The sequence below is a fragment of the Lepidochelys kempii genome, chromosome 3 (assembly GCF_965140285.1).
Source record: "Lepidochelys kempii isolate rLepKem1 chromosome 3, rLepKem1.hap1, whole genome shotgun sequence".
NCBI lineage: Eukaryota > Metazoa > Chordata > Testudines > Cheloniidae > Lepidochelys > Lepidochelys kempii.
The window spans coordinates 94,319,323-94,607,680 of record NC_136382.1 but is presented as its reverse complement, the minus strand read 5'-3'; the positions used below and the strand labels follow the sequence as shown (position 1 = coordinate 94,607,680).

The 288,358-nt window shown below is 42.7% G+C and overlaps 2 protein-coding genes and 1 long non-coding RNA gene across 3 annotated transcripts; 2 read left to right on the top strand and 1 right to left on the bottom strand.

Annotated features, from left to right (window-relative positions):
• Window positions 1-88,791: 88,791 nt before the first annotated feature.
• LOC140908984 (uncharacterized) lies at window positions 88,792-221,763 on the top strand. The gene is made up of 3 exons (XR_012158039.1): window positions 88,792-88,834; window positions 128,865-128,971; window positions 221,101-221,763. It is a non-coding gene; the product is annotated as an uncharacterized LOC140908984 (long non-coding RNA).
• Window positions 150,131-152,143, top strand: LOC140908231 (uncharacterized). Its single transcript, XM_073335181.2, has 2 exons — window positions 150,131-151,020; window positions 151,608-152,143. The coding sequence occupies exons 1-2, from the start codon at window positions 150,438-150,440 to the stop codon at window positions 152,141-152,143; spliced, it is 1,119 nt and encodes a 372-aa protein (XP_073191282.2). The 5' UTR covers window positions 150,131-150,437.
• Window positions 221,764-232,337: 10,574 nt separating the features above from the next.
• On the bottom strand, window positions 232,338-245,217 carry LOC140908787 (uncharacterized). The gene is made up of 3 exons (XM_073336661.2): window positions 244,617-245,217; window positions 243,724-244,029; window positions 232,338-232,459 (listed from the first exon to the last, which is right to left on the bottom strand). Exons 1-3 carry the CDS (start codon window positions 245,197-245,199, stop codon window positions 232,338-232,340), a joined length of 1,011 nt encoding a protein of 336 aa, XP_073192762.1. The 5' UTR covers window positions 245,200-245,217.
• Between the last annotated feature and the right edge of the window lie 43,141 nt (window positions 245,218-288,358).

Below are 288,358 nucleotides of genomic sequence, written 5' to 3'. Positions count from 1 at the left end.
TTTCATTTTATGTGCCTCTTCGTCTGCTGTTCTCAGACACTTCACTATCTTATATTCTTGCCTTTCATGCTTTCCTTGCAAGCACGTCAGAGCTTTCCGAGTACATTATGGCATGTGCTTTCCTTCTCTTTCTGCATTTATTTAGGATGATTATGTAAGTGTAGTTAGATATGGTTGAGCTAGTGTTAGCTCTGGTTAAAAAACACAATGGGCCAAATATTCACCAATTCCTCAGATGAAGCCAAAATGGATCCCTTTTGGGATTCAGGAAAGTTTGGCTGATTCTCCTCTAATCTCTCACCTTTTGATGGTGGGATTTGATCTGTTGCTCTTTATTTTATTTTACCATGGTTTGTCCAGGACCCCAGTGTTCTGATGCCATAAAGATACAGAAAGAAAAGATGGTTCCTGTCCCAAGTAGCTTAAAATGTAAGTATAACACAAGAATCACCAGGTGGATAGAGACAGACAGACAGGGGAACACAAGGAAACAATGAGATAATACCCATCAGCTTGATAGGCAGTGGTCTGACCACCCCAGTTGCCTGACCATTGTCAAGTTTTTTGTAGGCATTTTGGCAAAGGAGAGTTTTGAGAAAGCATGAAGGTGCTTGTTTGGAAAATTTAACAAGGTGGCAATGAAGGATGGTTGCCTGTAGTGATACCTCAGTACATAACAATCTTGGCAGCCTAGATCTCACATGTTCTTGGCTTTCTAGGGGACCTGTGCAATCCAAGGCATCATCAAAGCAGAATGCAGAATTCAAAAGGAGCAGTGGCTGGCCCATGATTCAGCGTGTTGGAGCCACCATCCGAAGAGACAACATGCCTGGGAAGGAGGGTGTGGAGCTTTCTCTTCAAAGAGAATGCTGTAGGGCAGGGTGTGAAGCGTCCCTGGAAGATGTTTGCTGTGTGGATGAGAATAAAGTAACGTAATGTTTGGAACATCTGTACTTCACTCCTAGATCACAAAAAGCTTGAGGCACATTTGGCTGATTACAAGCATATAGAGCGTTCTCAAACAGAAACAGGCACTGAGATTGGCAGCAGGTGCAGGATGGGATTGTCCTTTATCCACATAAGGAAGTAACATAATCTTCCCTTGAATATTCCACTTTTCATTAAGGGCCAGATCGTGGGTTAGGGGGATACCCTTAGAGTATGTCTACATTGCACTTCAAGCCTGGGCTCAGACTCAAGCTTGAGCCCAAAGCCCCCTTCCATCTTCACACAACTCTCTCAGACTTGGGCACATACCCAGGGTCCTAGGCCTGTGCAAGGGTCAAGGGACGAGCCTGCGTCAAGCTGGGAGCTTTCAAACCCTATCATTGTGCCATGTAGGCGCAGCCACCTCCGCCCCCGCAGGACTCAGTTCCTGGTGGTCCACTGCCAGATTTTGGTTAATCTCTGGTACAAGGCCAGCAAAATAGTGGATTTTAGTACGAGTACTAGGAATAACCACATATACCAGCAAACAGCAAAAAATCTGGCAATGCTGGAAATTTACTGGACTGTTGACCAGCACAGGAATTTTTTTCTTCCCTTACCTTTGGGAACAGTCTAATGCATAACAAGCAGCAGAAACAAAAGAGGCAGAAGTTGCCCTGGAGCCTGGCAAGTTTCTGGCTCCATTGTAATGTTTATTAATATAGAAATAGGAGGTATTTCCATTCCATGAACTAATACAAAAGTTATTATAAGCCCTGGATAGCAGCGTGTATCTGCTAATAGCGAATGGTATGCCAGTGACTTGGCGTCCCCCTGCCCACCCTTCACCCACTATGTAGAATTCAAAATGGCAAATAGGAAATACAAGTAGTAAAAACCGCATTTAAAAACAGGTTTCACAGCCGTGTTAGTCTGTATCCACAAAAAGAAAAGGAGGACTTGTGGCACCTTAGAGACTAACAAATTTATTTGAGCATAAGCTTTCGTGAGCTACAGCTCACTTCATCGGATGCATGCAGTGGAAAATACAGTGGGGAGATTTATATACACAGAGAACATGAAACAATGGGTGTTACCATACACACTGAAACAAGAGTGATCAGGTAAGGTGAGCTATTACCAGCAGGAGAGAAAAAACCCTTTTGTAATAATAATCAAGGTGGGCCTGCAGGAAATGGGTTATCTTTGGTTTCACAAGGATTGTGAAGAGCACAGCAAGCCACAGTGATGACCCTGGAACCCAGAAGGCTTTCTAAACATCTCCAATGGGATTTAAATCTGCCAAACACATATTCGACAACTATCCTACACTTGCATGTGTCTTTAAACTGGAGAGTCAGAGCAAGATGCTCACAAAGCTCCAGAAATGTAGTTTTCTTATGCAAAAGTTCTGGATCCACTGCTGGTCCTCCCAGGTCTGCATGACAATGTGGTCTTGGCTTGTGACCCTGTTCCAGAAGTACTGGTCTACCTAAGTGGTCATCAGCTGCGGTACTGAGTGGCATGAGCAGTATTAGTTGGTTTGAATCTGCCACGTCTGTGCCCTCCTACTGGTCTCTTTGGTGCTTTTAGTGGGTCAGAAAATGCCACCAAAATGTCCACCAACATCTCATTGAAGCTCTGCCTGTTTCCTGAAATGAGAGTGAAAGTGCAACCAAGAGAACATCTTCAAATGGTGCCTCCTCCATGATGCTGGCTTTGGTAGCTGAGAGGGTACAGACCAAAATGATGGCTCAGCAAGATGTGTTCAAGCTTCCTGTAACATGCAGGGTGGACAGTCAAGTTCCACAAAGCACCACAAACAAATGGCTAGAGTGGCCATGTTTCAGGAGAGCACTAGGCAGTCTGGGATGGACTCAGGTTTGTGTAGTGCAGTGTGGACGCTGGAGCCCCGGGTTTGGGCACAGGTTAGAAAATTCTTAACCTCGGGTTGACAATCAGTTTAAATGCTCAAGCCCTTGGTTCTCTAACCCACAGTCTGCTGAGTCCAATAACCCTGGGTTTACATTACAGTCTAGACATATCCCTACAGTCTGTATGGTTAAGGGACCTTCTGCAAGTTGCTAACTACCTCCTGTGCAGAAGGGGACCTCAGCTGCTTCTACAGTAGCAGCCCCATGACATCTCTGAAGGCTGTTTGCAAATTCAGGAACCCATGTGTGACGTTCTGACTCTCTAAACAATTGGGAACTCTGTATTCAGAGTAGAGCCTCATTTCTGTTACTTCCTGTTTGTTGCTAGAACAATAAAGTCAGCACACCAGATAACTGTGTTTAAATCAGCTCCGCCTTTGTCTATCACCTTCATTGATCAGTCCTGATATTACCTTGGCAATGAGGATCTTTCTTCCCTCAAATGTCCAATGCTCCCACTGCTGTACCAAGAAGAAGACATAGCAAGCAAATAATATTAAAATAATAATTAATAATAAAGAAAAGTTCACATGGATACACAAAGTGGCAGACTGGCTGCTTTTGCTGCAGGGGGCCAGCCAGCAGGAGAGGGCGAGTAGGCAAATTAAAATAAAACACAGGAGGAGGCAGTTACCTTTTCTGTCAGAGCTACTGCAGATAGAGTAGCAAGGGGGAAGCAGCCATCTTGGCCTTGTGCAAGCCAGAAACACAGCTTGTAGCCTGCACTGACCATCCACAGTCAGCAGAGGGAGTCCAAGTACAGCCAGAAGAGGGATTCTACAGCTTGCAGTGTAAGCACACAACCAGCAGAGGATGATCAAGCCAGACAGTATACAGTATACAGTCAAAAAAAAAAGTCCAATCTTTAGGAAAAAACTGCAATACCAGAGAAAAAAGGGGAAGGGGGAAGTTATATCTGATTATATAGGAGGATATTTAGTCCTATATCTATATCAGATATAGGTATAGGACTAAATATACTGATTCTCTTTTGTTATTTCCAATAATCGTCCTTGAGGTCCTTTGCACAATATTACTGACTCACCTCATTTCATTTCTAGCTATTTCAAATCAAACCTTTATTTTATTACTTCTGAACTTTTTCTGCTTATCAGCTTTTGGCATTTGACAAGAAATGACAAGAATTTTATTGTTTTTTTCTTTTGTTCTTTCTTTCTGTTGTTTTCAGTCTGATCTGTGATGGAGAGAAAAAACAAATCTATTCTTGTCAGAAAGAATTCCTGATCGTGTGTGTCTCATCAAAGACCAGCAATTACACCCTATGACCTTGGATCGTAATTGTAAGTCCAAAAACATCTTTTTGGACACTTTGAGTTTGCAAACAAACCTTGTGTAACGTTTTCATGTTTGGAAATCTGAACTTTCTTTAGCAGAAACTGATGTTTGCTATGTAAAATTGAGTGCAGAAAGCAGTAAGAAATCTTTTAGCTCGTGCTCAGGATATTACCAATTAATTTTTTGGCTTCCAGTATATTCCTGCTACAGTTCTGGTTGTCCCCCAGCCTGTAACATCCTATTTCCATGGTAGGGTATGGCCACCAGCCTTCTGGGTGAGTCTAAATAGCATTGAGGATCTGGTCCTTAATCTACCTGTGCCTCATACATCATTCATGAAGTGGAAGCAACACCACTTCCTTTCTTTGTCCTCCAATTCCCATGCTGCCTGCCCGCAATGAGATCAAAGATACATTTTAAGAGTTTCCAATGATTGGAGGAGAGCGTTGCTGGGAGTTATCTGAAGAGAGGCATGTGAGGAGAAGGGGCCAGGCTTGAGACCTTTTCCAGAACATGGGATGAGATTTGCATAAGCTAATAGAAAATGGAAGGCACACAGATTCTGGATAGTTTTAGAGTTTGTGTGATTTTTTTGTATAAATACACTGACCACTGTTTTTTTTTTGCATAGCCCTAGTGATGTCCTCGTTTGACTGAGTCAATTAAAGCTCAGGCTATCATAGGCGTCCTCTGATTTCATGTCCCTTGTTGATTGGGTGCCCAGTTTGAAACACTTGGGCCTGATTGGCAGAAAGTGCTGAGTACCCACAACTCTAGCTGAGGTTAATGGGAGATATAAGTGTTCAGCCCCCAAAATAGCAGGCCCCAGGTATCTCAAGTTAGGCATCCAAATTTACTGGCCACTTATGAAAATTTTGATCTTAAGAACTTATGCACAACTTGCGGAAAAAATAAAATGCAAGTTATGTCCCTTAGCTGATATCTATAATAATAATAATAATAATGATAGTAATAAATAATAATTAATAATAGTATTTAGTTGGATTACTGTGTGGCTTTTGTCATGGACTATTAATATTTATAACCATTACAATTACAAAAGAAATACATCACTAGGTTAGGGATTAAGGGGTGACTGTATATGAGGTACAAATGCCAGCTGGCCACTGGGCATTTACGCTAGTTTTGCTGAGTCAGGCAGTTGGTACTACCAACAGTCTATGGCTAGTCACTGCTAAACTGATTACAAAGCTTAGTATCTTTGATGGTTGGTCCCAACAACAAGTGGGTATTGTGGCTCTGTGGCACACTGGGGAGCTGAGGGTTATGAAGGGATGAAGGGAACTCTGAGGCACACTGGGAAACTGAGGGCTACTGAGCAGCTCTGGACCCAGAAGGCTCCACCCAGCCACACCTGCTGGGCATGCTCATAATGAAGGCAGAACTCAAAAGGGAGTGGCCCAGCTCAGTCAAGGCAGACAGTGTAAAGAAGCAGTCCTATGCTGGTAGCTCCTGCAGAGAGTCCACAGGAGACACTGCCTGGACCAGACCTGACTGCACAGCCGCCGAAGGCCCCCATGGAGACTAGGAACAGAGAGACCCATGAGTGAAGGAGAAGCCTCCAGATCACTGACAGTAAGAACCCTCCACCCCATGAGTGAATAGGTTGACCCTTCTTGTGACTTCGTAGGGTGCTGAGGATGCAGTAGAAAATGACCCAGGGAGCAGGCTTGGTGGCCTCTGTCCCCACAGGCCACATATCCAACCACTGACTCACAGGACTCTGGGTTAGAACTGGCTGGAGCAGGGAGGATGCAGGTTCCCCTATCACCCACTGTAGACTCTTGCTGGTAGACTACATGGCCATAGATTCTTGCTGATGGGCAACATGGCCATAGACTCTCGCCAGTCAGTAACACACCAAGGCTCAGATGCTGAACTCCTCTACAAGCTCTGTAGATTCATAATCCTCAGGAAATGTAACTAGCACATTTTGTCCCACAGTTACCAATGATTTACCAGAAAAGTCAAAGAAGACAGTAAAATATGGCATTTCTAAAATAAAAGCTAGAGGAAAACAAACAAAAATGCCTTTTACCATGACTAAAATATCAAAAGGAAACGACCAGCATGAAATCATTGTGTAATATAGCTCTTTTATTAAATTAAATGAGGCTAAAGCATAGCATAGATATCTGAGAAGGACAAGTCAGAAAGGTGCAACGTTATTGAAAGGTACATCACATGTGGTTTACTCTTGAATGGATATAGTTGTTTTTATGATTTGATAGAATTTGGGCGGTGGATGAGATAAAACCTGTGTAATCTTTTCCAATTGGTCAACTGTACGTGTTGTTTCAGAGCTGGTTGTATAACCCAAAACACTGTCAAGATGTGTCTCTCCATGGAGATTATTACCTGCAAGTATCAGTAGGTGAGTCTCAGTTATGTTAAATCCAAAAAAAGTCTTGTTTCTGTTCTTGGCAGGTTTATGGCAAAGATGTAAATGGTACTGTGGCTCCTATTATCTCCAACACCAAATGAAAAAAATTGGCACCAACTGTCACAAATTGCAAAAGGCTTTGGAAAATTAAATTGTATTTACCCAGTCGACTAGACCCATGATGGTGTAAATTAGTGCAGCTCCATTGGAATCCATGCATTAGGTTGAACTAAATAGATCTACAGTGGCTTATGTCAGTGGAGAATCTGGCACAATTTCTTTATTCCGATTGTTGATTGCGTATGACTGTTCACTCCTATGTTTGCTTACATGTAAAGGTGCTCCTGTGACTTGGAAGCCATTTGTTATTAGCCTGAGCCTGCACTCCTTACTTGTGATATCGTTTTTTTTTTAATGACATGATCACTACTATTTTTCCTGCCTCTTTCAGCACATAGGTGGATGGTGCTCACTTAATGAGCAGCTATTTAATATTTTGTTTTTATTTCTCATTGTTCAAAGTATGGCCCCAGGTCTTATTTACTGCACACTAGTCAAACCCTGCTCTGAAGCTGGAATTATTAATTTCCTCTGTTGGTGAGAGAGACAGAAAGAAAAGCTCTGTGCAAGTTAAAAGCTTGTCCCTCTTACCAGCAAAAATTGGTCCAATAAAAGATATTATCTCACCCAGATTGTCTAACGTCGAGGGACCTACGTGGCTACAAATCCGCATTCTTGTACTTTAAATTTTTTTTGCAAAATAATTGTTTCTTCAAAACCTACTCCCTTGGATCACCTCTTATTTTCCAAATTCTGTTTCCCTGAAAGTCTTTATTTGTCTTACAGAAATGCAGCTAGTTTGAACTAGAAGTATATTTCCAGGCACAAATTTATATTCCCAGGTTTAAAATTACAAGGTGTAATTCTCACAGCACACAGCATTGTAAACCAGGAAGTAACACTTAAAAGAAATCCAAGCATGGTATGATATGGAAATACACAAATAAGGCAGGCAAACAACCTTACTCTGCCCTGTAGCGACACCATGCAATAACCATATGACAGTGTTCAGGCATTTTAGTGTTTGTGGTCCCACATTAAATTATAAACTGATTTTGAAAGACATGTTAGATTTTGTAATTTTCCCCCTTCATTATGCAGAGATGGACCCAGCATTTTTGGCAAAATTCGACAAAGAATGCCAAAACTGAATTTGGACTGGAATCCTATAGGAATTATAGTGCTTCTTTTATCTGGTGTGCAGATTCCCTAGCTATTGGGGATTGTGTGACGCTAACTCCCCCTGTGTGACCCCACAGCTGGATGCAACAGACGATGGACTGCTTCCTCCCTCCTGCTGACCTAGGGCATGATTGAAAGCTCACTGAAATCAATGGAAAGACACCATTTGGATCAGTACCCTCATGAGGGGAGATAGGTGCCCTGTGCTTTCCTGATGGCCCTTGGGGTTTGGTCAGTGAATGGCCCTTATCTGTCATCCACAAGAATCCTTGGCCTGTGGACTGAGACTTTCAAACATAATGCAAAAATGTGTAATCCTGGTTGGTTTAGCTGAAATAATGGGGGAAAAGGACAATGGTCTTTTTTCCTTAATGGTTTAAGGACATCCATTTACGGTCCAGCAATGCTTATTTCTCACAGATCACTAGCTAGGAGAATGGCTGATAGTGACTGTACAGTTTTAGAGATATTTAAACCTCTAAGAACTGTGAAGAACAGTACAACCCATATTCCAACACCTGTATGAAATTCATCTTAACTATGGTTATGCCCCCAGATATGCATTATTTACCCAGTTGCTCCCCCAGTTATCCAAACCACTGCTTATTTGAGTGTTTTTTGATATCCTCTTGAACAAGATTGTACTGTGCTCAAATTGGCTAGGATTCAGTTCTATGCATGGACAGAACAACTGGAGTTCCCTTTTACAATGTACCATAAATTATAGGTATTTGCTGAGATAGGAGGTTGTGGGTGCACACATATCTAATGCAAGTCCCTTGGCAAATGAGAAATAAATTGGTCTCCATCCAGTGTTCACATCACAAACTGGAAGCCACCAGCAGGTATGCACTAATAGACACATTGTTGTCAGTCTCAGAAGACAGACCAAAGCCTAGATATGGAAACTGATCTTGTCTTTTGGCCCAAGCAATGGTCTTTCCAGTCAGTGCTGAAGCACCTTGATGGGACAGTCCAAGGAAGTTTCTGTTACCTCTGTCCACACTACACCTGGTCTGTAGAATGCCTGAATTTTTTCAGAGTTCCCAGCTGTCAGTCTGGCATTTCCATGAGCACTAAATTCACTCAAAATAATAATACTTTTCATTTATCTCATATTTTACATCTTCCTTGTGCTATTCAGCTTTAGCTTATTAATCTTCACCATACCCATTTTAAGCAGGTATACTTATCCCCATTTTCTGAAGTTTATGACGATGTACCCATTTTTACTAAGGGTAAAAATACTGAGGGTATAGCCCAATGGATTATTTTTCCACATTACTTCAGCCCACTTCCAAGGAGCAGCAATTCATATATATGCTATGGTGTAGGGAAGTATTCACTGCCATAGCAAGTACTATACTTGATCTATTGATAAATATAGTCTAGGACCAGGGCCGCCCTTAGGCATACGCAGCATACTTGGCTGCATAGGGCACCCAAAAATTTGGGGCACCATTCCCCTCACAGGCCGCAGCTGGAATTCTCTCTTCTCTGGGCCCTCCCAGGCGCTGGGCCGGTGGGCTTCTCCCCGCCCCCAACCACACTCCCTCCGTCACTCGCTCAGCAGCTGGCTGGCTGAGGCCTCTAGCCTCAAGCTCCGCTGCTCCAGTCCCGGAGAACACACTTCCCTAACACACACACACACACTGTCTCTCACACCCACATACACTCTGTCTTTCATGAGTCACAGTCCCCCAGTACAGACTGTCACACACACACACACACACAGAGTCTCACACTCCCCAACACACACTCTGTCCCCCAGCACACAGTCACACACACACACACACACTCTGGCGCTCTCTCTGTCTCTCTCACATGCACTGGCTCTCTCTCATACACACAGTCTGTGATGCGCACACATGCACACGCACACACACTTGTATTATTGTTGTTATTATTACTGCTTGGTATTTCCTATCAAAATGCTTGCTGTGAGCCAGGAGTGGTGAGGGGCTGCAGGAGGGCCCTGGGTTCTGGCAAGATGCAGCCCCCATGTGACTGTGCGAAGCCTGTCTTGAGCCACTGCTGCAGCGTCTGCTGCGTACGAAGCTCAGTGTGTGTCAGCAATGGGGGAGGTTCTGAGGGTCTGTGGGTGGGGGTGGGGGCTGTGCCCTCTCGACACACTGGGGTCAGCGGCAAAGGGGCACCAGTTTAACGATACTGCGTAGGGCCTCATAAATCCTAAGGACGGCCCTGTCTAGTATTGTCTTTGTAGGTTCTTATGCCATGTCTATGACTGTAGTATCTGAACCCTTATGGACCTAAGGGTGAGATTCACAGAAATACTTAGGCATTTTAGGCAACATCCCATTTGTATGAACCACTGGAATATGCACAACTCTTGCTCAGCTGTTACCTAATCCTTTAGGCACCTAAGTTTTTGCAATAAAAGTACTCCAGGCACTTATCTGTCTGCATCTGGGCATGCTCGCTTCTGCCTCCCTTTACATATCCAGATGCTTATCTACCACCTAAGCCCCACAGCAATTCATAAACCAGGGGAAGACAGCCACTCCTCTACGTCACTCACATGTAGGGTCTGATCCAGTAGGCATGCTGAAAGACTGCCTAACTGCACATAGAATGGCTTGTGGAGGGGGAGGACCTCCCTTATAACCTTTAGCCTAGTGGTTAGATAGCTTGCCCAGGATGTTGGAGATGACCCGTTCATGTCCACCCTTTGCTTGATGAGGAGGAGGGATTTAAACAGGAATCTGCCACCTTTCAGGCATCCTCTGGGTTACAGAGTCAATCTAACTCTCTGGCCTAGTTAATATGTAATTTCTCAAGTATTTAATTAAAGTGGCACAACTTCAATAGGAGAGACTAAGGGAGACCCATATCAGAATATTCCATTGCCCATGCCTTCTACTGACAGCTCAGGTAGTTCTGAATACATTCAAAATCCAATTGTTCTAGTATAGCTTTTCAGATGAAAAATTTGCTTTGCAGCAGAATAGTGGACCTGTTGGATCATATTAAAGAAGTTCTGTATTAAAATCACAAATGAGTTTGATTCCCCATAGTTTAAATTCCAGGGTATTACTAATTAAGAGGTTTCTTGGTTTTTGGTACTGTTTCTCTCCCTCTAGGTGTGAAACTTGCAAGCTGCTAATTGTATTAGTACATTCTAAGACAGAGTCTGTTCTCAAAGCAATTCTTTGTAACAACAACTACTCACACAGAGAGAGACTCAAAGCAATACTCTGTAACAACAGAAACAGCACCGAGAGACTCCCCGCCCTTTTGTTGTATTCATCTTGCTTTGTTAACAAATGTTCCTGTAGGTATGTGTGTTTGTTGTTCAGTGTGAGCAATTCGATGTCTCAGGCCTTGTCTACACTCAGAATGTTGGCATTGCTTTTCTAATTCTGGTGCAGCTCTGCCAATGCTATACAAGTGGTGCATAATATTCTGGTATAGGCATGCCTTCAGTGTGAGAGCTCCTCAAAGTGAATAATGTACTATGGAATAATGTAACGGTGGATATTAAACAGGGGAGGCCCCTTCATTGCACAGTAGTCAGAATTACATTTCTCCTTAAATAGGGTCCTTCATCAATAAAAGGTGACTTACATAATGTCACCTCTTTTGCAGGTAAACTTGAAATGACCTCAGTTCTCTCAGGGAAGGGAGAATGTGTCTTTTCCTCAATCACATGCTCCTACTTTCTTTGGGTTCCTATTGTCAAGCTGTTTGGGCTGCTTTCATTTTTTATGCTGATTGAAAAAAACCAACAGCCGAAGAGCTATGTTTTCAGGATGTGTTTCCCCCATGAAATATTTTCAATAAATAAGATATCAGCCATATTTAAAGAAGGATGGACTTACATGAGCATTTCTGATTCACTTCAGCACACATTATATGTTGAGATTTGCGTTCTCCCTCACTGATATTGTCTCTAGTACAACTTAGCAAAACTATCACAGGAATACTGTGAAAAGGATTTTGGATGTTGGTAGAGAACTGCCATGGAAACAAAGTTCATATCATTTCCGATTCAAGATTTCAGATTCTCACAGGCATCTCAAAGTTTTTCTGGCTCTTTGTTTGGAAGCACTTGCCACAAACTTTCTACTCAGTTAATTAGAAGTTTTGGATAAGGCTGATTTATTTTTTTCAGGCATAATGGAGATTTCTTTTGCTTATGGGTGAAAAAGGAAAGCATTCCAGAATATTTACCAAAGAATAGCTGTTTACAGAAATTAGCATCTTGCTCTTTGTCTCAAGTAACTTAGCATCCATAAATGGCAAGAAGATTGTTCTGGTACTTCAAGTCCCTCCTGCATTATTCATTAGAGAAGCTCAAGCTGAATAACTTTTTCTGGGACAAAGCTGTTGCTAAGCTTAAAGTTTGGGAGATCTAATAATGCAGTGCTACTTAGCCTTCTCCCCAGGAAACTCTTCCACTCACATGATGTTACAGCACTGTGACTTGGCAAAATCAGTCTTTGTGCTACTTCCTGGATACTGAAGAACGGGACAAGTACGTAAAATGAAAAGAAGATTTATTAACTCTGTCACTTAAGCAATAACTTAAATGAAAGCAGTGAGGGAAATAAACAATGTCCCTCATGGCATTTTAAATATGGAGTGGGATGACTTTTCCCAATTAACCAAAAAGGAAAATCCAGAGCATTTTACAATGTTTATTATAGTGTGCGAGAGAGTGTGTTCCAGCTCTAATGACAAATATAAAATATTTTATATCTTTACTTCTGTCAAGTAAAGACCTGCCTCCAACTGGTCTCATTTTGAAGGGAGCTGAAAATATGAAGTGCAATTTTAGGTGAATTTTGCTTTTTCAGAGAATTTTCTATAAAGGGATACAATTCACTATTTTATCTGTGGCAGTTTCATCCTTAGTGAATATTGATTTGGTTTTGGACAGCAAAAGAAAGCTTGTGTGTCCTAAAATAGTGGAAGAGGAGCTGAATGCCAAAGCTGAGCTCCTAGAACTCAACTTTGCTGTGTCATTAGCTTTTGGTTTCAGTGTTACCCATGCAATTACTAGAGCTCCCTCTCCTAACACAGAGACTTTGGCAAGGAATGAAGGGTGAACTCAGCTGGGAAGCTTACAAAGAACAAAACCATATTTTTAAAGGCTAAAGGGGAAAAAGAATCAGGGGAAAAGATATGCTAGTAGAAATGGAGGAAATAAAAGTTATGGTACAACATCCCCCCCCCCCGCAACTTTCCTATGTTGCTGCAGTATGAGTATAAATAGCTGAATAAGACCTTTTCCCTCTATGCACCAATTCCATCTAGCAGTTCTTCTCTTGTGCCTTCCCTGAGCCGTGATAGTAACCATTCACTGAATAATGCCAAGGAAACACATAAGAGTAGGTAGCAGAAGGAACTTGCTGGAAGAAAGTTCAGTGTATTGCAGAAAACAAACACAAACAAAATAAAATACAGTAAACAGCAAGTTAATTTGATTGCAGTTAAATGAACAATTTTGCCAAACCTATCCCCAGCAATTTTTTCCCCTCACCTTTGAAAATCCAAGGATTTCATATTTCCTTTCTAATTTTCAGTACAACTCTTAGAAAGGATTTTTTGTTTCAAAACAAAGGTTAGAGATTCTTGGAAATGGACTCTTGTTGGCAGCCCCAACTGGACAAAGAAGAACTGAATGACCTGAAGACTACCTTTTGACCCCTAGAAATGGTTTCTCCAGAGTAGTCTGATGATACATTGGCAGGCTATTGTGGGGGAAGCTTGCACTGCTTCTTCCTGTGCTGTGCTGGTTCTGTGGATAAAGATATCATGTCAGTTTCCAACATTATCAATCTGACATGATTTTGTGGTCAGCATTACCCATGTGGTCACTAGAGCTCACACTCATAACACAGAGACTTTGGTGTGTGCCTTTTATGAGCACTACATTCACTTACAAATATTTTTAAAGGAAAACCAGATATTTTGAAATTCTGCTTGTCTCATTTTATTAATATTATATATCATTCCTTTAGTTTTCTCAGTTCCCATTTCTTTATCGGTTCCCAGATTCATTTTTCCCTTGGACAATTAGATTTAGGCTGGGAAAATTTAAACTTCTGAGGTCAAATTTTCCAGATATGACCACTAACTGTATTTGTACACATATGTGCATGGAGGTAACACATTTTTGCAGACAAACAGGGAAATGTGTTAATAACACATGCATTTGCATGTCTGTTTGTGCAAAATACACACACAAGCTGGAAAGTGTTCCACATTTTCATGCTTAGTTATGATCAGCTGAAAACATGTCCTTTTGTGGTAGCCTGCAGAATGGTTGGATAATTACATTACCTCCTTACAGTGGCATTGTAAATAAAAGTATTGACATAAGGTTGAGAAACAGGAACTCTGAAGTTTAAGAGTAGATAACTGTGCATTGGTTTGAATTCTGTGCTGATTCCCCCTTGTATACTCCCATTGACTACCCTGGAGTCACACTAACTGTAAATCAGCGCAGAATTGCATCTCTAAGTATACTGCAGGTTTTATTTTCACCTGTACTAGCAATACATTATCTACACGTTTGTTACAAGCAATTACATGTGTCTGATGTGTAACAACATGCTGAATGCAGGTGCAGTTAGTTGAACAAAATAGCTGAATGTCCTAGGGTACAATTTGCACTTAAATATATATATTTACATTTGTAAGTACACTTTTCATTTGCTGTTGTATACTGTGTTCTTTAGTGTAAGGTTAGTGATTTAGGGATATGTTAAATGGAGCTTTTGATCCATCCATCATTCTTTATATATACGTGCATTTCATTCCATGATAACAGGTTCTAGGTGGTAAAAAGAAACGTCTTGTGAGTGACTTCAGGTGTGCATATGTAGTTAGAGCAGATGACCATATGAGAAATAAAATATCCTGTTGTAAGTAGATATGGGCCAAAGAGGTGGAGTTCAGATCTGGATTAGATTTAAAATAGGATTTGGGATTTGATTTTGAGGTGTACGTTTTAGGTGCTGGTGTCACTTTGACAGCACTGAAATCCCAGCACTCGTGAGAAAATAGAACACTCAAAGTTTTTAATCCAATTTGGAACCAGAACTAGAGTTCAGGCTTAAATACAGAGTCAGACCTGACAGCCTCACACTGCTGAGAGAGTTCAGATTCCAAGTTCTAGTGTTGGCCCATCTCAACTTCTAAAACACTGGGGATGATATTAAAGAATGGGGAAAGATACAGGACATTCATTTGTAGTGTTGTTTCTCAACAGAATGTTTTTCAAACTTTTCCATACAGCACCAGCTGTATTTTAATGATAATATATGTATCTTCCACTAGTCCATTTAAAGCAAGACGTGACATTCCTGTTCTGTAATTTTACTGGGATTCTTATTTGTTCTCCTTTATTTTAATGTCTCCACATTTCTAATGTAATCTAATTTCAATCTCAACAGACGGTTAGTAACTGATTTAGAGTCATGGATATGACTTGAGCCAATTTAGGAAAAGGGAATTGTCTTTATTTTTACAAGGCTAACCTTATAAGGAAATTATAAGGTAATGCTAAGACAATACCAACTACGGGACCTTTATTCTTCTTAGGCCCAATCATAAAGCACTGTATATGGACAAATAAGGGCCAAAAAGCTTAAAAAACACAGTTGGGATGTGCCAAGGAAGAAGCAGCATAGATCACATGCAGGCAGATTCTGGATCTCCATGTGCACTTTATAGGAAATCTCTGTTGTAGGTCTCTGAAGCTCACAACCGAGCTGGGATGGAGTGATGTATGTGAATGACAGGTTTAACATGCATCAGAAGAAAGCAGTGGGCTGCAGTCTGTATCCACTACTTTACTTATACTTTGTCATGTCAGTTTTAAAAAGGAGGAATCTTGTACGATGAAAATAACAAAGTACATTCCAGATCAGTGAGAGATACAGTAAGCAATGATGGGATGCAAAGTGTTGCATTTCAACAACTCACCCATCCTGCAAGGCAATCTAGGAGCTTCAGTATATAGTTTCTTTGAAATGTAGAGAGCTCTTGTAGATCTTTATTAAATTAATGGAGATGGACATGGCTGAATATGATGATTGTTATGAGAAGATAACTTGGAGCTATTATTGAACACCTATTGTACATTTTGGAGAGGCTTATATTTTCCTTGGTCTCCACGGCCAGCTGAGATGATGACTTCCCTGAACAGATGTGATTGCTTGACCTGAACTGGATATGCTTCTAAAAACACATGGAGGAGTATGATTTTAGTGCAGGGTTCAAGAATGCTGAGGACAACAATTAGTGAACATTGAATAGTGAGGCCACAATGGACAAATATTTTTAAAGAAATATTTGAGAGACTTGACTGTGCCAGAACTAATAGTTCCTGACATGAACGAGCCCCAGTTCCATAGAAAAATATTATATATGTATAATCCTTCTATGCTTTTTCCCCACAAAAGGGCATTATATGGCTCAAAGTGCATGGCTCTCATTATTTATTCATATACATTCATATTTTATATATCTATATAATTTGACTGTGCCAGAATAAATAGTTCTTCACTTGAATTAACACCAAATTAATACAAAAATATATTATCTACTTAAGTAATGGAAACAACACACTGTGGCCATATGATGCCATTTTGGAGGGAACAGCCAGAAGGAAGACAATTGCAACTAAAAATATAAAAAATGTTGCATGCTGCAACATGATACTGTGATTACACTGTACTACAGCATGCATTTATATTCATGATCAAACCACACTGGGTCAAAGCACAGTGGTTGTGGCTACACAAACACACTGTACAGAGCTGAAAAACATGGACGACCAGTTGAAGCTGTATCCTGGCACTTCAACACACATTCTTGCTCCAGGGCAAAGAACAAAGAAGCTTGATGCAGTAAAACTGGGAGAGCTAAAAAAGGAGGTGATGTAGGCCAAATGACAGGCATTTTAGTAGGGACATTTTGTATGGACCACAGGAAAATAACGTGGATGCTAGGAAGGCTAGAGAAGGGGAGGCTTCAGTCATTAAGATTAGAGATAGTGTCAGTCCTAGTTGGCATATTGTCTGTCTGAACAGAAAGAAAAGGATACATCTTAGAAATGTTATAAGGAAAAATTATATTACCCTTTGTTTGGGTGAAACTGATGCATGGATGAAGTCTAGCTATGTGAGACTTAAGAGCATAAGAGCAAGGTGAAGTTCATTAGTTGGAAGAAGTAACAAGAGAATACAGCCCCTATGATTAGTTGGTTTCACAGTGTAAGGAAACCCCTGTCTATTACTGTTACAGGTAGCAGCAAAGGTGAAGACAAATTTTGTATAACTAGAAAATTATGACCATTACTTTAAGATACAGACCTTGTGACTATCATACATGCCTTTCTTACCTAGAGATTAGACTACCGCTATACACTTATAACATTTGCAGATGAGTGAAAACTGGGAGAGGTTACATGCACTTTGGAGGACAGGATTAGAATTCAAAATGATCATGATAAATTGGTGAATTGGTCTGAAAGCAACAAAATGGAATTCAATAAAGAGAAGAGCAAAGTACTACACTTCGGAAGGAAAAGTTAAATGCACAACTACAAAATGGGAAAGAATTGTCTGGGCAGCAGTACTGAAGAAAAGGATGTGGAGGTTAAGATAGATCACAAATTGAATATGTCATCAGTGTGATGCTATTGTGAAAAAGGCAAATGTCCTTCAGGGATACATTAACAGGGGTGCCCTATGTAAGATGAGAGATAATTGTCCTGCTTTACTGGGCACTGGAGGCCTCAGCTGGAGTGCTGTGCACAGTTTTAGGCACTGCACTTTAAGAAAGATGTAGACAAATTGGAGCAAGTCCAGAGGAGAGTGCGGTATGTTGAAAACTGTTAAAATGACAAATTATCACTTTCAGGGTAAGGAGTTTTCCTGCTTACTCTGGAGGGAAATGTGCAATCAGTTTCCCACAGTCAGTCTGCAAAGAGACACCCTAGGACAGGGTAGGGTGAGTTGTGCCTCTTTACTTTAGGGAGCAGCCTGTTTTCTTTCTGTTTTTTAGTTATTGTGTGTTAGGGTTCTGGATTTTAAGAAATAAAGTGGTTACATTGCAATCTTCCACAAAGAATACTTTCTGTTTTTATCTAACATCTCTGTTTATAAGACCTGAACATAACAGAGAGCAACAAAAAATCAGAGTTTTGGAAAACATGACTTATGAGGAAAGGTTGGAAGAATGTTTAGTCTAGAGAAGAGAAGTCTGAGACAGGACGTGATAAACAATCCTTAAATTTATAAAAGATTGTTATAAAGAGGATGGTAATGAATTGTTCTCTGTGAACACCAAGTGTAGGACAAGAAGTAATCGGCTTAGTTTGCAGCAAGGGAGATTTAGGTTAGATATTAGGAAAAAAAATTCTAACGATAAGGATAGTTAAGCACTTGAATAGCTTATCTATAGAGGTTATGGATTCCCCATCACTGGAGGTGTTTCTGAGAACATGCTAGACAAACACCTGTCAGGGATGGTCTAGGTAGACTTAATCCTGCCTGAGGCAGGGAGATGTACTAGGTAATCCCTTAAGGTCCCTTCCAGCCCCACATTTCTATGATTTATGTGGCTTACATCTTAACTCCATCTTGTCTGACAAAAATCAGGGCTCCTGTGCTTTATTCCACTGTGACTTTGGAGAAGTGACTTACGCTATATCTGTCTAATATTTAACATGCCACTGACATGATTCTTTATTGGTAACTCAACCATGGACAAGACATAGGTAGACATGATGGTATTTTAAAATTATGGTATTTCTGATCCTATATAAGAAAAAAGATTACATTTTTTGATATGCCATGAGCCTACCAGTAACATAAAGCTGGTTCCCATTATTTTTCATTTTTCTTTTGCCACTTTCCCCCCTTTTTAAACAGTTACCATGTGTTATACACCTTATCTGCTTTGGAACATTTCTGTAAACCCTATAGCATGGGTGTATTGTTAAGTGCTGATGGTATCATCTGTTCTCACATGGAAATATATAGCTACTGACTCTCCTGTTCAGTCAATGGGAGCTACAAAAACTATTCTGGATGTATAGCACCTCCAAAAAGCAGGCCATTTATTCAGGTGCCTACATATGGGTATGCCTAACTGTAGACATCTAAATTTGAAAATAAAAGCCTCACTCCCATTGAAATCAACAATATCCTCCTCCTGGGGTTCTCTAGAACCGCCTTGAAATGTTCCATTACATTTGCCATACCAAAGACATTGCTCACTTGTTTTTTTCTGTAAATCTTTAAATAAGGCAAATTCATTTTGGGTCATGATTTTCAAAGCTTAAGTGTCTAAAGTTAGGCTTGCAAATGTTTAGGCACCTGAATTGAATTGGCTTGATTTTCCGAGCCGTACGGGCAGGACCGGCTCTAGGCACCAGCAAAGCAAGCATGTGCTTGGGGTGGCACGTTTCCAGGGGTAGCATTCCGGCCGTCTTTTTTTTCTCGGGGCAGTTGCGCTCTCGGAGCTGCCCCACTTAGATGGGGTGAGGGCGCCACGCCCCCAGCCGCAGCGGGAAGGGGAAGCCCCAACCCCGGGATGCTGAGCGGCCAAGGCCCAGCCACTACCTGGGGAGGAGCGGGTGAGTCCTGCCGGGGAGCTGGGGCTGCACCACCTCATCTGCGCACTGGCTGCTGCGCTGCCTTGTGCCACCCCTTATATCGGAGCTTCTCTGCGCGGCCGGGCAGGAGAGGGGGTAAAGCCCCTGCAGGCGCTGGGAGACGGTGACATCACTCCCTCCGCTTCCAGCGCCGCCTGCGAGCCCCAGCCCCACCTGAGCTTGGGGCGGCAAAAAACCTAAAGCCGGCCCTGTGTATGGGGCCCACGTAGGGCACTGAAGTCCATGGGTGCTGCATATGTCAGCACCTTTGAAAATGATTTCAATATGTTGGCCATTGCTTTTTGGTGTTGTTTTCTGCTAGATGTGTGCTCCACATCTACAAAGTATAGCTATTCAGTAAACAGAACTTTTTCTTTTATTCCCTATATGAAGGCTTTTCAAAACATAAAGGCAGGTGTTACTCTGAGCTCAAAGTACTATGTATTTCAAACTTTACATCAGTTCAGCAGACTCAGTTAGTCAATTTAATCTGGATCTGAGTACAGATTGTGTTTCTATTTTCACTCAGGGCCATCAAATCAGTTTCTTTATCAACTTTTCCTTGATTCAAAAAATCCCCTCTGCCTTGATTGTTTACATTCCTGCATGGCCTGGTTTGTCAAAAGTTATGCAATATTTACTAAATGTACTTCCTGGAATTTTATAATTGTATTCGGATTCTTTTTCCGCTTATGTGTTCTGGCTTTTTTCCCCCAAGTTGAAAGAGTAAAGTGCAGAACAAGCACGGAAATGGCTTGCTGCAAAGTTCATCTGTTTCTCTGCACTTTGAGGTATCATGGAACCAAACCAACATTATATAACCCAGACTTGGGAGATGAAAAGGAATCACTCAGTTCTACTGATGACTGGTACATTTAGAACAAATTAAAGGAAGTGCTGCTTCTTTGCAGAGGGTGGAATTCACCTGTGGAATTCACCACCACAGGAAGCTCCTCCAGTCAAATATTGTGGCTGGATTTTAAAAAGGGCTGAATAATCATATTACTTAACAATAACAGCTGTAGCGATAAATGCTAAAATAAGGATAGTTAAATATCACGCCCCAGGGCATAAGCTGATTGCAGCAGGAATCATAAACAACATTGCACAACTTGCTAGGTGCTTTCTGGTTTTGTTTTGCTTGCTTGCATTTCAAAGAGGAAACACTGGCCAGACCCAGATGTAGGATACCAGATTTGTTAGACGACAGGTCTGATCCAAAATTCCATGTCCATATGTTCCTTTTCAAAAGCAGAAATGACCTTTCTAGAAAAAACATTCTCTACATATCTATCACCATTTGAAAGGTACAAACTGAAATACTCAGGGAGAAAATAGGGACCTATGACTGAAATAAATTATACTGTTATGTGACCCTGCAGCCTACGTATTGGTGGGTTAGTAAAAGGAGGCTGAGTCCCCAGAATAACAACACGGGCACATGTTCAGAAACCACAACTGATTAATTCCGCAAGAGGGCAGAGAGGCAGCGTCCCGGCCACTGCTGCTGTTTCAAAGCAGTGCAGTTACATTTTCCTAAAGGCAGGAAGAACGCACTACTCCCGAACTTCCTCAGAGTTACTTCCTCTGATGCGGGTCCTCCCCCTCTGGGAGGATTGACACCTTATAGGAGCTGTCTGTGGGCGTACCAAGAAACACCTTCTCACCCAGTCAGCACAGACTGCATCACACTACTTTTGGACAGTAACTTTTGGAGCTCTTTGGAACTTCCCCTTTTAAATAGGCACATTTGCTATGCATTCAAGAATGAAGGCCTATGCTGCCTTTCTCATGTGACAATGGTAAAGCATTGCAGAATTGTTTTTGTCTAACACTGACTAGAGAACTTTTTTAGAACAAGTAAAACAGTATCACCCTGAAGAGATTCTCTCTCTTTGCTTCACTGTAGTTTCCCCCTAGAACCTTCCCTATGGACAAAACTATGTTAGGGGGCCAGGGAAGCAGCAATATTCAGTAAGGTTCCTTTTCAGGAGGCCCCTTTGTAACATCCCCTCAAATAGATGGGGTACCACAAAATTTATAGAGGAAAACCTATATATATGTCAGATCCTGGAGATTCCAGGGGAAGGGTCACTCGGATTTATGGAGGTAAAAACCATCCGCATAGATGGTTGCCTCTCCACATTGTTCTACTGGTCCCCTTTGCCCTTCACAGCAAAGTTCCCACATGTGCTGCCATTAGCTGTGTCGATATGAACCTCCCATGAGTAGCAGCCTTAGAGGGCACTTGCTGGAAGCAAATATATCACTGAGCTGTTTTAACTCCCAGCTAAATTTCCATGCAGAAATCCAGAGGGTCTGCAGGGTACAGTGCCACAGAGAATGGCCAGTTTCTCTCATGTGACCCCAGCCCTACCCTCAAAATCTTGCACCGTCCCAGTGGCAAGAGAGGGAAACAGTGCTGCAAATGAAGCACTCCCCTCTTAGGGAAGACAACATAGATCAACATGCAAAGGGGCCTCATGACAACATTCCATCTGCCTCTCTTTGTACCTCTGTGAAAGGACGTTTGACCTGCTAGAGAATTGTTCTTTGCGATGTGCAGGGAAGTGAAATCTATGGAAGATTGTGAAGCTGCATAATGAATTTCAGGAGGATGGGGGACTCCAGCACCAGGCTTGTTTTAATAGGGTGTTGGTAAGACTGACTTGTCAAGATGACTCATAACCGGAGTGTCCATCAGTTGAAATTAAAATGAATCCTTATTCATAGACAAATACTATATACGTTTATGTACAAAATGTGTATATATTTTGGTGTTTCCCTCTCACCTGCCTTTCTTTTCACTTGGCTTCTCAGACTGCAGACACACCAAGGCAGGAACCTGTCTGTGTGTACAGAGCCTAACACAATTAAGCCCTCATCCAGATAGAGTCATCTGGGTGTTGCTGTAGTATAAGTAATGGCAATAATAATAGGTGTACATATTGGTGATAGGGTGTAGATGACCACATACCAGCCAGCATACAAGGGATTAATCTCCCTACTCTTCCCTTCTGTTTCCCACACTGGAGCACAGTTGGAATGATGTTAGAGAAATGGCTCCTGATTAAAGGGAGAAGTATCCAGGCTTGGGCTGAATTAAGATCCTCTAAGCCTTCTATCAATCGGTTTGCTTTATAAAAAGGCTCTTTGGTATCTTTCTAGGAGAAAGGACTGGAGATTAGCAGTAGCACGCTAAAGAACCTACAGTTTAAGCAAAGGCAGAATGCCTATTAAACAGGCTCTTGTAGGACTGTTTTAGTCTAGATTGACTGGACTTTCTTTGATTTCTATAAAGCAATTAGTTTCATACCTCTTAACTTTAAGTTTTCTGGCAGTAAAAGCTCTCCTTTTGCATGTTTGACTTCTCAAACTTCAGTTGGAGCCTCTGCCAGTTTACAGTGCTAAAAACACATGGTGTGTTTGAGTCACTTAGCAGTAGAAAAGCTTAGAAGTGAAAATGACCCAAGGAGGATGCAGACCTGTCTTTATTTTTAGAAGTTAGAAGTTGTTTCTACTATATCTTTGCAACTTCCAGTTTTTCCTGCATGTTGCCTAGATGCCTGAAATGCAAAAAGCATTGTGCAGTTTCATCCATTATTAAGAGATCTAAAGATAATCCTGTCCCCGCTACTAACAGTCACATGGAGAAAATGGAATTGTATTTTCTTCTGAAAAGTTTCCCTATTTTGTGCATATGAGGTACAAAGTCCAGGTTTTATTTGTAATGTGGCATTGTTCTAAAGGCATCTGCTGGAAAACAGCAAGCCAAGTTAACCCTAACCACTGCCATGTTTGGGAAAAATGACTGACAAGATATGGCTCAACTAGACTAGGGCTGGAGGTACCTTTTTAAACACAGAAACTATTCTCTGGGATCATGAAACTGCAAAAGGAGGCTAGGCAGGAGTTAGATCAGTGGCTCTCAAACTTTTTTACTGGTGACCCCTTTCACATAGCAAGCATCTGAGTGAGCCCCCCGCCTTATAAATTAAAAACATTTTTTATATATTTAATACCATTATAAATGCTGGAGGCAAAGCAGGGTTTGGGGCGGAGGTTGACAGCTCACGACGCCCCATGTAATAACCTCGCAACCCCCTGAGGCATCCTGACTCCCAGTCTGAGAACCCCTGAGTCATGTGAGAGCATGTGTTGAAACCCCAAGGTGTTTTCTCCTTAGAAACTGCATATTACCCTAGATGAGGGTTTCCCTAGGGCAAATGTTTTGTAAATGGTTAAATATCAAAGTGCAATAAAATAACTGACTAAATAATTTTGCCAAAATATCTAGGAATCATATTGATACAAAATAAGTCTAATGCTTAGTGAGAACTACGTTAGGCAAGAGTTGTTCTGATCCATTCCCAAACCATAGGAATGCTCAGTAGACTGTTGCATTTGCCAGTCCTGGAGCAGTTTGGATTGCATAGCACTCACTTAAAATCCACATATGGGAATACTCTTGGAGTGAATACATCGCCTCAACATGTTCTTGCATTTTCTAAAACACTGAGGAAAGGCCGTGTTGAAATTGGTTTCTGGAAAAGCACAGAAACATTATATCAAATTGACAATGGCAGTCTCTTGTGTTGTATTCAATGTCTTTCCATTGTATTATTAATTTCCCATAGGATTGTCCTAGAGTTGTTTTTATGGCCACATTTTAAAAAAAAAGTAGTAAATTCACTTAAAGTTTCAGGCTGTCATTTAGGTGTCTTCGAATAGGGCTGACTCCAAAACAAGAATTCTGTTTCAAGAAAAAAATTGAGGTTTGGAAATTTTTGTTCATCAGAACAAAGATGAGAACTTTCAAAATTTTTCATGAAAAACAGAAGCTAGTCCTGCAGAATAAGTCAGTTGCCCAGTGGGTAGGGTACTCAGCTAGAGAGGTGGGAGACCCAAGTCAAGTTCTTCATCTGTCTGATTTAACAGAAGAACATAAGAATGGCCATACTGGGTCAGACCAAAGGTCCATCCAGCCCAGTATCCTGTCTTCTGACAGTGGCCAATGCCAGGTGCCGCAGAGGGAGTGAACCTAACAGGTAATGATCAAGTGATCTCTCTCCTGCCATCCATCTGCACCCTCTGACAAACAGAGGCTAGGGACACCATTCCTTACCCATCCTGGCTAATAGCCATTAATGGACTAAACCTCCATGAATTTATCCAGTTTTCTTTTAAACTCTGTTACAGTCCTAGCCTTCACAACCTCCTCAGGCAAGGAGTTCCACAGGTTGACTGTGCGCTGAGTGAAGGACTTCGTTTTATTTGTTTAAAAGCTGCTGCCCATTAATTTCATTTGGTGGCCCCTAGTTCTTATATTATGGCAACAAGTAAATAACTTTTCCTTATTCACTTTCTCCACACCACTCAGGATTTTATATACCTCTATCATATCCCCCCTTAGTCTCCTCTTTTCCAAGCTGAAAAGTCCTAGCCTCTTTAATGTCTTCTCATATGGGATCTGTTCTAAACCCCTAATCATTTTAGTTTCCCTTTTCTGAACCTTTTCTAATGTCAGTATATCTTTTTTCAGATGAGGGGACCACATCTGTATGCAGTATTCAAGATGTGAGCGTACCATGGATATATAAGGGCAATAAGATATTCTCCATCTTATTCTCTATCCCTTTTTAATGATTCCTAACATCCCGTTTGCTTTTTTGACTGCTGCTGCACACTGCATGGACATCTTCAGAGAACGATCCATGATGACTCCAAGATCTTCCTCCTGATTAGTTGTAGCTAAATTAGCCCCCCATCATATTGTATGTATAATTGGGGTTATTTTCTCCAATGTGCATTACTTTACATTTATCCACATTAAATTTCATTTGCCATTTTGTTGCTGAATCACTTAGTTTTGTGAGATCTTTTCGAAGTTCTTCACAGTCTGCTTTGGTCTTAACTATCTTGAGCAGTTTAGTATCATCTGAAAACTTTGCCACCTCGCTGTTTACCCCTTTCTCCAGATCATTTATGAATAGGTTGAATAGGATTGGTCCTAGGACTGAACTTTGGTGAACACCACTATTTACCCCCTTCCATTCTGAAAATTTACCATTTATTCCTATCCTTTGTTCCCTGTCTTTTAACCAGTTCTCAATCCATGAAAGAATCTTCCCTCTTATCCCATGACAACTTAATTTATGTTAGAGCTTTTGGTGAGGGATCTTGTCAAAGGCTTTCTGGAAATCTAAGTACACTATGTCCATTGGATTCCCCTTGTCCACATGTTTGTTGACCCTCTCAAAGAACTCTAATAGATTAGTAAGACATGATCTCCCTTTACAGAAACCATGTTGACTTTTGCGCAACAGTTTATGTTCTTCTATGTGTCTGACAATTTTATTCTTCACTATTGTTTCAGCTAATTTGCCCAGTACTGACATTAGACTTACCGGTCTGTAATTGCCAGGATTACCTCTAGAGCCCTTCTTAAATATTGGTGTTACATTAGTTATCTTCCAGTCATTTACTACAGTAGCTGATTTAAAGGACAGGTTACAAACTATAGTTAATAGTTCCACAATTTCACATTTGAGTTCTTTCAGAACTCTTGGGTCAATGCCATCTGATCCCAGTAATTTGTTACTGTTAAGTTTATCCATTAATTCCAAAACCTCCTCTAGTGACACTTCCAACTGTGACAACTCCTCAGATTTGTCACCTACAAAGGACGGCTCAGGTTTGGGAATCTCCCTAACATCCTCAGCTGTGAAGACTGAAGCAAAGAATTCATTTAGTTTCTCTGCGATGACTTTATCGTCTTTAAGTGCTCCTTTTGTATCTCAATCGTCCAGGGGCCCCATTGGCTGTTTAGCAGGCTTCCTGCTTCTGATGTACTTAAAAAGCATTTTGTTATTACCTTTTGAGTTTTTGGCTAGCTGTTCTTCAAACTCCTTTTTTGTTTTTCTTATTATATTTTAACATTTAATTTGGCGGTGTTTATGCTCCTTTCTATTTACCTCACTAGGATTTGACTTCCACTTTTAAAAAGATGCCATTTTATCTCTGACTGCTTCTTTTATGTGGTTGTTAAGCCACGGTAGCTCTCTTTTAGTTCTTTTACTGTGTTTTTTAATTTGGGGTATACATTTAAGTTGAGCCTCTATTATGAAAAGTGTCCATGCAGCTTGCAGGGATTTCACTGAAGTCACTGTACCTTTTAATTTCTGTTTGACTAACCTCCTCATTTTTGCATACTTCCACTTTCCAAAATTAAATGCCACAGTGTTAGGCTGTTGAGTTGTTTTTCCCATCACAGGAATGTTAAATGTTATTATGTTATGATCACTATTTCCAAGTGATCCTGTTATAGTTACCTCTTGGACCAGATCCTGCGCTCCATTCAGGACTAGATCAAGAATTGCCTCTCCCCTTGTGGGTTCCTGTACCAGCTGCTCCGAGAAGCAGTCATTTAAAGTATCGAGAAATTTTGTCTCTGCATTTCGTCCTGAGGTGACATGTACCAGTCAATATGGGGATAACTGAAATCCCCCACTATTATTTTTTTATTTTGATAGCTTCTCTGCTCTCCCTTAGCATTTCATCATCACTATCACTGTCCTGGTCAGGTGGTCGATAATAGATCCCTACTGTTATATTCTTATTAGAGCATGGAATTACTATCCATAGAGATTCTATGGAACATGTGGATTCATTTAAGATTTTTATTTTGTTTGATTCTACATTTTCTTTCTCATACAGTGCCACTCTCCCCCCTTTCATGTCAACAATGAAGCACCTTTAGTACCTGTAATTGCTGCTATTTAATTATATCTCTGAATACACACTTTAGAATTATATTCAGGAAAGAATCAAGCAAAGTGCTGCATTTAAAAGCCCTGCAGTCAACTATAGTAGTCAAATTACCCCTGGGTAGTGGGTATCTTCGAACTGAAGAGGACTGTAGCTATTTTCCATTGTCCCATAATAGCAGGTGTGTTCTCAGCTAGAAATACTTGACCTGCATTCTTGCGAGAGCTGGAGAATAAAGCTCTGATTGGAAGATGTATAGAAACTGCATGCGGTTCTGGCCGTGACCTTGCTCCTTGAAAGAGTTGTCTATACAGGAGGTGAAAGACAGTGTTTCAGTAACTTAGGGCATATCAACACTATAGAATTAAGTTTGGCTAACTTAAATCAGCATATAGTTGCTGCTGTAATTGCATCGCTTGAGCATATCTACACTTTCCTCCTTGTGTCAGCTGTGCACATCCTTCCCAGAAGTGCTTGTATCGATTGTACTGTCAGTGTCGGGCATTGCAGGATGGCTTCTGAAAGCCAGTAAGAGCCAATGTAAGCAACACAGTGTATATGCTGACACTTCATCAACCTAACTACTTTGATATTGACTCTGCCTCTCATGGAGGTGGAGTTTTAAGCCATCATAGTGGGGCAGTAGCATTTTAACGTAGATAGTTACATCATTATGTCAACGAAAGCTGCCTTGCATCGACTTAACTCTGTAGTGTAGACCAGGCCTTCGTGTACAGAGATGTCTCAACTTCTGAGCAGTGAAAGAAGGTTCTATAGTGGGTTAATTCTTTGTTGGGATGATAGAAGGGTGAGGAGACTGAGCACTTGGAAAGACTTTCCTAATTTGTTTTATACTCATATCAGCCAGGTGGCAGGCTTTCTGGAGACTTAGCCAAATGCAGTCAGTGAAATTAAAAAGGCAGTTCTTTGCAAAATAATAGGTTTCCCTGTGCAATGAATATAATTAAGTACTCCACCAAAAGTACTTTTGAGGACTGGGCTGCGCAGCTTCAGTAGCTAGCTTCATCCATTTCATATTTCACAGTTAAGTTCTGTTTCAGCTATTTTATTGAAATAAAATGTAAGCTCTATTTTTTAAAACATTTGCCATTACAATATTCTAGAAAACGGTCAGACTAGCTAATACATTTAGCCAGTTTTCCCTTTTATTTGTTCATGTTACCTCCTCAGATGAAATCAGATTTGACAGCTGTTAATTCCTGTGTGGCAGAAAACTCCTGGGTATTTCTTATTTTTCATCTATTCCAAGGAGTAGAGAGAATGTCTCAAGACAGTACTCATAAAACCTTACTTGTTATTTAAGAACTTAACTTGAGATGGCTGCTTTGCATGCTACTAGTGAACATATTTAATCCATTTATATTCTTCCTTGACAACTCAGGAGGATAACAGTGATTGCATTTGTGTTCTTCTTTAGAGCCTCAGGTGGCCAGGGATCATATGTATACTCAGCTATTGCTTACTTTGTTGATGTCGCAAATGGGGCTACATCAGTAGTGGAATTTTGTAGAGTAGACAAAGCCTTATTGACAAGCCAAGGTCCCTATCTGTACTGAACCTCCAGTAGCTGTTTGGCACTGACATCAAACTTGTTTTTCAGAAGGAACTCTCTGTTTTAATGGGGAAGCCTTAGATCTCTTCTAGAACTTCTTAAATTGCCCTCTGTTAAAAAATTGTAAACAAGTAGTAAAAGCTGCTGCTTTGTCCATTTCCATATCGTGCAAACATGCCAACACTTTGGATGTAACCAAATATCTCTTCTTTCTAATTTATATTCCTAGTAATGCAGCACCTTTATACCCTCTTCTGGCACTTGCTCACTAGACTACAAGTATTGAATTCTAATACATTAAAAGATATAATCCTATGAGATGAAGCACATGCTTTTCATACTGTGTACTCTTAAAAAGATCAAAAGAGAGATATTTGGTTTTATTTAAATTTTATTGGTTGTTAATTTAAAACATTAAAAAGGCTAAGGATGGCAGTGGGCATGAAATGCACAGAAGTGCCATAAAGAGTCATTTTATATTATGAAAAAGTACATGGGAGCATTGAAAGATTTCCTGGAAGTTGTATATGGCTTGTTGAGAAATATTTGTGATTTATTATATTTGAGAAATTTGGAGAGAAGGACAAATCTAATCAAAAAGTGAGACAGGTAGATGTTCTATTAGGTTTAATACAAGGTATTGTGATAGACCCAGGCCAGTTGGGTACAGCAGAGTAGCCTTACTGGGATCCAGGAAGTGCTCAAGGATCACCCCCCAGCCTAAGAGAGGGGTCCACAGGACCTGGAAAACCAAGTAATTACAGGGGACAACTAATGAACAACAGGGACGGGAGTGCGGTCAAAGGGTCAAATGAAGGGAACCGGATGGGGACACCGAGCAGAGGACCCCGGACAACCTCTCCACCCTGGTTTTATAGATAGCCACTTTAGCCAGGGCCAGGAGGAGGTTGACTAGGAGGTCCCGCGACTTAGTGGGGCCACGGACAGGGAGTGCGTAAATAAGGAGGTGAGGGGAAAAGTGCAACCAAAACCTTAACAAAATATTTGTGAGGAGCCGGAATAGGGGCTGCAACCTGTTGCACTCCAGGTAGACGTGCACCAGGGTTTTCCTCACGCCGCAGAAGGGGCAGGTGTCCGGGATTGGGGTGAACCACGCCAAGTACACGCCCATGCTCACGGCCCCATGAAGGAGCCGCCAACTGATATTCCCGGGGGGCCTCGGGACTAAGGTGGAATAGAGGCTGGCCCACCGGAGCTCCTCACCCTCTAGAGGTGGCAGGAGGTCCCGCCACTTTGTGTCAAGGCGGGGTGCGAGGGTGAGCACATGAAGGGTGTGGAGCACGAGAGTGTAGAGATTTTTTTTGGCGCAGTCTGGAATCGGACCGGCTGCAGCTCGCGTAGCCGGCTCACGGTGAAGGGGCTGGGGGGTCGGTCGGGTCCATGGGGCAGGAGCCCGATGAAAAGGTCCAGAGGGCCTAGGGTGGAGGGTGGGCGAGGCGCGCCCTCTCGCAGGACCTGGTTGAGCTAAACCTGAGCAGCGGACGGCAAAGCAGCCCTCACCTCCTGAAGTACGTGCAGGGGAGTACGAGGTCTGGAGAGCCCCATGCGCTGAGCGAGCGTCAGGGGATCCAGCCAGTCTCCCCGGTCGTAGTCCAGGTCTCCGACTCTGGCGACTTCTGCCAGGACCAACCTCTGGCACACCGAGGGGGACTCCGCCACCTGCACATAGAGCTGGGGGTTGTGTAGCAGGGGCTCCGCGAGGAGATCTTCCCCCACGGAGGCCGCCATGGACCTGGTCGCTGTGAACAGTTTACAGGTCTGGAGGAGGTCCTGGTAGAAGACCAGCAGCCCGGAGAGGTCTCACGGAAGACCGCTCGGGTGGAGATAAAGGAGCTGCCGGTCGTATCGGAGCCCTTGGAAGCGGTGCAGGAAGGCGTGCGCCAATACATTCCACGCTGGACTACCTGCACCATAAAGGAGCCTCTGCAGGGCCTGGAGGCGGAAGACATGGACCTGAGTGCGGAGACACTTCAGGCCCTGCCCTCCCTCCTCCAGGGGTAGATGGAGAACCCCTGCAGAGACCCAGTGCAGTCCTGACCAGAAGAACTCCAGAATCAACTTCCGGAGGTTGGACAGGAAATCCGGGGCCGGAACCAGGATGTTGAGCTGGTACCAGAGCATGGACAGGACTAGTTGATTGAGCACCAGTGCCTGCCCTCGAAGGGACAGACACTGGAGTAGTCCTGTCCATCTCCGGAGCCGCTCTATCACCCTGCCCTCTAAACCGTGCCAGTTCTCCAGTGGAGACGGATGCGTGGCAGAAAGGTAAATGCCGAGATAGAGCAGCGGACCTGCGCTCCACCGGATGGCTTGAAGCGCGGGTGGGAGGGAGCTCGCCTGCTGCCAGTCCCCTACCACCAAGCCAGAGTTCTTGACCCAGTTGACCGGGGCGGAGGAGGCTGCCGAGTAAACGGCCTGGCAAGCCTCCACCCGCACCAAGTCGCCCGGGTCCTGGACCACGAGGAGCACATTATCGGCGTATGCCGACAGGACCAGCCGCAGCTCCGGCTCCTGTAGCGCCAACCCCGTCAACCTCCTGTGGAGGAGACAGAGGAAGGGCTCGATCGCCAGAGCGTACAACTGGCCCGAGAGGGGGCACCCCTGCCGTACTCCTCGCCCAAAGCTGACCAGTTCGGTCAGGGTCCAGTTGAGCCTGAACAGACACTCTGCAGAGGCATACAGCACCTGGAGAAAACCCACAAACTGGGGTCTAAAGCCAAATGTTCGCAGAGTGCTCAGGAGATACCTGTGATCCACCCTGTCGAATGCCTTCTCCTGATCCAGGGACAGGAGGGCGAGTGACAGACCGTCCCTACACCCGAGTTCCAAGAGGTCCCGGACCAGATACAGGTTGTCGAAGAAGGTGCGGCCTGGGACGGTGTAGGTCTGCTCTGGGTGGATCACGTCTGCCAGCACAGACCCTAGCCACAGTGAGATGGCTTTTGCTACGACCTTGTAGTCCATGCTGAGGAGCGAGACGGGACGCCAATTTCGTAAATTGCGGAGGTCCCCCTTCTTTGGCAATAAGGCGAGCACGGCTCGCCTGCACGAAAGAGGGAGGACCACGTTCTGCAAAGACTCGGCCCAGACGGTGACTAGGTCTGGGCCGAGGACGTCCCAGAACATGCGGTGGAACTCCACGGTCAGCCCGTCCATGCCCGGAGATTTATTGGTGGGCATGCGGCGGAGGGCTTCCGAGAACTCGGCCAGAGTGAGAAGCAGTTCTAGCCAGTCTCGGTCGCCCGCGCTGACCATCGGGAGTTCATCCCAGAGCACTCTGCAAGCGTTAGGATTGGTCGGATCCGGGGAGAAAAGGCCTGCGTAGAAGGCCCTGGCCCTCCCGCACATCTCCACCTGATCCGTGAGGGGGGTGCCGTCCTCTGCGAGGAGGCAGGTTGTGCTTCTTGGCCCCCCTCTTTTTCTCCAGGGTGTAGAAGAAGCGGGAGCCGCGATCCATCTCCCGAAGGAGGCGGATGCGGGATCGAACAAAAGCACCCCGGGTCCGATGGTCCTCAAGGGCCCGGAGCTCCTCCCGCTTCTCCCGGCATGCCCCGCAGAGGGATGGATCCTCGGGGCTGGCAGCCAGACGCCTCTCCAGCTCTAAGACCTCCCGTTCCAACTGCCCTATTGCCGCATCCCTCCATCGCCTGGCGCCCCGGGTGTAGTCACGGCAGAAGAGCCGGGCGCGCACCTTCCCTAGGTCCCACCACCACCGCGCCGAGGGAAAGGCACGCTGCTGCCCTCGCCAGGCCAACCAGAACTCCCGGAAGGACGCCACGAAGCCCACATCCTCCAACAAGCTGTTATTAAAATGCCAATAGGCCGGCCCCGGCCTCTCTTCACAGAGAGAGACCGTCATGGTGGCCAGGTGATGATCGGAGAATGGGGCCAGCCGGATGCTGGAGGAGTGGGCCTGTGAAAGATGGAAACGTGATAAATAGATGCGGTCCAACCAGGAGTAGCGCGACCGACGGACCTCCACCCGGACAAAAGTGAACTTCGAGACGTCGTCCGGGTGGTGGTCGCGCCAGACGTTCACCAGGGAGTGATGGTCGACTATCTCCCGGAGGACGTTCGTGGCAGCCAGGCACTGCTCAGTCCCCGAGCGGTCCCGCTCCTCGAGGGTCATATTAAAGTCCCCGCCCAGGACCAGGCACTCGTGATGATCCAAAGTGCCGAGGAAGGCGGACGCCTGCTGAAAGAAGCACAGCCGCTTTGGGCTCGATGTCGGGGCATAGACGTTGACAAGATTGACCATGAGCCCCTCCAAACGGACCCAGAGGTGCAGCAGGCGGCCCGGCACAGCCTCGGTGACCCCCAGCACCTTGGGCCGTAGGTCGTGGGAGAACAGGGTTGCCACTCCAGCCGTACGAACTGTGAGATGGCTAAAGTAGACCCTGTCCCCCCATTCCAGCCGCCAGCTAGCTTCGGCGGCCGGATCCGTATGGGTCTCCTGCAGGAAAATCCCCCCAGAGTACTCCCCCCCCGAAGGAAGAAGAACACCTAGCACCTGCGGAGACCCATCCTACAGCCCTGAGTGTTTAACGTGATGATGGTAAGAGGTGCCATGAGGAGGGCTGGGGGGGGATTTCCACCGGCAGGGACACTCGCGGTTCCCAACGGGCCATGCAACAATCCGTGACCTCCCCCGTAGGTAATTAAAGAGTCACGGAAGAGGCGGACCCACTGGTAAGTTGTGGCGACCTGCTTCCCGGTCCTTTTACTCTCCCCCACAAGGGCCCTCGCGGCCCGGAGGATGAGATGGAAATCCCCCCATCGCTGCAGGGCGAGCTGCACCCTATTATGGGAGCCCCGGACGTCCTCAAGGAACTCCCGCAGCTCCTCCCACAGCGTATGGGGGTTGGGGCCACTAGCCCCCGGCTGTCCTCCGGAGGGACTACTGACGCAGCCCCGTGGCCCACCAAAACGGGCAGGCAAGGGGCAGACCCCCGACGTGGCGCCCGATGGGCTGGCACCACGCAGCCCCCCTCAAACCCTGGCTTGATTGGGGGCAGCGGAGGGAAGGTAGCAGCCCCTAGTGAGTCGGGACTGGGAAATACAGAAGCCGCTCCCTGGGGGCTATCCTCTAGGAGCGAGGAAATGACGGCCCCAGGGGCGGCAATGATAGCACGGGAGGTGGGGGGTACAGGGGCGGGGTTGACATCAGGGGCAGGGTAGGGATCCAGAGTAAGGGCAAGGCAGGGGTTGGGTGCAGAGCCAGGGAGAGGGGCAAAGGTGGGATCCAGGGCCCCAGGAGCCAAGCCGTTGGAAAATGGCCCCTCTCGATCAGGCTCTGGGAGGTGGGGGTGGGGCAGGGGGCCCTCCATGATGCTGGGCTCTGGCACCGCGGCCGGCATAGTAGTCACAGCACCATCAGTGGGGTCCCCGCCCGGGGAGGAGGTCAGTCGCCCCACGCCCTTGAGGGGCAACCCGTGGGGCTCAGGTCCCAGTCGCAGCGCACCAGTGGTAGCCTCGGTGGACTTGGCGGCTAACAGCGGGGTGCCACCCATGGCCGGGCGGATGGAGGAGCTCTGGGAACCCTCGGAGGCGGGAGCAAAGGTAGCGGTTAGGGGAAGGGAGTATGGGGAAGGGGGGCCGGGGTGAGGTCGCTCAGATCAAGGCCCGCTAGCAGATGGTCATCCTCCCCCTGGGTGACTGGGGTCAGACCCAGGGCCTCGATCTCCTCGTATATGGAGGGGAGCTCTCCTTCCACCACCCCAGAGGTCTCCCCGCTAGTGCCCGGAGCGACACTCGCCCCGAGGCTCACCAGGGTTGTGGGTGGTAAGGGGGCAGGTGGGGCTCCGTCGGGGTCCTTCGAAGGAAGGGACTTGAGGGGAGGGACGGCACTGCCCTCCCGTGCTGCCACGTTTTCCCCAGCCGGCACCAGGGGATGGTATGCGCCCGCGGGCAAGGCAGAGGGCTCGGCATCGGCGCCCGCCCTTCTGGTCTTCCGGGGGGCTTCCACATCGGTGGAAAGGAGCGGAGCTCGAGCCTTCTGCTTGCCCCGCTTCCCCTGGACTAGGGCCCAGCCCTCCATGGCATCATCGGGGGGCCGGCTAACAGGGGTCAGGTCAGGGGGCAAGGGCGATGGCTCAGGGACCCTGGGAGGCAGCGGTAGGGTGGGATAAGGGAGAGAAGAGTCCCCCTGGGGCGGGCCCTCTCCCACGCTTGGCGGTATCCCTGCCACACCCTCCTCTGGGGGCCCCGCCGAATTGCAGGCAGCAGAGGCGGGGCTCTCCCTCTCGTCTGGGCGTGCTGGGGGGAGCACCCCTTGGGCCCAAGCGGGAGCAGTGATGGAGCAGTGAGTGGGAGGAGGGGCGGCTTCGGGCACCGGGCAGCCAGGGGCGCTGGCGATGACGGGGCCAGCGTCCTGACAGGGCTCGGGGGTCCCGGATGCCTCTCCTTGCCGGGCCAAGGGGAAGTCCCTCCGGACGTGCCCCATCGCCCGGCAGAGGTAGCACCGGGCCTCCCCCATGGAATAATGCACCTGGTAGTGGGCCCTCTGGTAGGGGATCAAAAAGGACCCCTCAAGCGCCTCTCCGTCGCGCGCCGCCGGTGGCAGTTGCAGCTGCACTTGCCGGCGGAACGAGAGGACGTGACGGAGGGCGGGGTCCTTGCAGCCCAAGGAGAGAGGGCTCAAAACAGAGATGGGCTTCCCCAAGGTAGAAAGGGCAGGTAACAGGGCAGCATTGGGAAGGAAGGGAGGGACGGAAGTCAGGACCAGGCGGATGCCCAGGTCATCCAGCGGCTCCCGGGGGACGAACATGCCCCCCACTGCCAGGCCCTTCTCCACCGCCTCCTGGGCGGCGGCCTCCGACGCCAGGAAGAAGACCACCTTCCCGTACATTTTGGAGGCCGCCACAATGGCCGTGGGTCCCATTGCTCTCGCCAACGCCCGCACGTAGGTCTCCACATGGGGCGAGGCAGGCACCAGGAGGCAACGGACGCCGTGCTTCCTGGTCATGGTGGGAAAGGGGCCCCGGCCGCTATAGCTGGTAGCGGAGGCGGCGGGTGGGAGAGATGACATAACGGTAGGCGGGGGGGCTGCCGCCACCTGGGCGTATGCCCTGGGGGCCGAGGGAGGGACACCCGCAGAGCTGGTGGAAGAAGCAGCGGGGTGGGAGGCCGTGGCCGGTGGCGGGGCCGGGGCAGTGAGGGCAGTCCCTGCCATGGAGGGCCTGGACTTTTTGGCAGGGCCCTTCCCCTTCTTCCTACCCTGGCCCTTCCTGCCGGCTGGGGGGGCTCCCCCAGAATCTAAGGGGGGGAGGGACGTGGCAGCAACGGAGGTCACCCCGGTGCCCGCTGCTGCCGGTGCCCCAGCGGGGGCGGTGACAGGTGGTTTGGCAGCGGCGGCTGAGGTAGAGGCTTGGAGGGGTGATGGAGGGGCAGGCGGTGGAGGGGTATCTAGGGCTGCTGGAGGGGCCCCACCCGTTGTATCCCCTGCCATAATGAGCAGGGAGGGAGGGAAGGACACCAAAAAGAGGAGGGGAAGCGGGAGGCAGGTCAACCACTCCTCCCCGCTAGGCTGCAGGCAGGGGAGGAGGGCGCCAAAGGGGATGGGCTGGACAGGAGGGCTTTCGAGGGCTTGTGGGGGACAGTCACCGACTCAGAGTAGAAAACCGGCTCCTCTAGCTGCACTAGGGAAGGGGGGAGGGTCATAACAACATTCAGGGAGTGCTGTGAGATCGGGGCAAACTCAAACAGGGGAAGGGCACAAGCGCATGGGAGGGGGCATGGGCGCACTGAATAAGGGGCCAATCAGGGCGGGGGAAGAACCAGGCTGGAGGCAGGACAGGGAACCTAGGGGCTGACTTCAGAGGCAAGGGCGGGGCAAACAAGCAAAGGCTGCAGAGGGAGAAGGGTGGGGCAGGCAAACAAACTGAAGCCAGCGAGGTGCTGGGGTAAGGGGGAGGGCAAAAAGGCTGCAAGGGGAAAAATGGGGCAGGGAGCCAGGGACAAAGCTGGGGGCTTGCTAAAGGGGTTCAGTCCAGGATGGGCCCGGGGGGGCACATGCGCCCACAGGCGCTTGCAGAAGAGTCAGTGCGGACTGGCTGCTGCTGCAGGCCCAAAAGGTGGTGAAAGGGGCAGCAGGCCAAGCAAGCAGCTGAGTCCCAGAAGCAGGAGCTTGAGGCAGATGGTAAGTGTCCACTAGGGGTGGTGGAGGGGGCAGCACCAACAGTGGGCGGGGGGACACACTGATGGACTAGGGGGCAGGCTTCACGCCACACTCCCTGTGTCCCCACAAACACAGTCAAAACCCCAACCACAAGAGCACAGTCCAAAAGTTACTCAGCTTTCAAGCCCCCTCCACGGTGGTCTGCAGAGTCCTTGTGTACTCCCCCAGCGGCAGATGGCCTCGTCTCCTCCTCCTTCAGGGGCCGGCAGCTCTCAGGCAGCAGCAAAGGCAGCAGCAGCAGCTCCGGGCAGCAGCCCGGTGGCCAGGCAGGCAGAGAGGACCCCTCACAGATGGTGTTGATGGTGGTGGTGGTGTCCACACAGCAGCAGCCCCCCCCAAAGGGGCTATAGTTGGAGCAGTAACAGCAGCACCCAAGGGTGGGTGGGTGGGGGAGTCCAGCAGCTAGCCCGCAACCAGGTAGCGGAGAAGGGGGGTGGGTGGATGGCGTCCAGCCCGGCCAGGAGAGCAGCTAGAGCAGGGGCGACGGCAGCAGCAGCAAGGGCCCAAGGCCCAGCAACAGTAGTCTCCCTCCAGGCCAGTTGGGTTCAGTAGAGGAGCCGAAGATGGGTCTACTGGCCACTGGATGAACAGGGTTCTGTTCCCTGACTGACCAGAGCAGGGGCTGCTTCAGGCTAATGAGAGCACCCGACTCCAATTAACCTGCAAAGGGTCAGGTGAGGCCATTAAGCTAATGTGAGCACCTGACTCTAATTAAAGCCCTCTGTTACTATAAAAGGGCTCACTCCAGTCTGGCAGAGGAGAGTGAGGGGAGAGGAAGTGCAGTTGAAGGGATGGTTAATGAAGACACCCTCAAGCAATTGGTAAGGGAGCCCTAAGGTAAGGGTGAAGAAGAGAGAAGCGGGAGAGCTGTGAGGAAGTGGCCCATGGAAATATAGCAACTCTGGCAATGAAAGGTTAGCTGCCAACAGCTGCTACCATTAGGGTCCCTGGGCCAGAACCCGGGGTAGACGGCGGGTCTGGGTTCCCCCCAACCTGCCACTACAGAAACACCTCCTGGGAGGGGAAGACAGGCCCCTGTCGGGACAGGAGACTAAACTGTTTGGGAATAAGCCCATAGGGACAAAAGAGACTGTGGGAGTTCTCTCACCAACCTCCTTGCTGGCTTATGATGAAAAGGGCTCAGTAGACTGTAACCTTGGCCCTAGAGAGAGAAGGGCTATGTGGAGGGTCACAGTGAGCCACTGAGGCTATCCTAAACCTCCTAGAAGCATGGGACCCACAGGGACAAGGACAGAGCTCTGCCACAGTATTTGGTCTTATTCTTGGGGTCCTCATCTAATATCTGATTAAATAGTAATAATGATAATAACTTGCTTCCAAAACATTGTAAATTGTACACACTGGGCACCCTCATCATCTGGACCACAGCTATTCTCTCAGAAACAGGTGGTCAATCATCAAAAGCTAGACCATACACTAGTCAAGCAAGCCAAGACCAAAGCCTAGCTCCAGCAGTGAATGATCAAAGATATGGGCATGTGTGAATGTTCATATAGTGTTATGTTTCCACTCTAAACATCTGTGTGAGTTCTGTAGCCTGAAGGAAAGGAACTCTCTGCTCCCATCTCTTGTTGAACAGGATAAAGAACAGCGTTTGCATAAACTGTTTACCCAGAACTCCAGATAGACAGAAGTTCCAGAAGAAGGAGCTCTCTCTCCTCATATAATGATGAACAGAAGGAAGTACAGCTACAGAAATAGCTTCATTTCCATAAGCTCTCTACTCAGAGTTCCTACAGTGAGACTTTGTGCACAGTTATGATGGCTCCCAAAAGCAGAATTGGTTGGGTAGTGAAACTAAACTGAAGAGAGAGGGAAAAGGGCTCCTATTCTGTGGCAAGGACTCTACTCATGGGTCCTGTATGCTACTGGTTCCCCTTCACTGAGAATCCTGTGCAGTTGGTAAGAATTTTTAGTAGGAGGCAACGTGGAGGTGGCTCTTTGGCAGAGACTATGAGAAACAGCTCCTTGATGGGGTGCAGTGCAGAGGGGGCTCTTTGCTGAAGCTGCTGAGGACAGCAGCAGAGCTGAGAGAACTATGCTGAGGCTCCTCCTATGCAGCCTTTAAATAAAGCTGAAATAACTATAGCAGAGTTAAGTGGTAGAGCCTCTGGACACGACCAGGCAAAACTTCCCAACAGACTGGAGACATACCTGCCCAAGTGTATCTCAGGACTCTGTATACCTACTGACACCAAACCATGAAAGCGGCTTACAAGATGGGAAAGGGGGAATCATAGAATATCAGGGTTGGAAGGGACCTCAGGAGGTCATCTAGTCCAACCCCCTGCTCAAAGCAGGACCAATCCCCAATTAAATCATCCCAGCCAGGGCTTTGTCAAGCCTGACCTTAAAAACTTCTAAGGAAGGAGATTCTACCACCTCCCTAGGTAATGCATTCCAGTGTTTCACTACCCTCCTAGTGAAGAAGTTTTTCCTAATATCCAACCTAAACCTCCCCCACTGCAACTTGAGACCATTACTCCTTGTCCTCTCCTCTTCTACCACTGAGAATAGTCTAGAACCATCCTCTTCGGAACCCCCTTTCAGGTAGTTGAAAGCAGCTATCAAATCCCCCCTCATTCTTCTCTTCTGCAGACTAAACAATCCCAGTTCCCTCAGCCTCTCCTCATAAGTCATGTGTTCCAGACCCCTAATCATTTTTGTTGCCCTTTGCTGGACTCTCTCCAATTTTTCCACATCCTTCTTGTAGTGTGGGGCCCAAAACTGGACACAATACTCCAGATGAGGCCTCACCAATGTCGAATAGAGGGGAACGATCACGTCCCTCGATCTGTTCGCTATGCCCCTACTTATACATCCCAAAATGCCATTGGCCTTCTTGGCAACAAGGGCACACTGCTGACTCATATCCAGCTTCTTGTCCACTGTCACCCCTAGGTCCTTTTCCGCAGAACTGCTGCCTAGCCATTTGGTCCCTAGTCTGTAGCTGTGCATTGGGTTCTTCCGTCCTAAGTGCAGGACTCTGCACTTATCCTTATTGAACCTCATCAGATTTCTTTTGGTCCAATCCTCCAATTTGTCTAGGTCCCTCTGTATCCTATCCCTGCCCTCTAGCGTATCTACCACTCCTCCCAGTTTAGTATCATCCGCAAATTTTCTGAGAGTGCAATCCACACCATCCTCCAGATCATTTATGAAGATATTGAACAAAACCGGCCCCAGGACCGACCCCTGGGGCACTCCACTTGACACTGGCTGCCAACTAGACATGGAGCTATTGATCACTACCCGTTGAGCCCGACAATCTAGCCAACTTTCTACCCACCTTATAGTGCATTCATCCAGCCCATACTTCTTTAACTTGCTGACAAGAATACTGTGGGAGACCGTGTCAAAAGCTTTGCTAAAGTCAAGAAACAATACATCCACTGCTTTCCCTTCATCCACAGATCCAGTAATCTCATCATAGAAGGCGATTAGATTAGTCAGGCATGACCTTCCCTTGGTGAATCCATGCTGACTGTTCCTGATCACTTTCCTCTCATGTAAGTGCTTCAGGATTGATTCCTTGAGGACCTGCTCCATGATTTTTCCAGGAACTGAGATGAGGCTGACTGGCCTGTAGTTCCCAGGATTCTCCTTCTTCCCTTTTTTAAAGATTGGCACTACATTAGCCTTTTTCCAGTCATCTGGGACTTCCTCCGTTCGCCACGAGTTTTCAAAGATAATGACCAATGGCTCTGCAATCACAGCCGCCAATTCCTTTAGCACTCTCGGATGCAACTCGTCCGGCCCCATGGACTTGTGCACGTCCAGCTTTTCTAAATAGTCCCTAACCACCTCTTTCTCCACAGAGGGCTGGCCATCTACTCCCAATGTTGTGATGCCCAGCGCAGCAGTCTGGGAGCTGTCCTTGTTAGTGAAGACAGAGGCAAAAAAAGCATTGAGCACATTAGCTTTTTCCACATCCTCTGTCACTAGGTTGCCTCCCTCATTCAGTAAGGGGCCCACACTTTCCTTGGCTTTCTTCTTGTTGCCAACATACCTGAAGAAACCCTTCTTGTTACTCTTGACATCTCTTGCTAGCTGCAGCTCCAGGTGCGATTTGGCCCTCCTCATTTCATTCCTACATGCCCAAGCAATATTTTTATACTCTTCCCTGGTCATATGTCCAACCTTCCACTTCTTGTGAGCTTCTTTTTTATGTTTAAGATCCGCTAGGGTTTCACCATTAAGCCAAGCTGGTCGCCTGCCATATTTACTATTCTTTCGACTCATCGGGATGGTTTGTCCCTGTAACCTCAACAGGGATTCCTTGAAGTGACATGATAAAGAGATGTCTGTCTATAGGATGCTCACAGTGGTGGGTGGGGAACATAGTGAAAGGACTATTACCAAAGTTATCATGGAGGAGTATTTTACTTAACGTTCAGATGTTGACTGTGATGCTCGTCACCTTGATTTCAAGGACAGCATTGACAATCATAGTTGGTATTGATGGGTCTTTGCACCCCATGAGTAACATTCATGTAGACTGGAGTTGGTCAATTTTTTTCTGATGGAACAGTTTTCTGTTGGGAAATACTAATAAAAAACAAAACTCAGTGCTTCACAGCAATATATCTGCTTAATCAATTTTTTGACAAAATATTATCAGTTTCATTTTGATAAGCTTAAAATGCACCATTTTGATAAAGTCAAAATGGTAAAGGAAAAATGAAGCACTTTGACCTTATTGAAACAGAGCTCTTCGAACTTATTGAAATGAAATGTTTCAATAAGGTCATTTTGATATTTACTAAATGAAAATTTTCAGAAATTTTGCTTGGAGGGAAATTTTGACTTTTCATTCCAAATCAGGACGAAAGGAAATTTTGAAATGTCAGAATTTCTCATGAAATGGAAATTCTGAGTTTTGACCACCTCTAAATATATTTTTGCTGTGTTTCTTACAAGTAGATTCATTGGTCCTTTCTTCCTAATAAAGTGATCCTCGTTTTATACATACACAGGCACACTGCCTGCATGTGAGCAAGTATTGCCTATTAATGGCCCCCAGGGAAGATATTTAGTGATCCCAGAAATCTTGAGCCATTGGTGTTAATTAGTTAAAAGGGACCCCTTGCTATCTGAACTCAGACCTTGTTGCCGCTGAGAACACCTGGCCAAAGGGTTACACCTCTCTCATAACATCTCACATGTGGATCACCTTGCAGAAGGTGAGCCCAAATCTGCCCCTGAGAGGAGTAAACTTTAACTGGGGGTATGTTTACACTTACCATGGATCAATGCTGCAGTGATTGATCCACCAGGGGTTGATTTAGCAGGTCTAGTGAAGACCTACTAAATCAATTGCAGACTGCTCTCCTGTTGACTCCAGTACTCTACCAGAAAGAGAAGCATAAGGTAAGTCAACTGGAGAGTTTTGCCCACTGACCCAGCGTGGTGTAGGCATCGCAATAAGTTGACCTTATTCACACAGCTGGAGTTGCATAACTTAGGTCGACTTAACCCCGGAGTGTAGATCTGCCCTCAGTAGCAGACAGTTCTGGACAATAGTCTCTTTCACTTATGAATATAACCAACTTGCTTGCAGCTGTTCCTGTACATTTAAAACAATTCATTCTCTGTCCCTATCAATGAGTACACCTTTTCATTACCTGAGAAATACACTGTTTACTGTTAGTGATCAATACTTCATTACTACTTTGTCAGACTCTCAACTAGACTACTTGCAAAGTTCCCTGGCCCACGAATACATATTGTATTGTAGAGTTGTAAGGGTCCTTGAGAGGTCATCCAGTCAAGCCCCCTGTGCTGAGGCAGGACCAAGAAAACCTAGACCATTCCTGACAGGTGTTTGTCCAACCTGTTCTTAAAATCCTCCAATGATATGATGGGGATTCCACAACCTCCCTTGGAATCCCGTACCAGAGCTTCGCTACCTTTATAGCCAGAAAGTTTCCCCTAATATCTAACCTAAATCTCCCTTGCCGCAGAGTAAGCCCATTATTTCTTGGCCTACCTTCAGTGGACATGAAGAACAATTGTTCACCATTCTCTTTATAACAACCCTTAGCATATTTGAAGACTGTTATCAGGCTCCCTTCAGTCTTCTTTTCTCAAGACGGAACATGCTCAGTTTTTTTAACCTTTCTTCATAGGTCAGGTTTTCTAAACCTCTTATCATTTTTTCTGCTCTCCTCTAGACTCTCCCAGTTTGAGAAGTCCTTAAGTGTGGTGTCCAGAATTGGACACAGTACTCCTGCTGAGGTCCCACCAGGTCTGAGTAGAGTGGGACAGTTACCTCCCATGTCTTACCTATGACACAACTGCTAATAAACCACAAAATTATATTAGCCTTTTTCACAACATTGTTGACTCATATTCAATTTGTGATCCACTAGAAACCTCAGATCCTTGTGAGCAGTACTACTACCTGTCCAGCTGTGTGTTTGTTTTTTTCCTTCCTAAGTGAAGTACTTTGCACTTTTGTTGAATTTTATCATGTTTATTTCAGACCAATTCTCCAATGTATCAAGGTCTTTCTGAATTCTAATCTTGTCCTCCAAAGTACACCAGCTGGGTGTAATCTGTAAATTTTATAAGCCTATTCTCCACTCCATTATCCAAGTCATTAATGAAAATATTGAATACTACCAGATGTAGAACTGACCACTTTAGGAATCCACTAGATATGCCCTCCAAGTTTAACAGCAAACCATTGAGAAAATTACTTTTTGCATATGGTGTTTCAATCAATTATTCATCCTCCTTATAGTAATTTCATTTAGACCACATTTTCCTAGTTTCCTAGCTTATGAGAATGTCATGTGACTCTAGCAAAAGTCTTACTAAAATCAAGATGTATCACATCTACTGCTTCCCCCTATCCAGTAGGTCAGTAATCCTGTCAAAGAAGGAAACTGGGTTGCTCAGATAACATAGATACAGTAGCTGGAGACACACAGTTCATGCAGTTTAAAGACTCTTCTCAGACTGTCTGCTGTCCGTAACCCAGAGAGGAATATGGTCCATTTCATATATTTTTGAGGCCTGTGTGGCATTTCCAGATTTTTCCAAACTCTTCACTTTTGTTTTTCTAACAGTACCTTTCTAGTCCTCCTAGTTCCAAATAAAACCTTCGACATGTGGTAATCTTTCTTTGGCTCGAGACAGCAGGAAATAGTTACTCTGAAAGTTTCTCTCTCAGACCTTCCACTAAACTCATTGCAGATGCCTAACTATAGTGTAAACCTACTCTTAGACTGTGAGCTCTTTGGGACAGTGTAGTGAAGCGGTGTGGCCTTCCTCTGACCCAGAGGGGGAGGAACTACCCTCTGTGCCTAGGTGGGCAGAGTCAGACCTACCTTGCCCCTCCCACCAGAAGTGGGTAAGCAGAACCAGAAGTATAAAGGGCAGGACTGCTAGCTTAGTTGGTGCTGACGGACGTATCCTGCTCGCTCCAGGCTGCTGACAAGCCCAGCGACGCCCAGCTCACTGGAGAACCTGCATCTGCTGCAGACCTGCCAGGACTGCCACTGGCCACCTACCCATAAGTGCAAGAGGATGCCCCACTGATCCAGGTACTCCGCCACTGTTAGGGCCCTGGGTTGGGGCCTGGTGGAGTAGGGTGAGTCTGGGCCCTCCCTGCTACCCCACCGCTGGCATGGCAGCTTCTCCTTGACAGGTCAAGGGGCCTGCATTTGTGAGCTGTCCGCCAGAACTAAGACACGCAACCCCTGGATTTTTGCTCTGCCCCTGACTAAAGGGCTTAGAGCTAATTGACTCCTATGTTTGCCCTGCCCCTGCTTAAAGGGCCCAGAGCTTAGACTGTGATATCTGCTTTGGCCCCCGCTTAAAGAGCGCGGGAACTATAGATAGTTGGCTGCTCTGCCCTGGCCTAAGGACCAGAGCATATGGACTCCTACAAGGTCCTGTTCCAGCCTAAGGGCCAGAGTCTGCTGGCTATTTGGGGTTCTGTCCCATTAGACCGCTCGGGACGCTAACACCTGTGTGCTAATTCCCCGATACAAGGCAGAGATCCTGATGGTGAGGCGGTGTGGCCTGCCTCTGACCCAGAGGGGGTGGGACAACCACCACACCATTACAGGCAGTGATTGTCTTTTTCTTCTGAGTTTGTGCCGCTCCTAGCACAATGGGGTACTGGTTTATAACTTGGGCTCCTAGGTGCTGTGATAATACAAATAATAATCATGAAATCATGGCATTTGTTTGGTTCTGATCACATGCCCCATGAAACAGGAAAGCCACATGGCCACTTTTTGGTTTAATACAACATTACATGTGCTATAAATCTAGGCTAATATGAGCCTTTATTTTTGGTTCACAGTTATCAGGTGACTTAAAGCAAGCTAGCAAGAATTTATTTCTGTACAGCTTCCAAGTTGGCCAGCATCCCACTTTTTCATTTGTTGAAATTACTTCAAAAAACTTTGCTTCATCTCAAGGAGAAACAATTACAGGACAAGCAAAGTGATGCACGTCACTGTTGCAGCTTTATTGGCAACAGCCCAGATCATTATGTAACAATTAGGGACTGTTGTAATACCAGTGAAGTGTTAAAATGTTTTTTATCTTTCCCATTAGTGTACATTTGCCTTTGGAGTGTACTCCGATTTGGTTATACTAACCACTCTTGATTTACACTGGCAGTAGAAATTACAGATGATAAATTCCAAAGATAAGAAGGAGTTAATGACCTATGGAAATTTCTAAAATATACCTATTGCCAACACCAGATATCGTCCTCTTAGATTCATGACTTACAGTACAGATGATTGAAAAAGAAGTAAGGAAAATTAGTCCTAAATGAAATAATCAAGAAGATATTATTTTCCATTTAACAAACTGTAGGGCTAAATTATATAAAAGCCAGGACTCATGTTGAAAGTTTCCTCTTCTGAATTTGTCTTCCTTTAGAGGCCTGAAAAGAATATTGCTCCTGAGGCCATATTACAACTAGTTTATCTATTCAACCACATTGTTGCTTTAGTGCTCCGTAGAGGTGGTTAAAACAAACAAACCATCAAACAAACCCCTTAAAGTGAAAATGTTTATTTTTTTGTCAAAAATGTTATTTTTTTCACCATTTCTCACACCCCTCTGTCACTGGGCAAAAAATTGGGGGAAAATAAATATATTTTGCCATTTTTCATTGAAATAAAAAAAATGAACTGACTTGAGAGGTAAGACAACTACACCCAAATCATGCAGAACTAAACACATACAACACAGGTAAGCTACTTATACTAATCTGGACTTATTTGCTTGAGTGGTTAGAGCTAAAACACAAAATATTAGAAAGAGATTCCAAAATTAGTCTCAAGAAATTTTTTCATTTCTAATTCCGTTTTCAAAAAATGAATCACCTCAGTTCTGGCACAGCAGGAGATGTGTTTTACCATTTCCATGTGGGTTTGGAACTTCCTGAGTGGTGTTCAGGTATAACGTTCACACAATCGTGCATAAGTGACTTTATAAGTTTCTGAAGGCTCACCAACAGGCCTAACATCTCCCAAGCAATGAAGTCTCTCTCCTCATCTGGAAATTATCACAGCCCACCCACCTCTAATTCATTGATTCAATCCATTTGGCTAAAAATGCTGCCAAGTACAATTTTATATCTCGGACCCTGTATGCTCTTCTCAGCTGAAGTGGTGCCCACCACACAGTGGGCCCCCTTCATTTTGTGAGGAGGTGACAGAGGCCTGTGTCTGCCTCAAATCCAAGTGTCCTTTGCAGCAAAATGTATTCATGTTATTCGCATTACTTTATGACTCCCTTCCCTGCCCGGTGCACTTTGTTACAATAAAAGTTCCCAAATTTTAAATCCTATGCTTTAAAAGTAATTGTCCCATCATTTCACAGTATCTTCTTTCCCCACAAGGCCTCAGTTTCTTGCCTGAACTGCACCAATTGATACATTATGTACAGGTGGATAGCCAGAGTGTGCTAAGTGTTTTTCAGACAAGTGTAAAGGTCAGGTCCTTGCCCCCAAGAGCATATAAAGGGTACAGGCAGTGGAGAGATGGGGGATGAGATGCAGCAGAAGCAAAATGACTGAAGGCATGATGTTTAATGTGTAACTTGTTGGTTACCTGTTTTCTGTCTGGATGATGTTTAGGCTGTTTTAAACAAATCTTTGGCTAGAGTTTTTATAGGCATCAGAGAAGAAATGTGTTTTAATGAGGTAAAAGTGAGGTGACATGGTAGACTAGAGTATTAAAGGAGTACCGGGCAGAAGGGGGCTACAGAAGAAGTCAAGGAGATAGGAATGGAAGAAGGAATGTAGAGGTTGGCTAGCTATGTGAGTTTGGTGGAACAGGATGAGTGGGAAGAGAATAGGAAGAGATGAGAGGAGAAGGAAAGCTGAAACTTAACAGTGGAAGACCTTAATAGCAAAGGCAAGAGGTGAAATCCTGTCCCCATTAAAGTCAATGGGAGTTGTGCTATTGACTTCAATGGGACTCAGGTTCTCACCCAAGAATATTGCTTCTGAGGTGATGGGAACACAATGAAGGGATTTGAATACGTGCTGGACAAAGTTGGAGTTGCAAGCTAGATGGGTGAGAGTTAGTTACTAGCCTTTTATTAAGCAGAACAGAATTGTTGGCTGTACAGGTTATATAGTTATTGAAAGAGAAGATGTCAAATATACAAAATAAAAGAATACAGTAAGGTTGAGGTAGTATTAGAAAACAGAGATGAGTTTTTGGCAATATGGATGGAGGAGGGAGGGTGCTGAGACAAGAGTCAGGGAGGCCAGTGAAGGGGAGTTTGAAGTAGCTGAAGCAAGAGGTGGTCAGGGCCTTGACAGGGTTATAGCACTGTGAATGAAGAGACATAGATGGACTTTGAAGATATTTTGGAGGACAAAGCAGCAAGATTTAGTGATGGCATTGTGGAGAGAAGCAGAGAGAGGAGACAGAATGACACCGAAAATGCCAGCTGGACTGGGACAGGGAGGATGTTAGAGTTGCCAGTGATTCCCAGAGAAGGGAAGGAGAGGTGAGTTTGGAAGGGAAGATGAGGATTTCAGGTTTTGCAATGCTGAGTTCAAGATGGAGGACTGGGTAGCTGGAAGTGCTGTCAGAGAAGCAGACAGATATAAGACTGACTGGAGAGGTTGATCTGTGAATCATCAGTATAGAACTAGCAGCTGAAGCCATGTGGTTAGCTAAGGTGAGAGAGAGGGAGGGGGAGAGAGAGCGCACTAAGGACAAAGCATTCAGGGAGGTGAGAAGGAGGGTTGGGTGTGGGGTGGGAGATGCACTTATTAGACTTATGTTCTATTTTTCTTACATTGAACCCTGAATCCTAGTTTGAAAGTTGACTCTTTTTTTTTAAGTTGGTAAATGATGCCTGGATTCAAATCTTTGGGACTCTCTTTTGGTTATAGATATTGAAAAATATTCAGCTCCATGCTTACAGGGAGATGTTTCATAGATTTATCAGGAGGCTGTCTTCCTGTGGGAGAGCTCCACACACCAGTGTTTTACAGCTAGTGCTGGGAGAGTTGGCAGGCAGAGTGACTGACAGTGCATAGTAGAAGTTCTTTTCATTTTAGCAAAATGATGTCAACATCTGGAAAAATTCCAAATCTAATGATACAATATTATAATGCAAAAATCTTTGGAGAATCCTAAAGTTGTCCCCTACCAGCTTAATTAATTACTAACCTTCATAAATCCACTTGCATGAGAACAAGTAGAAATTGAATTAAGTATTAAGTAATCCATTAATGTACTTTATCAGCTATATTTCTTTAGCTGTGTTTCCCCTGGATGGCCAACCCTTAAAGGGGCAGGTATGTCTCAATTTGCTTAGTACTGGAAATGAGTACTCGAGATATGTCTTTGTGTGTTGGGGATTGGAATGAAGTAATATTTGTGAGGAAATGTGTTGGAGTGTAGCATGTGGGAATATGCTAATATTTCATTAGTTCCAGATGCTGAGACTTAGTTTCACAAGGGTCCCATTAGTAATTTGCAGAAAGATTCATCAAGTGTCTGATCTAAACCCCACTGAAGTCAATGGAAAGATTCCTATTAACTTTGATGAGCTTTGGATCAGGGCCCTAATTTGTATATACATTGAAAATAAGTGCACGCAACCATAACATCTGCTTGTACTTAAATCTCCCTAAAAATTCAATAGAATTTAATTATTAGTTGAATTTACTAAAAGCAGCTAACTAAAGACTGCAACTTCACCCTCAAAAACAACTTCCTTGCCTATTCAGAGAGGGAGAGCACATGTGGTCTCCAATCTGACAGAATCATTAGGTTACACAGGCTGTTCCTATGTATCAAAATATAGGAGATGAGCAGGACCCCATGGAGTGCATTTAGCTCTGCTTTTGATCACCCCAGCACTATCATTATAGATGGCACTGGTAGTGATGCCTATAGTTGCCTAACACTTTCTATTATAAGTCCCTATTTTTAGTTGCTTAAAACTGAGCTGGACTGTCACTAATCAGAGTGAAATTTTCCATGCTTGGTCTCTGCCTCAGGTTGAATTTCTTTGGAAATTTTCAGCAAAAATGGCCCAGCCATTTCTGAGGTTAGGAAAAGTAGATCACTTTGCCAATATTAAAAAATGTTTCCAGACATCTCTTTGAAGAGCTCTAGCACTTCCAAGGTGTGGGAGCAGAAATTGAAATTTGGGAGGATGATCCTTGAGTTCTAGTCTCAGCTGTTCCACTGACCTGATAATTCTGTGCACATCACAGCACTTCTTACTGAGCATGGCCTCACAGGCCAATCTGAGGAGACAGGAAAGAGTATTCAGCTATGTTGCAGGTGAAGTAACTGAGAGAAGGCACAAGGGCACTTCTGACAGACCTGTGAATAGAAACTCTGCTGCAAATTTGCAAGTGGTGCAAGACAAAAGGCACAGGTGAAGTTTGAGATGAAAGGCAAAGGTAGTCTTATGTCACTTTTTTGCCTCCTAGAATCTGGTGATCCAGGGTCAGTGTCGCTCCCCACAACTCAACATAACTTAGAGGAACCCCAGAGGTTCCTCCAACTTATTGCAGCATTGCCTGGATTCCTGTGGGTATCTCAGTAGCCTTTGTCTACAGGAGGGCACAAGGCTCCAGGTATTTTCTCGCCTCCCCACAACATGTCCCTGTGCTTGAGGCTGTAGGAGGGAGGTAGTGTAGGGATATATATACTGGCCCCACAATGTCCTATACTAGAGGATTTCCCTTGGGAGCCACTATGCTGTCTTTATGGCCCCTGTGCACCATTGGAGCAGGGGCTAGAAGTTGGTCTCAGGTCCTGAATATAGCAGATCCAAGTTTCATTCTCTTAGCCACACTGCCTTTCAGAATGAATAAGCCAAATCTATATTTTTAGCTGTGTTGTCTGTAGCCAATAGATCACATTCCTCCAGAACCAGGAATAGAATGTAAGATTCCCAATATGTTACATCTTCCTCCAGTATCTGAGCCTCATAGTAGCTACTCCTTTAGCTCCAGTGGTAGAGGTTTGCACTGTGGATTTAAAGATCTTGGATTCCAACTCTTATGATGAGGGGGTCATTATGGTTTATATGATGGAATTTCTATTTTTTCAGGTTTCGACCAGCTCTATCCCTCATCACAACACAAAGGAACTTTTGTTTCCTTCTGTGTGTCATAATACCAACCCTTGTTGTCATAATGTTAATGCAGTTGAATATACTAGCTAAATTATATTTCAACATTGCTGCCCACCATTGTTGGTCAGAAAATGTAAGGAAATTTTGTTACTGTTCTTCATTAAATTATGTTTTCATCATAATATTCTGACCACTTGGGTGTCCTTCATGCTATTATTGTTGTTGTTGTTATTTTTGTGCAGGGGGTGTAAGGACTCCATTCAATGATTAGGGCCCTATTATGCCAGTGCCTAGTGCAAATAGCACAGTGACATTCCCTATCCCACAAAGGTCACAATCTGGTATCTATACAACAGGTTAGTAGACACAGAAAGGGGAGGGAGGGAGAGGGAAGCCGTGATCACACATTCATTTTCCCATTCTTTGCAACTATATGGATAAAAGTGAAAGAAAATGTGAAACTGAAGGAACACATCAATTAATGTTGCTAGTGGTATAAATCATTGAATTTTTATAGCATTTTGCTGAACATAAAGGGACATGTTAACCATTGTCACTGCACTGTTATTAAGTCTTGAAGGTTCTAAATTGTCATTCTTAACCAGCTTCATTGCTGACGAGCAACAGAACTGATTGAATTTATCTTTGTGAATAGTTGTTGCAAATGTAGGGTTTTTTTTCTGCTTACAAACCAATCCTGCTTTCTATTAATGTGTTTGTTATTCCATTGGAAACATTCTCTGGATAGTTTCAAAAGACAATTTTCATTCTTTGGGTTATCTGCTGTCTGTTCAGTTTGACTTTTTGCTATTCATGGTGAATGTTGGTCACATAAGTCTCATGGTATTGTTTCTGTTCCCTGAATGGATTATGTTTCAAACAGAAGGGAATAGAGAAAATGGTCTGTATCATCTGCATTTGCTTTGGACCTTTCATGTGATGCATTTTGCATACATGCTCTAGGGCAGTGGTGGGCAACCTGTGGCCCATGGGCCACATGTGGTCTGTCAGGATAATCTGCTGGCGGGTTGCGAGACAGTTTGTTTACATTGACCGTGCACAGGCACATCTGTCCGCAGCACCCAGTGGCTGTGGTTTGTCGTTCCCGGCCAATGGGAGCTGCAGGAAGCAGAGGCCAGCACATCCCTGTGGCCCGCGCTGCTTCCTGCGGCTCCCATTAGCCAAGAACAGCGAACTGTGGCCACTGGGAGCTGCAGGCAGCCGGGCCTGCGGAAGGTCAATGTAAACAAACTGTCTCATGGCCCGCCAGCAGATTATCCTGACAGGCCACGTGTGGCCCAGGTTGCCCACCACTGTTCTAGGGTATGTAAGATATTATTTTGATTTAAGAGCTTTGCTCTTAAGACTCACCATGTGGGTCACTAACATTACTATGGCCCTGATCATGCAAACACACATGTGCTTAACTTAAAGTAAGTGGAACTCCGCACGTGCATAGGTGTTTTGCAGGGGTGAGGCCTTTATTTGCAATGGAACCATGACCACTAAGTATAGCTATAAACAGCTGGCAATATGGATTTGTGCATAAAAAGCATGACCATCTTTTAAGTGATTGAGAACAATAGGTGTTTACCTAAGGATCAAGCAGAAGTTTTGTTGAAACAAATAATTTTACAATTCCTCACTTTGATTTATAAGCATATGCATGAAATGTCCTTCCAGTCCAGATGACGATAATATGGAAATTCCTCTAGGAAATGACAGTAAGTGTTGGAATGCTATCAGAAATGCAGAAATCAAGGGACTATTTAAATTAATTTATAAGAGCAAGATTCATGCCTGAGATAGTGTTTAAATGCACAAATTCAAACTTGTGGCTACAGTACTTCATCTAAAGAAGATTATTATACTTCTGTTCCAATTCAGTCCAAAGGAAAATGAGCACATTATTAATGTCCCCTTGGCATCCCCTTGATAGCAGAATCCATATAAAATCAGCATTTGCTCTTTGCAAAAGCCACTGGCTAGAATGCTTGTTTGGTATTTGCTGCATTTCTTCTGATATCCAAGTCTAATTAAAAGGCCTTCATAACTCACATAGTGGATGGGCAACATCTACAGATACTGACACAGCTTTCGTCAGCTGTGATCCATATGGTAGCAAAACAGAGAGTAGCATGATACACCAAGTTAGAATAAGGAAGCATTTGGCAGCAGAGTAGCTAAACTGGAACCACAGCTGATCTCAGCAGCAGTCAGACAGGATTAGTTTTCTGCTTGGCATGGACAGGACGGGAGGAGAGGATGGAAAGACTCTGAAAAGTTGCTCTTTAAAAATGGCACTTTTGTGCTCAGCAGATCTGTTAACTTTGTGACAAAACCAGGCCCTCTCCGAGGTCTAGAAAGCCCCGGGCCACTTCCAACTTTTGAGGCCCCTAGCTGTAATAAAAATTAAAAATTACAACACATGAAAACAAAATAAGGCACCAAAAGAAGAGTGAGACATAATTTGAATATTTTTTTATTTAACTAATGCTTTTCTAGCCTTTTTCTGTGCAAAGGCACTAATTATGGAGGAAAAATCTAGCTTTTGTGCAATGTCACAGTTGATATTAAGCATGGTGAGCCCATTCAAATGCTCTTGTCCCATAGTTGAATGGTGATAGTTCTTTACCTGCTTTACACATTGAAGGTGCGTTCACCTGAAGACACTGATGCAGGCAAACTGACAAAAATACACAATTCAATTGTGATATTAAGAAACACCGCAGAGAGTCCAAGTTTGGGTACTTCTTGAAGCAATTCCTTTGGCTTGCAATCCAATTTAAAGTTTATGGAATATCATCATTTGAGGAAGATGACCTCGTCACTAAGATCTTTTGAGACTTCTTTGTTGTACTGTTGCTGAAACTGTTCAGCTGCAGAAAGTAGATCTTCATTACTCAGTCTGTTGAACTGCCAAAGAAATCCCAAAAGGGTACAAATTAGTTGCAGTGACCCAAATCAATGTGTAAGACCTGATTGAATAGCGTCAGTGATGACAAGGAAGACATTGACCCTATAATGCTGCTTGGCATCAGATTCCGTAGGTAAGTTGCGATTGGTGGAGAACTCAGATGAAATGCCAATATTCTGTGCTGCTAATTTTGACTTGGTCAGGATTGCATCCCATTGTTCACGAATCTGTTGAATGTCATTGATAAGACTTTCAGTGTTATCCCTCTCAACATCAAGTGTAGTACTGCATGCTTCAATTACCAGATTAGTTTGATGATCACTGTAAGTAGCTTCATCCACAAAGATGACATCAGAATGCATTCAAATTTGAACATAAAGAAAAAGGAGTACTTGTGGCACCTTAGAGACTAACCAATTTATTTGAGCATAAACTTTCGTGAGCTACAGCTCACTTCATCGGATGCATTCAGTTCCGGAACTGAATGCATCCGATGAAGTGAGCTGTAGCTCACGTAAGCTTATGCTCAAATAAATTGGTTAGTCTCTAAGGTGCCACAAGTACTCCTTTTTCTTTTTGCGAATACAGACTAACACGGCTGCTACTCTGAAATTTGAACATGTGCTTCTGAATAGACTGAAGTTCAGTTCGAGCCTGTGCAGTGAGATTGAGAGATTCAAGCTCATTTAAAGCCTTTCTCACTGAATTCAAATGGTGTTCAACTGGTTGAACACCATCAATCCATGCAGATCATCTAGTTTTGGACATCCCATGCAGTGAAACAGGAAGATATTGCTTCAGAATGTCCCACCTTTGTGGACTGCTACTGAAGGGATTGTACAGTTGCTGAACAGTTCCAAAGTAAGTAGTTGCCTCCTTGCATGATTCAGCACAGTCAACATCTACAAGGTTTAGTGTGTGGTTTCTACAGCTGGAAAAAATAGTTTGAATTATGCTCATGCAGAACTGCTTGTATACCTTTGTACTTCCCGGTCATATTAGAACCATTTCATAGGCTTGACCAATGCAGACGTGAAAATCTAACTTAAAAACTTCTAGAATTGCTAGTACTCGAGCAGCAATTTCTTTTCCAGTTTTGCTCGTGAAATTATCAAACAAAATAAACCTTTCTTCAATTGAAAATTTTGAGCTGTCTACAATCTTAATATATCGAATAACCATAGTAGTCTGTTCCTTGTGAGAACAATCTGGAGTGGCATCAACAATGATTGAAAAATACATGGCATTTCAATTCTCAGACATGTTTAACATGCTCTGATAAAAGTGGGTCATATTTGGTGCGGAGCTCAACTATGCCTAGGAAGTTTCCATTTGCATGATCACCAATACGTTGTCTGGAACCAGAGAGCCAATCCCTGCTCAGAAAGAAAAAGGATGACATTCAGGATGCACTCAAGAAGTTTTTTCCAGTTATTAGTTTCTGTAGAGAATTCAGTCAAGAGTAAATTCTCAACTGAACTTTCAGCTGATGCTGCACTACTGGCTGATTTCCATGCAACATAGTTTTCTTTGTGTGACGTTGAACTCTCACGTGGTGGTATTCGGTCTTTCAACTTCCTCCAACCTCTGTTGGTTTCAGAGTAACAGCCGTGTTAGTCTGTATTCGCAAAAATAAAAGGAGTACTTGTGGCACCTTAGAGACTGACCAATTTATTTGAGCGTAAGCTTTCATGAGCTACAGCTCATCCTGATTGATCAGAGAGAACTGACGCATTTGCAGCACTTTTGTTCAAAATGAAGCAGGGTGAACAGTACAGAGATTGGTTTTTTCCGTACTCTAGCATAACCAGTCTCTTGTGCAGATCTCACCATTTGGAAGAGTTTTTTGTCAGACGAATAGGGTAAGCATGATTATCAGCATCTCATGGAATGTTACATGGAATTTCAAAACAACTAATTTGAAGAAAAGATTGTATTTGGGCAGCATTGCTCTTGTCAATAATTCCAATGTCAGTCACAGTCAAACCTGTAGTACTCATGAATTGCTCTTGCTGCGTAAGATCTACATCTTCCTGTTGCTGTTGAGTTTCTTGATCATACATAGGATCTTCTGCTGCATCTGCTACTGTTGGCACATCTTTCTTGACTGTTGTCCTCAGGTTCAGGTATTGGCATTGAAATATCACCTGTTGCAGTTGTGGCGTTTTCATTGTCTCTAGCATTGTTTGTTGGGTAAGGTGTGTATTTCAGTGGTTTGAGAGATGAAGTTATTGTCTTTGAGCTCTTAGCTGCTGCTTCACTCAGTTGTTTTTGCTGTCTCTTGCTTGCACCATTTCCAAATCTCCTCTTCATAGTGATCTATCTGATCAATATGTAGCCTATCCACACTTGAAATATTCTGCTGTAAATAAGTAGCTTATCTACACTTGAAATCTTCTACTGTAAACATACACAAATGCTGAATGGTACACAAATACTGAAAAGACTTAGAACAAAGGAATACTAATTAAGAACACAAAATGAAACAGTCAGACAGGTTATTATTCTTATCACTGAATCAAAACTCAAGCACACAAGGTATAATATAACTGGCTGAGCTGAAGACAAAGGGATGACATAGTAAATACAGACAGAGGGATAATGTCCAAAAATTTCAAACGTGTCCTCATGAAACTCACTGTACAAGATTGTCCTCACAAATTTTCATCTGGATTCTGGGCCTATAGACTACAAAAGCCTATGATGATGGCCAGGCTAGCAAGCTAGGGCTCAACCAATCAACCAGTCACCTCTTTTAGCTACCATATGAAGATGATAATGAGGAATTCTCAGAAATAAATAATTCCTTAGTCAACTAGATGTAAAACTATAAAGATACTAAAAATGTAACAATTCTCTACCTTTCAACATCCCCTTGATCCAGCACCAGCCACTAGTAGTGGTTTGTTTTTATAATCAGCTGATCTGAGAGGACACCTTCATCACACTCTCTAATCTTGTGCCAACAGAACCAATATATTTTTATTAATATTTATGAACATTTTTAACTCTGTAATATGACAAAATCTATATCAGTTAACAAAAAAATTCTTTTACCAAATCACATCTCTTATTCGATAAACTTTTCAGCTCTAAGCTGAGAGTGTGTGTCACATCTTGGTCCAATAGGGATGCACATAAAAACAAGTCACGAAACTTATCAAATGCCAAAAAATTAACAAGTGTCTAAAATTGAGGCCCCCTTTGAGCTTAAGGCCCAGGCTAAATCGTTCTCCTGCCGCCGCCCCCAATTGGCCCTGGAACTGAGGCTTGGTCTACCCTACAAACTTATGTTGGTATAAATATGTTGCTCAGGGGTGTGGAAAATCCACATCCCTAAGCAATGCAGTTATACCAACCTAGCCCCCAGTGTAGACAGCACTCTGTCAACAGGAGGGTTTCTCCTGTCAATATAACTACCTCCTCTCAGGGAAGTGGAGCACCTATGCTGGCAGAGGCAACGACTTCACTGAATGCTACAGCGGTGCTGCTGCACTCCTGCAGCTGTGCCACTGCAGAACTGTAAGTGTAGACAAGCCCTAAGTTTGTATTTCTTTTTTACATCTGCTAGCATTGTAAGCACACAGCTAAGATTGAGTGAGCTCAAGATTCAGTTCCATCTTGTGCATCAGCAACAACATTATTTACTAAATGCAGCCTCTTACACCTCTTACAGCCATGTTGACCTCTGTGTAAACACTGCCTGAGTCTCGCAATATTTGGCATCTTTATTAAAGTCCCAGCTCTTGGAGTCAAGTGATTACATAAGAATATTGGATTTTGTTGTTTAAAATTTTTTTCTAGCCCTCATGGTTGCCAAGAAAAGCATGGAAAGGTGACTCAAGCATACCCTTAAGGTTCAGAAACCAGAAGACAATAAAAACACCCCCTACCCTCCCAAAAAATCTCATGACTTTTAAGTCAGTCATATAATTTTTGAATGCTTGGGTTGGTAATACTGTGATGGAAATGAAGTTGCATTGGTGTTATTGAGGGCATAATTGGAAGAAATTGGAGTTTTGCAGGTATAACTGAGGCCTACTGTGGCTTGCAGAACCCTTGTTACCAGTGGTGATGCACAAGAAGGAAAGAATTCAGACTTGATTCTCTGAGTCCCAGCTGAGTTTGCAAAGCTGGTAGTTAGAAAAAAAAAACAACCATATTTTTACTTGTAAATGGAGCACATTTGATCTGGAAGTCATTGAGAGGCAATAAACATGGGAACTCACATTGCCAGTTTTTGGCTGAACTTGCAAGGTTTTACACTTAACTTGATAGAATTTCTATTCTTACACAATTTTTGAATGCTGCATCTGACAAATTTCAAAATTTCAGGGAATGTTGTGTGCAGTGTTTGCATTCCCAGGAGAGCTCTGTGTAAGCTCTAAAGCTTGTCTCTCTCACCAACAGAGGTTGGGGAGACAAAATGGGTGAGGTAATATCTTTTATTGGACCAACTTCTGTTGGTGAGAGAGACAAGCTTTTGAGCCACACAGAGCTTTTCCTCAGGTCTGGGAAAAGTACTCCCAGGGTCACAGCTAAGTGCAAGGTGGAACAGATTGTTAGCATAAGTAAAAAGAAAAGGAGTACTTGTGGCACCTTAGAGACTAACCAATTTATTAGAGCATAAGCTTTCGTGAGCTACAGCTCACTTCCTCAGATGCATATCGTGGAAACTGCAGCAGGCTTTATATATACACAGAGAATATGAAACAATACCTCCTCCCACCCCACTGTCCTGCTGGTAATAGCTTATCTAAAGTGATCATCAGGTGGGCCATTTCCAGCACAAATCCAGGTTTTCTCACCCTCCACCCCCCCACACAAATTCACTCTCCTGCTGGTGATAGCCCATCCAAAGTGACAACTCTTTACACAATGTGCATGACAATCAAGTTGGGCTATTTCCTGCACAAATCCAGGTTCTCTCACATCCCCCCCACCCCCATACACACACAAACTCACTCTCCTGCTGGTAATAGCTCATCCAAACTGACCACTCTTCAAGTTTAAATCCAAGTTAAACCAGAACATCTGGGGGAGGGGGTAGGAAAAAACAAGAGGAAACAGGCTACCTTGCATAATGACTTAGCCACTCCCAGTCTCTATTTAAGCCTAAATTAATAGTATCCAATTTGCAAATGAATTCCAATTCAGCAGTTTCTCGCTGGAGTCTGGATTTGAAGTTTTTTTTGTTTTAAGATAGCGACCTTCATGTCTGTGATTGCGTGACCAGAGAGATTGAAGTGTTCTCCGACTGGTTTATGAATGTTATAATTCTTGACATCTGATTTGTGTCCATTTATTCTTTTACGTAGAGACTGTCCAGTTTGACCAATGTATATGGCAGAGGGGCATTGCTGGCACATGATGGCATATATCACATTGGTGGATGTGCAGGTGAACGAGCCTCTGATAGTGTGGCTGATGTTATTAGGCCCTGTGATGGTGTCCCCTGAATAGATATGTGGGCACAATTGGCAACGGGCTTTGTTGCAAGGATAAGTTCCTGGGTTAGTGGTTCTGTTGTGTGGTATGTGGTTGTTGGTGAGTATTTGCTTCAGGTTGCGGGGCTGTCTGTAGGCAAGGACTGGCCTGTCTCCCAAGATTTGTGAGAGTGTTGGGTCATCCTTTAGGATAGGTTGTAGATCCTTAATAATGCGTTGGAGGGGTTTTAGTTGGGGGCTGAAGGTGACGTCTAGTGGTGTTCTGTTATTTTCTTTGTTAGGCCTGTCCTGTAGTAGGTAACTTCTGGGAACTCTTCTGGCTCTATCAATCTGTTTCTTTACTTCAACAGGTGGGTATTGTAGTTGTAAGAAAGCTTGACAGAGATCTTGTAGGTGTTTGTCTCTGTCTGAGGGGTTGGAGCAAATGCGGTTGTATCGCAGAGCTTGGCTGTAGACGATGGATCGTGTGGTGTAGTCAGGGTGAAAGCTGGAGGCATGCAGGTAGGAATAGCGGTCAGTAGGTTTCCGGTATAGGGTGGTGTCTATGTGACCATTGTTTATTAGCACTGTAGTGTCCAGGAAGTGGATCTCTTGTGTGGACTGGACCAGGCTGAGGTTGGTGGTGGGATGGAAATTGTTGAAACCTACTCTACTTGCGCTATATTGATGACATCTTCATCATCTGGACCCATGGAAAAGAAGCCCTTGAGGAATTCCACCATGATTTCAACAATTTCCATCCCACCACCAACCTCAGCCTGGTCCAGTCCACACAAGAGATCCACTTCCTGGACACTACAGTGCTAATAAACAATGGTCACATAGACACCACCCTATACCGGAAACCTACTGACCGCTATTCCTACCTGCATGCCTCCAGCTTTCACCCTGACTACACCACACGATCCATCGTCTACAGCCAAGCTCTGCGATACAACCGCATTTGCTCCAACCCCTCAGACAGAGACAAACACCTACAAGATCTCTGTCAAGCTTTCTTACAACTACAATACCCACCTGTTGAAGTAAAGAAACAGATTGATAGAGCCAGAAGAGTTCCCAGAAGTTACCTACTACAGGACAGGCCTAACAAAGAAAATAACAGAACACCACTAGACGTCACCTTCAGCCCCCAACTAAAACCCCTCCAACGCATTATTAAGGATCTACAACCTATCCTAAAGGATGACCCAACACTCTCACAAATCTTGGGAGACAGGCCAGTCCTTGCCTACAGACAGCCCCGCAACCTGAAGCAAATACTCACCAACAACCACATACCACACAACAGAACCACTAACCCAGGAACTTATCCTTGCAACAAAGCCCGTTGCCAATTGTGCCCACATATCTATTCAGGGGACACCATCACAGGGCCTAATAACATCAGCCACACTATCAGAGGCTCGTTCACCTGCACATCCACCAATGTGATATATGCCATCATGTGCCAGCAATGCCCCTCTGCCATATACATTGGTCAAACTGGACAGTCTCTACGTAAAAGAATAAATGGACACAAATCAGATGTCAAGAATTATAACATTCATAAACCAGTCGGAGAACACTTCAATCTCTCTGGTCACGCAATCACAGACATGAAGGTCGCTATCTTAAAACAAAAAAACTTCAAATCCAGACTCCAGCGAGAAACTGCTGAATTGGAATTCATTTGCAAATTGGATACTATTAATTTAGGCTTAAATAGAGACTGGGAGTGGCTAAGTCATTATGCAAGGTAGCCTGTTTCCTCTTGTTTTTTCCTACCCCCTCCCCCAGATGTTCTGGTTTAACTTGGATTTAAACTTGAAGAGTGGTCAGTTTGGATGAGCTATTACCAGCAGGAGAGTGAGTTTGTGTGTGTATGGGGGTGGGGGGGATGTGAGAGAACCTGGATTTGTGCAGGAAATAGCCCAACTTGATTGTCATGCACATTGTGTAAAGAGTTGTCACTTTGGATGGGCTATCACCAGCAGGAGAGTGAATTTGTGTGGGGGGGTGGAGGGTGAGAAAACCTGGATTTGTGCTGGAAATGGCCCACCTGATGATCACTTTAGATAAGCTATTACCAGCAGGACAGTGGGGTGGGAGGAGGTATTGTTTCATATTCTCTGTGTATATATAAAGCCTGCTGCAGTTTCCACGATATGCATCTGAGGAAGTGAGCTGTAGCTCACGAAAGCTTATGCTCTAATAAATTGGTTAGTCTCTAAGGTGCCACAAGTACTCCTTTTCTTTTTGCGAATACAGACTAACACGGCTGTTACTCTGAAACTTAGCATAAGTAGTTAGCATAAGGTAGAGTGGCCTGTTAACATCTCTGCAGTCATAGGACAGGCCATGATTTTTAGTGTCTATAAGAGTTATGAATTTAAACTCCCAGGCTCATCTTTTGAAGGTGTTGTGCAGGTTTCCTTTGAGGATGAGGACTGACAGGTCAGATATGGAGTGATCATTCTGTAAAAAAGTGATAGTGTTTTTGTCTTATCATTTTCCTATGTGAGTTCATTCGAGAGCATAGTGATTGTCTGGTTTTACACACACAATTGTTATTGGGGCAGTTGGTGCACTGGATGAGCTACATCAGATGTTGTGATAGGCATGTGTAAGACCCCTGGATCTTGAAAGGTGTGTTGTGGAGGGGTGTTGATCATTGTAACAATGGAGATATGTCTGTGGGTTCTGCATCTGTTGTTCTGGCAGGATCCAGTGCCACTTTGAATTGATGTGTCGTGGTCTTTGGGGAGCTTGCTTCTGATGATGAGTTTGGAGAGTTAGGATTGTTTGAAGGCCAGAAGAGGGAGTTCAGGGAAGATTTCTTTCAGGATGGGATCCCCATTGATTATGGTTTGTAGTTGTTGATACCCCATATAGATTGGTCCAATAAAAGATATTACCTCACCCACCTTGTCTCTCGGGAATGTTCTAGGCATGAGTGGTCACAACCTACTGATCTTGGTGAAAACTGGAAAACCAGAAGTGGGAGACAGGGGACATACGAAGCCCCTGGCAGCTACTACCTGTGTAATTGTCTACATATGAAAGAACCAGTTGATGCAGACATTAACATAATCCAGCATAAGAATATTCCTCATTTTAGCTCTGCCCATCCTCTCAGTACAGTTTTAAAATAATGACAACCTGAAAAAAGAGAAAAGAACAGATAAAGAAGGAATACCCCTGGCGTGTGTGTGTGGGGGGGGGCGGGAGAGGGAATGCGGGGGGCACGTTTTGGAGGGAAGAATGGGGGGTGCATACAGGCCCTGTCATGGAGTAAGGGGTGGGGTGGGGTTCCAGGGAGACCCTTAAATAGAAGGAGATAGCAGTGTGGCTTGTGGGAAAGAATGGGGAGAATGCAAGTAGCCCCTGCTGTGTATGGAAACAACAAGGAGGGTGACCCTCTAGCTAGTCACTTTTTTAAATGTACAACTACAGTGTAATATTAAATACACCAAACAATGAAAGGCCTCCCACCCCACCAAAAAAAAAAAAAAAGTGCCCATAAAACGAAACATAGGAGAATAAAAAATCTGACTGTGTCTAAATGTCAGTAACACTAATAGGTGCTGGTAGCTTATATACCAAGGCAATCATAGAATGATTCAAGAGGAAAATATGGATTTTTGGGGGTTTATCATACCACCTTTGTCTTTACTTCAGTAAGGGCCTGATCCAAAGTCCATAGAAGTCAATAAGACTCCAATTGAATGGGCTTTGAATCAGACCATATGTGATTAAGAAATCCAAGTAGTAAATTCCCCACTTCTGGGAGTATCATGGCTGGGACATGAAGCTCTGGAATCTAATGGGACTAGCAACAAAAAGAGAACTCCAGTAGCACAAGGGAAAAGAAAGATGATGGGCTTCAATTCTGAACACTAGAGTAGTCTTTCTTTTCCATTTAAATTCCTGCTTCCCTTCTTCTCAGCTCCACACTGGACACCTTATTAGAACCAGCAGGGCTAAACTGCAGAGCAAAAGAGAACTGCATGAAAACATTCAGAATATATAAATGCCACTTCCAATAATATAAAACAAAAACAATTTCCCTTAAAGATTCCAGTTTGTCAAACACTGCAGTGACTTATGTCCTGTTGCATTAAGAGCTAAGAACAGCACATGGCTCACTCTAGCTATCACTTACACGTAAGTTCAGATGTAAGTCTGGATTGAAGTGAAAGCAACAAAATTTTTCAGGCAAATTGGGAAAAAACGTTTGTTTCCCACTCTACCCGCAGTATATACAGAGTTGGATTAAAGCATAGAATCTCTAGGCCAGGGGTTCCCAAACTTGGTTCATGGCTTGTTCAGGGTAAGCCCTGGCAGGCCGCGAAACACTTTGTTTACCTGACCGTTTGCAAGTATGGCCGCTCGCAGCTCCCGTGGCCGTGGTTCGTGGTTCCCGGCCAATGGGAGCTGCGGGAAGCAGTGGCCTGACCTGCGCCATTTGCTGCAGCTCCCATTTGGCTGGGAACAGCAAACTGTGGCCACTGGAAGCTGCAAGCAGCAGTACCTGCGGACGCTCAGGTAAACAGTGCCTCACAGCCCACCAGGGGCTTACCCAGAACAAGCTGCAAATCAAGTTTGGGAAATCCTGGTCTACACTTAAAAGGCTTTGCAGATATAAATGTACCTGTAGAGCTATAGTGGGATCCCCTCCCTAGTGGAAATGTAGCTTTTGCTGATATAGTTTAAACCAGTTCTCCAGACACAATAAGCTATACCGGCAAAAGCCCCCCCCCCTTTTGGGGGGGGGGGGCAGTGTAACTGCTTCTACATCAAGGCTTTTTCTGGCACTGCTATGTTGATTAGGGGGTGATTTTTTTCACACTCCTAGCCCACATAGTTATGTTGGTAAAACATTCTAACAGAGACCAGGTCTCAAAGTACCTTAATCAGATCCTGAGTACATAACGTGGGGTTTCAATTGTTCCAAATATATATTCTCTCCATTTAGCTGATTTGAAAAGATGATGTTAATTAGATTAGTTCCCAAATTAAAGTTTTGGTTTTTTTTTTTTTTTACAAAAGCTGTATATATTATGGACTTTAAAGTTTTCTTAGTAGTTTTTTAAAAATATTGAAAAAACCCAGCATTTAAAAAATATTCATTCTTTGCTCGGCAGTGTTGGAAATACAAAGACAACTATATTGTGCTGGTTTCAGAGTAGCAGCCGTGTTAGTCTGTATCCACTAATTAGTTAAGATGCGCTATTATCAGCAGGAGAAAAAAACTTTTGTAGTGATAATCAAGATGGCCCATTTAGACAGCTCACAAGAAGGTGTGAGGATACTTAACTTAGGGAAATAGATTCCCTAAATTAAGTTAAGTATCCTCTCACCTTGTCAACTACCTTAAACTATATTAACTTATATCTATATCAACTATATAATCTTCTTAGTATATATTCCATTCTATGCATCCGATGAAGTGAGCTGTAGCCCACGAAAGCTTATGCGCTAATAAATTGGTTAGTCTCTAAGGTGCCACACATACTCCTGTTCTTAATATTGTGCTGGTACTACATAAGCAAACCATGACGCCTATTTAGTTTTACTGTCCATGCTAAATGAAACACAAAAATTAAGCCAACGTCATAAATGGATAAAAATTTTGAAAAGCAACAGTTTATGGAACACACGATTTCCAGTACCCCACTACGAGCATTACACTGCATTATGCAGTCTCAGGATGTCCCAGTCTGCCTAATTGTAAATAAGATTGTTGATAAAATATCTCGGGTTTCTGAAGAAAACATGGTCTTGACAAAGGCCCAAATCCAAGGTAGATAGTTCCTGGGAGAAGTGACTAAAGGGAGCCTCAGAAAAGTTAAAGAGAGAGCCACAAGTCTTCATCAAATATTTTGCCATTAAATGAGAAGTCTTACAAAGATGCTGGTATGTTATACTCTGGCTGGTCTCTGAATGGCAGACATGTCTCTTTTTGATGCAAAAGAAATATTTTTGATGCACTTTGGCCTTTATGTTCTTTTTGAGAAGAGAGGCCATTATTTATTTGTAAAGATCCTATGTCTAGATCTTTGTAGGAATTGACATTGAAAAAGAAAGTCTTAAGTACTTCTTGAAGTACTAAGACAAATAATTTATTTTTAAAAATAAACATCCAAAAGACCTGGGGGCTTTAAGATATCATTAAAACATGTGTACAGCTCATACAAGGATAATTTAAATTGTCCTGAAAGCAATTTCTTAATTTATTTCCTGTTCTAAGTGAAATAGGAAATAAAAGTAGCTCTGATGGAAATGCATTGGGCCATGCAACTCAGCCCAAATAAACGCCTTTTATTTTTCTTGCCTTTTCTAAACTAAACACTTCTTAACCAAGCGTTTGTGTCTCCATTCAGAATTCTATTGTAGTGTTCATTCTGCTACACATACACAATGAACATTCAGTGTGCGTGCCTCAGCACAGGGAAACATAAGGCATTTATTATAAATGAATTCCAAATAATTAGTGTAGGAGATCATAAAATGTGCATAGAAAAAAAAGCTTGCCTGAGACATATTGCAAGCAGGAGGGGGTCCAGGACATTAATGGGCAATCTGCACTACTGCTAATCCCTTAGGGCTCCTGCTACAGGTGGTTCATATTTCTAGAACTGAAAAGTATGCGGTATTAAATAGAAACTTTCTCTTAAAAATTTTCCACTACACCATTTCAGCATTAGACTCTCCTTACTATAGAATTCTTGAGAGGGTGGGCAATTGGTGTATTATTATTTATTTATTTATTTATTTATACCTCATTTTGGAAAAGCACTGAGTTTTATAGACCCCCATTCCCACCCGATTTAAGAACCATTTCCTTTGCTGGATTAGAATGGAACACAAAGCAATAAAAGCCATGCAATGATGACAGTTGGAGGTAAGAGCTAATGAAGGGGAAACAAAATGAGTTAAGAAAGGAATGTATTAGCCCCTAAACTGAACATTCGTCCTTTGTTGGTCTGTGGCCCAAGCTTGGCCATACTGCAGTGTTGGTTTTTTTCTAGGAATTTGCCAGGTGTTACAGTTTTCAACAAATACTTCATAGAAATTTTTAGAAAATATTCTATTCAGGACAAAAAAACCCAACCACCACCCTATGTCATACACTCCCACTCCCCACCCCAGAACACACTCCCTTCAATGTTGATTAGTGGGGTCATTTGCATAAAAACAAGCATTTTTGTTTTGTTTTGTTTGCTATTTGTTCTCCAGCTGAAGTTAACCACATGCTTTGCTGAAGCAGGGCCATAGGGAAGAAATAGTTCTGGGACATTGAGAAGGCCCAATGAAAGAGAAGTCACTGGGGTATTGTGATAAACAGTGGTTGGTTCGAAGGAACATCTCTTTGGGCAGAATGTTGTTCCAAAATTTTGACAAAACTCAAATGTTTTCTTTTCTGTGAGGCTGATTCCCAATATGAAAGACATTCCTTCAGGAAAGGCAGTCGTGGCACAGCTAGGGTTCCCTGAATTTAGCCGTGGGCATGCTAACATCATTATCCATCTCATGTGGTATTACAGACGAAAGAGCGGTAAAATGTTTAGTACTGTGGGTTATCAAATTGTCCAGTAAATGAAGTTAACACACAAAAGTTGATAAAAGTTTATTGGGCCACAAAAAAGCAAAGTAAAGTTATGAAGCATTAACAGACCATCTTAAAAACTTTCCAGTGCTTTGAAAAGCCTAAACAGGACTATGATCATGGAGTGACCGTTGAAATATGAGCACCAGGGTAGGACCATTGAACCAAATGTTGAATGGTGCCATGCCTTTATATGTTTACAGAAAAAAAAACCCGGAGAAAGTATATTGTAGCAACTTGAATCTTACTGAATCATAGAATCATAGAATATCAGGGTTGGCAGGGACCCCAGAAGGTCATCTAGTCCAACCCCCTGCTCGAAGCAGGACCAATTCCCAGTTAAATCATCCCAGCCAGGGCTTTGTCAAGCCTGACCTTAAAAACCTCTAAGGAAGGAGATTCTACCACCTCCCTAGGTAACGCATTCCAGTGTTTCACCACCCTCTTAGTGAAAAAGTTTTTCCTAATATCCAATCTAAACCTCCCCCACTGCAACTTGAGACCATTACTCCTCGTTCTGTCATCTGCTACCATTGAGAACAGTCTAGAGCCATCCTCTTTGGAACCCCCTTTCAGGTAGTTGAAAGCAGCTATCAAATCCCCCCTCATTCTTCTCTTCTGCAGGCTAAACAATCCCAGCTCCCTCAGCCTCTCCTCATAAGTCATGTGTTCCAGACCCCTAATCATTTTTGTTGCCCTTCGCTGGACTCTCTCCAATTTATCCACATCCTTCTTGTAGTGTGGGGCCCAAAACTGGACACAGTACTCCAGATGAGGCCTCACCAATGTCGAATAGAGGGGAACGATCACGTCCCTCGATCTGCTCGCTATGCCCCTACTTATACATCCCAAAATGCCATTGGCCTTCTTGGCAACAAGGGCACACTGCTGACTCACATTCAGCTTCTCGTCCACTGTCACCCCTAGGTCCTTTTCCGCAGAACTGCTGCCTAGCCATTCGGTCCCTAGTCTGTAGCTGTGCATTGGATTCTTCCGTCCTAAGTGCAGGACCCTGCACTTATCCTTATTGAACCTCATCAGATTTCTTTTGGCCCAATCCTCCAATTTGTCTAGGTCCTTCTGTATCCTATCCCTCCCCTCCAGCGTATCTACCACTCCTCCCAGTTTAGTATCATCCGCAAATTTGCTGAGAGTGCAATCCACACCATCCTCCAGATCATTTATGAAGATATTGAACAAAACCGGCCCCAGGACCAACCCTTGGGGCACTCCACTTGATACTGGCTGCCAACTAGACATGGAGCCATTGATCACTACCCGTTGAGCCCGACAATCTAGCCAACTTTCTACCCACCTTATAGTGCATTCATCCAGCCCATACTTCTTTAACTTGCTGACAAGAATACTGTGGGAGACCGTGTCAAAAGCTTTGCTAAAGTCAAGAAACAATACATCCACTGCTTTCCCTTCATCCACAGAACCAGTAATCTCATCATAAAAGGCGATTAGATTAGTCAGGCATGACCTTCCCTTGGTGAATCCATGCTGGCTGTTCCTGATCACTTTCCTCTCATGCAAGTGCTTCAGGATTGATTCTTTGAGGACCTGCTCCATGATTTTTCCAGGGACTGAGGTGAGGCTGACTGGCCTGTAGTTCCCAGGATCCTCCTCCTTCCCTTTTTTAAAGATTGGCACTACATTAGCCTTTTTCCAGTCATGCAGGACTTCCCCGGTTCGCCACGAGTTTTCAAAGATAATGGCTAATGGCTCTGCAATCACAGCCGCCAATTCCTTCAGCACTCTCGGATGCAACTCGTCCGGCCCCATGGACTTGTGCACGTCCAGCTTTTCTAAATAGTCCCTAACCACCTCTATCTCCACAGAGGGCTGGCCATCTCTTCCCCATTTTGTGGCCATCTCTTCCCCATTTCCCCATACTGCTTTTTGTTCAACACTCATTAAAATCCTTTTTTATAAAATGCACAGGTATTTCTCTTCTGCTAATAGCCATTTTTCAGCAGTTCTACATGAACAGAATCTTGATGCCTTTATACTAGAAATGTCACAGTTACACCCACAGGTGTGTAAGCTGCTTGCTCAAATTTGCAGGCTCTCTGTTTAGTTTGGACCTTATCCAAACTGATGTCAATAGGTGTCTTCCATTGATTTCAGTGTGCTTTTGATCAGGCTCTATATGTATCACGATTGCCACTGAGTTGATTGCACAAAGGACTCTCTGACTTTTAAGAATACTCTCATTTATAAACAAGCTTCACTGTTTTGGGAAGGTCATGTGCCTATTTGTGAGCTTCAGGGAAAAATACTGGTATGTTACTAACTGGGCACTACCTACCATGGGCCGATTACACTCATAGGCTTTAAGGCCAGAAGGGATCATCATGATCAACTAGTCTGACGTCCTGCACATTGCAGGCCACAGATCGTCATTCACCCACTCCTGTAATAGACCCCTAACCTCTGGCTGAGTTAGTGAAGTCCTTAAATCATTATTTAAAGACTTCAAGTTACACAGAATCCACCATTTACTTTAGTTTAAACCTTCAAGTGACCCATGACCCATGCTGCAGAGGAAGGTGAAAAACCCCAGGGTCTCCACCAGTCTGACACGGGGAAAATTCCTTCCTGACCTCAAACATGGTGATCAATTGGATCCTGAGTATGCCAGCAAGACCCAACAGCCAGACACCTGGAAAAGAATTCTCTATAGTAACTTGGAGTCCTTCCCATCTAGTGTCCCATCTCCAGTCATTGGGGATATTTGCTACTAGCAGTTGCAGATTGGCTATATGCCATTGTAGGTGGCCTCATCATACCATCCCCTCCATAAATTTATCAAGCTCAGTCTTGAAGCCAGTTAGGTTTTGTGCTTCCACTGCTCTTTTTGGAAGGTTGTTCCAGAACTTCAGTCCTCTGATGGTTAGAAACCTTTATCTGATTTCAAGCCTAAACTTGTTGATGGACAGTTTATATCCATTTGTTCTTGTGTGCACATTGGCGCATAACTTAAACAACTACCCTCCCTCCATAGTATTTATCCCTCTGATGTCTTTAAAGAGAACAATCATATCTCCCCTCAGCCTTTGTTTGGTTAGGCTAAACAAGCCAAGCTCTTTGATTCTCCTCTCATAAGGTAGATTTTCCATTCCTCAAATCATCCTAGTAGCCCTTCTCTGTATCTGTTCCAGTTCAAATTCATCTTTTTTAAAAATGGGAGATCAGAATTGCACATAGTATTCCAGATGAGGGTTCACCAGTGCCTTGTATAATGCATAGTATAATGTACTAAGATTACCCTATCTCTACTGTAAATATTTCCCTTGGTGCATCAGAAGGTTGCACTAGTCTTTTTCATGGCCGCATCACATTGGCAGCTCGTAGTCATCCTGTGATCAATCAATACACCCAGGTGTTTCTCCTCTTCTGTCACTTCCAACTGATAAGTCCTCAGCTTATAGCAAAAATTCTTGTTAGTTCCTAAGTGCATGACCTTGTGTGATGCTGTATGATTGATATTACCACTGTTATACAGTTGCAACAAATCGTGTACAAAGTGTGTCCTGTAAGGTGTCAATAGAGAAGTTATGATTTGTTAGGTATGATTATCCTGTTTACGTGCATATATTATCTTTGTATCTGAAGTTATGAATATTGGCTATGTACTGGTATCTTATACCTGTGTTGTATTCCTAGGTAACACCCACCAGATAGGATTTACATTGGTGCCAGACAGCTGGGACACTTAACTCTCACAATGGGCTTTTCCCACCCAAATAGCTTCTCCTGCGGATGCCGCAGACTCTAAGGGGCAAATGGCTACCCATTGTGAGTTATCAAAGCGTGTAAGGACATGCATGATATGCTAATGTGACCCTGGATTCCATCTTGGGCCAGGTTTCAGAGCACGAAAGCTCATGCTCAAATAAATTGGTTAGTCTCTAAGGTGCCACAAGTACTCCTTTTCATCTTGGGCCAGTAACTTTCCACAAACAGAGGCTATGGGCTTTGTTTGGGACATTAAAATTCCATGTACATGGCAGAGGATGTAAAAGGATCTCTGAACATCTTCATTTTGTCATTTCCTGCTTCATTTTTTCTGGACTGGATTTCTATCAAGGAATCTTTGAACAAGGACTGATGACCCGTAATATGTTTGGGTAATTCCAGAGAGACTTTTGTAAGATAGCAGTTTATTCCATCACTGCTATGATCCTGATATATGAACACTTTGAATTCTCTTGTATGTATCTGATATACTAACCATTATAACTCTCTTCTTCTTTTCTTTTATTATTAAACCTTTAATTTTTAATAACTAAAGGATTGCCATCAGCATGATTATGGGGTGAGATCTGAGTTATATATTGACCTAGCTAAGTGGCTGATCTCTTGGGATTGGAAGGACCCTATATATTATGAAATTGGTTATCAATAACCACTTATCATAAAGTTCAGTGTCTGGGTGTTAAGCCCTGGGGTGGAATGCTTAAAACTTCATTTTTTATTTCTTTTTTACCAGTGTGGTGATAGAGAAATTTACTTTTGTTACTGGCTTGGTATAATCTAATTGCCAAATTCACCCCAAATTGGTGTTTATTCTTTCTCAATTGTGACCCACTGAGGCCTGGAGACACCTTACACTTTAAACTATTAAATTTCATCCCATTTCTATTACTCCAGTTTTCAAGGTCATCCAGCTCTTCTTATGAGATATTCTGGTCCTCCTCCATGTTGGCAATGCCTCCCAGTAGTACATTTTATTTTGATTTAATCTCTCTCTTTGTCTCATATATGTAATATATATAACACTTCTATATAAAACACAAACCTTGATGTGTGTATCCTGATTAAAAATTCCATGGGATTCTTAAGAAAATGTGATCTTTCCTGCCACATGAAATAGAAACATTAAATACATTGCCTTGCATAATGACAGGTTTCAGAGGAATACATTGAAATTTCATAGAAAAAACAACCTCCTTGCATGTTATTTTTTAAATTATATATTTAATTTTAAGGTATTGCTTAATAGTTTAGTAATGAAAAATATACAATACTATATTTTGTAAAAATGAACAACTAGTCAAGAATGGGCCATCAGGCTGCAAGTCAGAGAATGGCAGTTCCATCTAAGATTATGGGAAGTCACCAGATGGCACTATTGCAGATGGTCTTGGTTATTTTGTGTATCTGAATGTAGAGGAATTAGATCCTGGAGAAATATTTATTGTCAACTGTGCTGCACTTCTTTTTACAAGATGAGTATATTACCACTAAATTCTGTTTTACCTATGTTGTTAATCTGATTGATTTGTGTGATACTCTGCACCCCAAAGCATCCCATATTCATCATGGTGATGTAATTATGATATGTTTTGTACAAAGTATGCCTTGTGAGTTATCATTCAAAAAGTCTTGATCTGTTAAACATTAATATGTCAGTGGATTGTATGTGCTATCATCCTAAGTGAAGTTATGAAATCTTACTATGTGTGAGTTACTAAAGTATGATGTAGGGCTGGAAACACCTCAGGCCAGCCATTCAGGTTCAGCAATAAAGTAGCCCTTGTTAATTGCTGTCATCAACACCATCAAGGGAAGAATCCACTAACACGGGAGCGCCGTATAAGGAAACCTCCTCAGAGGGAGCACAGAGATAATGGAGACTGTTTGGCCAATGGGGATATACCCCACACATGCATAGACTTTCCAGCAAGGTGGAAGAAACTATAAAAGATGGGGTGTGGCATCATGACTTGTCTTCACTCCCCCACAACTCAGCACCTCAAAGAACCTCTGGAAGAAAAAGGACTTTGAACGGGGAGGAGAACCCAGACTGCAAAGCAGATACAGCCTGTGGCCTTGTCTACACTGGCAAGTTACTGTGCAGTGAAGCAGCTTTCTGCAGTGTAACTCCCGAGGTGTACACACTGCCAGCCACTTAGTGCGCAGAAACTCCTCAGTTGCAGCGTTACAAAAAACCACCTTGACAAGAGTCGTCAAAGGCTCCAGCACTGTTTTGGCAGTGTAAACACATTACAGTGCAGAAAGCAATCAGTTGCCCTCCGGAAGTGTCTCATAATCCCTCAAGTGGCCGCTCTGCTCACTGTTTTGAACTCGGCTGCCCTGGAAACGTGCCCCTCCCCTTTAAAAGCTCCGTATCTGACAGCCATTGCGTGCTGTGCTGATTTGCTCCAGGATTCAAAGCAAACCATTAATATGGAATGCTCGTGCTGTTGAACACAGAGGAGTGTGTGTGTTCGTGTGAGAGAGAGAGAGAGAGAGAAATGTGCAGAGGGCAGGGGTGGGAGGCAGGGCGGATGTCGGGGTTTCCCCCTCCCCCTGCCTCAGGACTGGTTGCTTCCTGATGCTGTCTGAACTTACAGGACAGCATACTGACACATTCTCTGTCCCCCAAAACACACTCCCCCCCCCATATACACACACACACCCTGTCACACACTCACCCCCCCCATTGAAAAGCAGCTGGCAATGTAGTAGGATGCCCATGGAACAATGGGATGAGGAAACCTGCATCATGTGACTCTGTGCCTGCCCCATGAGGCACTGCAAACCCTTCTCAAAGCACCCTGGGGGTAACTGCACAGTGGGATAGCTACCACAATGCACTGCTCTCTTTGCCATTGCAAAAGCTGCTAATGTGGATGTGCTCCAGCATCATAAGGAGCACAGTGTGGACACGCAACAGCGGTTTAATTCCAGTGTTTTAATAAAAGTGGTATAACTTGTTGCACTGAAACTTGCCAGTGTAGACGTACCCTGTGCCTCAAGAAACTGTAAACCTACTTGTATCATCAGTCAGGGTGAGACACTGCTCGATTCAAATCGTATCAGTATACTAGGCTTAGACTGCGTTTTTGTTTATCTGCTAAGTAATCTACTTTGATCTGTTTGCTATCACTTAAAATCTATTATATATTTTATAAACCACAAAAATCATAAATCTATTTATTTAAAAATAATAAATCTACTAATAATAAATCTGTAGTTAATAAATCTATTATAAACCACACCTAAAACAGTGTGGTTTAAGTGAAGTGATGGGGGGAGGGGAATCTCAGCTCAGTTAGCAAATGCTTTGTGCATGTTCCTTTCCACATTGAGGGAGGGGGCGGACTGGGGTAATAACTTATATACATTGGTCAGGTTTTGTGACCTGCCAGAATGATACAGTTCTGGGGTCCTAGGCTGGGGAGCTGGGGATATTTTGGCTGAAGCCTTTCTATTGCTGTTTCATTAAGTGGCTGGCAGAGCATTCATGAACACAGCTGGGTGTGGCCCCTGCCTGTGGATGTTGGTATGAGTGCAAGCTTGGAGGGCTTTTCAGCTTGTCACAACGTCACCGTACTGAGAGGGAACCCAGGTGGATCAGCTGCTCCTGAGTTCCAGGTTGCACCCCAGGGGAGGGAGGGAGGGACCCATCAGAATTTGCTTCTTAGATGCAGGTTATACCCACGGGAGCAAAGGAAAACATATGGTATGAAAATTTTACATCACTGGACTGTAAAAAAGACACCTTTAAATAGAGAAATTAGGAAGCTTCTAGATAGAAGGGGCAAGGTTTTGGTTCCACATGCCCCCCTGCACACTACTGTTTTTTTTTTAAACACTCAGATCCCCCAATATGGAGCCCAGCAACTTGTTTGACTAAAGCATATCTTCCAGAAATATGTGAGACTAGCATAGTTTACTCATGTAACTGCACATTCCTTACTTGCATAGTTGAATGGAGCACATATTATATACATACATAATTTATGGCTTATTTTCCCCTATATTCTCAATTGAAAACAAAGCTCAGTCTATGAGAAAAGCAGTGAGCATACACAAATCTCCCCACACTGATGAGGCCTGCTCTATGTTAAAGTCAGTATCAACAACAATAAAACCAACAGACAAACCCTTGTGTATATATAAGCCAATGCTATACCTCCCTCATCAAGGATATTATATGAGGTGTGATCCATAGGAAAGTACTGAACTTTGAGGCCAGTTTCAGGGGATTTTTATCAGCATCAGATTTCAAGGACACCAAAATGTACTGTTAGAGATGAAACAAAAAGAAAAGGAGTACTTTTGGCACCTTAGAGACTAACAAATTTATTTGAGCATAAGCTTTCGTGAGCTACAGCTCACTTCATTGGATGCAGTATTCCAGCTTGAGAGCTAGCCAAAATGTCTGTGGTTGGATGCACCACAACTGCATCTTTTAGAGATCTTGTGTGTTTTAGGGACAATGACACATGCAGTTCAGAGACTTTTCTGCTTGAAAGTATTTTTCTCAGTGGAATATGGCATTCCGTTTCTAAAGGGTTTTAAGTTCAAAACCTGCCTCTTGCCTTTAATGTAAGTCCCAAGGTGCAATAATCTTAGAAATTAGCATTACGAATATACATCCTCTGAGCTGCATCTATTTCATTTGATTCTTTTTAACTGAGGGAATGGAGCAGTTGTCAGATAAATCAGTTATTTTTATTTAGACAGGGATGATTCTTTACAGGCAAGTCTCTTCATGACAGAAGAACATACAGGATAGTATTGTACTGAGGACCTCAGTTTTCTACTTTCTTTCAAGTCAAGCCACCAACTACCTGGCCTCTCTTACTTTTCCTTCACGAGGATCACTCATGGCTAGCTAAAGATACAGTAAAAACAATTAAGGAGAAGGAGTTTCTTAGATGGCAACATTCCAAATGATGGGATAGACATTCTGCCTTTCTTGAATATATGTTATGTCATCATTTGGCAAAAGATCATAGACTGAGGGATGAGTTAGATAGTGAAGCAAATGGACTTTGGACTAGGGATATAAATGTGCAATAAATGATTGTTGCCAGAAAAACTACTACTGCAGATGTGGTTGTATCTTCCTGTTCTGTTTTTTCACTTTTTTGAGACTACCACAAGAAGTGTAGAGTATCATTTTAAGTCTGGCTTTCATTCTGTTTGAGAAGGGGAGAGAGATGTGGAAATGTATACCATTTTTCTTTTAAGTATGTCATGTAATTTTTGTGTGTGGTGGGTTTTTTTTTTTTTTTTTTTTTTTGGAGTTTCACCATCTGTATCCAATGACCATAGCCTTTCAGTGCACAAATGGTGAAATTCTGTGAGGAACCCCCAGAACTGTCACAGATAAAAGTTAGGGTGAGAGTATTCCTGAACAAAAATTACCATTTTCACAGCCAGAACAGATGTTCGCAGCAGAATGACAATGTTAATGACAATGTTAATGCAGAAACTGCCTTTGTTTTTGGAAAGAGCTTGAAGTGAAAGTAAAGAACTTTTTCACTTTTCCACAAGTCTTCAGAGATGTCATTTTTAGTTGGTGGTGAGGACTTTTCTCACAAAGCCCTTCCCAACAACACTTACTGTCCTCTCACAAATGGAAGCTGTGTCTCACAAAATATGTAGGGTGAAATCCTAACACCATTTGAAGTCAATGGAAGTTTTGCTTTTGACTTCAGCAGGGCCAAGGTTTCATCCCTACAATGTCCACAAAAACATGGCTTTCTCTGGTAAAAGGTCCACCACAAAAAATGCACAAGTAGTTAAGGCTGTAAGAAAGTTATGACTTTTTTGGTCAAATTGTTGCAGAAACTATTTAGTAAAGTTGTGTTTTTAGTGTGGTCAGTTCAAATATGAGTGGTGTTACGACCTGTTGCATAGGGTCACACCACTTAAATTTATGGCAACTATTCAAAGTTTCAGTTTCTTCAACAAAATCACAGCCTGCAATTTTCTTACAGCTTTACCAGTAGTAGATTAAACAAAAATGCATTAACATACTGCCCTTGCTTTGGTTCTGCCTCTGAAGAATATAATTATTTAGAGCCTGGTCCAGCACCACTGTTATTGTTAATAGTAGTCTGCTTCTGTTGTGCCCTCAAAATTAACATGTGACAGCATACAGATCTCAGTGAAATCGTATGCCGTCAGTTCTGTGCTGGCAGACTCCTATGCGCATGGGACACTCATTACAGGATCGGGACCATGGTCACCACACAACACCATTTCATTTTAAATGGTTTGGCTACATATTCTCAGATTATTTTAATTAATTTTGTAATTTAATTTAACCAGGAGAGCTCAGTTCAGATGCAAATTCCCATATGATTCTGTTATATTTTTTTGACCCAGTTTTCCAGGTAGATCAATGAGGAGGCTCAGGGAATATGCTGTACATTTTGGATGCACTGCAGATTGCTAGGATGTATGCTGAAAATTGTATCAAGCATATAACATGCATTGTTAAAGCTTAATTATTTTTTGTACCAGGGAATGCACATACAAGAAATAATGACAGGTTTCAGAGTAGCAGCTGTGTTAGTCTGTATCTGCAAAAAGAACAGGAGTACTTGTGGCACCTTAGAGACTAACAAATTTATTAGAGCATAAGCTTTCGTGGGCTACAGCCCACCTCATTGGATGCATAGACTGGAACATATAATAAGAAGATATATATACATACATACAGAGAAGGTGGATGTTGCCATACAAACTGTAAGTAACAAAACTGTAACAAACTGTTAATTAAGATGAGCTATTATCAGCAGGAGAAAAAAACTTCTGTAGTGATAATCAAGATGGCCCATTTAGACAGTTGACAAGAAGGTGTGAGGGTACTTAACATGGGGAAATAGATTCAATATGTGTAATGACCCAGCTACTCCCAGTCTCTATTCAAGCCCAAGTTAATGGTATCTAGTTTGCATATTAATTCAAGTTCGGCAGTTTCTCATTGGAGTCTGTTTTTGAAGCTTTTCTGTTGCAGAATTACCACTCTTAAGTCTTTTACTGAGTGGCCAGGGAGGTTGAAGTGTTCTCCTACCGGTTTTTGAATGTTATGATTCCTGATGTCAGATTTGCGTCCATTTATTCTTTTGTGTAAAGACTGTCCAGTTTGGCCAATGTACATGGCAGAGGGGCACTGCTGGCACATAATGGCATATATCACATTGATAGATGTGCAGGTGAACGAGCCCCTGATGGCATGGCTAATATGATTAGGTCCTATGATAGTGTCACTTGAATAAATATGTAGACAGAGTTGGCATCGGGCTTTCTTGCAAGGATAGGTTCCTGGGTTAGTGTTTTTTGTTGTGTGGTGTGTGGTTGCTGGAGAGTATTTGCTTCAGGTTGGGGGGCTGTCTGAAAGTGAGGACTGGTCTGTCTACCAAGATCTGTGAGAGTGAGGGATCATTTTTCAGGATAGGTTGTAGATCTTTGATGATGAGCTGGAGAGGTTTTGGTTGGAGGCTGAAGGTGATGGCTAGTGGCGTTCTGTTATTTTCTTTGTTGGGCCTGTCCTGTAGTAGGTGACTTCTGGGTACTCTTCTGGCTCTGTCAATCTTTTTTCTCACTTCAGCAGGTGGGTATTGTAGTTGTAAGAATGCTTGCTAGAGATCTTATAGGTGTTTGTCTCTGTCTGAGGGATTGGAGCAAGTGCAGTTGTATCTTAGAGCTTGGCTGTAGACAATGGATCATGTGGTGTGTCCTGGATGGAAGCTGGAGGCATGTGATGTGAATAATGTGAATTGGAGAAAGAGATGAAATGCCAAATAATGGCTATTTTGAAAAATAGTTTGATGGCATGCAAGTAATGAGAGCCCTATTTTATTAATCCAAGATGTGGCAGGAAAGTTGTGGTTTTTTATTTTTGTTTTGTTTTAATAATTGGAGATGCTGTCAAAAAATGAATGAGTAACTTAGATTCATGGTAGCAACTCCTTTATATCTCCTGGACATGTTTGGAAAATGGGAGTTTGTTAATTATTTTTAAACAGTGGAAGTTACAGAAGGTGCATCTAAAATGCCTAAGTGTCTTGAAATCTGGCACTTCTGGGATACATTGATCATCTTTAATACACAGGCAGGTGCTAGTGGCTGTGCAATAAACTGTATAATGAAATGTTCAGCAAAACCCAGGTGTTTCAACTTGAACATCCAGGAGGTTTAATGATCAAGTACAACATCCCCAGAAAATGTTTTCACTTGTGAATTTGAATGTGGGAACCATCTGCATTTACAGCACATGGACAAGGAGAGTCAAGGAGTAAGCAAAGAAGTTTGCTTGTGAGGTAACTGAGAGTGAGAGGTCAGCTTCTGTGAGTGGACATTTTCCTTTTAGAGCTGTTCATTCGTAGTTCATTCTAAATTCTGAGTGTAGGTTTATCTGGTAGCAGTAATTTCCCCTTATATATATATATATAGTGACGGGGCAAGGCCAGATGGCTATAGAAAAGTAGTGGGAGATAGATATATTAGCTCCAGGCTAAAGAAATCCTTGGTACCAGGTTAAGTGAAATGGAAGCTGCTCCAGGTCAATTAAGACACCTGGGGCCAATTCAGAACTTTCCAGAAGGCAGGGAGAAGGCTAGGTTGATTGGGACACCTGAAGCCAATCGGGGCTGGCTGAAACTAGTTAAAAGCCTCCCAGTCAGTCAGGTGGGTGTGCGTGTCAGGAGCTGTGGGAGGAAGTTGTGCTGTTGGAGAGACTGAGTAGTACACACCATATCAGGCACAAGGAAGGAGGCCGTGAGGTGAAGTGGAGCTTGAGGAAGTGAGGGCTGCTGTGTGGGAAGTAGCCCAGGGAATTGTACATTTCATGTTTCTAAAAGGTCAGCTACCATAGCTGATACTATTAGGGTCCCTGGGCTGGAGCCCGGAGTAGAGGGTGGGCCCGGGCTCCCCTCCTCCCCCCACCTTTGCCCCCTGATTAATCACTGAGACTGAGAGACAACAGAGACTATGCAAGGAATGATAACTTCTCCTCACCTCCCTTGCTGGCTTATGGTGAAAATGGCTCAGAAGACCGTAACCCTGGTCTCTAGAGAAAGAAGGGTTACGTGAAGGGTCACAGTGAGCCTCTGAGGCTAGCGAAATCCTCCAGGAAACACGGGACCCACAGAGGCAAGGACAGAGCTTTGTCACTATATATATAGATATATATACACACACACACACACATACAAAGGGGATATTACTGCTACAAGATAAGCCAACACTCAGAATTTAAAATGAATTATGAATGAACTGTTCTAAAAGGAAAATGTTGACTCATAGAAGCTGACCTCTCACTCTCAATTACCTCACAAGCAAACTTCTTTGCTTATATATATATAATATGTTGTGGTTGTGACTGGCACCAGTGGGAACAGCTGGAGGCAAACTACTGTAGGAATGCTGATGCATATGGATTGCATCCAGTGGGGAAGGGGGAATCATACTCAGGCCATGTCTACACTTATCGGGGATTGACACTGCTGCGATTGATACAGGAGGGTCAGTTTAGCAGGTCTAGTGAAGAAGCCTGAAACGCTGACAAAATCTTGGACTCACAGAAAGGAAGAAATCATCCTAGGGGAGGATGCATGTCAGGACTTTGTTACTTTTCCAAGATTTGTAACTCCTGAGTGAAGGAGACTGTCATTAAGAAATTCCTTTGCTGAGCCTGTCTTCCTTACTTTGCTGCTATGCTGTCTCCAGAAGAGTTTATCTAGAAGCTCAGAGGCCTTACAAAATCAGTGAAGCTCCAGGGGAGCATGTGTAAGTGATTGGGGAAGGTCTGGAGGTCTAAGGCACTGGTTTTCAGGGTCTAGGATGGCTGGATTTGTAGTCCCAAATCCAAAAAAAGGTGTAAGACAAGAGGTTTGAGTCTCAGAGTGCACCCTGAAGACTCTGCTAGAAACTGACTAGTCTCTGCCTGGACCCAGTTGTCTCAGAAGCACGGGGGACCCAGCAATTGTGTGTACTTGCAACAGACTGGTGACTGTCCACTACCAGGCCAGGTTGTATTGCCTTCTACTCACAATAGTATAGGGACTTCTCCCTCTCTACTCCTAGGTGGAAAGAAGAAGGAATGACCATGTATTTGTCCTTCTGTTTTTCCCTGCAATGGCTGATGACATCACTAGATTGACTTCAGTGGGAGCAGGGTTGGGCCCTAAAGTAGTACAAGGACTGCAGCTCCCCATTCTGCTTCAGTGTTAGCAACACTATTATTGTGTGCAGTGTTGTTGCTTAATGTAGCTGTGTTGTCCCCAGGACATTAGGGAGACAAGGTGGGTGAGGTAATATCTTTTATTTGACCAACTTCTGCTGGTGAGAGACACAAGCTTTCAAACTTACACACAGCTCTTCTGTGTAAGCTCAAAAGCTTGTCCCTTTCACCAACAGAAGGTGGTCCAATAAAAGATATTACATCAGCCACTTTGTCTCAGCAACACTATTAATGGTTATGTGACAACCACAGATTTCTTGAACTCAGATCTTGGCAGGTAACACAATTTTTCAGTTCACTTTTAATTATAGAACTGAAGCAGAAAATCTTCAGTAAGTATTCAGTTTGATTTGGCTCTACACAATAGAAATGGTCTTTCTGGTTGGATGGTCATTATTACAGATGAATAAAACAGTTAAAGTAAATGAAGTATGTCAAATCAGTTAAATGAATCCACCACAGTTTCAGAAGAGTTTGATTTCATTAAATAAATAGTTCTTTCTACGCCAGTCCAAGCAGTATCACTCTCAAGAGCTTCCCAAATGCCATCAATTTTTATGTTAATAACTATAATTGCTTTTGGCTAGACTGGGACACACACTAGCCCCTTATGAATATTCTCTGACATTGCTTGCTACTACTAGTATTCACACACAAATGAATTCTTTTGTAACCCTCTCCCCTTATGGTTGTGTGATACTTAAGCCTTTTTCCCATTAAATCATACAGAGAATGGGCAGAAACAACAATTCTACTATCAAATTATGTGCTTGGAAAGCAATTGGTGATTGCTGGACAATGATTCTTGAAGTCGTTGTTTGATAGAAGATTCAGATTTACAGCTCAGAGACAAGTTGAATAGTGGTGGCTCTCTGACTTGGATGTTTTTGGAAGCCATGTGGTCTGTAAGAAATAATCTGGGAGGCAGGTTATGTCAGGGGTTGATTTGTATTATTGTGCTGCAGTAGTACCTAGGGGACCCAGTCAGGGACCAGGACTCCATTGTGCTAGGTGCTGTACACACACAACAAAAAGACAACTGCTCAGAAGAGTTTACAATCTAGCTGTGAGACACGTTATAACAGATAGATACAGATAGATGGGAAAGTACCAGGAAACAATGAGACAGTGTTGGCATGCATATGCATTTGTCTAGCTCATAGATTAGTGCTTTGAGAAGGATACGTTTACAGATGAGCTGAACTATTCTAAAAGAATTCAAACAATCCACCTCCTATCTGGACTGTTCATGAGAAAAACTTCTTATGAAAGTATTAGTATAGTTATATTGCCTCATTAAGCAGGTATTTGAGTAATGCAACTATTCACCAGCAGTTCAATTTTGGATCAACTCTAATGATCATTTTCGTACTTTTAAAATTTTTTAGTATGAAATATGAAAAACAATTTAAAAATAATATTCATGTTGCAAAGTGAAGTCCTCAAAAATTAAGAAAGGTCAAAATTAAAGTTGCCTATGCAATCTTAATTAAATTCCCTTGTGCATATGCATTATTAGTGAGTCTTGCCCAACATTGGGGATGAAGTCTGTGGCCCACCAAGCTACAGAATTAACTCTTTCAGGTTCCAGTCCACTGTTTCAAATACAAGATAACATATTTGCCCTGTTTATAATCCTCTGCCCTATTCACTGATATAGGCAAGGGTCTTGAAGAGCATGTGGTATGGTAATCATATAATTAAAGCACATATTGTGATGCATATATTCAAGGAAGCATCTATAAAGATTGTGGGGACTCTAAGTACTGATATTTTTGAACTTGACTTTGCACCCAATATTGTATTAAGGACATTTCAGTAATAAATAATAATAAAAAAGCAGTGCAACTACAGTGATTGTCAGAACAAAGTCACCGTTTACCAGGAAACAACTAAATATGGACAAATTTTATAAGTCCTTGTATACAAATGCAAGACCTCTAAGTACTAACATGGGTGAATTTGAGTGTCTGATATTAAGTGAGGATATTGATATAATAGGCATCACAGAGACTTGGTGGAATGAAGATAATCAATGGCACATGGTAATACCAGGGTACAAAACATAGGAATAACAGAGTAGGTCACACTGGTGGGGTGTGTGTGGGTGGGAGGGCAGCACTATATGTGAGAGAAAGCATAGAGTCAAATATAGTACAAATTGTAAATGAATCAAACAGTACCATAGAATTTCTATGGATAGAAATTCGAGTATAGCATCAGGAATATACTGTCGACTACATGATCAGGATGGGGACAGTGATTGTAAAATGCTCAGGGAGATTAGAGAGGTGACAAAAACAGAAAAACCAATAATAATGGGGGATTTCAACTATCCCCATATTCACTGGGAACATGTCACCTCAACATGGGATGCAGCAATAAGATATCTAGACATCATTAATGACTGCTTGTTGGAGCAGCTAGTCCTGAACCCACAAGGGGAGAGGCAATTCTTGATTTAGGTGGTGCACAGGATCTGGTTCAAGAGGTGACTATAGCTGAACCACTCGGAAATAGCAACCATAATGTAATTAAATTTAACATCCCTCTAAGAGGGAAAATAACAAAGAAACCTACCACAGCAGCATTTAACTTAAAAAACGGGAACTATACAAAAATGAGGAGGCAAGTTAAACAGAAATTAAAAGTAACAGTTGCAAAGGTGAAATGCCTGCTACTTGCATGAAAACTTATTAAAAACACCATAATAGAGGCTCAAACTATATGTATACCCAAAATAGTAATAATAAAAAAACATCAAGAGGAACAAAATATACCACCATGGCTAAACAGCATGGTAAAAGAGGTGGTTAGAGACTGGTCTCTTGAAATATGTGTTAACTGCTTATACTGAACAATCTCTCCCACCTTGTGTTTAGCTGTGACACTCTGAGTACATTTCCTAGACCAGTGTAAGCTCAAAAGCTTGTCTCTCTCACCAACAGAAGTTGGTCCAATCAAAGATATTACCTCACTACCGTGTCTCTCTAATCTCAAAAAAGATATATTAGAATTGAAAAAAGTATGGAGAAGAGCAACAAAAATATGTAGGGGACAGCTTCCATATGAGAAGAGTTTAAAAAGACTGGGTCTTTTAGCTTGGAAAAGAGACAACAAAGGGGTCATATGAAAGATGTCTATAAAATCATGACTAGTGTGAAGAAAGTGAATAAAGAAGTCATATTTATCCCTTCACATAACACATGAACCTGGGTCACCCAATGAAATTAGTAGGCAGAAGGTTTAAAACAAATATAAGGAAGTACTACTTCATACAACACACAATCCACCTGTGGAACTCATTGCCAAGGGATGTTATGAAGGCCAAAACTATAACTGGCTTCAAAAAAGAATTAGATAAGTTCATGGAGGATAGGTCCATCAATGGCTATTAGCCAAGATGGTTAAGGACGCAATCCCATGCTCTGGGTGTCCCTAAGCCTCTGACTGCCAGAAGCTGGGAGTAGATGACAGAAGATGGATCACTCGATAAATTTCCCTGCCTGTTCATTCCCTCTGAAGCATCTGGCACCAGTTACTGTCAAAAGACAGGATTGGGCTAGGTGGGCCATTGGTCTGACCCACTATGGCCATTCTTATGTTATACTGTAGTTACCACAATTGTTGCCTTTTCTTAGACCAGGTAATTATTGGCAAATGGCAACTATTCTACATGAAGCACATACTGTAGACACCAATGAGGAGCATACGTGTAGCCAAAATGGCATTTGTTAGGTCCAGTTGCTCTTAGAGTGTCAATGAAATATGAGGACATGTTGAATGACAGGAGCCTGGGTTAGGCTGGGTTTGTAGAACTCCTTGACTTCCAATAATTTTGGTTAATTCAAGGGACAGGTAAAGTTTCCATCATTAATTAATATTTATGGAATAAGTCTGCATGCCATTTTATAGAGCAATAAAAGACAAAACTGTTGTCCCCCAAAATTTGTAGCCTTGTGGATGGATGAGAACAACTGGTGGTTCAGTGGGTAGATCAGGCCCACCAGATCATTTTATTAGGCCTGTCACAGCCCAGGTCAGGGCAGATTATCTGGAGGCACCAGAGCTGGGAAGGGAGTGGGGCAGGGTATGTCATCTCAGGTGGAGGGTCCCGCCTGTGCATAGATGTGTGTGTTGCATGACGCTATGGCGATGGTGAGAGCCAGCAGGCTGGAGCGGGGAGCTGGGCCCAGCCTGAGGGACAGGAGCTGCCACTGTGGGGTGAGTGCAGGGTGGGCTCACTCTACAAACACCCCAGCTGGGTCTACCATCCTCAGGGACAGGAACCAATTCCCCACCCTGTGTCACACACCCCTGCCCACCAAAGGGTTTTAATGGATTTTGTGGTCCTCTGCTACCTTTGAGCTGACTATCTCTGGCCTAGCGGATATAACATGGGACTGGGATTCAATAATAACGGGGGAATTCAACTATCCCAATATTGCCGGGGTACATGTCACCTCAGGACAGGATGCCACAGATAAACTTTCTTGACACCTTAAATGACTGCTTCTTGGAGCAGCTAGTCCTGGAACCCACAAAAGAGACAATTCTTGATTTAGTCCTAAGTGAAGCACTGGATCTGGTCCAAGAGGTGAATATAGCTGCACCGCTTGGTAATAGTGACCATAATATAGTTAAATTTAACATGCTGGTGGCAGGGAAAACACCACAGCAACCCAACACTGTAGCATTTAATTTCAGAAAGGAAAGCACTCCAGAACAATAAGGCCATTGCGGGGAAACTAAATGAATTCTTTGCATCGGTCTTCATGGTTGAGGATGTAAGGGAGATTCCCACACCTGAGCCATTCTTCTTATGTGACAAATCTGAGGAACTGTCCCAGATTGAGTGTCATTAGAGGAGGTTTTGAAACAAATTGATAAACTAAACAATAAGAAGTCACCAGGACCAGATGGTATTCACCCAAGAGTTCTGAAGGAATTCATATGTGAAATTGCAGAACTACTAACTGTAGTCTCAGGTTTCAGAGTAGCAGCCATGTTAGTCTGTATTCGCAAAAAGAAAAGGAGTACTTGTGGCACCTTAGAGACTAACAAATTTATTTGAGCATATTTCCACTGAATGCATCTGATGAAGTGAGCTGTAGCTCATGAAAGCTTATGCTCAAATAAATTTGTTAGTCTCTAAGGTGCCATAAGTATTCCTTTTCTTTTAACTGTAGTCTGTAACTTGTCATTTAAATCAGCTTCTGTACCAAATGACTGGAGGATAGCTAATGTGACGCCAATATTTAAAAAGGCTCCATAGTTGATCCTGGCAATTACAGGCCGGTAAGCCTGACTTCAGTGCCGGGCAAACTGATTGAAACTATAGTAAAGAACAAAATTGTCAGACAGATAGAGGAACATAATTTGTTGGGGAAGAGTCAACATTATTTTTGTAAAGGGAAATCATGCCTCACCAATCTACTAGAATTATTTGAGGGGGTCAACAAGTGTGTGGACAAGGAGGATCCAGTGGATATAGTGTACTTAGATTTTCAGAAAGCCTTTCACAGGGTCCCTCACCAAAGGCTCTTAAGCCAGGTAAGCTGTCATGGGATAACAGGGATTGGTAACTGGTTAAAAAAAATAGGAAACAAAGGGTAGGAGTAAATGGTCAGTTTTCAGAATGGAGAGAGGTAAATCGTGGTGTCCCCCAGGCATCTGTACCCACAGGGCCCAGTCCAATTCAACATATTCATAAACAATCTGGAAAAAGGGATAAACTGTGAGCTGCCAAATTTGAAGATGATACAAAACTACTCAATATAGTCCCAGGCAGACTGCAAAGAGTTACAAAAGGATCTCTCAAAACTGTGTGACTGGGCAACAAAATGGCAGATGAAATTTAATGTTGATAAATGCAAAGTAATGCACACTGGAATACATAATCACAACTATACATATAAAATGATGGGATCTAAATGAGCTCTTACCACTCAAGAAAGAGATCTTGGAGTCATTGTAGATAGTTTTCTGAAAACATCCACTCAATGTGCAGTAGCAGTCAAAAAAGCAAACAGAATGTTGGGAATCATTAAGAAAGGGATGGATAATAAGACAGAAAATATCATATTGCCTCTCTATAAATACATGGTACATCTTAAATACTGCATGCTGATGTGGTTGCCCCATCTCAAAAAATATATATTGGAATTGGAAAAGGTACAGAAAAGGGCAACAAAAATGGTTAGAGTATGGAACGGCTTCCCTATGAGGAGAGATTAATAACACTGGCACTTTTCAGATTGGAAAAGGGATAACTAAGGGGGAATATGATCGAGGTCTATAAAATCATGACTGGTGTGGAGAAAGTAAATAAGGAAGTGTTATTTACCCCTTCTCATAACACAAGAACTAGGGATCACCAAATGAAATTAATAGGCTGCAGATTTAAAACAAACAAAAGGAAGTATTTTTTCACACAACGCACAGTCAACCTCTGGAATGCTTTGCCAGAGGATGTTGTGAAGGCCAAGACTATAACAGGGTTCAAAAAAGAATGATATGAGTTCATGGAGGATAGATCCATCAATGGCTATTAGCCAGGATGGACAGGGACGTTGTCCCTAGCCTCCGTTTGCCAGAAGCTGGGAATGGGAGACAGGCTGGATCACTTGATGATTACCTGTTCTGTTCATTCCCTCTGATGCACCTGGCATTGGTCACTGTCAGTAGACAGGATACTGGGCTAGATGGACCTTTGGTCTGACCCAGTAAGGCTGTTTTTATGTTCTTATGTTCTAGGAGATCTGAGTTCATCTCCCGTCTTTATTACTGGTTTGCTGGATGACAGTGGGCAAATCACTTCCCCTCTCTGTGCCTGAGCTTCACCACCCATAAAATGGAGGGCTAATGCTACTGATCTCCCTTATGTAGGGCTTTGAGATTTTCAGATGAAAAATGCTATTTAAGAGCTAGTTGTTATTATTATCTAGAATAGGAAAAGCATGACATTGCAAGGGGAGAAATGCTATCAGACTGAAAGTTGGGAATTGGGTGGGAGATTTACATAATGAAATGTTACGAGGTGACTGCCTTACACATCCAGCTATATATATTTTTTCATGGTGAGTGGGGGAGTCAGCATGGTATTTGTGGGTATACAACATTTTAAACTTTTGCTTTTTTAAGGTAAGATACCTAGGTGCTGGGTACACAGTGAGAAGGGGAAGATGTAGGAAACTGCTTGCCATAACTCAATGTTATGTAACTCAGGCTATGGCTCAGGTCAAGTGAAAGATTTTTGCCTGGTTTTATAAAAATGTAAAACTGGATTCTATACTGGCATTCATATTTTCCTTATTAGCGTAAGCTGAGCCAACAACTTTTAGTTTTAAAATATCCTTCCCATAACTAACAACAAAACCATGTTTGCTTTAGTGCCACTGTTACAGACCAAATTAGTGGTGTAGCTTTGAAGACTAAAAACATGGAAAACTTATTTTAGGGCCAGCCTGATGGTAGGTTTATACTCTGCACTACCATGCAGGAGACCTAGATTTGACTCCAGGTACCACTCCCTGGACTGGCCAAAGTTGAAAGTGCTTCTGAGACAGGGTGTTCAGATCTTATAGGGAGCTAGAGATTCATTTCTGACACTCAGGAATTCCTCTGATTTGCAGCATTCAATAGTGGGCTATGAAAGGAGCTCAGCCAATCCTTCCTAGCCAGGAAAAGGTCCCCACAAAGGTCTGGTTCCCGCAAATCCTCACTCAGGGTATAGCTGTGGCAGGCAGGGGTGTGAAAAATCCACACCCAGGCATGCCATAGCTATGCCAACTGAACCCGTGTGTAGCTGCAGGTCGGGTGGTGGAAGAATGCTTCCATTGATATAGCTACCACTGCCCAGGGAGATGGTGTTCTTACAGCAATGCACAAGCCCTTCTGTTGCTGTAGGACGCATCTATACTATGAAGTTATGCTGGCTTAGCTATGGCCCTGTAACTATGCCACTATAGTCCCTGTAATGTAGTCTTGGCCTTAAGCTCATGTGTGATCCTCAGCAGGCAAATGAGTGCTTAAAAAAGGTTGAGATGCGGAGCACTGTGAATATAAGCACAAGATAAAAGCATTATGATGCGTAAACCTCTCAGGCCTTATTCCTACTGGTGGGCAGGAGTCACTTGGTAGCTCTATAGCAGTCCTCTGGTTCATGCAGGACCTGGTCTCCGTGAGCTCCCTTTCCTTCTCTTCACTTTCACTTTTGCTTACAGGTGCAATAGGCCAGACCTGTGCTGTGTATGACCAAGTCTTGAGGATGAGATATAACATAGGACAAAAAGGTAAGGTGTATATGATGCCATTCTTTCTCAATATTCAGCTTCAAAATAATTCCAGACTTGAAATAGTTCATAAATAATCACCCAACTTCTGTACTGCATTTTCATTCATGGCACGTCTTGCTTTACAATATTGCTATCATACATATCAACTCTGGTCAGTATTATATAATACACTGTCTGCAGGAAAGGCTCAGTCCTTCAAAGTGCAGAGCACTTTGGTGCCATTGAGCAAAAGGACATGAACATGTGCTTAAAATTAGGTACTAGATGGGAGCAAGAATGCTCAGCATTCTGTAGAACAGCATTCTAACCTGTGAATATATGAGCTCCAGCAATGGTGTCTGGATGACATCTCCGAGGGAAACTTGCTCTAATTTCTTTTCTTTTTTTTTCTTTTCCTGTTTCTTTTCCTGTTTCTGATTCACCCATGAGTCTTTTCTATGCTTTGTGCTTGCCATTTAATGTCGAGTCGTCATTATATTATATTTGTCTGTAATGTTGTTATTGGTGCATTGTATTCTTTGGCCATCTGAGCATGAATTTTCTGCCCTTTTACATCCAGTCCGGTGAAGCGAGCCATCCACCCTGAAGAACTTCACTTGACACCCTGCTTTTTTGGAAACCACCAAATCAATCTTTCATATTAATGTAATCATTTTGTTTAAACTAGTTGCTGACATCCCTAAGCAAGGAGAGCAGGAGAGTGATCTCTCTCCTTGGCTCACTGGAGATGAGATGTTGTCCAACAGTTAACCTGATTTCCAGAGCCACTGACACTGAAAGTGCCTAAATGTGTTTTTTTCCCAGCATCTAAGTTTGAAAATGTTGGTCCTTGCAAATGATCCTCCTTTAGACCAAATGAACCTAATTCCTACTGCACAGGAGCTATGGCATTTTGCAGAGCAAGAGACATGATTCCTGAACCCACGCACTTAAGAAACACAAGAGTCAAGCTACTGGGTCTAGCTCCTGTCATCAAAGTGTATTTTATTATATTTAAAAAAAAAATTCTAGACTATTCTCTCTCCCAATCCAGGCTTCTATTACTTTGTATGAAAATCAATCAGCACGTTACCGCAGACCAGAAAGCAGACTGCTAGTTGATATATTTACCTTTATTGGCCTATCACAGCATAGGCCAATAAAGAAATCAGGATTAGACAAAATGTTTGTGTTAAATTAACATCAGTGGTAATTTTTGTATTCCCTGATCTGAAGTCAGTACATTCAAACAAAACAAAATAGAAATACCACACCAAACTTGCCATCTTAATCAATCTTTTTTTTTCCTGAAATGCTTGATGTTAAGACTGATCAAAGGAACATTTCAGGGCTGAGGCATAGGAAGAATGAACAAAGCAAAGAGATGAGCCCCAGTACCTCCAGTCTTTTCATCCTCTTTTTATATTCTTTATATTCTTCCATATTTATATTCCATTAATATTCTTTTTAATTCTTTGCATTAATCCAAACCTTGAATATGTTATCTGCCCGCTCATCTTCTTAGCAATGAATTATGCATAAAGTTTCAATAGGAACAATGAACCTAATTAAACTAATAATACTAGCCTCAGGAATACAGGCTAGCATAAATACAAAATGTCTTGAATAGATATGTAATATATTGAGTTAGAGAGGAATCCAAATCAAGACCCCTTTTGCTCCAAACATCCTCTGAATTTTGGAGGAAGCTCAGATCAGGTTGCAGACCTGAAGTTTGCAGTTGGCCCCTATATCCAAAATGGATCACAAAACAAACCTGGCTCAAACCCTTCTAAACTCTGAGTCTTTGATCCAGCAAATCATGAAAAGTATATGCTTAACTTTAACTTCCAATGATCCCAACTTTGTGGTTCAGGTCCATCCCTATTTTGAAATAAGAGGTTGCAATGTCATTGCCTCCTTTTGTTCCTAGATGGTATTTCAGAGCCCCCACCCCTTATCTAGTATATACTTGTTAGCTGCATGTACCATCCTAACAATATAGCCCCGAGGCAACAATTAAATGCCATGAGAGGCAGTTCAAGCATCTGGCCCAAGAGGCCTATTAGGTATATGAACAGGTTGAATTACCTGGGAGAAGTCCACATGAAAAGACTAAAGAATTTGCATGAAATAAAATGTCTAAGCACTTATTTACTTTCATAAAGCTCAGACCTTCCATATGAAACACTCTCTGCCTCTCTCATTTATCCCATCTATGTGGATGGTGTTCTGGGATTGTGCTCAGTTATATGTATTCAATTCTTGTTGAGTAGGTAACAGCTCATTTGATTTGGCAAAACTTATTTCCCAAATATTTTTGCATTGGTATGAGATCATTAGAGCCAAGAACTTTCAGTGCAGACTGAGAATTCTGGTTCCCTTGCTGCTTTGGAAGCCCCTAGTGTTCTTTGACTCCCACTCAGAACAATTTGCTGAAAGTTGCTGAGTCAGCTTCTCACAGTGCTGCTGGCTTTCTGCCACCAGAACTGCAAGACTGTGTGCTTGATTCCAAGCCCATTGACGTCAATGGAAAATCACCCATTGCACATTGGATTGTATCGAATTTGAATGGTGCCATTAAAAAATAACTTATAATCTAAAGTACCTCTTTGACTAAAAGCGATCCACAGCCCTGAACACTGGTGAAAAATATTGTGTCCAACCCTGGTCTCACTGAAGTCAAGGACAGAGTTCTTTGGTGCAAATCCATGGTGTATAGATGACGGTGGTGCAAGATTGGGTCCATTATGAAAACAACCTGCTCCAGAACCTTTGGATAAATTAAAATCCATCTGAAAATCTCAAGTTAAAAACAAGTTCTCCCCACCCCCAAGTTCTAAAAAGTAGGTTAATTTAAATTTCTCCCATTTTTTTTTTATTTTCGTGTGTCTCTGCACGTTTGGGTTCCAACCGTGCATGGAAACAGAAAGTACTTGAAATCTGGCAAGAGAAACTGATTCCATGAATCTTCCCGACCAATACTGCAGATCAAAGAAAATCCAGTGCGTATCTGAACCAAATTGTCAGAGGCTCACCCACTGCTTTAAAAGTATTAGGTTTCCCTTTTTTCTCTCTAGATCTTTAATGAAGTGTTGAAAATTGTATGTGTGTTTTAAATTAATAATTTGCCCCTTGTTCCCAAGTCAGATAATGAGCACATCCTTTCTTATTTGTTTCCTCTTTTCTTTGCTTTCTGTCTCACTGATTATAACAACAAAAAACAAAATTCCTCCCTTGGCATTAGTGCATTACCCAGCTCTAAACACTGAAAGCCTCTCCAGTCCTCTCCGCTTCATTTGGAGTTACATTAGGAATAAATTGGACCCAGTCCAGCAGAACTATCTGAAAAGGGAACAATCAAGCTCCCAGGGATTCTTTCCATTGATTTGCATGGGAACTGAATGTGGTCCAAAGCAGGTAGAAATTGTCACTTGTTCAGATATACACTGACTCCATCTGCTCCTAGCCTAGCTACTGGAGGAATTTGGTGTACCCTGCAGTGTTCCTGTCATCCTACAAAGCCAGTCTTGGTCTGGTCTAGTGAAAAATGTGGTTTGGAGACTGTGCTTTCAAGGGCTGAGCTTCCCAGACAGTATCTGGGCTGGGTGCTGTGAAGCTCTTGTTGTTATACACAGCAAGGAGCCGGATACACAATAAAATAGAGCTGTTGCAAGCCCCTTAAGTACTGCATGATCACTTAACACCACAATGTGTATGTAGCCTGCACAGGTGCTAGAACAAAGTGTTCCTCTTGCGATATTCTGCAAAACTTCAAATCATGAAAATTTGATAGCTTGTTCCTTTTAGAAGATAATATTGAGTGGCAGCTGTAGGTCTACTTTTTAGGTGGGACACTGTAATGTACCTCTACAGGTGCTCATTACTGAAGGACAATTTTGAAAGTGTTTCTCAGTTACAACTGTTCCATGAAGTCTATGAGCAGCTGCTACTTTTGGAGTCTTCTGTTGGAATGTGTACTGTGCAATCCGGGCACCAGAGCAACAGCCCGGCATGGATTCCTCATCAGAAGAATACTAATTTCAATAGACAGTGTGAATGCTCAACATAGACTTAAGAAGAATGAAAATGTATTTACCTCTGACTTAATGTTTATGAGTGAGACAATACCCCAGTGCTAGAGAGCCTCCAGCTCAAAATTGTAAGACATTGTCAAGTACTTATTCAATTAGGACTTTTTATTTTTACTCCCCATAGTTTTCAATGACTTATTTTTTAATGCTTTATTTTAATGTTTTAAAGGGAAGTTAGTGCTCAGGTAAGATACTGGACAGCTTGAAATCCTGTCTTTACCTGTAGAACAGGTCTAACATGACAAGCAGCAAATGCAAGCTTCCTCACATACTTCCCCCCATTACTTCAAACATGAACTGAGTGAAAGGATAATTTAGTTTCCTTTGTTATTTCATCTTTAGTCTCTCTGCCAAGCTTTCCAATTAAAATTAATATTGTTATATGGTAACCTGGCCACTAAGTACTAGGTCAAGACCAACAATTTGTTTCATATTAGGTGGCAGCTCATAATGACTTTTGATCACTACTGATCTGGACTGGATTTGAATGAGTTGACCTAATGTTGGAAGATTCTAAATTCCATTACCAAACCTCTGAGCCATCGAGTCACTATACTGAAGTATCCTTTTAAGAGCTTCAAGATTTGCATACCAATTTTGTATTTCCCAACTGTAGATCATTATTTTCTTGAGTTTAAAATGAACTTGAAATTTAACATAGTCTTTTTTTTCTACATATTTTGTGCACCAGCAACAATTCAAGAAATGTAACAGATGTGCTTTCTTGCAAGAACTCCTACAGAGTTTTGGCTCACACAGCTCTAGGAATAGTGTTTACATTAGTTAAAGTACAGTTTTCCTCTGAAAAGTCATTCCTCAACAGTGCATTGTGGGGCTCCATGTTTATTTTCTCTGAATGACTCCATATAAAATCAACTCATCTTTCCTATATATTTCTATCTGCAAGCTCATCCTGGAATCTAAAGTCAAGTTGGGTTCTTTCTGGTTTGTGTGCCACCATCAGGAAAAGAATGGCAATTGGATCTTAGTGAACAATTCTGATGATGGTGCATGAGATAGAAATGAATCCGGCTCACACCCCCATAGCTGTGTTGGCTCTCTACCAGAGTAACCTAGTATTCGGTGTGTTATAAATCCCCTTTGTGCCTATCGACAGAGCATTGCAGATTGTTACAAGCAGCTGGAAATATTTCTGTTTATGCAATTACTTTGTTTCGAATCAGCGTGGTAGAAGTCTGACTAGTGCAGTAAGAAAACCAATTTTCTGTCCCATGACAAATTTTGAGATTAAAAAAAAAACCAAAATAGGATGAGAAGCTAACATTTTGAATTTTTTACACAATGAAATTTTCAGTTCAGTCAAAACATTGCATTTGAAATTTGAAATGTTTCAATTTCAGATATTTATTTATGTTTGAAATATAAAGTAGTGTGAATTGTGAAGCAAAGTAATTTTGAAACAAAAACAGAAAACTCACAGAAATTGGGTCTTCTAACATTTTTGAAAGATTTTTTTTCAAATTTTTGTTGGGAATGAATTTTCATTAAAATCAATCCGATTTCTTGAAAAACTTAGTTTTTGTCAAAATGACTTTTAATTTCAGTTAAAAAGCTTTTGACCAGCTCTACTTCTGACTAAAATCCTGATTTAACACCAGCATTTATGTAGGAGAAATGGATGTCTATGGCGAAACTACCTCTTTGCAAAAGACAGTGAGAACCAAGGTCGAGTGAAAAATCTGTCATAAAAATTGAGCAGTTTATAAGATGGGAGCAGTGGGCAAAGAGAAGTAAGATGGAGGCTTCTCATGAACCATAACTGAACACTTACAGGACAAAACAGAGGAAGGACTATTGTTTGCAGATGTGACCGTAGCAACAAAAGAACGACGTGATTACCTGACAAACAAACTGATCGCCCTTATGTAAAATTGCTACAGAATTCCTCAGTAATTATCTAAAGGAAAGCATCTTGAAATAGTTGTTTTGGAACAGTAGTTACCACAAACACCACAAGAGAACCATTGTAAGCAGTCATGCAGAATGCATTAGTACATTTTATATGGGAATAAACCAAAATAGATCAAAGAATAAGTTGTACAGATGAAATGGAAAACAAACTAGTACTCTAGAAAACAAATGCAAAAATGCTGGATGACAATCATAAATTAAGTATTTCCAAAATTTATCCGGAGAAAAAGCAAATGATTGTGTGACATTCAAGTGAAATGTGTAATGCTGAAGAAAGAGTGAAGTTCTACATGAGATCATTAAACCAGTACTAAGGGTCTGATTCAAGGCCATGAGGGTCTTTCCTTTGACTCTAGTTCAAGCTCTAATGGTTGGACTGAAGGATGAAAATCTGTTGGCTAGATCTGATAATACAGGCTCTTGCACTGTACTGCTAGCATGGCTTTTTCAGTCACAAGACACCCCAGCAGAAGGTACAGAACTGCATATTAAAAGGCTTTACATGGAAATTGACATTTTATGGGAGATGAGAAATGATGTTCAGTTAGACATACTGAGCCAAATTGTGTTCTAAATAACACAATTCAAGTCACTGGTGCAACTGCAAGTAGGCTCTAACCTTGTGTTCTCTTCTCTTGGTGTTGTATACTATTGTCTAGAGAGTTGCTGTGACCTGTTCACCAGCAACCCTATTTGATCCGAATGGTGGCTGAATTTCCATGGTGACTGAAGTAGTATCTATAGGTTGAATGTGTAGTTTATAAATATGTTGAGAGTTTTGTGTGAAATGTGGGTCTAAGACTGGGGACTGAACTGCGGGATCTAAGGTCCACCTCAAAACTCACCACCTTCCATTCCAAGTGCAAGGTATATTTTATTGACCTTGCATCCACTAATAAAAACACACATACAGCTAACATAAAATAATTATAATAATTTAACATAAAATCCACCTGCAGTTTTCCCATTAGGGAGACGAAGAAGGAAGAACCACTCACGAAAGATGCTAATCATGCTGCCTAATGTACTATTGGATAGAGTTCAGATCCCCAGTAGTGAGCATTGCAAGAGAACTCAGAATAGAATGGGTACAATTCATTTTTGTTCATAGGACTGCTACAAAACCTATGCACCACTAACGCCCTATGTTCATGTATACTGGTGGTCTTAAGTGATGTAGAAGCCTTCTCCTGGTCCTGTGAACAAAAATAAATGTCACCATTTCACTGTGTATCCTCTCTCTACTAGTGGGGTTGCAGGTGAATGTGGATTGAGTGAGAAATTGAGGGACTAGGATAGAAACAAAGTATTATTGTGGTGAGTGGTGAAACCTGATGCCAGCTCGGGGGGGAGCAGGAGCTGCTGTGTGAGGGCTCTGGCTGAATTAAAGTTTGTTGGATTTTAGACAATGTGATCTTGCTTCATTCCTTCAGAGCCCGCTGATGTTACAGTGTTATCCCCATTTCACAGAGCAATGAGATTAAATGTTCTGCCAAGAGTAACAAAGGAAGTTTCTGTCTGAGCCAGGACTAAACCTACATCTCCTGAAACCCCAGCCAGTACCTCAGCCACAAGACCATCTTTCCTCTCTATACTTACAGCACATGGATGGATAAAATGAACTTTATATACCACCAGGGCACCTTTACTTTAACAATTAAAAACCACAGCTTTAAACATATGGGGAAAGCATTAAAATACCAAAAGTATTTAGATGAAACCATACCTCAATACATTGAACAAGCTTCTGATGCATTATAGTATATATTTACACCTGTGTGTGTGGTAGAAATGTTATTTTAACAGGCAGGGAATGCATTAAAACAAAGCGATTTTTTGGTTGGCTCAAACCTAAACTATTGGCACTGTGTGAGGAAATCTCAAATGTATCCCATGTGTTACAAATGCTTCAGTAGGGGCTGAAGATGAGCTTTCATCTCACTGAGCTATGCATCTGCATCAAAAAAATCTTCATTAAAAACCCCAGTATTTATTTTTTCATGTCATTATTCCAGTTTTAATGTAAGAGTTTGGTTTCCACACTGATGTCAAAGAATGAACGGAAAAATAAAGAAACCCTTAATAACTCTAATAACAGAATATGGTGACAAGAAAATTTTCCATTACTGAATTTTTTTTGTTAAACCAGTATCATTTTTCTTAGAACAGCTGATATATCATTATTGTTTTATTTGTTTTAAAATATTTGCTTGCCAAAAATGTACAATCCATCCTTGAACTAAAAACAGAACACGTCTTCAGATTCCTGGCTTCTCTTTCTTAACTGTAATTTTATTTTCTCCTCTCTGCTACTCCTATTGTGTTAAGTGACTGCAACTTTCTGGGATGGGGATAGGAAAGCCCATAAAGCACTAACTTCTCCACCCTTTTACTGTCCAGCTGTGTGGGATAACTACGACTACACTTAGCTTAGCACAACAGAGGTGAAGTCCTTTTTTACCCTTTATGACTCAGTTCCACTCCCTCACTCACAATGTTTTTTAAAACTATGATTTCCTCCAGACCTCTTACAACTCAGTCTCCCATATCTTCATTGACTAGTTCCTCCTGATTGCTGTACTATATTGAGAGAATACAATTTGATACATTAAAAACTTTCTTTATACGGGTTTGGTGGTCAGATCAGAGGACTAGGAGTCAGGACTTTTAGATCTTCTGTTGCTAACTCACTTTGTGACTTGGGCAATTCACAACCTCTCCATGGCCTGGATAATGGGTAAAACTACCCACTTCTCAGTGGTAGTCTGAAATTTAATTAATTTAATTAATACCTGTCAAGCACCTTGAGGTCCCTATTTACATGAAAACTATAATTGTGTTCTATTTGGTCTTCTTTACAATCTGACAGACTTCATCAGAGACCCAGTTGTGGTATTGTTAGAGTTTATATCCAGCCTTACTCTGTTATTCTATATGTCTATATGATGCCCATCAACATGTGATCTCTGTTATAATGTATCATCCTATTATATACTACAGTCATTCTAGCCCAGACTTTCGATTTACTTAGTTTGTGAGGTGAGCCCAATGCACTGAATGCAGATGAAAATTCTGTATTTGCAACTGAGAATTCCCATCTGAGCATGTACATCAGGTGTTGAGTGTGCACAATGGAAACTTTGAACTCCAGTGCCTCCATTTTTACGTTTCTGGGGTGTGAGCCATTTCCCATTGAAGCCAATGGAAAGACTCACATATAGCAACTGGAGGTTGGCTTGGGATCTTGATGTTTTCATTACCTTTCTGGATACTTTAAACATTTTCAGACCTTCCAGTAGTCTCCTGAACCTGTGCTGTATAAACATTATTGAACTGCCCATTCTTTTGTGTAGCTGGATTCATTTAATTAATTTTTACATTTTATGCATACTTTTTGCAGCTCATCTTAACCGTTAATGAGTTCTTGCCTAAGTTTCTCCAGTACAGAGCATTATACTTCTTTAGTACTATCATCAGCTACCAGTGAGGAACAGCAGTAATGGTACCTGTCAGGAAGATGTTAAGTACCACGGTACTGACCATCAGTTCCTAAAGGTTAGGAACTGCTCAGTGTGGCTATCATTTTTTAAAGTGATCAGTAGCCTATTTGTAAACCCCCACTCAAATGAACTATGTGAGGACACACCCCTTACCTGCTACCCCACTGATGAATCAGCATCGAGACGAACCAGAAACCCTCCCCTAGATGTATGCCAAGTCCCATCTTACGAAGCATGCACGGTGGGTGGATTTTTTGTTGTTTTACTTCCTGGAGTAAACCTGGCCCCTGACCACAACTGTGGACCAACCAAAAGCAGGATGGGGGTGAAAGACATTCTACAGATTGCCCACACTCCCCATCACTCAAGGGTGCTGTAACAGTTTTTATAGTGGGGGTGCTGAGAGTCATTGAACCACCCTATATATAATGGACACCACTTCAAGCCAGAGGGTGTGGCAGCACCCCAGCATCCCTATTTCCAGCACCTATGCCTCCACTATCAGTCTTAATCTATGACTGGGGTGTGAGCCAATCAGGGCTTGTGTGGGGAGTGGGGCCTCTAACACTCTGACCAAGGAGAGTGGGTATGTTGGCCAGCTTATGAAAGAGGCCATCTTGTCTGAATACCATACTTCTGAAATTGGAGGAAAGAGAGAGAGGAAGCATTGATTCTTGCATCCCCTCCATGAGCAATATGGAGTTTACTTTACCTTTTTTGGTGCTCAGGTGCCTGCAAAGAAAATGGTACAAAGCGACAGCTCAGAGGATGGACTCAAGGACAGTCCCTGGCTCAGTCTTTGGTTGAGACTCCAGAACCTGACTGGAAGACCGGGGCAAGGATAAGGCAGTTTATGAGTACTATGCTCAGGATCTAGAGCAGACCCTAAAACAGAGGGAGAAGACATCCACCAGTTATCCTAACCAGTGTTGAAGCATGCCATGTATGAGGATACAGATCCTCTGTTGAACAATTAGAACCATGGTGCTAAGGCATTGGTAAACATGTCGAAGGGGACGGTAGGTGGATGAGGGTGGTGTTATTGGTAAAAGGAACCAGCCATAGCAACTTAAATCTAAACTGGCGATTTACATATGTTTCTTTGTTATTTGAAATCTCTCATCAGTGGGATGATTGTTCTTCAGATGTCCTTGAGAATCTGAACAGTGGTAATTCTGCAGGCACAAATACCATGTTGTGGGGCCAGTACCCTCCTGTCACCCTGGGGGTGGAGCAAGGGTGTGGTAGCCCCGCGGTGAAGCGAATGGGTTTGTGCCTGGCCTCAGGGTCGCTTAGTCCAATGGCCAGAGTCAATAGGACTGCCCTTGGGAGCAGGATGGTGTGGCCTACTGGCCAGAGCCAATACAACCACCCTTGGGTGCAGGATGGTGTGGCCTAGTGGCTGGAGTCAATAAAACCACCCTTGGGTGCAGGGTTGTGTGGTGTAGTGGCCAGAGTCAATATAATCATCTTCCAATGCAGGGTAGTGTGGCCTAGTGGCCGCACCTGGGGGCTGTCACCAGAGGGATGGCGGCCCTGGTAGGGGGGCCCAGGCCCGCCCGACTCTACCAGGCCCCGACTCAGGGCCCTAACAGTGGCGGAGTGGTCCACCACTGGGTCAGTGGGGAATCCCACTGAAACACGCTGACCTCATGAGGGTGGGAGGTACCACTCACACACCCTCCCTGGGTCACTTCCTACCAGCTTGCTTGCAGCAACAGTCCATAGGGTATTGCGTCCTCCAGGCTCTTCAGCGCAGGATGCTCCCTGGGATTCTGCTGGCGGCAGGCTTCTGGTCCGGGCCTCAGGCTCTTCAGCTCCCATAGGCAAGAGCTGTAATGGCTCCTGGGCTGGAGCCTCTACTAAATATCTTTCCTCCTTGGCAGTCAGCCCAGACTGAGGTAGGCTTCTCCCTTTTATACTGCAGCAGCTGTTGGAGCATGCCCAGCAGAGTTGAGGGGGCATGGCTTCTGCTGCTAAGAGCACTGCCGTCACCCCGTCTGTTCCACTGTGGGGCCAGTCCACCCTGTCATACACCCTCCCCCTCAAGAGAGTACCTGTCTGGTGTCCTTCCTTGTTGTCCTCCCTACCCTATCTAGAAAAGAAGTCGGTGTTGGTGCGTGCCTTACATGGTCGATGGAAGACCCAGAAATCGTATGGCTGTAGGGAGAGATACAAATGCATGATCCAGGCATTGGTGTCTTTCATGCTATTAAGCCAGTGAAGGGGTGCGTGGTCTGTAATTAGTTGGAAGGGGTTCCCCAGTAAGTAATAACGAGGGCCTCCACGGCCCACTTCATGGCTAGCACCTCTTTCTTGATGGTTAAATATCAGGTCTCTCTGGGGAACAGTTTCTGGCTTAGGTATAGGACCAGGTGTTCTTCCCCATCGACTTGTTGGGAGAGGACAGCCCCGAGTCCCATTTCTGAGGCATCCGTCTGTAGGAGGAAGGACCTCGTAAAGTCTGGGTGGGTTAAAACTGGCTTATTGGCTAGACATTCCTTCAGCATCTGGAAGGCCGCCTTGCACCTCTCAGACCACCGGACCTTCTGTGCTAGCAAGTTCTCGGTCAGGTCTGAGAGGGGGGCTGCCAGCGTTGTGAAATCAGGTATGAACTGGCAGTAATACTCCACCTCTCCTAGGAACTGTCTCACTTGCCTCTTTATAGTGGGGACAGGCCAGTCCTTTAGGACTTGCACCTTGCCACAACCCACTGTGTACCCTAGGTATATCTCCTCCTGTTGACCAAGGTGACATTTTGCTGGGTTTGCCATGAGCCCAGCTTCTTTTAGGGCTCCTCACACATTGGCAATGTGTCGGAGAGGGTCCTCCCTGTTGGCACTATATATCACACTGTTGATGATATATACCACAGCGTACTGGTTGTGGGGCTGCAGGATGGAGTTCATTAGCCGCTGGAAGGTGGCTATGGCTCTGTGCAGTTTGAAAAGCATCCTCACAAAGTGAAATAGGCTGAATGGCGTAGGGAGGGCCGTCTTCGCCCTTGAGTTTGGTGTAAGGGGTATTTGTCAATACCCCTTTGTCAAATTAAGCATGGACAGGAATGTAACCCTTCCTAGCCTCTCTGAGAGCTCCTCCACATGCGGCATGGGGTACACATCAAAGCAGGAGAGGGCGTTGAGTTTCTGATACAAAAGCGAGTGCTCCTGTTCGGCTTCAAGACTAGGACAATCGGACTACGCCATTCGCTCCTTTATTCTTCCATTACCCCTAGCTCCAGCATGCAGTCTTTAAATGACTGCTTCTCGGAGCAGCTGGTACAGGAACCCACAAGGGGAGAGGCAATTCTTGATCTAGTCCTGAATGGAGCGCAGGATCTGGTCCAAGAGGTAACTGTAACAGGACCGCTTGGAAATAGTGACCATAATATAATAACATTTAACATTCCTGTGGTGGGAAGAACACCCCAACAGCCCAACACTGTGGCATTTAATTTCAGAAAGGAGAACTATGCAAAAACGAGGTTAGTTAAACAGAAATTAAAAGGTACAGTGACTTCAGTGAAATCCCTGCAAGCTGCATGGACACTTTTCAAAGACAACATAATAGAGGCCCAACTTAAATGTATACCCCAAATTAAAAAACACAGTAAAAGAACTAAAAAAGAGTCACCGTGGCTTAACAACCATGTAAGAGAAGCAGTGAGAGATAAAAAGGCATCTTTTAAAAAGTGGAAGTCAAATCCTAGTGAGGTAAATAGAAAGGAGCATAAACAGTGCCAAATTAAATGTAAAAATGTAATAAGAAAAGCCAAAAAGGAGTTTGAAGAACAGCTAGCCAAAAACTCAAAAGATAATAACAAAATGTTTTTTAAGTACATCAGAAGCAGGAAGCCTGCTAAACAACCAGTGGGGCCCCTGGATGATCGAGGTACAAAAGGAGCACTTAAAGACGATAAAGTTATTGCAGAGAAACTAAATGAATTCTTTGCTTCAGTCTTCACGGCTGAGGATGTTAGGGAGATTCCCAAATCTGAGCCATCCTTTGTAGGTGACAAATCTGAGGAATTGTCACAGATTGAAATGTCACTAGAGAAGGTTTTGGAATTAATGGATAAATTTAACAGTAACAAGTCACCGGGACCAGATGGCATTCACCCAAGAGTTCTGAAATAAATCAAATGTGAAATTGTGGAGATATTAACTATGATTTGTAACCTGTCCTTTAAATCAGCTTCTGTACCCAATGACTGGAAGATAGCTAATGTAATGCCAATATTTAAGAAGGGCTCTAGAGGTGATCCCGGCAATTACAGACCGGTAAGTCTAACTTCAGTACTGGGCAAATTAGTTGAAACAATAGTAAAGCATGAAATTGTCAGACACATAGAAGAACATAAATTGTTGGGCAAAAGTCAACATGGTTTCTTTAAAGGGAAACCATGTCTTACTAATCTATTAGAGTTCTTTGAAGGGGTCAACAAACATGTGGACAAGGGGGATCCAGTGGACATAGTGTACTTAGATTTCCAGAAAGCCTTTGACAAGATCCCTCACCAAAAGCTCTTAAGTAAAATAAGTTGTCATGGGATAAGAGGGAAGATCCTTTCATGGATTGAGAACTGGTTAAAAGACAGGGAACAAAGGGTAGGAATAAATGGCAAATTTTCAGAATGGAAAGGGGTAACTAGTGGTGTTCCCCAAAGCTCAGTCCTAGGATCAATCCTATTCAACTTAATCATAAATGATCTGGAGAAAGGGGTAAACAGTGAGGTGACAAAGTTTGCAGATGATACTAAACTGCTCAAGATAGTTAAGACCAAAGCAGACCGTGAAGAACTTCAAAAAGATCTCACAAAACTAAGTGATTCAGCAACAAAATGGCAAATGAAATTTAATGTGGATAAAGGTAAAGTAACGCACATTGGAAAAAATAACCCCAACTATACATACAATATGATGGGGGCTAATTTAGCTACAACTAATCAGGAGAAAGATCTTGCAGTCATCGTGGATAGTTCTCTGAAAAAAAGTCCACGCAGTGTGCAGCGGCCGTCAAAAAGCGAACAGGATGTTAGGAATCATTAAAAAAGGGATAGAGAATAAGACAGAGAATGTTTTATTGCCCTTATATAAATCCATGGTATGCCCACATCTTGAATACTGCATACAGATGTGGTTCCCTCATCTCAAAAAAGACATACTGGCATTAGTAAAGGTTCAGAAAAGGGCAACTAAAATGATTAGGGGTTTGGAACGGGTCTCATATGAGGAGAGATTAAAGAGGCTAGAACTTTTCAGCTTGGAAAAGAGGAGACTAAGGGGGATATGATATCTAAAATCCTGAGTGGTGTGGAGAAAGTGAATAAGGAAAAGTTATTTACTTGTTGCCATAATATAAGAACTAGGGGCCACCAAATGAAATTAATGGGCAGCAAGTTTAAAACAAATAAAAGGAAGTTCTTCACACAGCACACAGTCAACCTGTGGAACTCCTTGCCTGAGGAGGTTGTGAAGGCTAGGACTATAACAGGGTTTAAAAGAGAACTGGATAAATTAATGGAGGTTAAGTCCATTAATGGCTATTAGCCAGGATGGGTAAGAAATGGTGTCCCTAGCCTCTGTTTGTCAGAGGGTGCAGATGGATGGCAGGAGAGAGATCACTTGATCATTACCTATTAGGTTCACTCTTTCTGGGGCACCTGACATTGGCCACAGTCAGCAGACAGCATCCTGGGCTGGATGGACCTTTGGTCTGACTCAGTATGGCCATTCTTATGTTCTTATGTATCTAATTCCCTCTGGATGGCCTCTCACATCTTCCTTGGAAGGGGTCGGTGGGCGTCACAGACCCTTTGGCCTGGTAGAGTGGCTATATGGTGGTGCGTGACTTCCATCCGCCCTGGGCGGGAAGATAAAACTTCTGGAAAGGACTGCAAGAACTGCTGCTCAAGGCTCAGCTCAGTGCCCATCATGGCTGGCCCTGACTCTGGGGTTCCGTCGACCAGTGGTCCCAGTTTGGGCTCCGGAGGGAAAGGGGTAATGAACAGGCTCTCCCTGGCCTTCCACGACTTCAGCAGGTTAACATGGTATATGCGTCTCTCTCCGTCTCACCAGTAGCCGGATCTCGTAGTCCACCAGTCCCAGATGTTTAGTGATCTTGTAGGGTCCCTGCCAGTTGGCCATCAGTTTGGACTCTGTGAAGGATAACAAGAGCAGGACTCGATCTCCTGGCTCGAACCTGTGGAGTCTGGCCCCCTTCTTGTCGTGCTGTTCTTGTACATACTGAGCCTGTAACAGATTCTTCTGGGCAAAAGTCCCTGGAGTATGGAGTTGCTCCCGCAGTTGCAACATGTAGCGGATCACCCCTGTGACCCAGGTCGCTTGCTCTTCCCAATCCTCTTGAACAAGCTCAAGGAGGCTCTGGGGTTGCCACCCATAGAGGAGTTCAAAGTGGGAGAAGCCAGTTGATGCATGGGGTACCTCCTGCACAGCGAACAACAGGGTCAGGACTAACGTGTTCTAGTACCAGGTTCCTCTTCCACAAACGTATGCAACATCATTTTCAACGTCTGGTTGAAACACTCTACCAGCCGGTCTGTCTGAGGGTGGTACACTGTCGTCTTGAGAGCCCAGATGTTGAGTAAGCAGCAGAGTTCGGCCATCAGACAGGATGTCAGGTTGGTACCTTGATTGGTCAGGATTTCCCACAGTATCCCCACCCAGGCGAAGACTTTCACTAGCTTGGTTGCGATCTTAGGTGCCGTGGCTCTTCACAATGGGATGGCTTCCGGGTGCTGGGTAGCATAGTCCACTATCACCAGGATGGAGCAGTTTCCCACAATACTTCTTTCCAGCGGCCCCACCAGGTCTAGGCTGATATGCTCAAAGGGAACCCCTATCATGGGTAATGGGATGAGAGGCGCCTTGGGTATCCCCTTTGGTCTGGCATGCTGACACTCCAGGCAATAGGCGCAGAAATCCCTCACCTCCTGGTGGATGCCTGGCCAGAAGAGTCGTTGGGACACCCTTTGGAGGGTCTTCTCTTCCTCAAAGTGCCCCACCCATGGCACTGCATGGGCCAAGTGCAGGAGATCACGCTGATGCCAGCAGCTGTCGGAGGTCTTCCTGCATCTGAGGGTCTTTGACCACCTGGTACAGATGATCCCCATAGAAGTCTCTGTCTGGGGTGGTGGTCCATCTGGTGCCCTAGGGGAGTCATAAGGGCCCTCCCCCAGGACGGGAACCACTGATTGGCCGAGTAGCCCTTCCTGTGGAGTCGCTGCCTCCTCTCCACCTGGGTTTTGGTGTCCATAGCCCCTTAGGAACTCCTTGAACCAAGGCCAGTCATGCCCCAGGATCAAAGAATATGCTAATCGGGGGATGACCCCAACCTGGAAGACTGCATTGTGTGGGGCGATCTCAAGTTTAACCCTCGCTATGGGATAGAGCCGTGTGTCCCCATGGATGCACTGCAACTGTATCTCCTTCTCTGTAGGCTTAGGGCTAGGTACCACCCCATCATGGATGAGGGTCTGGCTACATCCGGTGTCCACCAAAGCCAGTGTTGGGGCCCCATTTACCTTACAGGGACCATGAGTTTCTTTGAGCTCTTCCTCTGGGCCCGGGGGCTGGCCCATACTGAAATCCATGTATGGGCAATCTCGGCAAAGGTGTCCCTCTTGCGTGCACTCATAGCACTGGTCCAAGCCTCCCACGGAGGGTGCGCATATCTTTGGTGGGGGTACCCCCTCTGATGGGTTCCTTCCTTCTCCATTGGTCCTTCACCCGCTGGTCACCTTTCTTTGGGGCCTGAGCTGGTAGCTGAGATTCAGGATAGGTGCCATCCTCTCCCGCTTTGTTGCAATGAGGGGTCCCTCTGGCTGAACCATCCTTCCCCTTCAGGGTTGCCTGCTTGGGGAATTGTGGCCATGGGGTATCTGCCACCATTAATTCAATGGCTTCAGCAAGGGTTGGTGGCCTATGCCGCTAGACCCATTCCTTCCCTCCACCGGGGAGGATCTGGGGGAATTGCTTGAGGATCACTATTTTGGCCACCTGGGCCTGTGACTATTTATTGGGGTCTAGCCACCACCAGGCACAGTCCCAGAGACACTGAGCCACCACCCTTGGTCTGACCCCAAGAGGATACCATTCCCGGCAGAAATGATGGTGGTAGGTCTCAGGGCTGATGGCCAGTCTGGTCTAAGACCACTGCCTCTACCTTCTGGTATTCGAGGGTATTCAGCGAGTCCATATTCCGATATGCGGACTGGGCCAGACCTGTCAAGTAGGGGGACAGCAGGGTGGCCCAGTGTTTGGAAGGCCACCACACAGCAGTGGCTACTCTCTCGAAAGTCACAAGAAAGGCCTCCGGGTCATCTCCAGGTCCCATCTTTGTGAATCGCACCAGGAGGTTGGTGGGAAGGGTTCCGGCATCTGCTCCCGCTGGGCCGGAAGGGGGAGGGGCCCTCCAGGCCACAACAATTGTACCATTTGCTGCACAACCACTCCTGCTGGGTCTGGTGCCGGTCAGCCAGGTCACGCATCAGCTGTTGCTGCTGGGTGGTGATCTGCTGTATCAGCTGTGCTTGGCTCTGCTGCTGCTGGGTCACTTGTAGTTTTTGGTTCTCTAACAACCACTTCAATAGTTTCTCAGTCTCCATCGCACTTTGCAGTAGTTAACGAACGAGGGGGACCCTGGGATTGCCTTGAGCAGTTTCTCCTTGCTCGGGGCCTTCTAGCAGGTCCCAACCACTGCCTGCATTCTCCACCACGTGTCGCAGGGCCAGTACCCTCCTGTCACCCTGGGGGTGGAGCAAGGGCATTGTAGCCCTGCGGTGAAGTCAGTGGGTTTGCGCCCGGCCTCAGGATCACTTGGTCCCGTGGCCAGAGTCAATAGGACTGCCCATGGATGCAGGTTAGTGTGGCCAAGAGGACTATGAAAGCTGTGTCAAAGATGCAGCAGGACAACACCATTATGATTCTGAGACCTAGACTTCAGAGAATGTGGATTGCAAAATCACGGCTCTCAGTGTTGAACTGTGCAAGGAAAAGGTATTAATTGCCTTTAGTACAATGAGGCACGCATTGCAATATCTGTGCTGAATCCAAGAAAGTGTAACTCAAGTGCTTTTGGTAAGGAATGTGAGAAACACTAAAACTCTGATAGCCAGACCAGAGGATAAATGCTTAATGTTGTATGTTGACCATGCATTCTACACAAGAAATTACACAACCTTGCTCTTAAAAAGCACTGCTTGTAAGAAATCTTCAGGAAGTAAGTCAGAGGATGGTGAGGGGACAAGCAACTGATGCAATAATAAAAATGGTATCTGTAGAGAAAATATTAATTGAAAATGACTGTGTGGGAAGGGTGACTTTATATTGACCAACAGGCTAAAGAGAGTGTGTCGTTACATGAACATGCAAGAGTTGGTCATGGTGCATCATATTTTTGTATATGCCACAACCATGTATAAACCATGGGCATTCTACTCAAACACTCAGAATCGGTATAAAGTTAAAATAGCGAATTAAAATGACAGTCTATGTATGCATTATTTACACAGGTCAATGCCGGTTAAGAGAAAGGGTTAAGAAAATGGATATTAGGGGGAAAGGTGACTGTTATGTAACAGGTTTCAGAGTAGCAGCCATGTTAGTCTGTATCCGCAAAAGGAAAAGGAGTACTTGTGGCACCTTAGAGACTAACCAATTTATTTGAGCATAAGCTTTCGTGAGCTACAGCTCACTTCATCGGATGCATTCAGTGGAAAATGAATGCATCCGATGAAGTGAGCTGTAGCTCACGAAAGCTTATGCTCAAATAAATTGGTTAGTCTCTAAGGTGCCACAAGTACTCCTTTTCTTTTTGTTATGTAACAGTATCAGAGCTGTGTGTTTTATTTAATGGGCATTGTAAGGGAAAGACAAAGTGTAGGGAGGACCCTTGCATGTCAAGGCCTTTATGACTTTGAAACAAAACAGCGTTTGAAGGCGCCCATCTCCCATTGATTCTGATGGGTTTTAGCCATCCCCATTGAAGAAGTGCTGGTTCTGTTGATTTCTGCAACCCTGGTAATGGTGGTAGATATATTCATTGAATGGCCTATCAGTGATAAAGTTATAAAAACAAAAGAATGTAAGAATGTCCATATAGGGTCAGACCAATGGTCCATCTAGCCCGGTATCTTGTCTTCCAACAGTGCTGGTGCCAGATGCTTCAGAGGTAATGCACAGAACAGGGAAATTATAGAGTGATCCATCCCCTGTTGTCTACTCACAGCTTAGGACACCCAGAGCATGGGGTTGCATCACTGATCATATTGGCTAAAAGCAATTGATGGACCTATCCACTATGAATGTATCTAATTCTTTTTTGAACCTAGTTATAGTTTTGGCCTTCACAACATCCCCTGGCCACGAGTTCCTGTGCGTTATGTGAAGTAGTACAGTAGAACCGCATTTATCCGACCCTCTATTATCCGGCATTTCGCATTAACCGAACAACCAGGACTCCAGGACCAGAAGCAGGTGGTGTCTCTTGTGACCACTAGATGGTGCTGCAGCATCACATTTTTCCATTCTCTGGATTATCTGGATTTTTGATTATCTGATTTGTTCCCAGTCCCAATTAGATCAGATAAACAGGGTTCTGCTGTACTTCCTTTTGTTTGTTTTAAACCTGTTGTCTATTAATTTCATTGTGTGACCCCTGGTTCTTGTGTTATGTGAAGGGGTAAATGACACTTCCTTATTCACTTTCTCCACCCCAGTCATGATTTTATCGACCTGCATCATATCACCCTTTAGTCTCCTCCTTTCTGAGCTGAAAAGTTCCAGTCTTTCTAATCTCTCCTCATACAGAAGCTGTTCCATACCCCTTATGCTTTGCAGTTGTGTGGAAAGCTCATGGTAAAACTGATGGAATGATGAATGTTCAGACTTAAGCAACAATTGGTTCAGACACTCACATGACCTGAATTCTGCTTACTCTTAATAAAATACAATTGAATTGGCCAAATTGCAATTGTACGTGCCTCTTCATCATGAGGGGCATTTATAAGATGAAATGTTCATCCATCTGCCCCTTATTAACTGTACTATTATATATCTTCATGTTATATCAAATAAATTGGGATAGAATTCTTTACAGTTGAGATGCAAACATGAAAAATTAAAATAGCTTTTTCAGACCTAATGGTTTAACTACTATCACTACAGATTCCCAGGCAAAAACCTTAAGTTTGAGAGTACATAAGAGTTATTTAGGACAAAATGCATTACAAGCATCTTGTAATTATCACTGAACTAAACATTATAAATGTAGGAAACGTAGAGTTAAGGTTATATGTCATAGAAATCCAAACATGTTGCAGTATAGAAATGCATAAGGCAACCAAACGACCTTAACATGTCCCAGAAGAGACATCATGATTGGGAAAAATACTGAAAAAAAATGAGTGTATCTTTAAAAATCAATTCAATGTAATCTGGCTGCTTCCACGGACTATCACTGAATTGATTTAATTACATCTCATACTTTTTCTCACTCACTGGCAAACTCTGTGTATTCCTTGGCTGATTTAAGTAAAATAGATTTGGGATTATAATATATTTCTTGCTTGAATTTGGGTAATTTTTTATATATTCTTCTTCTTCTAACAGAACTCCTAACAGAAACAGAATTGAAATAAAGGGGTATTTCGTAAAACGATATATAGGGCCAGACCCTCAGTGGGTGTAAATTGGCATAGCACCATTGGCTTTGACTGATTTATATCCACTGATGACCTAGTCCATGATATGGAAACAGAATTGTTTCTCAACAAAATATTTCTTCAAAGTTTCCATAAAGCACCTGCTAGTCTATAATAGTAATTTGGAGGATTAAAAAAGGGGAGAGTCTCTTGGAAGAGCTGGCTGTTAATACTGAGACACAAAGGAGCAATGGAGGTGTCTCAAACATCTGGCTGAACTGTCATTTTTAAAAGTCTCTTTTGGGTTTATTGCACAGTATACATCATGTTATTTAGTAATTCGTAACTCCACTGTCAAAACTAAATCACTCCATTAAAAAAAAAAGTAGCCTAAATGAGTGCATGAATCAGGGCTGGAAAGAGAGGTAAACAGCTTCTTGAGCTGACAGCACTGAGTTTGCTATTGCTTTGGTCAGCTGCATAAACTATAAAATCCTTCTAAATATTGGTTGCTTTCAAAAATTCAGGATGAGCAAACAAAACACCAAAAAACTGACCACTGTTTAAATATTTTAACTTTTCACTCAGCTCGTTGCTAAGTATCTCTCATACAATAAATGTTATGCCAGATGATTACAGAGAATTAGAGGGCAGGTTCTCTTGGGAAAGAAGGTTGCATGCTGTAAACCCATCTGAGTTGGGACATGTGGCTTGTCTGGAGGTGAATATCCCACATGTCCCAACTCAGATGGGTTTTACAGAAGATCTAAAGAATACACCATGATATCAGTGGATTTAGTTAGATAATCTTTTGATTAACATTATGGATTACAGTCCTTCTAACATCTGCTGATCAAGACAATAACTTCAAAAGAGAAAGTGTAATAAATACATTGCACGGTCAGCAAAAGAATTTCATCAGCAAGTCATAAACAGTGCTTGAGCGCTGACAGATTTTCTTCTCCATACAGCTTAGGGTGTTGCCCAAGAAAAGGTGAGAAGGCCATCAATTTATTCCACGTATCGTACTGAAGTGGCCATTTTACATAGTTCTGTCGAAACAGTACAATATGCCAGGGGAAGGAGATGAAATGGGAAAATAATAGCAATTAGTCAAAGCTCTCTCTCCAATGGCCATTCACCTTTATCAACCTCCCCACCTCCAGGCAGGAAGTTCCTTCTGTGCCTGATTAAGCCTGCTTTGTGCTCAGAATCTGCCAGTGATACAGCAAAGAATAAACTTTGGTTTCTATTTATTTTAGGTACTTACATGGCCCTCATTACTCTAGTATCAAAGCATCTCACAATCTTCATAGATTCATCAGTTTTAAGGCCAGAAGAAACCATTGTGTTATCTAGACTGACCTCCTGCATAACACAGGCCATAGAACTTCCCCCAAAAAACTTTCTAGAGCAGATCTTTTATTAAACTATCCTATCTTGATTTAAAAATTGCCTGTGACAGAGAATCCACCACTGCCTCTCAGCTCGTCACTCCTGAGCTATTCTTAATATGCAACTCCGTCGGCCCCCTCAGTACAGTATGCACACATACTGGTATATTAATATCCCTAATTTGTAAACTCGGAATAAAACGTGTTACTTACTGGAAAGGTTTAACAACTTCTCTATGCCTGTTGTTCCATGCTCCATTGACAGGACCAAGTTTTATAGATACCAGTGTATCTCTTTGGGCAGTGCTTTTCCTAATGTCCAACCTAAGCCTCCCATGCTGCAATTTAAGCCCATTGCTTCTTGTCTTATCCTCAGAGGTTAATGAGAACAAATTTTCACGCTCCTCCTTGTATCTTTTATGTTCTTGAAAACTGTTATCATGTCCCCCTCTCAGCCTTCTCTTCTCCAAACTAAACAAACCAATTTTTTTCAATCTTTCCTCATAGGTCATGTTTTCTCAACCTTTAATTATTTTTGTTGCTCTTCTCTGGACTGTCTCCAATTTGTCCACATCTTTCCTGAAATGTGGCACCCAGAACTGGACACAGTTCTCCAAATGAGGCCTTACCAGTGCGGAGTAAAGCGGAAGAATTACTTCTCATGTCTTTCTTACAACACCCCTGCTCATATCTCCCAGAATGCTTTTTTTTCAGCAGTGTTACACTGTTGACTTATATTTAGATTATGATCCACTAAAACCACTAGGTCCCTTTCTGGAGTACTCTTTTCTAGGCAGTCATTTCCCATTTTGTGAGTTTGTGCAACTAATTGTTCTTTCCTAAGTGGAGTACCTTGGATTAGTCCTTATTCAATTTCATCCTATTTACATCAAATGATTTCTCAAGTTTGTCCAGATCATTGTGAATTTTAATCCTATCCTCCAAAGCACTTGCAACCCCCCCAGCTTGGTATAGCTGCAAACTCTCTATGCGATTATCTAAATCACTGATGAAATATTGAACAGGTAGAAATCTGAGGCTAAAATAGGTAAAAAACAAGACCCATGACAGATCCCTGTGGGACCCTACTTGATACGCTTTTCCAGCTTGACTGCGAACCACGGTTTACAATTTTCCAACCAGTTGTGCACCCACTTTGTAGTAGCTCCATCTAGGCTGTATTTCCCTAATTTGTTTATGAGAAGGCCATGTGAGAGAGTATCAAAAGCCTTACTAAAGGCAAGATATACAACATCTACCACTTCCCCCCTATCCACAAGACTTCTTACCCTGTCAGAGAAAGCTGCTAGGTTGGTTTGACATGATTTGTTCTTGGAAGATCCATGCTGACTGTTACTTATCACCTTATTACCTTCTAGTTGTTTTCAAATTGCTAGCTTGATTATTTGCTCTATTATCTTTCTGGGTATTGAAGTTAAGCTGATTGGTCTGTAATTTCCTGGGTTGTCCTTATTCCCCTTTTTATGGATTGGCACTATATTTTCCCGCATCCAGTCCCATTTTCCATAAATTTTCAAAGATAATCGCTAATGGCTCAGATATCTCCTCAATTAACTCCTATAGTATTCTATCATGTATTTCATTAGGCCCTGGTGACTTTTCTAAGTACTTTTTAACTTGTTTTTTCCCTATTTTAGCCTCAGATTTCTACCTCATTTTCACTGGCATTCACTATGTTAGACTTTTGATCGCTACTAACTTTTTTGGTGAAAACTGAAACAAAGACGTCATTTAGAACTTCTGCCACTTCCACATTTTCTGTTATTGTCTTTCTCCCATCATTGAGTAATGGGGCTATGCTGTCCTTGGTCTTCCTCTTGCTTCTATTGTATTTGTAGAATGTTTTCTTGTTACCCCTTATGTCTCTAGCTAGTTTACGCTCATTGGCCTTCTAATTTTGTCCCTACATGCTTGTGTTGTTTTTTATATTGATCCTTTGTAATTTGACCTAGTTCTGCTTTTTGCAGGACTCTTTTTTGAGTTTCAGATAATTGAAGATCTGGCAAAGCCAAGGTGGTCTTTTGCCATACTTCCTGTCTTTCCTACTCAGTGGGTTACTTCGCTCTTGTGCCCTTAATAATGTCTCTTTGAAAAACTGCCAACTGTTATCCTGCTACTTCTTACTGCCGCCAGGGGTGAAAGCCACTCTCACTGGGGCCTTCTCCCCCTTCTATACTTTTTATGGAGCTGTTCAGATACGGAAAGGAGATTTCACTGATTCAGTGGAAACTTTTTCAGTAACCCATTGTATTTTGCTTTTGTTCTTCTTTACAATTTGTCCTGAGAGTTTTCCAAAATGGTTGCTTTTAATCTATGCATGGCATTACATCCCTTTTATTAGGAAGTAATACATGGGGTGGTGAGAAGAGATTGCTCTTTGTTTCTGGCATCAGTCCTATGATATCAGGGTTGCAAAAAGATAATGGCCTTGTCATGAAGCAAGAGTCAATATCCAAGTACTCTACTTGGTATTGTTGTGGCCAGATTGTTCCATCAAGGCACAGGCCTGTGTTGGGGGCAGTGGGAAGGTGGGGGCCATGGACCTTGCCTCTTCCCCATTCCTCCCAGCTGCCTTTCCAGTATTTTGAGCCTTGCGTGAACCTAGCAAGAAGCAGGGACCGCTCAGGAGAACTAAAGCGCTGCAATTATGCATAGCCCTTGCAGTAGGGCATACCTGACGGCAAAGATTCCCTGAGCCCTCTCCAATTGCACATGTGCACAAGGGCCAGGCCCAAACTGGCCCTGGGTGAGCAAACTATACACCTTAAAAGAAGTTTGCATCCATTTTTTCCAGTCCAGTAGCCCGAAAGTAAAATGGGAAAGAATAAAAACAAAAGCATTGGAATTCAGTTAATGATATCTACTATGTCCTCAGTTCACCCCATTGTATCTAGACCTTGATGTTGAAGAGATCTCAGGACATTGCAAATGCATGCTGCAATATCTTGGCACAATGGGGAAAAGTTAATCTTTCGACACTGGGAGTCAGATTTTCCTGGCTTCATGCTTGTTGCTGGCATTTGACGCACTGTACGCATTCGCTCCAAGCACTGAGTAGTAGCCTTAACTGTGAAGTTTCTTGATTTGTCAGTTTCAGTTAGGCTTTGAACACACCATCTTGTAAGATTTTACATTCTGTGTTCTCCTCACTGGTGTTACTGCATAACTGATAAGTCTGGCGATTAATTAGTCTGTCCCATGAGAATGTCCGTTCAGTTTGGTTTGCTTGTGCACAGTCCATTCCTAATGTGATCATCTCTTGCTTTTCTGTCATTGTCAGGTTCCAGCTTTCACCACTATACACTGAGTAGCAGCTGTTAGCTCTTCATCTGATATCCTGTGATACAGAAACATTTCCAAAGACATGTCATGTCAAAAGTAGCATCTCTCTATGCAGTCCTCCTTGTGAGCTAGTCAAATAATAATAATGTTGTTTGATCCATAGATGGCGCTAGTTGTGTTACTACAGATACCTTTGTTGTGCGTTAACAAGGTAGTGACTGAAGTGATGAGTAACTTCAGCCCGTAGCTGTGGCAGTGTTCCTAGCAGACAGAATAAAAAGCAATTCCTAGCTTTCTTCCTTAAACGTTGAACTGAACAGCATGTGTCACATATACGAGAACAAGATGTAAAGTTTAGGTAAATCCTCTTGAATTTCAGACAAAGAATTGCTCTGTTAGACATGTCAGGCTAAGTTCACCCCTTTTGTCATTCCACTGACTTCAAAGGAACTACACCGGTGAGGAATCTGGCCGATTATCCAAGGTAAAACAACAGATTTAACTATGGAGAGTTCTAATTAAAAATGGATATGATGATACAGAAAAATATATAATCCATTCTTACTCTTGGGCAACTCCACTGACTTTGACTTTGCATCAGGAAATAGAATTTGGTCATAGATTTTGGTCCTGGTTGCTTACCTTTAAAACTAAGTTTTGTTTGGGATACCTTATAAATATATAGACCCAAATTCTCCTCAGACTTACAGTATGTAAAATATAACCTCACTGAATAAAGCCAGTGGGATTCCATTGCAGTGATGATTTGGTCCATAGTTTATTACTGAAAACATAATAAAACCTCAAACCAAGAGAATTCAGATAAAACATGACTCTGAAGTGACAATCCAATATAGATTCAATATTATCTTGCTATTTTGTGTTTTCAATTGTTGTTATTGGTTTATTTTGTATTAAAATAGCACCTAAGGGTCAAGTCAAAATCAAGGCTTCATTGTGTTAGCTAGTGTATAAACACACAGCTAGATCCCTTCCTTGAAGCATTTGCAATCTAAGATGAAGTAATATGCAGTCTAAATAAAATACCAGTGATCATACCACAACTAATGACTGGGGCCATGATCTTGCAAACTGCTCTGTTTTGGAACTTGGAACCGCTTGCAGGATTAAAATCAAGATGAATAGTATATCTGCAATATATTCATATAGTACATACAACAACCTCGGCATTCAAGCTTCAGAAGCAAAGTTGCCTTTTATTGTGAACCTACATGCCTCCAGCTTTCATCCAGACCACAGCACACGATCCGTTGTCTACAGTCAAGCTCTAAGATACAACCGCATTTGTTCCAGCCCCTCAGACAGAGACAAACACCTACAAGATCTCTATCAAGCTTTCTTACAACTACAATACCCACCTGCTGAAGTGAAGAAACAGATTGACAGAGCCAGAAGAGTACCCAGTCAAGACAGGCCCAACAAAGAAAGTAACAGAATGCCACTAGCCATCACCTTCAGCCCCCAACTAAAACCTCTCCAGCGCATCATCAAGGATCTACAACCTATCCTGAAGGATGACCCATCACTCTCACAGATCTTGGGAGACAGACCAGACCTCGCTTTTAGACAGCCCCCCAACCTGAAGCAAATACTCACCAGCAACCACACACTACACAACAGAACCACTAACCCAGGACCCTATCCTTGCAACAAAGTCTGTTGCCAACTGTGTCCACATATCTATTCAGGGGACACCGTCATAGGGCCTAATCACATCAGCCACACTATCAGAGGCTCGTTCACCTGCACATCTACCAATGTGATATATGCCATCATGCTCCAGCAATGCCCCTCTGCCATGTACATTGGCCAAACCGGACAGTCTCTATGTAAAAGAATAAATGGACACAAATCAGACGTCAAGAATTATAACATTCAAAAACCAGTTGGAGAACACTTCAATCTCTCTGGTCACTCGATTACAGACCTAAAAGTCGCAATTCTTCAACAAAAAAACTTCAGAAACAGACTCCAATGAGAGACTGCTGAATTGGAATTAATTTACAAACTGGACACCATTACATTAGGCTTGAATAAAGACTGGGAGTGGATGTGTCATTACACAAAGTAAAACTATTTCCCCATGTTTATTTCCGCCCCTACTGTTCCTCACATGTTCTTGTCAACTGCTGGAAATGGCCCACCTTGATTATCACTACAAAAGGTTTTTTTCCTCTCCTGCTGGTAACAGCTCACCTTACCTGATCACTCTCCTTACAGTGTGTATGGTAACACCCATTGTTTCATGGTCTCTGTGTATATAAAATCTCCCCACTGTATTTTCTACTGCATGCATCCGATGAAGTGAGTGGTAGCTCACGAAAACTTCTGCTCAAATAAATGTGTTAGTCTCTAAGGTGCCACAAGTCCTCCTGTTCTTTTTTCATAGGACACCATCATCCTTGCCATTTCTGATGTTTTGTTCAGTCGTTACACAATAAGTTTCCTCCAAGGGACGAGGAAATTGTGTAAATGGTCTTCAAAATGTTGCTAATTTATTGCAAGATACTGCTAGGTATAATTCAAATGGTCTCAACAGAAGACATGCATCTTTTTACAAAACTGATAACATACGGCTCTCACACAGTGTGGCTGATGCTGTGTGTGTGTGTGTGTGCGTGTGTGCAAATATATCACACTAAATATTCTCAGAAGAACTGGCAGCAGCATTTTGGCTGTAGTCACTATAAATAACAGTGTGGATTTTTTGTTGCCCTTTTACATTAGCCTGTGGGGATCTACTTGTTCCTGTATTGAGAGTTAAGAAGTATTTTTCTTTTAATTGCTTGTTTTGGATAAAATGTCAAATCAAAGCAGCATTAATAGGGCTGGGCACAAGGACCATTGTAATGGCATAAATGTGCCATTGCAGCCAAATTTTCTGGAACCTATAAAGACATGTGTCCTACCCAGCTCTTTTGTATTACACTCTGTAAATATGATGCTTCTCTTGGAAAATGCATTAACAGAGCTACGGGCCCTGACAGATCTTTGGCATTTTTTCTGGGCAGCTGCATGATTTAGTTGGGGCTTGGTCCTGTTTTGAGCAGGGGGTTGGACTAGATGACCTCCTGAGGTCCCTTCCAACCCTGCTATTCTATTCTATGATTCATTAAGAAAGGAAAATATTTCCAGCTTCCTTCCGACCTATAGCATATAAAACTGCAAGCCACAATGATTATTTATTGTAGCAAGCCATAGGAAGTAGCATAGAATTCTGCTCCTATTGATTGGTGATCACTACATTTTGCCGCCCCTTATCAATGGTGTCTGTTGTCGTCTTCTTTTTAGAAGCATATCCAAAAGTCCCATTTCTGATAGTTTTATCTTTAAGGCCAAGCAATATTCTTTATTGGAAATGCTCCATCCCCACAAACTTCATAAGGATCACCACAAGTAATTGATACCTAGTGAAAACTCTGTGGTTTTAGAGAATGCTATCCCTATAGCAGTGAACTTGATTTATAGCTTACTGTAGACTTAGGGGTTATTCTTCTCTTCTTGAGGACAGCAGACAGGAAGAGGGATCAGGAAGAGGTTTCTATTTGTTTATTTAAGTCTAAGTCAGGGGTATTGACAGTGTGTGTTTGCAATGTTTTTCCATTGGTATAGCAGAGACGCTATACTAGCCCCAAGTCTCTGTTTTAGTTAGCAAATTTTGGAATGTTTGCTAAAACCCTGCCTCACCCACATATGATAGATTAATTCATGCGGGAATTCTTCAGAATTTCCTATCCCAATAAATAGGAAATTAAGGCCTTATACGCTCTCCTTATCACAACCCCAGGAAACAATATTATAAAGGGAGAGTTAGCATATTAGTTAGAAAAGAGGATTTGTGAGTCAAGACTCCTGGCTCTATTCCCAACCCTGCTACTGATTTGCTAAGTGTAGGAAGCTCACTTAGCCTTTGTGTGTGCTAATGACCCATCAATGGTTATAATCATATATAGGTGTCAGAGTAGCAGCCGTGTTAGTCTGTATCAGCAAAAAGAAAAGGAGTACTTGTGGCACCTTAGAGACTAACAAATTTATTTGAGCATAAGCGTTCGTGAGCTACAGCTGATATGTAGTTAACTCAAAGGGGTGGTGGGTTTTGAGGCTTACTTAAATGTTTGTGAAGTGTTTGTGGGTCCTTGGATGAAAGGCCCTAGGTAAGCATTATTATTCTTACTGTAAAAGTTTAGAAAAATATTAGAAGAGCCCACTATATATATAGCTTAGTTTTAACTCTTCTTCAGCTTAATGAAAAACAAATGTATATTAACTGTATACATTTGATTTTCTTTAAGCTGAAGAATTAAAACTAAGCTTCTGAAAACATCAGACAACATTCTGTTGCACTCAGAAATTACAGTCCAGATGCTCATGAGTTGGATGGAATGGGGGACTCTTGACTCTTGAAACTTGAAATATGCATCTTAATGGGATGCTTTCATGTTAGCGGAGAATGAGCTAGTTAGAAATAAATCTTCAGTTAAATCTTATCCAAATTCATGTTAAGATTCATTCTTATGATCAAGGTGTTGAAATGCATCACATTTTCATTTGGTGCACAGATGTGGTTGGAACAAGTCTGGCTTGTGCTTCAGAGTATCTATAATAAATTAATCTCATTCACTCACTCTCTGAGGTACTAAAGCTGTGGGTTTTAACTACTAGTTCTGATGTTAAAGAATCACTTGAGATCAGGTTTCAGAGTAGCAGCGGTGTTAGTCTGTATCCGCAAAAAGAACAGGAGGACTTGTGGCACCTTAGAGACTAACAAATTTATTAGAGCATAAGCTTTCGTGAGCTACAGCTCACTTCATCGGATGCATTGAATGGAACATATAATAATAAGAAATATATATACATACAGATAAGTTGGAAGTTGCCATACAAACTGTGAGAGGCGAATTAGTTAAGATGGGCTATTATCAGCAAGAGAAAAAAACTTTTGTCGTGATAATCAAGATGGCCTATTTAGACAGTTGACAAGAAGGTGTGAGGATACTTAACTTTAGGGAAATAGATTCAATATGGGTAATGACCCAGCCACTCCCAGACTCTATTCAAACCCAAGTTAATGGTATCTAGTTTGCCTCTTAATCAGTATTCTGAAGAGAAGGATTTTTTTAAATTCAGAATTATCTGAAATGGAATAATTTCATGAATAGCTCATGAGCATTTAGTAGCACTGCAAGTTTTTAGATATACTTTAACCATAAAATGTACATTAATTTCTGAACATTAATGGGCCAGATGGTGTAAATTGGCATCGCTCCCTTGGTGTCAGTGGAGTTATACCAATTTATACCAGCTCAGGATTCTGCTCCATCGTTCCTCATTCACATCCTGTGACATGTTAAATTATAAAGATGATCTGAAAACAACAAGAAAAATGGAATAAACAGTTCCTTGCCAAATTCTCAGGGGATACCTGACTTATTAAAACAAGAAATTACATATGTTATCCTTTTTATATAAATACAATTTCTCTCTCAGAAGAAAACATGGTTTAGTGGGGAGCTGTAGTAGTGGCTTCTGATTTTAGGATATAATCTAGCATATGCATGTGAAAACCCAGTGGCCTGAAGCTCTAAAGGGTAAGGAGCTCTCTCCTACCATCTTTTGGTGAACCAGGGATAAGAAGGGCCACAGAGCTGCTTCATCTGCATAAGCTATTTATCCTGAACTTCAGATGGATAGAAGCTCCAGAAGGGAAGAAGCTCTCAACTTCCATCTAATAATGAACAAGGGAAAGTATGGCTAAAAATTGAGCTTTATTTGCATAAACCTTCTACCAAGAATTCCTCCAGTGACACTTTGGGAGCCACCTCAACTGTACACAAACTAAGAATTAGGTGGCTAGTGGACTTGAATTAAGGGAAGACAAAAGGATTCCCTACTTTTTGGGAAGGAGTCTGTTCAAGAGGTTGTATTGGGAGGTGTACTTTTAAGTGGATTACCTCAGCAGAAAGAATGTCTGGGGGGAGAAATGCTGTAGAGGCAGTTGGGGAACTGCTAAATAAAGAGAATATTTTTTGAACTATTTGAGCCTAGATTGTTACTGAACACCACCTGGCACCAGGAAAAAATAGCAATTAAAGCAACTAACCTGAGTGGAAGAATAGAGCAGCTAAAAGCTTCACCAGAGCTGAAACTCTCTGGAAATATGAAAGACAACTGTAAGACATTTAAACAGCATTTCACTTTCTGTTGGTGAATAATGAGTGCCATTGGAAAGGAAGACAATCAGAAGGTAGCCTTATTTCTGATAATAGCAAGTTCTGATTCACTCAGTGTGCTTTACAGTTTTCAATTAACTCAGGCAAAGAAGGCTAAGAAACTATATTACCAAAAATTGAGGATGCCAATTGAACATTAAATTTATGAGAGAGATGTTTTTAACCTCAGGGTACGAAAATAAAATAAAACTATAGTCGCTAATAAGAAACCAGGATGTGATTTGAATCCAGAACAAAAAAAAACTCAGGGAGAGACCACTGGAAGAGTCAGAATTAATCCCTGACTATGCAATTAGAATTTGCCAAGCAAAGGAAGTCACTCTGTCCAGAATGAAGCTTGTGGATGGTGGGAAGTGCTCTGACACTCTGAACATGATTGAAAAGAAACCTGAGCCAGCAAGGCATGTGCAGATCAAAGCTGGAGTCCAGCAAAAACAGCAGATAGAGTTGTATATGATATGACAACTAGCACAAGCCAGGACAATGCCTAGCATATGAGAAAAGATGCAAGAAATGCAATGGATTACATCACTCTGCTGGAGTTTGCAAGCACGAGCAGAGCGTGCATAGTGAGGACCGGGAAGACAATGATGACACCACTAGCTCAGCTGAATTCCTCAAAGGAGCAGTGGAAAGTGTTGCAGCAGAAGATGAACGGACTATTACCCTGAAAGAAAATGAGACATTTATTCATTTTAATTTGGACATGGGTTCACAAGCCAACATGATGCCAGAAAGAGTATTGGCAGTACTAAAAGAAAAGCCCTGGGTAGTGGAAGATAAACAGGTGAAACTAAGGGCTTAGTGTGGTGAGCTTATTTACATTGGCATATGCAAACTAGATGTGTAGGTAAACAAAAAATTGGAAAAAATACAATTTGTAATAGTACCAGGGGAAAGAGTACTTACTATTGGGTTAAAAATATTCCAAACCCTTGGTCTTATTAAGAGGATGAATAAGGGACCAAAACATTTGAGGAAGAGATTGAGGACATCTTCCAGGCAATAGAAAAACTCTCAACAGAGTATAAAATAGAGCTGAAAGAGCTCAATTGCTCCATAATTCATGCCCCTAACTCAGTTTCCCTTACCCTAAGGCAGAGACTAAAAAAAGAGCTGGATAGGATTGTTTCTCTGGAAACTAAAGGGTGAATAAAAGAACTAGCAGAGTGGGTGCATGCCTTGGTCATGATACAAAAAAAAAAAAAAAAGACTGAACCCTTCACTTATGTACAGACCTGAAGAATTAAATAAATATGTAAAAAAAAATCCCATTATCTAAAAAGAGGAAGACATTTATGGGGAGATGGATGATGCCAAATATTTTTCTACACTTGATTTTTCTACACTTGATGCATCAGCAGTGTTCTGGCAAGTGCCATTACAAAAACAAAGCACATATTTCAGAATAGCAGCCGTGTTAGTCTGTATCCGCAAAAAGAAAAGGAGTACTTGTGGCACCTTAGAGACTAACCAATTTGTTAGTCTCTAAGGTACCACAAGTACTCCTTTTCTTAAAGCACATATTTGTATACCTTCAGCACCCCTTTTAGGAGACCTTGTTCCCACAGACTGCCATTTGAATTGTGAAAACAACAAGGAGTCCGGTGACACCTTAAAGACAGATTTATTTGGGCATAAGTTTTCGTGGGTAAAAAACCCACTTCTTCAGATGCATGGAGTGAAAATTACAGATACAGGCATAAATATACATTGGCACATGACGAGAAGGAGTTACCTTACAAATGGAGAACCAATGATGAAGGCCAATTCAGTCAGGGTGGATGTGATCCACTCCCAATAATTGATGAGGAGGTGTCAATATCAAAAGAGGAAAAATTGCTTTTGTAGTGAGCCAGCCACTCCCAGTCCCTATTCAAGCCCAAATTGATGGTGTTAAGTTTGCAAATGAATTGTAGCTCTGTGGTTTCTCTTTGAAGTCTGTTTTTGAAGTTTTTTGTTGAAGAATGGCTACTTTTAAATCAGTTATTGAATGTCCAGGGAGATTGAAGTGTTCTCCTACTGACTTTTGTATGTTACCATTCCTGATGTCTGATATGTGTCCATTTAGCCTTTTATGTAGAGACTGTCTGGTTTGACCAATATACATGGAAGAGGGGCATTGCTGGCACATGATGGCATATATCGCATTAGTAGATGTGCAGGTGAATGAGCCCCTGATAATGTGGCTGTTGTTGTTGGGTCCTATGATGGTGTCACTAGAGCAGATTCGGGGACAGAGAAGGCAACGGGGTTTGTTACAGGGATTGGTTCCTGGGTTAGTGTTTCTGTGGTGTGGTGTGTAATTGCTGGTGAGTATTTGTTTCAGGTTGGGGGGCTGTCTGTAAGCGAGGATTGGCCTGCTCCCCAAGGCCTGTGACTGTGGGAGATCGATTTCCAGGATAAGTTGTAAATTGTTGATGATGCACTGGAGAAGTTTTAGCTGGGGCTGAAGGTGGTGGCTAGTGGCATTCTGTTATTTTCTTTGTTGGGCCTGTCCTATAGTAGGTGACTTCTGGGTACCCGTCTTGCTCTGTCAATCTATTTCCTCACTTCCCCAGGTGGGTACTGTAGTTTTAAGAATGCTTGATAGAGATCTTGTAGGTGTTTGTCTCTGTCTGAGGGGCTGGAGCAAATGCGGTTGTATCTTAGAGTTTGGCTGTAGACAATGGATCGTATGATGTGTCCTGGATGGAAGCTGGAGGCATGTAGGTAAGTGTAGCGGTCAGTAGGTTTCTGGTATCGGGTGGTGTTTATGTGACCATCACTTATTTGCACTGTAGCGTCCAGGAAGTGGATCTCTTGAGTGTACTGACTGCTATACTTACCTACATGCCTCCAGCTTCCATCCAGGACACATCACACAATGGTTTTGGCCTTAATCTGAAGGCATAAAACATTTCAGGTCTTTATTTATGGGATGACAGTGTTAGCTGAAACTGATCATAAATTACTTATTCCCATTGCCAAAAGGGGCCTGGCAAACAGCCCCACAAATAGAGAGATTATTTTTTTTTCAGCTACAGATGTCTAACTTGCAGATAGAATATAAACCTAGGAGAGATCTGGTGGTTGCACACCCTTTCTCGAGCATTTGACAAAAGTGCAATTCAGTGAAGTCCAGAACTAGACATTGTACATGTCAACCTAATTAATTAAACAAACAAACCACCTTGTTCCAGAAGAAACGTGGACTGTAATTGACAGAGCACCTGCTCAGGTTGAGGCCCTGCAGAAAGTGAACGATGCTATTAGCATAGAATGGCTGGGATAGCATAGTCCCAGCTCCTATAAGCAACTGAAAGGGGAGCTCTTAGCCCTAGATGGGATTTAGTTTAAATCCCTAAGGAGTTACAGAAAAATATATTACAAAGGATACATGAAGATTATTTAGGGATTGAAAAATAAAAGCAGAGATCTAGAGATATTTTATACTGACCTCAAACAAATAATGACATTGAGGAAGCTGCCAAGGCTTGTCAGATATGCCAGTATTACAGGCCACGATAAGCCACAGATCCCATGTTTCTGGCACTGAAAAATTGGCTCAGTGGAGCAAACTAGGCATAGGTTGTCTACATTGACTAGAAAAATCTATGTACTTGTCCTAGACTATTATACTTACTTCTCTGAGATAACCTTATTAGAAGATGCTAGAGCCAAACAAGTGATTTTGGAGGTCAAATCTATTTTTGCTAGACATGGTATACCTGACATAGAAATGTCTGAAAATGGGCTGAAGTTTAGTGGGCATGAGCTGAAGCAGTTTGCAGTGAAGTTTGGGTTTAGGCATATAACCACTAGTCCCCAGTCCAATGGGTTGATGGAAAATGGTATTAAAATAATAAAGCAGCTATGCAGAATCTGACTCTAATCCGTATTTAACACTGTTAAACTACAGGATGACACCAGTGAAACATTGTTTGTCACCTGCAGACATTTGTTTAACAGAAAATTGAGAACTAGAATGCCAGTAATGATAGAAGCTGAGCTACAGGAACTGGGGATTTGCAGAAATACAAAGAGAAAGAAAGAAAGAAAGAAAGAAAGAAAGAAAGAAAGAAAGAAAGAAAGAAAGAAAGAAAGAAAGAAAGAAAGAAAGAAAGGCAAGTTTTCACGCTACACAGAGCTCTTCCTTGAAAGCTTGTCCCTCTCACCAACAGAAGTTGGCCCAATAAAAGATATTACCTCACCCAGCTTGTGTCACTAATATACTGGGGTCGACACAGCTACAACAACACAGCATACAACAGTAATACTGATGTTGCAAAGGGAACCTGCAAGTCCAAACAACTCAGATACTAATTGAAGTGTTTAGTTATAAGCATTTGGAATAGTGTGATGTATAAATGTTGTTTGTTAAGTGTTGCTATTATTAAGTTTTGACTGAGAAAAGAAGATGTGGTATTTGGAACTGTACCTTTAGGCGGGTTATCTTCCCAGACAGGAAGTCTGGGGAAAGGTGTTTCAGAAGTCCATGTTCTGGTATGCAAGGACATTTAGAACTGGTCACTGAATAAAGAGGATCTCTTTCAAGCACCTTGGCCTAGAGTGATTACCCAACCACATGCAGGAGTCCTCTATGCTGCTGGTTCCCTTCCCTTGAGGACCAGGTGCTGTTGAAAATACTTCAGTGCAAGAGCTGTTGCAGAGGACTTGCAACAGGAGATGATGCACAGCTGGTTCCTCCATGGGGTGTAACACAGACAGGGTTCTTCACTGAAGCTGCTGAGGACAGTGGAACAGCTGAGTAAACCATGGTGAGGTCCCTCCTAGCCAGCCCCTAAATAAAACTGAAATTGTTATCGCAGGGTCAGGTGGAGGAGCCTGAGGACAGGATCAAACAGCACTTCCCAAGGGACTGGAGACAGATCAGCCCAAATGCACTTTAGGACTCTGGGATTATGTTATCCCCTGGCACCAACTGTGAGTGGGGTTTAGCAGATGGGGATGTGACATGGTAAAGGGGCACTTGCCTATTGGAACTTCACACTGGTGGGTGGGAAACTGAGTTCATAGAATATCAGGATTGGAAGGGTCCTCAGGAGGTCATCTAGTCCAACCCCCTGCTCAAAGCTGGACTAATCCCCAATTTTTGTCCCAGATCCCTAAATGGCCCCCTCAAGGATTGAACTCACAGCCCTAGATTTAGCAGGCCAATGTTCAAACCACTGAGCTATCCCTCCTCCCTAAGTTAACAGACTGCTGCCAAATTTACATGGTGGAATATTTACTTATTACTCATATAGCTCTATTGTTGCTAGGTTTTCCCAAGTTGATGTTCCTTCCCCCCCAAGAGAGTTTTCCTTGTTTCCATTATACATTTGATTTTGACCACCATCTTTCCATGTTCCCTGCTTCTTCCAACCTTCTGGAAAGAGCTAGTTTTTGCTTGAAAGTTTTCATCTTTATTGTTAGAGCAGAGGAGAATTTTTTGGAAAAACTGAGCTATTTTTGAATTATGAAATCATGAAAGGCTGGTAGTTTTCAGTAAACAAAATATTGCAGTCCTATTTTAGGTAATATTTGTGATAAACAATATTGGAAACAAATAAAATTTCCTGGAAAAAATGAAAAATCGGTCTGTTTTGAACATGCTGAACTGAAACAATTTCTAAATTTCAGGATTTTTATTTTCCCCCATGAAAATAGGCTTTTATTGTTTGACCAGATCTCTTCTTGGTTTGATAAGGTAGATCCTCCTTATAAACATCTGTTGTGGGTGGTGCTGCTGAGTAGATAATACTGCTTTAGAATGCAGGTCTGCAAGCACCTTCTGTTACTGTTGGGTTGCTCTAGAAGATGTTATTCTCCTATTGTTCTGTGGTAGGATCATATTGTACTGGTGGTGGTTACACTAGCTAAACCAGGCAGCCTTTCTCAGTGTTGGACTAGGGCTCTGAATCAGTGGGTTCTCGGTGGTTATTTGTGTGTGTTGTTAAAAAAATGGGGTTAAAAAGATATTTAAAGCATAAAAGAAAAATGAGTATACAGCTTATAAATAGTACAAGTGATTTTAAGAGAAAAAAAACGATACTGAAAGTTGTAAAGAATGTCCAGAAACGGTATCATGCAAATATCACGTTTTCAAGTCCTCTGGGAAATTTTTGCACATCACTCATGCTCCAATATCTCTGCATGCTGGTCAGCAAAGGCTATTATAGAATGGTGATGATTGTTGAAAGATGAGTCATGCCAGGGGCCACTACAGCAAGCTGCTTAGTTCTAAGAAAGGACCAACAACGATAAATGGCTTAACTATAGTAGTCAGCAAAACATTCTAGCTTATAAAACTAGGCCTTGAACCTTGGAAAGGCCGTGTCTTTGAAACTATCACATCCTTCACTTCATGTCTTCCTTCTATTTATGTGCTTCAGCTGGTTAAAATATAAATTAGTCACTTTTCTTTTTAAAATGTTTCTGCATATGGCCTCTTTTGTTGTTAGGGCTACAGGAAGTCACAATTTTTTATCTGCTATACAAGCCCTTCCTTTCTTCCACCGAAATCTACTTATTTATTTACTCTGGGTGAAGTTTACCCTATACAGGGAAGCCACTACAAGGCCTATGCACCATTTAAATCCCAAAGTAAACTCTCTTTTGAAGATACGAATCTGACTGAGGTGATATATTGACTTTATGCACACGGGTGAATGTTACCCTCTGTGTCTTTATTTTTCATTCCTTCCTCTCTGTTCATCTTTCTCTCACTCATTCTTTCTCCTTCCCAGTCTCTCTTTCTTTAAACAAAGAGGCTGATGCAGATTTTTTTATGCCTTTTCCTAATTAGCTTCTATTACCAGACCATTTGTTAGAGGGAAAATGTTTGGCCAAACAAGAATAGTGTTGTAACAAGGGTGGAGTACATTTATTAATTTATAAAATCATTCCAAGATTCTCCTCTTCAGTTTTAGTCCAAATGTTTAGCCCCAGAAAAATATATAAAATAAATAAGTAGAAAATCTCAACGGGTAATGCTGATATAAAACACAAAAAATATTGTTCATCTCCTTTTTTAGCTACAGATTGGTACACAATTGAATAGAAAAACAGGCCTCTTCAACATTCACAATTAATAATACTCTCTTGATATTTCAGTAAAGATTTAAGAGCAAAAAGAATGATTGTTTGACCATGTAACCGATTTTGGAAAGATAATAGGCTAGATCTAGCATGCTGCATCTGCTTTGCACCACACTGTCAACATAATCTGACTTCACATCCTGATTAACTGCCTGAGGGAGGATCACCCTGCTGAAAATAAAATATTCTACAGGGCTGGAGCTGATGTAGGGGCTCTTACACCAGGCTCTTCCTGCTGCTAAAGCAGCAGAGGAAAGGGTGTGTGGTTAGAGGAAAGTTGAGGCACCCCCACACAACACCACTACCGAAATTTTGCACCATATAGCCACTTTGGCTAGTTGTAAGTGACATGACCCAGGGGTCTTGAACCCAGGCCTGCCATTGGTACAGGATCAGCCACATGCCAACCCTCCACCTGGCTGCCTGCTAGCAATAGGTTACTTGAGACCCATAAAGCCCAGCCTCAGTGTGATGCTCCAAATGGCAGAGTTCCAGAGAGGCTGACTGGCCCACTGGCTCTACTTAAAACAGCAGCAGGAACAGGAAGCTGTCTGAATAATTGGGCTCTACGCTGTTCTGGACTGTGTGCACTGTGCTTCTTGCTACCCACTCCTGCTTCCCCAGCTTGATAGCCTATCAGTGCAACCCAGCTTGGCTCCTGGCAGCAGACTTGTGTTTCCCAACCTCTAGTTTAATCACCTTACTCAGACCCCTAGTAACTTGACCTGGCCTGACTCTGGTTCCTGACTCATAGTTCTGTTCTCCTGTTTGTCTCCTACCTCTGACCCTGGTATCCTGACTTGGCCTGACTCTGGTTTCTGACTCATAGTTCTGGTCTCCTGCTTCTGACCTTGCTGTATTCCAACCCAGACAACTCATGACTGTGGACACTGGCTCCTACCACTAGGTTTGGCCACCTACAATCCAACTGTGACAGTAAGTAGTATTCTGTAAATAAATGAAAAATTAGGGGAAAACATTGTTTTGGATCAAACAAAAAACAATGTTTTTCCAAATGTTTGGTAAATTAACAAGTTGAAAAACATCAGTTTGGATAGAATGAAATGTTTTGTTTTGATTCCAGGTATTTTTTAATACTTCGATTTTTTTTTTATATAAAACTGAAGGAAATTTCTAAACAAAAAGTTATTTTGAACTGAAAAATCAAAATGTTTAATTTCAAAGTGTCAATGAAATGATGAGGGGTTTTTCCAGAATTTTTGTTTGCTTTTCATGCAACCAAGATAAATTTGAGGAAAATTTTAGTATCAAAAGAATCTGAATTTTTTTTCTGAAAAGTTCTCACTGAAAAATTGCACCCAGCTCAAGATGTAAATTAGAGCTGCTTTCAGGAATGTTTACTGAAACAGTGAATTTTGTGGAATACTTGTGGAAAGTGTATATGAGATGCACAGGTTTGCACATGCTATGTGATCATGTGTGTCCAATCAAAAAAGCGCAATTTTTGAATAATAGCAGCAAACTGCTCCTGAACAAACTACAGAACTGATGGGTTCTCCCGTTGCTTCAATGGCTGAGTGTTCAGCTATTATTGACTTGAGTTCTGGATTTATTTGTTTTTATGGCTTCTCACATGGAAAGCGAGTCCAATCCCAGATTTGCAAATGAGTACAACAGCATGGTAGATTTGTATCTTGGTTCAGAAGCAGATTCCATGCTCCCTCCAGAGCCTGTGGGTGAGCCTGCCCAATACTGAATGATCTCCTCATCCAATATGACATTGCTGGAAAGTATGCTACCCAGGGAGCAGAATTTCCTGACTGAGTTGAGGGGCATGTTGTCAGTTGTGATGATGGGAACACAATGCTTATGATGATGCTGGTGATCTGGTGCTGGATGCTGCATGACCTCCATCTTTTTTGGGCTGATTATAAAACCACAGCATTTTGAGGCATGGGCAAAGCAGTCCATTCAGTAAGCTGAATGTTCTCTAGCATGTTTTGAATGAGGGCACAGTCAGCAACAAACAAAAGCTCTCTTAACAGCTGTTCAATTACCTTGGTGTGGGCCTTGAGTCACAGTAGATTGAATAGCCCCCATCCTAATTAAACCAGATGTGTATGCAGCTGTCAAAGTCCTGGTATGCAAACAAGAAAAGCTGAAAAGACAATGGCAAAGGGGACTGAAGCCATTACACATCCTTGTTTGGTGCTGTTGGTGACAGGGAATGCTTCTGATGAGTCACCACACTCCATAATCATGGTCATCACGCCAGTGCAAAATGAACGGATGATAGCAATCATCTTTTCTGGACAACCAACTTTATGAAGGAGTTTCCATAGGCCCTTGCAATTCACTGTGTTGAAGGCCTTAGACAGGTCAACAAACACCTTGCACTGGTCCTTGTTCTGTTCTCGAGCCTTCTCTTGTATTTCTCGGGCTTCAAAAATCATATCCATAGTGCAATGACCAGCACGAAAGCCACATTGATTCCGAATATGAGTCCACTAACAGCATGTCTACATAGCAAGTCGACACTGGTGTCTGACCTGCTAGCTGACTCGGGCTCTTGGGACTCTGCCTGTGAAGCTGTTTCACTGCTGTGTAGACTTTTAGGCTGGAGCCTGGGCTCTAGGACCTTGAAGGGTGGAGGGTCGCAGAGCTCAGACTCCAAGCCCAGCAGCCCGAGCCCCACAAGCCCAAGTCGGCAGGCATGGGCCAGCTGTAGGTATTGTTTTATTTTGTTTTTTTGCTGTGTGGTCATACCCTAAGTGAGAGAAAAGTCTGTTGACGACAACCCATTCAAGGATCTTCCCCACTGTACACAGCAGTAAGATTCCACAATGATTGTCACAGTTAGATATGCTTCCTTTCCTTTTGTATAGATGGATTATGAAAGCATCCTTTTACTCCTGGGTCATGGTTACCGTATAGCCTTGAAAAGGATTGTGAGTTTCCTGACCAGCTGAGTACCTCAACATTTGTACACTTCAGGAGGAATGCTGTCAGGGCCTGGAGACTTGCAGAATAATGTGGCTACTAAATTTCTACTCGTTAGAAATTATTTGTCCAGTTTCAGATGGCTACATGGCCTATTTTTTGACATTGCCATCTTAAAATCCCATCAAAAGTGAAATATCTGTGTCCCCTACATTGACTTTGGGGCATCACAATTTGGCCTTATATATACTATCTATATTGTATATACTGCACAGATATACTTATTGAATTAAAGTTCTGCTACATGCTTAGGATACCTGGAAACATTCTCTCTTAATGAGTGGATACACAGTTAAAGGGCTAGAGTAGACTATTTGTGGAATTAGTACAATTAAATATACTGCATATTCTGTATTGGACCATATGTCACAAACATTAGTAAACAAAATAGATGGTTTGATTTTTTTAAATTCCTTTTTATGTTGTGCCTCAGGGAAACAGAAGAAGTTGTGAAATATTTGACCAACTTCCACTGGCCCATAATTTTTCTATTGGTAGTTGTTGTAATTAGTAAACTAATAATTTATTCAATGAATTTAGCCTTTATTTTGAATCTTCTGAAATGACTATGAGCAAGATGTGATTACTATGAATCCCTATTGTTTCTGTCCTGCTCGCTGATTGAATGAGCATAACTCATGACCAGGTCACCTTGAATAAGCCAATGGTCCTTTGAATTTCTCAGGGCATGGTGGCAGTTCAGGGAGAAGTAACAAGCACTAACAGGATTAGGGGATTTTACAAAATGTTAAACCTTTTCCTTTCTGTGCCGCAGGCCTTCCTAAGGAATAATTGCTAGAAAAATTAGACTGCTGATTGGAGAGTTTAAATTTAATATTTTCACAAAGCAAGTGTATATCCAGCCTTAGCTGGGAAGTGCTGACAGATACTCACTCTATAAACCCCAACTAACCAACCAACCAACAACAACAAAAAGGTGGAAATTAATAAAATCTAAATAAAAAATAAATCAAAACCAAAATCTCTACCTCAGTTTTTTACTCTTATAAGGGAAAAGTGCCAGAGACTTCAAGAAATCAATTAGGGACTTCACTATTGTTTCTGCCTGGAAGGCAGATGTTATGACGATGGGCACAATATGATATCCTAAAATAAAATAAGGCAATTCCCTCTGTGCAAGGGCGCTGGACAGGTATTTTGGGAACTGCTTCCCACTGGGTTGATTAATATCCCATCCTACATAATATACCATTCTGGTACTAATTCTCATGTGTTGGGAGTCATTGAATCCTCAAACTTTTTCCAGCAATGGCCTTCTGCAGGCAATTCTTATTTGAAACACATGGCGTCTCTTTCCCATTTTCATCATATCTTATCACATCTCAGAATGCCTGGTTCCTATGTGTTTATGTATGGCTGACATGTAGTAGCTTGACACACCAAGGCAACCTAGTGAGGGGGGCTTTAATCTAGGTTCAAAGAGGGCATGTGACAAAACCCGAGAGTTAAGCATTAAAAAATGACCTTAACAGAGGGTTAGATATTGGGGGGTGGAGGAGGCAGGGGAGGACATGAAAAATTACAGTAGAGTCATAGGAGTAACAAGAGGAAAATCAATGGGGGATCTGTTCAACATCTTAGATGTCTATACACAGATGCAAGGAGTATGGGGAATAAGCAGGAAGAACTGGAAGCGTTAGCGCATAAGCTAAATAATTACTTAATTGAAATCACAGATTTGGTGCAATATGTGTCACGACTTGAATATTGGTATATTGCTCCTGACGTGCTTTCAGTCCCTGCACGTATCCTATTCCCATTCTGCTCAAGCCTTGTTTCCAGACCTGCTCCTGCTCCATCTACTGCCTGCTCTGGCTCTTGGCCCTGTTCTCCCCTGGCTTCTGGCTTTCGCCCTTGGCTCCATCTTTGACTTAGGACTGACTGTGGGTTACCTCCAGCTCTGGCGTTCGGTTTCTGTCCCTCCAGTACTGATCCTCAGCTCATTCCTGGACTGTGCCCTGGTGGACCCAGCTGTAACCAGTAGGCTGAACTCTTGTTCCAACCACTAGGCCTGACCACCCACAGTCCAGCTGGCTATAGTTTTAGCAGCCCCTATACAATTTTTCCCTGGTGGAGCTGGTGTGGGCCACAAAGAACCTACAGCCACAGGTATTCACCTTGCAGATGCAGAATGCAGCCCTTAAAGCCCAGGCAGTTTTACCAGCAACCCTGGCTCCAGCCTCCCAGGAGCCAAAGGTCCTAGTCGCAGATACATTTTATAGTGACTGTGGTCAGTTGCATGGTTTCCTAAACCAGTAATGGCTCCTTTTCTAGCTATGCCCCCAATCATTCTCCATAGACCTTGCCAGAGTAGGACTCATGGTTAGTTTGTTCTCTGGGGCGGCCTGTGCCACGAGTAACTCTACATCAGAGCGTGGTGAGCGGCTGGGGAGAATAAGGTGTGGACCCTGGGCAGAGAGGGCGAGGAGATGTCACCAGACAAGAGGCCTTTGAAGGTCAGAGTTGGTGGGGGGACATGAAGCTGACGGAGGGACAATACACACTGAGAAAGGAGGAAAAATACAACGTGTGTGGGGGTCACTGTGTTTCAGGCAGAAACACTGTTACTGCACATCAGAAAACATAAGAATAATTGACAGACTCCATGCGTGTGCGAGGGAGAACACTTTCCTTCTGCCTAGTGTTTGGAGGCAGAATACATATATCCAATATAGCAATGACATTGGCTGCTATTAGCATTATGTAGTTAGGTCATGCGCATGACTTGGGTTTTGCAACAACCTGTATATATTCCAACTTCCCATGGCAGTTGGAATTATCACAAAGGTAGTCTCTAGGGAAAGCTCTCTGCTATTTTTGGAGTATCCACTCTATTCTCTAATTGACAGCAGTCATGCATTCATCTCACCCAGCTTGCTTATTAGCAAGAAGGAGGAAGTTTGCAAAACGTTGAGTGATTATATACTGCGGGAAAGGAGAAGGGATGCAATAATATATAAAATGCAAAATCAGTTAGTAGCATGGAGCAGCGAAATCCTCTTTAAAGATCCAGCCCATTCCTTCTTGGTAGGGCAACATGAGACTAGGGTTTTGTTCTTTTCACGTGCTACAATGATAAGAATTCTTTTAGTTCTGTTTCTTTATTTTGAGTTTCTAGGCGTTGAGTTGCTGAGAGACCTCCTCTGGGTAACAAACATTTGCATGCTAACATAATTGCAACAACAGTGAAGCTCCACACATAAAAATACAGAATGTGCTTTCAGAACTGCAGAGTTTGCCTTTGCTACATAGCAGAGGGATTAGAAAGCAAGTTGGCTCGTGTGCATGTGTGACATTCATTTGGAACTGTCCTCTCCTATTTCTGGCGGTATTGACCGTGGTGTACACTATATCAGCCTCCTCCTACACTCATTTGGCTGCACCACATGACCCATGTTCACCTCTGATCACACGCAGGATATGCGTGGCAGCTGGGGGATGCTAAACCATCAACCTCTGGGATGAACTTTGGCAGCGGCAGCACGTGGGCTTGCTGCTAGGTCTCTTCCTGGCCTTTCATATGGCACGTTGCCTGGTTCCACTAGCGAGTGTTGTCTGCAGCTGCCTTGTGCAGAGTTAGGCTGCAGAGCCTTCCATGTCTTTCTGGATGACATTTTGCTTGGATGCACTTTTAATTGGAAAGAATCTTCATCTCTGATTTATTTTGTTGTTGTTGGAATAAGAGAACCCGCCCACTCAGTCCAAATTACATTAAGATAAGGAGGTAGTTTCCCATGTATTGTCATGTATTTGGTGCTGATAGGCATTGGTCTAGTCACTCAGAGCCTCCTATCTCTTTTCACCATGACTGATTGCTGAGATTTCATTCTCCAAATGATAGTCTTTTTTTTTAGTAGAATATTTTTTTCTGAAACTCAAGGGTCCTCTCCTTAAACTAGCTCTAAGTAATTTGAAGTCAATGGACCTACACCAATTTACACTAAGGATCTGCCCAGGGTCTCCATGCCATATCCACATACTTCTTGGAGAGAATGACCGTAAAATAATGACAGTTGCTAGACAACTAGGGCCTGATTCAAAGCCCTAGACAGAAATACTCACATTAATTCCAATGAATTTTGGATTAACCCTGTAATGCAAGGGATTGTGGGGTACTCCCACGCCCCTATGGCTTTGAGCTTGGAAGAGTTTTCCCTGCACCCTGAATCAGAGTTCTTTTAGCATCTGGCTGACCTGATGTTAATGGTAGGTACTTAAGCCTCAGACCTTCCATGTCTAAAGGAATCACATCACAGTCTCTGTATTTAAAGGCCTTTCTAAACAACAGCACTGATTTGTAACTCATCTCTTAGTCACTGGCCTAATGGTAGTTAAAAACTCTTGTTTAAAAATCAGTAAACATCGAGGAACTTTTAGTTCCCTATTTAAAAATATTTAGACTTTTTTTTTCCTTTTAAAAAATTATAAGACTGGCCAAGTAAATTAAAAAGCCAAAGCAAAGGACAAGTTTTTTATTATGACTTTCTCACATGAAGTTATTTATTCATGATACCATTGGCAGAATAATATAGTGTAATCTTCTCCCCTAGCTATGCTAAAAAACCTTTCAGATAACACTATTGCCTTTCATTTCAGTAAAGCTGTCCTTTCAGGCTTCTTGTTTTGTTTGTTTTTTCGCTGTATACTAAAACCTGTCTGTAAGATCCCTGGGGGGACTGAGAAAAAGTACCCATTGTAGGCAGGTGGTCTGTCTTTGAGCACTTTCCAATTGGAAACATATGTCCATGAGTGTTAGGAGGCTTCTGTGAAGGCAGAGCAAAACTGAGGCCAAGGAATAGTTGAACTGCAGAGGCAAAAGCAATAGAAATACATCAGATTAATTTTATTTGATTCTTTGGGTATTTTGTACCTGATAAGAGAATTAGTTTGATCAGTTGCAGTTTTTTGTTCAATCTTATAATTTGTGTTGATGAAGAACTTTGAACCTAGTGGAGCACCTCCACCTTCAGCTCTCATGGTTTTATTGGTGCCCCCATTAGCATGTGATATTGCTCCCTTGGTGGCATTTCTTGTCAAGGCTGACTGGTCTTCTATGATATCAAACTTCCTACTTGCTTTTCCCATATCTCTATAGCCAGTTGAATATGGTGGAGCCACGTACACAAAACAGAAAAAGAAAATATGCTCCCATACACCAATTTACCCAAAACGTTTTATGGGAATGAATGGATAAAGACAGTAAGAAGAAAGTTCCCCAGTCCTGAACAGGCCACCTTTTCTCCAGTGCTGAATAGTGCTTAGTGTACTAGGGAATTGGGGTTGCTGCAAGGGAGTCATATAGGGTATGTCATCATTACAGAGTTAGCCTGGGCTTTTACTGTAACCCACTTCCCATCCACACAAAATGCCTCTCCCCTGAGTTTTAATACAAGCTATCTGGAATGGCTGGGGGTGTGGGTTAGAACTCAGGTTCCACTTTCACTCAGCCATCCACTTTGCAGTGAGGACAAAGACTAAATCACTTGAGTGCTGGTAATCCTTCAGTGACTACCCACTTTGCCCCTGTGTGCCCGGAAGGACAGACAAGTAGTCCTACAATTCACTGGGAAAGAATCGTAAAACAGCTCAGCTTACTGCAGTTCAAAGAATAATGGGACATGCTCCCAGAAGTTCTAGTGACATCTCAGGGGAGTACAGCACCAGTGAGGACACAATAACTCATATAGGGCTTTGCAGTGTGACTGCTCACACCCAAGCTATGCTAACTTGGGTGCTCTGACATGGGTGCCAATCACTCGGATTAACTCTGCGGCGAAGACATACTCATACAATTCCCTGCTTTTCTGTCTTGTAGACTTCCAGCCCTTACACAAAACCCAACAACTGAAATTTGACCGAAGTATCACAGCCCACAGGAGACTAGACTATTATGTTCTGCAGGCAGACAAGAGGCGGGAGCAAGGTGCACTCATGTCTCAGGCCCCCCACAAAGGCAGGTAAATAATTAAATGAGATATATGCAGATAATCCTGGTAAGTGATCCGCACCCACACGCTGCAGAAGAAGGCGAAAAACCCTCGAGGTTACTGCCAATCTGACCTGGGAGAAAATTCCTTCCCAGTCGCCACATATGAAAATCAGTTAGGCCCTGGGCATCTGAACCAACCACCTGAGAGAGAATTATTGGTGCCACTTCAGAGCCCTTGCCCTGCCTGTTCAGTGTGCCATCTCCAGCCATGGCCATCCCTGATACTTCGGAGCACAGAGATAAAAACAAAAAACCCTGAATACATTTGAGGTTAGGTGTGGTAGGATAGACCCCTGCAAATAGCTAGCTGAAACTCTGAAGCAAGAGCTTTTAGGAACATAGGATATAAGTCCAGAGCAGTGTTTGCCAAGCAGTCTAAGACACACTTAGTTCAATAAAAGATTTGTGTGGAGCACCCCCTACCCTGGCACTACAATTATTAAAATAAAACTTACTTTTAATGAGATATTTGAGCTTGCCTTGATGTGCACAGTTGCTTAATCATGGCAGGAAATGTTGACAGTGCAACTCAGAGCTCTTGCTCTACTGAACTCAGACGTGCTCTCTGGCTTTGATGTATATCAGGCTTAAAAAACTTAACTCGCACGGGTACATTGTTGAAAATGGCAACAAAATGGAGATAGCACCATCTGAGATGACTGGGTATTCGTCTGCCACTGTCAACAAGAATGAGCCTAAAGGCATGTTGCCAAACTTAATTTTAAAAGTGCAGACCATCCTTAATTTGGCAAGTTGCTCTTGAGCCATTTTTGTAAGATTCTTAGCATTTTCCATTACAGAGGAACTCCAAGGATGTAGGACCCAGTTGAAATCTTCTATATGAAGGAAAATATGAGCTGAATTTTTATTCCAGACTTCAAATGCTCAGAAATGACATTGACCAAAATACTGCCCATAGGATCTATCACGTTTGTCCTGGGGAAACATTTCTATTGTGCCTCTTGCTACCTTTTCACACCAGAAGGCTAACTTAGATTGAACCCAGGCAGTTTATCCATGCAGGGGAGAAGATTCTTGTTTCTACATTACATTTTCCTGCTCAGTTCATTGAGGTGGTGGAATATATCAGACAGGTAGGCAAGTTTTGCACACCAGGCCATGTCAGCAATTAAGTCCATGTAAATGTATTCCTCCAAAGTTCAGAACATTTTTAACTCCTCTCTCAACTCATACAAACACGAGAGAATTTTCCATTGAAAAGCCAGTGTATTGCTGTGTGCAAAAGTACACTCTGCTGTTCTGCTCCCATTTCCTCACACAACAGCAAGGAAAAGGTGACATTTTAAGAATTGTGATTTTATTAAGTTCAATATCTTTACTGTTCCACTGAACACTAAAGAAAGTTCTTCTGGTAGTGTTTTGGCCACAAGAGCTACATGGTGCAGGAAACAGTGCATCACCAGCACATCTGGGCTTTGTTCTTTGACCTTGCTTATAAACCCCTTCACTTTGCCAATCATGGAGGTAGCCCTGTCTGTGCAAATACTAAGACTATTTTTCCAGTGCAGTTATCCCTCCTCATGGTAGATTGTTGTCATCCTGAAGATTTCCTCTCCAGTCATGTGGCCTGGCCATTGTTTGCAAAATAAAAATTTTCTTTTATACTATCTCCGCCAACGTAGCTGACATTAGCCAAGAGTTGGGCATGACCACTGATGTCTGATTCATCAAGCTGCAATGCAAATTTTCTGCTTGATTTGCCTTTTTTTCTCCACAGAGCACAGTCTCAGTGTCTGTTGACATGTCATCTGTGCGGCAACTTATTGTGGTTGCCGCACAGATGACATGGGGAACTTTTGTGATTTCATTGACTAACTGCATTCGCACCTAACATTACTCTCACCACTTCTTTGCATGCTGTTAAAATTAATGTTTCTGTGATTGTATGAGTGTTTTTTGCCTTTGCTACAAGCTTGGAAACCACATAGCTTGCTTCCAGTGCTTTATTAGAACCCGCTGCAGTCTTTTCATCATTTGTGCTTGTTTTTCATTCTAATCCTTCAAACGCTTGAAAAAATATTTGTCCTTATTGGCAAGGGACAGGTGTTTGCTTTTAAGGAATTGTTTTAACTTATTTGGAACCATTGCACAGTTTGAGAATTTCTACTCATATGTGAGATGTTATGAAAGAGGGCAAGATAGTGCACCTGAAAACAAAAATCCAAATGACAAGTAACTCACCATTTTGACTCATGTTCAGCTTCATTACTGACAGTAGGTGTGGAGGCACCAGAATCTCTTTTCTGGACATATTTGTCCATTTTTGAGTCTTCAATTCAAAATTCACCCCTGTAACTTGATGATTGATCAGAAAACACAGCTACCATGTGATACCACATGAATGGCAAGGTCATTTGAATGCACTGTGATGTAACATCTGTCTCACATACACCCAAGAAGCAACAGCACAAAATGCAATTTGGTTCTTTAGACTAATTAAAATAAATGCGTTTTTTCCAGAATTCTGCAGCACCCCTATTTATGCCTGATGGCACACCAGTGCGCTATGACACACCAGTTGGGAAACACTGGTCTAGAGAATGGTGCTGTACACCTGTTAGGGATGGCTCCCAAGGGACCATCTGCTAGCTGAGAATTGGTGGACTGCACTGGGGCTTTGGTCACGCACCATCTTGCCCCCCGGTATAGCCATGTGCTAGGATAGTATAGGAGCTGGCTATTCTGGCTTTAGACTCCCTTGTCAGGGCAGAGCTCCTCCGTTGTCAGGGAACTTCTCAGTCTGTCAGATACACCCAGTATCTAGCCCCTTTGAAACCCCAAGCAGGAAAAAGGAAAATAATTTGACCCTATATTACAAAAATAAAGGAGTTATAAAAAACATACCCAGTAAATAAACACAATAAGGAACTGTAGATGGTGGCCATGGAAATAATGCTTCCCAAGTGTGTGTGTATTTGTGTGTACATATATATTAATTACAAATTAGCACTAGAATAAGATCCTGCTGGTATAGCTGTCAATGGCAAAGCTCCATCTGACTTCAGAGGGAATAGGATCAGGCTCCCAGCACACCACCATGTACTTACAGCCCATCTTACTAAAGGCCTGATGCAGCTGAGATGCTGACATTTTTGGTCACATTGCCTGGAATAAAGTAAAAATAAGCTAATGTAACTGGAGTGTGGAGCCTTAAACACACTTTTTGTCAAGCTGTGAAGTGCACTAACTGATAAGCAATTATCCTCCAATGCATCAAATAGCAAAATACAATAGAAGACAGAATGCTGGTGAATCATGTATTTTCTATCAGTGTAGCTGCCCAAAATGTTTTTCCTAAAATACCGCAGCCCTAAACAACACCTGTGCACAAGAGACGTGCAATACCAAAAAAAATTGAATTGCTAATGCAACAAAGCTTTCTTCTACTGTAGGAATGTACCAGAGTTCCTATAACTAGCTGCATTGTGAAAAAGAGGCTTGAAAGCTTTTGCACTATAACTTATTTGTTGCTCTAAAAGGAGTTTTTGAAAATCCACTAGTAGCCTATCTACATCCTTAGTTACCTAAATACCTGTAAAAAATCTGGCTCTTCAACTATTTGTGTCTTAGTTCCGTGTGTGTAAAATGTGGGTCATAGAACTTCCCTACCTCAGAGGGATGACAACAATAAAAACCTTAAAAGGTGTGAAGTGTTCAAATATTATTGTAATGAGAACTGTAGATGACAGCTGAGAATCAGGCCCCAAATATTGAAAGTCTGCAATAGTCTACTGCCTTGGAAACTGAAAATTCCACCTCTTATGTAGAAAGGGAGGGTCTATTTTACAGGAACTCACTTTTAATAGAAATGTACCCAACCGGAATTCTCCAGTTGGATAGGCAGACCTTTTTAAGTCTCTAGCACCCGGATCCATAAAGTGACTTAAGTGTTACAATGCTCAATGTCACAATGCCTAACTTTTAAGCACCTAAAAAAAATATCACTGGAACAGTAGGATCCACAAAGCCTGAGTTAGGCTCCTAGCCTCCCTATACAATGCAGGGGGGGAAGACAAGCTCCTTCAAATGTTAGGTGGGGAGCCATCTAAATTAGCCAGTGGGAGATGCTGACCAGAGGATGTGTTCTAAGCCCCTCCCCTCTCACAGAGTTAGTGCCTAAGTCAAGGCTACAGGTAGGTGCCTATCTGTGGATGAGATCCACAGCCAGGAATTCTTCTCTTGAAGTCACATAGCTTATGCCCCTAGTCAGTTCTTGTGAGAATTAATTAGGCACCTGCTTCAGTCCACACAAAACAGCTAGATCAGGTGTAATCTTATAATTCTTAGCCCAGTGGTTAGGGCCCTCAGTTGGGATGTGGAAGACCTGGGTTCAGTTTTCATTCACTGCCTGGAAGAAATAAGCAAGGATAAAAAATCAGCCTTAACTATGACTAAAACATCTTGCAGAGCTGGGCTACAAACAGGGACACAGGTCCTTAAAGGTATTTGAAGAGCCTAATTCCTATTGATTTCAAATCACAAGCTTACCACTTGAATTAAAGGAATAGTTGTGTTAGGTGTTTACTGTAGAAGGATGCTTTTTCTTAGTTTGCATTCTGCCAATAGTAAGCAACATACTCACACATGTATGACCCGATTTTTCAGAAGAGCTCACAACTCAGAGCACTGAGATCTCTTGAAAATATGGCCTCTTTTTGAGGTGCCTAAGCAAGAGAGAAACTCTTTTGAAAATCTGTTCCATAGTGACCAATCCTGCTGCCACTGGATTAATTGCATACCATTTCTATTGACATTAGTTAACTCTGTATGGGGCCCCAAATAATTCACAACACAAATCTTCAATAGCTTTGTTAATTAAAATCTATTTTCTTTCAGATGTTGCTGGCACATATATTTCCTATATAAAAAGTTTGAAGTGGGAGTGCAAAGGCATTTTTAAGGTAGAGGGAGACAAATAATGAATGATAGTCTACATTTCAAATCAGGGTAAGTTTGTAATGACCTGCAACTTAAAAACTGTTTGACCACTTTTCTTCATTCTATTCTTTTTTGCTTTCAGAATACATCTGGCATGTCTCATGACAAATTATTTTTCCAAGCGGAAGTTATAGGGGAGCCAAAACAGAGCCTTATAATGAAAGCTACTTGCAACCTAAACAACGGAGAGGTTTGGCTTCAATAGACAATGTCTAGCAGTTCATTCCTGTTAATGAAAAAGCTAATATGCCAATTTGACATGTACCACTTCCCACAGCAAATCATGCATCTATTCATTTCTATCATAGTAATTTTATAAGTATAGTCACTTCAATTATTTCTCAATCTTGCTAAATATGGAATGCAGCAAAATTATACAAGAATTAATATATATATATATATATATATATATATATATATATATATATATATATATATATATATATATATATATATATCCAGGAGCACAAGGTTTTTGTTTGCAGGTGCCTAATGACATTCCCCCAGATATCATTAACTTGAATCTAATTCTGATTTTGCAGTCATTTTATTTAATTATGCAGCATTTTGCACTTCTTGCAGAGAGTCAAACAACAGCCTCCATGCCTTTTACTTTGGACCTGACAGGGTTCTTGGAACAAATATGGATTATAAATAAAAGATTTTTTTTAAGATTAAACAGGTGTTTAATTTATAAACTCTAAACAGATGGTGTCTGTGTTCATAAACACAGACTTCCAGTAAGAAGTGCACAAAGTGCACAAAGAAGTGCAGCTTACAGAAGAACAAAAACTCCTCCACTTACCACTGAGGCTTCACCACCCAAGTTTGTACAGGCCACTGGTGATTTTCTTTCTCATCTGAACCAGAAACTCTTGCCCTAAGGACTATAACAATATAATTATGGACCATGCTGTATTAAGGGTCTGAGTCCTTTGACATTAATGGGATTTGGATCAGATCCTAATTTGGCTAAAGTGAGTTTCTAGTACAGTTAAAAGTGTGAGAGGGTCAAATTCTGGAGTTAATCTAGATTCATACCATAGGGTAAATAAGAGTATAATATGGTCCAGAGACATTCCAGGCATCTTACAAAGGGGCATGAGCACAGTGCATGCCAACACTAGTTAGTAGGCCAGCCTCTGAGCTGTGAATGAACTTGCACAGCAAACAAATATTATTACTAGTATTAATTGGTGTATTTTCTGAGGATCTCTAAGTCAGACCTAACTTAGGGGCACCTCTGGAGTAGGGGTGCCCCTCCTCCTGCCGTTGCTTTGCTTGGCCGCTATCTGCAGCCGCCGTTCCTCCTGCCTTCCATCCCCGCCTTGGAGATGCCCCTGGCCAAGCTGCTTGGGACCAGGAGCCTCCTCTCTACTGTGCAGAGTGGGGTGGGAGGCTGTTGTTGGGCTATACCCATCCCCCCACCCATGTACCTGGTCTCCACTGAGCTGGGGTGGGGGACAGAGAGCCTCTATGAGCTGCTGTTGGCTGGTGCTGTCTGAGCAAGCATTCAGGTTCAGCTCCCAGGCAACAGCATGGAGCCTGCTTTGAGTCTTAGGCTGAGGGCCAAGCACCACGAGCTGCAGCACAGAAGTAAGGGTGGCAATACACCATATGCCAGGCCACCCTTACTTCTGCCCTGCTGCTGGCGGTAGTGTAGCCTTCAGAGCTGGGTGCCCAGCCAGCAGCTGCCTCTATCCAGCCACTCAGTCAGTGCTTAATGTGTACTGAGGCTGAGCTCTGGCATCTCTTTCCATACAAATTAAGCACGGGGGGCGGGGGGAGGCAGTGGGGCTTGGGGGTGATGGCGGGGGGAGCCCAGGGAGCCTGCAGGGGTAAGGGAGGAATCCAAGGGGATCGGGGCACCAAAATACAACTTCGCCCAGGATCCATTTTCCCTAAGGCTGGCCTTGTCTGTAAGCACTATACAAATGTTAAATGCTATCCACACTCCATTTAGGTAGGAAGTCTTACAGTTCTCATTTTCCTCTGAGACAGAGGTATAAATACATCCCAGGTCTCTTGACTCCCAGTCCCCTGCTACATTAGATTGTAGTAGACTTTACTGTCCCCCTTATTATACCATGTCATAGCAAAAAGAAACTGGTCAAAGAACTGAGAGCTAGAGAATGCCGTAGTTAACCATATATAGCCAATTTCAATGGCTAGTTGGCCAACAGACAGCACAGCTCATTTATCTTAAGTGTTATCAAATCTGAAGGAGGATACAACGCATGAAGTTCTATGTTTTATTATTAACTATGCCTCTCTAACAAATATTTGATGTGAACTTTTAAATAAGCAACACAAATATATGTAGATATAGCAGGGTGGTCTATTTGGTCAGTTGCCTAGTGGTCAGATATATCGGAGCATAAGCTTTCATGGGTGAATACATGCATCCGATGAAGTGGGTTTTTACCCATGAAAGCTTATGCTCCAATACATCTGTTAGTCTATAAGGTGCCACAGGACTCTTTGCCAGTAATACTGAAATTAATACTGAATATTTGACATGAAACGGAAGCACATATAATCAGCTTTACTACAACTGACAGCATGTGACAATGACTAATGCATACATACTTCCATGTAAATACAATAAACATATAATTTAATATAATTTCAACAAAACCATGCCAAAAATAGATGCAAGATCAGGAATAAAGATACAAATTTTGGTACTTCAATAATGCCCAAGATCATTGGAAACTCTTGTGGGGTAAAAAGTCTCTGTACTATGATACAATTAAAAAAAACAATATTCAGTATTTCCTCATTGATTAGAGCTTTCTGCAGTGGGATAATGAACAAGTTTTTCTAAACCTTTTTAAAACAAAAAGGACTTTGAAACAAGAATCAGTGGCTTACTGGATCTTTCAAAGGAAGGACCTACACCAAATTTTTAAAATTTCCTAATTGCTAAAAATTAAGCTCCTAATGCCATATTTAGGCATCTGAATTTAAATGACCCGAATTTCAGAAGTTCTGAGAACCTACAAATCCTACTGTAGTCAATGGGAGCTGCAGGTGCTCTGCGCCTTTGCAAATCAAGCAACTTTTATTTGGGTACTGACATCTGGAGTTAGGAGCTTAACTTCAGGTACCCAGGGTTGAAAATGTTGGCCCTAATTTTTTCAGAAGGAAGATCTTAAATTGGAAGGGGACCAGCAAAGTTCCTAAAAGCATTTCTAAGCTTAGCAACCGGAAAAAAATCTAAGTTAATGCGCTAATAAATCAAAAAGTGAGGAGGCTGTTCAAAGCTGGAGGATACCAGAGCCAAAATCCTCACATGTCAAAGCTGCAAATGTGCAGATGTTTTCTTCATTCAGCAGTCATATCAGTAATTAGAAACGGAGCCCTAATTCCAGCAGTGATATCACTAAAACATTGGAATAATGGATTGAAGGAGCTAGTAGAAATGGCTTTTTTTTTTTGGTAACTTCAACAAATCAAAACACAGGATCAAGAGTATGGGATATGAAGAGATTTAGTAATCCTAAATCCATGTGATGTACATACTGTAGCATAATCCATGTGTCCCTACTGAATAGTGGTCTGACTGTATCGAGGTATTCTGCTGAAATCATTAACCACAAAAAATTAACCTTGACAGTCAGTTTATTTCTGGATATTATATCAATAGCCAAGCTCATGTGCCTATTCAAGTTAGTGATTACTGGGGAACATTTATTTCAAATACCTTTAGAAAAAGTATATGATCAATCAAAGGGAAAAAAAAGAGTGGGGTAGGGAAGTTGAAACATTTATACTCTGATGTAATGTAAAACATGCTGAGGTAGGAAATACATTAAACATTAACTGTGCATAAGAAAATGAAGCCCAGGGAAAGAAAGCAAGCTGTCAATCAAAGCTTAATTTAGAGTTGAGCAATGGAAATACAATTAAAAAGTCAGTATTTTTTATGAATTATACCTGACAGTTTACTGTGCTTCTCTTTATACTCTCCCCTCAGTTTTCTTTTTCATTAACACTCAAGTGTGCAAGTTTTGATTCCTAAGAATGTTTGTAGAATGCACAAATATCACAAATAATAGCATGAAAAATACTTGCTCTGCAGTGTTTTGGTGGCCATTTTGAAAGCTCATTGTAGCTTGCAAGATGGAAATGGAAGGGATAAGTTTAGGTGGGTGGTTAAGGAAAGAAAATTTTTAAAGAATATTTTAAACTGCCACCTATCTTGTCAGGCCTCCTTAGCCAGAGTTCCAGATTATGGCATGAGGTGACATGCTGAATCTTTGTTCTTTTTCAGCTTGCACCTGAAGGACGGGAATAGTTACTAGTTTTTAGCATTGGCTAGTCCAGCCTACATATTGACCTGCCAGGGGCTCTTGCAATGGCAGGAGGAATGTTGAGCCCTCGGCTGGGAGTTCACTGTCCTGAAGCCTGGCAGACCTGGGCCAATAGGATTCCCGGTGGCTGGTGTCAGGCCATCTCCCCAGAGTTGCAGAAAATAGCCTAAAAGATGAATTACCATACAAAAATTCAGACTCATGAAACAAATGCCTAACAAATCTCTGAGTTGCTACTTGTAGTATGTCATTCTTAACAGGTAAAGGCATGGAGTTGGCCAAGACAAACACCTGTCAGGGATGGTCTAGACAATACTTAGTCCTGCCATGAGTGCAGGGGACTGGACTAGGTGACCTCTCAAGGTCCCTTCCTGTCCTATGATTCTATGATAAAATGATGGTCTGAAGAAATGTAGATTCTGTGTGCAGGATGCCAGCTGGTTAGGAAATACAGTCTATGTACTGGGTCTGGGCTGTAAGTTCTACTACTCTTTTGGTAGTAGAAGGAGAAATGATGTAGGAGTGGTGGTTCACAGAAAACTCTAAAACTGTTCAGGAAATCATCAGGGTGAATGACCATTTAATGGCTGTCCAAATACAAGTGAAGGTGTGCAGATTATTTCTGATGTCAGTATAAACTCCAGAATAAGGGTTGATTTGAGGAACAAATGGAAGAGTTTAGGCAGAGCCTGCAAAATGTAGCAGATATTGTGGGAGATTCCAACGCTCATATGGGTGCAAGTTCAGATTATGAGGAGAACCTGAGATATTAGGTATTGGGATCATAGAACACAGAGGGCGCTGCTCTGCTTCACATATATCAGTAGGTGACTTCCAACACTTGGTTTAAGAAAAAAGAAAGTCATCTTCACATATACCAAATTGGTGGAATAAGCATGCAAATAGATTTCTTGCTAATCCAGATGAACCAGAGGAAGATGGTTAAGGGTTGTAAGGTTATCCTGAGCAAAATGGTCAAAGCCCAATGGGTGGCAATGGCCGTGACTGGCAAATGGGCCCACTCTGCACAGGTATAAATGATTGTACGTGGGACAAAGAAGTGGAGTATCATGTCTTGTAAGCTTGATGACTACATAAGGCAGTGAGGAATCAGAGTATAATTTGATTTCTAGTTATATAGCAGTAGGTTAACTTTGCTGGACAATAGATGCTAAAGGTCTCTTCTAGACCCAATCCACAGAGGGGAGGGCACTCTAATGAACAGTCTTTGTGTGGATGTGTCTGTATACCATACATGTTCCTTAATGTAATCTGGCTGCTAGATGACAGATGCCTGCACTCTCTGCTGAGCTGAAACTTTGAACTGTAATGTGTTATTAATTATTCTTTTTAATAAAAAGAAAAGGCCTCATTCACCATTGTGCTACTCCAGTTTAAACCAGCGTTAACTCCCTTACACAGGAGTAATGCAGTAGTGAATCAGACCCAGAGTATTTGTTTTAAAGTAGCCAATGTGTTTTATAATGACAGCAAAAACCTCTACATTTCTATCAACTAACTATATCTCTGCTTTAGCTCATTTAAATGCTCATAAATAATGATTTAATTTCTAGGAAATGTTTTCTTATCTCCTTTAACATTCATTAAATTTCCATCTTTTGCCAAATTATGACTAATCACCAGAAGAAAATTCTTACTTTCCTGTCCCTGTGGTAGTATCTTTCTTCCATAATAACTTGAAAAAATAGCATATTTAACACCAAATTTATATTAATAGGAATACTCCCCCAAAACAGTGCTCTTTAGAGCTCTCCAGTCTGAGCCAATGAACTAGTCACACTCTAGGCCAGGGATACTGAGATCTCAATGGTTAAGGAGCCAAATTAGCAATCAACATTACCCAGAAGAGCCACGGTAGTGTGAATTCATTGTTTCATTTACTATTTATGTATAATTATTCTCACAGGAAAATGACTGACCAAGTATTGTTATTTTATTGTCTACAATTGGTTAATAACGTAGCAAAAGCCTCCCAAATGCTTTATAACTTAGATTGGCTAATAATTAAATCACATGGTCTTTTAATATCATGTGCTGCAAAGAGTGGAGGAACATTAAAGAACCACTTGCAGCTCACGAGCCTCAGTCTGACTATCACTGCTCTAGACCCATATGCCTTTGGGTTTATACAGTGTCAAGCTTAGGCTTTGTCTACACTGGCACTTCCTCTGCAAAACTTTTGTTGTTCAGGGGTGTTAAAAAAAGCCAACCCCGAATGACAAAAGTTGTACTGACAAAAAGCACCAGTGTGAACAGTGCTTTGTTGGCAGGACCTCTCTCTCCTGCCAACAAACAGCAGCTACACTGCATGCCTTTTAGCGGCACGACTATAGTGGCACAGCCTCGTAGTGTAGCCATACCCTTAGTGCTACTATTTGGATCCCAATAGATGGTGCTGTACTGAAAACTGTCCAATGTTTTCCTCTGTCAGCCTATAAGCCTTCTCTTCAGTAATTATCACTGTATAGCCTATATTGAGGCAATGTTACTATTTTTTTTACTAAAAAATAAGGTTGCAGGCAGCACAGCCATATTTGCAGTTCCTTCTCAGCATCTTCAGATGCTCATTTTTTAAAAACAAAACAAAATGCAGTTTAAATCATGTTGACAGTTTAGGAAAATTTTAAATTATTTGGATTTCATATAATATTTTGTGGATGATCCTCAAGACTCAATCTTCTTCCTCTTCTCCAATAAAACTTCTATTTAAAATCAATGGGAGTGTCTTGCCATGTCTATACCTGAGCTTAGATTGGCTTATCTACATGTCTCAGGGCTCTGAATTTTTCACACTCCTTAGCAACATTTCTATGTTAATCTACATTTTAGGTGTAGACCAGGTCTAAGATAAATGGATACAGTTCCCATTGAAATCTATGAGAATTTTCCTGTAGGATCAAACTCAAAGAGTTTGTATATAAAAATCTATTTCTAGAGAATCTGTTTAGTTGTAATAGGTACATTGAGGATAAAAATTTCAAGTGTGTCTATCTTTAATTGAGGCACCTAATGGCATATTAGGAATTGGACCTAAATTAGTCTGACTTCTAGATTTTGAAGTCCAGGGGGAGCTCTGGGTGTTTAGAATCTCTGAAAATCAGGCTGCTTATTTAAGGCTAAAATTGTAAAAAGTGACCAGTGATTTTTGGGTGCTTCACAATTTGAGTGCCAAGCTGGACACACTTTAAGGGGAAGGGACCTGCTTTTTCAGACATTGCTGAATACTCACTTTCTCATAATCAGGAGCCTTTGCGGTGTTAAGCAGAAACAAGCCATCCAAAATCTGTAGTTGCCTTGGAATATCTTGGTTCAGGTTCCTAAATCTAGAAAATGTTTGAAAATGTTGGCCTTAGTGACTGTCAGTCTCCATCATTAAGTGACCTTGACCAAGGAACAAGGACGTTGAGCTGGACCAGCTGGCCTTTTACTTATATTGCACTTTCATGTGAGAGCACATTGCTCTACTGTTTTGTCTTCCTGGCTTCTGCAAAGACAAAATACGCTTTCCTGCAGTAACATATTGAAAAGTGAGAGCTGCTGCTGGTGTAATTGGAATGCTGCTGAGTGTTTCAAAACCGGAAAAGATAGCAGCGATAGTGATCTATTAGTTATAAGATGATAGAATTTAAATGCTTTGCATAGCTTCAGTTCAGGTTCTGATCTGAAGGTTGAGTTTTTTTTAAAAAATCTCCTTATAAATACATGAAAAATGAAGTTTCTGGATGTGTAAGTAATGAACACATTTGAATGCTTGGTTGCTGTGGCCTAGAATAGACTTAGCCCTGGTCTACACTAGGACGTTAGGTCGAATTTAGCAGCGTTAAATCGATGTAAACCTGCACCCGTCCACACAATGAAGCCCTTTATTTCGACTTAAAGGGCTCTTAAAATCGATTTCCTTACTCCACCCCTGACAAGTGGATTAGCGCTTAAATCGACGTTGCTGGCTCGAATTTGGGGTACTGTGGACACAATTCGATGGTATTGGCCTCCGGGAGCTATCCCAGAGTGCTCCATTATGACCGCTCTGGACAGCACTCTCAACTCAGATGCACTGGCCAGGTAGACAGGAAAAGAACCGCGAACTTTTGAATCTCATTTCCTGTTTGGCCAGCGTGGCAAGCTGCAGGTGACCATGCAGAGCTCATCAGCACAGGTGACCATGATGGAGTCCCAGAATCGCAAAAGAGCTCCAGCATGGACCGAACGGGAGGTAAGGAATCAGATCGCTGTTTGGGGAGAGGAATCCGTGCTATCAGAACTCCGTTCCAGTTTTCGAAATGCCAAAACCTTCGTCAAAATCTCCCAGGGCATGAAGGACAGAGGCCATAACAGGGACCCGAAGCAGTGCCGCGTGAAACTGAAGGAGCTGAGGCAAGCCTACCAGAAAACCAGAGAGGCGAATGGCCGCTCTGGGTCAGAGCCCCAAACATGCCGCTTCTATGATGAGCTGCATGCCATTTTAGGGGGTTCAGCCACCACTACCCCAGCCGTGTTGTTTGACTCCTTCAATGGAGATGGAGGCAATACGGAAGCAGGTTTTGGGGACGAAGAAGATGATGATGAGGAGGAGGTTGTAGATAGCTCACAGCAAGCAAGCGGAGAAACCGGTTTTCCCAACAGCCAGGAACTGTTTCTCACCCTAGACCTGGAGCCAGTACCCCCCGAACCCACCCAAGGCTGCCTCCTGGACCCAGCAGGCGGAGAAGGGACCTCTGGTGAGTGTACCTTTTAAAATACTATACATGGTTTAAAAGCAAGCATGTGAAAGGATTACTTTGCCCTGGCATTTGTGATTCTCCTAGATGTAGTCCTAAAGCCTTTGCAAAAGGTTTCTGGGGAGGGCAGCCTTATTGCGTCCTTCATGGTAGGACACTTTACCACTCCAGGCCAGTAACACGTACTCGGGAATCATTGTACAACAAAGCATTGCAGTGTATGTTTGCTGGCATTCAAACAACATCCGTTCTTTATCTCTCTGTGTTATCCTCAGGAGAGTGAGATATAATTCATGGTCACCTGGTTGAAATAGAGTGCTTTTCTTCAGGGGACACTCAGAGGAGCCCATTCCTGCTGGGCTGTTTGCCTGTGGCTAAACAGAAATGTTCCCTGCTGTTAGCCACAGGGAGGGGGGAAGGTTGAGGGGGTAGTCACGCGGTGGGAGGAGGCAAAATGCGACCTTGTAATGAAAGCACATGTGCTATGTATGTAATGTTAACAGCAAGGTTTACCCTGAAAGAGTGTAGCCACTATTTTATAAAATGTGTCTTTTTAAATACCACTGTCCCTTTTTTTTCTCCACCAGCTGCATGTGTTTCAATGATCATAGGATCTTCCCCTTCCCAGAGGCTAGTGAAGCTTAGAAAGAAAAAAAAACGCACTCGCGATGAAATGTTCTCCGAGCTCATGCTGTCCTCCCACACTGACAGAGCACAGACGAATGCATGGAGGCAAATAATGTCAGAGTGCAGGAAAGCACAAAATGACCGGGAGGAGAGGTGGAGGGCTGAAGAGAGTAAGTGGCGGGCTGAAGAGAGTAAGTGGCAGGCTGAAGACAGGGCTGAAGCTCAAATGTGGCGGCAGCGTGATGAGAGGAGGCAGGATTCAATGCTGAGGCTGCTGCAGGACCAAACCAGCATGCTCCAGTGTATGGTTGAGCTGCAGCAAAGGCAGCTGGAGCACAGACTGCCACTGCAGCCCCTCTGTAACCAACCGCCCTCCTCCCCAAGTTCCATAGCCTCCACACCCAGATGCCCAAGAACGCGGTGGGGGGGGCCTCTGGCCAACCAGCCACTCCACCACAGAGGATTGCCCAAAAAAAAGAAGGCTGTCATTCAATAAATTTAAAGTTGTAAACTTTTAAAGTGCTGTGCTTAAAGTGCTGTGTGGCATTTTCCTTCCCTCCTCCACCACCCCTCCTGGGCTACCTTGGTAGTCATCCCCCCATTTGTGTGATGAATGAATAAAGAATGCATGAATGTGAAGTAACAATGACTTTATTGCCTCTGCAAGCGGTGATCAAAGGGAGGAGGGGAGGGTGGTTAGCTTACAGGGAAGTAGAGTGAACCAAGGGGCGGGGGGTTTCATCAAGGAGAAACAAACAGAACTTTCACACCGTAGCCTGGCCAGTCATGAAACTGGTTTTCAAAGCTTCTCTGACGCGTACCGCGCCCTCCTGTGCTCTTCTAACCGCCCTGGTGTCTGGCTGCGCGTAACCAGCAGCCAGGCGATTTGCCTCAACCTCCCACCCCGCCATAAACGTCTCCCCCTTACTCTCACAGATATTGTGGAGCACACAGCAAGCAGTAATAACAGTGGGAATATTGGTTTCGCTGAGGTCTAAGCAAGTCAGTAAACTGCGCCAGCGCGCCTTTAAACGTCCAAATGCACATTCTACCACCATTCTGCACTTGCTTAGCCTGTAGTTGAACAGCTCCTGACTACTGTCCAGGCTGCCTGTGTACGGCTTCATGAGCCATGGCATTAAGGGGTAGGCTGGGTCCCCAAGGATACATATAGGCATTTCAACATCCCCAACAGTTATTTTCTGGTCTGGGAATAAAGTCCCTTCCTGCAGCTTTTGAAACAGACCAGAGTTCCTGAAGATGCGAGCGTCATGCACCTTTCCCGGCCATCCCACGTTGATGTTGGTGAAACGTCCCTTGTGATCCACCAGAGCTTGCAGCACTATCGAAAAGTACCCCTTGCAGTTTATGTACTCGCAGGCTTGGTGCTCCGGTGCCAAGATAGGGATATGTGTTCCATCTATAGCCCCACCATAGTTAGGGAATCCCATTGCAGCAAAGCCATCCACTATGACCTGCACATTTCCTAGGGTCACTACCCTTGATATCAGCATATCTTTGATTGCGTGGGCTACTTGCATCACAGCAGCCCCCACAGTAGATTTGCCCACTCCAAATTGATTCCCAACTGACCGGTAGCTGTCTGGCGTTGCAAGCTTCCACAGGGCTATCGCCACTCGCTTCTCAACTGTGAGGGCTGCTCTCATCTTGGTATTCATGCGCTTCAGGGCAGGGGAAAGCAAGTCACAAAGTTCCATGAAAGTGCCCTTACGCATGCGAAAGTTTCGCAGCCACTGGGAGTTGTCCCAGACCTGCAACACTATGCGGTCCCACCAGTCTGTGCTTGTTTCCCGAGACCAGAATCGGCGTTCCACAGCATGAACCTGCCCCATTAGCACCATGATGCATGCATTGGCAGGGCCCATGCTTTCAGAGAAATCTGTGTCCATGTCCTGATCACTCATGTGACCGCGCTGACGTCGCCTCCTCGCCCGGTATCGCTTTGCCAGGTTCTGGTGCTACATATACTGCTGGATAATGCATGTGGTGTTTAATGTGCTCCTAATTGCCAAAGTGAGCTGAGCAGCCTCCATGCTTGCCTTGGTATGGCGTCCGCACAGAAAAAAGGCGCGGAACGATTGTCTGCCGTTGCTCTGACGGAGGGAGGGGCGACTGACGACACGGCTTACAGGGTTGGCTTCAGGGAGCTAAAATCAACAAAGGGGGTGCCTGTACATCAAGGAGTATTTCAGGCAGGACTGCACGGAGGGTTCCAATAAGAAATGGTGCACCTAAGTTATCGTTCTTATTGGAACAAGGAGGTTAGTCTGGCCTCTGATTGATACATGGCTAGATTTACCTTGCTGCACCTTCTCTGTGAGTGACTGCAGTGTGATGTAGAGGAATGAGTCCCCTAGACAGGGGAGGAGGCAAATGAGTACAAAACAAATCTGGTCTATTTCTTGTTCTGACCCACTCCATCTATCTTTTACATCTTTGGCTGGCAGCAGACAGTGCAGAAGGACTGCATGCCATCCACATCTCATGGCTGCTCGGCAGAAGATGGTACAGTATGACTGCTAGCCATCTTCATCTCTTGCCTGCCTGGCAGAAGATGGTACAATACGACTGCTAGCAATCCTCATCTCTTGCCTGCCTGGCAGAAGATGGTACAGTATGACTGCTAGCAGTCCGTATCGCCTGCCCGCTCACCATAAGACGGTTCAATAGGACTGACTGCAGGACTAAAGAGAATGACCTGGTCAGGTCACTCCAAATTTAGTCCCTGCGCCCATGTCTGCCCAGGCGCTCCCAGCCGACGTGGCCAGGAGCACCTCGGACACGACGAGGATGACTACCAGTCGTATTGCACCGTCTGCTGCCAGAAGGCAATGGGTTGCTGCTACTGTGCAGCAAAGCCGTACTGCGTCTGCCAGCACCCAGGAGACATAGGGTGACGGTTACCTGAGCGGGCTCCATGCTTGCAGTGGTATGGCGTCTGCACAGGTAACTCAGGAAAAAAGGCGCGAAACGATTGTCTGCCCTTGCTTTCTCGGAGGGATGGAGGGAACGGGGGCCTTACGATATGTGCCCAGAACCACCCGCGACAATGTTTTAGCCCCATCAGGCATTGGGATCTCAACCCAGAATTCCAATGGGCAGCGGAGACTGCGGGAACTGTGGGATAGCTACCCACAGTGCAACGCTCCGGAAGTCGACTCTAGCCCCCGTACTGTGGAAGTGCTCCGCCGAGTTAATGCACTTAATGCACTTAGAGCATTTTCTGTGGGGACACACACACTCGAATATATAAAACCGATTTCTAAAAAACCGACTTCTATAAATTCGACCTTATTCCATAGTGTAGACATACCCTTAGCCATAAGCAATGCAGGGAAAGAGAGTTGGAAAAGCATTCAGCCTCATTTCCATCCCTGCACAGTGAGCTACTCAAAATCTTCTGTCCTTTTGCTCCCCAAGTGCAAGGACTACTCCATCATTGCACTCAATGTCAATATCTCCCAGGAGAGGGCTTAATTCCTTGCACCAATCAATAGGACTGGTCTGATGTGTTGGAAGGAAAGAGGGAAAAGAGTGCATGGTGCACTCTTTGAAAGGGCCTGGAAGAGGCTTGCTGCAACCCACGTTCTTGCAGTGCTCAGAGTTATTTTGCCTTCCTCAGACACAATATCTTTGAGAGTTCCCTCTGAGCTTAAAGAGATCTCTGCAAACACTCCTACTATGGGACTGTGTGTCATAACCTAGTTCTAAATATTAATACACAAAACACATACATCTTTTGTATTAAAGATGTCATAATTTCCAGTGTACATATGTTTTCCATTAGGCAACACTGGTTTGTTGCACTGATTACATTGGTGTGGAGGATGAATGCTTTCTCACACACCAAACTGCGATCACTCCCAGAGTGTACGTATGAGCATTAGTATTATTAGTCACAAAATCCCCCACAAAATCCTACCTCCCTTCCTCAACATTGTTGTGGGGGTGAACGGGGTTCGACAGCGAAGTACGGTGGAGCGTATGCTCTAGCTGGTCTTACCAAGCTGAGAAGGTGTCGAGCTAGTATCCAGGGTAGTAGGTAGTCTGACCGTATCTCTATTACTCTAGGGCAACCTGGCCAAAGTGAAGGGGGTACCGCAGCTACAGGGCACAAGGTCTGGCACCCCAAATGCACTCTTGCAATCTTCTTCTGACAAACAAGCCGCACAAAGCAGAATAAACTGGGAAACTGAGCACAGACTCATGCATCGGCCTGACTGACGCTCACAACCTGGGGTGGCACAGGACAAAAAATGGAAAATGGTTAAAAGAATAGTCCAACTATTTGTTGCAAGTCACAATATAAGAACACTATCATCTGATCCCTACATCGATTCTTACACTGAAGTCACAAAGTCAATAAAAGCCGACATCATCAGGATATGTGAAACAAGAAGAACAAAAGACCTCATTGCACAATGGAAAAGCGGATAGCAAGTACTCCTAGCAAGATCATTCGACAATAGAGTAAGGCCTGAAGGCATTGGGATTCATTGTTGGGAAAGAGACCATTCCAAGGATAGTCAACTGCGACATCATATCACTCCGGATAACAGTTCTCACACTTCAGATAAAATGAAGGAGAACAATTAAAATTATTCAGATATATGCTCCCATGCAGCAAGCAGAAGACGAAGACATGGAACATTTCTCTGAAGAGCTGGAGCAGGTAATGCAGCAAAGATCCACCTACACAATTATCCAAGGTGACTTCAATTCAATAATAGGTGGAAAGGAGAGTGAGAAAGAAAAGTATGTGGGGAAATTCGGTAAAGGTTAAGAAATGATTGTGGAGTATGTCTGCTTGCATTTGAAGAAGCAAACCATCTCCACATAATTAACACAATATTATAAAAAGAACAGCATCAGCAGTGGACATGGAAAGTCCCAGAAGGAGTCACACTGAATCAGATTGATTATGTAATGATGGATACCAGAATAATCTTCAATGATGTGGCGATAATAGGAGAACAAATCATTTTCACATGCTCAGATCATCATATGTTGCGCTCAGAACTATGTGTTGACAGTGTCTATGAAGACCGACTTAAGAGAAGCCAGAAACCGAAGCAAAAATGGCACTTCAACAAAGAGGCATTTGTACAGGAAGTGAGTGAAATGGACCTCAAGTATAAGGTCAAGAAGGACATCAATGAGGACTACGAAGAGTTTATCTTGCAGATAATCTCAGCAGCTAAAAAGGCAAAGTCACTGAAAATGCTGGGACACAAGCAGAGGATCAGCGAGGAAACTGAATCTGATGGCGAAGAGGGGGCGCATGAAATTAAAAGGAAAAATGGGCGAAGAATACAGAACATTGGGCAAAGAAATTCATGTGAAGATCAAAGAAAACTATGAAGACTTTAGAAAGAAGAAATTGGGAGAGGCGGCCGAAAAGAATGAGAGTCTGAAGAAGGTAGAAAGAGATGTTAGGCTGAAACAGATTATCCTGGCAGTGCTAAAAGATGAAAAGGCGAAAGGACATCAGAAAGGAGCAAGATAAATGAAATATGTCCAAAATTCTACAATGACCTCTACTCCTCACATGTCAATGCTCAGGACCAGCTTTAGGGAAAATGGCACCCTGGGTGAACTTGCATTTTGGTGCCCCGTCCCCCGTGGTCTTGGTGCCCTCTCATTGCTCCTGGCCCCCATGAGCTTCCCAGGCTCCCCTTCCACCCTTCGCCCAAAGGCCTGCTCCCCCTCCTGTGCCCCTAATCCTTGAACTCCCTTCACTCCTAACACTGGCATCCCCCTCCTGCACCCATTTGGGGAAAGTGACCTGGATGCACGAAGCAGCTGACATTGCTTCTCACTTCCTCCACTCCTCTGCCCCGCACATCCCTAGGGGGCTGTGAGTTGGGGAGGGAGGAGCAACATCAGGGCTCCCTGCATCCAGGTCACTTTCCCAGCCTGGGCTGCATAAGGAGAGGGCATGAGAGCAGCAACTGCTGATGCCTCACAGCACAGCCCAGGTGGGGAAAGGTTTCAGGGGGTAGCCGTGTTAGTCTGTATCAGTAAAAACAATGAGGAGTTCTTGTGGGACCTTAGAGACTAACACATTTATTTGGGCATAAGTTTTCTTGGGATATAACCCACTTCATCAGATGCATGGAGTGGAAAATATAGTTAGCAGGTATAAATATACAGTACATGAAAAGATGGGAGTTGCCTTACAAAGGGGGGGGGCGGGATGTAAGGGCTAATGAGGCCAATTCCCAACAGTTGACAAGAAGGGGTGAATATCAACAGAGGGAAAATTACTTTTTGTAGTGCTAACGAGGCCAATTCATTTAAGTGGATGTGGCCCATTCCCAGCAGTTGACAAGAAGGTGTGAGTATCAACAGAGTGAAAATTATTTTTTGTAGTCACCCAGCCACTCCTAGTCCTTATTCAGGCCTAATTTGATGGAGTCAAGTTTTCAAATTAATTCCACTTCTATATTTTCTCGTTGAAGTCTGTTATTGAAGGGTTTTTTTTTTTTAAGAATGGCGACTTTTAAGTCTGTTATTGAGTGTCCAGAGAGATTGAAGTGTTCTCCTACTGGTTTTTGAATGTTACAGTTCTTGATGTCTGATTTGCATCCATTTATTCTTTTGCATAGAGACTGTCCGGTTTGGCCAATGTACATGATAGAGGGGCATTTCTGGCACACGATGGCATATATCACACTGGTAGATGTGAAGGTGAATGAGCCCTTGATGGTGTGGCTGATGTGGCTGGGTCCTATGATGGTGTCCCTTGAATAGATATGCAGACAGAGTTGGCAACATGGTTTGTTGCAGGGGTTGGTTCCTGGGTTAGTGTTTCTGTTGTGTGGTGTGTTGTTGCTGTTGAGTATTTGCTTCAGGTTGGGGGGCTGTCTGTATGCGAGGACTGGCCTGACTCCCAAGGTCTGTGCGAGTGAGGGATCGTCCTTCAGGATAGGTTGTAGATCCTTGATGATGCGCTGGAAAGGTTTTAGTTGGGGCTGTAGGCTGGCCAGTGGCGTTCTGTTACTTTCTTTGTTGGAGAGTGTGTGTGTAAAAACAGCTTACAAAAGCCAAGGCTGACCAAAACACTAGCCATGTACTGCTCCCACTAAAAGGGGAACCATCACAATATCTCATCCTTCATATTTCTCATATGAACTACCAGGGTTTGAATTAAATTTTTGTATGAAACTGGGGCAAATTTAAAATTGTTTAAAAAGTTTTAAAAACAAAAAATATGAAAAACTTTAATACATTTTATTTACAGCATCATTATTCATACTAGTCTTGCTAGTCCTTCCCCCCAGACAGAGAGGCACAGAGACTAGGATCTGGACCAGCTGTGCCCCCAAAAGACCAGGCAAATCCTCTCAATCAGACCAGACCCACATCCCACCTTAGACCAAATCCCTGAACTGGATCTGATCCACATCTCTCCCCAGACTGAACTGGACCCAACCCACATCCTTCCCTAGACCAGGGGTGCTGTGGGGAGATGGGGCAGGGGGCACTGGGTCTCCCTCATGGGCGCTGGTGGTGGGAGGGGGCAAAAGGAATCCAGTTGCTCTGTGGGGCCTGGGCCGAGGGGGATTATCCGGAGCAAGGAGCACCCACTGGTCAGAGTGTCTGTCCACTGGGTGCTGGTGCTGCCTCCTGGGCCTGCCCAGCAGGGTCCAGGACCCCCACGCTCCCTGGCATCCGCATTCGAAGAATGGCAGGGCTGGGGCAGACACATGGGGTTGGGGGGAGCTGCATGCACAGCACCCTCCCACCAGTGCTGTCCCAGGCCTGGCAGGGGCCGGAGAGCCCAGGGAGGAGGCGGGGGACACACTACAGGGCAACCCAGATGTCCATGGTGCGTGGCAGCTGGAAACCCTGGGCCTGCCCCCTCCCTTCCCCCTTCTCCTCCACCCCACACTTGCACCACCAAGTGGTACAAGCCTCGGGGGGATGGGGGGGAGCGGGAGGAGGTGGGGCCAGAGCGGAGCCACAGTGGCTGAGGGCTCCTCTCCATCCCCTGTCACTGCAGGAGCCCTCAGCTAGCTCAGAGAGCAATGGAAAGGTGAATGTGTAAGATATCGCTCCATGATCATACACCAAATGAGGAGATCAGAAGGCACACAGAGATGACCAATGCAGGCGATGTCCAATGCAAAGCGAAGATGGGTGGGACATGTAGTCCGCAGACAAGACAATAAGTGGACAACCCACATCAGTGACTGGATCCCCAGACCACAAGCAACTGCTGGGTAGATCAAAAACACACTGGGCCGACCTCAGGACAAAACTCTTTGGCCAGAAATGGAAAGATCATGCTCACAACAAAATAGAATGGTGTGGCATCAACTTGCATTTGTGGAGGGATGGACGTGGACAAGCCAGACAAAGGTGATTATTAGTCATAAACAAATCACCATCCAACACTATGGCATGGGATGAATAGACTGCTAGGGATCCTGGTACTCTGATGAATCAATAATTGATTTCATCTGGCCTTTTTTGATTCCACAGACATTATAGATGTGACTATGAGATTACTAATAAAGCCCTTTGAAGCAGTTCAGTTTTTTGCATTGTACTGATGCACATGCCATAAGGAATCCTACAAAAAGTGGAAACATGGATGGATTGTGGAGGAAGAGTACAAAAGAATAGAAGAAACATACAGAGACAAATTCAGAAAGGCTAAAGCCCAAAATCTGTTACACATAGCAAGGGACATTAAAGGCAATAAAAAGAGTTCTTTAAATACATTAGGTGCAAGAGAAAGATGAAGGAAAGTGCAGGTCCTCTACTTAATGGGGAAGGAGAGCTAATAACAGATGACATCAAGAAGGCTGAGGTGTTTAATGCCTATTTTGCTTCAGTCTTCACTAAAAAGATTAATGGTGACCTGATACTCAACATAAGTAGCACTAACAAGGGTGAAGGAATGCAAATTGAAACAAGAAAGAAAACATTGAAGAATATTTAGATAAATCAGATGTATTTAAATCAGCAGGGCCTGATGAAATTTGTCTTAAATTACTTAAAGAACTATCAGAAGCAATCTCATAACCATTAACAATTACCTTTGAGAATTCCTGGAGGAAGGGTGAAAACTGGAAAAGGGGAAACATAATACCTATCTTTAAAAAGCGCAGGGGAGGAAGAGGACCTGAGGAATTATAGGCCAGTCAGCCTAACTTTGATACCCAGAAAGATACTGGTAGAAATTATCAAAACAATCACTTTGTAAGCACCTAGAGGATAATAGGGTTATAAGGGATAGCCAGCCAATTCAACCTACTAATCTTTTATCTGCCCTAGTGAACAGGGGGAAGCAGTAGATGTGATATATCTTGGTTTTTGACACAGTTCACATGACATTCTCATAAGCAAGCTAGGGAAATGTGGTCTAGATGAAATTACTATAAGGTAGGTGCACAACTGGTTGAAAGTCTGTACACAAATAGTAGCTATCAATGATTCACTGTCAGACTGGGAAGGCATATCTAGTGGGGTCCCTCAGTGCTGGTTCTGGGTCTGGTACTAGTCAATATTTTTATTAATGACTTGGATAATGGAGTGGAGAGTATGCTTATAAAATCTGTGGATGACACCAAGCTGGGAGAGCTTGCAAGCACCTTGGAGGCCAGGAATAGAATTCAAAACAACCTTCACAAATTGGAGAATTGTCTAAAATATATAAGATAAACCTCATTAAAGACAAGTGCAAAGTACTTCACTTAGAAAGCAAAAATCAAGTGGACAACTATAAAATGGGAAATAATTGGCTAGGTGGTAGTACTGCTGAAAAGGATCTGGGCATTAGAGTGGATCACAAATGAATATGAATCAACAATGTGATGCAGTTGCAAAAATGGCTAATAGCATTCTGTGTATTAACAAGAGTGTTGCATGTAAGACACGGGAGGTAATTGTCCTGCTCTATTCAGCACTGGTGAGGCTGGAGTATTATGTCCAGTTCTGGGTGCCACACTTCAGGAAAGATGTGGACAAATTGGAGAGAATTCAAAGGAGAACAACAAAAATGAGAAAGGTTTAGAAAATCTGATGTATGAGGAAAGGTTAAAAAAACTGTCTTTCTTGAGTAAAAAAGACAGGAAGGGGACCTCATAACAGTCTTCAAATATGTTAAAGGCTGTTATAAAGAAGACAGGGATCAATTCTTCTCCATGTCCACTAAAGGTAGGATAAGACGTAATGGGCTTAATCTGCAGCAAGGGAGATTTAGGTTAGATATTAGGAAAAACTTTCCAACTAAAAGGGTAGTTAAGCTCAGGAATAGGCTTCCCATAGAGATTGTGGTATCCCCATCATTGGAGGATTTTAAGAACAGGTTGGACAAACACCCTTCAGGAAAGATCTAGGTATATTTGGTCCCACCACAGCATAGGGAGCTGGACTTAATGACTTCTCAGGGTCCCTTCCAGTCTTACATTTCTGTGATTCTATAAATAAAGGCTGAATTCTGGGAGGGACCTACAGAGAGGCACGAAGCACTTCCAGATGGCCATGCACATAAACAGAAATAAGGCCGGTATTGAACAACTCTCATATTCTGCCCATAAATGCTACTTTTGGTTTTTCTTCACATGCATGCTCACTTTGGAGTTTTTTCACATCTTGTTAGTTGTTGTAGGGTCACATCAATTAGCTGGAATATAAATGGTAAAGATAAATAGCATATAGCTTGCTAGGATGGATGAAGGCTCTGAGCTACCAATTGTGGCTGTCCAGAGAGGGAGTATAAAACTTCATTACCGAGCTGAAATAAGCATTTTTGGAGAACATGTCAAGAACCGCACAGAATAATAAATGACACAACTAAGATAAATAAGATCATATTTTTTTTAAAGATAAATATTTATCTCCTGGAGGAAAGAAATCATTCAGATTAACACATCTTCCCATCACTCTAACTTCCTCTGGTATTCAAGTACTGCAGAGATCACAGATAATACCATAGATATTCTAATATAATGTGACAGTTAATGGACATTAATGATATGGTCCTAGCACATTTTAAAATTACATACACAATCACATTGTTGTTTGGGCAACCTTAATTCTGGCATTTCCTAACTTTTGAGTGCTTGACTTTGTAATCTTAAAATCCTTCACGGTAGCCTTTTAGATGTAATATTCATATAGATGGAAATGTATCCTTGTCTGAAGGTCAGAGCATGACTCAGACACCAACTAAATGAATGGTGTAACTCTCATTTACTTCTATGGTTGCAAATGTACTATGCAAATGAGTAAATATGTAAGTTGCAAAGTGTGTATCAACTACATGAACAGGATAGTATAATTTGTTAGGGCCAGATTCATCAAAGAAATAATGGGTAAATAGTTTTTGTTCTCATTTTTAAGATTTTGAGGGCCCAATTCTGCACCATTGGAGTCTTCCATGTGAGAAAGATCAAGCCCAAAGAGAAGAAAAGTCACCTGTAAAAGTCACCTTAGTAGTTTTTGTACTTTTGTATAAAACTCCAGTGTTTCCACAGAAATGTTGGCATATGTACATACGCAAGAGCCTGATTCTAGTTCTCTATGCACCTTTTTGAAGATTAAAAATAAATTGGTTATTTTTTCCACATGTGCCTAATGAAATACTGCAAGAAAGCTAGCATTTCTCTCTTGATCTGAAACAGGAAGTTCTGGAAATTTTACAAAATATGTCCTCTTAGGGCCTGATTCAGCACTCATCGAAATTGATGGAAAGACTTTTACTGATTTCAGTTGGTGTTGAAGCAGGCTCTTAAAGATTTATGTCCCAAGACTCAGATCCTCAAAGGTATTTAGGTACCTAACTCCCATTAAAATCCATGGAAGTTAGGAGCATAAATGTCTTTGAAGATCTGGGCCCAAATACTTATTTGGCTCACAAAAACCTCCCTCCAGAGTAGCAGCCATGTTAGTCTCTATTCGCAAAAAGAAAGGGAGTACTTGTGGCACCTTAGAGACTAACCAATTTATTTGAGCATAAGCTTTCGTGAGCTACAGCTCACTTCATCGGAGAATGTAAGTGTAGCTCACGAAAACTTATGCTCAAATAAATTGGTTAGTCTCTAAGGTGCCACAAGTACTCCTTTTCTTTTTACAAACCTCCCTGAATTTTAAAGTCTCCTCTGCCATATTAGATACATTTTTCTCTAGTTGCCTTTAAAAGGAAGAGCTCGTTTTCAAGCACAAAAAATAGTTAGAAAGAAAGAAATGAGGAGGCTTATCCAAATTAACTGGCAACATACTGTGCCAATTATGAGACCTGACTTTCAGTGAAGTCATAAATTCCACAGCACTATGAACAGAGTTTTGTGGAATAAAGCAAAATAGTCTGCTTTTAACATGATTCCTTGTCTGTGTTTTCCTTCCTGAAGGTTGGCAACTTTAGAATGCTACTCTGAAACCTTTAGAATTATAGCAATTACTACAGCTGATGTTTTGTAGCAATTAGTTTTCTTCCTATTATAACACACAAAATATGATAAAGGTCAAATCAGAAGCAGAAAGATTCTCTCTATCTCTCATGTGTTTCTACAGAATGCAATGTATTTTTTTTTTCATTCTTATGGAGCTGATCCTAACTGGATAAAATGTGACCATCCTGTGACATTTTAAAAGGACTCTTCTGAAGTTCTTTTAGTTCTTTTTTAAAGTTGCACTTTGTAATACAAAATAAGTAAAGTTAGCATTTCTTACTCCCTTGTTCAGCTTCTGAATTGTCCTTTTTCGAGTTGCAGAGAAACTTAAAGACAGGTTTCAGAGTAGCAGTCATGTTAGTTTGTATAGGCAAAAAGAAAAGGAGTACTTGTGGCACCTCAGAGACCAGCAAATTTATTTGAGCATAAGTTTTCGTGAGCTACAGCTCACTTCATCAGATGCATTAGATGAAGTGAGCTGTAGCTCACGAAAGCTTATGCTCAGATAAATTTGTTAGTCTCTAAGGTTCCACAAGTACTCCTTTTCTTTTAGAGAAACTTAAAAAAAATTGATGCTGGAAATATCAGAATTTGATATTGAAACATTAGCTTATTCACATTGCAACATTGTTTCAGTTGTTTGAACTGGAGATGTGTAAGGACTGAGTGGCTTTGCTGCTTTCTTTATTAAAGAGGCAGAGTAGTGTTAGACGGTTGATCATCTGCTCCAAAGGTGGTGGTGGTAGGATACCAGAATTCGATGTAATTGCTGCTCCTGAGCAATGCATATGTGAGGTCATTTAGAGGGTTAATGAGGAGATGTACTATTTGGTGCTTTGTGTCTTCATAACGTTTAGCTCTTTCTTTCTCTCTCTTGCTCATCTGATTCAACTGGGACAAGTGGACAACTTCCCTTATGTCTACCCGAGAGAGGGTTTCAGATGAAGGTTAGCTGGCTGAAGTTTAGTCCTGGTAAGACAGAGGTTGGGCCTGATACTGATTCTATGACTCCAATGTAAATTGAAAGTGACTCCACTGAAGTCAGTTGAGTTATTTTAGCCTTTGCGTTATGGTAACACCTGGATGTCCCAATTGTAGTTGAAGTTCCATTGTGCTGGACACTGTATAAATATGTAGTAGAAGACAGTCCATACCCTGGAGGGCTTACAGGCTAATTGTTTCTTCATAATCTTACCCTGGTTTAAAATCAGCGGACTTCAGATGATTATTAGACCTTAAATTAGCATTACCAAATGAAGCTAAACTGATATCAAACATTCCTAAACCAAAATAAAATCCACACTAGGAGATTGCATGGATTTCATAGAATTATCGAACCATAGGATTAGAAAAAAGAAAAGGAGTACTTGTGGCACCTTAGAGACTAACAAATTTATTTGAGCATGAGCTTTTGTGAGCTACAGCTCACTTCATCGGATGCATTCAGTGGAAAGATGCATACAATGAAGTGAGCTGTAGCTCACAAAAGCTTATGCTCTAATAAATTTGTTAGTCTCTAAGGTGCCACAAGCACTCCTTTTCTTTTTGCAGATACAGACTAACACGGCTGCTACTCTGAAACCTGTCATAGGATTAGAAGGGACCGCAAGGGTTATCTAGTCTAACCCCCTACCAAGATGCAGAATTTATTGTGTAAACCATCCAAGACAGAAGGCTATCCAGCCTCCTTTTGAAAACATCCAGTGAAGGAGCTTCCTAGGCAGTCTGTTCCATTGTCCTACTGTTCTTACAGTTAGAATTTTTTTTCCTGAGATTTAATCTAAATCTGCTAAACTGTAGTTTGAACCAATTGCCTCTTGTCCTGCCCTCAGTGGCAAGAGAGAAACTTTTCTCCATCTTTTTTCATGGCAGCCTTTTAAGTATTTGAAAACCATGGTCAGGTCATACATAAGAACAGCCATATTGGGTCAGACCAAAGGTCCATCTAGCCCAGTATCCTGTCTTCTGACAGTGTCCCCCCTTATCTCCTCTTTTCCAAACTAAACATACCAGTTCCTTCAATCTTTGTTCATATGTCTTGCATTCCCCACCCCTTTGATCATATTTGTCACTTGCCCTCTGGAGCCTTTTCAGTTTCTCTACATCTTTTCTATACATTGGTGACCAAAACTGGACACAGTACTCCACCTAAGTTCTAACCCATGCTGAGTAGAGTGGCATTATCACCTCCTGTGACTTTCATGCTATGCCTCTATTAATGCAACCTAAAATTGCATTAGCTTTTTTTTTGCAACAGCATCACACTGTTGACTCATGCTGAGGTTGTGATCCACCATGACTTCCAGATCCTTCTGAGCAGTGCTGCTGCCAAGCCAGTTATCTCCCATTCTGTATTTGTGCATTTGTTTTTTTCTTTAAGTGTAGCACCTTATATTTGTCTTTATTGAATTTCATTTTGTTGTCTATAGCCCAGTTCTCCAATTTATCAAGAGCCCTTTGAATTTTAGTTCTATCTTCCAAAGTTTTTGCAACTCCCCCTACCTTTATGTCATCTACAAATTTGATCAGCATGCTCTTTATTGCTACGTCCAAGTCATGAAATAAAGATGTTAAATAATACAGGACCCAGAACAGATCCCTGTGGAACTCCACTTGAGATTTCTTTCCAATCTGACATCACTCCACTAATAGTTACTTCTTGTTTGTTGTTGTTTAACCAATTATGCATCCACTTAGTTGTAGTTCCTCCGAGGCCCCATTTTTATAGCTTACTTATCAGAATGTCCCATGACACTGTGTCATAATGGACTTAACTAAATTAGTTTCTAAATAGATTTAGTTGAATCAGTATGTGCCTTGTGTAGAAGATACTGTAGATTGAAAGTTGATAGATTGATGGAAGCTACCAGAGGTCCCTTGAGCGAAGGAGCACATTTGGTTTGTTACTGAGGCCTAGTCTACACCTAAAATTTGGGTTGACCTAGAGACATAGCTCAAGGCTTGGAAAAAATTTCATGCCCTGTGCAACATAACTAGGCAGAGGTGTATTAAGGTCTCCTGGGGTCCTGGGCCAGAGCAAGTGGGGGGGCCCCCGCAGCAGATCTGTGGCCCCGCCCCACCCCTTCTGCCTGCAGTCCTACCACTGTTCCGCCCCTTTCGTCTGGGGCCTCACCCCTGTTCACTCATTTCTGTCCCATCCCCTCCCACGGCCCAAAGACAAGAGAAGCTCCATCCCCTTGCCTCGGCTATGGGGCCTCAGCAGGGAGTGAGATCTTCTCCAGAGCTGAGGCCGCAGCACAGAGCTTGAGCTCCTTCAGTCCCAGGGCCGCAGCTTGAGTCAGGGTGCTGGACTTCCCCTGTTCTGCCCTGCCTGCCTGGTGCTTCTGCAGGGGACTGGAGTTGGGGCACTGAGGCTGCCCCTGTCCCCACCAGGGCTTCTGCCAGGGCTCTGGGCTTCTGCCGCCTCACGGCAGATTTCTGCCGGGGTGCCCATTTTTCTGGGGTCCCCCAGTTGGCCGGGGTCCCTGGGTATGGGCCCATTGGATAATTCACCACTGTAGTCAGGTTGACCTAATCCCCACTGTAGGGGCAGCTTGGTTAATGGAAGGATTCTCTCAACCTAGCTACCATCTCTCGAGGAGGTAGATTTGCTACAGCAATAGAAAATCCCCTCTGTCTCTTGTAGCAAATGTATACATGACAGCAGCACAGCTGCAGCAGTGCAGCTGTACCAATGTAGCACTTGTAGAATAGACATAACCCTCAGATTTGCAGCTTCTGGAATCGTATTAGAGCCTAAACTGCTCCTGGATGCACAGGTCATTGAAGTGACCATGGCTGTTTTTTCCATCTGGGTTTGGTGAGAAAAGTGCTGGCTTTGTTACCCTGGCATTACGATACTGCAATGCACCCTCTGGGTTAATGTCCCTGCTTTCCATGTAAGCTGGGGAAAAAAAGAAAAAAAAAAAAGCCGGCGTGTTAACCTACCAAAAGATGGTGAGGTAGTGTCAAAAAGGAATTAGACCATCAGAGAATTTGTCCTAATATGTGTAATCCAGACAACTCCACCATTACACAAAGTAAAGGAGGGCATGTCAATAAAAACGGAGGCATAAGGCACAGGGAAAGAACTAGCACCACATGTTCCCCTGTGATCTACAAGCATAGAAAATCAAGGAAAATAAAGTAACATGAAGTTTCTCTAGGTAGCTCTAAAGTAGCTCTGAATCTGAAAATGAAGATTTCAGGGTTAAAAGTAGGAATAACTGTGATGGCAGGTAGCTTATAATTCATTGTCGGAGAAAGCAAATCTGATGTCTTTGGTTATCACGCAGCTGAGGCCAAATATCAATGTGTTTCTGTGTTGGCCATCTAGTGAAACAAGTTTCCCATTGTTTCTGTGCTAAAATAGTTGCTGGTGTGAAATGAGGCCACAGCAGGACTATCCAAAATAAATCCTTTTCATTAGCTCTCAACATAGCAATTTACATGATGCTGGGCAATCATTTATATTCATACAACGTTCTAATCAATTAATTTCCTGGATGGTTTGGTCCTGCATTCACACTTGGATGATAGAATGAATCTGTGAGTCAAGGCAATGCTTAAAGCCAAACCTGCCAATACTGCCTCTGGGAATTTCATCTGCATATCAGAAGGCCCACAGAGAAATAAAGAGACCTGCTTGTGCTTTTGTGCACAGCCTGGCATGTCTCTATTTTATAACACTCTGGTTTTCCTCCCATGAACATCCCCTCCACACATTTGCCCAGGGGGGCTGGCCCCCAGCAGAGTACTGTTTGAAATGGATAAACACACCAGGGCTGGCTTGTTAAACATTTGACAAGTGTTTGTGATATTTCACAGCTGGCCTGTTAAATGCCTGTCCAAAGACTGAGCATGGGACTCGTTAGCAATTCTCCATCCAGAGAGAAAATACCATTTGATCTGAACTTTTATGCTGCTTCATCCTTTTGTTTGAGCAGATAGGTACCTTATAGCTCCCCAAGATAGCTGTTGGGAGCTGGGTGAAACCTTGTTATGGGTTGAGATTAGTAAGTGTGAATACACCCTTCAATTAACAGAACTGTAAGCATAAGCTCCCCCTATGACAAAAGGTATGTGTGATTTCCTCCCCTCCTCCCCCCCACCCCGGGAGCTTTTGGCTGAGAATTGTGTGTGTGTGTGTGTTACACAGAAACTGAACTCAGACAAGGACAGAGAGAGACAGCCTGAAGAAGCATCTGAAAGCATGGTGCCTGACCCTAGATGGAACCTGGGAAGAGATTTTTGGGTCAGAGGTGCAGGCTAAAAGAGTATGCTTGGTGTTGTGAGCTAAAGAAGCTGTTTCCTGCCATTTGATTTATGCTGGGGTCAGAGACACAGGACTTTGTACATTCTTTGTAAACAAACAAAACTGTATCAAAGAAATCTCCAATCCCAACTGGAACATGCCCAGGGTCCCAAACTTTGACTAGCCCTAACTCTCCCTCCCCTCTCCTCCACCATCAGAGGTGTTAGTTAGGTGAGCAGTTAGTCTGTTCCATCAATTCACAGACTCAGTTCTTCCTTTACATCCATTTCCTCCACTCCGGCTCCTATGCTTCTGAGTGCCTCTGTAGAAAGTCTCAGGCTAAGGCCTTGTCTTTACTTGGAATTAGCCTCAGTTCAGCAGCTGGTGTAGCTGCACAGGTGCAAACCCCAACTGTAGCAAATTGCACTGATTTCAAGCAGCAGTATACTCCAATGGTACAAATCATCGCTGTCTTTGTCTGCTTTTGGGGTTTCCAGTAGTACATGCACAAAATGCTGAATCTCAAGTGTGAATCCCACGATCACCGATTTGTCTTCTCCTTCCTCAACTCTCAGAGTAACAGCCGTGTTAGTCTGTATTCGCAAAAAGAAAAGGAGTACTTGTGGCACCTTAGAGACTAACCAATTTATTTGAGCATAAGCTTTCGCGAGCTACAGCTCACTTCATCGGATGCATACTGTGGAAAGTGTAGAAGATCTTTTTATATACACACAAAGCATGAAAAAATACCTCCTCCCACCCCACTCTCCTGCTGGTAATAGCTTATCTAAAGTGATCACTCTCCTTACAATGTGTATGATAATCAAGGTGGGCCATTTCCAGCACAAATCCAGGGTTTAACAAGAACGTCTGGGGGTGGGGGGGGGATAGGAAAAAACAAGGGGAAATAGGTTACCTTGCATAATGACTTAGCCACTCCCAGTCTCTATTCAAGCCTAAGTTAATTGTATCCAATTTGCAAATGAATTCCAATTCAACAGTCTCTCGCTGGAGTCTGGATTTGAAGTTTTTTTGTTGTAATATCGCAACTTTCATGTCTGTAATCGCGTGACCAGAGAGATTGAAGTGTTCTCCGACTGGTTTATGAATGTTATAATTCTTTACATCTGATTTGTGTCCATTTATTCTTTTACATAGAGACTGTCCAGTTTGACCAATGTACATAGCAGAGGGGCATTGCTGGCACATGATGGCATATATCACATTGGTGGATGTGCAGGTGAACGAGCCTCTGATAGTGTGGCTGATGTTATTAGGCCCTGTGATGGTGTCCCCTGAATAGATATGTGGGCACAGTTGGCAACGGGCTTTGTTGCAAGGATAGGTTCCTGGGTTAGTGGTTCTGTTGTGTGGTATGTGGCTGCTGGTGAGTATTTGCTTCAGGTTGGGGTGCTGTCTGTAGGCAAGGACTGGCCTGTCTCCCAAGATTTGTGAGAGTGTTGGGTCATCCTTCAGGATAGGTTGTAGATCCTTAATAATGCATTGGAGGGGTTTTAGTTGGGGGCTGAATGTGACGGCTAGTGGCATTCTGTTATTTTCTTTGTTAGGCCTGTCCTGTAGTAGGTGACTTCTGGGAACTCTTCGGGCTCTATCAATCTGTTTCTTCACTTCTGCAGATGGGTACTGTAGTTGTAAGAATGCTTGATAGAGATCTTGTAGGTGTTTGTCTCTGTCTGAGGGATTGGAGCAAATGTGGTTGTATCACAGAGCTTGGCTGTAGACGATGGATCATGTGGTGTGGTCAGGGTGAAAGCTGGAGGCATGTAGGTAGGAATAGCGGTCAGTAGGTTTCCGGTATAGGGTGGTGTTTATGTGACCGTCGTTTATTAGCACTGTAGTGTCCAGGAAGTGGATCTCTTGTGTGGACTGGACCAGGCTGAGGTTGATGGTGGGATGGAAATTATTGAAATCATGGTGGAATTCCTCAAGGGCTTCTTTTCCATGGGTCCAGATGATGAAGATGTCATCAATATAGTGCAAGTAGAGTAGGGGTGTTAGGGGACGAGAGCTGAGGAAGCGTTGTTCTAAGTCAGCCATAAAAATGTTGGCATACTGTGGGGCCATGCGGGTACCCATAGCAGTGCCGCTGATCTGAAGGTATACATTGTCCCCAAATGTAAAATAGTTATGGGTAAGGACAAAGTCACAAAGTTCAGCCACCAGGTTAGCCGTGTCAACTCTGCTATCTACATTGACAAATACCTTTTATTTCTCTTTCCTAATTGACTCATATGCTTTCAAGCCTATTTTTCACATTATTGTATGCAGTGTTGTAGCCATGTCAGTCCTAGGATATTAGTGAGACAAGCTAGGGGAGGTAATATCTTTTATAGGACCAACTTCTGTTATTGGAAGAGACAAGCTCTCGAGCTTACACAAAGTCTACCCTTAAACTATGTCTAAGGATGGAGATTCCACCACCTCCCTAGGTAACCCATTCCAGTGCTTCACCACCCTCCTAGTTTCAGAGTAACAGCCGTGTTAGTCTGTCTTTGCAAAAAGAAAAGGAGTACTTGTGGCACCTTAGAGACTAACCAATTTATTTGAGCATGAGCTTTCGTGAGCTACAGCTCACTGCATCCGATGAAGTGAGCTGTAGCTCACGAAAGCTCATGCTCAAATAAATTGGTTAGTCTCTAAGGTGCCACAAGTACTCCTTTTCTTTTCACCCTCCTAGTGTAATACTGTTTCCTAATATCCAACCTAGACCTCCCCCACTGCAACTTGAGACTATTGCTCCTTGTTCTGTCATCTGCCACCACTGAAAACAGCCAAGCTCCATCCTCTTTGGAACCCCCCTTCAGGTAGTTGAAGGCTGCTATCAAATCCCCCCTCACTCTTCTCTTCTGCAGACTAAACAAGCCCAGTTCCCTCAGCCTCTCCTCATGTGTTCCAGCCCCCTAATCATTTTCGTTGCCCTCTGCTGGACTCACTCCAATTTGTCCACATCCCTTCTACAGTGGAGGGCCCAAACCTGGATACAATAGTCCAGATCTGGCCTCACCAGTGCCGAATAGAGGGGAATAATCACTTCCCTTGGTCTGCTGGCAATGTTCCTGCTAACGTCCTAATGCTCCTACTATGTCAGTGGGACAGCTTCTCCCAGTGACATACCTTATGCCACTCGCAGAGGTGGGTTTTTATGCTGACAGCAGCGATTTTTTATGCTGACAGTACTGCTGCACTGCTGCAGCGCTATATGTATAGGCATGGCCTTAATATTTGTGCTCTTCCTAGTGCCAGGACTTCTAATTTCTTGCATGGCAGCGGGAGGAGGAAAGACTCCTTGTTCCCTTCCCATCTTCTATGAGTCTGGGAAAATCTGCTTGTTCTGTGTTCTGGTTTGATAAGGCTGTATCTTGTATAGTCAAAAAAGGAAACTTTCTCGGTGCCCACATTTTCACATTATTGGCACATGGGAGGCTCCCTGCCAAAATGTGCCCACTGGCATTGTAACAAAATGAATCACAAATGTGGTGACTTGAGAGCCAAATGTTTATGGTGGACGAGAAACAAAAATGTCCAGGCTGGCTGCCATACAGAAAAAAGCTTGTAAACGTCTTTTGTGAGTGGAGTCCTAACAAGGTGCAGTTATTTAATGCTGAGGCTTTGAAGCTAGGTCATGAGCTCCAAATAGGCTTCGCCTTAGTTTCATTAGTGGCAGGAATGCTTCAGAATGGAGTGGTTTCCCTGTTGTCAGCATGCCTGCTATTAAAGCCTAACGTCTGTGTAATGACCACAAGAAGATAAACCCAAAACACAAATCTCTTTCCTCCTACCCTTTCTATTTTTCAGGCTGGACAGTAATCCTGTGGTATTTTCAATGGAAATACCAAGAGGAGAATGCTTACAGAGGTATTTCCATCTATAATACTGGGAAAAGACTGCTGCTTTGGATATTTAACAGCAGAGAAAATAAATGATATTATCCATGCCAGTCAGAGCATTTGGCACAGGATTAGATTAATCCGAGAAACTACATTTGAGGGGGTTGGAATTGACACAAAACAGATTTGTTCATTGTTATTAGCATTGTATATGCTATTCTTGACAGCCTGAAGGGGGCAGGGGTTAGGTACATAAAATTTAGATTGCTGTTCGGTTGGACTATGCTAGGTGAGTGCAGAAACTTGTGCTTGCCTTTCTTGGCCAGCGAAGCTTTTTGAAGCTGGCTGCTGTTTTCTTCTGCTTCATTCTGTGCAAAGAGGCTGACTGTACCTTTCTCATTGAAACACACTGAGAACCTCAGAGCATCAAATCTTTTCCAGTTACAGCTGGAAAAAAGCCAAGAGGCTTAAGCTACTACCCACTGTGTATCACAGAAAGGAAATGATTTATGGAAATGCGAGAATGAAGTATAAGTCGATATAAAGTTGTCAGTTAATAAAGGAAAGGTTGATAGTTGGAAAGAGTTCCATCATGCTGAAGAAATTTGAAAACTGTGTATCATGGTTCCTTTTTTTTTCCTTGGAAACTTATGAAACAAATAAAAACCTAACTCTCTCTCCCTCTTGGATTATTGCTTAGAAATATTGTCATTTTGTCTCTGGCTTCAGGGCTGACTAAGGCATTTGCAAGGCAGCATACGTGATTTTTAGCAGGTAGCTTACTTTCCAAAAGACTTACGTAGAGGAAGGCCCTGAGGAATAGTCTTTGGGCAGAATAATTATTGTCCTGCCCTAAATAAAATAAGGGGAGGAAAACAACAAGGAGTCTGGTGGCACCTTAAAGACTAACAGATTTATTGGGCATAAGCTTTCGTGGGTAAAAAAACACTTCTTCAGATGCATCAGGGGAGAAAAAGTACTCCCTAAAGAGGATATATATATCCTTTTCACATGGACTTTGTTTAAAAGAACCAAAGTGGGAGTATTGTCTAGTGGTGAGAGCTGGGGGGGGGGGGGTCAGAACTGTGCCTGTCTTTTTGTAATGAAAGCCAAAATCATATCTTTTGGTGAGCCAGGGCTGAGCCTTGTTTGCATATAGCCTTTTCATCATTCTACAAGGTTAATCTGATAGGGAAGTCCTAGAAGAAGTTTTGTTGTCATCATGACAGGTTTCAGAGTAACAGCCGTGTTAGTCTGTATTCGCAAAAAGAAAAGGAGTACTTGTGGCACCTTAGAGACTAACCAATTTATTTGAGCATGAGCTTTCGTGAGCTACAGCTCACTTCATCGGATGCATACCGTGGAAACTGCAGCAGACTTTATATATACACAGAGAATATGAAACAATACCTCCTCCCACCCCACTGTCCTGCTGGTAATAGCTTATCTAAAGTGATCATCAGGTGGGCCATTTCCAGCACAAATCCAGGTTTTCTCACCCTCCACCCCCCCACACAAATTCACTCTCCTGCTGGTGATAGCCCATCCAAAGTGACAACTCTTTACACAATGTGCATGATAATCAAGTTGGGCTATTTCCTGCACAAATCCAGGTTTTCTCACATCCCCCCCACCCCCATACACACACAAATTCACTCTCCTGCTGGTAATAGCTCATCCAAACTGACCACTCTCCAAGTTTAAATCCAATTTGCAAATGAATTCCAATTCAGCAGTTTCTCGCTGGAGTCTGGATTTGAAGTTTTTTTGTTTTAAGATAGCGACCTTCATGTCTGTGATTGCGTCTTTTTGTAAGCTTTTTGTGGCTGTAATAACATCAGCCACACTATCAGAGGCTCGTTCACCTGCACATCCACCAATGTGATATATGCCATCATGTGCCAGCAATGCCCCTCTGCCATGTACATTGGTCAAACTGGACAGTCTCTACATAAAAGAATAAATGCACACAAATCAGATGTAAAGAATTATAACATTCATAAACCAGTCGGAGAACACTTCAATCTCTCTGGTCACGCAATCACAGACATGAAGGTCGCTATCTTAAAACAAAAAAACTTCAAATTCAGACTCCAGTGAGAAACTGCTGAATTGGAATTCATTTGCAAATTGGATACTATTAATTTAGGCTTAAATAGAGACTGGGAGTGGCTAAGTCATTATGCAAGGTAGCCTATTTCCTCTTGTTTTTTCCTACCCCCACCCCCCCAGATGTTCTGGTTTAACTTGGATTTAAACTTGGAGAGTGGTCAGTTTGGATGAGTTATTACCAGCAGGAGAGTGAGTTTGTGTGTGTATGGGGGTGGGGGGGATGTGAGAAAACCTGGATTTGTGCAGGAAATAGCCCAACTTGATTATCATGCACATTGTGTAAAGAGTTGTCACTTTGGATGGGCTATCAGCAGCAGGAGAGTGAATTTGTGGGGGGGGGGGGTGGAGGGTGAGAAAACCTGGATTTGTGCTGGAAATCACTTTAGATAAGCTATTACCAGCAGGACAGTGGGGTGGGAATAGGTATTGTTTCATATTCTCTGTGTATATATAAAGTCTGCTGCAGTTTCCACGGTATGCATCCGATGAAGTGAGCTGTAGCTCACGAAAGCTCATGCTCAAATAAATTGGTTAGTCTCTAAGGTGCCACAAGTACTCCTTTTCTTTTTAGATAAGCTATTACCAACAGGAGAGTGGGTTTGTGGGGGGTGGGGAGAAAACCTGGATTTGTGCTGGAAATGGCCCAACTTGATTATCATACACATTGTAAGGAGAGTGATCACTTTAGATAAGGTATTACCAGCAGGAGAGTGGGGTGGGGGAAGAGAAAATCTTTTGTAGTGGTAAACACCCATTTTTTCATGCTTTGTGTATATAAAAAGATATTCTATACTTTCCACAGTAAGCATCTGATGAAGTGAGCTGTAGCTCACGAAAGCTTATGCTCAAATAAATTGGTTAGTCTCTAAGGTGCCACAAGTACTCCTTTTCTTTTTGCGAATACAGACTAACACGGCTGTTACTCTGAAACCTGATTAGGATATGACACACTCCAAGTAGTAAAATTAAGAGACTGCCCTGCTGTTTTCAATTAGCATGTCAGTCCCAAAGGCATGTCAGGCAGACAGTGTTTTATTAGTGGCTGGTCATCTACTCTGCAGGAGCCACGTGAACAGCCTGTGGTCTACATGCTTCACTTCTGAACCTCCAGCCAGACCATCGCTATGTGCCTATTCAGAGCTGAAGCATCTGTGGTTTGCAGCTGCATTTCCAAATCACCGGTGGTTATGCTGCTCCCAGGCAGGGAAGAGGCTGGGTTTGGGGAAATTAGGGATTTTTTTGGGTAATTAAATATTTGCCTTATTTTATATAAAAGAGACTCAGATCTTAATAAGAGGAAGTAGGTGTACTTTCCAGTCTCCTCACTTTGAATTTAAAGGCAAAGGAATCTGACTTCTTGAACTATGGCAAGAGCAGATGATTAGACATCAAGAAATTCATAGTGGAGTTGCGTTTAAGTAGCTACACTGCTGCATTTAAGGACATGAGTTGAAATCCTGGTCCCGCTGAAAACATTGGGAAATTCCTGCAAACCAGCGGGAGTAAATGAATGGATCTACTTGTGTACATAAGGACTGTTCATACGAGAAGGGGTTGGCAGAACTGGTCATGTTAATATGTATTTTAAAACTTTAAAGGAAGGCAAATTTATGGTGATATGAAGGGATTGCAAAAGGAATTTGGCTTTGGACAACTTGCTTCAGTTTGGATTTGGATTAATCTGCAATCTCCTCTTCTGACAGTAGAGTGCTTATCCCTGCCAAAAAATCTATATACTTTAGAATATTTGCAAGTGAAAGGCTCTGAAGATGAAGTTTGGTATCTAGAAGTGATCTGGACTTCTTCTTTAATCTAGAAATCATGCTGGAAATAGTGAGGTGTTGCTGATTTCTCCTTTCTGTAGTGTACTAACTGAAGTGACGTGTCTATTTAAAATATTCCTTCCCTTCCACCTCGCCCCGAAACACCAATTCCACATGTTTCCATCCGCCTTTAAAAAATCCATTTCTCCAGTACCCTCTTAGGGTATGTCTACATGGGGATAAAAAAACCCTGGCTGACCTGGGTCAGCTGACTTGGGCTCTCTGGGCTCAGGCTCCAGAGCAGAAAAGTTGTTGTGAACACATTTGGGCTTGGGCTGGAGTCCTAGGTCTGGAACCCACAGCAATTTTTCAGCCCCAAAGCTCGAGCCCCATGAGACAAAGTCAGGTGACCTGGGCCAGCTCCGGTCATGCTGTGGGGCCTTTATACTCATGTAGAGATATCCTTACTGTCCAAATCTGTCAGTTCTTCCAACCCTGGCCCAGCCTCTCTTGACCGGCTACATTCATTATCACTTTGTCTGGCCACATTTTATCTGGCATTTTATCTTCCTTTTATTCTGACCAGTAACATATTAATCCACAAGCATTATAAGAATAAATTTTTAGCTTCCCTCAAATACTAAACCTTCCCTCCTCCCTTCCCTACCTCCTCCACCATAAATAAACCAACTCTTCACTTAATGGGGCAAAGAGTCCCTCTGATACTTCACTTAATGTACATCAAATGTGGCATATTGCCTCAGGTCATGAGGTAAGCATGACTGAGCCTGACTAAAGGTGGAAGGTAAGAACTACTGAGAAAACCCAGAAACAGGGTGTATTGTGGTACTCCTCACTCACAACTGGATGGTATAATTTAGTGATAGCCCCTGGGGGAGCATAGGGAATAACTGTTCTTCAGGAGTCTCAGTTCCTATCAGAGTTTGCTGTGCACATGGGTCGTTGTGTGCACTGAACCGTGCCAAGGGATAGTTCACTGCACTCTATCCATCACTCAGCTCTGAAGACCAGGGCAGAGAGGAGGTTGGGTCATCATGTCTCCTCCTCCTTCCCTTCCCCATCCCCTCTGAAGTGCTTTTTTCCCCTGGAGTGCATGGGGGGACCTTGATCTGTGCTTCCTTGACCTCAGCAACTGCACTTGTTACTGGCTCATGCGCAAAGTGTACAAGGGAGGCGGGGGTGGGCTACTTGAACCCTCCCCAAACCCTATACACCCATTTTAGGACTAGGACAAATCTGTCAGGCACTCAATACTGATCCATTATCCTTCTCCGATTTTGAGAGAGCAGTGCTGTTGTAAGGCTGCCTTTCAGGTGACGTGATACAGGCCCCTAGCCTCTTGTGGTAATTAGAAATCTGGTAGGCCTTATGATTGTACCTCGTGATGTAATTCCAGATACGCTGTACTATATTATATACAATGAATCCTTAGTGACTGGGGACTTCGCTACCAGGTGGTCTCTGCTATGAAGGCTTTGCTGAGAAGAACTGAGGAGAAAGGGCTATTTTTATGTACAAATTAGTGGACTACAGAGAAGAGAGAGGATCTACTGTAGCTGAAATGTGATGAGGGGGGACTACCAGCTATAGTAACCACACTAAATGGGAATTTACGTGGGCTTCTTAAACATTCATTGCCAGACCTTTGTCTTAAAGACAGAGGTCTCTTTTAACATGTGGTGAGTAGTAGTGGTGGTTACTCTCTAGCTCTGTCTAGATCGGCAACCTTTGGCACAATCCGCTGGCGGGCTGGGACGGTTTGTTTACCTGCAGTGTCTGCAGGTAAACAAACCAATGGGGGCTGTGGGAAGCAGTGTGGGCCAAAGGATGTGCTGGCCGACGCTTCCTGCAGCCCCCGTTGGCTGGGGGCAGCAAACCGCAGCCATTGGGAGCTGCAATCAGCCGAACCAGCAGACGCAGCAGGTAAACAAACCATCCCAGCCCACGAGCAGATTTCCCTGATGGACCCCATCCCAAAGGTTGCCAATCCCTGGTCTACATCGTTGCTCAAACTATTTTAGTTCCACAAATGTTAGGGAGATTGTGAGCCCTTGTGAAGGCCACCAGCTGCTGCTATCTGTGGAGAACAGTTTTAATCAACCTGGCCTTGAACTTTTTGGCAGTGAAGACATAATCTTAGGAATGGAGTGAAAATGACTTCCTGATCTCATAAGATATGCTCAGCCATTTAAGGACACAGGGACTGTCTTTCATGTCAGGTTTCAGAGTAGCAGCCGTGTTACTCTGTATCCGGAAAAAGAATAGGAGTACTTGTGGCACCTTAGAGACTATCGTCCTACTGTATTTTCCACTGCATGCATCCGATGAAGTGGGCTGTAGCTCACGAAATCTTATGCTCAAATAAATTTGTTAGTCTCTAAGGTGCCACAAGTACTCCTGTTCTTTTTGTCTTTCATGTGACTTTCTGTGACCTGTACAAACAAGCACAGTTTGAACCCAAGTTGCATCAGTGAACAGCAGTCTCAAAGTGCTAATGGCTATCCCCACTGAACTAAAAAAAAAAATGGACAATAAATATGGAAAACATACCATAGCAAGTGACAGATGAACCAAGGCTGATTTCAAAGTGTATTTAAACCATTCATTTCACATAGCTGCTTTCATCCCCAGAGATCCCAAAGCACTTCACACACAGGGCCTGTCATTCACCTTGCCTAATCATTTACCCTGTGCAGAGTATGACCAAAGTGTGTGTAAAATGCTGCTAGATCAGAATGGCACATCCACTTTGCACTGGGGCAAATGACTATACAAGGTGCAAAGCTTGTAGAGAATCTGGCCCTTAATTTCTACTACACAACTTAGGGCAGGGAGTGAGGAATAATTTATACAACTGAAACTATAGGAGTGTTGTAAAGAGCACACATTGCTGTGCTCATTTTTCTGAAAATTACATTTTGGAATGCAATCATGGTTCTGCCATCCTTTCTCATGTTGACCAGTACTTTCTCTGTGAGTAGCCCCACTATTTGCAAAGGGAGTAAGGGCAGCAGAGCTGGGGCCTCTATTAATGTTTTAGCTATTGATCCAGAATGTCATAGTGAGAAAGCAGTGATTGTTATGAACAATCAGACTTCCCTACCTCCGTGAAACACTTGTTTCTTCCTTGCTGTGTTTCCTTAGTCCTCTTTTTTAGATGAGAGTGCGGGGTTGACTTGATGATAGATGTGCTGGCTGACTATAAAGTTGAGTTGGTTTATTTCCAAAGCACTGTATAATCTTGCTGTTCCATAGCTGTATAGATTGCATGACAAGTCAAATGTGGGTTGAATGGAGTGCTGCCATCTTTTGGTTATTGTAGGCAGATTACAATAATATATTTTCCTGCTAGTTAAGAATGATGCAGAAGTTTCAGTGAACAGCAGCTACCTTGGATGAAAACATTTAGGCAGTTGGAAGTCTAATTGTCGCTTGTACGTATACATACACATCTCAGCAGGGAGAATAGGATACATCCATCTGTAAAACAGAGCACTGCATTATTTTTATTAAGGTTTTTTAAAAATGCAGATATATTAACTCTGGGAGTGAAGTGATATGTTTGTATATATCCACCATAAATAAAAGGAGGTGGAAAAGAAGAGGAGATGCTTTTCAGAGGTAACTGTAAGCAATAAGAGCTTGCATGCACCCACTGACAGGAGGGCCTCCCCTCCCCAGCCCCTCCTTTCATCAGGGCCTTTTGGAGATGAAGCTTGGAGTTCCTCAGCTTCCCCTGAGACCTTCACCACCAGCTGGAGCCAACTGCCAGCTCTCCCTGTATCCTCCACCAGATCTGAGGGGACCTTGATCCAGGGACCTTGGGTCATGGTGAGAGCCTTTAAAAGCAAATCCTCAGGTTCATCATCCAGCTTCCTCAGAGGCCTCTAGTGGCAGCCAGGGCTGCCAGGCTTGCCTTCCCACAACTTTGTCCTGGGAGCCAAAGAGACTCACTCCAGGGACACCCAGTCCATTGCAGGACTGCCACCATTTGGACATCGCCAGTCCCCCTTTCTCAGTGACTTCTCAATGAAGCCACTAGCTTCCTCAGAGTTCTCGAGCAACCCACAGATGCTGGGCTTTTCTACTACATCAGCCCTTGTAAAGTCACAGCACTGCTCCAGCACCTGGCTCCCCAGGACTTCAACAGGCTATTGACTCTCTTCTGCCATTAGTAAGACAGAACTGCATAAGGGATATCAGCCCTCCTGCAGATCTAAAACTGGGGTTGGGGAGACTTCTTCGAGAGGCATATTCTAAATTAATATAAGAAATATAAAAATAAGAATATTACCCCAAAAGTATCACCTCACCACAGCTTTCCCATTACCTTATTGTTTTTACCCCTTTCCCCCACCCTGTCAGTATTTGTTGCTTCTTCTTTGTCCTAATGAAGACTGTGAGCTCTCCAGGAAAGTACTTTGTCTCTATTTATCTGTACAATGCTTGGGACCGTTCAGAGGTCTGACAAAAGTCTGTTGCTTAAGGAAGATGATCTTCTAATTGGGGTGGGGGGTGGAACAGTATCACACTAGGTATAATTGGAAACAATTTGGGGCATTCTCTTAAGATATTAGATTTCGTAAGTGTTCTTTCTTACATAGTTTCAGTGCAGCAGAAGTAATGATGAGGACGATGTTAAATGAAAACATCCTGAGGTCATTGTCCATTTCCAGCAAAGCACAAGATCACTTGCCTCAAGATCAGCCATCTGCTATTAAGTTCAATGTATCTGTTTGGGGGTGGGGAGAGGAGGGATACCTCAGTGGTTTTGAGCATTGGCCTGCTAAACCCAGGGTTGTGAGTTCAATCCTTGAGGAGGCTGTTTAGGAATTTGGGGCAAAAATTGGGGATTGGTCCTGCTTCAAGCAGGGGTTGGACTAGATCACCTCCTGAGGTCCCTTCCAACCTTGATATTCTATGTTAGGAAAGACTTTCACTTTCCCAAAGATGACTTCCCCTTTCACCCCCAGAATAATGCATATATTTAAGCTGTACACAAGACATGTATTTACTGTAATCATAGCATGCCAAAATACTCTGGACATCACTGAGGCATCCTTCATAGACAGAACAAAAGAGCAGTTCCTCCTCCCTCAAAGCTTTCTGGAAAGTTCCTTCAGTGGTACTGATTGTGAATACTCTGTGGAAACCTCTGGGCTCCAATTTCCTGAACAGCCAGTGGAGTCAGGCTACATTTGAATCGGAATTTGAATGTGGGTGGTAGCATGTGGGAGAGCAGAAGTACTCAGTACAGCTGTACTTATCTTTATGGCTAACCGTCTACCAATGCAATGACAGCATATAAAAATGACAGTGTGATTTCACAGTTTTTAATCTAGTTTATTATCAGGTTTTTGTTCCATTTGGTTTCTCGGAGCAGGAGAGGAAGGGGAATTACACATTCCTATTCCACACTGATTCATGACTAATCACTTTCAAAATGTGTTGACTTTTCCAGAAGAATTGTTTTTTATGCCCTATTATCTTTTCCATAACAGTACAGGGTTATCAAGAGCTGATATATTGTATATCTGTAAATGGAGCTGTATCCTTTAAAAATAATAGACAGGTGCAGGATTTCACTGGAAAGTATGATTCAGACACCGTCTTCTACATCTCTCTGTTTGAATTTACATTTACTTAGGACCTATATAGCTACATCTAATCCAATTGTCAGTACATAAATTAAAGAAGAAGCTTATTTAATTGATGCAGGGGATGGGGGCTAGTGCCCTCCTGACCTGATATGTTTTATGAGAGCTCTATGCTCTGTATCCTGGGCCAGACTATGACATTCCGAGGCCCTAAGATATGTAAAGTGTAAGAGGCCCCATACCATTAAAAAAATTTATTATTTTCACAGAAAGGACATTGAATATATAAACACAAAAGCTTTATATTTGCATATATTTAAAGGAGAAGTTGTAAAAACAGAATAATAATCTAACTAAAACACGTCTTGCAATTTGCCTGTTTGCATTATAAAATAGTTTCAGATTAACATATTTTCATCTGATTTCTTAATTAGTAGATATGAAAACTTTATATCTACAGCAACATAAAAGCAGTTATAGTTACACAGACCAGCTTACTTAATGGAAGCAGTTGAACCCGCAGTATGTCTGTTTGCACATCACATTAATTTTAACACTGAAATTTAAAACATTTTCTGTCGTGATTTTTGGAGAGCAAAGTCATTGATGATGTCCTTAAATGATAAGCTATCGAGTTTGTCACTTTCGATGCACAGAATGTTTAGGGCAGATAGCTTTTCTCACAGCATTTTCTAGGCAGAGATCTCTCTTCACATTCGCTTCTCCACCCTCTGTCTCCCCCAGGACCACTAATTAATCTCGAGTAAACACCTCAGACACACAGAGTGACAACAAGCTATAGAGAAAGAAAGAATTTACCATCTCTGACCTCTCATTTTTCCTGACGTTATCGGCAGTGAGATTATTTATTTATTTAAATAAGTTATGAAGGCACGGTCAGAATTTTACCAGTAGCAGCTGGCCCACAAAATGCTGCTTTAGGAGACTGATAGTGGACTTACTCGTAGAAATACTAATTTAACAAGTGCAAATATCTTTTTTTTCCCCGCACCCCTGGCCTCCAGCCTGACAATAATGAACAATTAATGAAGGGTCAGGGTAGGGTAAGGGTATTTGTGTAACCAGATGTGTATATTTTTGTTATATTTGAACAAAAATGTCTATATGTAGAGAGATTTTTCTTTTTCCCATATCTCCTTTATTTATCAACCGATTTTTATTAAAATTGAAATGGAGTCAATTTTTTATTTATTAGAGGCCCCTCATATTTTGAGGCTCTAAGCTGTAGCTTTAAAACAACGAGGAGTCCAGTGGCACCTTAAAGACTAACAGATTTATTTGGGCATAAACTGTCATGGGTAAAAAAACCACTTGTTCAGATGCATAGAGACTAAGCTGTAGCTTAGTTATCTTATGCCTTAATCCGCTCCTGTCTGAGAAAATAATGAGTAATGATAGAAAATGTAAAATGTCAGAAATGTGAAAATGTGAAAACTGATGCTGAGTTTTGATGGAATCCATTGCAAAATCTAAAACATAAGTAAAAAGGTGATTTGTTTATCCTGAAGTCTTCAGCCTCACACACAGCCCATCAGCCATCTTTGCAGAGAGCTTTGTTGAAACTTTCATGGATTCATTGCATGAAAAAACATGTCAGTAGTAGAGGTGATCTGGGCCAAATTCAGGGCTGGCACAGTCTCAATGTAACTGACACCACTAGAGCTGGGCCTTCTTACACCTGGCCCTCTCTTGGCCCTGGGACGTCTGCTTAAGATAAATTAAATAGCCTAACAGCTTAAACAAATAAGATGGTTAAAAAAGTGACTGTCTCAGAGAAGACACTAGGGAAAAATAAATAATAATAAAATATCATGACTGCAGACCTGTGAAACAAATGAAGATAACCAGGACTTTTCAGAAGAGCAATTAACAGTACTGTGACCCTAGCACTATTACAGAATCAAAATGAGGCAAACAAATCCATAGATTTGGGGAGTGGGAGAAGGAGAGGGAATGGGCTCAGTTTATGTCATCCCCAAAACACTCCTGGAAGCTGCTTTGTTGTTATGTAAAGGAGGATCCTTCAGCTGAAGAATGCAATTAGACATCTATATTTTTAACCAACTATGACATAATTTTAAATATTCTACTCTTACTATTGATAATTTTTTATCAATACATTTTAACTCATTGCTATTGGTAGGGACAAAATCAGAAAGTTAAGGCACAAAATGAGTTACAACTAGCAAGAGACATAAAAGGCAATAAAAAGTTCTTTAAATATATTTTAGGATTAAGAAATAGAAAAAAGAAAGTGCAGGTCCTATACTAATGGAGAATGAGAGCTAATAACTGATGACATCAAGAAGGCTGAGGTGTTTAATATCTATTTTGCTTCAGTCTTCAATAAAAAAGGTTAATGGTGACTATATACTTAACACAATTCATATAAACAAGCAGGGAGGAACACAAGTCAAAATAGAGAAAGAACAGATTAAAGAATATTTATGTAAATTAGATGTATTCAAGTCAGCAAGGCCTGGTGAAATTCAAACCAGCTGCATCAATCTTGGAACTGTTAGCAATTATCTTCAAGAACTCATGGAGGATGGGTGAGGTCCCAGAGGACTAGAGAAGGGCAAACATAGTACCTATTTTTAAAAAGGGGAAAAGAGGTCTTGAAGAATTATAGATAAGTCTGCCTAACATCAATACCTGGAAAAATAGCAGAAAAAATTATTAAATAATCAATTTGTATGTACCCAGAGGATAATAAGATAATAAATAATAGCTAACATGGATTTGTAAAGAATAAATCATTCCAAATCAACCTACTATCTTTCTTTTACAGGGTTACAGGCCTATTAGATGGGGGCAGGTGGTGGTGAGGGGGGAACTGTAGCCATGCTGTATATTGATTTTCAGTAATATTTTTGACACAGTCCTATATGACATTCTCCTGAGAAAACTAAGGAAACATGGTCTCGATGAAATAACTATGAAAATCCGTACTCAAAGAGTAGTTATCAATGATTCATGGTCAAACTGGGAGAATGTTATCCACTGGGTCCCCATAGGGATTAGTTCTGGGCCTGGTATTATTCAATATTTTCTTTAATGACTTGGATAGTGGGATGGAGAGTATGCGTATACAATCTGGGATAACTGCAAACACTTTTGAGAACAGGATTAGAATTCAAAATAACTTTGACAAATTGGATAATTGGCCTGAAATCAGCAAGATGAAATTTAATAAAGACAAGCGCAAAATACCACACTTGGGAAGGAAAAATCAAATGCACAACTACAAAATGGGGAATAACTGGTTAGGCAGTAGCACGGCTGAAAAGGATCTGGGGCTGGTAGTGGATCACAAGTTGAATATGACAGGTGGACAAACTGGAAAGAGTCCAGAGCAGAGCAACAAAAATGATAAAAAGGAAAGGAGTACTAGTGGCACCTTAGAGACTAACAAATTTATTTGAGCATAAGCTTTCGTGAGCTACAGCTCACTTCACAATGAAGTGAGCTGTAGCTCACGAAAGCTTATGCTCAAATAAAAAGTGAGCTGTAGCTCACAAAAGCTTATGCTCAAATAAATTTGTTAGTCTCTAAGGTGCCACTAGTACTCCTGTTCTTTTTGCAAATATAGACTAACACGGCTGCTACTCTGAAAAATGATAAAAGATTTAGAAAACCTGACCTAAGTAATTGGCTTAATTTGCAACAAGGGTGATTTAGGTTAGATATTAGGAAAAACCTAATACACTGTTGTTCAGTCACAAATTAAAATTCTAAGGATCGTTAAGCACTGAAATAGGCGTCCAAGGGACTTTGTGGAATCCCTGTTGTTGGAGGTTTTTGAGAACAGGTTAGAAAAACACCTGTCAGGGATGGTCTAGGTATACTTGATCCAGAGAACTGGACTCAATGACTTCTCAAGGACCCTTCCAGCCCTACATTCTTTGATTAAAAACCTTTCCAGAATTTAGAAGCTTAAGAGGTGACTTGATCATGGTCCCTATCTAGGAAGCAGATATCTGACATTATAGGGCTCTTTAATCTACCAGACAAAACCAGAACAAGATCCAGTGGCTGGAAGCTGAAGTTAGACAAGCTGAAATTAGACATAAGGCACAATATTTTACAGTGTGTGTAGCCTTTGGAACATTTACCCTCCTCGAACAATTTACCTGGAGACATGGTGGATACAGCTGGGTGGCAAATGATTTTCTTGCCCCATGAAAATCTTCAAGCTAACAAAAAAAAAAATTCCCATTTTGAATCAGGCAAAAAAGTCAGAATCAATTTTTTTCAGATTTTTGGTTTGTGAAAATATTTAAGGTTTGGGTAATTTTGATTGGCAAAAACTGACCTTTTTTCAGATTTCAAAATGTTTCATTTTGATTCTGACCTTTTTGCTTTAACTTTGTTTAGTCTACAGTTACTAAAATTTTGAAATAAAAAGTAGTTTTGACTAAATTTTATTTTGCAAATTTTGAAGTTTGAAAATGTCAACATGTAGATATTTTTCTAAAATATACATTCTTGTACAGTCACAAATTATTGGGCTTGATGCAGTAATCATGGGGGGAATTATTCTATGGCCTGTGTTCTGCAGGAGGTCAGACTAGACGAGATGATCATTAATGGTCCCTTTTAGCCTAAAATCTATGACTCTAGGCAATTACAGAAGGAGCCAGGAGCAGCTGCTGGGAAATTTGAACAGTGTGTTCCCAGGAACTCTACTGAACAGCCCAACTGAGATGGGGAATTCTGGCAAGTTAAAAGATAAAAGCACAAGCTAATCTTTGACCATTTATGTCACGTTCAAAAGTGAAGATAGAAAGTTTCCTGCTGTGACCCTTCAGTTCATGTTGTTCACGCTATAGTCCTACACTGACAGCAACACTGGAAGTTGAACATAGAAATGTGCTTTGTGGATAAGATTAAAGTAAACCTATGTGGAATAATTTTAAGCAAATCAAAATTTTCTAGGTGTCCCTGTAGTTTGATTCTGATGTGTGCTTCTAGTATAAGCGTGTATTGCATTTTCTGCTTTGCAAAATGGCATTCTGAAGGAAAGATTGTCATTTTCAGACTGGCAGAGTATACTCACAGTAGGTGGACAAAACTCTGTGACACTTACTCTCATGAGCCGTCTGATTGAAAACTGTAGGATTGTAGTTCTGATGATAGTTCCTCCAGTTTGGTTTGACAATTAGATCCAAGTTTACATCAGAACCCTGAATTCTCACTTTGTTAGACTCCAGGTGAGAACTCTGCCACCTGGGCCCATATATAATATTTATAAAACAAGGAAACATGATTCAATTCAGTACATGGATAGTATACTTAGTGTCCTACTAGATATAGGTGACAGATGCTACTAGTACTGAATCTTTATTTCACAGATTTCAGAATAGCAGCCGTGTTAGTCTGTATTCGCAAACAGAAAAGGAGTACTTGTGGCACCTTAGAGACTAACCAATTTATTTGAGCATAAGCTTTCGTGAGCTACAACTCACTTCATCGGATGCATAAAAGTGGACTCACTTCATTGGAAGCATAAAAGTGGATTCACTTTTATGCATCCGATGAAGTGAGCTGTAGCTCACGAAAGCTTATGCTCAAATAAATTGGTTAGTCTCTAAGGTGCCACAAGTACTCCTTTTCTTATTTCACAGATGTTTTCTCAGCTACCCTGTTGATTTTTGCAATTTTAAAATTTTGCTGATGATCATGTGGTTAAACATGTTTTTCAGTGGAGTACACACAAAATTCTGCTCTCACGTCACCACAACCAACTAATTCACAAAGGTGAGGATGGGGACGGGAAGGAGAGATAAGCAAAGGAAACCTGATAAATATTGACTATATTTATATCACTAAAGCTTTGGAATGTCCTTTAAAGCAACAAAAAACATGTTTACTGAAGTAGACTGGGGGGAAATGCATGCAGTGGTTATGATGAGAAATATACAATAGGTTTACAGCTGGAAAACAATTTGGAGGCAATGCAAGGCCCCAGCTGAAGTAGCTCAGTCAGGAACTGGGAGAAGCATAGAGTGGCTGCTGAGTTATTCCATGGCCACCTCCAGGCTGCAGTACCTCACACATCCCTTAGTGTGCCCTCTGTAGGGCAAAGGAAGGAGAGGAGGATCCACTTAACGCCGGATCATCTGACTCTGACACTTTCCCTGTACACACCCCCACATACACAGCCCTCTCCCTTTGCACAAAGTGACAGCACTGGTTCTCCTTCCGAGCATCCTTTTGCACATGTGGAAAAGAGAATAGAATATGCCCTTTCGTTAGCCTTTGATCCACTATTTCTGCAGTGTCCTACATTGCCCTTTCAATGGAGGGATTATCTCTATATGTATCCGATGATAGTACATTTTCCCTAGTTTTGGCAATGTGGACTAGATACCTGTCAGCTAGGAACTTGACTGAAACCAACCGCTCATTTCTAATAGGCCATTAAACAGCTATCAGAGAGCCGTGGCTGATCTGCTGCCCTGGACTTTTAGCAGACCACTTTACTTTACCTGGTGTTATATGTCATAGGAAAAATGAAGAAAACATGAGGGGTAGATACGACTTTACAAAAAAATGTTAAAATTGTGCTACAGATAATTCTTTAAATCATATGTTTGGAGAAAATTATGTAGTTCTTGAAAGTTATTTAGATGGTGAAAATTCTGTTTTTGCCAAGTTAACTACTACTTCAATACCATACAACCAAACTCTGCATTTTTCACTTAGTTTTGCAATTGGTCTTGATCATTTTTTCATGTAAGGGATATTGTTCTGTTGTTACACAGATACTCTGAACCCAAACATCCTTTATGTGGGAACGTAATCTACGCAAAAAACATTTTGTACATGTTGAGCATTCACAAAACATTTTCTCTTTACCTTTTATAACACGTTGTAAAATCCTTGAATGATTCAGTGAGGAAAGACTCAAGATAATGCAGGTCATTTTAAAAGCTTGGAGATAATAAACTTTACAGTACTTTTAGTAGTGCTCACTAGGGCTGTGATAGTTAAAAACTATCTGTAAAAATTCCACTACATAATTTCTGTTTTATTGTTGTACAACTCAGCCAAAATAACCACCCTGAATTGCTGAAATTTAGACTAAAATGGTTTTGCTGCAGAAGTGATTATTTGAAACTCAGTTTGAGTAACCATGGTTTGGTGTTTTTTTAGGTCTCAAGATGGGGAAATGGTTTGTAGATGTACAAACCTTTGGGTTTGCTTAGCTCTAAAATGGCTTTCAGGTAAAATATATAGTTTTGTCATTTTTGTAAATGTGCTTTGGGGGGGTGGGGATGGGGGACAGTAGCTGAAATACTGGTTTTAAACAGCAGCTGTGCATTCACAGTGATTTTTCCAAGGGATTTTTAGGATGCAGAACTTATACAGTAGTTCATTACTTTTTATAAACACACAAGGTCTCACTGAGGCAATATATTGTTATGGCAGCAAGCAAACTCTCCATCTTGTCAATGATCTGTAAATTAACAGCTGGATCCAAATCTCATTTAAGTTACTGGAAAGACTCCTATTGACTTCTGTGGACTTTGGATAAGGCCCTAAGTGGCCTTGACTTTATGCCCTGAGACACAAGACACTGATGAAATAGGTCATAACAATACAGCAGATATAAATAATGAAGCAGTTGAGATCAAACTAAGTGTGACATCCTACATCTGTGCCTACTAAAGTTATGTTCTTCTAAATTCAATTAAAAAAATAAAATTATTGTTTACCTGGATTTAAAAAGCAAGTGTTCCTATTACTTGAAAAAAAAATACAGTTAAAAATGTTCCATAGTCACAAACAAATATTTTGTGTATATTCACCAAAGGTCAACAGGGGTCAACACAAGGCAGGGGTCGACACAAGAATAAGGAAAACAATACTATCTGTAGACCTGCCCTGTTTCTCTCTGTTTCACAGTCAAACCTCTGCCTAGAACCTTCACCAGCCTTTCTCTTGCTTGCTTCTTCCTACAGATTTAAAGAAACAGTACACATAGCCTCCCAGTTCTCTCTTCAATATTTTCTTACTCATGATGGTTAGCTTTTATCCATTCCTTTATTTTTAAATATAAGTGTCACTTGCTGCTTCCACATGGACAGGTCCCATCTGCAACACATTTTGTCATTTGCAATGTCCCATGCTGGACCTGAACCCATGAAAGGCTCAATATTTCCTTACCAGTCTTCAGAACAATGCTGTTCCTCCAGTCTGCTAATAATAATTATGTGTGTAAATTAAACTAGCAAGAATCTGTGCCTTTTGTGGTAAAAGCAATCATTTATCATTTAAAAAGAACAGGAGTACTTGTGGCACCTTAGAGACTAACAAATTTATTTGACGAAAGCTTATGCTCAAATAAATTTGTTAGTCTCTAAGGCGCACAAGTCCTCCTGTTCTTTTTGCAGATACAGACTAACACGGCTGCTACTCTGAAATTTATCATTTAGTATTGATTTGTTGAAGCATTGACACTGCTAAGCAACGCTGTGCATGCTTGCTGCATCTGTATCCATGCCAGCTCTTGTTAAGTAAATGTGGAAGATAGTCAAGGTTTCGCATTTGTTATAAGGTGTGCTATCGTTGTCTGTGCTACACACATTTTTCTGACAGTATCTACCGTACTGAAAACTCTCCCCCACACACAGAATCTGCACAAGACCAGAAGTTCTCTATGGTTCCAACAATCTAACATGAAGTAACTGAAAACAGCAAAATGATCCAAAGGGCCTCCCACTGACGAAAGAATTACTTTCCTAAAGAGGAGGGAGCACTAGGAGAGATGGCACAATGTGGATAGTACCCCTTAATGGCTATTTTGTCCCTGAAAGATTCAAGGCCCCTAATTATGCAGTTTCATCCTGGGAGGAAGCTGCTGAAATATCTGATAATTAATGTTTGGATCACACCACACTTCTCTCTTCTGGCCCGGATGGGTAATGACTTCTTAGCAGGTTTCAGAGGAACAGCCGTGTTAGTCTGTATTCGCAAAAAGAAAAGGAGTACTTGTGGCACCTTAGAGACTAACCAATTTATTTGAGCATGAGCTTTCGTGAGCTACAGCTCACTTCATCAGATGTTTACCGTGGAAACTGCAGCAGACTTTATATACACACAGAAATCATGAAACAATACCTCCTCCCACCCCACTGTCCTGCTGGTAATAGCTTATCTAAAGTGATCAACAGGTGGGCCATTTCCAGCACAAATCCAGGTTTTCTCACCCTCCACCCCCCCCCACAAATTCACTCTCCTGCTGGTGCTAGCCCATCCAAAGTGACAACTCTTTACATAATCAAGTCGGGCTATTTCCTGCATAGATCAAGGTTTTCTCACATCCCCCCCACCCCCATACACACACAAACTCACTCTCCTGCTGGTGAGTTTGTGTGTGTATGGGGGTGGGGGGGATGTGAGAAAACCTTGATCTATGCAGGAAATAGCCCGACTTGATTATGTAAAGAGTTGTCACTTTGGATGGGCTAGCACCAGCAGGAGAGTGAATTTGTGGGGGGGGGTGGAGGGTGAGAAAACCTGGATTTGTGCTGGAAATGGCCCACCTGTTGATCACTTTAGATAAGCTATTACCAGCAGGACAGTGGGGTGGGAGGAGGTATTGTTTCATGATTTCTGTGTGTATATAAAGTCTGCTGCAGTTTCCACGGTAAACATCTGATGAAGTGAGCTGTAGCTCACGAAAGCTCATGCTCAAATAAATTGGTTAGTCTCTAAGGTGCCACAAGTACTCGACTTCTTAGCAGTTTGGAAACTGTTTCAGCAAAGATGACCGCAAATTTATTATGCTAAAGTTTAATCTTTGAGCTTCCAAAGAAGCTCTGCTATTACTTGAGATAATCTTATCATTTTTCTGCAAACAAAAAGGACGTGCTGGCCAATTGTAAGTAAAAAATGGTCTATCCTGCATTTCAAATAAAGAATAGCGGCTTTCAGATAAATCTTTTTTTCTCTTGCTGTGCCACCATTACTGTCGTTAATTATAAATGGCATGCACTAGAAAGAGTAAACCAATAAAATAGTTTACAGGCAAAACTTAACTGTCGTAATTCCTCTGGCCACTTTAGCATCTTGCTCCTCACTAACCATTTTGCTTTTTAAGTGATCTCACCAGGGTACCAACAATGCAGATGTCCTCAATGGATGTTCACTCAAGCCTACTAATTACAGATCAAAGAACACTCAACTGATGCATTGTATCTTTAGAATGAAGGCACACACACATTTTATTGTCAAAGGAGATTTGGCTGTGGGCTTCTTTGTTCTGAGGAAACATAGAATAGAAAGTAATAGTTGAAAATGTAGCTCCCCAATGAAGACACAAGATTTAAAATTACAAAAGTGGGTAAGCAATTAAAAAAATGCCCTTCAATCTCTTGAAGTCCATGAGGGACAAAAGAGGAACATATGCAAAATGTATGAATCAAATGCATTAGTTGACAGAATTCAACATCTGTTTCATATCAAAGTAATTGATTTATTGTCAGACAAATGGAATAAAATAAATTGCATATGCAAATTTTTACAAGTTAAACACTCCATTACTTGTAACAGTTAAGAGCAGAAATCACCAGATTTTACCTCAGGGCTGCAAACCATCCCTCAGGTAGATGGGATATTATATATGGCTCTAAACATTACTGGGAAAATATTAGAGAGAACTTCGTAAACAAAAGGCAGGCAGTGTGGGTTTTGGAGCACAGATGTCACCAACTCCTCCATGTAAAGGCCCCTTGTTAATCAGGCTGTCACTTTCTGCAGCTTCTGCAATCTGTGGGCATGTCTACACTACAATCACTACAGTGGCACCCCTGCAGCTATGTTGCTGTACTGTAGACAGATGCTACAGCCACGGAAGTGGTTTTCCCATCTCTGTAATAAATCCACCCCCTCAAGAGGTGCTAGGTAGGTAAATGGAAAAATTCTTCCATCTACCTAGCTGCATCCAAATTGGAGATTAATCAGAGAATTTCACAGCCCTGAGTAATGTAGCTAGGTTGATCTAAATTTTAGGTGCAGACCAGGCCTCAAAGTGATCATGTAGCACAGCTGTCACCAACTCTTCCATGTGAAGGCCTGTTTTTAGTCAGCCCAATGCTTTCCACAATTGCTGCCGTTTGAGCGGTTTGGAAAGGTGGCCCAAAATAAATATGTTTCATACCCCAGAGAGACCACAATGGCAAGATTCACAGTCAGGGTAAAAAATATTTCACATAATATATTTGTAAATTTATTTTCAGAGAGTTCTGGGCTTGATGGACTTTATGGGGTTGTTTCTGGACCTCAAGTTAAATTTTACAGCCAAAAATACAGCACACCACTGATATCAGTAACTGTAAATCTCTCTAAAACAGGAATTTTTCCTTTCATATGTAATTTACAATCTCCTTGCCTATCTCTATTAATACCCCTCCAAATGACTCCTGCTATTATGGACAGTTTCAGGGACTCCTAGGCTCAATTCCTTCCTTAGAACTCCTGCATCCCTGGGTGCAGCACAGAGGAGAGCTATCAGGAAGTTAGTGACAGCTCCCTGAATCTCTGTCTAGCCCTGAGCACACATGAGGGCATCTCCGTACACAAGCTGACGAATTCCAGGGCATGTCACACACTCGCCATCTCTCTGCTTGCTACCCCAACATGTTCCCTGGACCAGGCACTATGTGGAAGGAGGTTTAGGAGCTTAGGAGCTTACCTCTATGCCAGGGATATACCCAGCTAAAAGTTTAGGGTCAGTCTTTATTTTCTAAGCTATGCAACAGGAGTGGCCAGAGAATCTGGATCCTACAACTACCTACCTTTTAGATTCTCAGTGGTGACCTACTCTAATATAAATTCCTTTAAAGCATTCTCTTAAAGGAGCTCACTCTCTCTTTTTCTTCTAGTTTTAACAAGTACACAATTACACACATTTTAGAAAAGTAATAGTAATAATAATAATGCAGCTCGGATCATCTCTAGAGCTACTTCTCCCAACCATGAAGGTTGGTGTTAGATATAACATTATTTCTATGGTGCTAGTGTCCACAGGAGTTATGCTGTTTTACACCAGTTGAGTACCTGGCCCATTGTATTTACCTACAAATGAAAGCTGGCATTGCATGGAGGTAACTTTGTTACATCAACCATTGTCTTGTTCCAGTTCATAAACCTGACAATCCCTCTACAGAGGGCCCAACATGCCATTCCATTCTGACTCATACTGCTGGTGCTGGCTGCAAAGTAACAATCAATTGAACAATAATGAAGTGTTGAAAATCTGATGTTCCTAACTTCTGTGATGACATTTCAATTCGGTCGTGTTGTCTCTGGGAACAGCCAGGATGAGAACATTTTTGGGAAGAGGTCAAGAAGTGCTAAGATATATATTCATTAATGACTTGACAGGCTTGCTCAAATGACTAGGCTGACTGAGGCCGTTTTTTCATTTAATATTCCTGGAATATTCTTTTTGTAAAGAGAGACTTTTTTTTTTTTAAAGAAATCTTTAATATGAAAGAGTCTAAAAAGTAGTGCATCTGAAGAGAAGTTGGTGGCAGTGCTTAAGTGTGGGTGATCTGGACATTGTGTATGTCTTTCCTGAGGCATTAAAAGAGTTAATATATTAGTGCTGTTTTCCTGGCTGTTTTCTTGGAGCTCCAGAGATGTTATTGGTATATTGAGCATTCAAGTCACTTTCAGGCTGTCATCAAGTCATGGAAAGGATATTTAAAGATTTATTTTATTTGCTAGAAGCATTCTGGACTCCAAATTTTGTGGTAAGTTTGCCCCATTAATAAACAGGGCTGAAGAATTGAACTGGATAATTTAACAGTTGTTTGTAACAGATCCTCCTAATATTCTCCAGCACCACATCAGTGCTTGGAGCAAATTTTCTTTCACACACTAACAGCATGAGAAGTTTCTTTTGAACCATTTTCAATAATATTGAGGAAACAAGGCAAAGTAATGGTGATTGACAGATATTTTTCTGTTTCTTGCTGCAGTTGTAGAAAACTGGTGCGTTTTTTATGTTCTTGTATTTCCCTTTGCCCACAATTAAAACTTCTCATCCCGTTTCATCACAAAGAATTTTTGAAGATGCTAGTTCAAATATTCTGACAATCAAATTCGGCAAAGTAAGAACAATTCATGCTGATAATTCTAGTATCGTTTTTTCTGAAGTAAGACTGTCCCTCCCACCACACACACACACACACATACACACACACAGGGAGAGCACAAGAATGGCCATACTGGGTCCGACCAATGGTCCATCTGGCTCAGTATCCCGTCTTCTGACAATGGCCAATGCCAGCTGCTTCAGAGGGAATGAACAGGTAATCATCAAGTGATCCATCCTTTGTTGCCCATTCCCACCTTCCAGCAAACTAAGGCTAGGGACACCGTCCCTGCCCATCCTGGCTAATAGCATTGATGGACTTTTCCTCCATGAACTGATCTAGTTCTTTTTTTAACCCTGTTAGTGTTTTGGCCTTCACAACATCCTCTCCCAAGGAGTTTCACAGATTGACTGCGATGTGTGAAGAAATACTTCCTTTTGTTTGTTTTAAACCTGCTGCCTATTAATTTCATTGGCTGACCCCCTAGTTCTTCTCTTATGAGAAGGAGTAAATAACACTTCCTTATTTACTTTTTCCACACCCATCCTCCTTTTATAGACCTCTATCATATCCCCCCTTAGTTGTCTCTTTTCCAAGCTGAAAAGTCCCAGTCTTTTGGACATTGAGTCTTTTGTCCAGTCTGCTGGACATTGAGTGGATGTTTTCAGAGAACTATCTGCAATGACTCCAAGATCTCTTTCTTGAGTGGTAGCAGCTAATTTAGACCCCATCATTTTATATGTATAGTTGTGATTATGTTTTCCAATGTGCAGTACTTTGCAATTATCAACATTGAATTTCATCTGCCATTTTGTTGCCCAGTCATCCAGTTTTGTGAGATCCCTTTGTAACTCTTCGTAGTCTGCTTTGGAGTTAACTATTTTAGGTAGTTTTGTATCCTCTCCCCTGTTGCATCTCCCTGTTTATCCCTTTTTCCAGATCATTTATGAATACGTTGAACAGTATTGGTCCCAATACAGACCCCTGGGGGACACCACTATTTACCGCTCTCCATTCTGAAAACTGACCATTTATTCCCAAGCTTTGTTTCCTATCTTTTAACCAATTATGGATCCATGAGAGGACCTTCCCTCTTATCCCATGACAGCTTACTTTGCTTAAGAGCCTATGGTGAGGGACCTTGTCAAAGGCTTTCTGAAAATCTAAGTACACTATATCCTCTGGATCTCCCTTGTCCACATGCTTGTTGACCCCCTCAAAGAATTCTATTAGATTGGTGAGACATGATTTCCCTTTACAAAAACCATGTTGACTCTCCCCCAACAAATTTTGTTCATTCATGTGTGTCTGAACATTCTGTTCTTTACTAGAGTTTCAACCAGTTTGTCCCCCACAAAGTCCCCCACAAACTGGTGTTCTATGATATCTGTGTATAGATACAAGGAGTTGAAACCCCCTGTGATGTCTGCCGAGAAGGGGCTTTTTTCGATGCTGCACTTGGGGACCAAACCCAGAATGTTAGCTAGCTCCCCACAGGTAGAAAACATATACTGGTAAGTAAAATCAGAGGATTTACATCTAACTTTTCTACCCAAAGGGTCATAGTTCATGACCACCTCAGGCGATCTGGGATGACAAGCCACGGTACTGTTCATATGATCCAATAATTTGGGTACGGATGAGTAATAACTTCGTCATAGGATGAAACTCCATGCCATATTTCCAAAGGTGATTTCGAAAGGAGTGTCTTAGTTGATAGTGTTCCAGCTATGCGGGTATTGTATTTCCACTACTCCCACCTCCCGGGCACCCGGGAGATCCAACGGCTTAATTAGCCATATTGTAAAGTTCAAGCTGGTGTTTTGGGGAAAATACCCAGAGCTGGCATTGCTGGGCAAAGTGCTGTAAAACTTGCTATCACCCATCTCTCTCTCTCTCTCTCTCTTTGCAGGAGGAATTGTTTTCGTTTGCGTCTACATGTCACAGAGTTGAGAAGCTTCCACCCGGCTGTTAAACTTATCGAGCCTCCCCAATTATTTCACCAGTCGCTGCTTTTTTCTCCCTTTTCCTTTCTCCACTAGAACTTTTTCAGTCCTGAAAATCCTGTCTCGTATGGGGTTTACTTTTTGTAATTCTTCAGGTTAAAAAGATCCAGTAACTGTCTCACCCTCATAATCTTTTAATCGATATACAGGTCTCTGGCCCCTGGTTAAGGCTTCATCCACTGTGAATATCTCATCGTAAACGTTTGTTCATAACCTTTTTCAAAAGCTTCTTTGGTTTTAGATAGTCTCATGTGCTCACCTTTTCTAAAAGGGGCAACAATCGTTTTTATTTTAAAACCATCTCAGTAAACCATTTTCCATACCTTCAAAGAATTTGAAGGGTTAACATCAGCGAGTCTGGTATGTATAGTTCTTTGAAAGCTCTGGTTGTAACTCTTTATAAAGTCAGGTAACACGTTGATGTAGCAAAAGGTGTTATGGGCTCTAAAATATCTCCACAGCCTAGTTTTTAAATTCTGTTAAATCACTCCACAACCCCTGCTTTGACTTCATTATTAGTAACAAAATGGTGAACTTCATGCCGCTTTAACAATCTGCTTACAGGTTTGTTTAAAAATTCTTTCCCCCGATCAGTCTGTAATTTTTGAGGCACAGGACCTTCGCTGAAAATAGCTTTAAAGGCCTTGGATACCTCACCCCCCGTTTTGTCTTTTAGGCCTAAGGCCCAGGCATATTTGGATAGAATATCTATCATTGTTAAGATATACACATTCATATTGACAAATTTAAACAAGTTGTATTAATCACCTGGTTTAACATGCCCTTTTACAGCCACCTGTGAAAATGAATGCCATGACCCCTACCATGAGGGAGTCCTCCTCGGAACTGTCGCTGATGTACCACTTCCTCCACAGGTGGTCAAAGGCCCTCGGAGCTAAAACAGAGTCTGAAGGACTCACGGGGGTGGTGAAGGAGTCCATGTTTCCTCTCAGCATTTCCACAATTTCTAAAACACATGTTCTTGGAATGAAATGGTCTCTTCCGCATGGTGCTGGGACTTCTGGGGGCAGTGCTGTGCTCTGATTAGAAGAGGGAAGTAGAGGGAGCTCTTAGAGAGGTTACATGACCCTCTTCTGGGTGGGTCACCCCTGCCCAGAACTCCCCCCAATTAGTCAAATCCACTCTTGGAGAGGTCCTCTGCAACTGAAACCCATCCTGATTAGGTTTTAGAGTAATAGCCGTGTTAGTCTGTATTCGCAAAAAGAAAAGGAGTACTTGTGGCACCTTAGAGACTAACCAATTTATTTGAGCATAAGCTTTCTTGACATCTGATTTTTGTCCATTTATTCTTTTACGTAGAGACTGTCCAGTTTGACCAATGTACGTGGCAGAGGGGCATTGCTGGCACATGATGGCATATATCACATTGGTGGATGTGCAGGTGAACGAGCCTCTGATAGTGTGGCTGATGTTATTAGGCCCTGTGATGGTGTCCCCTGAATAGATATGTGGGCACAGCTGGCAACGGGCTTTGTTGCAAGGATAGGTTCCTGGGTTAGTGGTTCTGTTGTGTGGTATGTAGTTGCTGGTGAGTATTTGCTTCAGGTTGGGGGGCTGTCTGTAGGCAAGGACTGGCCTGTCTCCCAGGATTTGTGAGAGTGTTGGGTCATCCTTCAGGATAGGTTGTAGATCCTTAATAATGCGTTGGAGGGGTTTTAGTTGGGGGCTGAAGGTGACGGCTAGTGGCATTCTGTTATTTTCCTTGTTAGGCCTGTCCTGTAGTAGGTGACTTCTGGGAACTCTTCTGGCTCTATCAATCTGTTTCTTCACTTCCGCAGGTGGGTATTGTAGTTGTAAGAATGCTTGTTAGAGATCTTGTAGGTGTTTGTCTCTGTCTGAGGGGTTGGAGCAAATGCCTAACAAAGAAAATACGTAAAAGAATAAATGGACACAAATCAGATGTCAAGAATTATAACATTCATAAACCAGTCGGAGAACACTTCAATCTCTCTGGTCACGCGATTACAGACATGAAAGTTGCAATTCTTCAACAAAAAAAACTTCAAATCCAGACTCCAGCGAGAGACTGTTGAATTGGAATTCATTTGCAAATTGAATACAATTAACTTAGGCTTGAATAGAGACTGGGAGTGGCTAAGTCATTATGCAAGGTAACCTATTTCCCCTTGTTTTTTCCTCCCCTCCCCCCCCCCAGGCGTTTTTGTTAAACCCTGGATTTGTGCTGGAAATGGCCCACCTTGATTATCATACACATTGTAAGGAGAGTGGTCACTTTAGATAAGCTATTACCAGCAGGAGAGTGGGTTTGTATGTGTGTGTGTGTGGGGGGGGTCGGGGGGTGAGAAAACCTGGATTTGGGCTGGAAATGGCCCAACTTGATTATCATTCACATTGTAAGGAGAGTGATCACTTTAGATAAGCTATTGCCAGCAGGAGAGTGGGGAGGGGGGAGGTATTTTTTCATGCTTTGTGTGTATAAAAGATCTTCTACACTTTCCACAGTATGCATCCAATGAAGTGAGCTGTAGCTCACGAAAGCTTATGCTCAAATAAATTGGTTAGTCTCTAAGGTGCCACAAGTACTCCTTTTCCATCCTGATTAGTAGAGCGTCATGGGAGGAGTTCTTAGAGGGGTCACATGAAACCCTTTGCTTCCGGTCATGTGTCTGTCTTGACCCCAAAAGTAATACCCCCAGGGGGTAGGTTGACAAGTGGGTGGGTCCTGAGAGGTAAGGGGGAGGGGCCCACATTTGATTGATGGTAGGCCCCTTATACTGCTTATGGTGAAGTCACTGTGTGTAACAGAACAGCTTCACTAAATGTTGTTCCACGTTTCCACAAAGATTGTTCTTGTGGTGCTATGACTGGCCCCCTTACCACCTAGAGAGCCACTGGTGTTCATCTTTACAACATGTTATATATCCTTTAGCTAATGGGGCCTACCAAGAAAACTACCCAATTCTGCCAAAAGTGCCACCTGAAAAACAGCAGAAGAGAAGAAGTGAGTCTTTCTCTGCAGATCTTCAGGCATGATATGGTAACATTTCTGTCTTTGGTAGCCATGAGGCTAAGGGAAATAGTTATGCACTCAGTCACACTAGGCCCATGTTCATTGACCATGCAGATAAACTAGCCGTATCTGACTGGAAGGTGCCAAACTTATAGGGAGATCCATGCAATCCTTCCACACGTAGGAAGAGGAATACATTTTTGATGAAGTTGCAATCTTTTCTGCTAATCATAACTGAATTCATATGTCTATTTGATCAACAGGGGATGGATCATCTGTTAAATTGCCCTGTTCTTTCACTCCGTCTGAAACAGCTGGTACTGGCCACTGTTGGAAGACAGTATACTGGGCTAGATAGACCATTGGTCTGACCCAGAATGGCCATGCTTTGTTCTTATATTCAAGCATACCATCTACTAGTATAAGTTAAATAGCTAGAGTTGCAATTTTCATTGCAAAAACTGAAACAATTTAGGACCTGTACTTTGTTTCATATGAATAGATCCAAGTACACATTAAGCAAGAATCCACTGTGTTTATCAATGAATATTGTAGTGAAGCTGTGTTAAACTTCCTAAAAAGATTCTAGGGGAATCAGCTGGCTTTATTGGCTTTAGAGCAGTGATGGGCAACCTGCGGCCCACGGGCCACATGTGGCCCATCAGGGTAATCCGCTGGCGGGCCGCAAGACAGTTGGTTTATGTTGACCACCCGCAGCCGCCCACAGCTCCCAGTGGCCACGGTTTGCCATTCCTGGCCAATAGCGAATCACAGCCACTGGGAGCTGTGGGGGGCCGTGCCTGCGGACGGTCAATGTAAACAAACTGTCTCATGGCCCGTCAGTGGATTACTGTGATGGATGCGTGCAGCCCGCAGGCCGCTGGTTGCCCACCACTGCTTTAGAGCATACATTAAGTGTGCAGATCTTTGATATGAGTGAAGAGAAAGTGTTATTATTTAATTGATTTGGAAAATACTTTAACCACGTCTAAGAGGGTAACAAATAGCTGATTTAATAGAATGAACTTTAAAAATGGGAAGGATTTTTTTTAAGGGGAAGTTTCCTTTGAAAAGCTCAGATTAGCAACCTTCTCAAAGAGCCAGAACACTCCCAGTGCTTTTGTTGCTTCATTGGCTCCTTGAGTTTTCTTTTCTCCCTTAAGTGTTTCCCAAAAAGAAAACAAATGGAAGCAAGTTTCCCCTCTGTTGAAAGGTATAAATGCATTACATGGAACATTTACTGCATTTTCTTGGAAACTGAAATCACAAAATAATTTCCCGACATTCTCTAATAAGACATACACTAACTTGGCATCAGCATTCTAGGCTATCTGAACAGGAACCAGCAATTTAGGTGTAATGCATTTTATACCAATTGATTCACACGTGTTCTTCTCCAACAAGACAAGACAAGTTTAACAGCATTCAGCAGCATGCTTTCCCTTTCCCTTTTGTTGCTGGCCAGTTAATTTTTATTCATTGGAAGTACCAGTTTTCCACATGCTATTCAGTGTGGTAAGCTGGCAAAATAAATAAATAAATAAAGGAAAAGATGCAGAAGATTTAACTATTTGCCCTTTTTTCCTCCTCCCCTGAATGCTCACTTCTAATTATTAGGGAGCAAAATGCAGGTGTGAATTATAAATCCAATAGAATGTCAAGAGTGAATAGTCACTCTTGGTTTAAACCATGACTATATTGTAAGTACATGGTGTGCTTTGAATGGTTAGCTCAGAGTGCTTTCATGCAGTTCAGATGAATGGAACATTCCCTCCCTCCCCTCTTCCCTCCAGATTCCTGTTTCACATTTAACAAATATGGCTATTTTTTCACGTACACTAAAAAATGCAAGCTCTTAACAGTTGCTTGTTTTTTTAAGAAGTGGTATGTAAAAGGAGCAATGAAATCCCATGAGATGCAGAAATACGCACCTTTTGACTAGCTAAGGAGAAATCCAGGGAATACATTACTCTAGGGTCACTTTGCATACAATATTTGGCAATCGTATCCTTTTAACTCAAAGATCTCAAAGTCCTTTACAAACTTTTGTTAATGAAGCCTCATAAGGCCCTTTGAGGTCAGTGTGTATATTACCTGCATCTTACCAAGATACAATGAAGTTAAGCTTAAGTGAGACACCTGAGGTCACGGCGGGCTCAAGTATGCCATTTGTGTGCAGGCCACAGTAGAGCGTAGAGCAGAGCACAGCGTAGAGCGGTGCAAGAGTACCATTCTGCCATGGGCAGGCAAAGTTCCTGGGGACACAGATGCTGTGCATCACTACTACACACCCCTTTGTGGGACTGAGCTTTCCACTCCAGATTGGCCAACAAACATTGCTGCCTGGTCCGAGGATAAGTTTGAGTCAAGGTTTTGCCTCTTGTCTACTTCTCCCTGTTCCATTTGGGGCCATCAGACACATGCAGGGGAGCAGGGACAGAATAGACCCCGAGCTCCTCAGTGTGCAGTGTCCTGGTCCTAAATGCAATTATACAATAAGGTAGTAAAGAAGGTGAACAGGAAACAATGAACTTTGTAGGGAGTCATTTCATCTTAAGTGTGAAGGTTAATATTGAATCAAAACATATTTAATTCAACCCAACCTACCTTTTTGAATGCCCTCAATAACTTCCATCATATGTGCAAGCCACTGAGTAATAGGTTTTTTTAAACTGTTTTGCATTTGAGAATTGTATGTCAGCCAACATATTTCTTATATGGAAAATATAAGGTCTCTTCTATGGAATTCCACTTACTTGAGGCCTAGCGCTGCTCTGAAACAGCAGGCTTTTCTCAAATTATGAGCTCAGTAGGGAAATGAACAAGTATTGAAGTATTGAGAAGGAGGCTCACTCTGCATTGTAGAAGTGTCCCCTTGGTAATTGAAACCGAGGTGTAGTCCACAGTATTGCCAACCCCAAGTACTAAAAAATCATGAGAATGACTTAAAAGTCATGATATTTAAAAAAAAAGAATAAATTTGTGCTCTTTTTCTTTGCCTTGTGGTTTCTGAGGTTTTGGGTGCATTTGGGTCATGTTTTCAAACTTTTCTCTACAAGCTAGCTGTGATTCTCCCATAATCATATGGCTTCAGGAGCTGGGCCTTTAAGAAACACACCAAATGGCATGAGATTCATGATACAAACACAAGAGTTGGCAACCATGGACCTGCATTAGCCATGCTGATTCAGTATGGGGAGACAAGATGTCCTGATTTTATAGGGACAATACCACATTCAGGGCTTTGTCTTATACAGGCACCTATTACCCCTGACCCTCTGTCTGAGTTTTTTACACTTGGTATCTAGTCACCCGATATCAGGAGCAGTTTTGCTCCAAGTCCATACTTGTGGTATACAGCACTATTGCAGTAGCATTGTCCTGTGACTACTTATTCCCCACTGTTCCTGGCATAGCTCCCTGAAGCAGTGGCTCCTGGGAGTTTTCAAAAGGCCTACTGGGTTAACTCCCATTGACCCATTGTGAAGCTTCCATAAGTTCTCAGGAATTGACACCATCTTTGTTTTTTATGTGTAGTAAAAACTGAATCAAATAAGAGGATCTCACAGGATGCAGAATTAAAGTATCTTGTGGTCACTTGCATCAAGCTTCCCTGTTTTTGTCGCATTCAAAATGACTTCCTTCCTATTGGTGAGAAAAAAATCTCAGAAGACTTCAACTCTGGTTAGTCTTTACTTTCTGGATTTATAAAGTTACCTTTTATATTGTTTAGGAATCTTTTTAATTATGCCCATTTGGCTACAATTGTTACTCAGCAGATTTCTGTAAGTTAAAATGTCTTGTGGTTTCAAATACAGTGGGAGATTTTTAGTATCTTTTCCCCCTTCTCAATCGCCTAATCTTGGTGGTCTGTAGCGCCAACTATCATTGGTTGGGAGCACCTACTGTCATTGCTCCTCTGCTTTTTTGCCTTCATCCTATGCAAAGAATTTCACTGTCTCTAGATACTAGCTCATTGGCACTGTAAATACTTTTGACATGTAACAACATCCCTCCTTTTCTGTCTCTCCTGTTTAGGTTCTACCCATCAATATGCCACATTTCATTTATGAATTTCCACAAGAGTACCAATAAATTATCTCTGTTTTAGGTTTGGTGATATGGACATGTCCAGTTTAAATGGACTGAATGGACTGAAGCTACCCTTTAACATAAGACATTAAACTGTCATCAGATGTAACTATTTTGAACAGATTCAAACTGGTAATCTAGAGGTGAAGAGTTATAACTAACATTACCTAATCCCCTGGGTTATCCAGTTTTACCGTAATCCTTTAAGGCCCCATTGTGTGTGCTCTTGACAATTAAAAGAAATGAACAATACAGGTCTGTCCCATTATGTCACACCCTGATTAAAGAAAATGCAGTCACATCCCCCAACATCAGGGCATGTAATATTTTACTCTGAAATATCCTCATCCAGCTAACAGGAGATACGGTATGTCCTAACTACATGTTGTCATAAATATAAAGGGAAGGGTAAACCCCTTTGAAATCCCTCCTGGCCAGGGGAAAGCTCCTCTCACCTGTAAAGGGTTAAGAAGCTAAAGGTAACCTCGCTGGCACCTGACCAAAATGACCAATGAGGAGACAAGATACTTTCAAAAGCTGGGAGGAGGGAGAGAAACAAAGGGTCTGGGTCTGTCTGTATGCTGCTCTTGCCAGGGACAGAACAGGAATGGAGTCTTAGAACTTTTAGTAAGTAATCTAGCTAGGTATGTGTTAGATTATGATTTCTTTAAATGGCTGAGAAAAGAATTGTGCTGAATAGAATAACTATTTCTGTCTGTGTATCTTTTTTGTAACTTAAGGTTTTGCCTAGAGGGGTTCTCTATGTTTTTGAATCTAATTACCCTGTAAGATATCTACCATCCTGATTTTACAGGGGGGATTTCTTTATTTCTATTTACTTCTATTTTTTTATTAAAAGTCTTCTTGTAAAAAACTGAATGCTTTTTCATTGTTCTCAGATCCAAGGGTTTGGGTCTGTGGTCACCTATGCAAATTGGTGAGGCTTTTTATCCAACATTTCCCAGGAAAGGGGGGGTGCAAGTGTTGGGAGGATTGTTCATTGTTCTTAAGATCCAAGGGTCTGGGTCTGTAGTCACCTAGGCAAATTGGTGAGGCTTTTTACCAAACCTTGTCCAGGAAGTGGGGTGCAAGGTTTTGGGAAGTATTTTGGGGGGAAGGACGCGTCCAAACAGCTCTTCCCCAGTAACCAGTATTAGTTTGGTGGTGGTAGCGGCCAGTCCAAGGACAACGGGTGTAATATTTTGTACCTTGGGGAAGTTTTGACCTAAGCTGGTAAAGATAAGCTTAGGAGGTTTTTCATGCAGGTCCCCACATCTGTACCCTAGAGTTCAGAGTGGGGGAGGAACCTTGACCCATGTGCTCAAAATTCCTGATTAAGCAATGACAACGATAATAGGAGCAATAACAAAAATCAGATCTTTTTAAAACAAACGACAAAGGCATAGCTTTACTTACCCCCCCCCATGCTTAGCTGTGGGTTTCAGTAAAACCCAGAGCTTTACAGTTTTCTGGTACAACGCATGGCAGGAAATGGGACTTGTCAGTATAATGCATCACTAATAAGCCAGGAACACTCAAAATATCAGTGTGTGGTTTACCAAGAATTGTTCCACAAAACAAAATTGGAAATTGATGGTTTTTTAATTTTGTTGCTGTTTTTCAATGGCTGGTATTTTTGGTGTCCCTATGGATGCATGAACCACTGAAACTTCATAGGTTGGCACAAGTTCACAAAAGTTTGGATAGTGACCTAAAGTTATATCTATGTGTGACAGCCCTCACCCAGAGTTGCTTGCTAGAGGAGCACTGCCTAGTGGTTAGGACTTAGGCTGATTATGTGCAGGGGGGGTTGTTGGTAGGGAAGCCTGGGCCCTCCCACTCTGACCCAGGCCTGTTTGAGGGCTATCGGTGATCTGACAGCCAGGGAGGCTTAAGGCAGCCCTTCCAGGTCTCTTCCTACTACCTCCCTGCAATTGTCCCAAGGTTGCTGTCTGAGGATAAGGCAGCAAGGGCAACTGCCTCCCCCTGGGCCAGCTCAGTCCAAGGCTTTCCCCTGCTGGGATAGTCTGAGCAAAAATAAAGGAGATTAATCCAGTCCAGAGTTCACAGAAGAGGGCAATGCTTCCCCTCTCAGGATGTCTCTGCAGCTGGCCCTGGCCTCTCTTAAGGAGGGGGTTTGGGCAATTGTTGTGTGAGAGATTCTGCCTTGCCTCAACTCATCTCCTGGAAACTATTGGTAGCAGGTCTGCTCTCCTCCCTGTTCTCCTGCCTTTTAGCTCCTCCTTTAGTGGGTGTACTTTTTACAGGTGTGGTGGGGCGGGGCTGGCTGAGCTCAGAGCAGCTCCTTAACGCCTTGTCGCTCAGTGTGGGCTTTGTACACCCCATCATACTATAATACCCAAAACTCTTGGTTCAGCAAAACTGTGCTAGTAATCTCACAAAATAATTTATCTTATGTCTAGTGCTTCCTATAGCTGGCTTAAGCTTCTCTCTCATTTCTGAGATCACAGGTGATCTTCTAGTTGACATTTTACATGACATGAAATGCTAGTAACTGGTACAGCATTTGCAGAGAAATATTTACATCTCACTTAAGGTGTACAAAATACTGCCATTTAATGTCAGTCAAAATCTGATAAAACAGAGAACCTTAGAGAACCCTCTTCCTTTCCAGTAAAACTAGAGAGACCTATTTCTGTTTAAATGACAGAACACTGGGCTGAAGAAAGTCACTAGGAAGTATGTCACTAAGAAACATTCCTCCCCATCTCTGCAGATAGTGAGATGTAGAAGTTCAGGTAGGAAATGTTTTATGTACAACAAATCAAACAAGCAATTAAAATGTTTGACCAAAACTAGAATCAAAACAACGGATCCTGCTCTTTGATTTGTGGACATATATTGCAGTTTCCTGCAAAACTAGCAACTGTGGCTAAGTTTATAGGACACATATCTGAGTGTGCAAGTGCACTGGAGACATGGCTATCAGACTGTTAGTTCCCTATATTTCTTAGGTGATGCAGTGAGTCTCATTTGAAACATTTTGTTTGTTACATACCACATTCCATTTCCTCTCAGCTTACATTGTGCTGTACCACATCAAACTAACTTCCATTAAACCATAACATAAAATAGAGAGACAATAGGCTAATATCTACCATGTCACAAGGTTCTATGTTTCCCTTCAGATATATGTCTTTCACATTAAACATAATTGTAGATAGAGTTCCATGTATGTTAGCTGAATAGATTCTATTGGGTTATTTATTGTTTGTATTAGGGTAATGCCTAGAAGTGTCAATCAAGATTGGACACCGTGTTGCCCTAGGTGCTGTATGCAGAAAAATGTGGTCCCTGCCCTTACTTTTAAGAAGTATTTAGGTGCTTAAAGATGCAGATAGGTGCCTAGTGGGATTTTCAAAAGTGTTTAGGAACTTAATTTTCATTATTTCAATGGGAGTTAAGTACCTAGTACTTTTGAAAATCTCACTAGGGCTATGTTTGCACACCAACTTGGGCTTGTGGGGCTCGGACTGTGGGGCTGTTTCATTACTGTGTAGTTTTCCATATTTGGGCTGGATTCTGGGCTCTACCCTGCGAGGTAGGAGGGTCCCAGAGCTAGGGCTCCAGCCCAAACCCAGTAGTCTAGCCCGCAATGAAACAGCCCCACAGTCTGAGTCTCACAAGCCCGAGTCAGCTGGCATGGTCCAGCTGTGGGTTTTTCTTTGCTGTGTAGACACAACGTAAGTGCCTATCTGCATCTCCAGGTGCCTAAATATCTTTAAAAATCCGGTTCTTACAGCCTAAGTACCTCTCTTCTTCACAGGGATGTTGTGTAGATCTCAGCTACTCTTGTGAAGGAGTCTATGTAAGAATCTATATAGACATATTAGAGAGAACACAATAATTGATTGGAGTGTACATTTTCTGAGACTAGATACTACTTTCCAGAATCCAGCATATAAATTAGCTCTCACATTGAGAATACTATTTATTTAAATGTTCCCTTTAAACTTTGTTTTTAATTGAGGGAGAAAGCATTAATGTTGCTGACCTGCAAGTCACAAGTGACTTAGATTAGGTCTTAAATCATAGAATGGAAGGTTTCTTTTAGGCATAGTTTTATTTTCTTCTTTCTCAATTTATATTTGCTATTGCAGCAGTCTCTTTTCTTAGTTATTTTTATGATCATAGCCACCATTCCTTATATCACAATGAGATTTCTCTTGGACATAAATCCATAGGCACATCTTTGAAAAAAATAACCTGTTAATGAAACAATTCAAGTAATCTGACCATAAAACTATTATATTGTATTATATTTATATACAATAACTACCTATAAGATTATTTCTTATTGGTAGATGGCTTTCCTCATCTTTTTGCCCCCTCTTCCACAAGACTTCTATACTAGTTTGGAGATTAAAAGAAACAACACCATTAGGATTCTTGTCAATTTACCTTTACTTTTAGTTTTAAACTAGTGCCTTTGTAATGCAAGAAAACAAATTACGGACATTAATTGCCTATAAACATAATTTTCGTATTTTCCTTTCACATTTACTCATACTAGTAATAACAAGTTTATTTTCCCTTCTGGAAGTACATCAGCCCACAGGAGACTTCAGTAACGACCTGATACTGCAAACAGCTTGTGTTCAAGGACTTTCACTCCCACACATTATCCCACTCATCATCTTGCAGGATGACACCCTAAAATATAGCTTTTCGTTATCACGCTGATAGCATTGGTATTAGTACTATTATTTCTTATAATAATATTTCTAAGGCAAGCTTCAGCATTGTATCCAGATACCACAGGCCCTCCAATTATTGTGGATCAGTGACCCAATACAAATAAATTAAGAACTAAAGATGACACAAGGTGCAGTTTTGATCTTACAAAATGAGAGATGTTTCATATCTGGGTTCCACTGTATTCACTCCATCAATGTTCAGTGGATTTGGATAAAAGGTGCAAGTTTTGTTCTATCTCTAGAGCTGGCAAAATCGTGAAGGATTGAAACAAAATTCCATTTTTTCGGAACTACCAAAGCGAGAGCAGTGTTGAATAAACCAGCTTTAATAGACCTTTCTATTCTTATCACCCCCATAACTCAAACCAAACTCAAATGTGATTTTTTTTTTGTATTTTCAAAGAAGTTTGGTAAATGTTTTTCATTCCAACTGCTTCTAACCAGATGCAGAATTATACAGAAATCTCATGAGAGCTAATGAATGAGGAAGATATCAAAATTGTATGAGTGAGTTTAAATGTCATTGAAACATGGCAAAAAAACAACAACAAAACTTCATTACGGGCCCATTGAAGTTAAAGGGAATCTTTCCGCTGATATCATTGAAGGCCCTAATAAGAAGGTGCATTAAAAATTGTCTTAAAAATTAATACAAATGGAGGGAGACTTTTTCCAGATAAATTAGAATAGGTAGTTCCAAGAAAGTTACTTTTCATGAGATTTGAAGCCCATGAAGGTTCATGTTAATATTTTGGAGCAGATCCTCAGCTGGTATAAATCAATGTAGGTCCACTGAGGTCTATGGAGCTACTCCTGTTTACAGCAGCTGAAGTTCTGGGCCATGCATTTCAGAGTGTTTAGCCAAATTGAATCCAAAATCTGAATCCTGAGATTTTTCTTATCATACCTCATTACATTTTTCTTATCTGTTTTTTAAAAATATCAGTTGAAATAAAACACAGAGTGGAGGAAAACAGCCTGAATTGAACTTCTCTTTTCATAAGTAATTAAAGAGAATGGAAATGATTTGTGGGAGACTGCATATGGAGAAAATTTTCAGAGGAAAGTCTGGATATCAAATTTTCTTTAGTTAAAATTTTATTTTGTACAGGGGAGTTTGTTAGCATAACTGAGGTAAAAAACCTTTCTTTTTGTATGTTTTGGAAATGTATCAAGTTCTCCCTTCTGATTAGTTTCACCAAGACAAAATTCTGTTCTTAGAATCATCCAGCAATGCACTCCCTCTGTCTGTGAATATCATAGATCTACATGCTATGTAGGTATGTAGTAGCACAGTGAATCTGAGGGTATGTCTACACTATGAAATTAGGTCGAATTTATAGAAGTCGGTTTTTTAGAAATCGTTTTTATATATTTGAGTGTGTCCCCACAGAAAATGCTCTAAGTGCATTAAGTGCATTAACTCGGCCAAGTGCTTCCACAGAAGTGAGGCTAGGGTCGACTTCCGGAGTGTTGCACTGAGGGTAGCTATCCCACAGTTCCCTCAGTCTCCGCCGCCCATTGGAATTCTGGGTTGAGATCCCAATGCCTGATGGGGCAAAAACATTGTCGCGGGTGGTTCTGTGTACATGTTGTCAGGCCCTCCCTCTCTTCCTCCCTCCATAAAAGCAACGGCAGATAATCGTTTCATGCCTTTTTTCCTGAGTTACCTGTGCAGATGCCATACCACAGCAAGCATGGAGCCAGCTCAGCTCATTATTACCGTGCATCTCCTGGGTGCTGGCAGATGTGGTACTGCATTGCTACACAGTAGCAGCAACCCATTGCCTTGTGGCAGCAGACGGTGCAATAGGCCTGATAACCATCATCGTTATGTCTGAGGTGCTCCTGGCCGCCTCAGTAAGGTCAGTCAGGAGCTCCTGGGCAGACATGGGTGCAGGGACTAAAATAGAAATGACTTGACCAGGTCATTCTCTTTAGTCCTGCCGGCAGTCCTATTGTACCGTCTTATGGCAAGCAGGCAGGAGATGAGGATGGCTAGCAGTCCTACTGCACCGACTGCTGCCAGCCAAAGATGTAAAAGATAGATGGAGTGGATCAAAACAAGAAATACACCAGATTTGTTTTGTATTCATTTGCTCCCCCCTCCCTCCCTCCGTGAAATCAGCAGCTGACAATCATTTCGGTGAAGTCTGTCAGGGACACCTTGAAAAGTTTAATGGAGATTCAGTCTGAAATACTGGGGGGAGGGTTAGCTCAGTGAATTGAGCATTGGGCTGAGCATTGGCCTGCTAAGCCCAGGGTTTTGAGTTCAATCCTTGAGGGTGCCATTCTGTGTGACACTTGTTTTTGTTTCTCCTTGATGTAAAACCACCCCCTTTGTTGATTTTAATTCCCTGTAAGCCAACCCTGTAAGCCGTGTTGTCAGTCGCCCCTCCCTCCGTCAGAGCAACGGTAGACAATCGTTCCGCGCCTTTTTTCTGTGCAGATGCCATACCATGGCAAGCACGGAGCACATTAAACACCACATGCATTATCCAGCAGTATATGCAGCACCACAACCTGGCAAAGTGAAACCGGGCGAGTAGGTGACGTCAGCACGGTGATGAGAGTGATGAGGACATGGACACAGACTTCTCTCAAAGCACAGGCCCTGGCAATGTGGGCATCATGGTGCTAATGGGGCAGGTTCATGCTGTGGAACGCCAATTCTGGGGCCGGGAAACAATCACAGACTGGTGGGACCGCATAGTGTTGCAGGTCTGGGATGATTCCCAGTGGCTGCGAAACTTTCGCATGCATAAGGGCACTTTCATGGAACTTTGTGACTTGCTTTCCCCTTCCCAGAGGTGCAAGAATACCAAGATGAGAGCAGCCCTCACAGCTGAGAAGCGGGTGGCGATAGCCCTGTGGAAGCTTGCAATGCCAGACAGCTACTGGTCAGTTGGGAATCAATTTGGAGTGGACAAATCTACTGTGGGGGCTGCTGTGATGCAAGTAGCCAACACAATGAAAGATCTGCTGATATCAAGGGTAGTGACCCTGGGAAATCATAGAATCATAGAATATCAGGGGTTGGAAGGGATCTCAGGAGGTCATCTAGTCCAACCCCCTGCTCAAAGCAGGACCAATCCCCAACTAAATCATCCCAGCCAGGGCTTTGTCAAGCCTGACCTTAAAAACTTCTAAGGAAGGAGATTCCACCACCTCCCTAGGGAATGCATTCCAGTGTTTCACCACCTTCCTAGTGAAAAAGTTTTTCCTAATATCCAACCTAAACCTCCCCCACTGCAACTTGAGACCATTAGTCCTTGTTCTGTCATCTGCTACCGCTGAGAACAGTCTAGACCCATCCTCTTTGGAACCCCCTTTCAGGTAGTTGAAAGCAGCTATCAAATCCCCTCTCATTCTTCTCTACCGCAGACTAAACAATCCCAGTTCCCTCAGCCTCTCCTCATAAGTCATGTGTTTCAGTCCTCTAATCATTTTTGTTGCCCTCCGCTGGACTCTTTCCAATTTATCCACATCCTTCTTGTAGTGTGGGGCCCAAAACTGGACGCAGTACTCCAGATGAGGCTTCACCAATGTCGAATAGAAGGGAATGATCACGTCCCTTGATCTGCTGGCAATGTCCCTATTTATACATCCCAAAATGCCATTGGCTTTTTGGCAATGAGAGAACACTGTTGACTCATATCCAGCTTCTCATCCACTGTAACCCCTTGGTCCTTTTCTGCAGAACTGCTGCCTAGCCATTCGGTCCCTTGTCTGTAGCGATGCATGGGATTCTTCCGTCCTAAGTGCAGGACTCTGCACTTGTCCTTGTGGAACCTCATCAGATTTCTTTTGGCCCAATCCTCTAACTTGTCTAGGGCCCTCTGTATCCTATCCCTACCCTCCAATGTATCTATCTCTCTTCCCAGTTTAGTGTCATCTGCAAACTTGCTGAGGGTGCAATCCACATCATACTCCAGCTCATTAATGAAGATATTGAACAAAACCAGCCCGAGGACTGACCCTTGGGGCACTCCACTTGATACTGGCTGCCAAGTAGACATGGAGCCATTGATCACTACCCATTGAGCCCGACAATCTAGCCAGCTTTCTATCCACCATATCGTCCATTCATCCAGCCCATACTTCTTTAACTTACTGGCAAGAATACTGTGGGAGACAGTGTCAAATGCTTTGCTAAAGTCAAGGAACATGTGCAGGTCATAGTGGATGGCTTTGCTGCAATGGGATTTCCTAACTGTGGTGGGGCCATAGACGGAACCCATATCCCTATCTTGGCACCGGAGCACCAAGCCAGTGAGTACATAAACCGGAAGGGGTATTTTTCAATAGGGCTGCAAGCACTGGTGGATCTCAAGGGATGTTTCACCAAAATCAACATGAGATGGCCAGGAAAGGTACATGACGCTTGCATCTTCAGGAACTCTGGTCTGTTTTAAAAGCTGCAGGAAGGGACTTTATTCTCAGACCAGAAAATAACTGTTGGGGATGTTGAAATGCCTATAGTTATCCTTGGGGACCCGCCTACCCCTTAATGCCATGGCTCATGAAGCCGTACACAGGCAGCCTGGACAGTAGTCAGGAGCTGTTCAACTACAGGCTGAGAAAGTGGAGAATGGTGTAGAAAGTGCATTTGGACGTTTAAAGGGTAGCTGGCGCAGTTTACTGACTCAGTTGGACCTCAGCGAAACCAATATTCCCACTGTTATTACTGCTTGCTGTGCGTTCCACAATATCTGTGAGAGTAAGGGGGAGATGTTTATGGCGGGGCGGGAGGTTGAGGCAAATCGCCTGGCCACTGGTTATGTGCAGCCAGACACCAGGGCGGTTAGAAGAGCACAGGAGGGTGCGGTGCACATCAGAGAAGCTTTGAAAACCAGTTTCATGACTGGCCAGGATACGGTGTGAAAGTTCTGTTTGTTTCTCCTTGACGAAATCCCCCCCCCACCTTCGTTCACTCTACTTTCCTGTAAGCTAACCACCCTCCCCTCCTCCCTTTGATCACCACTTGCAGAGGCAATAAAGTCTTTGTTGCTTCACATTCACGCATTCTTTATTAATTTGTCACACAAATAGGGGGATAACTGCCAAGGTAGCCTGGGAGGGGTGGTGGAGGAGGGAAGGACAAGGCCACACAGCACTTTAAAAGTTTTAAACTTATTGAATGCCAGCCTTCTGTTGCTTGGGCAATCCTCTGGGGTGGAGTGGCTGGGTGGCCAGAGGCCACCCCACCGCGTTCTTGGGCATCTGGGTGAGGAGGCTATGGAACTTGGGGAGGAGGGCAGTTGGTTACACAGGCTGTAGCGGCAGTCTGTGCTCCGGCTGCCTTTCCTGCAGCTCAACCATATGCTCGAGCATATTAGTTTGATCCTCCAGCAGCCTCAGCATTGAATCCTGCTGCCACCTTTCAGCTTCAGCCCTCTCTTCAGCCCGCCACCTCTCCTCCTGGTCATTTTGTGCTTTCCTGCATTCTGACATTGTCTGCCTCCATGCATTCATCTGTGCTCTGTCAGTGTGGGAGGACAGCATGAGCTCAGAGAACATTTCATCACGAGTGCATTTTTTTCGCCTTCTAATCTTTGCTAGCCTCTGGGAAGGAGAAGATCCTGTGATCATTGAAACACATGCAGCTGGTGGAGAAAAAGAAAGGGACAGTGGTATTTAAAAAGACACATTTTATAGAAAAATGGGTACACTCTTTCACGGTAAACCTTGCTGTTAACATTACATATATAGCACATGTGCTTTCGTGACAAAGTCACATTTTGCCTCCTCCTACCACGTGGCTAGCCCTTCCCCCCTCCCCGTGGCTAACAGCGGGGAACATTTCTGTTCAGCCACAGGCAAACAGCCTAGCAGGAATGGCCATCTCTGAATGTCCCCTTAAGAAAAGTACCCTATTTCAACCAGGTGACCATGAATGATACCACTTTCCTGAGGATAACACAGAAAGATAAAGAACAGATGTTGTTTGAATGCCAGCAAACATACACTGCAATGCTTTATTCTGCAATGATTCCCGACTATGTGCTACTGGCCTGGTGTGGTAAAGTGTCCTACCATGGTGGACAGAATAAGGCTGCCCTCCCCAGAAACCTTTTGCAAAAGCTTTGGGAGTACATCCAGGAGAGCTTTATGGAGATGTCCCTGGAGGATTTCCGCTCCATCCCCAGACACGTTAACAGACTTTTCCAGTAGCTGTACTGGCCGCAAATGCCAGGGCAAATTAATCATTAAACACGCTTGCTTTTAAACCATGTATACTATTTAAAAAGGTACACTCACCAGAGGTCCCTTCTCTGCCTGGCGGGTCCGGGAGGCAGCCTTGGATGGGTTTGGGGGATCCTGACTCCAGGTCCAGGGTGAGAAACAGTTCCTGGCTGTCGGGAAAACTGGTTTCTCCGCTTGCTTGCTGTGAGCTATCTACAACCTCATCATCATCATTTTCCTCATCCCCAAAACCTGCTTCCGTGTTGCCTCCATTTCCATTGAAGGAGTCAAACAACATGGTTGCGGTAGTGGTGGCTGAACCCCCTAAAATGGCATGCAGCTCATCATAAGAGAAGCATGTTTTGGGCTCTGACCTGGAGCGGCCGTTTGCCTCTCTGGTTTTCTGGTAGGCTTGCCTCAGCTCCTTAAGTTTCATGCGGCACTGCTTCGGGTCCCTGTTATGGCCTATGTCCTTCATGCCCTGGGAGATTTTGACAAATGTTCTGGTATTTCAAAAACTGGAACGGAGTTTTGATAGCACGGATTCCTCTCCCCATACAACGATCATATCCCGTACCTCTCGTTCAGTCCATGCCGGAGCTCTTTTGCAATTCTGGGACTCCATCATGGTCACCTCTGCTGATGAGCTCTGCATGGTCACCTCTACTGATGAGCTCTGCACTCACCTGCAGCTCGCCACGCTGGCCAAACAGGAAATTAAATTCAAAAGTTCACGGGCCTTTTTCTCTCTACCTGACCAGTGCATCTGAGTTGAGAGTGCTGTCCACAGCGGTCACAATGGAGCACTCTGGGATAGCTCCCGGAGGCCAATACCGTCGAATTGCATCCACAGTACCCCAAATTTGACCCAGCAAGGTCGATTTCAGCGCTAATCCCCTTGTCGGGGGTGGAGTAAGGAAATCGATTTTAAGAGCCCTTTAAGTCGGAAAAAAGGGCTTCGTCATGTGGACGGGTGCAGGGTTAAATTGATTTAACGCTGCTAAATTCAATCTCAACTCCTAGTATAGATCAGGGCTGAGTATCACAATATGCATCAGAATGTAACATTTTGCTTGCAAAGTGCAGGGTTGGTTTTTGTTAATACATTATTAACCAAAGCACTGACTCCACCTAATCTGAAATGCAATCTACATTCCTTTTTTTCTATTTCAGCTTTAAAAATGGCTAATAAAGAAATTAAAGCAGATCATACCTCTTACAGGCAAATGCTTTAACTTTTTCTAGGAAGGAATACAGTGCCATAAATATATATTTGCTTCATTTATAGCAAGTTTGGTAGCAAAAAAAAAAAAAAAAACAACCCATAATAAAATGAGGCTTAAGAGCACAAGTCTGAACTAAATGCACTTTTTTTGCTATCATGGTTGTTACTGAAGTTCAAATTTTAAAAAAGGATCAAGCAAATTGAGTGTTGCCAATGGCTGTTATGACTTCTGCAAAGACTGCGGAGAGACAGAGACTCTACAGTTAGGGAAGTCGGCACCTCTGTTGATGTCCCCAACTTGGATAATCTTTGGCAGAAAGTTCTCTTGTTCAACAACTACCAGATTTACAGCTAATCCAGTTTAAGGTCTTGAGTACAATCTACCATGCAAAATCAAGGCTCTTTCATGTGTGGGTGATAAATTGCTTGCAACATTTTCAGCTTAAAATACATTCTCTGAAAATTCATTAAAATACCCGGTTAAGGGAAGTCTTATGGTGAGATATCTTTCCGCCCAAGTTGTACGTCTATTCCTAACTGAATAAAAAAAGGTAGATTTCTTTATCCTGCCTTCATTTTATTCTCATTCTTAAGGAAAACTATATAGTTGGTGTGTCTCTGAGTTTTTATACATTTCTTATCATATTTATTACTTTTCCCATTGGCTAAATATTAACTACACAATATTATGTGGGTGACCTTTAGTTAATTAACAGATTTTTAATGTTGGGTCAGATACACATCATTATAACATATTGTACGTTCACTTATATGTCACTTGTGTGAAGTGTTAGCATGATCCTTTTAAAACGTATTTTCTCTTTCTATAAGCTCTTTCCTTTAAAAATGTGGGAAACCTGCAGTGTTTGGGAGTTTTGTGAAATACGTTAGGAAATGTTCTAGATATTTCACTGAATTTATGGGAACTTTTTTCAAATGAAAATGTCTTGGAATATAATTATAAATGTATTGATTTTTTAAAACCATATACATTGTTTACACACATGCCATGAGAAACTAAATACCATTTGGTTAATGGCATTGCTGATAATTTTAAAACTTTCTCTCCAGCTGTCTCTACCTTTTGTACATGCTCACATGCATGCACACATATACGCACGTACACCCGTCCCAACCCCCCACCTCACACAAATAAAATTTTAGCAACCTTCATGGAACTTGGAAGGAGGACCATAAATTGTAGGAGGGAAGAGTATGGAGGAGGCACCAGGAAGTTAGATTGTATACATGTGGTTTAAATGTTAGTTGCAGTTGCAGCCCCTCTGTAAATAATTCTCGTAATAAAGAGCCAGTTTAGTTTTACAGGCATAGAGTTCTCATGTTATTATCCAATGTTCAGTACGTGAAACAAATTTCCACTCTCAAGGTCATGTCTCTCCCTGTCAGCAGTCATACTATTTCTTCCAAATGACAGGCCCTTTCCCTCTCATTTCCCAATCTCTTTTTTTGATCTCAGCACCTAAGCTTCTCTGGGCCGGTACAAAAAGACACCTCCCTGAGCAACGTAAGTTACATTGACCTAAGTGCTGTCTACCCCAGCACTATGTCGGTGGGAGATGCTCTCCCACTGACATAGCTTCTGCCTCTTGTGGGGGTGGAGTACTTATGCTGACAAGAGACTGCTCTCCTGTTGGCCTTGAATGTCTTCCCCAGATATGCTACAGCGGCACAGCTGGCCTGATGTAGCACTGTGGTGTAGACTTGCCCTCTGTCTCAGCTGTTGAACTTGTCCTACTTACCCTTCAGGACATCTCCCTCTGTCAGTAATCTGCCATTTTCCCACATCTCTATTCCAGGATCCCCTCTCTTTTTTTATATTTGCTTCTTTCTCTGTTGAAGCCTCTCTCTTTTTTTCATGTTGCTGTCTTCATTGGTTGAATTCTTTAGGCCTTCTTCTCTCCAACAAGAGACCTCAACCTCTAATGATACAAATTTGCGTGTGTTGCTGATCCTTATAAAAATAGGTATTATTTGATAAGTATAGGACTGACTATAGAGATGAGATTATGCAATCGTGGTGTGGAAGTGACTATGCTAGTACATATGGTCAACTTCTGAGCATGCCCAGTATGAAGTAGATTTTTCCAGAAGCCAGTGTGATTGTAAGCTAAATAGAAGAGCTGTAACTGTCACTGTCAATCATATGGGACATAATTTCTAGACTCCTACTCTCTACTTGTGCATATGAAAAATTGCACAAGCACATATATGTGCTTACACTCTGCAGGTACAAACATTTGCATGCAAACTACTGTTTAATATCTGTATTAGAATTGGCATTATAAAATTTAGTAGGACAAAGAGAATTTGTACACCAATATCCAAGACTTATGCATTGGCGGGTATTAGAACTGTAAACTTTATTTGCATCTGTCTACATTCAGGTATGTATCTGAATGTATGTATCAGGTATGTGAGAGGGAACAATTTTGTGCACACACATAATTGAAGGCTAAAAGACATCTGGCTGCAAATTTTGTCCTTAATATTTCAGCATTAACACAATTTCTGTTACTTACACAAACTTAACTGATGACCACACTTGGGCATGTAAAGACATAAAACAACTGCAAAACATTTTAAAAGATCTTCTAATTGCATGATGGCTAGAAATGGTAACATGTATTTTGTATTACTAAGCAGCCTGTCTTTTTTCATCTCTTTATGTCCTTTGGAATTGAATAAACTAGTCCATTATGCTGACTTATGAGAGCCCAGTTAAAACAATGAACAAAGATCAATCTCATGTCAAAACAAGTCACGAAACTGCTCATCTCTAATAGATTTACCTAGTATGGACTATTTTGTGAACATTGGTTGCTTCATGTATATATTCTCTTAACTCTACTTAGTAACAAGCAACAGTGTTTACAGTTTTGGTCTACAGAGGAACGTCCTTAAAGTGAAATAACTTTTTTCCAAGCAACATATTTACTGTGAGCAGAGGCTCACTTTCACAGTGCATTCCAATATTGCAGTTCCAATAAAAAAATGGGAACTTTTATTTTACTTCATTGTACACTGCAGCGAGGCCTAACCACAACCCTGCATATCCCAGAACTTTGGGTAGCGAAATGGAGGGGAGAAGCAGAATCCAGACTTTAATACTAAGTCTGTGGTTTTCACCCAGCTTTACTATAAAAAGAGTCTGAATATATCTGAGTTCACAATAAGCAGGTTCTGCTGTATTTTTACATCTCAGGCAGTCACAGATGGTAGGTCGCACGCGTTCTTTACATGACTGATACATTTTCCCAGCATTCTCCCTTCACGTATACCAGTGCAGCTCCACTAACTCCAGTGGAGTTACTGCAGAAGATCAGACTCAAGCCCAGTATATAGAACGTAGGAAAAGTTAGATCCCAAAGTGACCTTTGGCACCAGTACCACATAGGCCAGCATAGAAACCAGTTTTGTGGCCCATCGGAGATTACTGGCATCCCGCATGTCTGCTCAACCAGTGCTTCAGATCCCCTACAGGAGGTTTAAGTGGTAAGGACTACCTTGAGCTGGCTGACTTCTTGAGTGTTGAATTTTAACCTTAGTTCTTTTGTTTCCTGGACAAGGAGTTCTGCGGTGGCAGAGCATGACTCTGTAGTGACCCTATCTAATCAAGATGGGAGTGTTGTTGTGGGTCACTGGGTAAGCTGCATTATTTAGATTGGAAGCTCCTTGGACCAGGGACCATGTGTTTCTTTGGGTTGGGGTTTTTTGTTTTTGTTTTTTGTTCTTGTTTGCTATAAAGAGCCATGCACATTTCTGGAGCTATACAGATGTTAAAAAATAATTCAGTCCTCCTTGGTGATAAAGATAGAGTAGCCAAATGTGGGGCTGTTGAGTGGGTGGAAGTTAAAGGAGAAAACACAAGATCTTGAGGGACATCCCCAAATAGCTAAACATATAAAGCAGAGACTCTATATAATTCAGTTTCTGTTGTTAACATTTTGTTTTTAAAAATGCTACATTTCACTCTATTAAGTGACATTCACTTCCCCAAATGTTCACAGCATCAAATAAATTGTTATACTTCATTCATTTCTTGTGCATATTCTTATTTTAACAGTATGGTGCCTGATTTCACAAACACATTCCATCGCTGGAGATCTATCACCTGAAGGCATTAATGAAACTTCTGTCAAAATTTCTCTCTCCTGCAAGATGATTGGAGAAGAAAAACCTCCATCTCCAACAGAAAAGGAGTACTTGTGGCACCTTAGAGACTACTAACACGGCTGCTACTCTGAAACATCTCCAACAGAATGACTGGTCCTTTGTTAGAGAAGAACTACTGTATGATGTAATCTGTTTCCTTCAGTTTCTGCTGTAACCCACCCTGTGCCTGGTCCCATTTGTTAAGATTTCGAGGGGATTTGATGGAATGAGATCAAGAGTAAAAAGGAGTCACATCACGTGTAGCAGTCCGAGGAACTTGGCAAGGAGTTTGTACCTAATTGAGACGCTTTGCTGGCTGAAGTGTCCTGGCTTCTTGCCCAATCATCGGACTCCTTGGAGCAACCAATAAGGTCATTAGTGTGCAGGCTTAATACAAAGTGACCTTGGACTACCTTTTTTTCCTGGGAGTAAAAAAATCACCTGGGCACTATAGCATGGGAAAGTGACACTTTAATCCTGCTGTTTTTCATTCCTTTGCCTTTGGCCTGTGTCATGCACTTTCACAGACGACTGACTGACCTGTAAATGGAGATTAAATAATTTCTTTAACAAATTCATTGGCCAGTTGGGCTTACTGTTTGCAACATTGTAAATGAGGGCATTGCTGACTTCAGAAATACTGAAGTCTGATTTCAATTACTTTTTTCACTGAGACTGGGGACTGGGTCCTGTAAAAAAGAATCAAACCTAAAATTCACACAATGGTCTGAATACCTTGAAATAAACCTCAACTGACAGTGAATTTTGATCACAGCCTTTTTGATTTTTTCCCATTTCTGCCAGTATACTCTGCTGATATACTCATCCATACATCTCAAAGCACTTTACAAAGCCTAGGCTAACTACAGACTATCATATAAAGTTTACTAGGAATAGACAAAGTATAGAGTAATTTTGTGCAACTCTTAATATTGCATCCAGTGTTTGGATACTATGGTGGTAGGGAGTGGCATCATTTCAGAAAAAGTTTAGGGGGTAGGGAGCAAAGTTCTATCAGCGTCCCTGCTTCTGCCTCTCCATTGAGGTCATGGCTGCTCTTGATGGTTAGTGGGTTGGTCCCATCCTGAAGGGAGGCAGAGAGGTGGCATGTCTGTCCTATCCCAGACAAAAAGAAAAGGAGTACTTGTGGCACCTTAGAGACTAACCAATTTGATGTGAGCTGTAGCTCACGACAGCTCATGCTCAAATAAATTGGTCAGTCTCTAAGGTGCCACAAGTACTCCTTTTCTTTTTGCGAAGACAGACTAACACGGCTGTTACTCTGAAACCTATCCCAGACAGTGTGTGTGGGTGTGTGGAGGGAGGGGGGGAGCTGCGGGCATGGGATTTGGAGGTGATGGTGGGGGAAAGAGCCAATCCCCCCACATACACACTTTTTAAATAGGCCCCCCAAGCTGGCATGATGGAGAGGTGTCTGAGCCAAATTTGAGTGGTGGTGTTACACCGTGTGCCAAAGTTCATTGAGAAGCATTGCAACCAGAGGTGCAGGGTTTCGGCATCACTCAAATTTGGCCCAGCTGCACCTTGATCATTATAAATGGGTGGCCGGGCCAAATTTCAGTGAGTGGTATTGCAGCCTTGTGTGCCCAACCCACTTTTGCAGTCTTTCAGGTGTCCAGTAGCAGTAGCTGTGGGAGGGGTGCGTCTCACCAATGGTGGGCCCAGAGAAGGGATCAGGGCCCCATTCTCCCTGTGCTCAGCTCTGGCTCAGGCTGCCACTGCTGCTTTCTGTCTGGTAGGTGGGGGCGTGGGGGCGGCGCTGACAATGCAGTGATTAGGAGACCTGGCTTGGCCAGCTCCAAAGTGGCCCCGGGGAAGACACCGCAGCACTGGCTGGCGAGGACCTATGGAAAGCTTGCGGGACAAACCAAATGACACCCCCTGTGATAGGTGTATTAGAAACACTTAAGACAAGTAGTAAAACTTACTTAACTTGGCCAAAACTGTGAGCCATTTATTTTTCCTCCTACTCTCCATTTTCCTTATTCTTTGTCACTGCTGACAACACCAATATTCTCCTTGTCCCCATGGCTTATAACTCGGGCATCTTTTCAATCATTTCTGTGATGCTCCCCCAGGGGTACCCAGGGTTGTGAGGCACCTCACTACGACCTGTCCTTAGTGTGAAGGAGTCTTGTCTGTTCTCGCTTTGGCTCAGCTCCCTGAAACCACCAGCCTCTGGCAGCATAAGGACTGCCTTCCAGGCCTCTGCAGGCCTTGCTCCCTCTGTGCAGGTTAGTGAATAGCACCCACCAGCCCCTGAACCCTCTCCAAGCATTCCCTATGTCCAGCCTCTTATTCATTCAACAGTCACAGAAATACCAGGCCTGCTGTTCCCAAAACAACACTGCACAAGAGCTTGTAAGATTCAGCTCAGACCCACCACTTTGCTTAACACCATATAACTGAGATATATTTATAGTGAAAACAACAACAAGTTTGTTATTAAGGTCTAGAAATTCAAGAGATAGTGATCAAGGATATTGGAAATAATAGTTACATATAAAACAAAATCATAACACACTTTATGGAGAGTAAACTTAAGCCAGAGGTTAACCTCCAGTTTAAAGAAGTGTATCTGACCCTAAGTCCTCTTCAGCATTTTCAACCAGGGTTGGCTGAGATCCCATTTTCATAAATGCTATCTGTTTACTTCCGCAATGCAGAATGCTAGGGTGTCTTCTTTGCCTTCTAGCTATACCCCCAAAGTTCATTGTCTTTGCTCATAGACAGGATAAACTTCTATGATTTGTTTTTTCCTATGTGCGTCCTTCCTGTTGATTTCATATCTCTATGTAAACGTCTGACTTTGTATATGAATGGGCATCCATTGTTAGCTTACAGTTCTTAATTTACATCCCGACAGAAAGAGAGGTGAATAAATATCTCTTTTCTCACAGAAAACCTGTTTTTCACCTCTGCTGGTGACTAATACCTCGATACAGACCCTAAGAACATATTTTCAGTATATATATATATATATTTAACTTCTTACATAGTAGCTGTACATACATTTCACCATGATATTAATAGCCAGTGTGACACAGCTTTCAGTTGAGATTTCACCTGACATTTTTTGGTGAACCAGAATCAGGATATTCCTGTATTCCCCTTGCTAGCTGTCATTAAGAGATTCTTGGGTCACAACTCTTTCTTCTACCTAACGTAAGTACTTATATACCGCCCTCCCACCATAATTACAGTCTGAGCAACTTAAAGAGCAAATCTTTAATGTATTTATCCTCACAACATCCCTGTGAGGTAGCAAAGTATCCTTATCCCCATTTTACAGATGGGAAACTGAGTCTGTTGAACAGGGAATTGAATCCAGGTGTCCTGATCCTCAGTCTAGTACTCTACTCACTGGCCATCTTTTCCTCAACCTTACAGCCGGACTTCATTCAAACCTTGAAATATTTTCCCTAGACAACATTCCAAAAACCTGACCTTCCTTGCTATTCCAGCAACCATCTCCCATTCTGAATGCTACAACCTCTAGCCTCTATCATGAAGTGCCCTTAAACAGTCTGTACACAACATCACCACTAATAACTTCCTTATTCAACAATCTGACCATTTCAGCCTCTCTTTGAATCCCTCCAGTATCATCCCTTTTTTCCAGCAAATCATGTTTATACTTCTTGTCTGGCCTTCAAGGCCCTTGTCTCAAAGTTAGCTGGGTTTTTAAGAGACGTTCAGGCCCAGCCAGCTGCTCTGAGCACAGGCGCTGACTTTCCAATGCGCCAGGGGGGCACGGGGGGGGGGGGATAGCTCAGTGGTTTGAGCATTGGCCTGCTAAACCCAGGGTTGTGAGTTCAATCCCTGAGGGGGACAGTTAGGGATTTAGAGCAAAAAAAAATTGGGGATCGGTCCTGCTTTGAGCAGGGGGTTGGACTAGATGACCTCCTGAGGTCCCTTCCAACCCTGAGATTCTATGATACTTACAAACCCCTGGCTCTGCCCCCTTCCCACCCCATGCCTGTTATACCAATAAAATAAAAACCATCAGGATCTTATTAATGGGAAAAAGGCAAAATACCACATTTATTGTGAATACAGAAAGAATCATAGTAAGCAGTAAGTTATAGCTATAACATTCCATTCAATCTCATATTTATTTACACACACACACACACACACATACAGGTTCTGCAAGGTTGTTATCATAGTCACCAGCCTTAGAGTTGCTCATGCCAAGCCACTGGCCAGGTGGCCTGGACATAAGGAGGGAGCAGGGCCTTGTCAGATGCACATCTGATGCTCCTGGAAGTTGGTTTGCAGAATCAGACCCCAAAGTTCTCACTTTCTAGAGTCCATTTTTATAGGAATTTCTTGCTATGCCAGTCTATGGGAATTGCTTCATCATGCTGTTGCTGAATCAATCAGCAGATGGCACATTCCTGACGGCTCCGTGCTGCCAGATGTTATCTTGTTCTTTGGTTCTCCCATTCTTGAGGCTGTTGGGTGGATTCCAGTCTGCCCTCCAGAGGTCCTCTGGTTATTTCCACTTGACGCCTTCTTCAGCCGATGGACACTGGATTCTTAGGCTGGCACCTCCCTGATCATTCAGTTATTATCCACACCAACAGGTTTCAGAGTAACAGCCGTGTTAGTCTGTATTCGCAAAAAGAAAAGGAGGACTTGTGGCACCTTAGAGACTAACCAATTTATTTGAGCATAAGCTTTCGTGAGCTACAGCTCACTTCATCGGATGCATACTGTGGAAAGTGTAGAGGATCTTTTTATATACACACAAAGCATGAAAAAATACCTCCTCCCACCCCACTCTCCTGCTGGTAATAGCTTATCTAAAGTGATCAGTCTCCTTACAATGTGTATGATAATCAAGTTGGGCCATTTCCAGCACAAATCCAGGGTTTAACAAGAACATCTGAGGAGGGGGGGGGTAGGAAAAAACAAGGGGAAATAGGTTACCTTGCATAATGACTTAGCCACTCCCAGTCTCTATTCAAGCCTAAGTTAATTGTATCCACTTTGCAAATGAATGTCCTGTAGTAGGTGACTTCTGGGAACTCTTCTGGCTCTATCAATCTGTTTCTTCACTTCCGCAGGTGGGTACTGTAGTTGTAAGAATGCTTGATAGAGATCTTGTAGGTGTTAGATAAGCTATTACCAGCAGGAGAGTGGGTTTGTGTGTGGGGGGGGTGGGGGGGTGGTGAGAAAACCTGGATTTGTGCTGGAAATGGTCCAACTTGATTATCATACACATTGTAAGGAGACTGATCACTTTAGATAAGCTATTACCAGCAGGAGAGTGGGGTGGGAGGAGGTATTTTTTCATGCTTTGTGTGTATATAAAAAGATCTTCTACACTTTCCACAGTATGCATCCGATGAAGTGAGCTGTAGCTCAGAAAAGCTTATGCTCAAATAAATTGGTTAGTCTCTAAGGTGCCACAAGTACTCCTTTTCTTTATCCACACCAAGCACCCATCCACATACATCCTCTATTTCTATTTTAATCACAATTGTTAACAAAGCAAGATGAATACAACAAAAGGGCGGGGAGTCTCTGGGTGCTGTTTCTGTTGTTACAGAGTATTGCTTTGAGTCTCTCTCTGTGTGAGTAGTTGTTGTTACAAAGAATTGCTTTGAGAACAGACTCTGTCTTAGAATGTACTAACGCAATTAGCAGCTTGCAAGTTTAACACATAGAGGGAGAGAAACAGTACCAAAAACTAAGAGACCTCTTAATTAGTAATACCCTGGAATTTAAACTATGGGGAATCAAACTCATTTGTGATTTTACTACAGAACTTCTTTAATGTGATCCAACACGCCACCCAACCCCACCCCTTCCCCCAAGGCCCCTATGTCCCTTTAACAGCTGTACCCAGCTTAGCTGAATAGATACACTGGGGGAGCTGCAAGGAGTTCTGATATAGCCATCTAAGTAGTAACACTAGACTCTGAGTTGCCAAGCTGAATCTACACTAAATGATATCTTTTGATCTTCCTAAAATCCTGACCGAGTGTCCTTACGCAGAACCCACAAACACCACATGGTATTAGGAGAGGATGGATAAGAGTGAGAAGAGAATGCAGGACAAAAGAGGTGTAGAAAATTGAACAGCTGAGAGCTCCACCAGAGTTGAAGTTATCTGGCAATGCAGCAGATAACAGGAAGAGATTTCAACAGAGATTTCAGCCTGTACATGAAAGCAAGCAGCTTCATTGAAAAAGAAAATTATCAGAATATATTTTTTAAAAAAATATTGCAGGGCCAGAAGAGATAGATGTTTATAACAGTGCAGTTCAGTCAGACAAAGCAAGCCTGCTTTAAGACAGTTATCCAGAAGTTTGAAGACTACTGTGCACCCAAGACAAATTACATTTTTGAAAGATATAAATTTCACATCAGAACTCAGAGAGAAGGAGAACCGTTTGAAAAATGTATGTTGGATTTCAAACAATTGAGCCAAATGTAATTAGGAACAGCTCACAGATTCAATAGTCAGAGGTCAAATAGTGATGGGTATTCGAGATTCAAAGATTAGAAAAAGACAGTTGGAAGATCCGGATTTGAACCTGGAGAAGGTAGTCAGAATATGCCAAGCAAAGGTTACCCAGAACAAATTGGCACTTTTGGAGGGAAAACAAGACACTGCTTTGATGGACAGAATCACTAACCCTCAATGCAAAGGGAAAGCACAAAGGCAGTACAGAGCAGAAATGAACAACAAGCCTGCAGAAAGCAAGTTTGCAAGAAAGGAGTTTGTTGAGGGCAACAAAAAAGAATTGGTCAAAGTGTGGATGCAAACACAGACCCAAGAAATGTCCCACCTTTGGACAAGGTTGCAACTAATGAAACAAAGTCAATCATTTTGCAGGAGTATGCAAGCAGGAACAAAAAAAGAAACACCGTAAGCATGCTGTGTACCAAGAGAACCGTGCTAGCAATACAGGAGAAGAGTTTTCTTTAGGAGCTTTGAATGAAGCAGCAGCACCAAGTGTTTGGACTATTACCTTGGAAACGAATGGCACTTTTGTGACTTTTAAGCGGTGCTCAAGCAAATGTGGTAATAGCATATATTTTAATGGGTCTAAAGAAAAAAATGGGGTAGATTGACAATAGATGAGTAAAGTTAAGGGCTTACACTGGCGACCTCCTTCCGACTCTTGGCACATATGAGCTAAAGGTAAAGTTAAAAAATAAGAGAGAAATAATAAAAAATTATAATTGCGCCAAGAAAAAATGTGCCTATACTGGGCTTGAAAACATGTCAAGCTCGAGGGTTAATACAGAGACTATATTCATTAGGGGCAAGGGGAGGCAGGTATTAAGAAGCAGTTTCAAGATGTCTTTAAGAGCATAGGAAAACTGCCAGTAGGTTATCAAATTGAATTAACAGAGCCTTATTTTCCCATCATACATTCCCCTAGGAATACTTCTCTAGACCTGAGGGGGGGGGGGAAAACCTGAGAGGAACTAGACAAATTATTGGTACTAGAGATAATCAGGAAAGTAGAAGAGCCTACAGAATGGGTTCCTTCCTTAGTAATTGTAGAAAAGAAAGATGGAATCCTTAGATTATGCTTAGATCATAAAGAACTTAACGCATATGTCAAAAGAGCACATTTTCCCAAGTCCATTTGGGAATAACTTTCTAAAGAAATGGCTGGTGCGAAATATTTCTCCACATTGGATGCATCAGCAGAATTTTGGCAAATCTCCTTAGATGTGAGTAGCACATATTTATGCACTTTTAATTCACCATTGGGAATTTTTGCAGACTGCTTTTGCAGGCTGCCATTCAGATTAAGATCTGCACCCAAGGTATTTCATAGGACAATGCAACAAATATTCAAAGGTATAGAAGGTGCTGAGATATAAATTTCAGAGTAGCAGCCATGTTAGTCTGTATCTGCAAAAAGAACAGGAGGACTTGTGGCACCTTAGAGACTAACCTGAGCATAAGCTTTCGTGGGCTACAGCCCACTTCATTGGATGCATAGAATGGAACATACAGTAAGAAGATATATATGTACATATAAACAGTGGTGCACTGGAGCCGGTTCTCATGGGTTTGAGTGAACGGGTTGTTACATTTTGAACCAGTTTTAGAACCGGTTGTTAAAAATTGTTACGGCTCCCTGAGCTCCCGGCGGGGAAGCCTCCCCCCGGCCCCTCCCCCGCCTTCCCCCCTCTCGCAGAGCCTCAGTGTGCCATGCCGCCGGCGACAGTGCTCTGGACCGCTCCTGGGCCGCTCTACAGCTCCTGACTCTTTGAGCGGCATGGTCAGGGGGTGGGGCTGTGAGCTCCAGCAGCCCGCGCGGCATCCAGACATGCTGCCCTGAGCAGCACGGTCAGGGGGCTGGGCTGGGGCTGGGAGGAGGGGTTGGATAAGGGGCAGGGTGCAGCTGGAGGGGGTGGAGGTTCTGGGGGGGCGGTCAGGGGACGGGGAATGGGCGGGGTTGGGTAGGCGAGGGAGTTCCGGGGGGTCTGTCGGGTAGGGCCGGTGCAACCACTAGGCTGATTAGGCGGCTGCCTAGGGCACCTAGTGGTTGGGGGCACCAAAAAGCAGTGCCCCCCATATTTTTTTTAAACAGAGGAGCACAAGGTTGCCGCTGCTGCCCACCTCCTGGCTCCAGGGGCCGCCCACGGTGTGGCCAGTCCCTCCCCCTGGGGGAGCAGCCGGCGGTGGAGCGGGGAAGGGGAGGGTTTAGTGCTAGCAGCTACGCCTTCTTCCCCACTTTGTGGGCCAAGCCGGGCTCCCCGCCACCCCCGGGGCTCTCAGCGGCAGCTGCCACTGAGCAACCAGGGCACCCCTCCCCCAGCCAGTGCCACCCCCTCCAATGCCCACCGACTAGCTACCTTCTCCCCTGTGCACCCCCCACCCCAATAACCCACCCTGTCCTGCCACTTTTGCCTCTGGGCAACCTCCACCCAGCAACCCACCCCCCCCCCAGCCAGCCACGGTCACCTTCACGCCTGCATCAACCTCGGGACCCCCCCCCCCCCGACCTGTCATCTCCCTCCTGTCCATTCCTACCTTGTGCAAACCCCTCCCTGCCACCTTCACCCCCCTGCAACAACCCCGGGCACATACACACACACCCCGCCTGCCAACCCCTTGCAACAACCCCTTCCTGCCTACTTCTCCGTTGTGCCATTCCCTCCCTGCCACTGCACGCTCTGCAACGAGCCCCTTTTGCCTCTGTGCAATCTCTTCCCTGGCATTACACCCCCGCCCCCTCCACCTCTTGGCACATCCCTTAAATCAGAACTTTTTATAGGGAACCAGTTGTTAAGATTTTGTCAGCTCATCACTGTATACAGAGAACACGAGAAGGTGGAAGTAGCCATACCAACTGTAAGAGGCTAATTAATTAAGATAAGCTATTATCAGCAGGAGAAAAAAACTTTTGTAGTGATAATCAAGATGGCCCATTTAGACAGTTGACAAGAAGGTGTGAGGATACTTAACATGGGGAAATAGATTCAATATGTGTAATGACCCAGCCTCGCCCAGTCTCTATTCAAATCCAAGTTAATTGTATCTAATTTACATATTAATTCAAGCTTAGCAGTTTCTCGTTGGAGTCCATTTTTGAAGCTTTTCTGTTGCAAAATTGCCACCTTTAACTCTGTTACTGAGTGACCAGAGAGGTTAAAATGTTCTCCTACCTGTTTTTTAATGTTATGATTCCTGATGTCAGATTTGTGTCCATTTATTCTTTTGCGAAGAGACTGTCCTGTTTGGCCAATGTACATGGCAGAGGGGCATTGCTGACACATGATGGCATATATCACATTGGTAGATTTGTAGGTGAACGAGCCCCTTATGGTGTGGCTAATGTGTTTCTCATATAGGGAAGAACAAAGGAAGAACATAACCACAGGTTACAGAGAACACTGGAAAAGGATAGGGCAGTTAAATTAATATTAAATAAGCAGAAATGTAAATTTCAGGTCTGAGATAATACATACTTGGGAGAAAGACTGACTGAACATGGAGTCCAAATATATCATCATAGAGTCCTGGCAATTACAAACATGCCACCCCAGTAGACAAATAAGGGAGTACAACGATTCTTAGGATGGTCAACTTAGTGTTGCTCATTTGGCTGCTAAACTCAGCAACCTTAGAGCACTCTTGCACGTAATCAGTGGACATGGGATGCCAATCTCGAGAGGGAATTTAAAAATTTGAAATCGCTAATTTAGAGGACTCCTGTCCTTAGATTTTATGATTGCAAGAGATGGACTGAGGTGTCCACAGATGCCTCAAAGGAAGGCATAGGGCAACTTTACTGCAAAAGTGTGATGAACACTGGAGACCAGTAGTATATCCTTCCAGGGCACTCCCTAAAACTGAGTATCAATACGTACAAATTGAGAAGGAGGTTTTAGCTTTGGTGCATGGCGCCAAGAAATTTCATGTGTTCATCTATGGGTGACTAATTATTGTTGAGACAGGCCATAGGCCTTTAATATCCATTGCAAAGATGGGACTGGCTGACACTCCTCTCAGAATACAGAGATTTTTTTTTCAATTGCAGTTATATGATTTGCAAATAGAATATAAACCAGGAAGGGATTCAGTGGAAGCAGATTCTCTGTCTAGAGTTTTTGACACTACTGTAGCAGAAAATGATTCAGGATGTGACAGAGTGCATGTGAACCTTATAAAGAAAAACTACCCAGTCTCTGGCAAAACATGGATTGCATTTGCAGCAGCCACAGCACAAGATGGGACCTTGCAAAGAGAGTGATCAAAGCTATATCAATAGATTGGCCTGGACACCATATATCTAGTCCATATTTTAATTTCAAAGAAAAACTTCCAGTGATTGAACTTATTTTATTCAGGGACTACTGATTAACTTTTCCCAGAGTGTTACAGCCTGACGTGCTTATTAGAATTCATGAAGGACATTTAGGAATTGAAAAATAGAAAAGAAGGGCCAAAGGTGTGATCTATTGGCCTCAAATGAATGAGGATATAGAAAAAATGTGAAACCTCACTCTGCACCCCCACCCATTAGGGCAAGTCAGGGCAATTTGGTTCCATGTTTCTGGTCGCCTGGCTCTGATTTTTGCATCCCTATTTCTTTCATTAATTCACAGTGATGAAACTGAAGCCAGCCTTTGTACTTAGTCTTCTTACACTGTAAAGCAGCAGCTGCTGGTTACTTTGTATGCTTTCTGCTCTCTTGGTGTTTGGTGGAGAGAAAGTGCCATCACCATGTACTGCAGGGATTTAGATTTGGTTACTAAAGGGGCCACTAAAGAGAGGCATTAAAGGATAACATTGCATTGGACGTACTCTTTGTTAAAGGAAAGATGGGAAGAGTTGGTGAGAATCTCAAAACACTATGTAGTCTCCATATCACCCATGAGTGAAACTTCCAGTGAAGTCAAAAGTAGGTTTCTGCACTAGTGAAACTGAAAATAGAGCATTTGGTAAAACAAAGGGTAGATTTCATCGATAACTGCTGCCTTTTTTCTGGTTAGAAAATGGGAAAAGTTGTAGGTGAAACCACAATACTGTATTTCATTTTTTAAAATATGATTTTTTTATATGAATTTTGTGGACCCAATCAAAAATTGTGCAGAACTTAAAAAGGAATGCTGTTTGCTTTGTGTTGCAAATGTTATGAAGCAAAGTTTTCATCTGCTCATTAGGGAACATTTGAGACATTTATGCCTCAAAGGCACAATCCCTCTGAGGTGAGATAATTCTTCACCACTCCCCTATTCTGGGCTGTGGCTAAATATCACAAGCTAGCCCTAAGCATTTCTTAAACAATACAATCACTGTTCAATACAACCTATGAATCAGTTACAACCTATGAATGAGTGAGTTTAACACATCACCTTCCATACCATGTGGCTGAAGTTTAGACACACACAAAAAGACTCCTTAGCTTGAAATATTCATGACTGTGTAAAGAAAAAAATCTTATATTAAAAATTGTTGTTTTAATACTGCAGATTATTTACACGACTAAAAATATCTAGCATCTAATTTATTTTGCACCATTTATTCTTTTTGTGTCTCACTCAGCTTGGACAGTAAAGCTCAACTGGACTGCTTCCCTTTCTTTTTAGTGTCATTTTCACTTCCTACTTCTCCACTTGAGCTCAATGCTGTTATCTTTGGTTTCATGACTCTCTTCATGACATATTATTTCTTTTGAAACTTTCTTAAAACCAATAGTGAAAACATTTCCATATATAGAGGCAGTTTGTAGGCCTCTATGGTACAAAAATTCAAGGCAACGCTTTAACTAATTTGACACTGACTTTTTCAAATTTTATTTAGAGTCTGATCCTATCATTTGATTTTTGGTGATGACTTAAAAGGGCATTGAGTATGTTCCCTGATGATTTGGGCCCTAAAAAATGTACTTGGACAATTTCTTCCACTCTAAGCATGTTTTTAGAAGTAGCAGTGTCAGAGATGCTTCTCTTCTGTATTGCAGTAAATGGTCTATCTGTAATAATCAAAGCTAAGCTCACATTTGGCTCCACACCAGATAGAAGTCATAAATACCACTTTTTGCTTATTGTCAAACTAAGCAGTTTTATGACCATTTCAAACAATAGTCTTTGCTCATCCCTCCTCTACACAGCGCACGTAAAAGAAGAATGAGTGAGAGTGGAGCATAATTCATCTATCTTGCATAACTTATTTGTAAATGGTTCTGTCCCACAGGAGAAAAGGCTTTTGCCTCATTGAGTTTCTAGGGTGAATTGAGAAAAATTTTTCTCCCAGTGAATAACCTAGATTTCTGTAGAACATGGGAAGAAAATATTCAGCCATTGAACTGCCTGATCTGATTTTAAGAATCAGAGGAAAACATATCCCAGTCCGCTATGACTGTCTTTGGGTTGGATGGTGAAAATTTACATTTTTTCCACTGACAGCAACAGAGCTTGTTGGCCCCATGATATTTTATGTAGTACAACTTTTAAATATTTGTTTACACTGCACTTTCCCCATGTTCAGTATAACAAATCAGATGTCAGATGAGTACCCTGTGCAGGATGGGTGTTTTAGTCTCTTACAAGACTGTTCAGAGGAAATGTCAGTTAGCAAACAATGGGGAAAAGATGTTTGGTTGTCTAAAGAACAATAATAGAACTGTGGGAAATAATAAGAAACATTCTGTCATGGAAGTGAAAGGGATTATATTATGAATATCAGGAAGAGAACTAATTGGAAATTATATCATCCCACCTCATTCATCTGACTGGAACACACTCCTAAATGAACACAGATCTGTGTATGTGGGTGACACTGATTGCTTGAGAGATGTTTTAATCAGTTTAATTGGCCAAGTGTCTCCACATCAATTTAGGAACTCTGGCTTCTACTCTAAATAAATGAGTTCAGATTTTGACACCAGCATATTCTTGTTCATTTCTCCCCCTCAATGCAGACAGCAAATACACAGTCAAAGCAATGTGTTCATTTTAAAGTGCTTACTTTGGAAAGCAGGATTTTGTGGTTTAGCTCCACATAGCTGGAATAAACTACAAGATTCATTACACCAGGAATCAGCATTATCTGGGTTTAAGAAATATTTAATCCCTTATTTTAAAAGATTGGTCAACATAAAATGAACTGAATGTTTGACTGATCACTCTACTTTACATTCACTATCCCATGTTATATTGGAGTGACATTGTCTGACTGGTTTCTCCTGCAGCCTTTGGGAAAATTAGATGTCACAGTAATCTGTCACGGTAATCATCATTGTAAATACATTTTAATGTAGAGAACTTCCCTTTAAAAGGATACTGTTAACTTAAAAATGATATTCTTTTTTGAAAATGTTGTCCCTATTAATATTATAAGAAACACCTACAATTACTGTAACTGAAAGAGTTTAGCGAAAATGCTTTTTTCCCCAGTTTGTTTGCTTTGTGTATTTGACAGCATTCTCTGTATTATCAGTTTTACTTTTATCATTATGATGTCAGCCATTCTTCCCTTTGTCCTGGTGGGCTTTTTACAAAGCACTAAGAAGAGAAAATCTTTTTTTTAAAATGGTAAAATATAATTATAAGGTCAAAAATATAAATGATGACGGTACCTAAAATGTCTACTAACTTATTTTTGGAAATTGACTACAGATCCAGTTGATAGCGCCCGTTAAAGGCTAGTGGCCTGAATTTTTCACACGGGCTGAATACCAACATATCCCACTGAAGATAATGGGAGTAGAGGTTGCTCAGCTGGATGAAATTATTTGATCAAAAAATCTTCCTGATTTTGTAAGAAATATCATTTTGATGAAGTTTTCTGATTTTTTAAAAGGGAAAATACTAAATGAAAAAATACATTTTGAACTGACATTTGTTTCAGAATATATTGCTTTGATTGTCTCAGCATTTTTTATTTTGCTATTTCAGTTGTTAGTCCCAATAGAAGACAAAAACAAATTTTAAAATAATAGAATTTCTGTCCCGTGGGTAATTTCATTTTTTGATAAATCTATATGAGACACAAACGTTCCTAAAATGGATATTTTGCTGATTAAAACAAGATTTGGTGCTAGGATTAGAGGTGGGCCCAGGCCACAAACATCTGATCCAGATCCATGGATTTCAGGTCCTCCTAACCCAGGTGGGTGGTCAGCTCCAAAGTTTTGGTTCAACCCATTTGTGATGGGGTGTACACATCCCATCTTTAGAGACTGATCTAAAGTTGACTGAGGTTAATAGAAAGACTTCCATTGATTTCAAAGGGCTTTGAATCAGGCCTAGTATCAAGAAGGGAAAAAGTTAACTGCATTCAGAAGGAAACAGGCCGAGGACCTATCCCAGCCTAGAGAAGTTGATCATCCTGTCTGTCAAGAAGAGTAGACCCCCACCTGGCCTCATTAGATTATAGAGGCAGCAGTAGTGATGCCACATTTAAGATTGAATTGAACTTCTCATTTAGTGTGGACTTATATATATTTAGGGACAGCTTCATCTGGCCATCCTTACTTTCCACTGAGCAGCCAGGCTGCCTGAGGAGTAAGATACTAGATAGGAGCAGAGGTGAAAGTAAGCCGGTAGGCCCCGGAATGGCATACCGGTAAGAGCCGGTGCGCCGTACCAGGACCGGCTTTCCGAGAGGGCAATTTAAAGCCCTGGGGTAGCGATGGCAGGGCTGCGGTGGGGATTTAAAGGGCCCCGGAGCTCCAGCCACCGCTACCCCGCCCCCCCCCGGGCCCTTTAAATCCCAGCCTGAACCCTGCTGCCTGAGCCCTGGTTTTGTGGATTTACCATGTTTCGTGGCCTGCCAGCTCCAGCCGCTGCTACTGACCCGGGGCCCTTTAAATCCCTGCCAGAGCAGCAGGGCTCAGGCTGGGATTTAAAGGGCCCGGGGGCGAGGGGTAGCAGCGGCTGGAGCTCCGGAGCCCTTTAAATCCCTGCCAGAGCCCCGCCGCCGCTACCCCAGGGCTCGGGCAGCAGGGCTCAGGCTGGGATTTAAAGGGCCCTGGAGCTGCAGCCGCTGCTACTGCCCTGGGGCTCTTTAAATCCCCGCCTGAGCCCTGCTGCCGAAGCCCTGGGGTAGCGGTGGAGGGGCTCCAGAGCGGATTTAAAGTGCCGGGGTGGTAGTGGCGGCTGGAGCCCCAAGCCCTTTAAATCCCCGCCTGAGCCCTGCTGCCCGAGCCCTGGGGTAGGGGTGGGGGGGCTCTGGCGGGGATTTAAAGAGCCCCGGAGCGCCAGCCACCGCTACTGCCCTGGCCCTTTAAATTCCCGCCTGAGCCCTGCTGTCGAAGCCCTGGGGTAGTGGCAGTGGGGCTCCGGCAGGTATTTAAAGGGCCAGGGCAGTAGCGGTGGCTGGAGCCCCAGGGCCCTTTAAATCCCCTATGGAGCCCGACCACTGCTACCCCAGGGCTCAGACAGAAGGGATCAGGCAGGGATTTAAAGGGCTCGGGGCTCTGGCAGCCGCTACCACAGCGGAGCCCCAGGCCTTTTAAAGCTCTGCAAGAGCCCAGGGCCCCGGGGTAGTGGTCGCAGCCGGGAGCCCCCAGGGCTCCTCAGTGATTTAAAGGGCCCAGGGCTCTGCTGCGGTAGCGGCAGCTGGAGCCCTGGGCCCTTTAAATTGCCCCTGAGCTCCCAGTCACCTCCGTAGGGGGTGATTTAGAGGGCCCTGGGCTCCCAGCCGCCACTACCGCAGCTGGAGCCCTGGCCCTTTAAATCAAGATTTAAAGGGCCCGGGGATTTAAGGCCATGCCTCTTGAGGCCACGCCCTCTGCTCAGGACTCCAGCGTACCGGTAAATCCTCTAACTTACTTTCACCCCTGGGTAGGAGGACAGAAGGCAAACTGGAATTTGCAATGACTCTATAAAAATGCACATTTTTCATTTACTGAGGTATTTTTGCAGTATCATACTGTCTCTTTAAGAATATATAAATACATGTAAAAATGACATTTCTGAACATTGGTATTCACTGTCTCTCTATTTTTTGGTAATCTATAAACCTTCTTTGGGCCTCTCTACACAGGGACATCCAACTTAACTAAAAAAGTGTGAATTTGAAGTGGATTAGTTAAACAGTATTAAATCCCTGTGTGGACACTGTTATTCAGGTTTAAAATTATTCAGCCTTAAATTGGTTTTAGTTTAATTCACTTTGGAAGTGAGAATTTTGTTTTTAGTGAGATTATTCATTGGATTTGTACTTTACCACCCATAACTGTATGCTAACTTTTTGGGGTGTAGGGAATATATAAACAGGAAAGGAAAGTAGATTGGACTATTTAGAAGGAAAATGTTCTCTGTCTTCTCCTAGTCCAGGGAGGCAACAGAGTCAGGTGATTCCCAGACTGTTCAGATAGCACAGAGTACTTGTGGAAACAGACTGCTATCTTCTCACCACAGGACTGTACTTCTGCCACAGACTTTAAATTGAACACTGCTTGATTTGCCCATTACTTTGGATTCCTCTGGCTGAAGCAAGCCTGCCTATGTTTGGCTGGACCAAACAGAGGAAAACCTTTGCCTTGACTGTCTGTAAGCACTTGCCTATGTGAGGAAACTGACTGGAATAAGTATTCTCCAATAAGTATTTGAACTAGCTCTCTGCATGGATGCTCTATTTTCCAGAATTATAATGTCCCCTGGGGGGGCTATTCCACTGGGTTACATTTTAAGTTCACATCCTACCTTCTTTCAGAATAACTTCCTGGTGTAGACAAGCCTTAAACTGACCAGCGGAAAGGCTGTCTGCAGAGAATTGCATGCTTTAAATAGATGTTATATTTGTGTCCATTTTGTTACATATTCCCAGTTTTGCTGGTACCCAGTGCTATGCTCCCAAGTTATCCTTCATACACAATTATAGAAATATAGGCCAGCCACAAAATTCAGATCTAGATCAGAACATTGATTGTGAATGTTCTCAGAATTCAGAGATCTTTTGATCTGGGGTTTTTGTTGAGTCCATATTCTCTCATGATACCAAACTGCTGTTGTATCATAGCTCCCTACATAGACATCCTGAATCAGGCAGTGAAAACAAACTAGCTTAGCTTCCCACGCTCTGCATCAGCTATTGTTATAAACACAATTAGCTGCCAAAACCAATCCCTGGAATCAAACAAGCTGGACTTGTTGAACACCTGCAGAGATGTGAGAAGTGAGGCGCTCTGCTGAAAAGCCTTGTGGAATCCCTCCAGTGCTAATTTTGATCCTAATTATGCTAACTGCCAGTGAAACTGGAGAAAAATCATCTTTCTGCAGTTCATAAAGAAGCAACAGTTTTTGCATTCCTGTTTTCTCAAAAAGAAAAGGCAACTAATTATTCCAGGTTCAAAACTGTTGTTTCACCGGTCATATTACAGGCAACACCGTACGTGACAATATGTGATTAAAGTTATTATGGAATTGATAGCATTAAGACAGATCATAGTCTAGTCACTATACGTACCATCTCACTGCTGATATATGGGGATGTGTTGTTTCATTGTGCACAATTCATCACATTATAGTTTGTCGGTGCTGTCTTATTGTGCCCCCTATTTTGTCTTTTCTCAAACCGTATTGCATCATATTGCATCATGCATTATTCCATCTGTTGTTCCTTGATAAGCACTTTCTGAGTCATACATGTAGTAATTATATGGAAATATTGTACAGTTCATTATCCCCTGGAGCAAACAGTCTAACAATTAAAAACCTCTACAAAATACAATAAATTTAGCATTTTTAATGCTTTTTGTGAGTGAGGCTAATGGGGCATTTTTTAGGATGTTTCACAAATGTGATAGGAACACCTCACAATATTTGTTTAGTGTGCATGGTGGTACATGATACAATAACTATAATGTGAAAGTGCAATTTTCATTTTGTATGTGGCAACCCCATATGTTATAAAATCTACTATGTGGCTGTCTGTAATAAGATATAGCGTGCTTATATATTTGAGAAAGGTATATATTGAGAGAAAGGAATATCTCCCCTAATAGAGATGATAATGAAGCGTTTAAGGAACCATCCAACATGGAGCCTGCTACAATCTCTAAGATACCATATCTGTTTAGAGTGAAGTAAACTCCTAACCAAAATGTGCAAAGCAGTGTTTAGCCATACAACTCCCCATAAATGTAAATCAGACATGTATGGTTTTAATGCAACTCTTTGAAAACATATACCCCATGAATTACTTTGAAACAATATATTCCTGGAAGCTTGCCTCTGAAGCCAGTACTTCAGAAGGGATATTGCAGTAGCCATAATTCTGTTTCACTGAGACTTAAAAATGTGACACCCCGCCCCTGCAAAGTTCCTCCTTCCACGTTGAATGAATATGGGCACAAGTAGAGCATGGTGGAGACATGGATAAAATCTGGGCTGAGCTCATAGACATAAGCTGTATGTCTCCACATTACAAATCACATTAACTGGATCTGCATCATGTTAATAAATGGGGAAGTTTTCTTTTTGTGTTGTTTTTGTGCACACATTTATGACATAATCCATACAACTAGAGCTGGGATGAACACTGTGACAAGATAGACACAAACATTTATTTGAATAAAAAATATGTATTCACATACATGGCATCTGTTTTCCAAAAACATTGGTAGAGGTGATCTTTTGTTTGGATGAACATTTGCAGAAAGCAAAAGCTGAATGAATTCTCATGCAAATATGTGCTCAAGTGAAGGTTTGCAGCAGAAGTATCTGGCCATCTGGAACTCCCTTTGAGTTCCTTCCTGTTCGTAAAATTCTCAGGCATACAATCAATTAACAGAAACAATACTTTGTGACTTGGGTGCCCAATTCCACACCACTAATGATGACTAGTGAATAGCTAAATGAATAGTCAAAACAAGTAGCTTGCGCACCAACTTCAGGCTAAAATCTGTGTGTGTACACAGGGGTCTTGGAACAATGTGTAGTGGGGGTGTTGATAGCCATTGAACTAAACTGTAAACCTGTATATAATGCAAACCACTTCACACCAGGGGGTGTGGCAGCACCCCTAATTCCAGTTCCTATGTGAGTAACCGTATGTCTACACTACGGAATAAGGTCAAATTTATAGAAGTCGGTTTTTTAGAAATCGGTTTTATATATTCGAGTGTGTGTGTCCCCACAGAAAATGCTCTAAGTGCATTAAGTGCATTAACTCGGCGGAGCGCTTCCACAGTACCGAGGCTAGAGTCGACTTCCGGAGCGTTGCACTGTGGGTAGCTATCCCACAGTTACCGCAGTCTCCGCTGCCCATTGGAATTCTGGGTTGAGATCCCAATGCCTGATGGGGCTAAAACATTGTTGCGGGTGGTTCTGGGTACATATCGTCAGGCCCCCGTTCCCTCCCTCCCTCCGTGAAGGCAAGGGCAGACAATCATTTCGCGCCTTTTTTCCTGAGTTACCTGTGCAGACGCCATACCACTGCAAGCATGGAGCCCGCTCAGGTAACCGTCACCCTATGTCTCCTGGGTGCTGGCAGACGCGGTACGGCATTGCTACACAGTAGCAGCAACCCCTTGCCTTGTGGCAGCAGACGGTACAGTACGACTGGTAGCTGTCATCGTCATGTCCGAGGTGCTCCTGGCCACGTCGGCTGGGAGCGCCTGGGCAGACATGGGCGCAGGGAGTAAATTTGGAGTGACTTGACCAGGTCATTCTCTTTAGTCCTGCAGTCAGTCCTATTGAACCATCTTATGGTGAGCGGGCAGGCGATACGGACTGCTAGCAGTCGTACTGTACCATCTTCTGCCAGGCAGGCAAGAGATGAGGATTGCTAGTAGTCGTATTGTACCATCTTCTGCCAGACAGGCAAGAGATGAGGATGGCTAGCAGTCGTACTGTACCATCTTCTGCTGAGCAGCCATGAGATGTGGATGGCATGCAGTCCTTCTGCACCGTCTGCTGCCAGCCAAAGATGTAAAAGATAGATGGAGTGGGTCAAAACAAGAAATAGACCAGATTTGTTTTGTACTCATTTGCCTCCTCCCCTGTCTAGGGGACTCATTCCTCTAGGTCACACTGCAGTCACTCACAGAGAAGGTGCAGCGAGGTAAATCTAGCCATGTATCAATCAGAGGCCAGACTAATCTCCTTGTTCCAATAAGAACGGTAACTTAGGTGCACCATTTCTTATTGGAACCCTCCGTGAAGTCCTGCCTGAAATACTCCTTGATGTACAGGCACCGCCTTTGTTGATTTTAGCTCCCTGAAGCCAACCCTGTAAGCCGTGTCGTCAGTCGCCCCTCCCTCCGTCAGAGCAACGGCAGACAATCGTTCCGCGCCTTTTTTCTGTGCGGACACCATACCAAGGCAAGCATGGAGGCCGCTCAGCTCACTTTGGCAATTAGGAGCACATTAAACACCACACGCATTATCCAGCAGTATATGCAGCACCAGAACCTGGCAAAGCGATACTGGGCGAGGAGGCGACGTCAGCGCGGTCACGTGAGTGATCAGGACATGGACACAGATTTCTCTGAAAGCATGGGCCCTGCCAATGCATGTATCATGGTGCTAATGGGGCAGGTTCATGCTGTGGAACGCCGATTCTGGGCTCGGGAAACAAGCACAGACTGGTGGGACCGCATAGTGTTGCAGGTCTGGGACGATTCCCAGTGGCTGCGAAACTTTCGCATGCGTAAGGGCACTTTCATGGAACTTTGTGACTTGCTTTCCCCTGCCCTGAGGCGCATGAATACCAAGATGAGAGCATCCCTCACAGTTGAGAAGCGAGTGGCGATAGCCCTGTGGAAGCTTGCAACGCAAGACAGCTACCGGTCAGTTGGGAATCAATTTGGAGTGGGCAAATCTACTGTGGGGGCTGCTGTGATGCAAGTAGCCCACGCAATCAAAGATCTGCTGATATCAAGGGTAGTGACCCTGGGAAATGTTCAGGTCATAGTGGATGGCTTTGCTGCAATGGGATTCCCTAACTGTGGTGGGGCTATAGACGGAACCCATATCCCTATCTTGGCACCGGAGCACCAAGCCGCCGAGTACATAAACCGCAAGGGGTACTTTTCGATAGTGCTGCAAGCTCTGGTGGATCACAAGGGACGTTTCACCAACATCAACGTGGGATGGCCGGGAAAGGTGCATGAAGCTCGCATCTTCAGGAACTCTGGTCTGTTTCAAAAGCTGCAGGAAGGGACTTTATTCTCAGACCAGAAAATAACTGTTGGGGATGTTGAAATGCCTATATGTATCCTTGGGGACCCAGCCTACCCCTTAATGCCATGGCTCATGAAGCCGTACACAGGCAGCCTGTTCAGCTACAGGCTGAGCAAGTGCAGAATGGTGGTAGAATGTGCATTTGGACGTTTAAAGGCACGCTGGCGCAGTTTACTGACTCGCTTAGACCTCAGCGAAACCAATATTCCCACTGTTATTACTGCTTGCTGTGTGCTCCACAATATCTGTGAGAGTAAGGGGGAGACGTTTATGGCGGGGTGGGAGGTTGAGGCAAATCGCCTGGCTGCTGGTTACGCGCAGCCAGACACCAGGGCGGTTAGAAGAGCACAGGAGGGCGCGGTACACATCAGAGAAGCTTTGAAAACCAGTTTCATGACTGGCCAGGCTACGGTGTGAAAGTTCTGTTTGTTTCTTCTTGATGAAACCCCCCGCCCCTTGGTTCACTCTACTTCCCTGTAAGCTAACCACCCGCCCCTCCTCCCTTCAATCACCGCTTGCAGAGGCAATAAAGTCATTGTTGCTTCACATTCATGCATTCTTTATTCATTCATCACACAAATAGGGGGATGACTACCACGGTAGCCCAGGAGGGGTGGTGGAGGAGGGAAGGAAAATGCCACACAGCACTTTAAGCACAGCACTTTAAAAGTTTACAACTTTAAAATTTATTGAATGACAGCCTTCTTTTTTTTTGGGCAATCCTCTGTGGTGGAGTGGCTGGTTGGCCGGAGGCCCCCCCACCGCGTTCTTGGGCATCTGGGTGTGGAGGCTATGGAAATTGGGGAGGAGGGTGGTTGGTTACAGAGGGGCTGCAGTGGCAGTCTGTGCTCCAGCTGCCTTTGCTGCAGCTCAACCATACACTGGAGCATACTGGTTTGGTCTTGCAGCAGCCTCAGCATTGAATCCTGCCTCCTCTCATCACGCTGCCGCCACATTTGAGCTTCAGCCCTGTCTTCAGCCCGCCACTTACTCTCTTCAGCCCACCACCTCTCCTCCCGGTCATTTTGTGCTTTCCTGCACTCTGACATTATTTGCCTCCACGCATTCGTCTGTGCTCTGTCAGTGTGGGAGGACAGCATGAGCTCGGAGAACATTTCATCGCGAGTGCATTTTTTTTTTCTAAGCTTCACTAGCCTCTGGGAAGGAGAAGATCCTGTGATCATTGAAACACATGCAGCTGGTGGAGAAAAAAAAAGGGACAGCGGTATTTAAAAAGACACATTTTATAAAACAGTGGCTACACTCTTTCAGGGTAAACCTTGCTGTTAACATTACATACATAGCACATGTGCTTTCGTTACAAGGTCGCATTTTGCCTCCTCCCACCGCGTGACTACCCCCTCAACCTTCCCCCCTCCCTGTGGCTAACAGCGGGGAACATTTCTGTTTAGCCACAGGCAAACAGCCCATCAGGAATGGGCTCCTCTGAGTGTCCCCTGAAGAAAAGCACTCTATTTCAACCAGGTGACCATGAATTATATCTCACTCTCCTGAGGATAACACAGAGAGATAAAGAACGGATGTTGTTTGAATGCCAGCAAACATACACTGCAATGCTTTGTTGTACAATGATTCCCGAGTACGTGTTACTGGCCTGGAGTGGTAAAGTGTCCTACCATAAAGGACGCAATAAGGCTGCCCTCCCCAGAAACCTTTTGCAAAGGCTTTAGGACTACATCTAGGAGAACCGCAAATGCCAGGGCAAAGTAATCTTTCACATGCTTGCTTTTAAACCATGTATAGTATTTTAAAAGGTACACTCACCAGAGGTCCCTTCTCCGCCTGCTGGGTCCAGGAGGCAGCCTTGGGTGGGTTCGGGGGGTACTGGCTCCAGGTCTAGGGTGAGAAACAGTTCCTGGCTGTCGGGAAAACCGGTTTCTCCGCTTGCTTGCTGTGAACTATCTACAACCTCCTCCTCATCATCATCTTCTTCGTCCCCAAAACCTGCTTCCGTATTGCCTCCATCTCCATTGAAGGAGTCAAACAACACGGCTGGGGTAGTGGTGGCTGAACCCCCTAAAATGGCATGCAGCTCATCATAGAAGCGGCATGTTTGGGGCTCTGACCCAGAGCGGCTGTTCGCCTCTCTGGTTTTCTGGTAGGCTTGCCTCAGCTCCTTCAGTTTCACGCGGCACTGCTTCGGGTCCCTGTTATGGCCTCTGTCCTTCATGCCCTGGGAGATTTTGACAAAGGTTTTGGCATTTCGAAAACTGGAACGGAGTTCTGATAGCACGGATTCCTCTCCCCAAACAGCGATCAGATCCCATACCTCCCGTTCGGTCCATGCTGGAGCTCTTTTGCGATTCTGGGACTCCATCATGATCACCTGTGCTGATGAGCTCTGCATGGTCACCTGCAGCTTGCCACGCTAGCCAAACAGGAAATGAGATTCAAAAGTTCGCGGTTCTTTTCCTGTCTACCTGGCCAGTGCATCTGAGTTGAGAGTGCTGTCCAGAGCGGTCATAATGGAGCACTCTGGGATAGCTCCCGGAGGCCAATACCATCGAATTGTGTCCACAGTACCCCAAATTCGAGCCAGCAACGTCGATTTAAGCACTAATCCACTTGTCAGGGGTGGAGTAAGGAAATCGATTTTAAGAGCCCTTTAAGTCGAAATAAAGGGCTTCATTGTGTGGACGGGTGCAGGTTTACATCGATTTAACGCTGCTAAATTCGACCTAAAGTCCTAGTGTAGACCAGGGCTAAGGATGGCCAGATTAAGCTGTCGCTAAGTATACATAACTCCACACTAAATGAGAAGCTCACTTCAATCTCACCTGTTAGATCACTACTGCTGCCTCTATAATCTAATGAGGTCAGGTATGGATCTACTCTTTTTAACAGACAGGATAAGCAGCTTTCCCAGACTGGGATAGGTCCTTGGCCTTTTCCTTTGAATGCGGTTAACTCCTTCCCTTCCTAGTATCGGACCTGATTCAATTAAAATGTACCCTATGAAGAAAACTGGCACAAGACCTGTATATGATGTATTTCGAGGGCTTAAATGGGGAGTAAGTGATATGCAGATGTTGTGCTTGTCCTCTTCACAGGGCTGAAAGTCATACAAAGTGTGTGTTTGCATAATGAGACACTGAGAGAGAAGGACCTGGCTGCCTGGGAGAAAAGAGTACGTGGAGCAGGGCTGGGGGAAGGCCAGAAGAGCTGGGGAGCTACAGCCTGGAGAACCCGCAGGCTGCAGGCCTTGCTAAAGGCGAGGAAAGGTACTGGGGTTACAGAGGTGTAGCCTGAGAACAGGCAAAGGTAGCAGTTCCAAACCCCTCTTGCTGATGATGAGTGGTTTACAGACTGCAGTCTGCCCCAGTGAGCGGGGGCTAGATGCTGACTGGCAGGAGCCACTGAGGCAAGGTAGGGATAGAGGGTGGGGGGGTTTCCCCTGGGAGGGGAGACCCAGAGTGTGGGGGCACTGCCAGGAGGCAGCACCCCAAGGTAAAGGGGCACTGGGGTCCGGAAGGGACACGGGAGCCAGCGGCAGGTGAGTCACCGGTTGCAGAGGTCGCTCTGGGCTGGAAGAGCTAATTCCTGAGACAACCAGCCGGAGGTGCCGCACAGGTGAGTCATTGCCTCGCTATAGTGTCAAAGTATATAATTTTTCTGTAACCTGTGTCCTTTCTTACTGCTCCCCTGCCTGGTGTATATTGTTTCTGCCTTTGAAGAACTGGTCAAAAATGGTGTTTATTTTCAATGGAAAATTTTTGAACAAAACTAAAACTGTTTAATTTGAAATTTTTTAACTGGATTTTTAGTCTCAATTTTTTTCCATAATGGAAAAGGGAGGCAAGGGGGAAATGTGAGTGTGGGTAAGGGGGAGAGGAGGGAGCCCAAAATATTGAAAACTTTTTGGTTTCCAGTTTTTCAGTGACATTTTTTTAAAAAAATATCTTCACCTAGCTCTACTCTCTTGTCATTTACATGTTAAGTTGTTTAGGGGAGAAGAACCTGTGTTTTGTGTATGTGCAGTGAAGCTCCTAACACAGTTATGGGCAGAGATGACCTGTACCTGCCAATAGGTGAGGGAGGCAGAATGAGGTCAGCAGCTTCAGCAGATATTACTAAGTATGCTCAGTCAATCTGAGTATGCTTAGTACAAGACAAGCAGCAAATCTGGGAGGCGGGCACATGACCCACATCCCTCCCCATGCATCACCTCTGTTTGTGGGCACTATTGTATTGCAACAAAGAGAACATTTTTCTTTCTGCCACAAGAGGGTGACATGACTGCTTGCTTGGAATGGGACTCGTTGTCATGACAACATCACTTGCAGCGCTCCTGCTGTGAATCTGCATGCAGTGCGTCGACACTGCTTTCATCCTTCCGAGGATACAATAGCATAACCACATCTGTTTTCAGTCCCGTCTGCCAAAACGCTCACTGCACAGTCTTTATGTGAATGGACAGCAAATGTTTGATCTGAAAACGAAAGGGCTTCCCCCCTTTTCTGTTTTAACTTGATTTGATATTTTGCATTTTCTCTTATTTAAAAAAAAAAAGTGGAGCAAAATGTAAGCCAGTCTGAAAACAGAAAGCAAGAAGGGCAGGGTAGGGAGGAAAAGTATGTAAAACCCTTAGCTCATCATGACTACATTGATGCAAAATGTCTTTAATTCAGACAAGATTTAAGAATATAGAAAGTGTTAACAATCTGAGAGTTAGAGAATCATTTGTTGGGATTTATATGCAAGGTAGTGACAGACCTGGCACCTCTTTGGGATCATTTTAAGACCGGGGTACAGGGTTTCACTGAAGGAGAAGTTCATAACCGAACGAGAGGTTCAATCCATTATAATGTTTCTCTTTTTTTGGACAGCAGTTCTCAAACTTTAGCAACCCGAGGACCCCAATTTTGATTTGATTTTTTCATGGTCCTGCAAGCTCCTCCACTCAGCCCCAGACACCACCCTCACTCCACCACTTACCCAAGGTTCCACCCCTGCCCCTGCCCCACCTCTTCCCGCCCCTGTTCCACCCGTCCCTCCTCTTCCCCACCTCTTTCTGCCCCCTTGCCCGAGCATGCCCCATCCCTGCTCCTCCCCCTCCCTCCCAGCACCTCTTGCATGCTGCTAAACAGCTGTTCCCCAGGGTGCAGGAGGGTCTGGGAGGGAGGGGGAGGAGTTGAGGTAGGAAGGGAGAGAAGTTGATCAGCGGTTGAAGCAGAGAAGTTGATCCACGGACCCGCTGGAGTACCCTCACAGACCCCAGTTTGAGAAACTCTCCTTTGGACATTTTAGATTTGGCTGCTGTATGACAATGTGGGGATACACAAGAGTGCAAATTGTCTCTCATTGTGATATGCCAGCATGATGCAGTGCAAGATGCTGAAGCTATAAACAGCAAGAAGAATGTAACTGGCTGTTGGTTGCCAAGAAAGCATTTACCCAGCTGCACTATCCTTGTTAGCATTTGGTACATCTGCACTTGGATTTTTTACAAAGGCCAGTAAAAATCACAGCCGGAAAAAAGGATCCATCTGTATTCGCCTGTGTTCCTTTAATGGGAAATTGTGTCTGAGCAGTCGTCTGCATAAAATATTAATATCTCATATTGTCTCTGGATTACAAAGCTACTTTATTTATGGCATTTTCCATTTAATGCAGCAGGGAGAAGAGAAAATAGCACAAGCTGGATACGTAGAAACAGAACAGTATTTGAAGGAAAGTGATTCCCAAAGGGAAAGAAATTCCCTGAGCTCCCATTGCACGATTTCCAGTGGGAGCTACACATGAAGCCATGTTCCAACTCAGGTTTCCTTTTAAATATGAAGGAGGTAAAAATTTGTGGTGCTTTCTTTTAAAAGCACAGAGTAGGACTAGATAAAAGTTTCCATAGTAGAACTACTGGGTCTGATTCTCCTATCACTTTCTCCAATGCAACTCCATTCATATTAATAGAATTGCAGCTGACTTAAACTAGTGTTGTAAGTGAGATCACAATCAAGTCCATTCATTGTACTTCAAGCCCTTTTGCTTTGAATGTTACCTACGCAACAAATACCATCAAGATAAAAATCCTGGCCTCAGTTCTGAGTTTCCCCCATCTCTACATTGTGCACAGGAATGTGGGGTTTAGAGCAGGATGGTGGTTTTAAGCCAGCTGTGTACTCTCTGAGTTTTGTGGCAGCTAGGGACCTGCCTAGCCCATAGAATAAGGTAAAGAAGCTCCAAGGTTCCGCTAACGTACACTCCCTGTTTCTCATGGCCTCCTTTGTTCTAAACATAATTTTAAAATGAAATTAGAGCATTGTGTTGCTCTAATGATAGGTTCTATACATCTTATAAAGTAAGTTACAGAGTAGATTGAGAACCAGTGGTGACCCACATGCCTCAGATACATGCCTCTTTTCTCTTCTGAAAAGGCAAATTCTTCCAAAGGCAGGACTGTTCAGTTTCTTTGCAGCAAAGTGATCTGCGGGTGTGACAGAAATCTCTGGAAAAGACAGAACTTTATGGAAAAGTCATATGGAATGTAATAAGGATGAGACCAACAGGGTTCTACAGAATTTCTATAGGTTTCTATAGAAATTATTCTAATAACCTACCTAATGTAATAATAATAACTATCCATAATTATCATTCTGTAACTTATATAGGAGTTTTCTATAAGGGCTCTTGCCCTCTGCAGAATGGGAGATGAATTTGAGATGGAGATTGTTTGTTGTACAAAACAGTTGGTGATATAGATTGCCGTTTGTCTCAGGCAGGTTGTCAAGAAGGGCTGGTTGAATCAGCAGTCTGTGTTTTCTGTCTATAGCAACCCGTTCAGAGAAAGGAAAAAGTAAGAGAACAATTCTTTTGCTGTTATGTTCCACAGCCAACATTGCTGACTCACTTGCAAATCATAGCACATCACACCCTTAGGAGTGCTAATAGTCAGCTCGTTACTTCTCCAAACAGGCCTGAGAAATTGGTAGTGAAAGATAGTTATTGAATCTAATACACAACAAACAACATATTAGATGAGAGCTGAGTTAGAACCAAGCAACCATGAGAATTTAAACTAACAGTCATAGGGGATGTAAAGTACCTCTGGAAAATAACTGATTTCTGCATGCTGATAATCCAACTCAGTAATCTGGACTGTTGTGTTTGGAGCCATTGTAATTATTAGTCTGTAAACAGATTAGAAATATAACTCAGTTTAATAAGAGGTGAACTGAACTTCATGACAGGAAAGAGAATTCTCTGAGCTTCCACAAGATTCCAGCAGAATAGCAGCAATCACACCAGTAACCAAAGAAATGCTTTAAAAATGAAGCTCTGGCCCCATTGAAGACAGTGGCAAAACTCATACTGACTTCATTGGGGTCAGGATTTCACCCTAAGAGCGTGATCTATAGTCCATTGATATCAACGGGATTCTTTTCACTTACTTCAGTGAGCTTGGATCTAGGCCCCAAGTTAGAAAAACATTACATTGTCAGAACAAACTTTCATTGACATGTCATACCCTGAGCTCAAGACACTGTTTCTAGCAGGAACTGCTTTTTCTTGGCCTTTAAAAAATAAAAATCTTTTTATTGTCTGCTAATCATTAGCAGCATCAAGTAAACTTTGCAGAATATTATAAAGTTGGTGGGTTCCCTCTGAATGCTCCCCCTTCCCTGACACAATTTACAATATATGGCTCAGGGAAAAAGAGTGGTCTTATCTAACATAAAATGAAAATCAAAATGTCAGAAATTTCCACTATCATAAATAAGTACCAGCTGTCAGAGAAAATAACAAATGGTTAAGATTTCTGAAGCAAATGTAATAATGTATAGCAAAATGTATGCATTACACATACACACTAGTTCAAAGATCAGGGGACTATGTTTATGACATATATATATATATATATACTTTCTTGGTTTAAATGCTCAGAAATGTACATATGGTCTTCATACTACATCCCATACAATGTCTCCATGCTATTTTTTTTATTTTATCACTTTAAGACTCTCTGTAAGATAATTTTTTTTAACTGTGCCTTGGTAAAGCCCATGAGGCTCTGACCCTTGGAGCTTTGATCAACCCGGCTGTTTGAAGTCTGTGTGGTTAACTGCTCTGGTGTGAGGACGGAGCTGAGCTGAGCGAAGCAGGGAAACTTCGTATAAAAAGTCACTTGTTAGGTTGAATGCAAAGGCTGCTGATAGGGGCAGCTAACAGGAGATTTTCTGAGGTAGTTGAGAGAGAGAGCGTGAGAAGCTTTATGTGCAATTTCCAGAAGGCCAGCAATAGAACAGAGGAGGTGACCTGAATTGATGCACCATGTTTACTTTCCTGCCTGAAACCAGAAGACACTTCCTGCACATGAAATCCAAGTGGGTGGCTGTGCTAAAGGAGAAACACACCCTATTGGGTTAGAGGAGCAGGTAAAAATTCTACTGAGAATTAGAGAAGCTGTGTAGTTCCTAGACACTCAGGCATGGGACATATCCATGTCCGGGATTCAAGGAAGAAAGGAGCTGGCCACCAAGGAGACAGACACAGGTATCCAGAGAGGAGGACTGGCAGTTTGTAACCACCAGGGGTAAGAGATCATGTTGCCATTCTTCATGTCTGGAGGCAGATGAGGATGGGCAGAGAGAAAAGGACCAGGTGGAATTCCAAAACACTAGAGGTTTCTAAATGATGCCAGTTCCTCAACATGGAAACTATATTAATTAAGATAACGGTCTTGTCTTGCATACAAGACGGCTCACTGAAGGCAAATGATATTGTGTAGTACCAACGGAGAGAGGCCCTGTTCATTGCATTCCTAACTCCCTCCAGGAAGCAGACATGAATGCTTGAAGTCATCCAATCAGTCTGGACTCTGGAGTGGAGGGGATAAAAATCCTTGACAAGGAGAAAATTAATCTCTTTTATGCTGTTTGGACTCTGAGGGGCAAAAATTCCTAAACATAAGCAAAGAAATCTCCATGCTGTTTGGCATGGGTTAGCCCTGAAAGACATTTTGAATTGACAGATTACTGCAACTGTGTCGCCTTTTGAATCACAGACTGAAACTCATTTGTGTATATGCTTGCTTGCTTTAACCTGTGAATAACTCTCATTTCTTTTTTCTAGTTAATAACCCTTTCATTAGTTTGTTACAGAATTGGCTACAGGAGTTGTCTCTGGTGTGAGATTTAAAGTACAAATTGACTTGGGGTAAGTGACTGGTCTCTTGGGACTGGGAGCAACCTGAATATTTTGAGATTTGTGGTGAAAGTGACCATTTATCGCAAGATAGACTGGAGTGTCGAAGAGGACTGTCTGTGACTCCATTATAAGTACTGTAGTACTTTGGGAGTTCATATTTGTTACTGGGTCAGTGAAATCTAATTATAGAAGATAAAAACAGTATGGGGTGTCTGCCCTGCTTTTCGACAGTCTGCCCTGAGATTGATACTCTCAGTCGTGAGACACTCCCGACAGCATGACAAATATCATAATCCAAAATGCTGGGCATTGCTCTTCTGAACAGCCCCAGGTGTAGCCTAAATGATGCCTGACTCAGCTGTGTAGCCGGACCCAAAGCATGGCAAGCTGGTTCTCCTGGCTGTTGGGAAGCATTAGATTAAAAGGATTCTAATATTTTTGTCTGCCCAGAATATTTGAAATTTGAACCTGAAGACATGTTGTACCTGTATTCATTGCCCTGATTTCCTCAAAGGGAAGTATTCCGTAAGTATGTGCTCTATTCTTTTGAACTCCAAACATCTGCCTCATGCATCTGCTTTTAATCAAATTGAAACAAATGGTTTACTTTATTGGACAATATGGTACAGATAAAAATGGCTGGTGGTGCTGTATTGACTGCAAAGCCCTCAGCTTTATTCTTCCTACTCAGATCCTCTGCCAAAGAACCTGACTTGTCATTTGAGTTTTCCAGCAATAACCAGAATTTCATGGCCAAAAGTTCATACTGGAAAGTTCGTATGTGAATAAACTTTTTGGTTTAATTTTGCCCTTCATTTTTCTTAAGTAATGTGCCAATATTCCTTAAGGATACAGATACAATTGTCCATGAGATGTTAAATGATAATTTATCTTTTCTGAAGGGCCTTGGAGGTGATTGTTTAGTGTGGTATGCACTGCAGAGAGTTGAGCACATAATTCTTGTTAGCAATAATGGGAACAGCATGGCTAGTTCAAAGTGCACCATGCTGAAAAAACCCACCCCTAATGTCTCAAATACAAATATACAAGAAATACATGGCATGTGCTGGAGATCCATGGAAACACTTGTCAGGGATGGTGTAGATAATACTTAGTCCTGCTTTAGTGCAGGAGACCTGACTAGATGACCTCTCGAGGTCCCTTCCAGTCCTACATTTCTCCAGACTGAGTCATATGGGGTTATAAAATACCATGTGCACCGAGAGTGCTATATAAGTACATATAAGCTAACTGATTTCAAGATTCCCCTCCTGCTTAGACAGAAAGAAAAGGAGTACTTGTGACACCTTAGAGACTAACAAATTTATCTGAGCATAAGCTTTCGTGAGCTACAGCGCACTTCATCGGATGCATTCAGTGGAAAATACAGTGGGGAGATTTATATACACAGAGAAAATGAAACAATGGGTGTTACCATACACACTGTAAGGAGAGCGATCACTTAAGATGAGCTAATACCAGCAGGAGAGCGGGGGGGCGGGGGAGGAAGGGGAGAAAATCTTTTGTAGTGATAATCAAGTTGGGCCATTTCCACAGCTGACAAGAACGTCTGAGGAACAATGGAGGGGGGGAATAAACATGGGGGAATAGTTTTACTTTGTGTAATGACCCATCCACTCATTAAGTGATCATTCTCCTTACAGTGTGTATGGTAACACCCATTGTTTCATTTTCTCTGTGTATATAAATCTCCCCACTGTATTTTCCACTGAATGCATCTGATGAAGTGAGCTGTAGCTCATGAAAGCTTCTGCTCAAATAAATTGGTTAGTCTCTAAGGTGCCACTAGTACTTCTTTTCTTTTTGCGAATACAGACTAACACGACTGCTACTCTGAAACCTGTGCTTAGACAGAGTGGCCTCAGCAACAGAAGTGCAATTCAGAAATCTCTATGAGCATAAAGTGGGTGTGATGCTTGTGTCAAACAATAGATTATTTGGAAAACACCAGAATTAGGACACTGAAAATTAGAGCAAGACCTGTGTGCTTGCATATGCTTTTGAAAAAGACTTTTTACCTGCATCACCCATTCAAAGGTGATCTCTTCCCTCCCCCAAAAAATTCGGTTCACCTTTGTTAATAAAAGTAACTGCAGGCATTCTAGGTGTACAGTGCACTGACAAATTATTTATCCTGTCCTCATGCACTACCATTAGATAATGAAATACTTGTTCCTCATGCACATTTTTGGTATGTTACCCTGGTTTTGTTAATATATATTTACTCAGAAAAGCTAAACTTGTGCGATGCAAGACAACTTGACATATCCAGACATTCAGTGGCTTATCTGAAATAACATAGCTCATCCTCAATTAGAATGGCTAGGCCTTCTTTTAAGCATCATATTCTAGTGGTTAGAGCAGTTGACTGGGAAGATGAACATCGGGGCTCTATTCCTGGCTCTGTGCCTAGGCTTACCTTTCTGTAAATTACATATAATTCTGGTGACACATTCTGCCCTCAGTTACAACCAGGCAGTCTCAGTGTCTACTGTTTTTTGCCCATTTTGTTTGCTACTACAGAATGTCACCAAGTTACGGCAACAGCATGGAGTGCTCTGCCCTGAAGGGTGCCATGAAAAATATTTGAGACACAAGGCAACTGAGGCAATAACTTTTATTGGACCAAACACGGAAGTGGGCTCAATAAAAGATATTACCTTACCTGCCTTGCCTCTCAAATATCCTAGGTCCAGTGTGGCTACAACACTGCATACATGAAAAAAATATTTAACTTTCTGGCATTGGGTATCTAGATAATAATTTAATGATATAAAAGGCAGAGTAGTTAGTTTTATAGGTTGTCTTCCTAAAAGGTCCTGTTTTTTAAAAACCTAATATGCATTATCATAGCAGACAGAATGTTTGGTGGAGGGAAAGGGAAGAAGGTTAAATATCAGGTTTTTTCTTCTTACTTTATGGCCAGGAATTCACACTGGATGGTGCTGAAGAGAACCTTTGCATTGCGAAAATATTGGTAATCCTCTTACATTCTTCAGACTGCTGGAGCTGACAGCTCTCAGTATGGTTTTGAGCATGAATGTGTACTGAAGTGTTTTGTATTCCCTAGCTGCATGCCCAGCACAAAGCCACGTGGATTCAGAAACTAACTGTAGATCCACTTGCATGGCCTAACTAGAGGCAACTTAGCCCTCCTATGTGGAGACAACCAGAGAAACTGTCCTAGCAAAACAAGTATCCTTACTTATAAAGACAACCTTTTATATCAAGCCTGATTACTTTTCGTAAGTTTTTTTGGAGATGACAAATTTGAGATCTTGTGAGTTTTAAAAGAAAATGGCAGTTGCATGCCTGCATAAATTCCCTTCTGAACAAGCACTATGTTTGTGATAAACATCAACATTTGAAATGTTCCAAGTCTTTATAAGCAAATTTGTCTGGCATTAGATCCTTGATCGCATGTGTGTTTTCCATTCAAAAATAAACCAATGTATCCCAGAGGGAATAGGAAGAATTTAGGGGAACAAATATTTATTTTTCTACATTATTTTACCTCTTTTTAGACACAAAAATGGTATAATGTGAGTGAGTTTTAGTTGTTTCCATAAGGATAATTACACTCTTAAGCCTTTTTATCCATTTTGGGAACAGCTTAATCTGTTCATTTTATCAAAAACATATGATGTGGCTCTTTAGTGGACAGGCTAAACCAGAAGTATTTCTTGTAATCCCAAATAGTTTGGAGGGGGGAGAGTACAATGAGAAAGAAAGGATCCAATCCTGGGAAGTGCTGAGCACCCTCAATTATTGTGGTCTTCAGTCAAGTTGAGGGAGCTCAGTACCTGGCAGTACTCAGTACCTCACTGTATTGGCCAAAAAGTTTGTTAATCTTAAAAGGGATGGCTTACCATTGAACACTTTCGTGTCATGGTACAAGTTTGTACCCTTCAATAGGCATTAGATTGAGCCCAGATCTCTTTCCACACCAGAACTATGTTGGCAGATGAGATTGCCGAGAGAGAGGGTATAGAGAACCAAGGGTGGTGGATGGAGCCCTTAGGGACCTCCATTGGCAGAGACAGTGGGGAGAAGTACACACCAAATGAGACACTAAAGGAACAATCTGAAAAGTAGGAAGAAAACCCTGGAGAGGACAGAATCACTAAAATCTATGGATGACAACATTTCAATATGAGCATGGTCAACAGTGTGAAAGGTAGCTGATGAGTCAAGGAGGCTGAGTGTGGGGTATTGGCCCTGAAACATGGCCAGGAGGGGTTCTTTAGAATGGCTGGTGAGAGCTGTTTCCAGGGAATGGGGGGAATGGAAGCCAGACTTGGGTGGGGGAGGAGTCTATCATGGAATTATAAGACTGCAGTTGTAGAGAGCATGTTCAATGACACTGGAGATGGAAGGGAAGGGAGATGGGATAGCAATTTCAGTGGGAGGATGGTTGTGTAAGGGAATGTGGAAGTAATGTTATAATTGTGTAAGGAATAACTTTTCAGTGTAATAGGTGAGCTTTTCACAACATTGTTTCCACCTTGGTATTGTAACTATCCGAGAACTGATCATTCTTATTACTGAGACAAGATGGGTGAGGTAATATATTTTATTGGACCAATTTCTGTTGTTGAGAGACAAGTTTCGAGCTACACAGAGCTCTTGTTCAGGTGACCTGAAGGGGAGGGAGAATAGATTACAATCAGCTTTTGGAGAGACGGCATGGACAGGTAAGGGCTTTTTTCTTCTAAGTCACTGACCCAGTGAAGACAAAATTAGGCAGACATGGGTTGCAGTGTTTTCAGTATGTTGATGACATCCAATGGTAAGTCTCTCTCATCCAATGCAGTTCAGTACTTCCTTCAGTATCTAGTTGAGATTGGGCATGAATAAAAGCAGACTGGCTGGGGCTCAACCCAGAGCAGACTGAAGTGATGATGGTGGGTTGGGGCAAAGAGCTGCCAGAGATGGTGGCAGTAACATCAGTCACATTTGACTGACAGAGTACATCTGCCATTAGTTACTGGGGTTTGCAACTTAGATGGTGATACTTGAGCCCCCGCCTGCTGTTTGACAATTATATTACAGCAGTAGTCCAATCAGTTTTTAACCATTTGTGCCTGGCTGGAAGTTTGTGACCTTTCCTTTTGGATGTGGACCTTGCCACTGTTTTTCAACTCTGTCTCCTCAAGATTAGACTATTACAATGAGCTTGCCCTGGGAGTACATCTTGAAACCATTTGGAGACTCGAGCTGGTGTAGAACAGAGTGACTCGCTAATTGAGTGAGACACCTTTCTGTTACACAGGCTGCTCATTGGTCTCTGGGTGGAGCTTAAGTTGCTGCTCATGACCTATAAAGCCTTAAACGGCCTAGGACTGGCCTGCCTGAGGGATCTTCTCTCCCTGTGCCATACTGCCACAGCTGTGGTCAGCATGGGGTTTTTGAGCTGGATGCCTCTCATCATAGAAGAGAACTGGCTACTTGTAGATCATTCTCTGTGAGGGCTCCAGGACTCTGGAACTAGTTCACCATCTTGGTCAGAAATAGATTAATAGATTCTAAGGCCAGAAGGGACAATTGTTGTCGTCTGACCTCCTGTGTAACACATGCCATAGGACCTTCCTAAATTAATTCTTGTTTGAACTAGAGCAGTGGTTCCCAAACTTGTTCCGCCGCTTGTGCAGGGAAAGCCCCTGGCGGGCCAGGCTGGTTTGTTTACCTGCCGCGTCCCCAGGTTCAGCCAATCGTGGCTCCCAGTGGCCGCGGTTCGCTGCAGGCCAATGGGAGCTCCTGGAAGCGGCGCGGGCCAAGGGTTCTCTAAAGTTCTGTTCCTCCACTGTGTGTGAGGTCACATTGTGCATACATGTTAGGCCACACCTTATGCCAGTGACAGAAGAGGTGCTGTGGCTGAGTTCTGTCAAGCTCTTACACAAATTAAGCTCTGGATATGTTTCCAGCAGAGTGTCGCTCTTCTGTTATCTTCTTCTAAAGGCCTTTCAACAGCTACTGCACTTAAAAGTAATTTACAGAGTCGTTTGTCTAATTGACTGATACACTTTGAATGGCTTTTCAATAGTAACTAACAAGGAAATATGTGAAAAGCTAATGTCTAGCCAGATTCTAATTTCATACACAAGCTGATGTAAGTCTTGTATTTCAAAGTGTAAAGTGCTCTTGCCATTTCAGATATTGGTAGGCTATTCATCTTCAGATTACAAGTGATCCTCACTGTATGTTTTATCTCTATATAGTTTACTTGGCTATCCTTTAAAGAAAAATAAATAAAAAAAATTTGCACTGAGCTAACTGTATCATAAAATATTTGCTCGCATAACATTGTTAGGTGTAATTCTCTTCTGACATTTTTTCCAAAGATAGTAAAAGCCATGACATGAACAGTAGGGATATACCTAGCAAACTTGATGGGAAATATGTTCAATAAAGCTTCTCACAGTAAAACATGTTTTAGGGTCCTGGCTTTCTGCTGCTAGAAGTAAAATACATTGGTGTCTCCCCATCTCCCCATCCCCTACACTCCAAAGATGCACCTGATCCACCTTATAGGAAGACAATGTCAGGCGCATCTTGGATGGTGAAATTTGTCTTAAAGTATAAGAAACCAAAATCATCTCATTTCCAGACGTGTACCCTTGTTATCTGATCAGCTATAGGGAGTAACCCTGCAAATAACCACTGCTCTGCACACACAATGTAGTGTGGTGAAATCTTTGTGTTATGTTTAGTCATGGCAGAATTCAATCTTAGGTTTTTTTTATAATTTCAGTGATAATGATATTTATTTTGTGCATTTTTTAATTTTATCAATTTAAATGTTCACAGTTGTGGGAAATCATGAGAGAAGTCAGACAATAATTATATAATCTCAGTAGATACTGAGATTCAAAAATTTAAACTGTATAACCATAAGAACACAAATTGTCAACATCCCATATCATAATATACAAACCAAGCTCTTATATGTTCTCAAGAAGCATTTTTCTTACTTTGCCTATCTCTTCATTTTTATTATTATAGATGGAAATATTTTGTCACGCGTTTGTGTGTGCACAGTGAAATTGACATTTACTGACATTTACCAGTAAAAATCTAATCCTTACAAGCCTAGTTATATTGCTATCAAAGAAGTTACATGCGAGGATGGGAGCAGGGGTTGAGTTAAAAATGAGAGCAAAGGTCCATGCCTCAGCAGTTTATTGTACTTAATTTCCTGTGGGGTAAGTTCATTATCAGGCCCCTGTGGATATAGTTGTTATTTAGCACTTCATCCAGCCTCCTTCTAAACCCTGTGAAGCAGCAGACCTAAGGTCAGGCTGTCTGTAGGCTTTACCTTGTTCACAGTTGAAGGGAGCACCATCCTCATGACAGCAAGGTCCGGCTTCTCTAACGCATGTTAATTGCATTTCCTCTTGATCACTGGGTTGGAGGAATCTGTGTGCTTGTACAAGTTATTACTTAGTCTGATCTATCAGCACATTCCTGATTAACATAGCCAGTGGACATAAAAAATAGACTAAAGAAAGCAAGATTATGAAAAAAGTCGTTTCTTAATAGCTTTGATAGGGAGTATAGGCTTTGAGTTTAGAGGTTGTGGAAATTTGCCTTCGATTCTTATTTATGGTCTTAATAGACTTTCCTATGTCCCTATGTGACAATAGTGCCTTGGGGCCTCAGCTCTTTCCAATGTTTGCTCTGGAATTGGGTCTGTCTCTCTTGATGAATGATTCCATTTGATACCCAGTTAGGATTCAGTCTGAGGTGAGGTGGATTTTTAAAAATGATACAGAACTTACATTTTTTCTGGCAATTTTTAAAATAAGGTTTGTTTTTTTTAAAATACAAGATATTTTTGCCAATGAACAAGGAGAAAACGTATCAAAAGCAAATATCCTTGGTTTCATAGGACTTTTCCAATCTGCTGACAAGTTTCAAACATTTTCAGAATTGAAGCAAATACTTTCCCTGATTTTTCAGACTAAACAGAAATAATTGTTCTCCTAGCTCTGATGACATTAATTGTTTGATAGACAAGACAACACCTGCAGTGAATACTGAGAGAGAATTATAAAGCTAAGGTACTCAATGCTTTTTTTGCCTCTGTTTTCACTAACAAGGTCAGCTCCCAGACTGCTGCGCTGGGCATCACAAAATGGGGAAGAGATGGCCAGCCCTCTGTGGAGATAGAGGTGGTTAGGGACTATTTAGAAAAGCTGGACGTGCACAAGTCCATGGGGCCGGACGAGTTGCATCCGAGAGTGCTGAAGGAATTGGCGGCTGTGATTGCAGAGCCATTGGCTATTATCTTTGAAAACTCGTGGCGAACCGGGGAAGTCCCGGATGACTGGAAAAAGGCTAATGTAGTGCCAATCTTTAAAAAAGGGAAGAAGGAAGATCCTGGGAACTACAGGCCAGTCAGCCTCACCTCAGTCCCTGGAAAAATCATGGAGCAGGTCCTCAAAGAATCAATCCTGAAGCACTTGCATGAGAGGAAAGTGATCAGGAACAGCCAGCATGGATTCACCAAGGGAAGGTCATGCCTGACTAATCTAATCACCTTTTATGATGAGATTACTGGTTCTGTGGATGAAGGGAAAGCAGTGGATGTATTGTTTCTTGACTTTAGCAAAGCTTTTGACACGGTCTCCCATAGTATTCTTGTCACCAAGTTAAGGAAGTATGGGCTGGATGAATGCACTATAAGGTGGGTAGAAAGCTGGCTAGATTGTCAGGCTCAACGGGTAGTGATCAATGGCTCCATGTCTAGCTGGCAGCCGGTATCAAGTGGAGTGCCCCAAGGGTCGGTCCTGGGGCCGGTTTTATTCAATATCTTCATAAATGATCTGGAGGATGGTGTGGATTGCACTCTCAGCAAATTTGCGGATGATACTAAACTGGGAGGAGTGGTAGATACGCTGGAGGGGAGGGATAGGATACAGAAGGACCTAGACCAATTGGAAGATTGGGCCAAAAGGAATCTGATGAGGTTCAATAAGGATAAGTGCAGGGTCCTGCACTTAGGACGGAAGAACCCAATGCACAGCTACAGACTAGGGACCGAATGGCTAGGCAGCAGTTCTGCGGAAAAGGACCTAGGGGTGACAGTGGACGAGAAGCTGGATATGAGTCAGCAGTGTGCCCTTGTTGCCAAGAACGCCAATGGCATTTTGGGATGTATAAGTAGGGGCATAGCGAGCAGATCGAGGGACGTGATCGTTCTCCTCTATTCGACATTGGTGAGGCCTCATCTGGAGTACTGTGTCCAGTTTTGGGCCCCACACTTCAAGAAGGATGTGGATAAATTGGAGAGAGTCCAGCGAAGGGCAACAAAAATGATTAGGGGACTGGAACACATGAGTTATGAGGAGAGGCTGAGGGAGCTGGGATTGTTTAGCCTGCAGAAGAGAAGAATGAGGGGGGATTTGGTAGCTGCTTTCAACTACCTGAAAGGGGGTTCCAAAGAGGATGGCTCTAGACTGTTCTCAATGGTAGCAGATGACAGAACGAGGAGTAATGGTCTCAAGTTGCAGTGGGGGAGGTTTAGATTGGATATTAGGAAAAACTTTTTCACTAAGAGGGTGGTGAAACACTGGAATGAGTTACCTAGGGAGGTGGTAGAATCTCCTTCCTTAGAGGTTTTTAAGGTCAGGCTTGACAAAGCCCTGGCTGGGATGATTTAACTGGGAATTGGTCCTGCTTTGAGCAGGGGGTTGGGCTAGATGACCTTCTGGGGTCCCTTCCAACCCTGATATTCTATGATTCTATGATTCTAAGAATATAGAGAGAGCTGTGGTGGGAGACATACTGGAACAAAATTCAAGGATGTCCCAGTCATGCAGAGGATAGGGTATCATGTCAACTGGATGTGTTTATACCGCTGCATCTAGTTCTATTTTTGCATGTACTTTGTATCTGGCATTTTTACATCTGTCTGTCTTCAGTGCCCCATCACAGTGGTAATGACGACTTCTTGAATTACCATTTTCAAGATTGAGGCATATGAGAAAGGTGCCATCTTGTGTATATCAATTCTTGTTCTGACCAAACACTAAGTAGTAAAACCTGTATTTCCTGGATTTTTCTCCAGACATTGAAGATATCTGATTTAAAATAAAACAAGTTTGGCTAATGTCTTCTTGAAAATAATATAATATGAGTTATCAAAGTTTGTAACAAATTTTACCTTCCACATGCAGCATCATTCAAAAACTACATAATTCTGCTTCTTTCTGAGCATCTTGAAAACCATCATACCTGATTCTCTGTTGCCTCACACCTTGAGTAGGCATTTACACCAAATGAGTGTAAAATCTCCCATTGGGATCAACCACCATGTTATATTCACTTTGCACTGTTGTAAATGCCTGGTCAAGCTCTAAGGTTACAAAGAATCAGGTCCATTGTCTCCACTAAAAACAGGCGTGAAAGTAATATTAAATTCTTATCGGTACAGGGGTGGACTCTGGCCCCTGGAAGGGGCAGGGCCTCGAGTGGAAGGGGCGGGGCTGCAGGTCAGCCTTCCCCAGCCAGCCTATCCACGCTGCCTGGCTCCGGCACTGATTTAAAAGGGCCTGGGGCTCTGGCCGCTGCCACGGTAGCAGCGGTAGCCAGGAGCCCCGGGTCCTTTTAAATCGCTGGCCCCGGGGCAGCTGCCCCTTTTGCCTCCTGCATCGGTGGCCCTGCTGGTAGGGGCCCTACCGGCAGGGCCGCCGACGTCGCGGGGGACGGGGAGTGGGGGAAGGGACAGAGACGTTAAAGCGCTGGTGCAGCAATACTTTAACTTGGGCTGCAAACAGACCACTATCGGCTTCTTACCGGTACACTGTACCGGCTCACTTTCACCCCTGCCTAAAACCAAGCTGGTTTTCTTGGTCAAATATGTTCAGAAGTCCAGTAGTCTGGACTCCTAACAGAGGACTAGTACAATTCAGTACTTCAAAATTATATCTTTAATTGAATTTATTTATCTATCACACGTGTTGAGGTAGCACCAAGGGACCCCACTGCACAAGACACTGTTCAAACACAGAACAAAAAGACAGCTGCTGCCCTCAAGGGATTACAATCTAATATTCGGCTAATAACATTGTTTCATGCTCATCAAAGCAGTGAAACTTCAAATCCTAAAATGACATCTTGTAGGCTAATCCAATAAACTCACCATTTGAACTTGTTGATGATAATTATATGTAAAGAGAGAGTTCCCAGGGAACTCTATTTCTCTGCATGTTTAAAATTTGAATGATGAAGCACACTGGCATCTTTATTTCACACATGCAGTCAAAATATTCATGATTATTAAACTTTAGCAGAAGCAGCTGCTGTTTATGATGGATGGACTCTAGAATATTGCAAAGTAAATTTGCTTTGCGCCAGAGAGTCCTTAAACGCAGCATTGGCTGACAACTGAAGTGCTTGTTTCGCCATTAACAAGTGTAGCATGAAGTATTCCAAAAGAAAACATAGGACAAAAAATGTGCTCAATCAAGGATTAGTTTCATAATCAGTCTAACACCTACTTTTTTCCTCTTCCACTTGCTGTTGTAAAGAGATAGTCCATTAGCTTCATCCATTGTTTAAGTAGCTCAGTAGCAAGATTCCTATCAAGAACTGCATGATCATGGCTGACGATGTATGCAGCATTGTTGTAGCTGTGTGCGTACCAGGATATGAGAGAGAGAAGGTGGGTGAGGTAATATCTTTGATTGGACCAACTTCTATTGGTGAGAGAGACACTCTTTCAAGCTTTCACACTTTTGTTAATCCCATCAATCATTTGGAAACTGAACAAATGAGAGATCACCATTCTCTTGTATCTATACTATATTCCTACACTGTGGCAGCAAGAATTAAAACCATCTCTAAAGAGAAACATGGAGAGCAGAAATGTTGGAAAAGACTGGCAGGCGATTCATTCCAGGCTGGCACATGGACAAAAGGGAGGGGGGCTCCATTCAGGGATTCCAGATCATAGAATCATAGAATATCAGGGTTGGAAGGGACCTCAGGAGGTCATCTAGTCCAACCCCCTGCTCAAAGCAGGACCAATCCCCAATTTTTGCCCCAGATCCCTAAATGGCCCCCTCAAGGATTGACCTCACAACCCCGGCCCTGATATTCTATGATTCTATGAGGCCTCACCAATGTCGAATAGAGGGGAATGATTACTTTCCTTGATCTGCTGGCAATACCCCTACTTATACAGCCCAAAATGCCGTTAGCCTTCTTGGCAACAAGGGCACACTGTTGACTCATATCCAGCTTCTCATCCACTATAAGCCCTAGGTCCTTTTCTGAAGAACTGCTCCCTAGCCATTTGGTCCCTAGTCTGTAGCGGTACATGGGATTCTTCCTTCCTAAGTGCAGGACTCTGCACTTGTCCTTGTGGAACCTCATCAGATTTCTTTTGGCCCAATCCTCTAATTTGTTTAGGGCCCTCTGTATCCTATCCCGACCCTCCAGTGTATCTACCACTTCTCCCAGTTTAGCGTCATCTGCAAACTTACTAAGGGTGCAGTCCACGCCATCCTCCAGATCATTAATGAAGATATTGAACAAAACTGGCCAGAGGATCGACCCTTGGGGCACTCCACTTGATACCGGCTGCCAACTAGACATGGAGCCATTGATCACTACCTGTTGAGCCCGACCATCTAGCCAGCTTTCTATCTACCATATAGTCCATTCATCCAGCCCATACTTCTTTAACTTGCTGGCAAGGATACTGCAGGAGACCGTATCAAAAGCTTTGCTAAAGTCAAGGAATAACACATCCACTGCTTTTCCCTCATCCACAGAGCCAGTTATATTGCCATAGAAGGCAATTAGATTAGTCAGGCATGACTTTCCCTTGGTGAATCCATGCTGACTGTTCCTGATCACTTTCCTCTAAGTGCTTCAGAATTGATTCCTTGTGGAGCTGCTCCATGATTTTTCCAAGGACTGAGGGTGAGGCTGACTGGCCTCTAGTTCCCTCGATCCTCCTTCTTCCCTTTTTTAAAGATGGGCACTACATTAGCCTTTTTTCCAGTCGTCTGGGACTTCCACCAATCATCATGAGTTTTCAAAGATAATGACCAATGGTTCTGCCATCACATCCGCCAACTCCTTTAGTACCCTCAGATGCAGCGCATCTGGCTCCATGGACTTGTGCTTGTCCAGCTTTTCTAAATAGTCCTGAACCGCTTCTTTCTTCACAGAGGGCTGGTCACCTCCTCCCCATGCTGTGCTGCCCAGTGCAGCAGTCTGGGAGCTGACCTTGTTCGTGAAGACAGAGGCAAAAGAAGCACTGAGTACATCCTCTGTCACTAGGTTGCCTCCCTCATTCTGTAAGGGGCCCACACTTTCCTTGACTTTCTTCTTGTTGCTAACATACCTGAAGGAACCCTTCTTGTTACTCTTAACATCTCTTGCTAGCTGCGACTCCAAATGTGATTTGGCCTTCCTGATTTCACTCCTGCACGCCTGAGCAATAATTTTATACTCCTCCCTGGTTGTTTGTCCAATCTTCCACTTCTTGTAAGCTTTTATTTTGTGTTTAAGATCAGCAAGGATTTCACTGTTAAGCCAAGCTGGTCACCTGCCATATTACTATTCTTCTACACATTGGTTTGTTCCTGCAACCTCAGTAAGGATTTTTTAAAATACAGCCAGCTCTCCTGGACTCCTTTCCCCCTCATGTTATTCTCCCAGGGAATCCTGCCCATCAGTTCCCTGAGGGAGTCAAAGTCTGCTTTTCTGATGCTGGCTTAGCCCCTGGTGCAGACACATTCCCCTGCCCCCCCACCCCCCCGTCATAGCCCGGTGGTTCTTTCATAAGTTATAAGGGCCATTGTGATACTCGAGTATGACTTCCTGTATAAAGCCTTGCAGCAGTGGGGAGTCTCCAGAATATAGGGATGGCTTGATTACAAAGCCACTCTGGATGGGGCTAGAGCCTTAAAGGTGCTGAGCATTCTGTCTCTGATCCAGCAGACAACTTAAGCATGTATTTAACTTTAAGACTTCAGAGGGAGTACCACACATGCTTAACATAAAGCATGTCCTTAATTGGCTGGTTGGATTGGGCCTAGGTGATCAGTATCTTGCAGAACTGAACCTGTGGCCAATTTACAAGAACTTGTTTTTTAGAACAGTGCAAAAAGTTTACAATGAAACGATACAGAAGTAGCTTATCTATGTCTGGGTTTTGTTACCATCTCAGACTCAGATCATGTTAGTGGAAGGGTTTTTAAGGGTATGTCTACACTGAAGTTAAACACCTGCTGCTGGCTGTGTCAGCTGACTTGGACTCACAGGACTAGAGCTAAGGGGCTGTTTAATTGTGAGGTAGATGTTCCGGAGGGGATCCCGATCTAAGCCCAAACATCTACGCCGTAATTAACACCACTGTAGCCTGACCCCAAAGAGCCTGAGTCAGCTGACACATGCTAGCCATAGGTGTTTAATCACAGTGTAGCGATGCCCTAAGGGTCATGAGCCATTTGAGAGAAAATGCTACTAGGAGAAAATTATATCCAATGTAAGTTCTTGTGTTGAAATCATTTGAAATTTGTGGTTTCATTGAGAAACCGATGAAACTCAGTTGATCTTTGAGTTTGGAGGTTCATCTCCAGGCATGAATAAACTCCTGCTGGTTTTAGATCAGATCAGGGTCCACTAGTCATTTCAATCAAGCTGAACTTCTCAAAGCAAAGCTTTTGGAGGGAAGGGTGTGAATCTATAAAGAGAGAACCCAAGGGAAATGTTTGCAATAACCTTTGCAGAGTGAAACAGTTGAGCTCTGAGCAGCTCTGTTTGTTCTGTAATTATCACAGCAAGTCAGCAGAAAAATGAGTCTATTAATAGTAAAATAGTGATTTTCATTTGGTCACTGCATAAGGTTGTAGGTCTGTTTGGCTGGGCCAAAGGGAGCAATCTATGTTATCTGATTTAAGAGTAGAATAAATTAATCTGGAACCTAGCAAACTTCTTTTTAATTGCTTTAATGGCATTTGGTTTTGAAAATCATTCTTATAACAATTATCACCTAACTCTTCCTTTTCTGGAAAGCTAGCATCCCCATTACCCAATGAATATAGACTTCAGTACCTTCCAAAGAACAAATTAATGGAAATAAAGAAGAATTTTGGAAGCTGTAAAAATTGGGAGTATGGCGAAAGGAATACACGAGACACAGAGACAGATCTTCTTGATGGTGACTGTATACTATCTAGTTGTGGATTAAGAAGATGCCACAGGAAGTGAGTTTTTTTCAGTGAAGTACATGTTACTCAATTATATTAGTGTTGCAGGATAATAACAGGTCTGTGTCCATACTTAAATTTAGGGTAATTATTATGACTTGACTTTGATATCTAGAAAGAAGGCACATTCAGCAGTAGATAAAAAGACAAAAAAATTGTTTGTTTGTTTTAATGAACCACGGGCGGGGGCGGGGGGGGAATCAGATTGCAAGAAACATAGATACAAACAAAAATAATATTCGGGGGGGGGGGGAGAATAACCAAAAATAATGTCCTTTCACATTCTAATGCTACAGCTGAGAATTGAAAAACACATTTTTAAAAAAAAGATATCAACCCCTGGCATGTTGTGCTTTGTATTACGTTAATGCATATATATGGAGGGGGCAATTTATAGTTGATGTAAGTAACCATTTTTTGACTGTTTAAATGCTCAGCTATAACATTGTATTTAACCTTTTTGTAATATGTAAATATGGGGAAAAGAGCTATCTTTGTTCATGCTTATAAATAAACATACTACATGTCATAGGAGATTCAAACACTTCTTTATTTATACACTAAATATCCGCAATGGTTTAAGAGGCACTTGTTCTCACTGAGAACTAAGCCCCTGAAGTTTTTAAAATAAACCATTTCTGAGTAATCTGAATACAAAAAAAGCATTTGAAATATTTCTTAATACCGTATATTCATACTTGAATAAGTAAAAAGAGCCAAGTGGACTTTTAGCAAGCTTTCCACAGACTAAAATGTCTCCTCTCATCTAAAAAAGAAGCATGACAAATTTCAGCCTGAAGAATCATTTTATGGGGGGAAATACTGCAAAGCTCTAATAAGAATGAGATGGACAGATTTCTACTCAATTTTGCATTCCATATGCTGACAAAAGTCCAATGACTTGGAGCTACCAGGGAACACATCCAGGATCAGAGATTTATTATAAATCTACTAAGATAGGACTATTAGCCATTCTAGAAATTTTGGTGGAGGAGAAGTTGTTTCTAGTGTGACAAAGTTCCTGCTCTACCTTGGTGGGTCTTGCACTTATTGGTGGATTTGCTCACCTTGGAACTTCACGGCAGCCCTCAGCTTGGCTGTTTTTCTAAACCCACAGTCCAGGTCGACTCCTCCTGTGTCTGACCAGGAGTTGGGAGGTTTGGGGGGAACCCAGGCCCGCCCTCTACTCCGGGTTCCAGCCCAGGGCCCTGTGGAATGCAGCTGTCTAGAGTGCCTCCTGGAACAGCTGTGCGACAGCTACAACTCCCTGGGCTACTTCCCCATGGCCTCCTCCCAACACCTTCTTTATCCTCACCATAGGACCTTCCTCCTGGTGTCTGATAATGCTTGTACTCATTAGTCCTCCAACAGTGCGCGTTCTCACTCTCAGCTCCTAGTGCCTCTTGCTCCCAGCTCCTCACATGCACACCACAAACTGAAGTGAGCTCCTTTTCAAAACCCAGGGGCGCTTAATTGATTCTAGCAGCTTCTTGATTGGCTGCAGGTGTTCTAATCAGCCTGTCTTAATTGTATCCAGAAGGTTCCTGATTGTTCTGGAACCTTCCCTGTTACCTTACCCAGGGAAAAGGGACCTACTTAGCCTGGGGCTAATATATCTGCCTTCTATTACTCTCCTATAGCCATCTGGCCCGACCCTGTCACACTGGTTCATTGAGTTTCTTTACCAAATAGGATTCCCCATTATACGCTTTATAAAGATATTCCATCTGCCTCTCAAATCTCCCCATCTTAAATAATTATCTGCATCATCTATAACTATAGTGCCTCTTGTATTGTTATGAGACCTAAAGTGTATTATGACTACATGTAGGAGAAGGAAGTGTAATATTTATTCAAATGATAGAAAACATTGTTGTATATATTGTTGTTGTAGCTTTGTTGTCCCAGGATATTAGAGAGACAAGGTAGATGAAGTATTATTTTTTATTGGACCAACTTGTATTGGTGAGAGAGAGACAAGCTTTCCAGACATGCAGAACTCTTCTTCAGTTCAGAGACCCACCCCCACACTTGCATTATAAGATGAGGTTTTTGGAGCTTATAAGACATAATGTTTTTGTTTGTTTTTCTTTAGTGATGCCAAAGCACCATTAGATTAAAAGGAAACTTTAAATAATATTTTGTTAAATGACTATGAAAAGTTGACATTACTGATGACAAACTGGTAATTGGGTGTATTACTTTAAATGCCAGAATTCAACGTGAGGAATGTTTGATCTCACATTTGAATTACTGAAAGTTTCCTTCCATTTTTGTCCCCATAAAGTTCCTGGCAAAAGATTTTTTTACTTTACCTTTTTGTGATTGAGACCCCCATACAACTTGTCTAGCTTTATTACAGTTACATTATTGTAACTATTCCTGAATATGAATTTCAAATTAAAATAAAATAAGATCATCAATTAAATAAGTTTTGTGTTTCTTAGATACAGTTGGCCGAAATCTGCCCTGAATTCTATCTTTTTTTAACCTCAGCTAAGGCTATGTCTACAATGGTAACTGAAAGACACAATTTTTGTCTTTCAGAACTGTTAAAAAAAACCACATACAGCCCTGAAAGACAAGATTTGCCGATGACAAACGCTGGTGTGAACAGCCCTTTGTTGGCAGGAGCGCTCTCCTGCTGACAACACTAACGTTACTTGTTGGAGGTGGAGGATTTTTGTCGGCGCTCGCAGCTACATTGCACGCACTTAGCGACAGGGCTGTAGCAGCACAGCTGTGTTGCTAAAAAGCTGTGTAGTTTAGAAATAGCTTAAATGCTTACACTGTGTGGTTATGAAGGTATAAGTCTGTGTGGAATTTCACCCTGAAAAGGAATGCTAAGTGGAAGTGAGGAGAGAATACTTGAAATAATTTCTTAACTACAGATTGAGCGAAAATATGAGTTGACACAATAGCCTCCATTTGCAAAAATTACACCTGGGTTGTGTGCATGCTGGTGCTTTAGAGTAGAGAAAACCAAATCACTCCCCTAAATGAGAGCACAGAAACAAGGAGAAGGGTCTCAGGGGCTATGCTGGACTATTTAAGCATTTGGTTTTTTTCAGCGTAAGTAGAAACCTGATCCAAATCCTCCTCAAGTCAATGAGGGTCTTTCCACTGACATGAATGGAAACTGGATTGGGCCTTAGGGCCTAAATCCGTGTTTAAAGTCGGTTGCTGTATATTTTATTTAAGTAATTATGATTTATTGGAAAGCATTCGAGGCTGGATTCTTCAGTCCTGATGCTTGCATGACTCCAATGGGAGTCTTTATTAGTCTGGCATCCAGCATCAAACACTCTGTCTGTAATGTGCTGTTTTCCCATTTCCTAGACATTTAAATAAGAAAAGCTATCTCTTTTTAAATATTTTTGAAAATGTTTAGCTTCAGAGGTTTAAAATTCTCACTTTTATTAAATGTTTTCACAGTAAAACCCACAAACATAAATACCACAAACAACTGTGACAACATAAAGAAGGTCTCCTCCTTTCCTCCTCTAAAAAAACAAACAAAAAAACTCCACCAAACCTCTAAAACCAATTGTATGCCCAAATTCTGCCCTGAAACCCACACCCCCATTCACATTGTCTTCATTAGAAACCACATGCAAACTTGCAAGGGTGGAATTTGGCTTTTCAGTATTTTATTTTAAAATGAAAAACAGTATAAGACAATATAGAACAATATAAACCATGCCTAAAATAGACATAATAAACACATCTTATCCATGTCTGATCCACTAAACATATGTACTTTTTCTTAGAGAGAGCCCCAAGTTCAAATGGTAGCCCAAGTAAATATGAAGGGGTTGCCTAACCTCCTTCATACGTAGCAAAAGTGAGAGAGAAGGGGATTTTGTTGTCAATGGGAAGCGTAGGAAAAGAGCTATGTTTACACTACAAGTTCTATGGCGACGAAAGGGGCTTTTTGTCTCTGACAGCTACTTCAAGGATGTATTCAACCGCATAGCCCGGAATGACGTGCAGCGCCCAGAGTGCCTCGCCCCCCTGCCCCATGTTGATGAAGCAGGTGTCCTGGAAACTGACTATAATCCCAAGGAAGTGATGACCACACTCTCAAAAACAAAAAACACAGCTCCTGGGAAAGACGGCATCCCCTACAGCCTCCTGAAAAAGCGAGATCCCGGCTGCCTGGTCCTCGCCACGCTCTTCAACCAGTGCAAGCGATTCTGCCGGACTGGTGTACAAGAAGGGTGAGCGGGATGACCCCAGCAACTGGAGGCCCATCTCTCTCTGCTCCACGATGTACAAGCTCTATGCCAGCTGCCTGGCTTCAAGGATCATGGAGTGGTTGGTGAGCGAGGAAGCCTTCAGCTCCATCCAGAAAGGCTTCATGTCCTGCGAGGGCTTCTATGAACACAACTTTGTCCTCCAAACCACCATCGAAATGGCCAGAAGGGCACAGAGGCAGTGCACGGTAGCGTGGCTCGACCTAGCTAATGCCTTTGGGTCCATGCCCCACCACCACATCTTTGCCACGCTCCAGGAGTTTGGGATGCTAGAGATCTTCCTTCATGTGATCTGAGAGGTGTTCGAGGGATGCAGCACCACCATTTGCTCGGTCGAAGGGGAGACTGCCAAGATCCCAATCCAGAGCGGAGTTAAGCAGGGCTGTCCCCTCAGCCCCATCATATTTAAACTCACCATGGAGCCATTGCTGCGAGCGATCTCCAATGGCACAGATGGCTTCAACCTCCACGGTGAGAGGGTGAGTGTCCTGGCTGATGCGGATGACCTGGTCCTGACCGCGGACAACCCAGAGAGCCTCCAACGTATGCTAGATGCCACCAGTCAAGCTGCCAACTGGATGGGGCTCCACTTCAATGTAAAGAAGTGCGCAACTCTCCACATCAATGGCAGCAAAAGGGACTCTGTGCAGACAACAGGGTTCCAGATCCAGGGCGAGCCTGTCATCCCCCTGGCAGAGGGGAAGGTGAACCAGCACCTCAGCACGCTGACGGGTTTCCGTGTCTGGCAGACACCCGAGGACACCATCCAGGAGATCTTGCAAGATGCCGCCAAGATTGACGCCTCCCTGCTAGCACCATGGCAGAAGATAAACGCCCTGCACACCTTCCTGATCCCCCTGCATCTCGTTCATTCTAAGGGGATCCGCCATGGCGAAGGACCCCTCAACAAGGCAGACAAGATCGTCTGGCCGCTGGTGAAGAGGTGCCTGTTCCTTCCCCAGACAGCCAGCAATGAACTGGTATACATCGCCCACAGGCATGGCAGTGCCAATGTCCCCTGCATGGGCAACCTGTGTGACATCGCGGTGATCACCCATGCCTTCCGCCTGCTGTCATGTCCCAACGCCATGGTAAGGAACATCGCGACAAACGCCCTCCATGACGCAACAAAGAAGCGGATCGGCAGAGCACCCTCCAACCAAGACATCACCACCTTCCTGAGCAGTTCCCTGGATGGCAAATTCGGACGGGACGGGCGCGACATCGCTTCACTGTGGTCCTGCGCTCACAATGCCACACGTTGCCTGGGGAAGCACATCGGCTGCTGCTGGGAGTGGTGTAAGGAGCGCCAGGAGCTGGGAGTCCTGGTGCCGCAGATCAGGTCTGACGACAACACCATCATCACCCTGAGCACCAAGGGCCTGCTGGAGAGGATCCTGAAGGCAGCCATCCACTCACTGTACATGGAAACCCTGAAGCGTAAACGAGACCAGGGTAAAGCCTTCGAACTGACCAGCAAGTGGGATGCCAGCAACCACTTCCTTGCCGGGGGCGGCTTCACCCATTTCATCGACTGGCGGTTCATGCACCGTGCCCGGCTCAACTGCGTCCCACTCAACGGAGCCGTCCGCCACGGGAACCGAGACAAGTGTTGCAGGAAGTGCGGCTACTCCAACAAGACCCTGGCCCACGTCCTGTGCAGCTGCAAGCCCCACTCCAGAGCCTGGCAGCTGCGCCACAACGCCATTCAGAACCACCTGGTGAAAGCCATCGCACCACTCCTGGGGGAGGTCACCGTGAACTGCATAATCCCCGGTACTGACAACAAGTTGCGACCTGACATGGTAGTCATTGACGAGGCCCAGAAAAAGATCATCTTCGTTGACGTCACGGTCTCCTTTGAGAACAGGACCCCAGCCTTCCGCAAAGCCCAAGCTCGTAAGCTGGAAAAATACGCCCCCCTGGCACACACCATGAGGGCGAAGGGCTACGAGGTGCAGATGGATGCCCTGATTGTCGGAGCCCAGGGAGCTTGGGACCCCTGCAACGAGTGTGTGCTGCGGACCTGTGGGATAGGTCGACGCTATGCACAGCTCATGTGGCGCGTCATGGTCTCGGACAACATCTGATGGTCCAGGGACATCTACATCGAACACATTGCTGGCCACCGACAGTACCGGGAGGTGTGAGCCGGTACGACATCGTGCATCAACTATGAGAAAGGGACCGAGAGACTTTTTCCATTGGACCATATGAACTGAAACCATAAACTGACTGAACATTAAATCTCACCAAATGAGGGTAAATCCATCCTCATCATCGTATCCACTCATTATACTCCACACCTGAACATAGCCATTATATGAACAACATACCCCCATATCTCAATGTCTGTACTTTGACCCGTTAACCTTTTAGCCCCAACTGGGGAGATTGCAGATTATGTATTCCTTACGCCACCCGTTCCTAAACCAAACTTCGCACCCCTTGATAATCTGTACCTTATTCCCTGTTAACCAGAAACTTCTATGCTTAAACTTTGTACCATTTTCTTTTTATTTTAACATCATCTTAATAAAATTATTAAATCCACCTCCTTGTAAGGCAGTAGGTAGGTTGATGGAGAATTGAAGGTTGAAGAATTCTTGAATTGATTTACTGTTTTCTATAATGGAGCTTAGATTAAATTTTTCACACCCCTGTGAGATGTAGGTAAGCCAACCTAAGCTTTAGGTGTAGACCTGGTCCTAGTTTATTACCTCTTTCAGAGGCAAAGGTGCTTAACAGATACAGTTACAATCCAAAAATAAACAGTAAGATGGGAAGAGGATTCATGAAAAGTATATTTTTAAATCGGCATCCATAAAAATAGGCTTTTGTTCACAGTACTTTTCTATTTGGTGACAGAAGCCATTGTTTTATTTAGAAGCCTTTTACATGGTACAGATAGAAGGGAATGTGAATGTTAGTGATCAAGGGGACAGAAATTGGCATACAATTGCAAGCACAATTTTTAATTTTTTTCTCATAAAGCTGATGATATCTTGCTATGCAATTGTGCATCTGATATTCTAAGAACACTCATTAAATAAACTGAAGGAGGCAGGACACTGTGTTCTTGTTTTAACAACCAAGTCCTGATACTTTTACATGTGAGACAGTTGTCTAAGGGATTGAAATATGAAGGGTAGAAAGATTTTTACACAAGTTTTGCAGGAAGCACAGTGAGACCATGCAGACTTGTTTAATGTGAACAAACTGGTAACATGAACCCTGTACATTCTTCATTCCCAGTCCTAATGTTATTACATTCTTAGATTTTATTTTTATTAAAGGTCTAGATAGCCTTAAAAATTGAGCTCTGTGCAAATCCAGCCAGTACTTGCTGGAAATATTTGATACTAGAAAGTAAATTTCGCAAATGGGGCTGAGAGGTAGCATGGGGAAAAAATCTTGGAGATCCTCTTTGAATACTTAGGGCTACATTTAAAGCCTGTGGCTCAAGTCATCTGATCCATTCATCAGACCATAATCTGCTGGTGAAAACAAATCTCAGGACCACATGATAGGATTTAGCATGGAAAGAAGTGCAAGTCTAGTGGAAAAACTCCGAGAGGAAATTCCAAAAAATTAGTCAATGTCATTAGGGAGATTTGAAACTCTTGAGAAGATTTGGGTGCAATAGTCTAAGACCCTAACACTCAATTGTACTTGGAATCTGTCACTGATTAACCAGGAACTTTGAAAGCAAACGTTAACAGAATATTTTTGTCTATGTAAAGCCAGCATTAGAACTTACATGAAACAAAATAGGCTAATAATGAAAGGATTGCTGCTATGTGTTGCTTATGATGGAAAGAAGAAGATGCTGAATTTCTGTTTCCAGAAAAAAATCATAGAATCATAGACGATTAGGGTTGGAAGAGACCTCAGGACGTCATCTAGTCCAACCCCCAGCTGAAAGCAGGACCAACTCCCTCTAAATCATCCCAGCCAGGTGTCAGATTGTGTGTCAGCAGTGGAAGAATGAAATGAAACAAAAGACACTATTTCCAAAGATGAATAACTGTTACAGTCATTGGAGATGACTCACAAGAGAAGACAAATGAAACATCAGATTTTTGAAGATGAGCTTACACAGTTGTGTTCACACAATTCCATATGCCTAATTTGTACACTCCACAAGCTGAGTAAATATAACAGTTGAATAAAAACAGAGGATGCCAAATATGCTGTATGAAGGAATGTTTAATTGGCTACCTGCTCAAACAAATCAGATATCTGTGCACCTAATTTGAGGCATGTGTAACTGAGCATGTGCTCATCTTTGAAAATCTATTCCAAAGTGTATTCAAAGGGTTCATAGCCTTGATTTGAATAAGTATCCTAATGCTTATTCAAAGCTCATTTAAAGTATCTGGGTCTGCAAAACTGGGTTGGAAACCTCACAAGACCAGGATTTCTTGTGAGATCTCCAGTACTTCCCTTATTCTGGTCAGGCCAAAAATTTCACAGTAATGTTCCCTATTTCCCTCTCCCACCGCACACATGGGTGGGGAAGCTTTATCTAAGCCAGCGATGGAAAGGAAACTCTTGGCCACTTTAAGGATTTAATTGCCCCTCACCTCTCCTCATGGCACTGAGTCTCCTTGTGGACTTGAAGAGTTGGGTACTGGTGGCAGATAGGCCTATGGAGCACCTTTATCCAGCCAGTTTGTTCCTGCGCACCCATGAGGAGGGTTTATAAGCCCTTCCCCCTGCCCAAGGTCACCATTCTCTGCTGGAAGGAAAAGTTCACCTTCTGCCTCGCCCCCCACTCCCCGAGTTTTGGGGACTTGCTGTGCGTATCATGCTAGTCACCTGTTTGGGGATAGGAAGGAATTTTCCCTCACTGCCAGATTGACCTGGAAGGGTAGGGTAGTGGGGTAGGGAGCCCAGGGACCCTGTTAGGTAGATTATGTTGTAAAATTCATTCTGTTGCTACTTGGCAGGTGCCCAGTGTGGGCATTCCTTCAACAGGGGTCTAGTTCCCTCAATAACAGGGAATTAGAAAGATTAGGAGAAGACATCCCCTAAAGAAGGTGGGGGATGAAACTGGGGGTCCTAATATATGGCACAGTAAGCAGAAAACCCCCTTAAACCTACTACAATGAAGGGTGATGGAGTCCCAGCAACTGTCCTGGGACCCCATCACCCTGGACCTGACAGCAGTCTTCCATCAGGTGGAAGAGAAGGGCTGGGGGCTGATGGTGCCTTCTGCCAGGTGGAACAGATGACAAAGGAAAGCTGACTTTCACTGGACAGATCATTGCCAGCTAGTTCCCAGATGTTACTTAAAATTTGCAGCCTAGTTAAACCATATTCCTGGTGTCCTGACTGGTGTCTAGGACAAAGGTTGTTTACATGGCATTTTTGAAACATCCAGTCCCAATCAGTACAAAGAAGTCCAGAAGGGAGTGAAAAAGGAAAATACTGTATCAAATCCACAACCGCCTTGACCTGCTGTGTCATTGGGCTGCACACCATAGCCATTCAGACTTCATGGTGACAGTGGAAACAGAATTTAGATCTTTCTGCTCCAAATGGTCAGGTCATTGCCACTTAAACTAAACATGAGTCTCCTGTGTCCATACCTGTTGCTTTATGCCTAGCAGAAGCAGAGACAAGAGAGAAAAAATCTGTTTGTAGAGCCACACTGTGGATCTCTATTGTACTTATATTATGTACTTGATTACTGAGCAAAACTCCAGTTGACCTTAATAGTAGTTCTGCCCAGCATTCATATGCACAATATACACTACAGGCCTGATTCCCAGCACACTTACACCAGTAAAACTCCACTGGGCCAAATCCGACATTGGTGTAAATTGACATTGCTACACTGGATGTTAATAGAATTACTCCTCTTTTACAGGGTGAAATTGAGAGGAGAATTAGGGCCTGTAGCTCTTCAAGGCTGATCCAAGAGACAGATCTTGTTCTTAGAGTTTGTTCAGGGATATCTTGTCAAGTCCTTATGTAGTGTCTAAACCAACAATTATGGTAGCTAACATAATCTTTATCATGTAGTCACTAGAGTATTGCATGCTTGTTGTTGGTTTTCTTTGTCTTCACCATCTGCACATTTATTACCCTTGTTTACCCTTGGCTGACATCTATGAAATGACTCTCTGTGGGATTTAAAGGAAAGATAAAGTATCCACTAAGCTTTCCTGGAGAGTGGCTGTTGCAATCTAAAAAAAAAAAAAAAAGACACAAAAAATTATTGGATGTTACAATTTTTTTATCCCACCCCCCAAAGGTAAACAAACGAAAGTATCTTGTCTTATTTCCATTTCTCTTTGTGCACAGGAGGAGTGTAGGAAAGCAGTGTTACTACTGAGGGTGCTTGACTAAAGTCAAGGTTCAGAGTTATCTCAGAAGAGGAGATTGTGCAATGCGTGTCAGAGAAGAATGCCAAGATAAATGCAATCCTTTGACTAGATACAGTTTTGGTTTCACAAAAATACATCTGCTAATTTAGGACTAGATACTTGCTTCATATGAGTCGAGAAGGTTCAGGGAGGCACATCTCTCTTGTGTACTCTCACCAAAGGCAGCCACATTGCCAGGTCTTGTTCCTCCTGAGAACAAGCTAATGTGTTGAGCTCTATCATACACCTTTGTGCACCACAGGCTAGGGCTGGGGAGATGCATGCTGTGTCTTTAGAAGACAGGTGTAAGAACTTTGCTGCCCCAATGCATCTGGAGCATTCTGTCTGCCTTAACACGCCTTAGGTAGACTGGCTCCAGCCGCAACGCTTGTGCAGTACAGCCCTATGGGCATCAACTCACCACTATGGCTCTCGCTATTACACACACCATATGAGAGCTCTTGTTTTACTGCTGGCTTTCTAGTACCAATATGGAGAATCTTGCTTTCATTAAATGTTTTCTTTCAATTTCTATAAAGAAAATGTGTATCATCAAAGGAGAGCAGAGTATAATACAATCTACTCCCATAACAATGCAAGGAGGCTGAATTTGATGTTTGGACTTGCATGTGACACGTTAGCTCTGTGTGCCGCACATTCCTGTGGCTGAGTGGATGCTAGTGGTAGAAATAACACTACCTATGAAAATGAGGGGGGCTGCATTTCATATGGATCTCAGACATCTACTACTGTAAAATTAAAACAGATTTCAGGAGGCTTGGTTTGCACATGAGGGACAGTTTTGTGATTCTTTTGTCATAGAATCATAACACTGCAGGGCTGGAAGGGACCTCAAGGGGTCATCTAGTCCATTCTCCCATTCTGAGGCAGGATTAAGTATGTCATAAGGGATTACCGAGCAGTAAATGAGTAGGTGGGAGCACGAGAGGCACAGTCCAACGCTACATCTTCTGATGAATTGTTTCTCTGGCAGAAAAATGCCAATTTATGAAAAGTGAAATAATTTGTGGAAACACATTACCTTTGACCAAAACTTGTTTAGAAAGAAAAATTGAAAATAAGCATTCTGATTAGATCAAAACATTCCCTTTCGTAGGGGACATAGAGATTTTCCATTTTGAAACTTTTTGTTTCAATTTTTATTTTATATTATAAAATATAATACAAAAATTGAAAAGTCAAAATTGGAATGCAATTGTCACTGAAATTGTCAAAATCAAATGTTTCTATTGACTCGATGATTGTTTTTCTGGAATCTTGTTTGGCATGACATTTCTACATGCGTTGTGTGTGTTCCATTGCAGAACAGAAGAAATTCTGAAATTGCAGATCTTCATCTGAAATGAAAAATCTGGTTCTTGCACTGCTCTCATTACAAAATAGGCCCCTCCAAAAGAGCCTTACCATTTATCCTGCTTTACAGAGGTCCAACTGAAGAAACTATTCAGGACAAAGTCTTCCTCAGCATTTGTGATATAGGTAGGCAAGGACTGACTTCTTATCTCTAGTGCCACTGTATCATGCAGAGTAGACAAACTGTCTGCCTCCTTCGTTCTCCCCTTCTGATGATTCCACCGGATGACACTGCAATGAATTAGAAATAAACCTCTATCACTTTAGATATAAGAGAAGTTATGCTGGAGAACTAGAGGGAGACATGCTAAACAGTACTGGCAAACTCGGTTAGAGAGAGGTTCTGTATACCTACAGAAATCATATGTCCTTGTGCCCAGTGCCATCTTTAGCAATATTTTCTCTACCTCAGTGAAATTTTCAATAGCTCCAGATTTGAGATTGCCATGGCAAGGGTGGGGATTTCATTGAATCTATCCTTGTTGAGGATTAGATTTTGCACAGCCCTGTGCGAGGCGCCGTGCATATATTGCACCGCCTGAGGAGCAGCATTGTGACTCAAGGCTTCTCTGATTCACAAGTCTCCCCTGCTCCAGAGGAGTGGTAATTTGCTACAGACCTGAATCTGCAACAAATTATGGGAGTGGAGCCAAGAGTCCTTTCATTCATTGCCCCTCCCCACACAATCATCAACCACTTGCTCAAGGAAGGGAGTAAGCAAGTGTACAGAATTCACTCCTGCAAGCCCTGTTCCAACATACAGGTAACCCATGTAGCGTGGATATTCTTACTCCTTTATGTGGGCATGTAGGTCATGTCATAACCTAGTACTCAATCATTTGGGGCTAGACAAGTGTACAGGGTAAGGTATGGAGCAAATTCTTTCTCCATGATTCAACAAAACAATACTTTAAATGACAGGAGAAACAGTTCTAAGCATGACACCTCTGTTTAGCTGTAGCATGGCACTTATGGAAGACACTGATGCTTATTTTAAGTCATATCATGTCTACCCTTAATCTTCAGTGAAACCCTCCTTAAGAGTTCTACACATTCACCAAGGGCCCTGTGCTTCTGTTTAACATGTGTGTGTGTAAACTCAGCTGCCTTGTGTGTGTTCTTAAGTATTCTAAAGCCTTACAGAAGTTAAAAAATATTTCCAGGATTTATGGTGTAGATGCTCTTCTCCCTTTGGCTCAGCATAAATCAAGGGAGGAAGTACACCTTTATTATATTTGCCAAACCCAGAATATTTCTACTGGATATGTAGAGACATATGAGCTTGGGGAATTTTAGCATGGTTCCTAGCAGTAATGCCTTGAATTTGCGTGGTACATAGCCTACCTTCACATTTCATGTTTCATAAGCTGAACGGGACAGGTAAAAGGTTTGCAGTGATGTTGTTTGAGAAGGATGTCAATTTTGCCTACACTTTCTCATGCACAGTACTGACCTCTACACATAGTAAACAGGATCTTTCTTTTTGGTCTCCAATGGGAATTGCAACGACAGAGGAAATATTGTTAACTTCTGCGAGAAATTGTGTCTGAAAGTGCAGTTTACTGTTTTCAGAACAATTATGGGAAGCTGCTGCAGATCATGTCCTCTTTATTATACCTAGTGGAAAATGCTTCCACTTTCTTACGTGAGTGAAAGTTCAAAGATAGAATGTGAAGTTCCTGAAATCCGACAGCTCTTTACTGAGAAGTGATATCAGATATGGGATTCTAAACTATCTTTCGGTTTAGAGTGACTGATGCATAGTAACAGGTTTCAGAGTTGTAGCCGTGTTAGTCTGTATCAGCAAAAACAATGAGGAGTCTTAGCCCACGAAAGCTGATGCCCAAATAAATGTGTTAGTCTCTAAGGTGCCACAAGTCCTCCTCATTGTTTTTGATGTACAGTAGTTTTCATTCACTTTCTACAATGGTGTAACAAGCCAAAAGGAAATAAGTCATTGGTTAGGGAAAAAATAATTTGGCAGGAGACACAACTCTGCTCAAAAGTTTTTAGTCATAAACCTGGGGCTGAACAGTGCTTTTCACATATTCATTTTTAACAGTCATTTGTAAAAGTATTATCGGAAATACCATACTGCATTTCCTTGAGTATTACACCATTGTGTGGGCTCTCTGCCAAAGCAAAGTCTCATCTTTCTGAACAAATGTATCATTCTCAGTGATTATAAGGGTCCCATGGTTACTTATAATTGAATGATCAGGTGCATTGTGAGCAATATGGCCAGCTGGTAATGGATCATGAAGTGAGGCGGCGTTCAGGACAAAATAGTCTTTAAAAACTCAGACATTTTTATTTTTGTTATTTTTAAAGTTAAAAAACAAAAGTTGGTGTCGTGCTGTCTGGAGTGGCTAACAACTGAGAGTGCCTCCCTCAGGGCCAACTGTCAGAAAATAGGGCAGATATCCCAAGCCTTGGTATGTTCTATAATTAGATTTCACCAGATCAGTACCATATGTAAACCCCTGGGTCACTATACCAGTTTTACCATAGAGTCACACACAGTCCCCTTAGACTCTGTAGTCAATCTTGCCACCCAGACTTTGTGATAAAAGCTCACTTAAACCAAAAATCACACCTCATCAGGTTTCTCACAGTCCAATGAGACCAGTCACTTACCCCAGATCAATTGGTACTCCAGATCTTTCACCCAAGACAACACTGGCAGCTTTAACTAACTAAAGATGTATTAGCTATGTAAAAAAATGAAAGCTGTTGAGAGGTGAAAGCAGGTACAATATATGTACAGGTGAATCACAGTTTATGATTCCAAATCATGGTAGTGCTGTAATAAACTGCCAGTTTCCCAAAAGTCTTTCAGGGTTCCCAGATAGTCTCTGGGGATCTCCACTTTGTATCTGGTGCACTTCCCTGTAAGAGTCCAAACCGTTCAGCAGTGAAGGATCTTTCTTTGGATCCATTCTTATATCTTCTCACAGAAGACAAGCCGACAGTCACTTGACCCACGTGGGCTTTTCCTTTGATGGCGCTGAGTGAGGAATGCACTTTGAGTCTCTGACCTCAGTCGTCACACACACAGTGGCCATTTGCTTTGGAACTAGCTCCTTTTCTCATAAAGTCCTTCATTAGCAGTCCACAAGGCTTCTTTGATGTCTGATGAGTTATTGAATTACAGGCGTATTTACAATGCAAATGTTTGCTATTACACTATGACAGGACACAGAAAAGTACAAACAATACATGTAACATCTCATTAGTTTTATTAAGTTTAAACAACCAAAACACTTATACATTTAACAATCACTTTGATCTATACTATTACACAAGTGAATTGGACTGAATACACTCTGACATGATCTGGTCTGCCAGCGTCATTCTGTCCTTTCCACAGTCAGGATCTATGGTGACCAGGAAAGTCCAGGAACCTTTGTTGCAAAGTATCTTAACTGTGGCATTATCAGAGGTGGAATGTTCAGCTAATCCTTTTCAGCTTTCTGTCGAATTGTAAAATAGGGCTGATCTACACACACTTGCAATAAAATACCTACATCAGTGTTAATTCACACCTCCTTTTATTTCTGTGCAAGTCTGTGTAGACTCTCTTACTTTGGAATAAGATATTCTTTCAATTTCAGTCCATCAAAATAGGACACTTTTATCCAAAAATAAGAGTGTTCACAAATAAACTTGCACTGAAATAATAAGTGTAAATTAAATCGATTTAGGCATTTTGCTGCAGGTTTGTGTGAATAGGAGCTGGGTGAGTCACAGTGGAAGATACTCAAGCTAAGTAATTAAAACATGGCTAGCTGAATAGTTATACCAAACACACACATGCCTGAGTGATTCATGAGGCTTAGTACTGATGGCCAAGTACCTTCAGCAAATTGAGAATGTGATTCTCAATCACACTTCTTGAATGTTGCAGGTTTTATATTTTTACCATTTTTCTAAAGCCCCAAAACACTGTCTGTCATCCAAGATACTTCACATATACATAAAGCAGCATGAAAAAACAAGAAGAGTTAGCCATACAAAGATGGGATATCTAGAAAAGTCAGCCAGATTAGGATAAGAATAAACAAAGCACAATTAGGGCTAACTTGTTCCCCTCCTAGAGGGCATATAGAAGGTCTCATATGGGGTAGAATCATTCCAAACTTCATCTTAACTTTCTATAGAAAAACCCTTTTCTAGTGCATAAACATTCCTTTATCTAGCAAGGCTATATGTGAAATGTTAATGATCTTATATTAATGGGTACTTTACAGATTTTCCATGCATCAGATATCTGGGGCTTTCTAAAACTTGCCAAACTGGAGTTTGACAAAAACATCTTATTGAGAAAAATATTAATATATCCAAAATAGTACCCCAGAGCGCAAATTCATCCAGATACAAGTTCTGTATCATTAAGCACTAATTGCTCATGTATTGCTGTCAAATGCTAATCATGATGGATCACAGGGTAAATCAATAGGGGTTTTGCTTGATTAAGGACGGAGAATTCTTAAAATTTCTGTTTTCAAACCTATGAAGGCTTCATTATGAGTAATGCGTTTCTTTGACTGGCTTTTCTTAAATCTTTGTTATAGTCCTCTGGCATAGGTTATTTTTGGATAGATGGTACAGTAATAATTATTTAACAGCGTTCTACCTGATATTTCAGTCTGTCATATATAACATATTTTTTTAAAAACATTGGTCATTAACTATGGTATTTCTTCTCTTGCCACATTTAAACTTTCTCTCAGCAGTTTGGCACAAAGTCTTCTGTAGCTACAAACCATATTTTACTTGGATAATCTCATTGAGGCTTTGTGGACACTTCTCTAGACTTTCATAGAATCATAGAATATTAGGGTTGGAAGGGACCTCAAGAGATCATCTAGTCCAACCCCCTGCTCAAAGCAGGACCAATCCCCAATTAAATCATCCCAGCCAGGGCTTTGTCAAGCCTGACCTTAAAAACTTCTAAGGAAGGAGATTTCACCACCTCCCTAGGTAACGCATTCCAGTGTTTCACCACCCTCCTAGTGAAAAAGTTTTTCCTAATATCCAACCTAAACCTCCCACACTGCAACTTGAGACCATTACTCCTTGTCCTGTCCTCTTCTACCACTGAGAATAGTCTAGAACCATCCTCTCTGGAATCACCTCTCAGGTAGTTGAAAGCAGCTATCAAATCCCCCCTCATTCTTCTCTTCTGCAGACTAAACAATCCCAGTTCCCTCAGCCTCTCCACATAAGTCATGTGTTCCAGACCCCTAATCATTTTTGTTGCCCTCCGCTGGACTCTTTCCAATTTATCCACATCCTTCTTGTAGTGTGGGGCCCAAAACTGGACACAGTACTCCAGATGAGGCCTCACCAGTTTACGGATACCCAGTTTTTATTGTCTTCCTCTTGCATTCATAACTCTTCATTAGGGCCCCAATTCAACATGATATTTAACCATGTGCATAACTTTAAGCACATGAGTAGTTCAGTTGACTTATATGGAATGACTCATTTATTAATTATATATGAATAGCTTTCTCTCTTTGTTCCAGCCAGTCTTAAAGTGGCATATTTTGTTGTTGCTTCAACTGTATATATGGGTGAGAAAATCTGTAGCAGTAAAAGTGAAAGAAGTAAGTTTCCTTTGGATTCTTGGATAATGATTAAATGGTTTGATATTTATATACAGTGCTGAGGCATGTATCACATTTCTATGGAGTAATATTATACAAAAATATTATTACTTTCCTCTCCATCCCTCATTGTCCCATTCCATCTTTCCTCTCATTTTTCTCTTTCTGTAAGGTTTCTCCATCTTTCTACATTCCTTTTCCAAAGTGTATTGTTTAGCCTTCCAAAAGTGTGCACATTTGGTTCAGATAACCATTCAGAAGTCCAAAGCTTGTCCCTATACAACCAGATCTCTTTGATCTGAAAATCTTGTAAGTACAGGCTTTGTCATGAGATTTCCAGTCCTCTCTGGTATCAGCTGCTTGGGAAATATTGTGAGCATGCCCTTTCTTACTGTGAGGTTTCAGAGCAGCATCAGTGTTAGTCTGTATTCTCAAAGAAAACAGCAATACTTGTGCTCTGACTTCCACTTCTTGCTGGAACTAGGAAGTTAATAGTCATGTGAAAACACAAGTTGACAGAATATTTTCATATATCAGAAAAGACTCATTTTCATCACGTTTCATTCAGATTCATTGCAAGCTTACTTATTATCCAAACTGTTTTCCCCATTCCTAATACTTCTGTCCTCCTTTTCCTCTGCCACTAATGACTTTATATGGTTTCACTCTTCCTCTTGTTCTAGTTCTCTTCTATTTCTTCCACCTCTCTCCTGATTTATGATTTACCTTTTTCTCCACCCCTGTGCCCTTCTTTCAATGTTGGTGTAACTGTGCCTCAGTGGGTCACAACTGAGGATACCAAATTCAGGATGAACTGCTGAGAAATAGGGCAGATACACCCCAAGACTGGTGGCTAATCCCCCATAGGATATACCAAACCAGCAACAAAAGTACACTTCTGTTTCACCACACTAGCTAACAAGAAGTCATAAAAGCAGTTTCCTTGGGCATCCCAAAACAACTGGATTTAAAGGTGAGTGGTTCTTTACAACCAGTCTCATCAAATAAAAGTTTCTTCTCATCCGAAAGGACCAGCCACACACCCAGGTCAATACATAACTTAGATCTTACCCCCAAATCACGCTGATGTCAATCCTTTAGTATCTAAAATCTAAAGCTTTATTCATAAAAAGAAAGAAAGAGAAAGGTGAGAGTTAAACTTGGTTAAAGGAATCAAATACATACAGTAATTGCAAAGTTCTTGGCTAGTAGCAGTGATGGAATAAACTGCTGGCTTAAGTCAAGTCTCTGGCTGCTTCCAAGTAATTGGAAGGTCCTCAGTCCATTGGTTAGAATGCTCCCATTAATATAAGTCCATATTCCAGAGGCTGGAGCAGGGTAGAGGCAAAAAGGAGTGGTTTCCAGGGCCCTTTATATCTTCTGCCATGTAGAGGAAAACCCATTGTTTTAAACAATGACCTCAACACAGCTAGTGGAAAATTACAGGTAAAAGATGGGAGTTTGGAGTCACATGGGCAAGTCACATGTCCATGTCCAATTTCGCTCCATCATTGCAGGAAGCCATTACCTATACTCTGGACAGCACGTTTATAGGACAGTCCACTCAGAGTAGATGGGCGTCTCCCATGGTCCATTGTGAGTTAAGTGTCCTTTTGATGGGCCACTCAATTTGAATAATCCTGCCAATATGTGCTGGCTAACAACCTTGTGGGCATTACCCCAGGAGCAAACATTTGAGATCCAGGTACAGAGCCAATACTCATATACATAAATACAAAAATGATACATGCATTTACCTTAGACCTTAGTCCATCCCATGCTTTGCTGCACATTGGGCTATCCATATTTGCCATCCTTGCCTGTCAACTTCATACAGGTAGCATAATCATAATCAGCAAATGATAACCTTTTTATAGACATCTTACATGTCACATTTTGTACACGATTTGTTGCAAATATATAACAGTGTTTGCAACAATGATCTATGTGGTTATATTTTAATCAGATAATGCCACAGTTGGTTCTTTGCCTCTGCCCTTGATATCCATTCTGTGTTTCTACCCATTCTGGGCCTTTGTTTGTCCTATTCTTTGTGCCTTCCCTTCATGTCTTGCTGTGTGTCCTACATGTGCAACAAAATGAAATCTGATCTCTAAAGCACTGAATCTTATACATTTCAGTTAGCTCAAATCTTATACATTTACAGGTTCAATTCTTCTCTGAATTAGATGCGTACAACAACCATTGACTTTGTGGGGAGTTACATCTGTCTAACAGAAAACAATCTGGCTTATTGATTTTAGCAGGGAACAAACCAAGGTGTGTTATAATACAACATACCAGTGAAAATGAGTTCACAGCCATGACTTCAGTGGGTCCAGACAGTGGGAATGCAACATGAGCAGGGAGAAGAAAAGGGTAAATTGTAGTCAGGTAAAAAGAGAGGAGAGGATGCAGAGCTAGTGAAGATGCAGGTGAGGATAAAGAAGGAAAGATAGGTCTTGTGGTTAAGGTACTGGCCTGGGCTCATGGTTTTGGCCAGTTCCCAGCTCTGCCACTCTCTACTTGTATGACCTTTGGCAATTCATTTAATCTCTGTGTGTCAGATCTCCATTTGCAAAAATATAGAGTGATTCTCTTTCTGTTTAAATTGTAAACTCTTCGGAGCAGAAACTTGTGTGTGTATCATAGAATGCTTCACAAACATTTGAGCTAGGACGCCTATACTTATTCCTGGTCATGGTTCAGCCATACCTAGATTGAGCCACCACAGCCAGGAACAAATGCTTGTGTCCTGGAACAAATGTTGGTGTGCATTTACAGTTATGTTAGTTTAAATGTGTTAAGTGGTAATCAATTAAAATATATTGCAACGTGACCAGAATCTGGGGCCTAGATAGGGACAAAGTGATCACAGCAAATATGGCGCTTTTCCTCCAGTTTTTCAGAGAATGTGAAACTTGAGCTATTTTGCCTGAAATTTTCTCTGTAGCAAAGATCAATGTTTCCATTTGAAAATTGCCATTCCATCCTTTATTTATTTATTTATTTATTTATTATTATTATTACTACTGTTATTATTTAACATGTATACTGTGATAGTAACTGAAGGCCACAACCAAGTTGGGCTTCGTTATTCTAGACTTGGTTCCCTCTCATCCTTACCACCATTAGTTCTTGTCTGTTACTATCCTTGTTTAATTATGCAGCAACTCAAAAATGTGCTAAGTGCTTGAATTTTCACTCTACAGTGATCCCTTATTAGAACCAGCTTATAGTTGTAATTATTCAAAATGAAGGCCAAGGCGTGACAAAGTTAATTAACTATCTCATCATTCTGGAGATGTATCTGGACCAAAAAGACAGAGCCAGACACCCTTGAAGTTTGTTGGAGGCCTTAGGGTCCAAGGTTTGAGCTCACCTCTAATAAGCCCTTCCCTTAGTGGGTGGATCTGACAAAAGCTTGGAAGATTTCTTAAACAGTCTGATTTGTTTGGAATTGGTTAATGGTTTCTGTTTGTATTTTCTCCCTTGGTGCTA

Bases quoted from the DNA above. Each gene is read 5' to 3' on its own strand.
- LOC140908787 (XM_073336661.2), bottom strand. From the start codon at position 245,199: ATGCAGAGCTCATCAGCACAGGTGATCATGATGGAGTCCCAGAATCGC. The intron at 244,030-244,616 runs GTGAGTGTACCT...TTTCTCCACCAG, and splicing joins AGGCGGAGAAGGGACCTCTG to CTGCATGTGTTTCAATGATC. The intron at 232,460-243,723 runs GTATGCTCCAGT...GCCTCTCTTTAG, and splicing joins GCTGCTGCAAGACCAAACCA to TGGCCCCTTTAGTAACCAAA.
- LOC140908231 (XM_073335181.2), top strand. From the start codon at position 150,438: ATGCAGAGCTCATCAGCACAGGTGACCATGATGGAGTCCCAGAATCGC. The intron at 151,021-151,607 runs GTGAGTGTACCT...TTTCTCCACCAG, and splicing joins AGGCGGAGAAGGGACCTCTG to CTGCATGTGTTTCAATGATC.